The 288,358-nt window shown below is 39.2% G+C and overlaps 1 protein-coding gene across 2 annotated transcripts; it reads right to left on the bottom strand.

The window, feature by feature from the left end:
- Positions 1 to 154,580: 154,580 nt before the first annotated feature.
- Positions 154,581 to 277,844, bottom strand: ATP6V1H (ATPase H+ transporting V1 subunit H; the record flags this gene model as incomplete). 2 transcript variants are annotated; one of them, XM_080693665.1, is made up of 13 exons in its annotated part: positions 154,581 to 154,641; positions 176,377 to 176,490; positions 187,671 to 187,772; positions 197,379 to 197,504; positions 199,079 to 199,257; positions 210,159 to 210,351; positions 218,401 to 218,498; positions 249,695 to 249,748; positions 253,005 to 253,109; positions 257,140 to 257,253; positions 267,116 to 267,205; positions 272,760 to 272,862; positions 277,732 to 277,844. In XM_080693665.1, the coding sequence occupies 13 exons, from the start codon at positions 277,842 to 277,844 to the stop codon at positions 154,581 to 154,583; spliced, it is 1,452 nt and encodes a 483-aa protein (XP_080549791.1). The 2 variants fall into 2 exon arrangements, with proteins under 2 accessions (XP_080549791.1, XP_080549792.1); XM_080693666.1 differs by lacking the exon at positions 249,695 to 249,748.
- Positions 277,845 to 288,358: the final 10,514 nt, after the last annotated feature.

Here is a 288,358-nt window from a genome sequence, read left to right as displayed (position 1 = left end):
GTAATCATAATGTAGTTCACATACATAATGTAGTTCGCATAGATGATGACATACTTCACACAGCACTTGGTGGACTTTCCCACAGTTTTTCCCCCATTCCACCTTCCCCATATATGATGATGAGATTGGAATTTATATTCTCACATATTCACATAATGCCAAGAGAAGTAATTCATTCATGAATTCTTCCTCTTCCCTCCATTTCTCTCCCCTCGACCACCTCCATCACTTCACTGGGGATCCTCCTAAGTTATATAAAGTCCCTCTGGTATCTGGATTACTCCTCAGTTTCTGCAAATGTGACTGGCTAATATCATTTAACATAATGCTGTCCAGGTCCCTCCATTTTCCTGGAAATAACATAATTTTGTTCTTCTTTATTGCTGAGTAGTATGTATATTCTACAATTTTGTAATCCATTTCAGTTGATGAACACTTAGATTGGTTCCATAATTTGGCTATTGTGAATTGTGCTTCTAGAAACAAGAATATGCATGTATTGCTATAATATTCTGATTTCAGTCCATTTGAAAAAATAAACAGGAGTGGCATAGCGAGATCATATGGTGAAAACATTCTCAATTTTCTGAGAAATCTCTACACTGATCTCCATAGTGGCTGTATTAATTTGCAACACCTCCAAAAGTGTAGAAGAGTTTCTTTTTCCCTGCACCCTGGCCAGCATTTATTGTTGTTTGACTTCTTGATGTCTTAATTACCAGATTAAAAAGGAGTGATGATAGTGCTCTCTCTCTCTCTCTCTCTCTCTCTCTCTCTCTCTCTCTCTCTCTCCCTCTCTCTCTCTCTCTCTCTCTCCCTCTCCCTCTCCCTCTCTCTCTCCATATATACTGAAATATCATCGTGCCAGAGGCAAGGAAACTATCAAAGAGTACTGGAGTCATATTAAAAGGAATCAGCTGGGTGTGGTGACACACACTTGTAATCTCAGTATTTGGTAGGCTGAGACAGAAAGATCTAGGTTTGTGGCCAGCCTCAGCTACTTAGTGAGACCTCACATTCCCAAAAGGCAGATTGGTGATTTCATCTTGATCCACAATGGAGTATAGAATTTCAGGTTTCAGACAGGTGTGGTGGTACACACCTGTGATTCCAGTACCTGTGAGGCTGAAACAGGAAGATCTTAGGTTTGAGGCCAGCCTAGTAATTTAGTAAGACCCTCTGCAACTTAAGGAGAACTTGTTTAAAATAACAATAAAGTAAAATAAGGCTTGGGTGTAATTTGGAGGTAGAATGCCCCTGGGCTCAATCCTCAGTACTAAATAATAGAAAGAAAAAAGAAAAGAATTCAGGTTTCATTGAGTCAGTGCTTTTAAATGTAGCCAGCACAAATGCTGCACAGATCTGTGTACCATGAAAGCTGGCGGCCAATAAGACCTCTCAGAGTCTCATTCCCAATGTAAGTCTCATGAAACAATAGCAGTGATCCCCAGGACCACCATGTCCACGTAAGTTAAAATAGCTAGTTAAAGCTGCATGCTTAATTTTGTATCCACTGATATATTCCAGAATTAGGTCATGGCCAGGGTGTTTAGTTAAGCTTCACATTGAACAGAACTAACAGATTTTTCCTAGTCTCATTCAGTATTTCTCAGTCTGACTTACCCTTTATCTCCATCACCATCTGTTTTTCAAAAAAGTTTAAATTACCCCATCTTTGTAAAATTGCCATGGTATTTCCAAAGATGCATCCACTGCCCCTGGAGCTCAAGTTTTCTCTAGACACAGACAAGCTTTCTGCGTGGTACAACAAATTATTTACCTTGGAGCACATCTGAGATTATATTTTGGTAAATTAATATGTTATAAGCATCTTTCTTATGTAGAACACTTCATAATAATAAATTATATCAAATAGTAAAATTTAATTTTATGGTATATGCACACAAAGGAATATCTAATTAGGCACCATTTAATTCTTAAAAATATAAACTGTACATTTGTCATTTCTTCTACCACATGGAAGTCTAACACAGTCATTCGTTTAACGATCACATCAGCAATTGAGCACACACTCTATGCAGCAGAGAAGAGTGATCATAGACCTGCAAAGTCCCTGCTTGTCTACATAATGTCATCAGCCATTAAGAATAGATAATTATTTTGAACTTTATATTAGCTAAATTCAATTTGACAACAAAATGAGTATGAACCATGTTCAAAATCCAAAATACACAAGAAATGCCACGCAAATTTATTTTCTAATGAGTGCACTTAATTCCTATTTTGAGCCCCCATTTCCAACAAACATGCAAAAGAAACTAACCACAGATGTCTTGGGAGTTTCCTCCCTCCCTTCTGCAGGTTCACATCAGTATTCCAAGAAGCAACACTGTGCCAGCCTACTACAATGTACAGGCAACCCCCAGTACCTCCATGTACATAAGTGAGAGCAGGGACACCCATTGTCCTGGTTATATGCCTGCTAAAGTCAACAACGTGTCTGTTGCTACAGTCTTGGGGCACATAATCTGTCAGTCGTCTGTCTGTCTGTGGTTCTGCCTGACTTGCTTCACCTGCAGTTACTCCAAGCAGCTTGTTTGAGCCCTGTGAGTCCAGGACACACTGACCAGTGCCCATAGCTTCTCTTCCCATATCACCCCACCTGAAAAAAATACCTCTAGTCTTAAAAACAAAACCATCATTCTCCTTCATACTTTTATGCAAGCCACTGAATCTATATTATGGAATGCTCTCCAACTTCTACTTACTCTTGAAGCCTTCTACATTTACATCAAGAACTAAAGTTTTGGAAAGTAAAAACCAGAGGGGCTTGCAGGATATTTCAACTCTCCACCATGCCAAGGCACTCCCTTCAGGAATTTTCCCACAAACAGTAAAATGTTAACATTCATCAGCTAAAGACATTGGGCAGTCTCTGTTATTAGAGTTTACATTTTAAAGGAATCATGGGAAAGGAGAATCATTCAAAAACCATTTAGCCCATCAGATGTGTCCAAAGACAAGGTCAGGACATTTTAACTATTCAAGAAACCCTTTAGATATAAAATATTTTAAAATGTAGAAAATAAAAAAGTAAAGAAATGATCAACATTCTGCCCAAATAGGTTGGAACTCTAAAACCACATGTTTGAAAACAAGAAGATACTTTTAAAACCTGTACACTGATAGTAAGAAACTCTCTTAATGAATGAGCTTTTGTTTCTCCAAAAGGCTTTTGGAAGAACATTTATAAAACTATAAGTCCCTATTTCAGAAAAATAAATATCTTGTAACAGCAATAACAAGTGGTCACACAAGTGAAATCTAGTTCAGAGTCTAATAAATAAGAATGTGTTCAAGTACAGTGAGATTGGGCAGTAAATAAATCAAGACACTAGGATCTTATAAATTTTAAGATGTATATTTTGCCTTGTCCCAAAAAGGATTTAAGATAACCTAAAAGAACAAATAAAATGCAAACATAAAATATAAATCAAAACAGGAAACAAAAAGGGAGAGAAAAACAACCTTCCAGCCATAAAATGGGACCAGGATGTCAGCACTTTGTGTCCCCAGAATCATTTGTCATGAGCGGAATGATAACATATGCTCTGGCTTCACACTGGCAACAAATATTGAGCCAGGCTCCATGGTGCACACCTGTAACCCCAGTACACAGGAGGCTCAGAAACTTAGCAAGACCCTGGGTTTTTTTTTTTATAAGTGCACTGTAGTCATACATCTTAATTGGGTACAAGATGGTGGAGGCATACAAGCACACATCAATCAAGTAGCCCTTAATTCCTACCCCATTCCAATCCCTTCCCTCCTTTTTATGTTTGACTAAGTGAAAGATTTTTATATGTTTGTTAATGTACATCATGCACATTGGAGAATTTTCTCTTCCCTCCTCCCTTCTCCTCAGATAGGTCACATTATTTGCTCATCTATAGTATCTCCTACATTGTCTAGAGTTCTTCCTATGAACTATTTTCTTCACAGCTTCCAAAAATTAGAGAGTGCATCCAATTTCTTATTTTTTGTGCCTGACTAATCTCACTTAGCATAATGTTCTCCAGTTACATCTATTTCCCTGAAAATGATGTAACTGTGCTTTTTTAATGGGTGAGTAAAATTCCATTGTGTACATATCCCACAGTTTTGTAATCCATTCATCTGTTGATGGACATCTTGGCTGGTTCCATAGTTTGGCTATGGTGAATTGTGCAGCTATGAACATAGATACAGATGCATTAGTTTGGTAGTTTGGTTTCCTTTCTTTTGGATAGATACCCAGAAGTGGTATTGCTGAATTATATAAGTTTCTTCCCATTCTTCTGAGCATTCTCCATAATGTTATCCAAAGTGGTTGCACAAATTTGCAATCCCACTAACAATGTATTAGAGATTCCACTTCTCCAAATCCTCACCATGAGTTGCTGCTGTTTGTGTTTTAAATGATTGCCATTCTAGTTGGAGTTAGGTAAAATCTCAGGGTACTTTTAATTTGCATCTCTCTGATTGCCAGTGATATTGAGTATTTTTTCATGCATTTATTGCACATTTGAATTTCTTCATTCATGAAGTGTCTATTTAGTTCACTTGCCCATTTTTTATTGGGTTATTTGATTTCTTAGTTCTGAGTTTCTTGCATTCTCTGTATATTCTAGATATTAGTCCTGTATCAGAGGAAAAGTTGGCAAATTTTTTCTTCCATTCTTTTGGCTTTCTATTGAGGATTTTATTTATTTTTATTTTTTGGTAGGTCTGAGGATGGAACCCAAGGGCATTTGACCTCTGAGCTACATCTCCTGCCCTATCATTTATTCTTTATTTTGAAACCAATTCTCACTGAGTTGGGGAGGGCCTCACTAAGTAGCTGAGGCTGTCCGTGAACCACGATCCTCTGGTCTCAGCATCCCAAATGCTGAGATTACAAACATCTGCAACCATGCCCAGATTCTCTGTTGAGGTTTTTGATAGAGTCATTTGCTATACAAAAGCACTTCAGTTTCATGCAATCCAACATAGTGATCCATTTTTAATTTCTTGTGCCTTTGAGGTCTTGTTGAGAAAACCATGCAGGAGGAATCACAATACTTGACTTTACACTATACTACAAAGCCATTTTAATACAAACAGCATGGTACTGACAAAAAAAACAGATACATAGACCAATGGAGCAGAATAGAACACCCAGAAACAAATCCACACATTTTCAGCCAATTGATTTTTGACAAAGGCGACAAAAACATACACTGGAAAAAAGATAGCCTGTTCAACAAATGGTGTTGGCAAAACTGGAAAACCATATGCAGAAAATTGGAAATTAATCCCACTTTCTCACACTGTACAATAGTCAATGCAAGATGGAACGAAGACTTAGAAATCAAACCAGAGACCTTGAAGCTCCTTGAAGAGGGTATATGTCCAACACTGCAACACATAGGCACAGATAAACACTTTCTCAACAAGACCCCAAAGCCATAAAATATTAAAAGGAGAATCAATACCTGGGATTGCATGAAATTGAAGAGCTTCTGTTCAGCAAAGAAAACAGTCAAGAACCTCAATCGAGAGCCAACAGAATGGGAGAAGATTTTTGCCACCTACACCTCTGATAGAGGATTAATATCTAGAATATACAGAAAACTCAAGAAACTAAACACTAAGAAAACAAAGCATCCAATAACAAAATGGGCAAGTGAACTAAATAGACACTTCACTGTAACTGATGTGGTTTTTACATTTAAAAAAATAATCTTAGACTTCCGGGAAGATGGCAATGGAGAGAAGCGGCGCTTATGAGTCCTGCTAACAATCGATCTCTACTACCACAAAATCAGCACCTTTCATAGCTAGAAATCACCATTAGCAGAGAAACAAAAACTGTAAATACAAGGAACAGAGAAAAAGAGGGCTGGAAAAATGAGACACCAGAAAGAAACCAGCCTGCAGTGCTGCAGCCAGAGCCGCAGCACGGAGCCCTGCAGGCATCATCTTCCCTTGCAGCACCAGGCTCCAGAAAGGAGGGGGACTCAGAATGGAGCTCAAAAGCAGAGAGGAGATACTCTGGCCTCACGGCCGAGGATGCAACAGCAGCACCTTATTGCCAGCGGTAGCAGCGAGTTCACCAGACGGCTCCGGACCAATGCACTCAACAACCAACCAGGCCACAGAGAGGAGGGATGGACAACAAGCTGAGCACACCATGCAGGCCCTCAGAGTGGAGCTCAAAACTAGAGAAGAAATATTCCAGCCTCATGGTCGAGGACGCGGCAGCAGTGCCTTACTGCCAGATGCAGCAGCAAATTCAACAGATGGCTACAGACCAGCGCACTCAACAAGCCACCAGGCTCCAAAGACGAGGGGCAGACAGCGGGCCGAGGTGAGCGGCTGCAGAACAGCCGGATGGAATTTGGCAGTTTTTTCAGTGCAGGGAGCATCTAAAGCTCCCAGGAGCCGGTCTCAGCACATCCTGCAGGGACTCAGAGCGGAGCTCAAAACCAGAGAATAAATATGCCAGCTTCACAGCCAAGGTTGTGACAATGAAGCCATATTGCCAGCGGCGGCAGTAGTGAATTGACTGAGTCCACTACAGCTCCATCAGCGCAATCAACAATCATGAGTCAAATTGTAGCTCTTAGAGGAGAAATCCCAGTTCTGCACTCCCAGGGACTTGTGCAGATAGTCTCCCTGGATCAGAGATTTTTGCAGTCAAAACCAGTGGGGGAGTGGCGGTGAAAGAGGTATCACACCATAGTTAAAACTCCCCAAGGGAGAACGTCCAACATGGCAACCCCCAAGGTCTAAAGCAAACTCAATTAACTCCCTGGGTCTGACCTTGCGATACAACCCAGCAAAGGAATAGGGGTGATTCAGATACCAGACTCAAGATCCAGAACACCCTAAGTGAAGTCGTAGTGACCCAGGAAAGAACACAGAGAAGGAACAAACTTCCAAAATCATGGGAAGAGGAATACCAAGGGAGAATTAATGCCCACAACCCCACAACATCAGAACCTGATAACAGAAATTCAGAGATCTCTAGAAGATCAAATCAGGAAAATAACTTTAGAAATAATAGAGGTCTTTAGAAAAGAATTCAGAGAGAGTCAAAAAGAGATAAAGGATGCAATTATTGAAGTAAAGGCCTCATTTCAAAGTATAAACAACTGATTAGACAACAAGGAGAATAGAATCTCACTTCTAGAAGATGATCACTCCAAAAATGAATGCATAGTTTCTAATTTAGAAAAAAATCTGACAGCAGTAATCTGACATTGAAGAAATATGGGCCCATTTTAAGAGAGTTAACCTAAGAATAATAGGAATAGAGGAGGGAAAAGAAGGTGAAACCAAAGGGATCAATAATCTCTTCAAGGAAGTAATAGCAGAAAATTTTTCAAACATAGCACAAGAGGTCAATACACAGGTCCAGGAAACTTATAGAACTCCCTTTAGACAGGATCAGAGAAGAGGATCTCCATGCCGCATAATTGTCAGAATGACTAATGTGGAAACCAGGGAGAGAATCTGAAAGGCAACAAAAACAAAAGTCCAAGTGACATTCAGAGGCAAACCAATTAGGATCACTCCAAACTTCCCAAACCAAGTCATGAAAGCCAGAAGGGCATGGAGTAACATATTTCAAATTCAAAAGAAAACAACTTCCAGCCAAAAATTTCCTAACCAGAAAAACTATCATTCAAATTAGATGGGGAAATAAGAAGCTTCCATGACAAACAGCAACTGAAGGAATTTATGTCTTCAAAACCAGCGCTAGAGAAAATGCTCAAGGAGATTAACTGCAAAGAAGAAATAGGTAATACATGCCAAAACCAAAGAAACAAGATTTCCATCCAGCAGACAACTAAGCAAAGAAGAATAAACAGTTTCTCAAACAGAAATAAAATCTTAACATGTTAGGAATTAAAAATTTCTCTCTATAATCACACTGAATGTAAATAGTCTCAACTCCCCAATAAAAAGACATAAATGACAAAATGGATTAAAAACCAGAGTCCACCATTGCTGCTTATAAGAAACACACCTTACAAGTAAAGATAGAAACAAATTCAAGGTAAAGGGCTGGAGCAAGGTAATCCATTCTAATGGTACTTGAAGACAAGCAGGAGTATCAACTATGATATCAGAAAAGTTAGACTTCAAACCAAAACTTATTAGAAGAGACAAAGAAGGTCATATTTTACTGGTAAAAGGAATAATCCAGCAAGAGGAAATAACAATAATCAACATCTATTCCCCACACATGGGTGCAGCTACTTTCATAAATCAAACTCTTTGTGAAAAGAGGTCACACATAAATCCCAACACAATAATACTGGGAGACTTTAGCGCACCTCTCACAACACTAGACTCATGTTCCAAAGGGTCAGTAAAGATGCCTCAGAACTAAAGAACACCATTAACTAAATGGACCTGTTGGACACATATAGAATATTTCACCCAACTACTGCGGAGTTTACATTTTACTCAGCTGCTCACCGAACCTTCTCCAAAATAGATCATATCCTGGGACACAAATGAGCACTAGAAAATTTTAAAAATGTTACATACTTCCCTCTGTCATTTCAGACCATAATGGAATGAAACTAGAAATCAACTATAAGAAGACCCAGAGAAACAACATGAACATGTGGAGACTGAACACCACACTTCTGAATAAGAATGGATCATAGAAGATTTAAGTGATGGAATCAAGAAAATTCTAGAAACAAATGAAAATAAAGATACAACAAATCAAAACCTCTGGCACACTGTGAAGGCAGTATTAAGAGGAAAATTTATAGCACTGAGTGCTCACATAAGAAAAACAGAAAATCTTCAAATAAATAACCTAACAACACACCTCAAAACCCTTGAAAAGCAGGAATAATTGAACCCCAAAGCCAGGAGAAGACAGGAATTTATTAAAATTAGAGCAGCAAATAACAAAATAGAGAATTAAAAAACAATACAAAAAAATCAACAAAACCAAAAGCTGGTTTCTTGAAATAATCAACAAGATAGATAAATTACTAGCCAACCTAACTAAAAAATAGAGAGAATCAACCCAAATTATGAAGATAAGGGATGAAAAAGGAGAAATTACTACTGACAGTGTAGAAATCCAGAGGATTATCAGAAACCACTTTGAAAAACTATACTCCAACAAAATGGAAAATCTGGGGGAAATCGACAACATCCTAGATAAATACAATCTTCCTAAAGTGAGTCAAGAAGTTATAGAACACTTAAACCAACCAATAACAATCAAAAAGATTGAAACAGCAATAAAGAGCTTACCATCAAACAAAAGCCAAGGACCAGATGGTTTCCCAAGTGAATTCTATAAAACCTTTATAGGAGAGTTAACTCCAATACTACTCAAACTATTTCACGAAATAGAAAAACTGGGATTCTCCCAAATACATTCTATGAAGCCAACATCACACTAATACCCAAACCGAATAAAGACAGTTCAAGGAAGGAAAACTACAGGCCTATATCTCTGATGAACTTAGATGCAAAACTATTAAACAAAATAATAGCAACATGCATTCAAAACCACGTCAAGAAAATCATACACCATGACCAGGTAGGGTTCATTTCAGGGATGCAAGGCTGGTTCAATATACGATAATCAATCCATATATTTCATCATATAAACAGAATCAAAGACAAAAATCACATGATCGTTTCAATAGATGCTGAAAAAACATTTGATAAAATTCAACATCTATTTATGATAAAAAAAAAATTCTGCAGAGAACTGGAATAGAAGAGACATATCTCAACATTATTAAGGCAATCTACAATAAGCCCACTTCCAACATTATATTAAATTGGGAAAAACTTCAAGAATCCCCTCTAAAAACAGGAATGAGACAAGGATGTCCATTAACAACACTTCTCTCCAATATAGTACTAGAGACTCTAGCTGGAGCAATAAGGCAAGAAAAGGAAATCAAAAGAGTACAAATAGGAAAAGAAGAACTCAAACTTTCACTATTTGCAGATAACATGATACTATATTTAGAAAACCCAACAAACTCAAGCAAAGGGCTTATAGAACTGATCAACAAATTCAGCAAAATATATGTATACAAAATCAATCTTAAAAAATCAGAAGCTTTGCCCGGCGTGGTGGGGCACGCTTGTGATCCCAGCGCTTGGGAGGCAGAGACAGGAGGATCGCGTAGGTTCGAAGCCAGCCACACACGCTGGTTTAGGAGACCCTGTTTCCAAAATGAAAATGTAAAAAATAGGTCTGGGAGTGTAGCCCGGAGGTAGAAGGGCTTCCAGGAACCCCAGTACCACCAAAAAAAAAAAAAAAATCAGAAGCTTTCCTGTACACCAACCATAAATCCACTGAAAAAGAAATTCAGAAAACACTTCCACTCAGGATCTCCCACAAAAAAATAAAATACTTAGGAATAAACTTGACCAAGAAGGTAAAAGATCTCTACAAAGAAAATTATAAAACACTAAAAAAAGAAATCGAAGAAGATCTAGAAGATGGAAGGATCTTCCATGTTCATGGACTGGCAGAATAATATCATTAAAATGGCCATCCTCCCAAAAGTGATCTACAGATTTAATGCAATGCCCATTAAACTACCAAGATCATTCCTCACAGACTTAGAAAAAACAGTCCTTAAATTTATCTGGAATAACAAAAATCCCACAATAGCCAAGGTAGTTCTCAGCAACAAAAACCATGCAGGAGGAATCACAATACCTGACTTTAAACTATACTACAAAGCCATTGTATTAAAAACAGCATGATACTGGCAAAAAAACAGATACATAGACCAGTGAAACAGAATAGAAGATCCAGAAACAAGTCCAAACACTTTCAGCCAATTGATTTTTGACAAAGCGAAAAAAACATACACTGGAAAAAGATAGCCTATTCAACAAATGGTGTTGTCAAAACTGGATAACCATATGCATAAAATTAGAAATTAATCCCACTTTCTCACCCTGTACAAAATTCAACTCAAGATCGATCAAAGACTTGGAAATCAAACCAGAGACTTTGAAGCTCCTTGAAGAGGGCATAGGTCCAACACTGCAACATATAGGCACAGATAAATACTTTCTCAACAAGACCCCAAAGGCACAACAAATTAAAATGGAAATCAATATGTGGGATTGCATGAAATTGAAGAGCAAAGGAATCTATCAAGAACCTCAATCGAGAGCCAACACAATGGGAGATTTTTGCCAATTACCTCTGATAGAGGACTTTACCTCTGATAGAGGACTAATATCTAGAATATACAGAGAACTCAAGAAACCCAACACTAAGAAAACAAAGCATCCAATAACAAAATGGGCAAACGAACTAAATAGACCCCTCACAAAAGAAGAAATTCAAATGGCCAAATGAGGAGAAAATGGGGTGGGAATTGGGTAGGGGTTAAATCAGTGATGTGTACATGTTTGTACACACAAGTTTTTTACCACAAAATGATGTATGAATATAATGCACCAATAAAAAAAGAAAGAAGAAAAGAAGAAAAAAAGAAAGCAAAGCATCCAATAACAAAATGAGCAAGTGAACTAAATAGACACTTCACGAAAGAAGAAATTCAAATGCCAATAAATGCATGAAAAAATGCTCAACATCACTGGCAAATCAAAACTACCCTGAGATTTCACCTAACTCCAACTAGAATGGCAATCATTCAAAACACAAACAACAACAGATGCTGGTGAGGATGTGGAGAAGTGGGAACTCTAAAACATTGTTGGTGGGATTGCAAATTAGTGCAACCACTTTGGAAAACAGTATGGAGAATCCTCAGAAGAATGGAAACAAATCTACCATTTGATCCAGCAATACCACTTCTGGGTATTTTCCCAAAAGATAGAAAACCAAACCACCAAACTAATGCATGTGTATCTGTGTTCATAGCTGCACAATTCACCATAGCCAAACTAGGGAACCAGCCAAGATGTCTATCAACAGATGAATGGATTACAAAATTGTGGGATATGTACACAATGGAATTTTACTCAGCCATTTAAAAAACCTCAATTAGTTCTGGGAAGATGGTGATGGAAAAAAGCGGGGCTTACGAGCCCCGCTAACAACCAATCTCTATTACCACAAAATCAGCACCTTTCATAGCCAGAAAACACCATCAGCAGAGAAACAAAAAATGTAATTTCAAGGGACAGAGAAAAAGAGGGCTGGAAAAATGAGACACCAGAAACCAGACTGCAGTGCTGCAGCCAAAACCACGGTGCGAAGCGGCAGGCGCCACTTTCCCTTGCAGCACCAGGCTCCAGAGACGAAGGGAACTCATAACGGAGCTCAGAGCCACAGAGGAGATATGCGGGCCTCATGGCTGAGGACGTGGCAGTAGCGCCTTACTGCCGGCAGCAGCAGCGAGCTCACCAGATGGCACCAGACCAATGCACTCAAAAGCCCACCAGGCTCCAGAGAGGAGCGGCAGACAGCGAGCCAAGGTGAGCCACTGCGGATCAGCAGGGAGGAATTTGGCAGATTTCTCGGTGCAAGAAGCGTCTAAAGCTCCCAGAGGCTGGGCTCAGCACACCCTTCAGGGACTCAGAGCGGAGCTCAAAAACAGAAAAGAAATACGCCAGCCTCATGGCTGAGGGCGTGGCAGTGGTGTCATATTGTTACCTGTGGCAGCAGCAACGAATTCACCAAGTCCATGACAGCTCCATCTGCGCACTCAACAACAGTGAGTCAAATTGTGGCCCCTAGAGGAGAAATCCCAGTACTGTATTCCCAGGGACTTGACCCAGTGGGGGTGGCAGAGATATCATACCATAGGAGAACGCCCAATCTGGCACCCCCCCCCAATGGTCTAAAGCAGCCCCGATTGACTCCCAGGGTCTGACACTCTGTGATACAAACCAATAAAGGGGTACTGGTGACTGAGATACCACAGACTCGAGATCCAGAGCACTTTAAGTGAAGTCGTAGTGACCCAGGGAAGAAACCAGAGAAGGCACAAACTTCCAAAATCATGGGAAAGAGGAATAACAATAAAGCAATGAATGCCCACAATTCCACAACATCAGAACCCAATAAAACAAAAATTCAGAGATTTCTCGAAGAACAAATCAGGAAAATAACTGTAGAAATAATAGAGGTGTTTCAAAAAGAATCCAGAGAGAGCCAAAGAGAGATAAAGGATGCAATTAATGAAGTAAAGGCCTCAATTCAAAGCACAAACAACCGATTAGACCACATGGAGAACAGAATCTCACTCTTAGAAGATGATTATTCCAAAAATGAACGCATAGTTTCTAATCTAGAAAAAAAATCCGACAGCAGGAACTGATATTGAAGAAATATGGGCCCATTTTAAGAGAGCTAACCTAAGAATAATTGGAATAGAGGAGAGAAAAGAAGGTGAAACCAAAGGGATCAACAATCTTTTCAAGGAAGTAATAGCAGAAAATTTTCCAAACATAGAGCAAGAGGCTGATACACAGGTCCAGGAAACTTACAGAACTCCCTTTAGACAGGATCGGAGAAGAGGATCCCCACACCACATAATTTTCAAAATGACCAATGTGGAAGCCAAGCAGAGAATCTTAAAGGCAACAAAAACATAGGGCCAAGTGACATTCAGAGGCAAACCAATTAGAATCACTCCAGACTTCCCAAACCAAGTCATGAGAGCCAGAAGGACTTGGAGTAACATATTCCAAACTCTGAAAGAAAACAACTTCCAGCCAAAAATTTCCTACCCAGCAAAACTTTCTATCAAATTAGATGGAGAAATAAGAAGCTTCCATGACAAACAGAAACTGAAGGAATTTATGTCTTCAAAACCAGCGCTAGAGAAAATACTCAAAGAGATTAACTGCAAAGAAGAAATAGGTAACCAGAACCAGAGAAACAAGATTTTCCATCCAACAGATAACTAAGATTAGTTATCTGTGGAGATTCATTATTTATGTTAGTCTTTTACCTATCTCTAAATGGTATTGTTTGCTTTTATTGTTGTTAATTTTTAGGATTTCTAATTGGAACATTAGTATACCTTCAGATATAGCATTTGGAAATATTTTATCCCATTCTATCAGTAACTTTTAGCATTTGGAAATATTTTATCCCATTCTATCAGTAACTTTTAACTCTGTTTACATTGTCTTTGGATATACAATATTTTTTTATTTTTTAGGGAGTTTATTTACCCTTCTGTTGCCTATGCCATTAAAATCATATCCAAGAAATCACTGCCAATTTCAATGTTGTGAGGTTTAATGACCCAGATTTTCTTCTAAAAGTTTATAGTCTTAAGATTTATATTTAGGTCTTTTATCTCTTTTGAGTTAATATTTGTATATGTATTAGGTAAGGGTCCAATTTTATTCTTTTTCATATGATTATTATTTTTCAACAATATTTTGTTAAAAGATTAGTATTTCCTCCACCAAATGTTAATGGAAACCTTGTCAAAAATAACTAGAAAGAATTTATCTCTAGGCTTTTATTCAACTCAAATGGTTTATATATCTGCCTTTAGAACAGTACTTCACTGTTTCAATTATTGTAGCTTTATATGGTTTGACATCAGAAAACATACATCTAGCTTTGTTCTTCTTCAAGATTGTTTTGGGTATCTAGAGTCCATATTCCATATCAGGATAGATTTTTTTCTGAAAAATAAATAAATAAATGTATGATAGTTTTACCTAAAAAAAGAAAAAATATTCTCTGGTAAGAAAAAAAGCAAAAAGAAATACTGAAATGTTATCTTTAAGTCATCAAAAGCTTGGTATCAGACAATTGAAACTGTTATGTGAGATTATCATCGTTAATATTTGATAAATTGCTATAAAACTAGATGTCAACCACTAAGGCAAGCATAGGAAGGAATGATGGGGAGGGAACGGGGTGGGGATTGGGTAGGGGCTAACTGGACGATGTTTGCATGTATGTCTACAAAAGTATTTTCTTTATACCATTATGATGTATGAATACATTGCACCAATAAAAATAAATTTTAAAATATGGGACTTTTCAAAAGAAAAAATAAAAATAAAAAACCTCAATTACATCATTTTCAGGGAAATGGATGGAACTGGAGGACATTATGCTAAGTGAGATTAGTCAGTCACAAAAAACAAAAATCAGATGCTTTCTCTAGTATGTGAGAGTTACGGAGAAATGAGTCATAGGAGTAACTCTAGATGAAAAAAGAAATCCTATAGAGGAGCAAGCAAGACATCCTAAAGGAGGAAAAAGGAGGGGGGAATAAAATCTCTAAAACACACAAAGTACTTAAACATATTGAATTCAACCACTAAGCCAAGCAAGGGAAGGAGGGATGGGGAGGGAATGAAGTGGGAATTGGGTAGGGGTTAAATCAGTGATATGTACATGTATGTACACACAAGTTCTTTACCCCAATATGATGTATGAATATAATGTACCAATAAAAATATTTAAAATAAAATAAAATAAATAAATTCATTTGGGAAACTACTGCTCTTGGGCTGTTCTTTGATGGTAGGGTCTTTATTGTTGTTTCAATATCTTTGATTGCTATTGGGTGGTTTCAATTTTCTATACTTTCTTGACTCCTTTTAGAAAGGTTGTATTTATCTACAAAGTTGTCAATTTCTTCTAGATTTTCCACTTTGTTCGAGTATAGTTTTTCAACACTACACTGTCAGTGGTAATATCTTCTTTTTCATCTCCTTAATTTTTTTAAGAAACCAGCTTTTGGTTTTGTTGATTTTCTGAATTTTTTTTTTATTCTCCACTTTGTTTATTTCTGCTCTGATTTTTAAAATTTCCTGTCTTCTACTAGCTTTGAGGTTAGATTGTTCCTATTTTTCAAGGGCTTTCAGATATGTCTTTAAGTTATTTATTTGGTGATTTTCTGTTCTTATTTGGGCACTCAGTGCTATAAATTTTCCTTTAATACTGCCTTCAAAGTGCCCCAGAGGTTTTGATATGTTGTATCTCTATTTTTATTTGTTTCTGGAAATTTTTTGATTTCACCTTTTACTTCTTCTATGATCCATTCTTCATTCAGCAGTGTGATGTTCAGTATCCACATTTTATGTGGTTTTTCTGGGTCTTCTTATAATTTATTTCTAGTTTCATTGCATTATGGTCTGAAAAGACACATATAAGTATGTCACATTTTTGGATTTTGCTCATTTTATGGCCTGGAGTGTGATCTAATTTGGGGAGGGTTCCATGAGCAACTGAGAAAAAGGTAAACTCTGCTGTAGTTTGGTGTAATATTCTATAGGTTTCTAATATGTCCATTTGTTTTTTGGTTTTCTTTAGGTTTGAGTCATGGTTACTGACTTTTTGTGTAGAAGATTGGTCTAACAGTGTGAGAGAAGTGTTGAAGTCTCCTAGAATTATTGTATTGGGAATTAGGTGTGACTTAATGTCACAAAGAGTTTGTTTTATGAAGGTGGCTACAGCTATGTTTGGAGCATAAATGTTGACTATTGTTAATTACGCTTGCTGAATTGTTCCTTTTACCAGTTAAAAATGACCCACTTTGTCTCTTCTTATATGCTTGGGCTTGAAATCTAACTTGTCTGATATCATAGTTATTACTCCTGGTTGTCTTCTAGTTCTTTTGGCATGGATTACCTTGCTCCAGCCCTTTACCTTAAGTTTGTTACTAGCTTTACTTGTTTCTTGCAGGCAGCAGATAGGTAGATTCTGGTTTTTAATCCATTTTGCCACTTTATGTCTTTTTATTGGAGAGTTGAGGCCATTTACATTCAGTGCAATTATTGAGAGATAATTTTTAACTCCTAACATATTGAGATTTAACTTCTGTTTGAGGTACTGTGTGTTCTTTGCTTAGTTGTTTTCTGGATGGAAATTCTTGTTTCTTTGGTTCTAGCATGTATTGCTTATTTCTTCTTTGCACTTAATCTCTTTGAGTATTTTCTCTAGTGCTGGTTTGGAAGACATAAATTTCCTTCAGCTTCTATTTGTCATGGAAGATTTTTATTTCCCCACCTAATTTGATAGATAGTTTTGCTGGGTAGGAAATTTTTGGCTGGAAGTTGTTTTCTTTCAGAGTTTGGAATATGTTACTCCATGCCCTTCTGGCTTTCATGACTTGGTTTGGGAAGTCTGGATTGATTCTAATTGATTTGCCTCTAAATGTCACTTAGGGTTTTTTTTTCTTTTTTCTTTTTCTTTTTTGCCTTTAAGATTCTCCTCTTTGCTTCTATGTTAGTCTGTTTTACTATTATGCGGCATGGTGAACCTTTTCTCTGATCTTGTCTAAAGGGGGTTCTATAAGTTTCCTATACCTGTGTATGGACCTCTTGTTCTATGTTTGAAAATTTTTCTATTATTCTTTTTAAAGATTGTTGATCCCTTTGGTTTCACCTTTTATTCCCTCTTCTATGCTTATTATTCTTAAGTTACATCTTTTAAAATAGGCCCATATTTCATCAATGTTCAATTCATGCTGTCAAACTGTTTTTTTCTAAATTATATATTATGTGTTCAGTGTTGGAGTGATCATCTTCTAAGACTGAGATTTTATTCTCCATATGGTCTAATTGATTGTTTATAGCTTTAATTTATGCCTTAACTTTAATGATTGCATCCTTCATTTCTTTCAAATTCTCTCTAAATTCTTTTTAGAAGTCTTGTATTGTTTCTAAAGTTACTTTCCTGGTTTGACCTTCTGGCAATATTTGCAATGCTCTGTTGTCAGATTCTGTTATAGTGGGGTTGTGAGAGCTCATTGCTTCATTGTTATTCCTCCTTCTCATGATTTCAGAAGTTTGTATCTATTGCTTTTGATATATTTCTCTCAGCTTCTAGGTGTCAGCTGGTATTTCTAAGGGCAAGTTGTGTTGTATTCAACAGTGAAGGTCGAGTGAGGAGGAAAATGAAATAATAGGATAAAGTCATAGATAAGATCAAATAGAATGAGAGTATGATTTTGGTGAAGTAGAATATAGTAGAGTTTAGAGATAGTGAATATGTAGTAGTATTCTAGTAACCAATGAGGAGTATTTAATATAGTGATATTAAGTGAATTTAATACAAGACAAAGAAGTGAAAGAGGGAAAACAAAGAAAAGGAATCAAGAGAAGATAGTAGGTATGTACAAGGGAAGAAGCTTAGGAGAGCTGTTGGGAAGAGAACAAACAAACAAGCATACACAAAAATACAAACAAAAACAAAATAATGTAACCCTATAAATATATGAATATTCAGCAGACTGGGTCTCTGCAGTCTCTCTCTGTGCAAACAATGAGTGCCACCACACTTTCCTGCTGAAAGCTTGGTTCTCTGAGTCATTGCAGATGGCTGGTATCAACAGAGATGGATCTAGTGTTAAGCATAGGTCACCTTCCACACTTTCCACACATGTAGAACCTGAGTCTCTCCCTGCATGTGTAGGTGGTGAATGCCTCTGAGTTCAAAGAGTCTCTTATCTGCACAGCTAGGGGTGGGCTGGTCTAACTTTCCCTCATTTACCACAACTGAATGGTCTATGTTGATCCCAGAGAGCCTACTATTTGGATCTAGTGTTAAGCATAGGTCTCCCTCCCTGCTTTCTACTGATGCAGAGCTTAAGTCTGCCTGAGCCTCTTCTGGGTCCAACAGCAGACTCTATCCCTACCTTTGCTGGGTTGAACCACAAAGTCTCAGACCCACGGAGTGTTTTGGCACTGTGCAAGTCCCTGGGGGTGCTCCCCTGGGCATTCTCCCACTGACAGCAGCTCCACTTACATTATTGTTGAGCAGCACTCTGGATCACTGGAAGGTGTGGTGAGCTTGGCCACCACTGCTGCAAGTTGTAGCTGGTATTTTCACAGGAGAAACGTATGGCTTACAGTTCCCATGATCTGCATCCACTTACTTTGTTTCAGGTCCTTAGTTGTTTTCTTGTGTGTCTCTGGAGTCAGGTGCAGTGAGGCAAGATGGCACTGCTGTGGTTCCCAAGGCCACAAGGTGGGTGAGTTTCCTTTGACTGCTCTCTGATTGGTCTTCTAGCTTTTTTGTTTCCATCCCCCCTTTTACCTACTGTGTTCTTTTTAAAGTTATGGTGTTTTTATTGATTTTGTAAGAATGCTGTTTTTAAGGTAATGGAGATCAGGTGTCAGCAGGGCTAGCTGATATATGCTGCTTCCTTCAGTCACCATCTTTCCAGAAGTCAAGACCCTGTATTAAAATAAAAAGAATTAGAGTTATAGCTCATAGGCAGAATGCCCCTGAGTTCAATACCCAGTACCAAACAAACAAAGATGGAAAGGAATTTTAGAAAAAAACCTAGAGATATCTGTTACTAAATTATCATAGAATAGAAGTAGAAACCCAGTGAAAAGTGTAGTTTACCCAAGTGGGTATAAAGTTGATCTATACTTCTAGCCTCCCATTCTCTTTGCTTTGTTGCTTCACTGCCAGACTTCATCTCTTCTTTCCCTTGTGGGTGAATCCCCAAGGGAATAACTTCTCAGTAGTTATCCCTAGTGGATAACTACTGAAAAGGAGCAAGGGAATAGAGACTGAAAAGCAGTATACTGATAGGTCTTGACAGAGTTCATTCATTCATGTTAAATACTGATTTCTTGCCAGTCCCTGTTCTAGTCACCAGTATGATGAGGAAGTAATGCAAAGGAGTATTGTCTTAAGCAAGCTTCCACCATTAACATAGACCAAACATGTTTATGTCTTTCTATAATGTCAGAACTTATTGAATAGCAACAAATATGTAAGCTACATCACTTTTATCAGTTGCAATTCAGTGAGTACTCATAAGCCAAGCAATCAGAATTTATTTTATTTCAAACTTATCAATTTCTATAACAATACTCAAGTCACACACATCAGTTTTTACACACACACACACACACACACACACACACATTCATATATATATATATATATATATATATATATATATATATATATATGATGTTTAAAAAAAGGTAAAAGTGACCATGAGATTTTAGGAGGCCTCAATGCAACACAAAGGCAGGGAGCAGACACAAATGCCAAAGAACCACTGTTGGTGGTCAGAAAAGAGCTGGTCCAGTGCCGAGCTGTCAGAGGGCAGAACATGTTCTAGGCCAGGTTCAGGCAGGCAGTTCCATAGGCCATATCAAATAGAGAGACAGAGCTGAGAAGAAGCCCAGAATCCAAGAATCGAAGGATTTGTGTCCTGTCGACCACATGTCACACTCAACAGAAGGTCTGCTAATGGATGGATGCACCACCACCGCCTGGCTGGGGAAGCTTCTCATTCTTGGAGTTTTCTGAGAGCATTACCCCCTGGTGAGACTGATAAGCTCATGGGCCTGGTTTTTCTGATATGGGTTTGATATTCTCATGCACTATGTGCTTCTGATTTAATTTAATAAATTCACAGCAGGTCATTTTTATTACCATAATTAATTTATTTGTCAGTTTGTGTCTTAACAATTGTAATATGGAAATAATGGTTCTTTTATTTGTACAAACAAGGTGTAGAATTATTCTTCTAGGCACTTGTACTCAAAATGAAGTCGCTCGTGGCAAACTGATGCTTTACAAATGGAGCTGCTCAGAGCAGGGCACAGCCTGAAAACTGCTCTTATATTCATCATGAATTCACTCGGGATGGGGCACAGCACACCGTCCACAAGTAACAACAGGATGAGGATGCAAACCAACCCAACTTCACTTTGGAGCTGATTCCCACCTCGTCAAACAGAAGGATTTCTAGATCTTTCCAGGTTCTGTTGGTGAGATTTAAGTGTGTTAAATTTTTCTTCTATAATCCTACAAAGAATAAAATGCTCACTCTAGCATTAAAACTTGGTGATCTAATTGCTGCCCATATTCTTAGCTATCCAGTAAGACACTTAAGTGGAAAAGGATGGCAGATGTTACCATAATTTAATACTCAGGCCAATCACTTAGCTATATCATGTAGTTGCCATCAGAAGAATAGGCAATAAAAATAAATATTTTTAAGTTGCTTAGGTTTCTCTATGAATGCATATCCCTATAAAAGGTGGGGAAGGAACATCAACCAGCTATGACAAAAAAGCCTCACTGTTGCCATGGTGATCATAAATTGTGTAGCCATTCTACTAGAAATCTCATTCTCTTAAAACTTGAAGTTCCCAAGTGACAAGAAGCTAAGAGCACTGTCATATCAGTGGGAAGAAGAAGTTGCAAAGTGTACAATGCAACAAGGCAGGTAGACAAGGAATTTGTGCCTGGCTCACTTCATCTCAGGTTGCAGGGAGGCAAACACATGCTCAGGAGCCTGGTGCTAGAGATCAGCGAGTCCACTGCTGAAAATTTTATCTACTTTTTTTTAAAGATGTACTTTTAGGAAAGTGATGAAAATGGAAAACATGCTGGCAAGATGCTAGAGTTCATCTTCTACAACACTGGTCTTCATTAAATGGTGTTACCTCAGAAAGCAGAAACAATATATGTAATATACTACCAGGCATGGTAGTGCACATCTGTCATCCAAGTATTTGGGAGGCTGAGACAGTAGGATTGCAGGTTTGAGGCCAGTCTCAATAAGTTAGCAAGATCCTCAGCAACTTAGAGAGACTCTGTTTCAAAAATAAAAAGAAATAGAAAGGGCTGAGAGTGTTGCTTGGAGGTAGAAGGCCCCTGGGTTGAAGCCCCAGGACCAAAACTAATAATAATAACAATAGTTATACTTAATTGTTGTGATTGATTTATAAAAACTTATTTATAAATAAAAAGTTGGCATTACTATTCAAAAGATCACTGAGGACTCTGAATGATGCTCCCCAGAGGTCTCCTCCAAGAAGGGTGGCAGGGTCCCTGCTGCTGATGTTATGTGACTCCTATTTCCTCTATCAGCAATGAGCCGCTGTGACTGGGAATCAAAATGGGAGCTCATCACATGGAGCGGAACAGTAGCATGGAGATGTGAGAAGCTGGTTGCCTCCTCAGCCCACAGATTCAACTGAGGTAGAGCAAAGTTCTCACCACAGAGTGACAATCCTGAAGCAGAAACAGGTAGGAGAAGGAGAGACAACACCACAGTCCCAACATCCTTCTGGCTCCCCTTCTGTCCTTCTGGATGCCCAACAGGACTCCCGTCCTCAGGTCCATGGGCCATTCCCACAGCCATGTCATTACTCTAGCTGACACCTGAGAAAAGCTGAAACAACCATCACTAATCACTATTCACATAAAGAAAGACAAGGACAGCTCTTCAACCTCTGTCAGCTTTGCCTTCGTATGACATCACCATCTCCTCTTCTGCTTCTTACTTGCACTCAAGGGAGAGTCCTCCACACTGTCATTTTCCATTTACTGGTGTCACATCATGATGGTGCCCGCCCTACAGGAGATATGAGGTTTACTATGGTGTAGGACTGCTCATCTGAACAAAGGTTTTGCTTTTTTTGTTTTTGTGGTACTGGGGGTGGAACCCAGGGGCTTTTCTACCTCCGGGCTATACTCCCAGATCTACTTTATACTTTATTTGGAAACAGGGTCTCACTAAGTTGCTGAGAGCCTCACTAAGTAGCTGAGGCTGGCTTTGAACCTGTGCGATTCTCCTGTCTCAGCCTCCCAAGTGCGGTGATTACAAGCATGCGCGACCATGCCCGGCTGAAGATTTTGCTTTTAATTGCTGAAAGCTTATATCAACCCCCTGATATTCCTTAGGAGAAACATAGTAGTTACTTAATACTTTTGAGTTCTTACTGTGTCACACACTGTTTCAATGATTTATAATTATTGGTTTATTTATTCAATTAATTCTTACAATTATCCTATTGGGTAGGTATTATAACATTCCCATTTTACAGCTGGGAAAAATGAGGAATTTAGAAATTTTCCCAACCTCAGATCTCAAGTAATAATGGAACAATTATTTTACTCCAGGTAGCTGGCTCCAGATCCCAAGCCTACAGGGCTGGTCAGCTTCCCCACTTTGGTGGGTGTAGGTCCACGTGTACACTGATAGGACACCAGCAGCATTCCCAAGAGTGCTCTTGGCCTCTCAAACAGACCTACTCTAGGCAAAGCCAATGATTTTTAATTATGTGTACACACATGATGAAAAATATACAAATACACACACACACACACACACACACACACACACACATCCCTAGCCTCATGGCTGATTAGATTCACTGAAAGATCACTTCAGCTTGAGGGAAATGTTCATGTTTTGAGTCTAGGGACAGATACACAATCTAAGATAAAGTATGTCATGGACCTACAGTACAGGGACAAACAAGCTTCCAGCAGGTATTTTATTATCTCCCACCTGTAGGTGAATTACTTTTAACACTTATAAATAGGTTGGACCTTAAAAGATTCCTAGGAATTTGAGGAGTGCTTCTTTGGGTTTTGTCGTTATTGTTCTTAACAGAGAACAACCCTATTCCAATAAACTCTCTTGTTTCCAGATGGGGTTGTTGGGGTGACCAGTATTTTATCTTCATGCCCACAAGAGACAAAGGCAGCCTCCAGTAACTGTTCATGTATGTGTACATGCACATATATGAATTCTCCACAGAAGCAGTACTGGCCTGGGTGATTAACTTGGTGGTAGAGAGCTTACCTACCATGCATAGGCTCTTTGTTCAATATCCAGCATTGCAAATAAAATAAAATTAAATAACAGTGAGTAAAACCATAACTCACAGGTAAGCAGAGGTTTTAAACATATCAAATATATATGAATATATTAATTATTGGCTCATACAGAAAAAGTATGATTTTTAACAGGAGACATAAAATACATAAGAGTGAAGTTGAGATCTTGACAGAAAAGTGAAGCATTTTGTCCTGAGAATTGCTGGCAAAAATAGCTTCCTGTCTAATGTATTCCTCTGTCTAGTATCATAGACATACCTACAATTTCTCCTTTGTTAAGGCAGTTGACATACTTATTTTCATATCCTACACAATCTTCAAAATAAGAACAAAATATTTACCAACCACCAAATTTTCTTATCCCCTTATCCCTGTATACAGAGTTAAAGAAATGAAGTAAACATGGGTTGCTACTTACCCTCAACTCAATTGCTCCTAACTTGTAACTGTTAAGTATTTAAGAAGTAACAAAGCAATAATGTGGGAGTAATATGAACTGAGTTCAAAAATGTGAACTTTGGCATTGAGTCTCACATTGAAAATGCACACAAATTAGAAAGTGATCTCCCCAACCTGGGCTTCAACATTTTATATATAGAATATAAGCACTGGATTTGATCATCTCAGATGCTTCCCAGAACTGCAAATCAGTGGTTCTCTCCCAAGATATTAATGTGAATTTACTTAAGAGACAGAAAAGTGTGCTATAGTTTGAATGTTTCCCCCTAAGAAATGTGTCCGAAGCTTAACCTCAAAGGCAACAGTGCTGGAAGGTGGAGCCTAATAAGAGGTCATCAGGTCATGAGGCTCCACTCTCATAAACGGGATAAGGCTGATTATAAAAGGGCTTGACAACTATGTGTGGTGGTGCATACTTGTAATCTCAGTACTTGAGAGACTGAGACATGAGGATCTCAGGTTTGCAGACAGCCTCAGCAAATTAGCAAGGCCCTCTACAACTTAATGAGACTCTGTTTCAAAATAAAAAATAAAACAAGGCAGTGGGTGTAGTTCAGAGGTAGAATACCTTTGGGTTCAATTGCCAGTACCACAAAAAAGGCAGGGGGGTAACTTAAGTCTGGAAGTTGGACCCCCCCACTCCTATCTCTTCCAGGTAGTGCTGCCAGCCATGTTGTAACACAGCCAGAAGGCCCTCACCAGATACAAGTGCCTTAATCTTGGCTTTCTTAACCTGAAGAACCATGAAGAAATAAATTTCCTTACTTTATAAATTACCCAGCCTCTGGTATTTTGGTCTAGCAGCAATAAACAGACTAACACCCAAGGTTTGGTGTTCCAGACCTAGCTGATAATTCTCACTCTCTTACTTACCAGCCTCATTACCTTGAGATCCTCAACCATAATTTTTTCCTCTACAAATTGAGGACAATGATGGAAACAAAGTACAGATAGCTGTGAAAAGAAGTACAGAGGATACAAGCACCTGTGACAATGCCAGGCAAGTCACACTTGACAGAAAACAATGAGACGAGCAGTGGCTATTTTAAAACAGAGAAGCGGTGGAGGTGGATGAAGGCAAAGAAGGTGGGAAAAGGCAAGGCTGAGGCACCTGGAGGAGAGCTGGCTGCTTGTGTACTTCAGAGTTGTACTAATAGTCCTCCTTGATAGTCTACCTGTGAGCTAGAACTCCAATTATTTTTATTTTTCATTGTCTCAGAAACCTAAGGAGCAGAAAATTTGAACAGTTCACTCAGTATAACCCAAAGGTCTTGTAAAAATGGGTAAACAAGTAAATACTAAAAGAAACATTACTTTAGAAGCCAGCCATGGTGGTGCATGCCTTTAATCTCTGTACTCAAGAGGCTGAGAAAAGAGGATCTCGGGTTTTAAGCCAGCTTCAGCAACTTAACGAGACCCTTGGCAACTTAGCAAGATCCTGTTTCAAAATAAAAAATAAAAAGGGATGGAAATGTAGCTCAGAGGTAGAATGCCTCTGGGTTTGATCCCTAGTTCCCCTCTCTTCTACATACCTCCTCCTCTAGAAAACCTGGAATTCCTAAACCATAGCTATAGCTGAATATCAAGCTATCTGTCACATTGTTCTTTAGAGCCTGGCATTTCTCAGAATGCCTGCTGTGGAATCATCTACAGTGTTTGTTAAAAAAATAATAAAGATTCTGGGCTGGGGGTGTAGCCTGTGTTTCACATGCATAAGGATCTGGGTTCAAGCTCCAGCACAGTAAATGAAGGAGGGAAGAGAAGGAGGGAGGAAGAGAGGGAGAAATCAGAATCCCAGGTCCAACCCAGACCTCCTGAATCAGAATTTCTAGGGTAGGCACGGAGCAGTGCATTTTACATCTATTTCCTGGGTGATCCTGTGCATACTTCACTTTAAGAACCACTATTATTCAGGGTTAATGGAACCCTAAGTGGCCAAGTAAAGATTTACAACAGCTCTATCACCCTGGCCTCTAGCACCTTTGCATGCAGGCACAACAAAGACATCTTCCAGAGTAGCTGCCTTGGTGGTCTTTTTCTGACATACAGTGCCATGAGCACTTTTGTTTCTAGAGTTTCTATCTGTGTTGAAGAGAATTTAAACTATTATCCAGAGTTTGTAAAACTGTCACTCAGTAAAAGAATCAGTAAAGCAGAGTTTGCCTTCTTTTTCCTACATTAACAAAGGCAGGGATTTAAGACTTTAAAAGAGAATAGAAAATCCAAAAATTCTACATCACAGTAGGAACATTTTTTATTAACTCTAAAAACAAAATAATAGAGGTTTATGCAAGGCTGATGCCTTTTTCAGATTGTGAGGGCTTCACAGGTAGCCACATGTGGAATTTTCCTTTGAAACCCAGGGAGATGTTCTTAGGTCATAGCCCACATTCCTGTCTCTGTCATCATGACGAAAGTCATGGCTGCCCAGCAGGCAGCAGGAGGAAGCCCAGAACTTTTTAGAGAATGGTGAGTAATCGCCTGCAAGGAAAGGCTAACTGCTGCTGCTTTAAAGGGCTGATCTAAACTGATGAGCCTGCACTCTTCTCCTGTGGTCTGGAAAGCTGTCTCCAGAAGACATGTGGCCAAAAGATGTAACTGCTGCCCATCCACACAGGTATGAAAAGGTCAAAGTATTTATGGCAGAAAACTAGCTCTTGGGCTGAGGCTCAATTCCAATGACAAGCTGTGCTTTGACACTCTCCCTGGAGCCAGATGAACACTCCTAGGACAGGGGAGAAGGTCTGGCTTTCCCTGACTTCTTTTTCTAAGCCCCAGTTAATATTGTGTCCTTCGGAGGGTTTGGGGAGAGGTATTCAAGTTATTTATCAAGTGATTATCTTGAGATTCATTGGGGAGGTAGTACTGGAAGAACTAAAAAAGGGAGGTTAAAAAATCAAATGTGTATTTAAATACTCTGACCCTGAAAAACAGGCCTGGTAAACAGTTTTCTCCCATCCACAGTAGACAAGCAGCCAGCTAGCCATGATGATGTAAAACCACACATTGTTCTATAACAAATCCACTTAGTCTTCTCGTGAGTAAGAAGGACACGACCTAGTCACCCTCCTGTCCCATCTCATCTGGTGGAAGAATGCTTCCACCAGATTTTAAGATAAACAACCTTTCCAGTTACCAAGTCATTGAAACTTCATAAATCCTGAAACTCAAAGTAGATGCTGCCACACACATGTAAGTCTAGTACTTGGGAGGCTAGAAAGGAGGATCGCAGTTGTAGGTTCACAGCCAGACTCAACAACTTAGTGAGGCACTTTGCAACTTAGCAAGTCCCTGTTTCTAAATAAAAAAATAAAATAGGACTAGGGGTGTAACTCAGAGGTAGAATGCCCTGGGGTTTGACCCCCAGTACCACAATAAATAAATAAATAAATAAATAAATAAATAAATAAATAAATATTTAGGGAATAATGAAACTGATTGATTTTTTTTAACAATTTTTTTTATTGAACATAAATAGTATACATTTACACTATATTTGGTGCCCTCTCCCCCCCGCCCCCGTTTTCTCTCCCCCCCCACCAATGGTTGGCCAGGTTAACCATGTCTCATTCATAATTTTACACATGTTCAGGTGAAGATGCTCCTTAATCAAGATCGGCCTTTCTCCTCTCCTATCTTTCCATTAAAACTTAGCTAGTATTTCCCCTCTAATATCTGGGGTCCTACTGGTATCCTTTGTGTTTTCTAGTTTGGGCATATTAGAGGAAACATGTGTATCTTCTCCTTCTGTGCTTGGCTGATCTCACTTAACATGATGCTTTCCAGGGCTTTCCATCTTCTTGCAAATGATATAATTTTGTTCTTCTTTATGGCTGAATAGAATTCCATTGTGTGTATTTCCCACAGTTTTGCTATCCATTCATCTGTTGATGATGATCTGGGTTGGATCCATATTTTGGCTATTACAAATTGTGCTGCTATGAACATAGGTATGCATATGTTGCTGTATTTCTCTGAATTCAACCCTTTTGGAAAGATACCCAGGAGTGGTATAGCTGGTTCATATGGTGGATCTATTCCCACCTTTCTTAGGAATCTCCACACAGATCTCCATAGTGGCTGAACTAGTTTGCACTCCCACCAACAGTGTAAAAGAGTTCCTCTTTCCCCACATCCTCGCCAGCATTTGTTGTTGTTTGATTTCTTTATGCTTGCTACTCTGACTGGGGTTAGATGGAATCTCAGTGTAGTTTTGATTTGCATCTCCCTGATGGCCAGTGATGAAGAACATCTTTTCATGTATCTATTAGCCCTTTGTATCTCTTCTTTTGTGAAGTGTCTATTTAGTTCATTTGCCCATTTCTTGATTGGGTTGTTTGTTTTGTTGGTGTAGAGCCTTTTGAGCTCTTTGTATACTCTGGATATTAGCCCCCTATCAGAATGGTGGCTGGTAAAGATCCTTTCCCATTCTGTAGGCTTCCTCTTTAGGTTATTGATAGTTTCCTTTGATGAGAAGAAACTTTTTACTTTAATGTTATCCCACTTGTTTATTCTTGCTTTAATTTCCTGAGCTTTGGAGGTTTTGTTGAGAAAGTTACTGCCTGTGCCAATATGTTGTAGTGTTGAACCTATGTTCTCCTCTACTAACTTCACCGTCTCAGGTCTAATTTCTAAGTCTTTGATCCATCTTGAGTTGATTCCTGTGTTAGGTGAGATATAGGGGTTTAGATTCATCTTTTTACAAATGGTTAGCCAGTTCTCCCAGCACCACTTGTTGAAAAGGCTGTCTTTTCTCCAGCGTATGTGTTTGGCCCCTTTGTCAAAGATTAATTGACTAAAGATGTGTGGGTTTGTTTCTGTATCTTCTATTCTAATCCACTGGTCAGTATATCTGTTTTTGTGCCAGTACCATGCTGTTTTTACTACTATTGCTCTATAGTATAGTTTGAAGTCTGGGATTGTAATGCCTCCTGCGTGTTTCTTGTTATTGAGAATTGCTTTGGCTATTCTAGGTCTTTTCTTTCTCCATATGAAGTTCATGATTGATTTTTCTAGGTCTCTGAAGAATGTCACTGGTATTTTAATGGGAATTGCATTGAACCTATAGATCAGTTTTGGCAGAATGGCCATTTTGATGATATTTATTCTGCCTATCCATGAGCACGGGAGATCTTTCCATCTTCCAAGGTCTTCTTCTATTTCTTTCTTTAATGTTTTATAGTTTTTGTTGTAGAGGTCTTTTACATCTTGGGTTAGGTTTATTCCTAGGTATTTTATTGGTTTTGAGGTTATAGTGAATGGAATTGTTGTTTTTGTTTCCTTCATTGTGTATTCGTTGTTGGCATAAAGAAAGGCCACTGATTTCTTTAGGTTGATTTTGTAACCTGCGACTTTGCCGAATTTGTCGATCAGCTCCAGAAGTCTTTTGGTTGAGTTCTTTGGGTCTTCCAGATAAAGGATCATGTCATCTGCGAATAAGGATAATTTCACTTCCTCTCTTCCTATGTGGATTCCTTTGATTTCCTTCTCTTGTCTGATTGCTGCAGCAAGAGTCTCAAGGACTATATTGAAAAGGAGAGGTGAAAGTGGGCATCCTTGTCTTGTTCCTGACTGTAGCGGAAATTCTTGCAGTTTTTCCCCATTCAATATAATGTTGGCTTTGGGTTTGCAGTATATTGCCTTGATGATGTTGAAGTACTGATTGATTTTTTAGGAGAAACATTATTTGGAATTATTGTAATCATTTTAAGCCCACCTTAAAGGTTTAAACATTAATTACACAATGTTATACTTTATCCTAATTTATAAATGGAAAAAAAACTTATTAAAAATTACTTTCAGCCGGGCATGGTGGCTCACGCTTGTAATCCCCGCGCTTGGGAGGCGGAGACAGGAGGATCGCGCAAGTTCAAAGCCAGCCTTGCTGGCTTAAGAAACCCTGTTTCCAAATTTTTAAAAATAGTATAAAATAGGTCTGGGAGCATAGCCCGGAGGTAAGAGGGCTTCCAGGAACCCCAGTACCACCAAATAAATAAATAAATAATAAAAAATGAATTACTTTCAAAAAATTACTTTCAGGTAAACAGAAGTGACTTAAAATCAACTTTTAATGATCCAAGTGATAGGAAAAAGATACCAGCTTGGAAAATCCAAAATAAGTGATAATTTTAAGTTTATTTAACTTTGTATTTAATTAGGATTATTTTAATCCAGGATGTATAAAACATGAATTTATCATAGAACTATTTAAATACATTTTAAGTCCCTTACCAGCTGGTTAGTAAGAGAATGGGAATGTATGGAGAAGGTAAAAGTTTTCTCAAGTTGGGAGGAAATTACACTATAATATTCTTCACTGTATTATCCAAAAACAAATGTGAAGAGCTGACCATTGAAGACTGTGAAAGAAGAGACTACCTTTTAAACAGCATCCAGGAGCTATTAGTGCTAATAGTGCTATATCCTCACACTATTTCCAGAATTTTGGCAAAGACAGATAAAAATTTTAGAAAAACAGATAGATGTATATATAATATATATAAAGTGTGATATATAAACATATATATGAAGAGTTATTCAAATTATTTGAGTATAACATTATATTAGTACTCTCTCTACATATATATATATATATATATATATATATATATATACACACATATATCTCATGATATTATAAAAAAGTAAAAAATATTTGTGATATTTTGTTTGGATAGGATAGGATATAGCACATATGCAACAAACCTGAGCATGGAGCAGAATAAACATTAGCATCTTGAAACACTGAATGGTTGCTGATTGGCCAAGAACACAGAGCTGGAAGAACCCAGGCCAAGCTTCCACACCAATGCACAAGTTCTGATTCTAGTACATTACTGCAGTAAGCCAGGTTTTTTAATTCTCGTTATTACAGGAACAGCTTCATCTGTATCAGTTGGCTTTTCTTTCACAGGTGTTTTACTTGACACAATCAACATAGAAAAGGAAGAGTTTATTTGGCTCATGGTTTCAAAAGTATAGTCCATAGTCAGCGGACTCCAAGGCAGACATCATGGAGGAAAGCTGTGCTCACCTCTGTGGTGGCTGACAGCAGAGAGCACAGGGATGCCCCAGTCCTCGAGGCCACACCCCCAGTGTCTGCCTCCTCCAGCCCACCTCCTGCCTAAGTTATCACCCAATAAATCCATTCTAATTCTTACTCCTTCAGTGGATTTATCCACTGATGAAAATAGAGCCCTAAATAAATTATTTCACCTCTAAACATTTTTGTGTTGTCAATACATGAGCTCTTTCAGGGGACATTCTGTATTCAAACAATAATAATATCTTCAACCAAGACTTTTATCAAAGACTGGAGAAGTTAATTCACTCCAGTATTCACTGTTCCACATCTCTGTCCTCTCTGTGTTTTATTTTTCAAGCTTCATGACTCTGATAATAAAAATAAATCTAGTGGGGAGTTTTCACTGAAACAGCAATGAGCAACAGCATGTCTGCACACCATTAAGCATTGCTTTAAATGTGAGTGTATTTCTTAAGGCTTTCAAAAGGCTGAAGAAAAGATTGCAAAGCTCTTCCTCCAGTTCCTCAAATCAAGACAAGCTGGTAATGCCATTCTCTTCCCTAATAGGTTTTGTGTGTAATCGAATTTATCCTCATGCCCTTTTCATTCTACTGGAACCATCAGTCTCAGAGTTCTTTCAATGTAGTTTCACCCTTGGATGAGGGAAAATGGAATAAAAGACCCATAAAGCAATGGCATAAATTCCCGAGATGGCACAGGAAAGCATTTGGCCACTACTCCCTCTCCTTCCACCCCATCATGGCTGAACTGTGCAATGGCTACTCTCTGTTGGCCTCTTGGTAAAGCTCTGTTCTCTGTCACATTAGCTGACTTTGCACAGACACTAAGGGAACACCAGTATGTCCTACAAGCCAGCAGGTTGGGCAAAAACAACTATTTGCTCACTGATGAACTGCATTCTGAGCAACACTGGTAGAGATTTGCCAGAACCAACTCAGAAAGGAAGATGATAAGATTTTGTGTAGGTTAGCTGGATTCAACTAGATTTTAATTCCCTCTCAAATGCCACTCTCTGATTCCAAACTGAGCACAAATTCCACATGGCACTGCACTGAACTTTATGCTACAGTACAACCATGAGCCAGCAAAATAGGAATGGAGGGAAGGCTGAGAGATGGTTTTATATCTTTGGTGGAAAAATAAGAAGGAGAGAAAACTGACCACTCTCTTCTCCACCAAGGGAGTAGAATCTGTTCTTCCTCTCACTCCAGTTCCACAAGGGCACTAGACAGCATATGTAGCTTGGCATTTTTTAATAGCAGATGAAAGAGCACTCAAAAGCTTGTATTATTGCTGTAAATTCACCTAGTTAATGGCCACAGTCTTTGGCGAGCTATTGTTCCAGAAAAGCCTTTCGCAGCTCTTTTGAGAAAAGAAGTAGTAGCTTCATGCACTGCCTCCCCGTAGCTCTTCATTACCTGTGCTTTGCAGTCCTTGGCCCAGCTTTGGCCTTGGACTTCACTTTTCTATTCATAAGTCAGACTTCAACAGCTAACGCTCTACTTTTTGAAGATTTTGCAGAAAAAATAATCTTCATAGAGCTATTTCATGGGGAAAATGCCAGAAACTAATGATTTAGGGGAAATTTTTAAAGGTTAGAATTAAAAACAGACTTCCTCTCTGAGATGTGAAAGAGAGGAGAATGGGGCTGAAAGAAAAATTTATATGGAAGAATTTTCTTTGTGCAACTCCTCCAAACCCCTTGTGTGTTAAAATGACATCCAACTCAAATTTTCAATTGAACCTGCTAGTTCAACGCCCATGGGTTCCTGAGAGAACCTCACAGCACAGGGTGCTATTGCAGAAAGTACATACATTCATGGGATACAGAGGAAGGAATTCAATTAGCATCCACCCAAACCTTTCATTTTACTTACAGGTACACTGAGGCCCAAAGAAGTAAAAGGACTTTACCAAGGTCACTTGTTATGGTGACACCTCTCTCTCTCTCTCTCTCTCTCTCTCTCTCTCTCTCTCTCTCTCTCTCTCTTCTCTCTCCCTTTTCTCTATCGTCTCTCTCCTTTCCCTTCTCCCTCTCCCCTCTCCTCTCTTCTCTCTCCTCTCTCTCTCCCCTCTTCTCTGTCCCCTTTTCTCTCTTTTTTCTCTCTCCTCTCTCCTCTCCCCTCTTCTCTGTCCCCTCTCTCTCTCTCTCTCTCTCTCTCTCTCTCTCTCTCTCTCTGTCTCTTCTCTCTCTCCCACCCTCTTCTCTCCCCTCTTCTCTCTTCTCTCCTTCTCTCTCTCCTCTCTCCTCTCTCCTCTCCCCTCTTCTCTGTCCCCTCTTCTCCCCCCCTCCCCACCAACTCCAGCTGCCCTAAGCAGCTGTCCTCCACCATGCCCAGCAGCCATGTTTTTTCTGCCTCAGAGCTGGCTGGCTATGGGTTAAACCTCTGAAACTCTGAGCCCTAAAGTATTTTTTTTCTCTAAGTTGTGTTTGTCAGATATTTGGATGACAATGATGGAAAAGCTAACCAAAACAGTAACAGAAGTAATAATAACAGACCATGGACTTGGTTTCCATTTTTACCATAGGATTTGGGAGTTCTGCTCAAGCCCTTTATACCCTGCCAAACTAAGTTTATTTTCCCTCGCTCAGCTCAACTCAGCTCCAGCTCCCAGCAGTGACTTGGCAGCACCTGTGAGAAACAGAGAGTATCTAGCAGATTCCAATCACACACACTCGCCAAGGTCAGCCATCATTTCAGAAAGTCAGATCAGAACAGACTCCTGAAGTCTTCCTCAGACCTCCTCCACTGTTTGGCTTAATATTCTCTCAAAACGTGCCATATCTTATTTTATGCTTGCCCTTTTCATTTCTCAGCAAAGTAGTCAAGCCTGCTCACTGGATCACAGCATCCCTCCTTGACCACTTAGCACACTGTGGAAGTAGGAGGAATAGTGTTTTCACTCTGAGCCACTCTACTGTCCGAGGAGTGCCCTGACTCAGGACATTATGAATGAGTGAGATGGAAAAACTTTGGAAGGTGGCCCCAAAAGGACAAATGTGATTGGGAGGGAAATGGGCCAGCTGTGAACATTCCAATAGGATAGAAGTATTCTGTTCTCTATAAAAATATTGGGACCTAAGGAGACTCCAGTGAACAGCTTCACAATGTTTTATTACGGTAATGAGCAGCTACTCTTCCCTCCATTGAGGGAAAGAGAGGTGAAAAAAAATTGAAACTGAGAGGAGAAGAGAACAGGGAGTGAAGAACCACTTCATTTATTGGAGTGGTTTTAAATTACTATTTGGATTTAAAGTATTGAAGCTTCAACTTGTATAATGATATGTCTCGGGGCTGAAGGAGGCTTGAGCTCTGGCCCACCCAGCCCATAGACCCTGCTCCAGCTCCACAGCCCAGCACTAAAGACTTCTAGAGTCTGGCATGTGAATACTTGAATTAGTGCCCTTGCTCCTCAGTAGTATGAACTTAATTTCTCTCTCTCTCTCTCTCTCTCTCTCTCTCTCTCTCTCTCTCTCTCTCTCCCCACACACACACATACATAGACACACACAGACACATAGACACACACCATTTCTTAGAGGGAAATCTATTGCAAAAGAATAACATAATAAATTATATTTCCTTTAGTTGTAGTTTTAAATGTGCAGGAGGAAAATTATAAGATTTGAGTACTTTTTTAAAAGTAATCTGCCCTAGCACATTATTTATTTATTTTCTATTTTTATATACTATTATTGCTTCATTATATTCTCACATAATAATGTAAACCATAGTGATAGTGACTTACATAGCACTTGGTGAGCTTTCTCCCAGCTCTCTTCCCACTCCCTCCCTCTTCCCCATAAGGATATTGAGATTGACATTGGTGTTCTTATGTATATACACAATGATGATAGAAGTAGTTTCTTCATTGATCCCACTCTTCCCCCTCCCTTTTCCCTAGACCACCTCCCTGCTCCACTCAAGTTTCTCCTCCATTATCTGAAGTCCCTCTGGTATCCTGATTACTCCCTAGCTTCTGTATATGAGAGAAAACATGGCCCTTCACTTTCTGAGTCTGGCTAATCTCACTTAACATATTCCCCAGATCCATCCATTTTCCTACAAATAACATTATTTTGTTCTTTGTTGCTGAGTAGAATTCAATTGTGTGAATATCCCATAATTTTGTAATCCATTCATCTGTTGATAGACACCTAGATTGGTTCCATAATTTGACTATTGTTAATTATGCTATTATAAATATGAATATGCATATAATACTGTAATTTTCTAATTTCAGTCCCTTTGAAAAGATAGATTTGAGCATTTTTATATCCAATAAGGGTTTAGTAAAGAGTCTAAATAAAAATGAAATTATTTTTAAGAAGAAAAAAGATCTGATTCACACATGAATTAGAAGTTAATTGTCAAAGAAAATCCTAATTAGAAAGATACTGCCCCAAAAATGCAGAAACCAAGATAATTAGTGCAGGCAGCTCCACTTTGATGCCATCCATACAACCACGAGAAAGCACATAGAGACTGATGGCCTCAAGTCCGACCACCTAAGCTGGAATATTCTTGAATAAATTTGAAAAGTGGTGAGGAAGAAAGGCAGAAAAATCTGAGAGGTAGAGATGGAGTGGAGAAGCAGGTGGCAATTTCAATTTTTTATGATTAACCTGAGCCAGGTATCATGAGCAGGTGAGACAACAATCTCTATCCTTTTTTTTTTTTTTGCACTTTCAAGATCATAGTTTATCACTACAGATGAAAAGAAATATACATATTAGAGAATCCCTTAAAATTTAATTCTAGAGTTATACACTGACTGTTAACCAAAAAAAAATTCTAAACACCTAAAAACCCCATTATTCACAGAAACTATGTTTATAAAAATTGACATTTAATTTGTTCAATTATACAGTATTTACAACGGTGGTATGAAAAACAGCACATGTGCTACCATGCCCGGCTACTCATATTTTCTTGAGAAGAAAAAAACAAATGTCAGTCCTAACAGATGTTTAATAGTTAAAATTATAACAAGTATAATAATACAATAAATATACATGAAAAGCAAAATCCAAGGAGCATTTTATATTAAGTATATACTTGTTTCAATTTAAAAATAATTTTGCTAAGTATACATCTCAACTGAGCTCTATGTTTAAAATGTCCTAATAGATACAGATATTTACCTTTGGTGAATTGAAGGCCTTGTTGTGACTTCTGTCTTAATTGTAGGCAGAACTGCTAGATGTTCGTGCACACATGGGAAAACTCAAACTGAGGTAATCCAAAGCTGTGCATATGAGGTGACTAGAGGTAGTCTGAGAGTCAAAGTACACCAGAACCCAAAACAGGTACAGTGAAAATGGTAACAGGGAATGGAATGCCAATATGGCAGTAAAATGTGTTAACACAAAGGGGAAGGCCTCTCCTACCAGCAGAGTCATGCATACATACAAAAAAGAAAAAGCCATCCACCATTTCATAAAACAAAAGCCAGGTATGGTGTGGGAAAGGTCAAACTGCAGAAACCAGAAGTCAATAGAAGAACAACTACTGGTTTACTTTAAAGAAAAGGTTTAATTCTGACAGAGTTACTTGGTAAATGCCACCACCGCCGCCCACAGAACCTTGCTGGTGTTGACCTTCAGACAGTCCACTTCTGGGTCCAGGTCAAGAAGCTGCCACATTCTCTTGGTGGCTAAATCATACTACACATCCAGAAGAGGAGCAAAAGTATTCTCCAGAACATCAGAGGCATGGGCTAAGTAGATGAGGTCCAGCAAGCGCATGTCCCAGCCATGTGGGTCATTGATACATTTGTCAAAAATGGCTTCTTCTACCTTCTTCATGAGGCTCTTCTTAATGTTGTGGTGAGAGGATGTGTCATTGTATCAAAAAGTAGGAAGTTTTGTTTCTCTGTTGTTGGTACATCTTTTTCCATCAGGTTTTCAGTTAGTAATTCCTGTACATTTCTTTTGGTTTTATTGTTGTTTTTGTTGTTGTTGATTTGTTTTTGTTTTTGTTTTTTGTGGTAATGAGGATAGAATCCAGGGAATTGTACCTCCAAGCTACACACCCAGCCCTATTTTTTTATTCTTTATTTTGAAACAGGGTCTCACTGAGTTGCAAAGGCCTCACTAAGTAGTGGAGGCTGTCCACGAACCATGATCTTTCTGTCTCAATCTCTCAGATGCTGGGATTACAAGCATGTCACCACACCTGGATTTCCTGCACATTTCTTAACTGATAATGCTTTTTTTTCTTTTTTTCAGTACTGGACATGGAACCCAGGGGCATTCTACATCTAAGCTACACCCCCAGTCCTATTTTTTATTCTTTATTTTAAAACAGGGTCTCACTGAGTTGCAGAGGGCCTCACTAAGTAGCTGAAGCTGGCCACAACAGTGATCCTCCTGTCTCAGCCTCCCAAATGCTGGATTACAAGAGTGCTCCACCACACCCAGCTGATAATGCAATTTTAATGGGCTCCATATCTCACCACTAAGTAATTCAGTCCTGGACCATTTCTGGAGGCTGAGTCTCTTTAACATGCTTTAGAGCTTCATCAAAAGCATCTCCTGTTGGAACAACCGACTTACAGATCATCTTTTTGTTAAAAGGCTTTCATGTCTCATTCCACAAGATCCCAGTCGTAACCTTCCTCTCAATGTTAATTCAATTAACATACATTCACGTAATCCAGATGATACAGTCATTACACCATGATGTGTGACTCTCCTCCATCAGGGTCAGGCACATTCCTTTGGAGTCACCCTTGTCGTCCTCATCCTGCTCTGTGCTTTGTTCTTGCAGACTTGCCACAGGACTGAAGGAGCTAGGACGCCGCAGCCTGTGCAGCGCTGCACCAGGCCCGAGCTGCGCTGGGTCAGTGGGCTCAGGGCTCCGACTGAGGTGCTGCAGGGCTCCCTCTGCCTGGGTCCTCCTCCTCTGCCCCACACCACCGAGCTCCAAGGCAAGCTGGCTGCCAGTCTCTATCCTTAAGTTTATTTTTCTATAATTGTTACATCACAGGTTATCAGAAAGTATTATTCTATTAGTAAGTGTCATTTCAGTGAGCAGGCATATTTGGGGAGTACTAAGGATTGAACCCAGGGCATTCTACATCTAAGCTACAACCTCGGCTTCCCTTTGTTTTTGGAAATCTTGCTAAGCTTCTGAGGCTGGCCTCAAACCTCTGATCATCCTGTCTCAGCCTCCTAAGTACTAGGATTGCAGGTGTATGCTGCCACACCCAGCTGAACGTGTGTAGTTTTTGAAGAAAATAATAGTGACTAGGTCACATGCCAAACCCTAGTTGACTCCCAATGATGCCCTGAGGAGAGAGACCCCTACAGCTGTGGGAAGAGGATGGGGACTCCACCGGGAACCTCAGCGCTCCCACTTGTAGGGAAAGCACACCATTTAGTGCTGCTCTCTGAAACAGTCTCCTTCCTTTTCTCTACTCCGCCAAACTACTCTTTCCAAATTCCAATGAAAGCCCCCTTCCCAGAAGTTTTCACTCCCACACACATTGCACGCTACTTCTGTAATCCCCATGAACACATGATGCTCCAAATGTCCTGGGAACGTTCCAGTGCTAAGTCTCATCTTGCCCTTGAGTTTCTCCTACTGACCTAGCCTGGTGTCAGGCCAGTGAAGCATCAGTAATACTCACCAATTGACAAGGGGGATGGGAAGGCCAAGACAGAAAGCTTGACATCTGAGACAGGATAGGGATAAAGAAGCCACTGCAGCTAGGATGGCACTCAGGGGTGCAGAAAGGAGAGGAAGAGACCAGGAGAGGAGCGGGGAAGTCCTGTGAGAGGAGGCACGTGGCGGCCATGGATGGGCCTTCAGTGTTGTAGCTCATTCAGTCTTCACAGCAACTCTGCAAGGTAAGTGATATCATAACACCCATTTTACAGATGAGCCCCAAGAAAGGTAAATTATCCCACAAGAGACAGAAAAACTAAGGAGAGTGGCAGCCATAATTCAACCCCAAACATTCCAGTTCCCAGCATCGGCTCCTCATTCATAGGAGAGAGCCAGGAGCCAAACTGAGGGGATCCAGTGTTTGTGATAATGTCCAATCATTAATAAAGCACAAAACAGGTTTTAAAATAGTTTCAGATTCAACCAGTGAGATTTGCAAACATTGTCTTCATTTCTTCACAAATAGAGAAGGTTGTAAAGTCATGAACACTCATACTACATCCACACAACACACTACATATACACAACGTGAATACACACCTCAACAAACACCACACATACACACATAACACACACAATATGTGCCACAACATGACACACATACACGTGACAACACAACACACATTCATAGGCAGATCAACAAATTCCTCACACAACGCGCACACAAGATATATACACACAACATATACACTATACTTCATATATACATTACATACAACCCCACATACACACACAGATACACATAGACATCCACCGCACACACACACAACCCACATACACACCACACATGAAGCAATGTAATCCTCCAGAGGCCGTGGGGTTCCCATTTTGCCTTTTCTGCTCATGGGGCAGTGGCCTTATGAACTATGGCTTGAGATAATCAGCTTAAAAAGAAAAAAAAAAGCAGCTAGGCATGGGGATCACACCTGTAATCCCAGTACATGGGAGACTGAGACAGGAGAATTGCAGGTTCAAGGCCAGCCTCAGCAACTTTGGGTTGCTGAGCAACTTAGCAAGACTGTATTTTTAGAGGCTCCAGTCCATGATCAAGAGGCCCCGTTGTGTCTTTGCTTTGGGGCAGCACACTGCGACAGGGAGCCAGTGGTAGAGCAAAGGTATTCACTGATGGCTGGGACATAAAAGGAGAGGAGAGACAGGACCAGGCTCCCATAGACCCTGGCAAGGACACACCCCCAGTGACCTAGAGCCTCTTGCTAGGCTCCATCACCTTCCATCACCTTCTTATTGCATCAACTGGGAATTAAGCTTTTATCACAGGGGCCTTTGGGCAACACTCAGATCTAAACCACAGAAGATATCCTGTGAGTAAAGCTGCCATGGCAGCAGAAAAGTACTAGCAGGTCCAACCTCGTAGCCTCTGCTGCTCCAGCTTATCCAGATTCCAATCTGCCAGCAGAAGGGCCTTTGAGCAGACCTGCCAGAAAGCAGTAATCAACCTGCTACCAGTCTGACTGCACTGTATGCCTTCCACCCATACAATTTGGCTCCAGACATTGATTTTCTCCTAGCACCATTACTTGAAGACTTACACAGTGTCCTTTTGTCAACACTGGTAAGATAATCATCTGGTAAGATGATCCTTTGTCACCTAAGACTAATGGAACGATTTAGCCTAGCATGGTGGCACACATTTGTAATTTCAGTACTTGGGAGACAGACAGGCAGATTTTAGATTTGGGGAGAGACTCAGAAACTTAATAAAAAATAATACAAAGGTGCTGGGGGTGAAGCTTGGAAGTAGAATGCCCATGAGTTCAAACCCAGTACCCAAAAAACGTTACCATGAAAAATGTGTGAAAAAGCTCAAGCTCACCAAGGACACTACTTTCAAGCAAACCAATGGATCCCTCTCCCCACTTCCACTCATCTTCTATAGCACTGCCAGGTTTTTTTCCCTAAACAAAAGCCTTATATTTGCACTTTCCAGGCAAAAGTCAGTGGGGTTTTGATGGCCCTCTGAAGCCTGCAGGATAGAACCCTAGCCCCCTCAGTACATCATGTGAGGCCTTTTATGATCTGGCACTAACTCTTATTTCAGTCACATCTGATGCTCCCTGCCCATTCCCCATAAAACCACACTGAACTAGCCTGTTTCTGAAAGCATGTGCTCTCTCAGGCCACATCATGTTCATAGCTCTTCTAGAATATCTTGTTTTAACTCTCCTACCAAACAGGGAATGGTGTTATACTCCTTTAATCCCAGTATTAGGGAACCTGAGACAGGAAGATCACAGGTTCAAGACCAGCCTCAGCAATTTAATTCTCCTAGTACCCCCCAACTCCTAATCTATGACTGTGAAAGGAGCTACCACCCTTTAGCAGCTTAAAAGAGCACAGGTTTATGGTCCCCACATCTGACTAGATGACATTCTCTGCTTCAAGATCCCTCAGTGGCTGTAACTGCGGTGACCACTGGGGCTGCAGCCTCATCTTAAGGCTCAGCTGGAGAAGATCTGCTTCCAAGGTCACCTGGATGTTGCAGAATTTAACTCTGGCAGGCTGTAGGCCTCATTTTTTTTTTTTTTTTTTTTTTTTTTTTTTTTTTTTTTTTTGCGTGTTGTCAAGTAGCAGCTACCCTTGGCTCCCAGCCTCATTGGCCTCTCCACAGTGTGACTCAGAACAGGGCAGCTTGGTGCATAAAAGCCAGCAAGGGAAGGGTTCTGCTATCAAGAATCAAGCTGCACTCCAGGCAGCACAGTCAGAGGCAAAACCCCGTCTCCTTTGCCACATTCCATTGGTTAGAAGCAAGTCTTAAGTCTGACCCACATTCAAGAGGAGGGCTATTCAGGGGTGTAACACTAGGGTGTGGTGTCTTAGTAGCCCTCTGAGAGCCTTCTGGCCACAAGGCCTGATTTTACCACAACCGAGGTCTCCCTGATCCCTTGGCATGCCATCTGTACCAATATTGGGAATGGCCTAGGAAGATCTGAGAAAGCTCTGATTATTAATATATATATATATATATATATATATATATATATATATATATATTTTTTTTTTTTTTTTTTTTTTTTTTTTTTTTTGGTGGTACTGGGGTTCCTGGAAGCCCTTCTACCTCCAGGCTACACTCCCAGACCTATTTTTACATTTTTTAAATTTGGAAAGAGGGTCTCCTAAGCCAGCATGTGCGGCTGGCTTCAAACCTGCGCGATCCTCCTGTCTCTGCCTCCCAAGCGCAGGGATTACAAGCGTGCGCCACCACACCCGGCTTAATAAATATATTTCAAAAATCATTGTGTTAAAAGGGCAGACCTGGGGAAGGACTTGGTTTCTGCCAAGAAGCAGGCAACTATTCTAATGTAAATTAACCTAGCTAAAGGTAATTACCAAGTCTATAGGAGAGGGGAACTAGGACTTCCTCATTCTAAAGACAGGTTTACATAATTGGATAACCTAGCTAGGATGGGAGGAGGGGGTCGACCTTCCTGAAAGGAGACACCTGGGCGTAAACTAAGAGTTTGGCAGGAAAAGTAAGGGGAGGAACTTTACAGGGTCTTTTACTACGTCAGAATTACATGAAACAAGATGGGGGATGCCATGTGTATAAAAAGTCTGTTCTGTGTTTTGTACTTCAGTTATTTTGTTCAAAGCACCCCCTCATATTACCCCTGGGTAACATAAGACTATAACTATCTTCTTTATTTCTATCTTTTTAAAATAAACTCCTTTAAATCTTCAGCAAGAGTCCGGGTTATTGCATATTTATCCTTAGCTCAGGACAAGAACCCATGGTTTTCTTGAGGGGAATTGTTTCAGGGGGGGGGGGTCTAACAAAGGTCTCTGGGGACTGATCCCCTAATTGGTAACCCTCATCCCCAAACAATAACATTCATCTTTCACCACAACATCTTTTAAACTGTAACACCATCATTGTGTCCATGGGCTCTCCATGTTGCCATCTCTAGGGCCGCCCCAGTGCTCCACACAAAGAAGGGGAACAGAAAGTTAAACCTGATAGCCAGCTAACCCTCTCTCAGCCTTGACCTCACTTCTGGGAGCAGGCAGAAACAGAGAGGTTTGCAAAGGTAGGTTTCTATAAATTTAATCATTTCAGGTTTCTGCTTCTTGTAAAGAAAATGCTTATAGAGTTGACAAGCTGATCAAACAGTTATTCAGGTTTTGTTTGTAGCTAGTGTCAGCCTAAGGTAAGTTACATGCTAAAACAATTCCAGCCATCATTCCCACTGAAATGTTTAGCTGGAAGGAAAAGATATATTGAATTTATGTGCACTTCAAATCCTCATAGACTCCCAGGAGAATAAGCATTATTGCCTCCATTTTGCAAACAAGGAAATGGAGCTTGGTAACTTGCTGTTGATAGAATCTGAGTTCACATTTGGTCTGGACGCATCCATCCTTCAGTCCAACATTCCACAGCCCCTGAGCGGGGAGGCAAGCTCCCAGAAGACTCAGATTTCACATCCAGGCAAACACGCAGCATCCCAGCTCACAGCTCCAGAATCTTCTCCTAGGAGCTCTGGCCACTCCGTCTGGTGGGTGGAGTGACCTCAGCCAAGCAGCACTGGTAGTGAGGGTCCTGAGAGCAGAAGTCAGGGCCACACTTGGGACTGGAAGGGTGCTGCTTAGATTGAGTTTATGAGTTCTTAGGAATACAGTCATCCTCAGTATCCTCAGAGATGGGTTCTAAATCCCATCCCAAGCCAGGTTTGGTGCTGTGCCAAATTCTGTAGTCTCAGTATTTGGGAAGCTGAGGCAGGAGAATCACAAGTTTGCATCCCACCTCAGCAACTTAGCAAGGCCCTCAGCAACTTGGTGAGACCCTGTTTCAAAATTAAAAAAGAAAATAGGGCAGAGAGTATATCTTGGAGGTAGAATACCCCTAGGTTCCATCTTCACTATCAAAAATAAATAAATAAATACCACCTCAATACTCTATACTCCAACCCCTCTAGGAAAACAAAATCCTTTGAAGCTCCAGTCTCTTGTAAAAAAAAATCACAACATTTGCAAATAATCTGTACACATCCTCCCCCTACACTTTAAATTACCTCTAGATTGTTTACATGTCTATCACAATGCCTATGCATTGCTTCATTTGCATAAACTCAGCCTACTCTTCAGCACAAGGCAAGTTTTGCTTTTTAGAACTTTCTGGAACTTTTTTCCAGATGTTTTCCATCTACAATTGGTTGAGTCCATCAATGTGGACTCAACCCTTTATAACCGAAGTTATAAAGGGCTGACTGTACCTGGCAGGTATTTTAATATCCTAGCTACTAAATCCACTTCAAAACTCTCAACTAAAGAAAAATCTTTTGAAGCATGCTTCAGGCAATTTCATTCATCACTCTTACATGGTTTTCCTAGTTTGTCTCAAAGGCAGTATCGTTCCTCAGAAAATCATGATTATGTGCAAAATCCCTGTAACTACTGATTAGTCAGGACCCCAGCATGGGCCACCCCAAATCTAATAGTCAGCTCTAATTCCTCTGAGACTACCAGGAAGACAGCCTGCATGGCCTCCTTCAGGGGGACTTTAGAACTGCACTTGGTGAGGGTCATCTGGGCAGAGTTTTTCTGGGGGACCAAAGAAGGGAAGGAAACCAGCAACCACTGATGTAGCTATCTTCCACCTGTAACTATTACTAGGTAAATCTGGGTGGTTTTCCATTGTCAGAGGACCATCTTATTTAAATGTAAATATTCTTGGGTGCCATGAGTCCAGTTGTTAGCAATTCATTTTCTCCCCAAATATTTACTGCATGCCTGCTTTGCCCCAGAGCTCTCTTCTGATCACAGGCTCCAGTCTTCTTCAGATTCCCTCTCTAATGAAGTGGTAGAATGTACTAGAAAGTATGGTCAATCACTCTTGGAGTCCCTACTAATAAGATCCAAATTGCTTACTTAGTCCCTCCTGGCCTCAATAAAGTGAGAGGACAGAGAGAGAATAGATGATCATGAGGCTTTTTCCAGTCCCTGAGAGGGAGGAATTGAATTATCTGTTTAATCAGTGCCATTTTTAAACATGACTATTACTGACTTACAGAGGATTAAATCCCACCAAGCCAGTGTTTTAAAGACAAAGCACAAGAAATAAGCAAGTTTCCCTTTTTTTTAAGAAATGTCACATCCTGCCGGGCATGGTGGCGCACACTTATAATCCCCACACTTGGGAGGCAGAGACAGGAGGATCGCGCAGGTTTGAAGCCAGCCTTGCTGGCATAAGAGACCCTGTTTCCAAATAAAAATAAAATAAAAATATAAAATAGGTCTGGGAGTGTAGCCCAGAGGTAGAAGGGTTTCCAGGAACCCCGGTACCACCAAAAGAAGAAAAGAAAAAGAAAAAAAAAGAAATGTCACATCCTGGGAAATTATTAAAATTAATTCTTCCCCTTCCCCTTCTCTCCCTGACCCCTCTTTTTTTCTATTTCCCAAGAATTAATAAAAATGGATGTGTAGAAACTCAAAGACAGGTCTGGGTTTGGCAAACTGGACTGAAGCCCTCGCTGGGTGGCCGCACATTCCCATTCAATCCAGGTGAATCATGGTGAGGTGGAGGGGGAGATGCATGGGAGAGCACCCGGCACTGTCTCCAGTGCAGGTTGGGCACAGGAATGTGTTCATTTTTCCCAAGAAACCTTAGCACCAGCAATAGGCATGAACAGGTTGCCATTTTGCTCTACCAAAAAAATTCTAGACCGACAAAAGAGAATCCTGAAAATCAGAAGGAAGATCCAACTTCTACTTTCAAACTCTCGGGGTTGCCACTCTGGAAATGTTCCCATAAAAAAAGAGGAGGCCCAGAGAGCAACTCCTGCAGGTCTGCAGAGCTCAAATGCCCATGGGATGTGGAGCATGTTCAGAAAACAAGAACGAAGTCAGTGGTCAGGGCCATCTCCTACATCAGCTGAAGCATGAAGGAGCTCACAGGCTCAAGACAGATATCCCTGCGTCCACATGACCTGAGCTTCTGATAGAGGAAGGGACAGCCAGTGTCATAGAAAGAAGCTGTGAAGCTGCTTGACTGACCCAGAGAGGGAAATTACCTTGGCCCCAGCTCTGGCTCTGAAGAGAAAGCTTTCTGAGGTTTGTGACTTATTAGCTACAGACATGAAGAAAGTTCCTTAACTTATTTTACATATCTAAAAAATGGGGAAATATGTCTGATCATTTGAAAATTTAAATAATTTAATTTATGTAAAGTGCCTTGGACAGAGGCTAGAACATAGACAGTGGCTAATGCCTATTCAATGGAACTTGTTGGACCCATCCAAGGGTACTCCCAGGAGTATGTCTCAGGGCACCTCTGGGAAGAGGAAGAAGCAGGACATGTCCACTGGATGCTGTAATATTGCCATATTCCATTCCTAGGAAAATGTCCCAAAACCAGGAGAGTTCAATTTGTCATTAATTAATGAGCTATTAATTAATTCTAGAAACAGAACTAACAAACATCCACTCAAGTTCAGGATCAAAATCTAACTCAGATCCCAGAGAATCTGTGATCCAGAGTTCTCTGACCAAGCAAGAGATCAGAGAAGTGCTGAGTCTAGCCCTGGGTATAGATAGCAAGTTTATTTGGTATCTTAGTTTGCTTTCTGCTGCTATAACAAAACACCAAAAACTAGATAACTTATAAAAACAATAGAATTCCACTTGGCTCATGATTTCAGAAGCTGGGAAGCCTCAGAGCATCATGCCAGCGTCCTCCTGCCATCTGATGAGGGCTCACCTGCTACATCATAACAGGGCAGAGAGCATCAGGTGGTGAGATGGAGGGAGCTAGCCCTGGTCTGTTCTCTCTTGGTCTTTTCATAAAGCCACGAATGCCATCATGTGGCTCCAACTCATGATTTCATACAATCCTAACCACCTCCTAAAGCCCCAGCTAAAAAAATACCATCACCATTAAGGAATTTAGGGATTGTGCTTAAAACATGTGAATTTGAAGGGAGGGGAATATTCAAACCCCAGTGCTCAAGTATAGAGACAGTCAACAAATATTTATTAACCACATAAATGAAACTGATGAGTATATTATGTTTTGGATAGGAATTAAAATTTAGAGCACTAGAAATATTTGTAATCTACTTGGAAAATAAAATTAAAATACAATGTACAACCAGAGATGTTATGTAAGACTATACTTGAGATACATGTATATCTCCTCCTCAAATTCATTTTTAAGTTACTATAAAGATACAGCTATGTTCAGAACATCATAATCCCATTTGTCCTCCAGTCTGAGATTGCAAAATAGCAGGGTAGTCACACACAGCAGGTACAGAGAGGAATATCAGGCCACAGAAGCTACAGGTTTGCTAACGCAAGAAGCGGAGTCAGGCAGCGGCAGCCTCATGTTTGATCTCTACAGGGACCAAAAGAGTACCCAGCTCGACAAGAGACCAGAGCCGTCCCCACTCCCAAGAAACCAGGAGCTGAAACAAGAATGGCCTGATGAGAAAGGACACCAAAATATCTGCTATTCAGGACCCTTGCCTGAGTAGAACAGCTCCCTGGGGTGGCAGAGTCAGGTCACCAGAAAATAGACAAAATCCCTTCCAAACGCACGCTCTCCCCATGTCAGCTCACACCAGAGCTGGCTCTATACTAGGCTGCTAGGGATGAGAGGACAGCCACACACAGGGCTTACAGAGAGCACAATAAGAGAACATTTCCCACCCAGGATAAGGCTGCAGAGTAAACCTCCAAAGTAGTGAGAAAATCTTTGATGGGAAAGACAGCCAGCAAACAGAACAATCAAGATAGAAATTCACAGCAGGCAAAAAGGAAGTGGAGCAACCCCATCATGACCTTAACATAAGGATATTTGATCTTCTCAAGTAAACAATATTAGGAACCAGGAGTAAAAAGATAATGAAAACAGTCGGGCATGGTAGCACACACCCATAATTCCAGTATTTAGTAGGCTGAGACAGGAGGATCCCAGGTTGGAGGATAGCCTGAGCAATATAGTGAGATTTTCAGAAACCTGTTTCAAAATAATAAATAAAATAGGACTGCAGGGGTGTGGCTCAGAGGTAGAACACCCTGGACTCAATCTCCAGTACCACAATAAATAAATAAATAAACATATATAATAAAAATAGAGTTCTGATTAAGAACCAATGAGTATAAAAATTTTAAATTAGAAGTTCTGAAAATAACTTGAAATCCTTCAAATAAATAGTTCAACAGACAAGCATATCTAAAATTGATTCAATAAAATAGAAAATTAAAGTTTATATAAAGGCTATATGTCAAATTAATTTAGTTAATGTTAATTTAATCCAGTATTAAATTAAATACAAAGACTGTGAACACCTAGACCAGAGAGATATCACTGTGAATTGTAGTTTCTTCTGAAAGTTTCTGGAAGAATTTATATGTATCACTCCTAGATGCCCCTAACAGAAAGCCATCCAAGAATGAATGAATCACAGTGTATGTTCCAGAATGCTGCCCCCCAATTCATAAATCATTTCGTGAATCCTTTGCAAGAAAGTCCTCTGAGTTCAAAAAGCAATAAAACCCTTTAAATTACAAAAGAAGGGCCGGGTGTGGTGGCACACACTTGTAATCCTCGCGCTTGGGAGGCGGAGACAGGAGGATCGCGCAGGTTAAAAGCCAGCTGCGCTGGCTTAAGAAACCGTTTCCAAATAAAAAATATAGTTAAAAAATAGGTCTGGGAGTGTAGTCCAGAGGTAGAAGGGTTTCCAGGAACCCCAGTACCACCAAAAAAATAAAAAAGGAAAAAAGAAAAAAATTACAAAAGAAAATGCACAGAGGAACAGAGGTTGGAAAGAAATTTTGAGCACTTGTGGGTCTATTGTCGGTGGAAGTACAAAGTGGTGTGGCCGCTGTGAAGGAGTCTGAAGGGTCCTGAAGAGGATTAAACGTGGCATCTTCACATGGCCCAGCATTTCCACTTCTGAGCACGTACCCTGAAGAATTTTCACCAGGGGTTTGACCAGATGTTTGCACATACTTTTTTTTTTTTTTTTCAGTACTGGGGACAGAACCCAGAGGCATTCTACCTGAGGGTTACATGCCCAGCCCTATTTTTTATTCTTTATTTTGAAACAGTCTCACTGAGTTGAAAAAAGCCTCACTAAGTAGCTGAGGCTGTCCACGAACCCCAACTCTCCTGTCTCAGCCTCCCAAATGCTGGGATTACAAGCGTGCCCCACCACGCCTGGCTCTGCACACAAATATTAATGTCAGCTTTATTCACAATAATCAAAAAGCGAAAAGAACATAAATGTCTATGAACAGATGAATAGGTAACACAACGTGATATACATACAAAAGAAGATTCCTTTTTCTGCTTTGAATAGTTCATTGTAATTACACGTCGTAGTGAGGTTCAAAGTGATACAAACTACATGCACACAGTACTTGGTGTGCTTCCCTATGGATCTTACTGTTTCCCTCTAAAATATTCACGCACACACACACGTGTGTGTGTGTGTGTGTGTGTGTGTGTGTGTGTGTGTGTGATACTGGGGATTGAATCCACGGACATTCTACCTCCAAGCAACACTCAGACCTTTTTTCTTTTAATGGGATCTCACTACGTTTCTGAGGCTGACCTCGAACCCACAATCCTCCTATCTCAGCCTCTCCAGCACTGGAGCTACAGGGAAGCACAACTGTGCCCAGATGAAACATTTCTTTTAAAAGAAGAAAATTCTAACACTTGCTACAACATGGATGAACTTTGAAGATGTTATATTAAATGGGGAGGGGCAAAGCCACAGAGGGAAGGATATATATTCCACTTGCAAAAATGTAGGATAGTCATATTTATGGAGACAGAAAGTAGAATGACAGGGATGAAAAGAGGAGCTGGTGTTTTTTTTTTAATTAATTTATTTTTTAAATTGGTGCATTGTAGTCATATATCAATCACATTGGAGTACAAGACTTGAGAGGATATACAAGCACACATCATCCAATTAGCCCTCCTCCAGCCCCCATCCCATTCCCTCCCCCTCCCTCCATCCCACACTTCTTTGGTGATTTACTTTGATACATTTGTTTATGTACCTCCTGCGTTTTAAAGAGGCTCCGTCCTCCAGTATTACATACCCTCTGATTGGTCACATTAGTTGCTTCACTATAGGGCCCTTTCTATAGCTCAACCTCTTCCTGTTGCCCTTTTCCTCCTAGTTATTGCTGATTAAGAGAAGCGTCTGATTTATATTTTCTGCGATATTTCTCTGTGCATGCTGCGTTGCAAGTACCAATCCCACTCTTGATGGTCCCAGTAGTGGCCTGGCTACTCAGTGGACTGATCCAGACCTCGCTGGCTCAAGCAGCGGCCTTGCCTCATGGGAGGACCCAGTTCTGGTCTCGCTGGCCCCTGAACCGGTCAAACCCCTAAGCTGGCTTTGGTCCCGACCTTGGAGGCCACAGGAGTGAACTTGCCTCACGCCAGGCTCCGATGCTGGCCATTGGCCCCTGCACCGGTCTAACCCCTTGGCAGGATTCCAATCCCGGCCTCGGAGGCCCCAACACTGGTAATGCCTCACGGCAGGCTCCGATGCCGGCCTCACTGGCCCCAGCACCGGCCTAACCCCTTGACAGGCTCTTATCCTGGCCTCAGAGGCCCCAGTACCGGCCTTGCCTCAAGGCAGGCTCCGATGCCGGCCTCGCTGGCCCCAGCACCGGCCTAACCCCTCGGCAGGCTCCGATCCCGGCCTCGGAAGCCCCAGCACTGGTCATGCCTCACGGCAGGCTCCGATGCCGGCCTCGCTGTCCTCAGCACCGGCCTAACCCCTCGGCATGCTCTGATCCCGGCCTCGGAGGCCCCAGCACTGGTCATGCCTCACGGCAGGCTCCGCTGCCGGCCTCGTTGGCCCCAGCACCGGCCTAACCCCTCGGCAAGCTCTTATCCTGGCCTTGGAGGCCCCAGTACCGGCCTTGCCTCACGGCAGGCTCCGATGCCGGCCTCACTGGCCCCAGCAGCGGCCTAACCCCTCGGCAGGCTCCGATCCCGGCCTCAGAGGCCCCAGTACCGGCCTTGCCTCAAGGCAGGCTCCGATGCCGGCCTCGCTGGCCCCAGCACCGGCCTAACCCCTCGGCAGGCTCCGATCCCGGCCTCGGAGGCCCCAGCACTGGTCATGCCTCAAGGCAGGCTCCGATGCCGGCCTCGTTGGCCCCAGCACCGGCCTAACCCCTCGGCAAGCTCTTATTCTGGCCTTGGAGGCCACAGTACCGGCCTTGCCTCATGGCAGGCTCCGATGCCGGCCTCGCTGGCCCCAGCACCGGCCTAACCCCTCGGCAGGCTCTTATCCTGGCCTCGAGGCCCCAGTACCGGCCTTGCCTCAAGGCAGGCTCCGATGCCGGCCTCGCTGGCCCCAGCACCGGCTTAACCCCTCGGCAGGCTCTTATCCTGGCCTCAGAGGCCCCAGTACCGGCCTTGCCTCAAGGCAGGCTCCGATGCCGGCCTCGCTGGCCCCAGCACCGGCCTAACCCCTCGGCAGGCTCCGATCCCGGCCTCGGAGGCCCCAGCACCGGTCATGCCTCAAGGCAGGCTCCGATGCCGGCCTTGCTGGCCGCAGCACCGGCCTAACCCCTCGGCAGGCTCTTATCCTGGCCTCGGAGGCCCAAGTACCGGCCTTGCCTCATGGCAGGCTCTGATGCCAGCCTCGTTGGCCCCAGCACCGGCTTAACCCCTCAGCAGGCTCCGGTCCCGTCCTCGGGGGCCCCAACACTGGCCTTGCCTCACGGCAGGTTCCGATGCCGGCCTCACTGACCCCAGCACCGGCCTAACCCCTCAGCAAGTTCCGGACCCGACCTCGGAGGCCCTAGCACAAGCCTTGCATCATGGCAGGCTCCAATGCCGGCCTCACTGGCCCCAGCATCGGTCTAACCCCTCTGCAGGTTCCAATCCCGGCCACAGAGGCCTCAGTAGTGGCCTTGCCTCACAGCAAGCTCCGATGTCGGCCACTGGCCCCGGCGCCCGCCTAACCCCTCAGCAGGTTCCGATCACTGTCTCTGTGGTTATTATTTCAAAGGTTCCAGTTGTAATGTATCAGATCTCTGCCACCCCCGAATATTGGCCACTGGCATTGCCACTGCCTCCACCGTTTCAAATCCTTCCCAGGCTCTTTTTCCACTCTGAATGTTGTCCAGTGTTCCTAAGCATGCGTGATGGTAGCATTCGACATTTGGTGTAATTTCTCCAAAAAAATAAAGTTGGTAAGATCCGGTTTCTGCTTCTCCTGAATACAAGTCTCCACCACCATCGCGAAGAACTCTTTCAACACCGCATTTCTCCTTGGTCTCCGCTAAACTCTCTCCTTATATGTGATGTCTGAGATTCTTAACAATATAGAGAAATAGCAGTCCCCTTTCACGGTGAATTTTTCCATAAGTTCCAGTGCATTTAGATATGTTTTGTCTGCATTCCAGTGTCCTGGCATCCATAACGGCTTTCTTACCACCTCTCCGATATTTTTCTTTATCTTTTTCTGTTCTGGGCCCGGTTTCTCCAGGGGTCTGGCGTGCTACTCGCAGTTCGGCCAGGACCCAGGGTCCCGCGATTCGGGGCCCAGCTGGCGTGCCCTGTGCTCGACCCCCGCCCAGAACCCAGCTTCTTACTGGGCCTGGTTTCTCCAGGGGTCTGGCGTGCTACTCTCAGTTCGGCCTGGGGCCCAGAGTCCCGCGACCCGGGCCCCATCTGGCGTGCCCAGCCCGCGACCCCGCCCAGAACCCAGCGTCTTACTGGGTCTGGTTTCTCCAGGGGTCTGGCGTGCTACGCGCAGTTCGGCCGGGGCCCAGAGTCCCGGAACCCGGGCCCCATCTGGCGTGCCCCGCCCGCGACCCCCGCCCAGAACCCAGCTTCTTACTGGGCCTGGTTTCTCCAGGGGTCTGGTGTGCTCGGAGCTGGTGTTTAACAGGAACAGAGCTTCAGATTGGGAAGATGAGAAGGTTCTGGAAACTAATGCAGAGTGGCTGCACAACAGTGTAAGTGTACTTAGTGCCACCACCCCGTACACTTCAAAATGGCTAAAGGCTAGAACTTATACCATAGTCAGCCACGCCCTGCTTACTCACGTCTGGATTTAATGCATGCTCACTTGGCATCAAAATCACATCAGAACTGGAGGAGCATACTAATAACCTCTAACTCTGGCATAATTACTGCAAGGGCCTCTAACACACACAAACATACATATGTAATGTTTGGTCTTGTTTTAAATGTAGGTTTTATTATTATTCAAGTATAGTAAGTCCAAAAGATCAAGGACCAACACCATGGGTACCACAGAAGAGCAGCAGGATCTGCCAGGTGGTGTGTGGGGGTGGGTGTCCGGACGAGACACTTTATTGTGGTTTCTAGAGAAAGTAATAGGTGAGACAGTGTAAGCAGGTTATGGTTGGCTGGTTTCCATCATTCAGCGGGCTCTGGCACATAGGGGCTGTCCTTGTTGCCTAACCTGGCTGTGGGGTGGTTAGGACAAAGGCATTCCAGAGTGTAGGAACTCAGCAAAGGAAGCACCTGGGCTGGGCTTGCTCATGAAAGGTGAGCTTGCAGGTGAGACCTAGCAGTTGTCTAGCTCAGAGAGGAGCATTCCTCCAAGGTCAGCCACCCACCCGCCACGTCACCACGTACCTGAGATACATAGTTCAGTCAGGCCTATGAGCAATGAAGGGTTTACACAGCAAGCCTAATTGCTGTTCTTTGAAACATCTGCTTATGAGATTGGCTTTCAGCTGGTTTCTGGGAATGGGGACTATGGAAAGGTTCCTAACACCCTAACCTATAAGAGCAATCGCTGTGAAACACTGTACAAACAGTGTAGCTGATTCCAAATACCAGCTTTCCCCTGAGAGCCTGAGGGCTGGGTGTGCCAGGCAGCCTCCGGTGAGAACCCCAGCACTGAGCTGCTAATGAGCTTCTCTGGCAGGTAACACTTTGCATGCGGTTAGTTTGCAACTTGTAGCTGGGAGTTGAGAAGATCCTGTGCTACTCCACTGGAAGAAGATTCCTGAAGCTTTGTGCCTGGCTTTCCCTGAACTTTGCAACGTGTATCTCTGTGATGTACTGGTTTTGCTTTGTGTTCTTTCATCTTAACAATTTACAGTGACCAGTATTATTGTATAATCTGAATCCTCATAGTGAACCATCTATCTTGGAGGTGCTCTTGGAGTCCTTCAATATACCAGATGCTTTCATCCAGAGAATACTAAAGCCAATACATTAATTAGTGTCTTATTTTTTATTTTCTTTTTTATTTTATTGGTGCACTATAGTCTCACATCATGTTGGCAATGGCATATATTCACACAGTACTTGGTGCCCTCCCCCCACTTCCCCTTTTCCCTTCCTCCCAATACTGAGCAACGAGGTTAACAATGTTATGTTCCCATGTATACACATATTCAAATGTAGCTTTTCCATTAATTAACCTCAGCCTTATTTCTCCTTTACCCTTACTTTTTGGCTTTGCTGAGGTTTCCCCTCCATTATCTGGAGTCCCTCTGGTATCCCTTATACTCCCTAGTTTGGGCGTATTAGAGAAAACATATGTCCCTTCTCTTTCTGTGCTTGGCTGATCTCACTTAACATAATGATCTCCGGGTCTTTCCATCTTCTTGAAAATGACATGATTTTGTTCTTCTTTATTGCAAAGTAGAATTCCATTATGTTTATCTCCCATAATTTTGCAATCCATTCATCTGTTGATGGAGACCTAGATTGGTTCCATATTTTGGCTATTGCAAATTATGCTGCTATAAATATGGGTATGCATTTGTAACTATCCAATTTAAACCTCTCTGGAAAGATACCCAGGAGTGGTATAGCTGGATCATATGGTGGATCCATTCCCAGTTTTCTAAGGAATTTCCACACTGATCTCCATAGTGGCTGAACTAGTTTGTACTCCCACTAATAGTGTAAAAGAGTTCCTGTTTTCCCACATCTTTGCAAGCATTTGTTGTTATTTTACTTATTTATGCTTGCCACTCTGATTGGGGTTAGATGGAATCTCAGAGTAGTTTTGATTTGCAACTCCCTGATGGCTAATGATGTTGAACATCTTTTATAGTATCTATTGGCCATTTGTACCTCTTGTGAAGTGTCTGTTCAATCAACTCATTTCTCAATTGGGTTATCTAGTGTAGTCTTTTGAGCTCTTTGTATATTCTGGATATTAGCCCTCTATCAGAGTGGTGGCTGGTAAAGATATTCTCCCATTCTGTAGGCTTTCTCTCTAGGTTCTTGATGGTTTCCTTTGATGAGCAGAAGCTTTTTAGTTTGATGCCATTCTACTTGTTAATTCTTGTTTTAAATTCCTGCTCTATGGAGGTATTATTGAGGAAGTTACTACCTCTGCTTACATGTTGGAGTGTTGAACCAATGCCCCCCTCTAATAGCTTCACAGTCTCTCATCTGATTTCCAGGTCTCTGATCCATCTCGAGTTGATTCCTATGCACAGTGAGAGGTTAGGATTTAGTTCCATCTTTCTACAAATAGATAGCCAGTTCTCCCAGCACAATTTGTTGAAACAGCCATTATTTCTCCAGCATATGAATTTGGCCCCTTTGTCAAAATCAATTGACTGTAAGTGTGTTGGTTTTTTTCTGTATCTCCTTCTTCTCCTCTTCTTCCTCTTCCTCTTCCTCTTCCTCTTCCTCTTCTCCTCCTCCTCCTCCTCCTCCTCCTCCTCCTCCTCCTCCTCCTCCTCCTCCTTCTTCTTCTTCTTTTGCAGTCCTGGGGTTCCTGGAAGCCCTTCTACCTCTGGGCTAACTCTCAGACCTGTGTTTCATGTTTTTTTTTGAAACAGGGTCTTCTAAGCCAGCATGGCTGACTTTGAACCTGCATGATCCTCCTGTCTCCGCCTCCCAAGCATGGGGATTACAAGCATGCACCACCACACCCGGCTTGTTTCTGTATCTTCTATTCTGTTACATTGGTCTGTGTGCCTGTTATTGTGCCAATACCAGGATGTTTTAACTATTATTGCTCTGTAGTATAAATTTGAAGTCAAGAATGTTGGTGCATTGTAGTCATACATCTTAATGGGATACAAGATAGTAAAGGCATAAATGCACATATCACTTATTTAACCCTTCCCAAATTCTCATCCCATTCTCTTCCTCCTTCCTCCTTCTTGTTTGGCTTAGTGATTGACTTTGAAATGCTTGTGAATGTACATCATGTACCTTACGGAATTTCTCTCTTCCCCCTCACACCCCCATCTGTTAGGTTGCCTTATTTATTTTTAATTTTTTTTATTGGTGCATTGTAGTCATCTTAATGGGGTACAAGATGGTAGAGGCATACATGAACAAATCACCCAATTAGCCCTTACCCAATTACTGCCCCATTCCCTCCCTCTCCCTCCTTCTCATGTTTGGTTTAGTGATTGACTTTTATATGTTTGTTAATATAACCAAGTTCCTTAGAGAATTTCGTTCTCCACCCCCATCCCCTCAGTTAGGTCACCTTATTTGCTCATCTATAGTATCTCCTTCTTTGTCTAGAGTTCCTCCTATGATCCTTTTTCTCCCTAGCATCTACATATTAGGGAGAGCATCCAATTATTTTACTTTTTGTGACTGACTAATTTCACTTAGCATAAAATGTTCTCAGGTTCCATCCATTTCCCTGTACTCATCTGTGGTTTCTCTTTCTTCATCTAGAGTTCCTCTTATATCCCATTTTCTCCCTAACTTCTACATATTAGGAAAAGCCTCCATTTATTTTACTTTTTGTGACTAATTTTACTTAGGATAATGTTCTCTAGTTCCACCCATTTCCCTGAAAATGACATAATTTTGTTCTTCTTTATGGCTGACTAAAATTCCATTGTATACATATCCTAAAGTTTTGTAATCAGTTCATCTGTTAATGAGCATCTTGGCTGGTTCCATAATTTGGCAGTTGTGAATTGTGCAGCTATGAACATAGATACACATACATTACTTTGGTAGCTTGCTTCCCATTCTTTTGGATAGATACCCAATGTGGTATTGCTGGATCATATGATAGGTTCATTCTCATTCTTCTGAAGATCTCCATACTGCTTCCCAAAGTGGTTACACTAATTTGCAATCCCACCAAAAATATATTAGACTTCCTACTTCTCCACCTCCTCACCAGCATTTATTGTTGTTTGTGTTTTGAATAATTGCCATTCTAGTTGGAGTTGGGTAAAATCTCAGGGTAGTTTTGATTTGCATCTCTCTGGTTGTTAATGATACTGAGCATTTTTACATGAATTTATTGGCCATTTAAATTTCTTCTTTTGTGAAGTGTCTATTTAATTCACTTGCCCACTTTTTTTTTTTTTTTTTTTTGGTGGTGGTGGTACTGGGGTTCCTGAAAGCCCTTCGACCTCTGGGCTACACTCCCAGACCTATTTTATATTTTTGAAACAGGGTCTCATGCCAGTGCAGCTGGCCTCGAACCTGCGCGATCCTCCTGTCTCCACCTCCCAAGCGCCGAGATTACAAGCGTGCGCCACCACACCCAGCCTACTTGCCCACTTTTTGATTGGGTTACTTGTTTTCTTAGTGTTGAGTTTCTTGAGTTCTCTGTATATTCTAGATATTAGTTCCTTATCAAAGGAAGAGTTGGCAAAATTTTTCTCTCATTCTGTCAGCTCTCTGTTGAGGTTCTTGATAATTTCCTTGGCTGTAGAGAAGCTCTTCAGTTTCATGCAATCCCATGTATTGATTCACCTTTTAATTTCTTGTGCTTTTGGGGTCTTGTTGAGAAAGTTCTTTACCTGTGCCTATGTGTTGCAGTGTTGGACCTATGCCCTCTTAAAGGAGCTGAAAAGTCTCTGGTCTGATTCCCAAGTCTTTGATCCATCTTGAATTGACTCTTGTGCAGGGTGAGAAAGTGGGATTTATTTCCATTTTTCTGCATATGGTTAACCAGTTTTGCCAATACCATTTGTTAAACAGGCTATCTTTTTTCCAGTGTGTGTTTTTGGCCCTTTTGTCAAAAATACATTGGCCATAGTGTTCAGGTTTGATTCTAAATTTTCTATTCTGCTCCATTGCTCTATGTGTCTGTTTTTGTGCCAGTACTATGCTGTTTTTAGTACAATGGCTTTGTAATCTAGCTTGAAGTCAGGTATTGTGATGCCTCCTGCATGACTCTTTTTGCTGAGAAATACTTTGGCTATTCTGGGACTTTTGTTCTTCCAAATGAATTTAAGAACTAATTTTTCTATGTCTGTAGAGAATGACCTTAGTAATTTAATAGGTATTGCATTGAGTCTGTATATCACTTTTGGAAGATTGCCTATCCAAGAACATGGAACACCATCTCCTAAGGTCTTCTTCAATTTCTTTTTCCAGTGTTTTATAATTTTCTTTGTAGAGGTCTTTAACCTTCTTGGTTAGATTTATTCCTAAGTATTTTATTTTTTGTGGGATATCCTGAGTGAAAGTGTTCTCTGGATTTCTTTTCAGTAGATTTATAGTTGTCATACAAAAATCTCCCAATATTTTAAGATAGATTTTGTATCCAGACACTTTGCTGAAATTGTTGATCAGTTCTATAAGCCTTTTGGGTGAGTTTGTTGGGTCTTCTAAGTATAGTATCATGACATCTGCAAATAGGGATAGTTTTTATTCTTCTTGTCCTATTTGTACTCCTTTGATATCCTTCTATTGCTCTGGCTAGAGTCTCAAGTACTATATTGAAAAGAAGTGGTGATAATTAACACCCTTGTCTTATTCCTGTTTTGAGGGGAATTCTTGCAATTTTTTCCCTTTGATATGATGTTGGTTGTGGGCCTATTGTAGATTGCTTTTATGATGTTGAAGTATGTTTCTTCTATTTCAATTCTCTGTAGTGGTTTTAGCATAAATGGGTGTTGGATTTTGTCAAATGCTTTTTTCAGTGTATATTGAAATGATCCTTTGATTTTTGTCTATGGTTAGTTTTATGTGATAAATTACACAAATTGTTTTTTATGTGTTGATCCAGACTGCATGCCTAGAATGAACCCTATTTGATCATAGTGTATGATTTTCTTTTTTTTTTTTTTTATCATGACCTTCTTTATTTTTTTTTTTAAATTTTATTTTATTGGTGCACTGTATTCATACATCATAGTGGGATACAAACTTTTGTAGACATACATGCACACATCGCCCAGTCAGCCCCCACCCGATCCCCACCCCATTCTCTCCCCATCCCTCCTTCCCATGCTTGGCTTAGTGGTTGACATCTAGTATTATAGCAATTTATCCAAAATTAAAAATGATAATCTCACATAACAGTTTCATTTGTCTGATACCAAGCGTTTGATGATTTAAAGATAGCATTTCAATATTTCTTTTTGCTTTCTTTCTTACTAGAGCATATTTTTTTCTGTTTTTTTAGGTGAAACTATCATATATTTATATATTTATTTTTCAGAAAAAAATCTATCCTAATATGGAGTATGAATTCTAGATACCCAAAACGATCTTGAAAAAGAACAAAGCTAGCAGATATATATTTTCTGATTTCAAACCATATAAAGCTACAATAATTGAAACAGTGTAGTACTGTTCTAAAGGCAGATATATAGACCATTGGAGTTAAATAAAAGCCTAGAGCTAAATTCTTCCCTATATTGTCAAGTTATTTTTGACAAGGTTTCCACGAACATTTGGTGGTGGAAATAATAATCTTTTAACTAAATATTGTTGAAAAATAATAATTACATGGAAAAGAATAAAATTGGACCCTTACCTAATCCCACATACAAGTATTAACTCAAACTAGATAAAAGACCTAAATATAAATCTTAAGACTATAAACTTTTAGGAGAAAATCTGGGTCATAAAACCTCACAACATTGAAATTGGCAGTGATTTCTTGGATATGATTTCAATGGCACAGGCAACAGAAGAATATACAAACTCCCTAAAAAATAAAAAAAATATTGTATATCCAAAGACAATGTAAACAGAGTTAAAAGTTACTAATAGAATTGGATAAAATATTTCCAAATGCTATATCTGAAGGTATATTAATATTCCAACTAGAAATCCTAAAAATTAACAACAATAAAGGCAAACAATACAACTTAGAGATAGGTAAAAGACTAACATAAATAATGAATCTCCACAGATAACCAATCTTAGTTGTCTGTTGGATGGAAACTCTTGTTTCTCTGGTTCTGGTGAGTGTTACCTATTTCTTCTTTGTAGTTAATCTCTTTGAGTATTTTCTCTAGCGCTGGTTTTGAAGACATAAATTCCTTCAGTTTCTCTTTGTCATGGAAGCTTCTTATTTCTCCATCTAATTTGATAGAAAGTTTTGCTGGATAGGAAATTTTTGGCTGGAAGTTGTTTTCTTTCAGAGTTTGGAATATGTTACTCCAAGCCCTTCTGGCTCTCATGACTTGGTTTGGGAAGTCTGGAGTGATTCTAATTGGTTTGCCTCTGAATGTCACTTGGCCCTTTGTTTTTGTTGCCTTTAAGATTCTCTGCTTGGCTTCCACATTGGTCATTTTGACAATTATATGGCGTGGGGATCCTCTTCTCGGATCCTGTCTAAAGGGAGTTCTATAAGTTTCCTGGATCTGTGTATCAACCTCTTGCTCTATATTTGGAAAATTTTCTGCTATTACTTCCTTGAAGAGATTGTTGATCCCTTTGGTATCACTTTCTTTTCCCTCCTCTATTCCAATTATTCTTAGGTTAGCTCTCTTAAGATGGGCCCATATTTCTTCAATGTCAGATTCCTGCTGTTGGAAATTTTTTTCTAGATTAGAAACTATGCATTCATTTTTGGATTGCTCATCTTCTAAGAGCGAGATTCTGTTCTCCATGTGGTCTAATCGGTTGTTTGTGCTTTGAATTGAGGCCTTTACTTCATTAATTGCATCCTTTATCTCTTTTTGGCTCTCTCTGAGTTCTTTTCGAAGCACCTCTATTATTTCTACAGTTATTTTCCTGATTTGATCTTCTAGAAATCTCTGATTTTCTGTTTTATCAGGTTCTGATGTTGTGGGGTTGTGCACATTCATTACTCCAGTGTTATTCCTCTTTCCCATGATTTCGGAGGTTTGTGCCTTCTCTGGGTTCTTCCCTTGGGTCACTATGGCTTCACTTAAGGTGCTCTGGATCTCGAGTCTGTATTATCTCAGACCCCACTACTTCTTTACTGTGTTGTATCACAGAGTCTCCGACCCAGGGAGTCGATAGAGGCTGCTTTAAACTATGGGGGGTGCCAGGTTGCACGTTCTCCTATGGTGTGATATCTCTGCCACCACCACTCCCTCACTGAGTCAAGTCCCAGGAGGCCCAATACTGCGATTTCTCCTCTGTGGCCCACAATTTGACTCACTGTTCTTGAGTACGCAGATGTAGCTGTACTGGACTCAGTGAATTCACTGCTGCTGCCGCCGCCGGTGGCAATATGGCGCCTCTGCCACGCCCTCGGCCATGAGGCTGGCGAATTTTTTCTTCTCTGGTTTTGTTTTCCACTCTGAATCCCTGCAGCGTGTGCTGAGCTCAGCCACTGGGAGCTTTAAATCCTCTCTGCGCCGAAAGATCCCGCCTGGCTGTTCCGTAGCGGCTCACCTGGCTTGCTGTAGCCGTCCGTTGAATTCGCCGCTGCCGCCGGCAGTATGGCGCTGCTGCCGCGTCCTCGGGCGCGTGTGTCTCCTCTGTGGCCCTGAGCTCTGTTATCAGTCCGCTTTCTCTCTGGAGCCTGGTGGGTTTTTTTGTTTTTCTGGTGATGGTGTTTTCTGGCTATGAAAGGCGCTCTTTTTGTGGTAATGGAGATTGGTTGTTAGCGGGACTCTTAAGCCCCGCTTTTCTCGGTCGCCATCTTCCCGGAAGTCTCCGTGTATGATTTTCTTGATGTGGTTTTGAATGCATGTTGCTAGTATTGTAGCAGTTTTGCCTCTTAAGTTTATCAACAATATAGGCCTACAGTTTTCTTTTCTTGAGCTGTCTGTATTTGGTTTTAGTATGTATGTGATGTTAGCTTCATATAATGTATTTGGGAGAGTCCTGTTTCTTTCTATTTCACTGAATAGATTGAGGAGTATTGGGATTAGCTATTCTATAAATGTTTTGTGAAATTCATTTGGGAAACCATCTGGTCCTGGGCTTTTGTTTGATGGTATGCCTTTTATTGCTGCTTCAATCTCTTTTATTCCTATTGGTTGATTTAATTTTTTTATATCTTATAGGTTCAATTTAGGAAGGTTGTATGTATCTAGAAAATTGTCAAATTCTTCTAAGTTTTCCAATTTGTTGGAGTATAGTTTTTCAAAGTAGTTTCTGATAATCCTCTGTATTTCTACATTGTTGGTGATAATATATCCTTTTCATCTGGCTAGGTTGGCTAGTGGTTTTTCCATGTTGTATATTTTTTTGAGAAACCAGCTTTTGGTTTTGTTGATTTTCTGTAGTTTTTTTTATTCTCTATTTCATTGATTTGTACGCTCATTTTAATAATTTCCTGTCTTCTACTGGCTGGTAGTTAGACTGTTCCTGGTTTTCTAGGGCTTTGAGGTGTGTCATTAGGTTATTTTGTGATTTTCTGTTCTTCTTATGTGGGCACTCAGTGCTAAAAATTTTCCTCTTAAAACTGCCTTTGCCAGGCATGGTGGCATATGCTTGTAATCCCAACACTTGGGAAGCTGAGACAGGAGAATCACAGGTTCACAGCCAGCCTCAGCTATTTTGCGAAGCCTCTGCAACTTAGTGAGACTCTGTTTCAAAATAAAGAATAAAAACTAAGGCTGGGGGTGTTGCTCAGAGGCTGAATGCCCCTGGGTTCAATCCCCAGTAATGCAAAAAAAAAAAAATTCCTTCAAGGTTTGATATGTTGTGTCTTTATTTTCATTTGTTTCTAGGAATTCTTAATTTCACTCTTACTTATTCTTTTACCCATCCCTTATTCAGCAATATGGTGTTGTATCCTAGTGTTTATGTGGTTATTCTGGATCTTCTTATAGTTAATTTCTATTTTCATTTCATTATGTTCTGAAAAGACATAGAGGAGTATGTCACATTTTTTAAATTTTCTAGTGCTTCCTTTGTGGCCCAGGATGTGGTCTATTTTAGAGAAGGTTTCATGAGCAGCTAAGAAAACTGTGTAATCTACTGTAGTTGGGTAGAATATTCTGTATGCTTCTAATAGATCCATTTGGTTTATGATATTCTTTAGGTCTGAGGCTTCCTTACTAACTTTTTGTCTAGAAGATTGGTCTAGAAGTGTCAGAGGACTGATGAAACATCCTAGTATTATTGTATTGGGATCTATGAGTGGCTTAATGTCACAAAGAGTTTGTTTTATGAAAGTGTCTGCAGCTATGTTGGGGCATAAATGTTTACTATCATTATTCCCTCTTGCTGAATTGTTTGTTTTACTGGTAAAAATGACCTGCTTTGTCTCTTCTGATAAGCTTGATCTTGGAGTCTAATTTGTCTGATATCATAGTTGCTACTCCTGCTTGTCTTCAAGTTCCATTGGCATGGCTTATCTTGCTCCAAACTTTCCCCTTTAGTTTTTCACTATCTTTACTTGTAAGGCGTGTTTCTAGCAGGAAGCATATAGAAGGAATCTGGTTTTTAATCCATTTGCTACCTTATGTCTTTTTGTTGGGGAGTTGAGGCCATTTATGATCAGTATAATTATTGAGAGCTGATTCTTAATTCCTAACATTTTGAGTTTTAACTTGTGTTTGCAGTAGTGTTTGTTTTTCTTTGCTTAGTTGTTTGTTGATGGAAATTAATTTTTCTCTCGTTCTGGTATTTATTAGTTATTTCCTCTTTGCCATTAATCTCTTTGAGTACTTTCTCTAGTGCTGGTTTGGAAGACATAAATTCATTTAGCTTCTGTTTATCCTGGAAGACTTTTATTTCCTATCAAATTTGAGAGACAGCTTTTCTGGGTAGAAAATATTTGGTTGCAAGTTGTTTTCTTGCAGTTTAGAATATGTTACTCAAGTTCCTAGTGTTTTCAATTCTAAAAAATCAGTTCTTTTAAACATTAACTACCATTAAATTATTGATATGTTAAATAAAAAATATACTTCTGATAAGCTACATCACCTGTGACTAAGCTGTTCCCCAACTCTCTGAAGACTTACCTTTGATCATTAATTCATCAATACAAAGGATCCCCACTGTACCCCCCTCACAAACCCCTTGCTCCATCTACTCTTCTCTCACTTCTTTGAAATTTGTGGAATATTACTACTTTTTTTAAGTTTGGGCCTTCATTTTTACTCAGGTAATTATAAATTTACCTGCAGTTATAAGAAATAATAAAAAAGGTTCCTTGTACCTTTTACCCAGCTTCCCCCAATACTAGAATTTTCAATATAATGTCATAGACAATGTCTTGACACTGGTAGAATCAACTGGGTATATTTTCCCAGTTTCATATGTAATCTGTGTATATATTAACTTCCACACAATTGTACTACCAGTGCAGGTGTCTGGATTCACAACCACACACAAGATACCCAACAGTTCCACTCCACAAGGATCCCTTATGTTGTCTATGTAAAACCACATCCAATTCTCCACCCCTGGCAACCACCAATCTGGTCTCCATTTCTAAAATATGACCTAATGGAATAATACCATAAGTAACCTCTTGGAATTGACTTTATTCATGAGCATAATTTACTGGAAAATCACCCAGGTCATTTCAAGTATCCATATGTTAGTACCCCTTACTCATGGTTTCATTTACCTGTGGTCAACCATGGTGTGAAAACATTAATGGAATTTCCAAGCTGGGCCTGGTGGCTCATGTCTATTATTCCAGTCTTGGGAGACTGAGATAGGAGGATCACAGGTATAAAACCAGCCTCAGAAACTTAGTGAAGGCCTATTTCTAAATTTTAAAAAATATGAGATAGGATGAGAGTATAGCTCAGAGGTAGAATGCTGATAGATTCTATCCTTAGCACCACAAAATACAAAAATCCAGGAATAAATCATTCATAATTTTTGTTATGGTCTGGATCTGGAATGTTTCCAAAATCTCATGTGCTAGCAGCATGGTCTCCAATACAGCAGGGGTCAGAGGTCGGGCTTCTAGGCAATGATTGGATCACAAGGGTTCTGACCCCTTTAGTGGATTAGTCCATTTGATGTACTAACGCATGATAGTTGAATGGACTACTGGAAGGTAGCACCTAGTTGGAGAAAGCAGGTCTCTGGGAGCATGTCAGAAAGGACTCATCTTGTTCTCATCTCCTTCCTCTTTTGCTCCCTCCATCTGTTCTTCTACTCCCATGAGCTGAGCAGCTCTTTTCCTCCATACCCTTCTGTTACAATGTTTCTGCCTTGGAACCAGAAAACAATGGGCTGAGTCTCTGAAACAAAAGTCAAATAATGATTTTTTCCTCTAAATGATCTTGTCAGACATTTTGGTTATATCAATGAAAAACTGACTAATACAGTCCTAAATAACTTTTAGTATAGCCTATGGTTCTATTTTTTTTAGCAGTAATTATTTTCATTCTCTTACTGTGCCTAAGTTGTAAATTAAACTTTGCCAGATATGTTTGTAGATGAAAGACCACAACACATCTGGTGCTATCTGAGGTTGCTAGCATTCACTGATGGTTTGGGAGCATAGCCCCCTGGTTAAAGGAGGACTGCTGGGTTGGGTGACTTTTTGTCACAAATAGTATCTCATAGTATGGCTGGACCACAGCTTTTTTCCATTATTTTGCTGAATGACATGTGGTCTGGTTCTATTTGGGCACTTATAAATAAAGCTTCTATGACATTTGTGTACACATGTTTGTATAATTCATTTTCATTTTCTGGACAGATGCTAAGAGTACAACTGCTGGCTCAGACCACAGTGGCCTATGCCATTTTTGTAGAAGCTGCCAAACCATTTTTCTAGCTATCATATATCTCCTGCTATTGGGTTTTCATTAACCCAAATATCTATTTTGGATAACTATGAAGGTAGTTACAAGACACTACAAAACCATATTCTTTCTCTTGAAAATTTGGTTAAGATCTACCTCTAAAGAGCTAAAAGAGATACAGAACATTACATGCCACTGGCCTTCCCAAGCTAGTGAAAACACCACCTTCCTATCTCCTCCCCACCACAAGAAGCTTCCACTATTGCTTCCTAAAGCTATTCGAGACCTCCACAGGACAGGACAGGTGTTTCACCTGTGCATCACCTACACCTTCATCTGTGCCTTATAGCATTGCCATTTCTACTAAAATTCCTAGAGTATTAGTCTTTCTTGCTATAATCCCAATATACTATCCTCAACATCTAACCAACCACATGCACAAAGAAGATGCTCTATTAATTTTATTGTGTGTATGTGGCTGTATAGGAAGCCCTAATCTCAAAAAGCCCTTACCACCCAATTAGAGCTGACAAAAGAGGTGACAGAGGAAAATTAATAGGAAGATAACACTTGCTCTCTGTGGTTAACATAAATTCACGTCCTCTTGGTTTTTCCAAATAATACATGCTAATGAATTAATGAATTTTTCTAGGAGAGTAGTGGGTTTATGTTATTTGCCATGAAAAAATACCCCTTTCTTGTGGTTATAGATACATGTCAACGTGCAGTGCTTAAATCTACATGTATGTTCAAACTAATCATGCGGCATAACTGCTTATTAACAGTCCCTAGACTTAGTAATTTCCAGAACAATTGTTGCCTGTACTTTCAAATCCCATTTTATGCCACTAAGCTTCTTTTAATGCTAGGATATATTCTCATATTTCCAAAGAGAAGAAGAATTCAATATTACCCTAGAAATTATTATTACCCTAGAGATGTATATAATTGAATGCACAAGGTAATTTTTGCTAAAGAGTTTGGACACTCCTAATAAGCCTGCTTGCCTGAATCCCAGACCAGGAATTCATCCAGGCTACTGTTAATTGTTTCCAAAGAGACCCATGTCCTACCATTCAACACCAATTACAGGTCTTAGATCCCTGAGAAACTAGGTCAGATAACAACCACAAAACACAAAAAATTGAAGCATGTGCATTTATCAGGGATCCCCCCAAACACAGAACCAACAGTATGTATATACTGAGAAGGACAGACTTCAAGGAAGTAGCTCATATGCTTGGAGGGGTAACTAATCTGAATTTTCAGGGCAGGCCAGCAGGCTGAAAAGCCAGGGAATAGTTGAAATGGAAGCTCAGGTCTGAAAGTCCTCTTCCTTTGGATTCCTCCATCTTTCGACTGACTGAATGGGGCCTGCCCAAGTGTTGGAAGGCAACCTGCTTTTTAAAAACTCTACTGGCTTTAATATTAATCACAATGAGGAAAAAATACATTTGCAGCATCATCTAAACTGGTGTTTGAGGGACTTCCGGGAAGATGGCGGCCGAGAAAAGCGGGGCTTAAGAGTCCCGCTAACAACCAATCTCCATTACCACAAAAAGAGCGCCTTTCATAGCCAGAAAACACCATCACCAGAAAAACAAAAAAACCACCAGGCTCCAGAGAGAAAGCGGACTGAGAACAGAGCTCAGGGCCACAGAGGAGACACACGCGCCCGAGGACGCGGCAGCAGCGCCATACTGCCGGCGGCAGCGGCGAACTCAGCGGACGGCTACAGCAAGCCGAGGTGAGCCGATGCGGAACAGCCAGGCGGGATCTTTCGGCACAGACAGCATTTAAAGCTCCCAGTGGCTGAGCTCAGCACACGCTGCAGGGATTCAGAGTGGAAATCAAAACCAGAGAAGAAAAAATACGCCAGCCTCATGGCCGAGGGCGTGGCAGAGGCGCCATATTGCCACCGGCGGCGGCAGCAGCAGTGAATTCACCGAGTCCAGTACAGCTACATCTACGTACTCAAGAACAGTAAGTCAAATTGTGGGCCACAGAGGAGAAATCCCAGTATTGTGCCTCGTGGGACTTGACCCAGTGAGGGATTGGTGGTGGCAGAGATATCACACCATAGGAGAGCGTGCAACCTGGCACCCCCCATAGTTTAAAGCAGCCTCTATCGATTCCCTGGGTCGGAGACTCTGTGATACAACCCAGTAAAGGAGTAGTAGGGTCTGAGATAATACAGACTCGAGATCCAGAGCACCTTAAGTGAAGCCATAGTGACCCAAGGGAAGAACCCAGAGAAGGCACAAACCTCCGAAATCATGGGAAAGAGGAATAACACTGAAGTAATGAATGTGCACAACCCCACAACATCAGAACCTGATAAAACAGAAAATCAGAGATTTCTAGAAGATCAAATCAGGAAAATAACTGTAGAAATAATAGAGGTGCTTCGAAAAGAACTCAGAGAGAGCCAAAAAGAGATAAAGGATGCAATTAATGAAGTAAAGGCCTCAATTCAAAGCACAAACAACCGATTAGACCACATGGAGAACAGAATCTCGCTCTTAAAAGATGAGCAATCCAAAAATGAATGCATAGTTTCTAATCTAGAAAAAGATATCCAACAGCAGGAATCTGACATTGAAGAAATATGGGCCCATCTTAAGAGAGCTAACCTAAGAATAATTGGAATAGAGGAGGGAAAAGAAAGTGAAACCAAAGGGATCAACAATCTCTTCAAGGAAGTAATAGCAGAAAATTTTCCAAATATAGAGCAAGAGGTTGATACACAGATCCAGGAAACTTATAGAACTCCCTTTAGACAGGATCCGAGAAGAGGATCCCCACGCCACATAATTGTCAAAATGACCAATGTGGAAGCCAAGCAGAGAATCTTAAAGGCAACAAAAACAAAGGGCCAAGTGACATTCAGAGGCAAATCAATTAGAATCACTCCAGACTTCCCAAACCAAGTCATGAGAGCCAGAAGGGCTTGGAGTAACATATTCCAAACTCTGAAAGAAAACAACTTCCAGCCAAAAATTTCCTATCCAGCAAAACTTTCTATCAAATTAGATGGAGAAATAAGAAGCTTCCATGACAAAGAGAAACTGAAGGAATTTATGTCTTCAAAACCAGCGCTAGAGAAAATACTCAAAGAGATTAACTACAAAGAAGAAATAGGTAACACTCACCAGAACCAGAGAAACAAGAGTTTCCATCCAACAGACAACTAAGATTGGTTATCTGTGGAGATTCATTACTTATGTTAGTCTTTTACCTATCTCTAAATGGTATTGTTTGCCTTTATTGTTGTTAATTTTTAGGATTTCTAGTTGGAATATTAATATACCTTCAGATATAGCATTTGGAAATATTTTATCCAATTCTATTAGTAACTTTTAACTCTGTTTACATTGTCTTTGGATATACAATATTTTCTTTTATTTTTTAGGGAGTTTGTATATTCTTCTGTTGCCTGTGCCATTGAAATCATATCCAAGAAATCACTGCCAATTTCAATGTTGTGAGGTTTTATGACCCAGATTTTCTCCTAAAAGTTTATAGTCTTAAGATTTATATTTAGGTCTTTTATCTAGTTTGAGTTAATACTTGTATGTGGGATTAGGTAAGGGTCCAATTTTATTCTTTTCCATGTAATTATTATTTTTCAACAATATTTAGTTAAAAGATTATTATTTCCACCACCAAATGTTCGTGGAAACCTTGTCAAAAATAACTTGACAATATAGGGAAGAAGTTAGCTCTAGGCTTGTATTTAACTCCAATGGTCTATATATCTGCCTTTAGAACAGTACTACACTGTTTCAATTATTGTAGCTTTATATGGTTTGAAATCAGAAAATATACATCTTCTAGCTTTGTTTTTGCTTCGAGATTGTTTTGGGTATCTAGAGTCCATATTCCATATCAGGATAGATTTTTTTCTGAAAAATAAATATATGATAGTTTCACCTAAAAAAAAGAAAAAAATATTCTCTGGTAAGAAAGAAAGCAAAAAGAAATATTGAAATGTTATCTTTAAGACATCAAAAGCTTGGTATCAGACAAATGAAACTGTTATGTGAGATTATCATTTTTAATTTTGGATAAATTGCTATAATACTAGATGTCAACCACTAAGCCAAGCATGGGAGGGAGGGATGGGGAGAGAATGGGGTGGAGATCGGGTGGGGGCTGACTGGGCGATGTGTGCATGTATGTCTACAAAAGTTTGTATCCCACTATGATGTATGAATACAGTGCACCAATAAAATAAAATTAAAAAATAAAAAAAAATAAAAAAAAAAAATAAACTGGTGTTTGACCAAAAATTGGGTATTATGACCTGATTAAACACAAAATTAGCCATGCTGGCTCTGCATTGTTATGATTCTTACAGAATTCTCTTGGCATAAAGTTTGCCATCCTTCTTACAAACTCTGAACGTTGCTGGAAGTAATGACACACACATACAATTCTAGCTACTCAGGAGGCCAAGGTATAAGTATTGCAAGTTGAAGGCCAAGCTGAATTATTTTGTAAGACCCTGTCTCAAAATTTAAAAAAAAAAAAGAAAAAGAAAAAGAACTGGGAACCTCCATGGTAGAGTGCCTCTGGGTTCAATCCTCAGTTCAAAAAAATAAGTCCTGAATTTGTATTCCTAACTCAATATTCCTCCATCTCTCTATGCAGGATCTTTCCACTAAACTGGTTCATAAGAAAACACCAATTAATCCATTGTCCTTTGTCTCTTTTCCCCTCCTCTTACACTGAAATTCACCGCACCTGAGGTTTATACTTATGCACCCCCAAAAAATCAGGGCAGCATGTCCTCTCTTCTCATTCTTCTCCCATGTATGTTGAGACTTCCTCACCCTCCATGAGAAACCTGTTGCTTTCAGGATCCTGCCATTCATTGCCATCACCTCTTCTTTCCATCCCACATTATAGAAAGGCATCAGGATTCCCCAGTCCCAGGTCACTGCTATTCCTCCTTTATTCCTCCTTTATTACCCTCATGCCCATGAAGACTGAAAACTGTGGCTCCTTAGGAGTAACTTCCTATAAAACCGTAATTTGAAACAAACCTCCAGGACAAGATGGACTCTATCCCAGATGTGATTGCTCTGTTATTTCCACCAGGCTATTTTCTTTATTGCACCATAACTTTAGGTCTCTGGCCACTTTGATTTACTGCAGTCCATGAATTCCTGCCAGTTTCTCCTCCATATGTTTGCTTATAACCTACTTTCACTCCTTCTTCTGTAACTCTGCCCTCCCCCTCCTTTGTGGTCCTTTCCTCACTACCTTTGCTCAGTGAAATCAAGCCTCTGCCTGTAATCCCAGTACTTGGGAGATTGAGACAGGAGAATTGCAGGTTGGAACTCATCTAAAAACTTCCTTGTTGCCAGGCGTGGTGGCGAACGCTTGTAATCCCCACATTTGGGAGGCTGAGACAGGAGGATCACACAGGTTCGAAGCCAGCCTCAGCTACTTAGTGAGGCTTTCAGCAACTTAGTGAGACCCTGTTTCCAAATAAAATATAAAAAAGGTCTGGGAGTATAGCCCAGAGGTAGAAAGCCTCTGGGTTCCACCCCCAGTACCACCAAAAATTAAAATTAAAATTAAAAAAATAAAAACTTCCTTGTTTCAAAATAAAATAGTTCCTGCTTCAAAATAAAATAGGGTTGAGGGTTGTTATGGTTAGATATAGAATGTTCACTAAAGAGCTCACTCACATATTAATATTCAGTTTATAAAATTAAATCATGACAGTTGTAATCTCATCAGTAGATAAATCCACAGTGATGACTTGCAATGGTCTTGGTGGTAACCTAGGCAACTAGGGTGTGGAAGAAGAAGGTAGATTCCTGAGGGTATGGCCTTAGAAATTGGTCTTTCGAATCCCCTCGCAAAAAACTTATTGCCATTTTCCCATGTCCTGAAACTTTGTGTGAGGTCTAATTTAAAGATAATAGAGCTGGGCATGGTGGTGTATGCTTGTAATCCCCGCGCTTGGGAGGTGGAGACAGGAGGATCATGCCGGTTCGAAGCCAGCCGTGCTGGCTTAAGAGACCCTGTTTCCAAATTAAAAAGTATAAAAAATAGGTCTGGGAGTGTATCCTGGAGGTAGAAGGGTACCACCAAAAAAAAAAAAAAAAGATAATAGATAATTTATGTGATGGAGTAAATATCAAAACAGCAAAGTATCCAAACATGGATATTTATGTCTGCGTTCATCAAACTGTAAACCAAATTTTGGGAACAGAAAGCAAAGCAGAGAGACTTTATAGATTTGCAGTTTGGCCAGAAAGATGTGTAAGGCTGGAGCCAAGAGACATGTGCTATGAAAGAAAGGAAGATGGCTGAAAAGAGGTTGAATGCTTTGATCAAAGTTGTGTGGGCAAGTCTTTTTTCTTATAGCAGTGAGCATTTTGATTGAGACAAAGGTGTATCTTGGAGGTAGAATTCCCTGGGCTTAATCTCCAATACCTTCCAACATAAGACAAATCATAATGTCTTGCCTTTTCTCACTTTCTGAGATGGAGTCACCATATGAATGGTCCCTCAGCTCACCCAGACCAGCAAGGCTGCCTGGGAGAACTGTCATGCTTCCCCCTTTTTAATTTAATTTAATTTTTTATTGGTGCATTGTAAGCATACATACTAATGGGGTACAAGATGGTGGAGACATATATGCACATACATTTAGCCCTTCCCCAATTCCCACCTCATTCTTCCCCCCTCCCTCTTTCTCATGTTTGGCTTAATGATTGATTTGTTTGTGAATACACATCATGCACATTAGGGAATTTCCCTCTTCCACTCTCCCATCCTCTTCAGTTAGGTTGTTTTTTTTTTTATTCATCTAAGGTTTCTGTTTCTTTACTAGAGTCCTTCCTAAATTCCATTTTCTTTCTAGCTTCTGCATATTAGGGAGAACATCCAATTTTTTACTTTTAGAAACTGACTGATATCACTTAGCATAATGTTCTCCAGTACTATTCATTTTCCCACAAATGACATAATTTTGTTCTTCTTTATAGCTTGATGAAATTCCATTGTGTACATATCCCATAATTGTGTAATCCATTCATCTGTTGATGAACATCTTAACTGGTTCCATAGTTTGGCAATTGTAAATTGTGCAGCTATAAACATAGATACACATGCATTTGTCTGATAATTTGGTTTCCATTCTATTGGGTAGATACCCAGAAGTAGTATTGCAGAATCATATGGTAGGTTCCTTCCCATCCTTCTGAGGTTCCTCCATACTGTTTTCCAAAGTGGTTGCGCTAATTTGCAATCCCACCAACAGTGTTTGAGAGTTCCCACTTCTCCACATCCTCACTAGAATTTGTTATTGTTTGTATTTTTACTGATTGCCATTCTAATTGGGGTTAGATGAAATCTCAGGGTAGTTTTGATTCCTCTTTCTGACCTAGTTATCCACTGGCAAATATTTTTTGTTGATATACTGTTTTAAAACCCTATTTTTTCATGTTAAAAAGTTTTATTGATCTGCTTATCACTATTTGTTGTTGCTTGAAATTTTGTGTCTAACAAGATAAAATCTTCCTGAGTCTATCAGTTCTATGCAAGAAATGAAGATCATCTGCCAAGTCCAAGGTTGCCCATAACGTGACATTTACTATGACCTGATTATAGGCTTGGATAGCCAGAACTTTCTCCTATTTACTCCACAATGAAAAAATAAAGTTATATACAGAATTTGGAAGGAAGAATAAGTAGAATGTCATACAAGGTTATGAGTAATATAAAGCTGCCAAACCACGAAGAGAAAAGCAGCCACACAGTTACTATGCTGCTCTTGTCTCCTGTGGTCCCCTTGCCAGCATCTGAAAAAATAATTGGCCTGATGATGCTGATAAACTTACGAAAGACGAAAAAGTTTATGGTATGTAGGGATCACACGACTGTGTGGCTAAATAACTATATATAGTTAGCTATATATAGTAGCTATATATACTTAGCCATATATAGGTAGCTATATATATATATATATATATAGCTAACTATATATAGTAGCTAAATAACTATGTATATAACTGTATATACATAACTATACATATGTGTGTGTGTGTGTGTGTGTGTGTGTGTGTGTGTGTGTGTGCAGGGAGAAAGAACTACCTTGTGTTTTTCAGTGACTTTGTAAATCTCCAGCTAAATTATTTGAAGAGTGTTCTCTTTCTCTCTCTCTCTCTCCCTCTCCCTCTCCCTCTCCCTCTCCCTCTCCCTCTCCCTCTCCCTCTCCCTCTCCCTCTCCCTCTCCCTCTCCCTCTCTCTCTCTCTCTCTCTCTCTCTCTCTCTCTCTCTCTCTCTTTCTCTCTCTCATCTCTGGATGATTTTTCATCCAGCAATCACATCTGCTTTGTGCAGGAGCCACTGCTACATGCAGATTGTACATGTTGGAATTATTTTCTTTCCACTTCTGATGAAATGGTTGGGAAATTTGCTCTAGCTGTAGACTGCAGTTTTTCCTGAACAGTAATCCATGCACAGTCCTGTTCATACCAGCACAATTCACAATAGCCAAACTACAGAACCAACTGAAGGGTCCATCAAGACATGGATGGATGGATGGATGGATGGATGGATGGATGGATGGATGGATGCATGGATGGATGGATGGATGGATGATGGATGGATGGATGGAGAAAATGTGGTCCATGGAGCCTGCCAAGCAACGAGGCCAGTGCCGGGGCCTACAAGGCCGTGCTGGGGCCTGATGCACAGCAAAGGGCCAGCAGGTCCCTGAAATTGTGAAGTCAGGAAGCGCTTGAAGCCTCCACTGCCTCACCGCATCTCCCAGCAGATTCCCAGATCCAATTGACCTCTATTTAAAAATTGGATGTGAGTGGATCATCTTGTCAGAGTCACTCACCTTCTTATGGTCAGGATTTCAACAAACTGGAATCAGTGTGGCAAATAAAAGAAGGACTTCCAAGGAAGAGATAAACTGTAATTGATTGGATGTATCTATGTTTATAGCTGCACAATTCGTCATTCCCAAACTATGGAACCAGCCAAGATGTCCATCAACAGATGAGAGGATTACAAAACTATGAGATATGTACACAACGCAATTTTACTCAGCCATAAAGGAGAACAAAATTATGGCATCTGCAGGGAAATGTCACAAAAAAGTAAGAAATCAGATGCTTTCCCTGATATATAAAAATTAGGGAGAAATGGATTATAGGAGGAACTCTAGATAAAGAAGGAACTCTATAGAGGAGCAATTGGGGTGACCTATCTGACAGGATGGGAGGGGGAAAGATGGCAACTCTTTAAAGTACATGTTGTACTTAAACATATCAAAGTCAATCACTAAATCAAGCATGGGAAGGAGGTAGGAGAAGGGAATGGGATGAGGAATGGATAAGGGCTAATTGGGTGATGTGTGCATGTTTATCTCCACAAGTTTTTTATTCCATTAAGATGTATGATGATAATGCACCAATAAAAATATATTTTTAAAAAGTGGCCTTGCCAGGCGTGGTGGCGCACGCTTGTAATCCCCGTGCTTGGGAGGCGGAGACAGGAAGATCCCGCAGGTTCTAAGTCAGCCATGCTGGCTAAGAAACCCTGTTTCCAAAAATTTTAAAAAGTATAAAATAGGTCTGGGAGTGTAGCTTGGAGGTAGAAGGGCTTCCAGGAACCCCAGTACCACAAAAAAAAAAAAAGTGGCCTAGCATTTGGGAGGCTGAGACTGGTGAATTGCAATTCATAGCCTTAGCTACTTAGCGAGGCCCTTTGCAACTCAGTGAGACCCTGTTTCAAAAATAAAAAGGCTAAAAATAGGGCTGGGGTGTAGCTTGGAGGTACAATGTCCCGGGGTTCTTTCACAGTGCCACAAAAAAATAAAAGCATGGTATATAAACACACAATGGAATTTTATTGAACCACAAAGAAGAACAAAATTACATAATTTGCAGAAAAATAGATGAAACTTAAGAACACTGTTAAGCTGGCTCAGCCAGTCTCAGAAAGTCAAAGGTCATATGTTTTCTCTCATATTTGGAAGCTAGAAATATAAAATAGGAAAGAAAAAGGGATTCAGATAAACAAGAAGAGAGAGCAGTAAAATAGCAGAATTAGGGGAGGGGGAAAAGAAAACCTGAGGAAGGAACAGTTTAAATAATGCTATATTCATATATAACTGTATCACTACCAATCTCACTAACATGTAGGGGAGGGGGGAGCAAGGTGGGCTGCAGAGGGAAGTACAATGAGTGATAGGGACACATAAGTGCAACATTTTGAACCTCGATGTATAATTACAAATGTACCAATAAAATGATTTAATTTTAATAAAATAAGAATCCAAGAGAATGTATAGTTCTCACATCAATCAGTAATCAGAGAGCAGACACCTGCCTTCACATTTCAATCATAAACCACTCCCAGTGACCTGCTCTCTGCCTGTGACCTCTTCTGCTGCGGTGTGGCTCACTCCAGCTGTCTCTCCACCAGCACACAATTTTGTCACAGTAGAGGTGCCTTCTTCCTGCACTGCTAGGATGCCTCCTTAAGCCAGTACACCTGATACCCAGAGAGAAAGTTAAATGTCTCAGGAACAATTTCCACACCCACTTCAATGGGACCTCCTGGATCCATTGTAAATGATAGAAATGTACTTTGGCTAATTCAAAAGGAACTTAGTAGAGGATATTAAAATATTTAAAGTATATCTTGAGGCTACTGAAAAACCAGCAGCTGAGATTACATGGCGAAGAAAAATGTCCAAACTTATGCGACGAGCTAGCCACAGGGACACCTCCACATGGCCACTGCCTTCCCAGCTGCCATCCGCAGAACCAGGCTCTGGGACCAATGCTAGACACCACACCTGCCATGCCAGCCTCACTTGGAGTGGGCACTGCCATCCACCCTGCATCTCCAAAGGCTGACAGGTTGTTTCTGGGGGAGGGATCCCCCACTTCAATGTCTAATTGTATGTGTCAATTTATTGGGCTATAGTACCCAGCTGTTTGGTTAAGCACTAGTCTAGAACTTGAGCTGAAGGAATTTTTAGATGGGATTAGTATTTGTTTTAATATACTTTTATTGGAGCTTTGTAATTAATCATCATAATGAGGTTCAGAGTGATAGGAATGTACCTGCACACAGCACTTGGTGTGTTTCCCTCCACATTCCACCCACTCCCTCCCCTCCCCTCCCCTCCCCCTACATATTGATGAGACTTGTAGTGATAACCTCATATATGTACATAGCATTATTTGAACTGTTTACTCCATCAACCCTCTTCTCCCAATCCCCTTCCACTAGTCTACTGGTCTCTCTTCACATGTGTCTGAAGTCCCTTTTGTTTCCTATTTTCTCTCTAGCATCCACAAATGAGAAGAAATAGACACTCTCACTAAGCATAATATTCTCTAGTTCCTGCACATGACATAATTTTGTTATTTTTTACAACTGAGTAAAATTCCATTGTGTTTATACATCATACTTTTGCAACCCATTCATTTATTGACAGACACAATATTTAAGTCAGTGGAGTTTCAGGAAAGTACATTACCCTCTATAATGTTACTGGGCCTCATCCAATCAGTTGAAGAAGAAGACATTGACAACAAAGATGAAGGACTTCTGAGCAAGAAGAAATTATGCCTTCTGACTGCAATACAGAAAATCATCCTGAGTTCCCAGCCTTCAGCCTCAAGACCACAACCTCAGTACTTGCCAGAGTTCTGCATTTCATATTTACACTTACCAGCTCATGTTCCCTCTCTCTCCTTCCCTTCCCACCCTCCTTCCATCCCTCAACACACACACACACACACACACACACACACACACACATGCACACACACACACACACACACACACATACACACACATACCATAATAAGGTATATAACATATACATAAGCTTTTTCCTGAGAGGGACCACTTTCATGATCAGAACAGGAAACAGCTTCTGTTTTCATAAGTGTGTGTGTGTGTGTGTGTGTGTGTGTGTGTGTCGCGGCTCGCTCGGCTAGACCGGGATGGGGCAGTGGCTCAAGATGGCGCCTAGGCATGTTGCCAAGTCACGAGGCTCACGAGGCTGGCGGTGCCCTGAGCCTGCGCAGTGAGCCCTATCAGGCGCCCTATGGATGATCAGTGATGCAGCGCCTCGTACTACCACCAGCCCGCCTATGAGAGGGTTAGAAATGTGCATGCCCTAGCTGTGGGAAGCTTGGGGTTGGTGGAGTGATGAGGGAGGAGTTATGAGACTGATATATATTTGCCTGCTGTGCGAATTGAGGGGGAAGCATTAAAGAGGAAGCATCATCAACAGACTCGGCGTTTGTGTGTTCTTTCCCGGGGCTCTGCAGGATGGAGCCTTGGGACGCGATGTGTGTGTGTGGGGGGGGGAGTATTTGACAGAGAGAGAGAGAGAGAGAGAGAGAGAGAGAGAGAGAGAGAGAGAGAGAGAGAGACTGAGTGATTGAGTGCCCACCTTATCTAAAATGCTTTGGACCAAAACTGGTTTGGATTGCAGATATTTGGATCTGGGAAATTTGCACATTCATAATGAGATACCTGGGAAGTGGCCAAGCCTAAACATGAAATTGAGTTGTGTGTCTTAGTGTGGAACTTTCCACTTGTGATGTCACAACAGTGCTCAGAAAGTTTCTAGTTTTGGAAGGATTTCAGATTTGGGATTTCCAAATTAGGATGTTCACTCTATATATCCTCTGGGTTCTACTTTCTAAAAGCTTTGGGAAATTATACTAGTATTCTCACAAAAATTTTATGAAAAAAACTCAACAATTTTTACTTTTGAAAAGTTTGCAGTGACAACTCTGAACAAAATTTCTGGAGCATCAAAAAAATGAAGAACCCATCATTTTAGTTAAGATATGACTGGATGCATTGATAGGGAGGACTCACTCAGTGGGTGGACAGCCAGGCCCACTGCTCCTATGAATCACAAAGAATCAACCACTCATCCGAAAAGGAACTGGGGCTCTCTATGCAGTGGCCTCCAAAACAAAGTCAACTTTTAGAATGTTCATGAAAAAGATGAGGTTTGGTAGTAATCCAGGAAAAGTAAACCTTTGCAAAACTAATGAAATATACTTTTTTTTTACTGGAGATTGAACCCAAGGGCATTCTACCTTTGAGATAAACCCCCAGTAATATTTTATTTTTTATTTGGAAGCAAAGTCTCACTAAGTTGTAAAGGTCCTCATTGAGTTTCTGAGGCTGGCCACAAACCTGCTACTCTCCTGTATCAGCCTCCCCAGTACTAGGTTTACAAGTGTGCACCACCACGCCTGGTAGAAATAGAATTTTGACATTGACCAAGACTTATATTTCCCCCCGAGACAAAGTCATCAAATATTCCAGAAATACAATAAAATAGAATTCTGAAACTGGCTCAAAAAGTCATTAAGCCAAAGAAAACTATGCTTATCAAATGAAAGATTAAAGGTTCAGTGAAACTTGAAAAGGTCACCAGCTGGTGACATGAGAAAGCACACCTGAAGTATGCCACTGAAAAAAACCAAGGGCCAAGTGCCCTGAGAGGTAACATGTTAGCCAGCCTTGTCATAACGATTATCTGAAATAATCAATTTACAATCAGGAAAGGCCTATTGGGCTCACATTTTTGAAACTATTTCAAAAAGAAAAGGGAGAGGGACTGTAGTTCAGGGGTACAATGCCTCTAAATTCAATCCCCAGGATCTCCACCACATGTTGATCATAGCCATCTTCCTAGATCATTTCTAGTTCTTTTGGTTATTTCTGTCATTAAGTGTAATTGTTTAACCACTACTGAACTAACTTTAATGCCAACTATTTAAGTTTTGACCCCAAGTGACTTGTAGTTTATGCCACACTCCTTGGTATGTGCAAAGAATGCAATTCACAATTATTCATGCATCTTGACATTCTGCAATCAAAGAAGTCTACTAGTAAAAGGATGTCCTTACTGTGTGTGTGTGTGTGTGCACATGCACACACACACACACACACACACACACACACACACACAAAACACAGAAAACACATACCTCTAGCACACACAGAGTTAGGTAAACACCCAATGTGTGGTATTTTCAAAACTCTACACATTTATGCATTCAGACTACAGGATGAATTTATTCCTAGAGTGACTTTATCTTTGTCCTAGAACAGACCACTTTTATGATCAGTTTTGCTAATATGGGTAGAAGCTTATCTTGAATTTTAGTGATGTTATTCAATACAGATATGTCCAACAATATTCTATTATATTATGATTAAATATAGAAAAAGTTCCCTCTGTGGTGGATCAGATGTATTACTACAGGGACAATTATAAGGTAGGGGATTGGAGGCTTTCATAGACTTTAGTCAGTAAATTTTGGGTTCTGATGTTCTGTGGAGAGGAAAGAGAAGTCAGGAGGCACACTGCCCCTCCCTACCCCCAACCTCCCTTCCATCTGAGCCCATAAGATGCAAATGAGCACCACAGCAGGAGACTGGCAAGGGCAGGTGGCAGTGAGGACTCTGCAGGTAAGGGCAACCAAGAACAGATAGGTGCTGTGTCCTGTTCTGAGTTATGATTCTGCTCTGTCTCCTCCAAACATGCACACCAGCTTTGTGTTTCTTTGCCATTTTGTGGCCTAGGGGACAGGGTCATCCGCACATTTGGGGCAAGGATGAAACTGACCAGAGAAATTTCCAGTAACAAGCAGAGACAGTGACACCATGCATGGCCAGAGATGATGACAACACAGCTGGAAACCACCTGAAGTGATGGGACAAATGAGAACTGGGAAACTCAATAGCAAGCCAGCATCACTGGAAAGGGACCAGCTTGCCACTGTAGTCTGAAATAGTGCTCAAAATCACTTTCAAGGCCTGGAGAGTTCAAGAACAGACACCGAGGTGCACATAAAGGACGAGTTTGGGGAGAAAAAGCTAATAATGGTAATAATTAAAAGTTGATAGCCAACTCTTGAGAATAAAAGTGGTAAGTCTAAACATATTTTCAGATATGTGAAAGGGAAATGAGATTTTTAGAACTGAATTTTCTCTAAAGCAATAATACTATGCCAAAATTCACTGCAATAACAAAATTCCCCTAAGTTATTGCTCTATTAAAATATAATGTATATCCCTGAGGAACTCTATAATAGAATTATGGCTAAAAATATCTATTTAGCCCTCGTTTTCATTTAGCATTAATGACTAAAGCTGTGAGATATATGCTCTATAACTGGAAAAGATTGTGTTAGTCATCCTCGATTGTTTTATCTTCAAGACACTAAGCACAAAGAAGAAATGGACTGACTTTCTGTCTTCTCTCAACTCAAACTTCCCAGCCAGGCTTTTGGTTTACAGAGGAGGGTTTAAACATTGGGCAGTTCAATGTCCTTTTAAAATGAAAGGCACAGAGGTTTATACAGCACAGAAGGAAAAGGGTAGAAAAAAAGACATGATTAGGAGAAAAAGTGCATCGTCAGAGGGTAACATGAAGGCTTGGGTAAAGAGACAGACGTCCACCTCATTGCCACTGCAGTCCCTTAGAAGGCTCCATGTGGCTTTTAGAAATGGAATAAATCTTCATTTGAAAAGGTCTATAAAGGTTTTGGAGGAGGAATCATGGCAGATTTCAAATGTTACCAGATGCCACACAGTTTCTCCCATTTGCTGCTGACAGCTTCTTCCTGTTCAGACAGCTTCTTTCTGAGGCTCCTTGTTCCTCAGGTGGGATGCCCACCCTGTTTATGGCAAACATGCTCAGCAGCCCTTTGCCCAAGCCTTGCTGAAAATAGCCCCTCCCCACATTTGACCTCCTCAGATCCCCAAGTCCTCTTCCTCTATGTCAGTATTCCCAAATACCTAGTTCCTCTAGGTGGCAGCCAAGATTGGAGACAGAAGCAATAGGGGACCAGACCATCATGCCTGCGTGTGTCCAAGTGGCTTCCACGAGCCGCCTCCTGATCCACCTTAGGAAATGGGCATTGGTTGTACACAAGCATAGACAAAATTTAAGTTTGGTTCCTATTACTCAGAGCTCTGAGTAGAACTGTCTGAATCAGTTGTGAGCTATCATTGATATTTACTGTAAACATTTTTTGCACTAGAGTTTAACATAATTTTGACATGATTCCTTTAGCTCTTAGATACATACAGCAAAAATCACAGAGCTGGATAGCTCCTATGAGTTCAGGCTTGTGAATGTCTTCAAACCTGATTTCCTTGATAAATATAAGTATTCTATATGTACTTCCTCTTACCTCCCCTACTGTATATTGTAGAAATAACTCAGTCCTGAAAACTGAAAGTCAAACTGCAAGCATTCAACAGTTGGTCTACCATCTCCTACAGCTCCTGCATCCTACCACTCCTGGGAATGCCAGTCCTTATTTTCAAAAAAAAAAAAAAAAAGGTTAGCCTTCTGCAATAGAAGGATTGAAGACAACTGCTTGCATAGTGAGGAAAACGGGCAGAGTGTCACATTTCAAAGGCCCATACCCTCCATATTATTCCTTCCTTATCAAGTTTGGAATAGCCTCATAGATTTAATTGGCAATGCTCCCTGTATCTTCTAAGAGACCAACAAAAGCAGAATCCTAATGCCAAATTATATTGACATAAATCTTAGGACCAGCCTCTTCTATTCTAGGTTATATCGTTCCCAAATTGGCTCATCACTGGGTAGATATTAAATTTTTTTTCTTTTCTTTCTTTCTTTTTTTTTTGGTGGTACTGGGGTTCCTGGAAACCTTTCTACCTCCAGGCTACACTCCCAGACCTATTTTATGTATATTTTTTTGGAAACAGGGTCTCTTAAGCCAGTGAGGCTAGCTTCGAACCTACGTGATCCTCCTGTCTCCACCTCCCAAGCGCAGGGATTACAAGCGTGTACCACCATGCCTGGCGATTTTAATTTCTTTTTTTTTTTTTTTTTTTTGCCCTTCTTAAGATAATGCCTACAATGAAAAAGGCATTCAAGAACAATTGAAAAGAATCATCAGTTAACCTCACTGGATGCCCATTCTAAATGCAGGTAAAGCATAATCAGCCATTTATTTTAGCTAGGATTGAAGCCAGAACTCCTTTTCTTATTTTCTTTGAGAGCATAAAAAAGATAAATCAAGTAGAGGACTGGTGATATAACATATATGTATTACTGAACACTACAAAAGAAGGCACTTAAGTTTTATCTATATGAAGTAAGCCCACATTTTCAAAGCTAGAGAGGGGGCAAAAACAAACAAAAGTGGATTTGAAATAAGTGGGAGTGCAGAGCGTTTAGCAGATAAGGCTCAGGATCTAAAAAAAAAAAAATGTGTACCTGATTTCTAACTCAAGAATGTCCATCTTTAAAGATTTTAACTGTTTCACTAAGCAAAGAAGGGTTGAAAATGCAGGCTAGAAGAATTTTATCCTTTTTAATGGGACTATTTAAACACCTAATAAAAAATTAAATGTACTACTCATAGGTGATCACTTTATAGTAAGAATACAACACAAACAACATATGTAATTTACTTTCCTAACAGCCACATTTTTATTTTTATTTTTTTTTATTTTTTTTTTAATTTTATTTTATTGGTGCACTGTATTCATATATCATAGTGGGATACAAACTTTTGTAGGCATACATGCACACATCGCCCAGTCAGCCCCCACCCGATCCCCACCCCATTCTCTCCCCATCCCTCCTTCCCATGCTTGGCTTAGTGGTTGACATCTAATATTATAGCAATTTATCCAAAATTACAAATGATAATCTCACATAACAGTTTCATTTGTCTGATACCAAGTGTTTGATGATTTAAAGATAGCATTTCAATATTTCTTTTTGCTTTCTTTCTTACTAGAGCATATTTTTTTCTGTTTTTTTAGGTGAAACTATCATATATTTATATATTTATTTTTCAGAAAAAAATCTATCCTAATATGGAATATGAATTCTAGATACCCAAAATGATCTTGAAAAAGAACAAAGCTAGCAGATATATATTTTCTGATTTCAAACCATATAAAGCTACAATAATTGAAACAGTGTAGTACTGTTCTAAAGGCAGATATATAGACCATTGGAGTTAAATAAAAGCCTAGAGCTAAATTCTTCCCTATATTGTCAAGTTATTTTTGACAAGGTTTCCACGAACATTTGGTGGTGGAAATAATAATCTTTTAACTAAATATTGTTGAAAAATAATAATTACATGGAAAAGAATAAAATTGGACCTTTACCTAATCCCATATACAAGTATTAACTCAAAATAGATAAAAGACCTAAATATAAATCTTAAGACTATAAACTTTTAGGAGAAAATCTGGGTCATAAAACCTCACAACATTGAAATTGGCAGTGATTTCTTGGATATGATTTCAATGGCACAGGCAACAGAAGAATATACAAACTCCCTAAAAAATAAAAGAAAATATTGTATATCCAAAGACAATGTAAACAGAGTTAAAAGTTACTAATAGAATTGGATAAAATATTTCCAAATGCTATATCTGAAGGTATATTAATATTCCAACTAGAAATCCTAAAAATTAACAACAATAAAGGTAAACAATACAACTTAGAGATAGGTAAAAGGCTAACATAAATAATGAATCTCCACAGATAACCAATCTTAGTTGTCTGTTGGATGGAAACTCTTGTTTCTCTGGTTCTGGTGAGTGTTACCTATTTCTTCTTTGTAGTTAATCTTTTTGAGTATTTTCTCTAGCGCTGGTTTTGAAGACATAAATTCCTTCAGTTTCTGTTTGTCATGGAAGCTTCTTATTTCTCCATCTAATTTGATAGAAAGTTTTGCTGGATAGGAAATTTTTGGCTGGAAGTTGTTTTCTTTCAGAGTTTGGAATATGTTACTCCAAGCCCTTCTGGCTCTCATGACTTGGTTTGGGAAGTCTGGAGTGATTCTAATTGGTTTGCCTCTGAATGTCAGTTGGCCCTTTGTTTTTGTTGCCTTTAAGATTCTCTGCTTGGCTTCCACATTGGTCATTTTGACAATTATATGGCGTGGGGATCCTCTTCTCCGATCCTGTCTAAAGGGAGTTCTATAAGTTTCCTAGATCTGTGTATCAACCTCTTGCTCTATATTTGGAAAATTTTCTGCTATTACTTCCTTGAAGAGATTGTTGATCCCTTTGGTATCACTTTCTTTTCCCTCCTCTATTCCAATTATTCTTAGATTAGCTCTCTTAAGATGGGCCCATATTTCTTCAATGTCAGATTCCTGCTGTTGGATATTTTTTTCTAGATTAGAAACTATGCATTCATTTTTGGATTGCTCATCTTCTAAGAGCGAGATTCTGTTCTCCATGTGGTCTAATCGGTTGTTTGTGCTTTGAATTGAGGCCTTTACTTCATTAATTGCATCCTTTATCTCTTTTTGGCTCTCTCTGAGTTCTTTTCGAAGCACCTCTATTATTTCTACAGTTATTTTCCTGATTTGATCTTCTAGAAATCTCTGATTTTCTGTTTTATCAGGTTCTGATGTTGTGGGGTTGTGCACATTCATTACTTCAGTGTTATTCCTCTTTCCCATGATTTCCGAGGTTTGTGCCTTCTCTGGGTTCTTCCCTTGGGTCACTATGGCTTCACTTAAGGTGCTCTGGATCTCGAGTCTGTATTATCTCAGACCCCACTACTCCTTTACTGGGTTGTATCACAGAGTCTCCGACCCAGGGAGTCGATAGAGGCTGCTTTAAACTATGGGGGGTGCCAGGTTGCACGTTCTCCTATGGTGTGATATCTCTGCCACCACCACTCCCTCACTGGGTCAAGTCCCAGGAGGCCCAATACTGCGATTTCTCCTCTGTGGCCCGCAATTTGACTCACTGTTCTTGAGTACGCAGATGTAGCTGTACTGGACTCGGTGAATTCACTGCTGCTGCCGCCGCCGGTGGCAATATGGCGCCTCTGCCACGCCCTCGGCCATGAGGCTGGCGTATTTTTTCTTCTCTGGTTTTGATTTCCACTCTGAATCCCTGCAGCGTGTGCTGAGCTCAGCCACTGGGAGCTTTAAATGCTGTCTGCGCCAAAAGATCCCGCCTGGCTGTTCCGCAGCGGCTCACCTGGCTTGCTGTAGCCGTCCATTGAGTTCGCCGCTGCCGCCAGCAGTATGGCGCTGCTGCCGCGTCCTCGGGCTTGTGTGTCTCCTCTGTGGCCCTGAGCTCTGTTCTCAGTCCGCTTTCTCTCTGGAGCCTGGTGGTTTTTTTTTGTTTTTCTGGTGATGGTGTTTTCTGGCTATGAAAGGCGCTCTTTTTGTGGTAATGGAGATTGGTTGTTAGCGGGACTCTTAAGCCCCGCTTTTCTCGGTCGCCCAACAGCCACATTTTTAAAACATGAAAACAAAATTATTTAGGTAACATATTATAGTTCCTATATAATCAAAGCATTATCTCAACATTTAATCAATATACAAATTATTAAGATATTTTGCTTTTTATACTAAATATTTAAAATTGGTTATATATTTTACATTAACAATTTGCACCAGTCATAGTTTCATCATTCAATAGTCACCTGTGTCCAGAGATATCCTATCAGCACAGTTCTAAGTGATTAAAATACTTAGTATAATAATTTTAATTCTGAAAGTGCTCACTTCTTAGTTACAGTTGATAACTACCTTCACTACACAAATAAGTTGTTTTCATTTTTAAAAGACAGAAACAGTAATTCCTGAAAAAATAACATGCATTTTTCATGGAGAATATTCAATTCCAGCAAGATGGCTAGTTGTGGTTTATCAAGCATAGGTAAAATGCTTTACACTTTTTAAATAAATAAGCCAGCAAGCAAAAAGTTTGTCAAACATAAACAGAATTCACAAGATGTATTATGTATATGATAAGTAGTAAGCAAATTGCTCCCTATAAATAGAAGAAAGGCCCTTTGAAATATATCTATATTTATGAGGTGCCTGTTACTAAATATTCATAATATAATACATCAACAAGAGACAGTAGAGATGTACAGGACTTACTAAATATGCATGAGTACTTAATGTTCATGAGGCCTTCATTTGGCTGCCCCTTAGTGACCAATCTGGTCTCAGGGCAGATGAGCACTGAGTCTCCTAAGATTCAGGTATAGTCTCTGATGTGGCTCATCCCACCCTGCTAACATGCCATTCTCTTTCCTCTTGCTTCTCAGTGTAATTTCAATTGATTAAATAAGCCATGTGCAATCATTGTAGTTGTTCCATGGGCCCATCTGTCCTGTGGCCTTTGGGCCTGCCTGCCTCATAATGTACCTGACTGTTCTGCTCAACATTCTCACAGCCATAATCTAAAGACCTGGCCACATAACTGAGAGGAAAGAAGATTTATTTTCTTAAGTTTGGGATTTTAGTCCCAGTGAGGCAGGGATGGCAGACCTTATGGCATGACAACAGGAAGTGGAGAGAGCACATGGGCTGTGCTAACATCATGGAGGCTAAAAGTGAGAGACAGAGCAGGGTGAGAAGAATACAAAAATAATCCCCAAGGCATACCTTCAGGGACACCTCCAGCCACTCTTCCACTGGCAAATCCATTACAATGGATTTATCCACTGCTTGGATGACAACACTCAAGACTCAATAATATCAATTCCAAGCACCAATTTATGAGCTCTTCAAGAGGCCATTCTATATCTAATAACATTGCCTAACTCCCCACAAGCCACAGACATGGCTTACCAGCCAACACAGGAAGGGAGCACACCCCCCCCTCCAATTTCTACTACCAAGACAGTAGAACACTCGCAAGAGCAAATGGAGATTGTGGTATCTCTGTCTCTTAAGGAATAAACCAGTCTTCTAAATGAAATATGGCTGATGAAATACTGTGGACATTAAATCAGGAAGATTTATAACAATTTGGAAGGTCTTATACAAATAAAGCTCAGCCAAGATTCAAGTAGGTGACAGCCTTATATAAAACACAAATTTTGTGTCTTCTAGTCTCTATCTCCTCTTTTTTTAGCCCCCAGCTGTCTGATGTATGTAGCACAGTGTCTGAGTGCATGTGGAGGAGGCATGCAGTGCTGGCTCCCCTCCCGGCACACTGTAGGAGCCTTTTTCAGCCTCCATCCTTAGTTGTGAGATAAGAGCAGAGATACAACCACCTTATAAAATTGTGGAGATTAAATAACAGCCTACATGTGAAACTATGGCACTTAACTTTATTCTGACATGACACAATTGGACACATCATATTATTTCCATTTACTGAATTCATATTTCATGTTTTTTGATACAATTAAAATTTTATCAATAAAAGATAAATGCTGAGAGGGAGGGGAAGATAGCAACCGAATAAAGTAGCTTCTACAAGTACTACTGACAATCAATCTCCATAGCATCAAAAATAATGCTTTACACAGCCAGAAAATACTATCAATAGAGAAATATAAACTATAAATACAAGGGACAGAAAAAAGACTAGAACAAGTAGAGAAGCAGAAAAGAAACTGGCCTGCCATGGTGGCAGCCACTGCACCAACACTATCTTGCCTCACAGAACCAGACTCCAGGGAGGAAAAGCAAAGGAGCTGAAGCGACCAGTTGCAGTTCAGTCAGATGTACTTCAGCAGTTCTTTTAGCACAAAGACGGGCTAAAATTTTCAGTGGCCAAGCCCATCACGTTCTCCAGAGATTCAGAGTGGAGCTCAAAAGCAGAGAGGAGGTACATCAGCCTCACAGCTAAGGGCGTGGCAGTGATGCCACATTGCTAGCAGTGGCAGCAATTCACCACACCCGTGAGAGCTCAATCCCAGTGTGCACTACAATCATAAGTAGTAGTAAATTGCAGCCCCTACAGGAGAAATACCAGCATTGAACCCTCAGAGACTCAACCAGCTTTGATAAATTCCCTGGGTCTGAGATCTAGCAGTTCAACACAGTGCAGGAGTAGGAGTGGCAGAAATTACTACACCCTAGTCACAGTTACCTGAAGGAGAGCCCCAGCCCAACACCCTCAGAGTCTGGTACAGCTGTGACTAACAACCTGGGTCTGATACTTTGCAATACAACTCAGAGAAGAACCAGTGGAGGTGGAGATTACCACACCTCCCAGAGATCCAGAACACAATAAATGAAGTCATGGTAAATTGGAGAAGAACCCAAAGAAGGTGGTAGTGGGATCTGTAGTTGATCATATCAGAAGCTCACACAGACTCAGGCTCAGAGCAGTGAAAAGTGTGGGGGAATCTTATGCTTAACTATAAACCCAATGAGTAGGATCACTGGGAACACCACAGACATCCTGTGGTGAACAGGGAAAAGTCAGACTAGCTCAGCCATAGCTGTAGAGAACTAAGACTCTTACATTGGGTTTGGTCTCAGAGGCATACACTACCAACAGAAACAGGGAGACACCTAGACTCCAAATCTGTGGAAAGAGCGGAGGTTGACCTTCATTCAATATTAAATCCAACCCCATTGATATCGACCATCTGCATAGACTGAGAAGATTCAGAGAACCAGACTCACAGAGGGAAAGATGCAGATAGCACTCATTATCTACACAGAGAGAGACTACTGAATTTATTTGTAGAGTCACATAAATTCAGTGTTGAAATTGTTTGGGTTTTTTCATTCTATTTTTTTTTTTTGTGTGTGTGTGTGTGTGTGTGTGTGTGTGTGTGTGTGTGTGTTTATACCTGATTTTTTTCTTTTTTTGAAGGAAATTTGTGGGGTTTTTTGTTTTGTTTGTTTTTATGATTTTTGTTTTGCTTTGTTTGTTTTGGTTGTTTTTTAACCCTCATACCAAAACCTTTCCGAGGCTTCTTCGCTTGTACAAATCTACTCTCTCCTCTCTATCCCTCTTCTATCTTTTCTATTCTTTTTATTGCTCCATTGTCTTGTATTAAAGCCAATTCATATCACTATTCCAGAAACCATACATTGGTTACTAGAATTCTACTACATTGATACTATCTCTAATCTCTAGTATATACTACCTTAACAAACTCATATACTCATACTATTCAATGCTATCTGAGACCTTACCCTATTCTTCCATTTACTCCTTCAATTCCCTCCTTACAAATTGCCCTTGAATATACCACCTGACATCTAGAGACTGAAAAAAATCTATCAAAAGCAACAGGTACAAACTTCTGAAATCATGGGAAGGAGAAACAACAATGGAGCAATGAGTTCTCATGACCCCACAATAACAGAACCTGATATCTCCAGATGCAGAGATCTTCAGATGATCAAATCAGGAATGTAACTATAGAAATAATTCAGGATTTTAGAAAATAATTTAGAGAGAGTCTGAAAGAAATAAAGGATGCAATTATTAAGGTAAAGGCATCAATTCAAATTATAAACAATTAATTAGACTACATGGAGAACAGAATCTCACTCCTAGAGGATGACCACTCCAAAAATGAACACATAGTTTATAACATAGAAAAACCAATTCATCAACAGGAATTGGACATTAAACAAATATAGAAGCTAACCTAAGAATTATTGGCATAGAGGAGGGAAAAGAAGGTGAACCCAAAGGTATCAACAATTTCTTCAAAGAAGTAATAGCAGAAAATTTTCCAAACATAGAGCAAGAGGCCGATACACAGGTTCAAGAAATGTATAGAACTCCCTTTAGATAAGAACCGAGAAAAGGTTCCCCATGTCACACAATAGTCAAAATGACCAAAGTAGAAGCCAAGGAGAGAATCTTAAAGGCAACAAAAACAAAAGACCAAGTGACATTCAGAGGCAAACCAATTAGAATCACTCCAGACTTCCCAAAACAAGTCATGAAAGCCAGAAGGGCCTGGAGTAACATATTCCAAATTCTGAAAGAAAACAACTTCCAGCCAAAAATTTCCTATACAACAAAACTATCTTTCAAATTAGATGGGGAAATAAGAAGCTTCATGACAAACAGAAGCTGAAGGAATTTATGTCTTCAAAACCAGCACTAGAGAAAATCTCAAAGATATTAACAACTAAGCAAAAAAGAATAAACAGTATTTCAAACTGAAATAAAATCTTAACATATTAGGAATTAAAAATCATCTCTCATTAATCACACTGAATGTAAATGGCCTCAATTCCCCAATTTAAAAAGACATAAATTGGCAAAATGGATTAAAAAACAAAGGCTGGACTTCCAGGAAGATGGCGACTGAGAAAAGCAGTGTTTATGACTCCCGCTAAAAATTGATCTCTATTACCACAAAATCAGCACCTTTCATAGCCAGAAAACACCATCAGCAGAGAAATAAAAACTGTAAATACAAGGGACAGAGAAAAAAAGGGCTGGAAGAACAAGCAGACACCAGAAAAGAAACCAGTCTGCAGTGCCGCAGCCAGAGCCGCAGCGCAGAGCTGCACCACCACCATCTTCCCTCACAGCACCAGGCTCCAGAGAGGAGTGGGACTCAGAATTGAGATCAAAACCAGAAAGGAGATACGCCGGCCTCACAGCTGAGGACACTGTAGCAGCTCCATACTGCCAGCGGAAGCGGCAAGTTCACTGGACGGCTCCAGACCAGCTCACTCAACAAACCACCAGGTTCCAGAGAGGAGGGGTAGACAGAGAGCTGAGGTGAGCAGCTGCAAAACAGCCAGGTGGAATTCAGCTCCCAGAGGCTGGGCTCAGCACACCCTACAGGGACTCAGAGCAGAGCACAAAAACAGAGAAGAAATATGCCAGCCTCAACGCCGAGGGCATGGCAGCGGCGCCATATTGCTAGTGGCAGCAGCAGAGAGTTCACCAAGTCCACTAGAGCTCCATCAGCACACTCAACAACTGTGAGTCAAATTGCAGCCCCTAGAGGAGAAATCCGAGTACTGCACTCCCAGGGACTTGTGCAGATAGTGTCTCTGGGTCAGAGATTTTTGCAGTCCAAACAAGTGGGGGAGTGGCAGCGACAGAGATATCACACCATAGTTGCAGCTCCCCATGGGAGAATGCCCAGCCTGGCACCCACATGGTCTAAAGTGACCTCGATGAACTCCCTGGGTCTGAGACTTTGCGATACAACCCAGTAAAGGAGCAGTGGTAACTGAGAAACCACAGAATCAAGATCCAGAGCACCTTAAGTGAAGTCATAGTGACCCAGGGAAGAACCCAGAGAAGGCACAAACTTCCAAAATCATGGGAAAGAGAAGTAACAATGCAGCAATGAATGCCTATAACCCCACAATATCAGAACCTGATAACACAGAAATTCAGAGATCTCTAGAAGATCAAATCAGAAAAATAACTGTAGAAATAATAGAGAACTTTCAAAAAGAATTCAGAGAGAGTCCAAAAGAGATAAAGGATGCAATCATTGCAGAAAAGGCCTCAATTCAAAGTATAAACAACAGATTAAAACACATGGAGAATACAATCTCACTTCTAGAAGACGATCACTCCAAAAATGAATGCATAGTCTCTAATTTAGAAAAAAAAAAAAAAAGAATCCGGCAGCAGGGATTTGACATTGAAGAAATATGGGCTCATTTTTAGAGAGCTAACCTAACAATAATAGGAATAGAGGAGGGAAGAAAAGGTGAGACCAAAGGGATCAATAATCTCTTCAAGGAAGTGATAGCAGAAAATCTTCCAAACACAGAGCAAGAGGTCGATACACAGGTCCAGGAAACTTATAGAACTCCCTTTAGACAGGATCAGAGAAGAGGATCTCCACACCACATAATTGTCTAAATGACTAATGTGGAAGCCAAGGAGAGAATCGTAAAGGCAACAAAAACAAAAGGGCCAAGTGACATTCAGAGGCAAACCAATCAGAATCAATCCAGACTTCCCAAACCAAGTCATTGAAAGCCAGAAGGGCGAGGAGTGACATATTCAAAATCTGAAAGAAAACAACTTCTAGCCAAAAATTTCCTAACCAGCAAAACTATATATCAAATTATATGGGGAAATAAGAAGCTTCCATGACAAACAGAAACTGAAGGAATTTATGTCTTCAAAACCAGCGCTAGAGAAAATACTCAAGGAGATTAACTGCAAAGAAGAAATAGGTAATACATGCCAGAACCAAACAAACAAGATTTCCCATCCAGCAGACAACTAAGCAAAGAAGAATAAACAGTATCTCAAACAGAAATAAAATCTTAACATGTTAGGAATTAAAAATTATCTCTCTATAATCACACTGAATGTAAACAGCCTCAATTCCACAATAAAAAGATATAAAGTGGAAAAATGGATTAAAAATCAAAATCCATCCATCTGCTGCTTACAAGAAACACACCTTACAAGTAAAGATAGAAACAAACTCAAGGTAAAGGGCTGGAACAAGGTAATCCATGCTAATGGAACTCGAAGACAAGCAGGAATAACAACTATGATATCAGACAAGTTAGACTTCATACCCAAACTTATTAGAAGAGACAAAGAAGGTCATATTTTACTGGTAAAAGGAATAATCCAGCAAGAGGAAAAAACAATAATCAACATCTATGCCCCAAACATAGGTGCAGCTACTTTCATAAATCAAACTCTTTGTGACATGAAGTCACACATAAATCCCAACACAATAATACTGGGAGACTGATGTTCCAGACAAAGGGTCAGTAAAGATGTCTCAGAACTAAAGAACACCATTAACCAAATGGACCTGTTGGACATATATAAAAGATTTCACCCAACTACAGCAGAGTTTACATTTTTCTCAGCTGCTCACAGAACGTTCTCCAAAATAGATCACATCCTGGGACACAAAATGAGCAGTAGCAACTTTAAAAAATGTGACATACTTCCCTGTGTCATTTCAGACCATAATGAAATAAAACTAGAAATCAACTATAAGAAGACCCAGAGAAATAACATAAATACGTGGAGACTGAACACCACACTTCTGAATGAAGAATGGGTCATAGAAGAGGTAAGAGGTGAAATCAAGAAATTTCTAGAAACAAATGAAAATAAAGATACAACATATCAAAACCTCTGGCACACGTTGAAGGCAGTATTAAGAGGAAAATTTATAGCACTGAGTGCTCACATAAGAAAACAGAAAATCTTCAATAAATAACCTAAAGCCCTTGAAAAGCAGGAACAGTTGAACCCCAAAGCCAGTAGAAGACAGGAAATTATTAAAATTAGAGCAGAAATTAATGAAATAGAGAATAAAAAAATACAGAAAATCAACAAAAAAGCTGGTTTCTTGAAAAAATTAACAAGATAGATAAACAACTAGCCAACCTAACTAAAAAAAAAGAGAGAGAGAATGAACCCAAATTATGAAGATAAGGAATGAAAAAGGAGAAATTACTACTGGCAGTGTAGAAATCCAGAGGATTATCAGAAACTACTTTGAATAACTATACTCAAACAAAATGGAGGACTTCCGGGAAGATGGCGACCGAGAAAAGCGGGGCTTAAGAGCACCGCTAACAACCAATCTCCATTACCACAAAATCAGCGCCTTTCATAGCCAGAAAACACCATCACCAGAGAAACAAAAAAATCACCAGGCTCCAGAGAGAAAGTGGACTGAGAACAGAGCTCAGAGCCACAGAGGAGATACACAGGCCTCAAGCCCGAGGACACGGCAGCAGCGCCATACTGCCGGCGGCAGCGGCGAATACACCAGATGGCTACAGCAAGCCGAGGTGAGCTGCTGCGGAACAGCCAGGCGGGATTTCTCGCCGCAAGTAAAATCTAAAGCTCCCAGTGGCTGAGCTCAGCACATGCTGCAGGGATTCAGAGTGGAAATCAAAACCAAGAAGAAATACGCCAGCCTCACGGCCGAGGGTATAGCAGCGGCACCATATTGCCACCTGCAGCAGCAGCAGATAATTCACCGAATCCAGTACAGCTACATCTGCGTACTCAAGAACAGTGAGTCAAATTGCGGGCCACAGAGGAGAAATCCCAGTACTGTACTCCCTGGGACTTGACCCAGTGGGGGAGTGACGGTAGCAGAGATATCACACCATAGGAGAACGTGCAACCTGGCACCCCCCACAGTCTAAAGCAGCCTCTATCGACTCTCTGGGTCGGAGACTCTGTGATACAACCCAGTAAAGGAGTAGTGGGGTCTGAGATACCACTGACTCGAGATCCAGAACACCTTAAGTGAAGTCATAGTGACCCAAGGGAAGAACCCAGAGAAGGCACAAACTTCCGAAATCATGGGAAAGAGGAATAATACTGGAGCAATGAATGCCCACAACCCCACAACATCAGAACCCGATAAAACAGAAAATCAGAGATTTCTAGAAGATCAAATCAGGAAAATAACTGTAGAAATAATAGAGGTGCTTTGAAAAGAACTCAGAGAGAGCCAAAAAGAGATAAAGGATGCAATTAATGAAGTAAAGTCCTCAATTCAAAGCACAAACAACCGATTAGACCACATGGAGAACAGAATCTCGCTCTTAGAAGATGATAATTCCAAAAATGAACGCATAGTTTCTAATCTAGAAAAAAATATCCGACAGCAGGAATCTGACATTGAAGAAATATGGGCCCATTTTAAGAGAGCTAACCTAAGAATAATTGGAATAGAGGAGGGAAAAGAAAGTGAAACCAAAAGGATCAACAATCTCTTCATGAAGTAATAGCAGAAAATTTTCCAGACATCGAGCAAGAGGCCGATACACAGGTCCAGGAAACTTATAGAACTCCCTTTAGACGGGATCAGAGAAGAGGATCCCCACGCCACATAATTGTCAAAATGACCAATGTGGAAGCCAAGCAGAGAATCTTAAAGGCAACAAAAGCAAAGGGCCAAGTGACATTCAGAGGCAAACCAATTAGAATCACTCCAGACTTCCCAAACAAAGTCATGACAACCAGAAGGGCTTGGAGTAACATATTCCAAACTCTGAAAGAAAACAACTTCCAGCCAAAAATTTTCTACCCAGCAAAACTTTCTATCAAATTAGATAGAGAAATAAGAAGCTCCCATGACAAACAGCAACTGAAGGAATTTATGTCTTCAAAACCAGCACTAGAGAAAATACTCAAAGAGATTAACTACAAAGAAGAAATAGGTAACACACACCAGAACCAGAGAAACAAGATTTTCCATCCAACAGACAACTAAGATTGGTTATCTGTGGAGATTCATTACTTATGTTAGTCTTTTACCTATCTCTAAAAATTTTGTATTGTTTGCCTTTATTGTTGTTAATTTTTAGGATGTCTAGTTGGAATATTAATATACCTTCAGATATAGCATTTGGAAATATTTTATCCCATTCTATTAGTAACTGTTAACTCTGTTTACATTGTCTTTGGATATACAATATTTTTTTTTAGGGAGTTTGTATACTCTTCTGTTGCCTGTGCCATTGAAATCATATCCAAGAAATCACTGCCAATTTCAATGTTGTGAGGTTTTATGACCCAGATTTTCTCCTAAAAGTTTATAGTCTTAAGATTTATATTTAGGTCTTTTATCTCTTTTGAGTTAATATTTGTATATGGGATTAGGTAAGGGTCCAACGTTATTCTTTTCCATGTAATTATTATGTTTCAACAATATCTAGTTAAAAGATTATTATTTCCACCACCAAATGTTCGTGGAAACCTTGTCAAAAATAACTTGACAATATAGGGAAGAATTTAGCTTAGGCTTTTATTTAACTCCAGTGGTTTATATATCTGCCTTTAGAATAGTACTACACTGTTTAAATTATTGTAGCTTTATATGGTTTGAAATCAGAAAATATATATCTTCTAGCTTTTTTCTTTTTCAAGATCGTTTTGGATATCTAAAGTCCATATTCCATATTAGGATAGATTTTTTTTTCTGAAAAATAAATACATAAATATATGATAGTTTCACCTAAAATAATAGAAAAAAATATTCTCTGGTAAGAAAGAAAGTAAAAAGAAATATTGAAATGTTATCTTTAAGTCATCAAAAGCTTGGTATCAGACAAATGAAACTGTTATGTGAGATTATCATTTTTAATTTTGGATAAATTGCTATAATACTAGATGTCAACCACTAAGCCAAGCATGGGAGGGAGGGATGGTGAGAGAATGGGGTGGGGATCGGGTGGGGGCTGACTGGGCGATGTGTGCATGTATGTCTACAAAAGTTTGTATCCCACTATGATGTATGAATACAGTGCACCAATAAAAAATTTTTAAAAAATGGTGTTTACTAGATAATTGTTTGTTTGGAGGAGGCGTAGATAGGCAGATGTTTGTTGAAGAATATATATTTACTGTTACATGGTAAGTTATACAAAAATGTGTATTTGTGTTGCACTTAAATTTATTTTTTTGAATTTTCTTTGTATTTGGATTGTCGCACCTATCATTATTTTTGTTCTTGTTGCCCACAAAGATAAACAATTAACTTGGTGTCATTTGTTATTCAGTTGAACCCTTCTCACTGTTCTGCAGAGTCTCTGTGTCCTGTACAATATGTGTGGGCCTACTTCTCAACTCTACATGTATTTTTACTGATTGTTAATATTACCTTGTGCTAATGGTATAGAGGTTTTGATGGGGTGTGTCCATACAGCGCCTAAGGAGATGCAGCCTCCCTCCGCCTGAGTGGCCTACAGCCTAAGGCAAACCTTTAAGTAAAGTGATTCAGCAGAAAAGGGGCAAAGATGGCGCCTGGAGGAAGCTACAAAGGCATGGTTTCCCCATTCATTATGGGTGGGGAGACTGAGCGGTTTTTCCCTTTCTACCTTTAAAGGAGCTTTCTGCACACATGAATGGCTCATGTACTGGTCTGGGATTGGCTGTAAACTATGTGCTAGTGATCTTTATCCCAGATAGGCTAGGCTATTTCTCATGGGAATTCCCCTCGTGGCTTGGTGCTATATATAGGATTGCTTGGAGAGAAATAAATGAGATCTTGCTTGACTTGAAAAAAAAAATGGAAAATCTGGGGGAAATCGACAACATCCTAGATAAATACAATCTTCCTAAAGTGAGTCAAGAAGTTATAGAACACTTAAAACAACCAATAACAATCAAAGAGATTGAAACAGCAATAAAGAGCTTACCATCAAAGAAAATCCCAGGACCAGATGGTTTCCCAAGTGAATTCTAAAAACCTTTATAGAAGAGCTAATCCCAATACTCCTCAAAATATTTCACAAAATATAAAAAACTGGGACTCTCCCAAATACATTCTATGAAGCCAACATCACACTAATACCCAAACCAAATATAGACAGTTCAAGGAAGGAAAACTACAGGCTTATATCTCTGATGAACTTGGATGCAAAAATATATAACAAAATACTAGCAACATGCATTCAAAACCACATCAAGAAAATCATACACCATGACCAGGTAGGGTTCATCCCAGGTATGCAAAGCTGCTTCAACATAGGAAAATCAATCCATGTAATTCATCATATAAACAGAATCAAAGACAAAAATCACATGATCATTTCAATAGACGCTGAAAAAGCATTTGATAAAATTCAACATCCATTTATGATAAAAAAAAACACTGGAGAGAATTGGAATAGAAGGAACATATATCAACATTATTAAGGCAATCTACAATAAGCCCACTGCCAACATCATATTAAATGGGGAAAAACTTCAAGAATTCCCCCTAAAAAACAGAACGAGAAAAGGATGTCCATTATCACCACTTCTCTTCAATATAGTACTAGAGACTCTAGCCAGAGCAATAAGGCAAGAAAAGGAAATCAAAGGAGTACAAATAGGAAAAGAAGAACTTAAGCTTTCACTATTTGCTGATGACATGATACTATATTTAGAAAACCCAACAAACTCAACCAAAAGGCTTATAGAACTGATCAACAAATTCAGCAAAGTATCTGGATACAAAATCAATCTTTAAAAATCAGAAGCTTTCCTGTACACCAACCATAAATCCACTGAACAAGAAATTCAGAAAACACTTCCACTTAGGATGTCCCACAGAAAAATAAAATACTTAGGTATAAACTTGATCAAGGAGGTAAAAGATCTCTACAAAGAAAATTATAAAACACTGAAAAAAGAAATCTTAGAAGATGGAAGGATCTTCCATGTTCATGGATTGGCAGAATAAATATCATTAAAATGGCCATCCTCCCAAAAGTGTTCTGCAGATTTAACACAATGCCCATTAAACTACCAAGATCATTCCTCACAGACATAAAAAAAAAAATCAGTCTTAAATTTATCTGGAATAACAAAAAACCCAGAATAGCCAAGGTAGTTCTCAGCAACAAAAACCATGCAGAAGGAATCACAACTTTAACTGACTTTAAACTATACTATAAACCAATTGTAATAAAAACAGCATGGTACTGGCACAAAAGCAGATACATAGACCAATGGAGCAGAATAGAAGACCCAGAAACAATTACCAAACTAATGCATGTGTATCTATGTTCATATCTGCACAATTCACCATAGCCAAACTATAGAACCAGCCAAGATGTCCATCAACAGATGAATGGATTACAAAACTGTGGGATATGTACACAATGGAATTTTACTCAGCCATTTAAAAAACACATTGCAGCATTTACAGGGTAATGGATGGATCTTGAGGACATTATGCTAAGCGAGATTAGTCAGACACAAAAAGTAAGGAATCGGATGTTTTCCCTAATATGTGAAAGCTAGGGGAAAGGGGTCATATGAAGAACTCCAGATGAAAAAGGAGATCCTATAGAGAAGCAAATAAGACAACATAACTGGGGAATGGAAGAAGGGAGAAGGAAACTCTTAAAGTGCACAATGTACCACTTCATATCTTAGTCAACCACTAAGCCAGGCATGAGAGGGAGGGATGGGAAGGTAGTAGGGTGGGGACTGCGAAGGGGCTGGCTGAGTGATGTGTGCATTTATGTCTACACAAGTTTTTTTACTTCATTATGATGTATAAATAAAATGCACCAATAAAAAATTTTAGAAAAGTAAAAAAACTAAAAAAAAAAAATGCTGACATTTGCCAACTGTGACAATGCACACCTATAATCCAGTATTTGGGAGGGAGAGATAAAAGACTCACAGGTTTGAGGCCAGCCTCAGCAACTTGGCAAGGCCCTCCTCAACTTAGCAAGACCATGTTTCAAAATAAAATAGGGTCAGAGGTGTAGTTCAGAGGAAAAACACTCCTGGCTTCAATCCCCAACACACAAATAAAACTACCTGAATTTAGTCTTCAGTATACTCAGTAAATGGTACAAATTTAAGAGCTATATGATCTATACCAAGTATGGTAATTCATATAGTGCATTTGGCACATATTTTTGAAAAATAACTTGGCACTATTTTTTAAGTTGAAGATAACATACCTTACAACCTAGCTGTTCTGTTTTCATCTTAGAGCAGTGCTTCTCAAAGTATCAGTTTCTGGGCCTGGGGAAGCAGAGGGGCTAGAGAACACTTGCAAAAACACCACACAGACTTCCGGGAAGATGGCGACAGAGAAAAGCAGGGCTTACAAGCCCTGCTAACAACCAATCTCTATTACCACAAAATCAGCACCTTTCATAGCCAGAAAACACCATCAGCAGAGAAACAAAAAGTGTAATTACAAGGGACAGAGAAAAAGAGGGCTGGAAAAACGAGACACCAGAAAGAAACCAGACCGCAGTGCTGCAGCCGAAGCGGTGGGCGCCATTTTCCCTTACAGCACCAGGCCCCAGAGAGGAGGGGAACTCATAATGGAGCTAAGAACCAGAGAGGAGATAAGCCAGCCTCACGCTCGAGGACACAGCAGCAGTGCCTTACTGCCAGCAGCAGCGGCAAGCTCACTGGACAGCTTCAGAAAAATGCATTCAACAGCCCATCAGGCTCCAGAGAGGAGCGACGAACAGCAAGCTGAGGTGAGCCGCTGCGGATCAGCTGGGAGGAATTTGGCAGATTTCTAAGCACAGGGAGCGTCAAAAACTCCCAGGGGCTGGGCTCAGCACACCCTGTAGGGACTCAGAGCAAAGCTCAAAACCAGAGAAGAAATACGCCAGCCTCATGGCCGAGGGCATGGCAGCGGCAACATACTGCCACTGGCGGCGGCAGCAGTGAATTCACCGAGTCCACTACAGCTCCATCGGCGCACTCAACAACAGTGAGTCAAATTGTTGCCCCTAGAGGATAAATCCCAGTACTTTACTCCCAGGGATTTGACCCAGTGGGGGAGGGGCGGTGGCAGAGATATCACACCATAGGAGAACGCCCAACCTGGCACCCCCCATGGTCTAAAGCAGCCTCGATTGACTCCCAGGGTCTGAGACTCTGTGATACAACCTAGTAAAGGAGTAGTGGGGACCGAGATACCACAGATCCAGAGCACCTTAAGTGAAGTCTTAGTGACCCAAGGGAAGAACCCAGAGAAGGCACAAACTTCCGAAATCATGGGAAAGAGGAATAACAATGGAGCAATGAATGCCCACAACCCCACAACATCAGAACCTGATAAAACAGAAATTCAGAGATTTCTAGAAGATCAAATCAGGAAAATAACTGTAGAAATAATAGAGGTGTTTCAAAAAGAATTCAGAGAGAGTCAAAAAGAGATAAAGGATGCAATTAATGAAGTAAAGGCCTCAATTCAAAGCACAAACAACCGATTAGACCACATGGAGAATAGAATCTCGCTCCTAGAAGATGATCATTCCAAAAATGAACGCATAGTTTCTAATTTAGAAAAAAAAAATCCAACAGCAGGAATCTAACATTGAAGAAATATGGGCCCATTTTAAGAGAGCTAACCTAAGAATAATTGGAATAGAGGAGAGAAAAGAAGGTGAAACCAAAGGGATCAACAATCTCTTCAAGGAAGTAATAGCAGAAAATTTTCCAAACATAGAACAAGAGGTCGATACACAGGTCCAGGAAACTTATAGAACTCCCTTTAGACAGGATCGGAGAAGAGGATCCCCACGCCACATAATTGTCAAAATGACCAATCTGGAAGCCAAGCAGAGAATCTTAAAGGCAACAAAAACATAGGGCCAAGTGACATTCAGAGGCAAACCAATTAGAATCACTCCAGACTTCCCAAACCAAGTCATGAGAGCCAGAAGGGCTTGGAGTAACATATTCCAAACTCTGAAAGAAAACAACTTCCAGCCAAAAATTTCCTACCCAGAAAAACTATCTATCAAATTAGATGGGGAAATAAGAAGCTTCCACGACAAACAGAAACTGAAGGAATTTATTTCTTCAAAAGCAGTGCTAGAGAAAATACTCAGAGATTAACTACAAAGAAGAAATAGGTAACACACACCAGAACCAGAGAAACCAGATTTTCCATCCAACAGACAACTAAGATTGGTTATCTGTGGAGATTCATTATTTATGTTAGCCTTTTACCTATCTCTAAATTGTATTGTTTGCTTTTATTGTTGTTAATTTTGGGGATTTCTAGTTGGAACATTAATATACCTTCAGAGATAACATTTAGAAGTATTCTATCCCATTCTAACAGTAACTTTTAACTCTGTTTACATTGTCTTTGGATATACAATATTTTTTAATTTGAGGGGGAGTTTGTTTACCCTTCTGTTGCCTGTGCCATTGAAATCATATCCAAGAAATCACTGCCAATTTCAATGTTGTGAGGTTTAATGACCCAGATTTTCTTCTAAAAGTTTATAGTCTTAAGATTTATATTTAGGTCTTTTATCTCTTTTGAGTTAATATTTGTATATGGGATTAGGTAAGGGTCCAATTTTATTCTTTTTCATGTAATTATTATTTTTCAACAATATTTAGTTAAAAGATTAGTATTTCCTCCATCAAATGTTCGTGGAAACCTTGTCAAAAATAACTTGACAATTTATGGAAGAATTTATCTCTAGGCTTTTATTTAACTCCAATGGTTTATATATCTGCCTTTAGAACAGTACTACACTGTTTCAGTTATTGTAGCTTTATATGGTTTGAAATCAGAAAATATACATCTTTTAGTTTTGTTCTTCTTCGAGATTGTTTTGGGTATCTAGAGTCCATATTCCTTATCAGGATAGATTTTTTCTGAAAAATAAATAAATAAATGTATGATAGTTTCACCTAAAATAATAGAAAAAAATATTCTCTGGTAAGAAAGAAAGCAAAAAGAAATATTGAAATGTTATCTTTAAGTCATCAAAAGCTTGGTATCAGACAATTGAAACTGTTATGTGAGATTATCATTTTTAATTTTGGATAAATTGCTATAAAACTAGACATCAACCACTAAGCCAAGCATGGGAAGGAGGGATGGGGAGGGAACGGGGTGAGGATCAAGTAGGGTCTAACTGGGCGATATGTGCATGTATGTCTACAAAAGTATTTTTTTATAACATTATGATGTATGAATATAGTGTACCAATAAAAAAAATTTTTAAATAAATAAAAAATAAATGTTTAAAAAAACACACAAAATTTATAGAAAAAATAAGTTTATTTGCTTACAAACCTATAGATTTTAAATATACATATTAAAATAATTAATATAGAAATATATATATATATATTTCAACTGACTAAACAAACGTTCAGTTGATCAAATGGGGAAGTTGATATGGGACTCCAGGTGCTTTCTGTTAATAGAAACATTCAAAAGATTTTCTAAATATAGAATAATACCACTCTTCCCAATTTTTTGTTTTATAAAATATATTTTCAGCCAGCCCCTCCAAAAATGTATGTATATATGTATATATCCCATTTCACACCAGTTGTCAAGCAGGAGCCAGGGCTGTTAAGTCCTTAGAGCATAAAAGTTGGGAGCAGAGAAAAAAAAATGTCAGAGAGCAATTCAGAGACAGGGGTTGCATCTGGGCAGGTCTGGGGAGATGCATACACACACACACACACGCACACACACACACACACACTCTCTACGCAGCACTCCCACAGGGATGCCCCTCCAAACATGCAACCTCCAGGACATGGGTTCCATCTCCAGTACCAAACCACACAAAAAAAAGAAAGTTAAGACATCTCGTCCTTTCTCCAATTGCATGAAGCTGGATTTTCCACATGTGCTTCACCTCATCAACCTTCATCTTATCAAATGCAGAAGTTGATATGAGAATCCAGCTGCTCTGCTAAGAAAGACATTCAAAAGATTTTCTAACATGTAGAACAATGTCACTCTTCCCACAAGTATGTGTGTTCAGCCAGGCCCAGTGGCATGTGTGTCACAGGTGTCTATATTTCCAATACTTGACACACACCTGTAATCTCAGTACTTGGGAGGCTGTGATGGGTTTGAACAGCAATTCAGTGAGAAACTCAGCAAGACTTTGTTTCAAAGTGTAAATCATTGTTTAAAAAAGAGCTGATAGCCGGGCGTGTAGGCTCACATTTGTAATCCCAGCATTTAGGAGGCAAAGACCAGAGGATCCGCAGCTCACGGACAGCCTCAGCTATTTAGTGAGGCCCTTTTCAACTCAGTTTTTTGTAGACTCTGTTTCAAAAATAAAAAAGACTAAAAACAATAGGGTTGGGGGTGTAGCTCGGAGGTAAAATGCCCCTGGGTTCTATCCCCAATACTGGGGGAAACAAGAGCTGAGAATATACTTCACCGATGGAATGATCCTGGATTCAATCCCCAGCCCCTTAAAAATGTATTTTCATTAAAATGTTATTTGTATTACCATATCACCAGTGAATTATTGTTATTTTAAAATAAATAAACATGTAAAAGTTAATTTCTGAAATGATATATATCCATAGATGTAACTCACATAAACAAAAGTCCTTTGCCAATAATTTGTAAGAGCATCAAAGGGCCCTGAGACCAAAAAAGAGTGAGAACTGCTGCCCTGGAAAAAGCGCAGCCACCAGCCCAGGCCCCACTGGCTGCACACACCAGTATGCCCATGCACTCCGGTTGTAGGAGCAGGAAACGAAGCCAAGTCCCATAACTGGCAGCAAGAGAACAGAGACATAAATTCTGGGATATTTGTTCCATTGATTAAAGAATTGAGGTTTAAAAACAGGAAGCTCAGCTTTAATCATCCACATGGATACAGTTTTGTAAAACAATGTTGATATTTTGAAAATCAAGTTGCAGAAGAATACTTACAATATGATTCTATTTACATAAAATTTAAAGGCATGCAAGCCAGGTGTGGTGGTGCAGGTACTTGGGAGGCTGAGTCAAAAAGATCACAGGTTCAAGGCCAACCTTAGCAGCTCAGTGAGGGCCCAGTAAAAGCCTGTTTCAAAATAAAAAAATAAAATAAGGCTGGTGGTATAGCTCAAAGGTAGAATGGCCCTGGATTCAATCCCCAGTGCCACAAAAAATTTAAAAAATAAAGGCAAACAAAGTTAAAGAACATATTGATTAGGAATTTACCTGAGGTATAAAGAAAAGCAAGGAATACTAACCAAAGAATGCTTACTGACAAGCTGAGACAGGGGGAGGGGAAACACAGTGGCCAGGAAGCCTCTAATGGCCTGGAAATGGGCATTTCCTCACACAGGCAGGGGCAGGGCAAGTGTTCATTTGATGATGATGATAATGATTACGATATCATTTGTGTCTTCAAAAATGCAGTTGCACTCCTGCATCTGTATCCACAGATTCAATCACACACAGATTGAAAACCATGGTAGAATATACTGTTGCTAACTACCATACAGTTAGACCAACCACTGTTGTGTCCACACTGAACATGCAAAAAATTTTTATTCTTGTCCTTATTCCCTAATCAATACAGTAGAACACCTATTTACACCGCATTTACATTGTACTAGGTATTGTAAGTCATCTGGAGATATTTTACAGTATGTGGAAAGATTTGCTTAGGTTACATGCAAATACTATGCCATTTCAAATACTAGACTTGCACAGCCCTGAAATTTGTATGAAGAATCAGGATTCTTAGAACCAATCCCTACTTCCACTCCCATGAATACCGAGGGATGACTGCATGCAAATATATTTTCATAGGCATGGGACATTTGGTAAACAAAAACACTTAGCAGAGGGTGTATTCATTTCAAGTCACCCCCCATGCCATTTTGGCATGGGGCTGTATTTCTATTTTCTATATTTCTATCTTTCTAATAAACTTCTTTAAATCTTCAAAAAAAAAAAAAAAAACACTTAGCAGAAACACTAGATTCCATGCCGGTAGTGCTTTAGCAATCGGGAAGCAGCTCCAGCTCCTTCTGCCTGCCAGCAGGGTTTCTCACTGTCCTAGACAGTGGACATTCTGGCGGACATTCATATTTTACAGACCAAATGAGACCAGTCAGCTCAGGCTCCATGCATGAGGTTAACTGGAAAAGGATGAGAACCCTTTCCACCAATTGTGAAAAGCATTGGGCACAGGTGCCCTTTGGAGGTTCCCCATGTCAGCCTCCCATGTGCTTTTGAGAAAAAGAACAATCATGAACACTGAACTTCTTTCACTAGAGAAAGGGGGCCAATGGGTGCATTAGAAGGAGGTAACCCCTGCTGACTAGCCCTGTGGTGCCAGGCCCTGGGGTAAACTGAGGCAGCTGGGCCTGGAAATTTGGTCCCCACAGGTATAGAGTTTGTGCAAAACTAGAAACAAAATGATTGCCTGGTATCATTTATTTGAGTTGAGGTCACGACAGATTCTGGACAAAAATCTTTTTCACAAATTTATCAAATGACCTTTTTACCTCACATTCAACCTGGCAAATTCTAGAGACTCCCAGGTCTAGGGCCACAAGTGAGGCTGTCTGTGGTCCCTCCCTCCCGCTCACACCAGGGCAACCAGGTAGGAAAGGAGATGAAATGCAAAGAAACGATGGGGGGAGAGGCTACAACCTCCTCTGTTGCCATGGCAACCCTCAATCTCCTGCAGGAGCTAGCTGAACTACTTCCAGGTCCAATCTAGTCTAGCTCAGCCAGCTGCTACTCAACCCTGGACTGTGGGGATGGGACACTGCACAGTTTTTGGCTGGTTTCTCCTTTTCTTTTGTCGTTTGCCTTTGTTAGCTGCTGCATGTGGTTCAAAGGGACTCCTTCTGAGCTGGATAGAACAAACGAAGAAGAACAAAACACGGGGGAAGAGTTCAGTGTTGCTTAGCAGCACAACCTGAAAACAAGCCAGAGCAATTAGAATAAATTATCATGGGAGGAGACGAATCACTCCCTCCAGATCATCCAGACAAATTACCAATTTCAAATGAGATAGAGGTAGACGGGCTGAAAGCTGGGGGGAAATAAAATGACTGATGGAGATGCAGCCTGGTATTCTGGGGCACCATGTCAAAAGAACATAGCCCCATCACCCCAGTGAACTCTGATTTTGAGCCCTGGACTCTCATTTTCTCCCTGCAGAAATGGGAGCTGTTCTTGATGATGTATGTATGCAGTTATACTTCAAACAATCCCAACACTGACAGGGCCACCAGGCACTGGTGAGTGGTGTTTAATACTTCTGCAGTTGATTAGGAACCAAGCGCTATCCTCACGTCATATAACTGTCATCCTGTGCATTCCTAGTAACAACACAATGAGTTAGGTATCACCGTTTTACAGAAGCCCAAACAGTGGCACGTAGAGGTAAAGTCACTTGCCCAAGGTAACAGAGCCAGCATGTAGGTGGCAGAGCCAGGACTTGTGCCCAGGCAATCTGATCCTATCAGGTCATTTAGACATGAATGGTGGGCCCGGGGGGTGCAGTTCTCAGGCACAACACCAGTGGAGTCAAATGCTGACCACATGCAGGGTGCCTGGGAGATGCCGTTGACCTCAAAGCACGTTTCCAAGTGGCTACAGTGAAGAGACCCTTGCACATAGCAAGTGAACTATGTCCCAAGACACACAGCCCCCGATCCTGAACGTGCAGAAGTTTTTGCCTTGCAGCTGCTGTGACATGAGAAGAACCTAGCCCCATTTGGGTCCTTTGAGCAGCTCCCCCACTCAGCCTTGTCCCTGCTGGAAAACATGGCAACCTCCACAGCCACAGCCAATGCCCCATTCCTTCCTGGGTGTCCTGCCTCTCCTTCCTGGTTCTGAATTTACTAGACATGTTTTCCTTGCCTTTTTTTTTTTGGCAGGAGGGTGTACTTGGGATTGAGCCCAACACATTCTACCTCTGAGCTATGCCCCCAGCCATATACATATACATGTATACATTCAGTTTTAAAGCAGGGTTTCAGTCAGCTGTTAAGAGTCTTGCTAAGTTGCTGAGGTTGGCCTCAAACCTGCATTCCTCCTGCCTCCGTCTCCCAAGTACTGGGATTACAGTCATGCACCTCCAATGCCCAGCCCCTGGCCCTTTAACTTGACAACCATTTACACTCCATTTCCAGGCTTTTGTGACCTCTATTATGGTTCTCTCTTCTACCTTCCCGCCAACATACACCCCAACTTTTATATTCCTTTATTACACAGGGTAGAACTGGATCTGACACACCCTGTTCTCACCTCCAGCCTTCCCCAGCACCAGCCTGGGCTCATCCACACCTACAAAGACAACCGTGACAGTACCAAGATGCTCCACAGCTGCAAGGAGGGGTGCAATGAGCTCCCCTTTATTTCAATGTTAGAAATTTTTTACCAAAAAAAGTGCTTGCACAAAATTTACCTTTAAGGGTTACAATTTACCTTTAGGGGCTATTTGCTTATTTGTGAAGCTGGTCCCCCAGGAGTTATGAGCATGAGCCGAGAATCTCAAGCCACAATGAGTGACTCAACCCACAACCTTGTCACAGGAGAATCTGAAGAGAGCAAGGTCATGACTCATCCAAACCGTGCTCATTCGCCTGTTTGCCCCAGTTTTTTTGCCTGTGCAGCTCACAATTTTTTATTTTTCCTCTACTGGGAATACTGACTTGACAATTCAAATGATGTTTATCTGCAAAGCACCTTCAAAATTGTCGGAAAATACTGCCATTCGCTCAGCTTTCAATTTGCCCAGATGTGCACAAAAAAGCCAGCGAGCAAGAGCACAAGTGTCATCCTCATTGTCTCCTTTGCTGAAAGGAAGAGCAGAGGCTTTACTTGTAGGTCAAGGTTCTAGATAAAAACAGACTTGCTATAGGAAATGACATTTTACGACGTCTACCCACAAATCAGTGACCAAAACAAGGCCATGATATTCAACTCCAGAAACCATTTGCATTAATGGAAAATTTTTAAAGGAATCTGTCTGTATTTTGTTCATCTAAATTAGCATAGCAATGGTAATTGCTGAGTGGCATTTAAAAAGCAGATGTTGGCAGGTAATTAGGAAAACTCACTTGGAAATTTAGGCCATGAAAAAGTATAGCCAAAAAGTGCCTTTGATAATGGCTCCCAAACTTGATTTTAACTTGAATTGGAAGGTATAATTGTGGCATGGAATCCAGTCTTGAGAAGCCCCTTTTTTATAAGGATATGATCCCTCTGAGTTTATTTCTGGCTATTGGAGTAAGTAATTGATATGATGAATCAGGGCCAAAAAAAATAGTGTAAGCACTATTTTGGTATAAAAAAAAATTCTAACATTGAAATAAAATGGACCTATCATCTACTAACATGTTGCATGATAATAAAATATACAATACACAATCTCATTCGGTCTTATAAAAAACTATCAAATATGCATTATTAGCACTATAGATAGGAACGGTGCCTCTAAAAAGTGCCCTGCTCTATGAACCACAGCTACAATGCAAATTACTATTCTTTACTAGGTGTTACAGTTTGAATATAGATACCCTGGAAAAGCTCATGTACTGAAAATGCAAAAATTATGAGAAACAAAATAACTGAAACAGGGCTTAGTTTATCAATAGATAGATCCACCAAAGGATTGATAATTCAAATGGATTTCCTGGGTGGTAACTTAGCCAGGTGGGGCATGGATGAAGGAGATAGGTAACTGAGAGGTGACCTGTCTGTTCCTGATATCGTTATATCTCTTTGCTTCCAACTGCCATTGGACTGAGCTCAGCATTATCTACCATACCATGTCACCATGATGTCTACCTTGGAGTTGGCCAATTATGGACTGTACTTCTGAAACCATGAGCCCAGTAAACCTTTCCTCTGCTACATTCTTCATGTCAGGTATTCTGGTCATAAGAAAAGAAAAGCTGACTAAAACATTAAGAAACATCCCACAAACCAGTCTTAGGGCCTCCTAGGTTCTGCTGCCATGTACACTGTTGAATAAATCTGGCAATTTATTTCTTACCTCTTGACAACTATAAGAGAAGCTGAAGTGCTCTGTATTTTCTGTTGTGTAACCTCCCTCCCATTCCATAGCTAAATGCTGTCCATTGTTCTCAAGAGCTCAAGAGCCTTTGGGATGCAGACATGCTTAGCACTGCCGCCCTCTCTCTTCACATGCTGAAGCGCATACCCTTTCAAGGACTCACCTCCTCCATATTCTGCAAGGAAGTGGGGCCCTAGAATTCCTCCTCTCTCCACTGAAACCTCCAGAGGTACTCATTCCTGAATGGGCTTTTCTTTAAAAAAAAAATAAGCTTTTCTATTATTACAAAATTAAATCATTCTCATTTCAGAAATTGGGTAGTACATAAATGTAGAATGAGGAAACTAAATCATCCTGCTACAACCTATCAGAGTTTGGGTATGATTGTCTATTTCTCATTTGGGTTCATATACTGAATTATTGTGTTCCTTACATAAGTTGCTCACACACACTGAGCTGTTTGAGGGGCTGGGTGTGGGGTGGTGAACCAGACACTACTGTTTCAAGGGTTTAATGCCTTGGCAAGACAACCTGGCAAGTTAAAATCCCCAAATATCATCCTGCATATTATTAATACAGTCCTTAAGGAAAAGCTAAGATTGTTGTGAAGGAGTGTAACGATGGAGTGAACACCAGTCAGCCTGGATTGAGGCAGAGCTCCAAGAGGAAGTAAGGACCCTGAGAAGGCTAATCCTGAGTGCAGGCTAATGAGCAGTGGTCTCCAGGAGGAAGGCAGAGGCAGAGCTGCAGACCCCAGAAGCAAGCTCCAGGATGGCCCAGAAGAAAGCCATGGACCAGCCAGCTGGGTCACCTCCAGGCCTGGCGACTGGTCACTAAATCAAGGGAAGGGCTAAATAAACCCTCAAGCTTCATCCGCTTTGGGTTACTTGGTCACTTTTTTCTTTTTTGTGGTAATAGAGATTGAACCCAGGTGCATTTTGCATCTGAGCTATACCTCCAGCCCTATTTTTTTTTTTGAAACAGGGTCTTACTGAGTTGCTAATGGCCTCACAGAGTTGCTAAGGCTGGTCTTACACCTGTATTCTACAGTCTCAGCTCCCAAGTACTGAGATTACAGGCATGCACCACACCACACCTAGCTAGTTACTTGCTCTTTATTGGACTAAAAACTCGCTTGCTTTGGACATCATGCTGCTGAGCAATACATCATTAGTTTCATGTCTGCTTTGGTGCATGTGTGGGTTATGAGAGCCATTACCTGGGTAACTTACCAGGAACTTGAAGGTCTCTTTTGTCAAAATTATTGAATCTTCACTTGGGCCTGTGCAAGAACCTGTTGGATGACCTTATGACATCAAGAGCTCAACTACCTGTAGTTCATGCTAATGCTTTCATTTGTGAATATGTATCCTATGAAGAGCCAGGAAGTTTGATTACACATGTGTAGACTAATGATTGCTTTAAGTCACCCTGCATCTTTATCTCACAAATATACCTAAACTCTATCCTTGGAAAGGCAAAGTTGAGATTTGGGTCTCCCACCTCTACTCACACTCCTTGTGAATAAACACAAGGAGTGTTTTGCTAAGCTCATGATCTCAGTAATTGGTATATATATATATATATATATATATATATATATATATATATATATATAATCAGTGTGTGTGACATGAGTCAGATGCTCAAACACAGTGTCTCCACCTGCAGCTCACGGAGTGACCCAGGCTCCTCTTCAGACCTCAGTTTATTTATCTTTGAAATTAAGACACCTAGAAATCTTTCCTATTACTTTGTCCTAATACCTATGACTCTAATGTATATTTCAAGGATATTCTATCCTACCAGATCTTTTTTGTTCCTGGAAATTCTAAAAGTATAATTTCTACCTGATGTATTATCAGGACCAGCAGTTAGTTTAACACTAAGGATATGAAATCTTCAGCTTCAAAAAAGAAGTAACACTTAAATCCCCAGAAATAGCATATGAATTCACTAGTGTGTGCATTTTGTTCTGAGAAAGGATCTGTGAAACTTAGTGGTTCTTAAGGGGGTCAGTGATACCACTAAACATTGAGAAGCCCTGATTGAGATTCTGCCAATTGAACCCCGATTGGGATCCTGCCAATTTTCTGTCTTTGCTAAAGGGAACGATTTATCTGAAATGGATGTAACAGATAAGCAACAGATGCTTAGGCATCAGAGATGAAGAGACAGCTCTAATAATAAAGATAACTCAAGTTTGGAAAGAAAATTTCAGAGAGAAAAGGGAGCACTGAGATGCTGTCACAGCCAGAAGGAGTCCCTACCTCACCCCCATCTGGAAAGGGAAGGGCTCCAGGTCCTACACATGAACAACAAAAAGACAAGAGACCCAGAAGGAAGAAGCAGATCCTTCTGCAGGTCTAAGAGTCCTGGAGCAGACAGCACCTTTAGGTGCAGCTGATCTAAGGAGGCAGTGTGGTGACTCTGTTGCTTAGCAACAGCAGTGAAGGGTATACAGGGTCCAGACAGAGCAGCTCAAATGGTGCTACAAGCTCTTCAGAGTCCCAGAGCAGTGGAAGAATACAAAGGCTTCCCACAAGCCCCTCTATGACCCACAAGAAGGAGAGTGTATTTACTCAAATAATTTTGAAGCATATTATGTGCCAAGCAATGAAGAAAAATGGGTGCCAAAAATAGGACTCCTCCAATGGGTGGCAGGCTGAGGTGCCCTTATCATGAGGATGCAGAGTGTCTGTGAGATGCTGGGCAGAGAGGGAGGACTGCAGGCTCACCTTGACAGACACCAACAGAGATCGGATGAGACGACTAAGAGTCGACTCTGGTATCTCAGCAGTGCCCAGGCAGCAGTGACTCCAAGGAGAAAGAGGGAGCCCAGAGCTGACCCAGAAAAGGCTCAAATTAACAGACTTCACCTGAATTCAGTGTTCTGCCATCAAAAGAGAGAGATCTTGAAAGAAAAGTGATTTAAGTTCTCTTAAAAATACAGGCTTTATTGGTACCCTGAGTTTGTGATCTGCAGCTGGCCAGCTTAGAACAGTCCTCCACATCTTATCCCTAAGGATGAACCAGTGGTCCACATCAGAATCACAGATTCTCATTGTACCACAGAAAGAGGAGTGGTAGGAATGTCAAATGGTCTTCCCGTGATATATTTAATGTTAAGGCAAAAACCTTTAATTCCAAAAAGGATTGTCCCCAAGGCAATGTAGGCACTCACTGGGCAGTCTACTCATTTCTCAGTCTTTTGAGGACCCTCTATACTACTCTCCACAGTGGTTGTACTAATTTAAAGTCCCCACTAACACTGTATAAGTGCTCTTTCCCCCCACATCTTAGCCAGAATTTATTATTATTTGCATCCTTGATAATTGCTATTTAACTGAAATGAGATAAAAATCTTAGTATATTTTGCATTTCTCTGCTTGTTAAAAATATTGAATAATTTTTCATATATTTGTTGGCCATTTTTATTTCTTCTTTCAAGAAATGTTTATTTAGATAAATTATTCATTTTTATTGGGTCATGTATAAAAGTCAACATGAAATGAATAGATGTTCTTTAAATTAGAATAGAAACTTTATAATTACTAGAAGAAAACATAGAACCAACTCTCCAACTTATAGGCACAGGCAGCAACTTCCTCAATAAGACTCCCAAAGCTCAGTAAATAAAATCAAGAATTAATAAAAGGAATAGTATCAAATAAAAAGCTTCTGCACAGCAAAGAAAACAATCAACAACATGAAAAAGAGCATATAGAATGGAGAAAAATCTTTGCCACCTACTCTTCTGACCAAGAACTATTATCCAGAATATATAAAGAATTCAAAAATCTCCACACATTAATTTAACTTGATGTCTTAATTTAAGACATTTTTTTCGTGTGTATGTATAGTACTGTGGATTGAACCCAGGGGTGTTCCACCAATGAGCTACTCCCCCAGCCCTATTGTAGTTTTTATTTTTGAAACAAGGTCTCACTAAGTTGCTGAGGGTCTTCCTGAGTTGCTGAGGCTGGCCTTGAACATATTATTCTCCTGTCTCAGGCTCCCAAGTACTAGGATGGATTACAAGTGTGTACCACCACACCCAGATCCCAGACCCTCCCAGACCCCCCTCCTCCTTTTTTTTTTTTTTTTGGTGCATTGTAATCATACATCATGATAAATTTCAGAGTGATAGAAGCATACATGCACATAGCACTCATGAGCCTCCTCCAGTTCTCACCCTATTCCCTCCCCCACCCCTCCTTCTGGTGCTCAGCACAGTGATTAGTTTTGATAAGTTTGTGTATATACATCATGTCCTTGAGGTGTTTCCCTCTTTCCCCCTTCCATCTCCCTCAGTTAGGTCATCATTTTTACTCAACTAAGTTTTGTCCTCTGTTATCTAGAGTCCCTCCTATATACTAATTTCTCTCTAGCTTCCATACATTAGCCAAAAGATAAATAATCCATCAAAAAATGGGCAAGTGAACTAAATAGACACTTCACAAAGGAATAAATACAAATGGCTGATAAATGTATAAAAATTGTTCAGCATCATTATCTGAGAAATGCAAATAAAAACTACTTTGATATTTTACATAACCCCAATTAGAATGGCAATTATTAAAAACATAAACAATAACAAATGCTGGTGAAGATGTGGAGAAGTAGGAACTCTGATACACTGTTAGTGGGGTTGAAAATTAGTGCAACTACTCTGGAAAACAGTGTGGAGGATTCTCAGAGAATGGGAATAAACCTAGCATATGGCCCAGCAATACCACTTTTGGGTATCTACCCAAAAAAATGGAAACCGAACTACCAAACTAATGCATGCTTATCTATGTTAATAGCCACACAATTCACAATTGTCAAACTATAGAGCCAACCAAGATCTCCATCAACAGATGAACAAATTACAAAACTCTGAGATATGTACACAACGGAATTTTACTCAGCCATAAAGAAGAACAAAATTACATCATTTGTGGGGAAATGGATGGAGCTAGAGAACATGCTAAGTGAGATTAGTCAGTCACAAAAAGTGAAAAGCCCCTCCTTAAAACCATGCAAAACTGAGAACGGAGACTAAGTCCAAGAAATGGGCCAATAAGAGCAATCTATTTCTGTCCTAAGGGCAGGAAAATACAAAGGGCTCCCAGGGCAAAAGATGCTCCCTGATGCTTCTTAGCGATTTCTACAATTGTGTTCTAGGGAAACTTCAAAGGTGTGGAGCTCTGTTGTGAGCTTGTATCTAGGATAAATGGCATGCCCTGGTGGCTTTGAGCACTTGCATTGCTACCTCGCAAACTCTGCTCTGGAGACTCTCCCTGTAGGGAATGCCCTGCTTCACCATGGCCAGGATAGAGAGACCAGAGAGCACAGAACAGAAAGGGGTTCCTCACAGTGCCTCTCTCTGTAGTAGATCTGAATCCAGACCAGCCCAATGGTGACACGCATCCATCCCTAACACCTTCTCCACTCACAGCAGAAGCAGGAAGAGGGAATGCCAGGTGGGTTTATGCAGTCTGAATAAAAAGAGCTTTTCCCAGTCCCAAATCTCAGAAAGAACCTTTGTTTTGTAGGGTGGGAGAAATGGCTCATCCTTAAAGGGGGAGGGCATGACTCCGAAGCTGAGCCCACCTGAGGGGCACTGGAGGCCGAGATCTCCTTCTGTTCCTCCTCGCCAGTGGCTCAGGGCACACCTGTCACATACAATGACAAGGATATCGAGGCCACAGGATCTGGGAGCAGATACTAGAGGAGGGCAACAAGGTTGGCAAGGTGAGCTGAGAGGTAGGTGGCACTCAGAAAATGCACCAGCTCCCCAGGTCACTTCCCTGTCCTCCAAACCTAGCCACCCACCACGCCTGCACCCGTGGGAGACGGTGCTGACATTTCTTGGTGCATCATCATATTGAGCCTTCTGCTGAAAGAACAGCTTCTCTTCCAGGTTATGAACTATGAAGAAAGGAGTCAAATGCCTTGTGCACCTTTTATTTACACACTACAAACACCACATGCCGCACTCATAATATACACCATGTATTGTGCACAAAGTACACACCACAGACTCCCCCAACACACTCTATACACATCCTACCACAACATGCCATACACTCATGTACACATACCACACACATACACCACATACTCTACACACATCCTACCACAATACACCATATACACATGTACACACATCACACACTCTCAACACACTATGCATACTGGTAAACACAATACATACATAGGCACACCACACAACACCTTATACACACATACCCACATAAACTCCTCACATGTACATACCACATACAAAACATATACACCACACATGCATAGTACAGACATAGCATAGAACATAAGCTATACAGACACCTCACATACACATACAAACACATACACCCTCATACATTCCTCACATACATACCATATACACAAACACTATACACATGTACACATACTACCTATACACAACAAAGTGCACTTACTGCATACACACACAAACTCTGTACTTAGGCACACAGACAGTAAAACAGCCACACACATGTCCTAGAAATAAGTGTTTACATTCATCCCTGCACATGATAGTCACTTAATGAATGTTCATGTGAATTGCAGTATTCTATGTCAAAAAGCTTAAGAATACTTTTTACATAAATACTTTGCTGAGGGCTATCACATCACACAGTGGTGAAATGACACTGATCTTCACATTTGATGTATTTCCATCTCAGTGCTATGCTTTCCCATCAAAATAAAACTCAATTCGAGTAAATCTGCCCTAAACACTAATTCTGTGTGTGTTAAATCTCTTTTTGAGGCTTGGATACACATGGCCCATCTTTCCAAGCTTGGTTAGCAGATTCAGAATGTCTTCTGAATCCTAACATACTTGCCAAACAGTGGCTCAGTGTATACAGTGAAGATCTGTCACCATGGCTCAGCTTGAAGAGGCACTGGTCAAGGAACATGGCCCTCCTGAGCAGCTCTTCCCCCAGGAACCAGATCCAGGACCTGCTCCCAAGCCTTTCAGTTCCAGAACCATGATTCTGCCTAAACCTTGAATCAGCCTTTTCTTTTGAGGGGGTAACTGAAGATTGAACCCAGATACATTATTTTATTTTGAAACAGGGTCTTTCTATGTTTCTGAGGGTGGCCTGAACCTACAATCCTCCTGTCTCAACTTCCCAAGTACTGGGATTACAGGTGTGTGCCACTGCACCAGGCCCCATCGACCTTTGACATGATCAGTCAAACTCATTTTTTATTATTCTCATCCCATTTTAGGCTAAGACAGAACCCCCTAATTACTATTGATTCAATTTTTAAATTAAAAGACCCTATCTGGTTCCTTCCACAACTTTGAAAATTACACAATGGCATGAAAACTTTGTGAACTGCTTAGCCCTAATCCAGAGACAGTATTTAAAGGAGAAATTAAGGACCCTGCAATGAAGGATATTAAGTCAATTGAAATTTTAAATATGGATAGTAAATCAGATAAAAGTAAATGTACACATCTTTAGTTGATCACTGTTCTGTGGTTATATAAGATAATATCCCTATTTTTAAGAATACATATTACAATACTTAAGCTTAAAGATTCATGATGTTCATAACTCAAAGTTAAAAGACTCAGGAGAAAATGTGTATGCATGAACATGTGTATGTGTGTGTATGTGTGTGGAAAGAGAGCACACATAAATATGTGGTTTTTAAAGCCTGGCTTTATTTTATATTTATTTTTTTGTGTGTGTGTGTGTTACTGGGTTTGGAACCCAGGGGCTTTTCTACCTCCAGGCTATACTAGCAAACCTGTTTTATACTTTATATGAAAACAGGGTCTCACTAAGTTGCTGAGAGCCTCACTAAGTAACTGAGGCTGGCTTCAAACCTGTGTGATTTTCCTGTCTCAGCCTCCCAACAACGGGGATTACAAGCGTGCACCACAACGCCTGGCTTCATAAACATATTTAAATAATGATAAAGCCTAATGAGATAAAATACTTTTTAGAGGGTTGTTTTGCTCTTGCAACTTTCTATCAATTTGAAATGATTGCCCAACTGAAATTTAAAAAAGAAATTTAATTAGGTGTTGATTGCTGATAGCCTTTTGCATCTGTCCAACTCTTCACACTAAGTCAATTCAGAATCCTTGGGAAATTTTCTTCTGTAAAAAAACTGAAACCACCAGTTCCTGTGCAATAGCTTGCATAAATAGAAGCGTGTGAGGTTACCAAGCAACGTAAGGCACCTTTCCCTGACTATTTCAAGACTAAGTCAAGGCTTTCCTCTTTTAAACCTATTTAAATAGAATCCAAATATTTGTGCACTTCAATTCTCTTTTCTTTATTTCAAATCCCCCAAAGTCCTTCAGGAGACTTGGTTTACAGACATGCATTTAATGCAAACCACCAATATTTACAAAGCAACTACTGTATCTAGGAGCTCATGCTAGGTGCTGAAAACAGGAGGCTTATCCACAGTCTGGGCTGTGCATGCAGTAGGAGAGACACTTGAATTGTCTGTGCATCTGACTGCAATAGGCAGACCTGGAGGGGCAGGGATGAGTGTGGATAAGTTAAATGAGTTTATCACCCATGAGTTTGTCACACACACACACACACACACACACACACACACACACACACACACAGTGAGTAACACAGTGAGTAAACTTATGCATGGCCTGGAAAATGAGCACTGTTCTTTCATTTACTAGTGAATTCTGTAAGGACCTTGACACAGCCCATAAAGAAGCCTTGGACCCCTGCAGAAAGTGCCTGGTCTGAAACCAGGGGACTGATGGAAGGGCCAGCACTCACTCTGCATGAGCTAAGTTCTGAGCTAACTCTTCACATCCATTATTCTCACACTCTGTCAAGAGCCTGGGACAAGTGAAGAAACTAAGACCCGGTCAACCTAAATACAATCAGATTCACTATAAAATATTCCACTATAAAACTCTAAAGACCAGCTACATCTTTTTTCTCCTCCCAAGCAAAGTGAGGGACTTAGAACACAAACTCAGGTCATGATTCTCGAAGATCACGTTCAAACAATAATTACTCAGGAACAAGAGTACTGCCATGGGAATGCACACACCATAGTAGTTATGGAAGAGGTACCGTACTCAAGGAGGTTGAGACCAGGGAAATTTTTAGAAGTAAAAAGAGAGAAATTCCTTAAGCTATAACAGAGTTCATTAGTCTTGGGTCAGAGATCTGAGCCGGGAGTTGGCAGCAGTTCCTTGGTAGAGATGCAATTGCTGGATGAGTACTCCCTACAGAATATCTTGTCTGAATCACTGCAAACTTCTAGATTATGAATCATACTATGGAAATCTGTGTACATTTAGGAGACATGCAAATCATGAAGTATCTGTAGAACAAAAAGTTTCTTTGGAGCCCTCAGAAAATTCTTAAGAAAGGTTTTAACTCATACAAGCAGATATAACCCTCTCCCATGACTTTCAAACTCCCAATTTTCCTAGATATTACCAGGACAATTTCATTTAGGCGTCATTGACTTTCACATTCACCAAGCTGATGGATGGTGGGACAGAGATTTCAACTTGTTTCTGTCTCACCCCAATAGTTGTGACTTGGTTTTGTTTGATTATTAAGAGTCACCTACCCTAAATACTCATCATAAATATTCCACTATAAAACTCTAAAGACCAGCTACATCTTTTTTCTCCTCCCAAGCAAAGTGAGGGACTTAGAACACAAACTCAGGTCATGATTCTCAAAGATCACGTTCAATGACTGTCCTATATATCATTCATGTAGCTTGTTCCATCAAGCTCTTTTTCTGAACTATGTTCTGTCTGCTGGTTTATATGTTGATCCTTAGGCCACATTGGCTTTTTATTTATTTATTTATATACTTATTTATTTATTTATTTATTTATTTTGGTGGTGGTACTGGGGTTCCTGGAAGCCCTTCTACCTCTGGATTACACTCTCAGACCTATTTTATACTTTTTAAATTTTGGAAACAGGGTCTCTTAAGCCAGCGCACGTGGCTGGCTTCAAACCTGAGCGATCCTCCTGTCTCTGCCTCCTGTCTCTGCCATGCTTGGGAGATTCTGAATCCCGCCCGGCCACATTGGCTTATTTTAAACCAGGTAATGTATGTCCTCCAACTTAGTTCTCTCATAAGACTGTCTTTTCTCATCTGCCTACTTTGTGTTTTCATGTAAATTTTAAAGTTGGCTTGTCATGTCAATTTCTCAAAAAAAAAAGTCTAGACAGCCTTTTGTTGGGATTGTACTGGATCTATGAATCAACTGAGGAATATGGAGCTTCCAGTCCATGGTCAGAATACAGCTCTTCATTAATTTTGCCTTAAGTTGTCCCAGCAATGTTTTGTAGTTCTTTTTTTTTTAAATTTTTTGATTGGTGCATTATATTCATACAACTCATTGGGGTAAAAAACTTGTGTGTACAAACATGTACTCATCGCTGATTTAACCCCTACCCAAATCCCACCCCAATCCCTCCCCGTCCCTCCCTCCCTTGCTTGGCTTAGTGATTGACTTCGATATGTTTAAGTACATTGTGTGCTTTAGAGATTTTCCTCTTCCCCCCTCCTTTCTCCTTGTTTTATAGTTCTTTTTTTTTTTATTGGTGCACTGTATTCATACATCATAGTGGGATACAAACTTTTGTAGACATACATGCACACATCGCCCAGTCAGCCCCCACCCAATCCCCACCCCATTCTCTCACCATCCCTCCCTCCCATGCTTGGCTTAGTGGTTGACATCTAGTATTATAGCAATTTATCCAAAATTAAAAATGATAATCTCACATAACAGTTTCATTTGTCTGATACCAAGCTTTTGATGACTTAAAGATAACATTTCAATATTTCTTTTTACTTTCTTTCTTACCAGAGAATATTTTTTTCTATTATTTTAGGTGAAACTATCATATATTTATATATTTATTTTTTAGAAAAAAAATCTATCCTAATATGGAAAATGGACTCTAGATACCCAAAACGATCTTGAAAAAGAACAAAGCTAGAAGATATATATTTTCTGATTTCAAACCATATAAAGCTACAATAATTGAAACAGTGTAGTACTATTCTAAAGGCAGATATATAAACCATTGGAGTTAAATAAAAGCCTAGAGCTAAATTCTTCCCTATATTGTCAAGTAATTTTTGACAAGGTTTCCACGAACATTTGGTGGTGGAAATAATAATCTTTTAACTAAATATTGTTGAAACATAATAATTACATGAAAAAGAATAAAGTTGGACCCTTACCTAATCCCATATACAAATATTAACTCAAAATAGATAAAAGACCTAAATATAAATCTTAAGACTATAAACTTTTAGGAGAAAACCTGGGTCATAAAACCTCACAACATTGAAATTGGCAGTGATTTCTTAGATATGATTTTAATGGCACAGGCAACAGAAGAGTATACAAACTCCCTAAAAAATAAAAAAATATTGTACATCCAAAGACAATGTAAACAGAGTTAAAAGTTACTAATAGAATGGGATAAAATATTTCCAAATGCTATCTCTGAAGGTATATTAATATTCCAACTAGAAATCCTAAAAATTAACAACAATAAAGGCAAACAATACAAAATTTTTAGAGATAGGTAAAAGACTAACATAAATAATGAATCTCCACAGATAACCAATCTTAGTTGTCTGTTGGATGGAAAATCTTGTTTCTCTGGTTCTGGTGTGTGTTACCTATTTCTTCTTTGTAGTTAATCGCTTTGAGTATTTTCTCTAGCGCTGGTTTTGAAGACATAAATTCCTTCAGTTTCTGTTTGTCACGGAAGCTTCTTATTTCTCTATCTAATTTGATAGAAAGTTTTGCTGGGTAGGAAATTTTTGGCTGGAAGTTGTTTTCTTTCAGAGTTTGGAATATGTTACTCCAAGCCCTTCTGGCTCTCATGACTTGGTTTGGGAAGTCTGGAGTGATTCTAATTGATTTGCCTCTGAATGTCACTTGGCCCTATGTTTTTGTTGCCTTTAAGATTCTCTGCTTGGCTTCCACATTGGTCATTTTGACAATTATGTGGCATGGGGATCCTCTTCTCCGATCCTGTCTAAAGGGAGTTCTATAAGTTTCCTGGACCTGTGTATCAACCTCTTGCTCTATGTTTGGAAAATTTTCTGCTATTCCTTCCTTGAAGAGATTGTTGATCCCTTTGGTTTCACTTTCTTTTCCCTCCTCTATTCCAATTATTCTTAGGTTAGCTCTCGTAAGATGAGCCCATATTTCTTCAATATCAGATTCCTGCTGTCAGATATTTTTTCCTAGATTAGAAACTATGCGTTCATTTTTGGAATGATCATCTTCTAAGAGCGAGATTCTGTTCTCCATGTGGTCTAATCGGTTGTTTGTGCTTTGAATTGAGGCCTTTACTTCATTAATTGCATCCTTTATCTCTTTTTGGCTCTCTCTGAGTTCTTTTCGAAGCACCTCTATTATTTCTACAGTTATTTTCCTGATTTGATCTTCTAGAAATCTCTGATTTTCTGCTTTATCGGGTTCTGATGTTGTGGGGTTGTGGGCATTCATTGCTCCAGTATTATTCCTCTTTCCCATGATTTCGGAAGATTGTGCCTTCTCTGGGTTCTTCCCTTGGGTCACTATGACTTCACTTAAGGTGTTCTGGATCTCGAGTCAGTAGTATCTCAGACCCCACTACTCCTTTACTGGGTTTTATCACAGAGTCTCCGACCCAGAGAGTTGATAGAGGCTGCTTTAGACTGTGTGGAGTGCCAGGTTGCACGTTCTCCTATGGTGTGATATCTCTGCCACCGCCCCTCCCCCACTGGGTCAAGTCCCAGGGAGTACAGTACTGGGATTTCTCCTCTGTGGCCCGCAATTTGACTCACTGTTCTTGAGTACGCAGATGTAGCTGTACTGGATTCGGTGAATTCTCTGCTTGCTGCCGCCGGTGGCAATATGGCGCCGCTGCTACGCCCTCGGTCGTGGGGCTGGCGTATTTCTTCTTGGTTTTGATTTCCACTCTGAATCCCTGCAGCATGTGCTGAGCTCAGCCACTGGGAGCTTTAGATTTTACCTGCGGCGAGAAATCCCGCCTGGCTGTTCCGCAGCGGCTCACCTCGGCTTGCTGTAGCCGTCCGGTGAAGTCGCCGCCGCCGGCAGTATGGCGCTGCTGCTGTGGCCTCGGGCGTGAGGCCGGTATATCTCCTCTGTGGCTCTGAGCTCTGTTCTCAGTCTGCTTTCTCTCTGGAGCCTGGTGATTTTTTTGTTTCTCTGGTGATGGTGTTTTCTGGCTATGAAAGGCGCTGAATTTGTGGTAATGGAGATTAGTTGTTAGCGGGGCTCCTAAGCCCCGCTTTTCTCGGTCGCCATCTTCCCAGAAGTCCTGTTTTGTAGTTCTTGATGCACAGGTTTTGCAAATATTTTGTTGAATTTTGTAGATAATTCCATACTTTTATGCTGTTTTAAATTTTAATTCATAATTATTAGTTGCTAGCAGAGATAAATATATTTGATTTTATATGTTGACTGTGTATTTCTTTTTTTACTTCTGGGAATGTTCATGTATTATTATTTCAGATTTTCTACATAGAAGATGATGTAATCTGTGAATAAATGAAATTTTACATTTTTATTTTAAATTTACAAGCTTTCTTCTTATTGCTTTTCTATATATATAAGGAGTCACATTCAATTTGACTAGAACAGGCATTGCTGACATTCCTAATTTTAGGGGAAAAGCATTTATTCTTTCACCAATTAGCATGATGTCAATTATAAGATGTTAGTAGGCTCCTTTTATAAAATTGAGGAAAATTCCACTTATCTCTAGTTTTCAGGGAATTTTTACACCCAATCGACATTGCATTTTGTCAAATTCTTTGCATATATTGAAACTATCAAGCTGGGCAAGATGGTGCACACCTGTAATCTCAGGATTTGGGAGAGTGAGACAGGAGGATTGTAGGTTCCAGGCCAGTCTCAGCAACTTAGCAAGACTCTGTTTCAAAACAAAAAATAAAAAGGGCTAAGGTGAGCTGGGAGTGGTGGCGCACGCTTGTAATCCCCGCGCTTGGGAGGCAGAGACAGGAGGATCGCGCAGGTTCAAAGCCAGCCACGCGCACTGGCTTAGGAGACCCTGTTTCCAAATATAAAAAATGTAAAAATAGATCTGGGAGTGTAGCCCGGAGGTAGAAGGGCTTCCAGGAACCCCAGTACCACCAAAAAAAAGGCTAAGGTGGAGCTCAGAGAATACCCCTGAATTCAATCATCAGTACCACATACACACAAAAGAAATTATCATAAGAGTTTTTCCTTTAAAAGTACATATATTTGGTGAGCTACATTGATCATCTTTTAATATTAAGTCTACCTTGAATTCCTACAATAAGCCATACTTGGACAAGATAATTTACCATTTTTATATATTGTTAACTTCAGCTTGCTCAAATTTGATTAAGATTTTTATATCAATGTACATGAAAAAATTTTGGAGAATAGTCTTTTCATAATTATTTTTGATTGTTTGTTTTGAATTGTAGTGTCATAGTAATTTTGTCCTCAGGGGAAAAAGTGGTTCCTGAAGTATGCTCTACTCTTCCATTGCCTAAGGAAATTGGTGTAAAATTGATTATTTTTCCCTTAAATTGTGATGTATTTAATCAGCAAAGCCACTAGAATACAAAGTTTCTTGTTCTCTGAATGCTTTTATGTAAAAAGATAATTTTTACTCTATTTTACCTAAAATTTTGGTTTCTATAGTAGGCTTAGGACTATTGGCCCTTATAGGAAACTGAGGCATAAATTGATTAAGAAAAAAGCTTCTTTGAATTTATTAGAGTTTAAACTTAAGAATCACATTCAAATAGACTTGGATATGTGCTCTGGGGTCTTAAAGATTTCAAACAAGTTTTAAAGGCAAACCACAAGTAGGGATGGGTATTGCTTCAGTTAATTTTAAAGAATTTAGATGATGCATACAAAATCACAAGCTGTCTTATAAGAAGGGAGTTGACTTAAATGAGGTGCAATGGCAAACACCTGTAATACCAGCACTTGAGAAGCTGAGACATGAAGATCAAAGATTCAAGACCAGCCTCAGCAACTTAAAAGAGACCCTCAACAACTTAATGAGATGAGATTCCAAAACAAAAAAGGGCTGGGGTATAGCTTAGAGGTAGAATGTCCTTGAGTTCAGTTGGGAGGAAGGGAAGGAGGTTAATTTAAAGATTGTAAGTAAAATAATTCCTACAAAAGGAGTTGGAAGAATGGATTAAAATAAACAAGAAATTTCTCGGAAAGGAAGGGAGCTAGGGGCAAGATGACCTGATGGCTATGTATAGAATTGGAATGTTCCTCAGTGATGAAAATTTGTAGCACATAAGCTGCAAAATATGCTGAGCTTTAGCCTGGTGGGTTTCAGCTGGGAGAAAGATGTTCTTTCACACAGGTCAAAAGGCCTCAGGTAAATGTGGTGCAGCCTGGTCTCTGTGCCCATCAGCCTAATAATGTCTGGTGCCTCCATCTGCACTGTCCTTTGGCTTTGTTGTTTGTTTATCAATTTGGTAATAAATGCTCATTCCATCGTGTTTTCGAATATCTTAATGTGCTTTCCAAATGATGAGAACTGCATTATTATTGCAGTGTCTATTAAATTGCTAATAATAAAATAATAATAATGTACCTTATGGATATACATACTGACAAACTTTTTGATAAGATTTTCTGTGTCTTCCATGGGACTATGAAGGTTTTCTTTATTATGTTTTTTGTTTGGTTTTGTCTTTTGGTTTTGGGTGAGTTTTTTTTGGGGGGGTGTTTTGTTTTTGTGTGTGTGGTGCTAGGGATTGAACCCAGGTGCATTCTTCCTTCAAGCTGCACCCCCAGCACTCCAGGCCCTTTTGTGTTTTTTTTTTTTTGGGGGGGGGACAGGGTCTCACTAAGTTGCTGAGGATCTTGCTAAATTGCTGAGGCTAGCCACAAACCTGCGATCCTCCTGTCTCAGCCTCCCAAATTCTGGGATTATAAGTGTGCACCGCCACACCTGGCTCTTTATATTTTTTTTCTATATGGGGCTCATTGAGTTTCTTAGATCTATGGTTTTGTGGTTTTCATCAATGAGGAAAAATGTTCACCATTATCTTTTCCTGTTTTTGGTCTTTTCTGTTTCTCCTTTCCTTTACTATGCTTATGAAGAGAACTTGACATCACCCACCTTCACTGAGACTTGATTTTTAATCTGCTTTTTCTCTGGGCCTTATTCTGCAGTTTCTACTGCTGTGTTTTGGGGATTATTCTTCATTTCTTCTGCAGTGCCTAACTTGCTGACATTCTAACCCAGATTGTGTATCAGATATGATACATCTCTTTTGATTTCAGAAGTTTCATGCAAGTCCTTCTGAAGTTCTTCAGTTTCTCTCCCCATTTTATTCAAGTTTTCCTCTTCATTCTTGAACATTTAGAGTATATTCTAATAGAGTTTATAACTTTGTTGGAGCATTATAACTTTGTTGGAGCATATGTGCTTTTCTCTTCCTCTAAACAAAATCACTGGTTTCTGCCCAGAGGTTGTTGTCAGGACCACCTAAGACATCTCCCTTCCTTCCTCCAGTGACTGCGCTCCTGCACTGCCTGGTGACCAGTGCCTCAAAGACATGTCTCATTTCATAGTCTCATTTCATTATTTCTGGGTTTGTTTCTTTTGGATAATTTTTTCTGGTTGTGGGTTTTGCCTCTTTATATGTGTTTCTGGTGGTTGGCTTTGCTTCTCTGTATGCATTCTGACAGTTTTCATTGGCTCCTAGGCACTGTGAATTTTAAATTATGTGCTGGGTTTAACTGTATCCCAGTAATGTGAGTAGATGCAGGTTACTTAGGAACAAGTATCCTTGCAAGGCTTAGCCTGCCAGTTAAGCTCAATAGAGAAGGTCCAAAGAGTCATTATTCTAGGGCTAAATTAGCCCTAAAGCTAAGGCATGCTGCTTCTGAACACTCAGTCAGGTTTTCCATGTATCACAAGGTCTCTCAGGTTAGAACTGGGTTTTTCCCAGCCCTGTGTAAACTCGGTGGGTGGTACTGCTCATCTGCCTTGTGGAGTTCACTCCACACATGAACAAATAATTATTCAAAGATTTGAAGGCAGCCGTCTTTATACCTTCAAAGTCTGCTCTGTGTAGGTCCCCCCCTTTCCAGCATTCTGCCCCACAGATCCTAGCTGCTTTGGTCTCTGAAAATGCTTATGTGCTTTTCTCTTCCTCTAAGAAAAATCGCTGGTTTCTACCCAGAGGTTGTGGCCAGGACCACCTAAGACATCTCCCTTCCTTCCTCCATTGACTGCACTCCTGCACTGCCTGGTGACCAGTGCTTCAAAGACATGTGTTATCTGACATGCTAGTTCTTTATGGTGGGGGACACTACCTTGGACAACATCTTGATTGCAGCGTGTGAAACCATGGAAAGATTAAAACCAAACAGATAAAAGCAGAGTGAGATGGCCGAAAATACCAGGCTGAGAGGACAGGAGACACCAAGCTTCAGCCACATCTACCTCCAGATAACATGTGATCCTCTGTGTGTCTACTAGGGATTGAACGTGGGGATGTTCTACCTCTGCACTACATTCCTGGCCCTTTTTACTTTTTACTTTGAAACAGGCTCTCACTAAATTTCTGAGGCTGGCCTTAAATATTTGATCTTCCTGTCCCAGCCTCCCAAGTACTGGGATTATGGTTGTATACCACTGTGCATGGCTATTAAATAACATTTTTAAGTCTTTAGTCATCAATAGTAGAAGAGTGCAGATCCAGAGGGATATTCTATTATAGCCACGCAGCAAATATTTATCAAGATATACTTTGTACAGGTGTTAACTGAAATTTGAATATATCTGGGTGAATAAAACAGAAATTCTTTCCAATCCGTGATGTTTACAATCTAGTGTGTAGAACATTAGATAGGCAGGTAGGTAGGTAGGTAATAGATAAATGATAGATAGATAGATAGATAGATAGATATAGATTTATAGATAGAATAAGTGTGGGTAAATTGTGCACAGTGGCACATGCCTGTAATCCAAGTACTTTGGGAGGGTGAAACAGGAGGATTCCATATTTGAGGCCAGCCCATGGTAACTTAGTAAGGCTGTGTTTCAGAATAAAAAATAAAAAGGTCTGGGGATGTAACTTCATGTTAGAATGTCCCTGGGTTGGATCCCCAGTACTACACACACACACACACAAAAGTGTGATTGATTCGACCAAGCTTTCCCATTGAAATATATACATGATATTTTTCTAGAAACTATTCCCATGTTAATTTGCTACAGAAAACTCCCCCTTTCTCCCAAGTGACTGTCCTGAAAGGAATCTAATTCTGGTTCTCCACTTTTCAGTCACTTTTAATTATTAAAACAAACTGGTCACCCTGTCAATTTCAAGGCAATTAAATGACTCCCCTTTTGGTACAAGTTTTCATTAGATGGGAGAAATAAGATTTAGTGACCAATTGTACAACACAGTGACCATGGTTAATAATAATGTATTGTCTATTTCAAAATTGCTAAAATAATACATTTTAATGAGGATTAAGACCAGTAGAATAGAGGAAAAGGATCAAGGGAGGAGAAAAAAGAAGGCTTATGAAAGGAAACAGTTTAAATAATGCAACATCCATAGATGAGAGTATCACAATCTCACTCTCATGTATGGAGAGGGAAGAGTAAGGGGTGGGGTGGGACGCAGAGGGAATCACATCGAGGCCTAAGCACATGTATGAATGCGTAACTTTGAGCCTCACTACAATAATCACAATGCACCGATAAAAGTATAAGAAACAATAGGTTTTAAATATTCTCACCAAAAAGTAATAAGATGATGAATATGTTAGTGTGATTTAATCTTTCTATAATATATGCATAAATCAAACAACACACTATCTTGTAGCTATAATTATCATGTGTCAATTAGAAATAATAAATGAATGAATAACAATCTTAAAATTACTTTCTTTTGCTGGACGGAGGACTCCACAGCTAGAGGTTGGAGGTGTAGAGACATTCTGCTTCTTCTCTCACACATATGCCGCCTCTCACGTGCCCATCTTTTTGCTGATGGATAGAGGATGAAAAAGACAAATGACACTTCACTTCATGATTCTGCTCAGGTCAACCCTCCAGTTGGCTACAACTACTAGTCCATCAAAAAGCAGCGTGAGACGGCTGCTGTGCTCTTGTTAATTACAGTTGTCTGAGATTCGTTCATGGTCCCAAACAAGCACACTGACAAATGAATCCCAAGCAGCCCCAGATGTACAAGTGGCACCTGCAAGACTGAATGTGTCTTTCACTTGCTTTTTCCTCCATCCAGGACACCAAGCAAAGCACTCTCAGCAGCGTTCCCCTGCTTTTCCCACCCCAGGGTTCTCCTCTGCTTGCTTGCCTCTGCAGCCTCAAGTCACTCACCCAGAGGGAGAGCTTGTTCTTCCTGCTCGGCCATCTCATGCGCTTTCCCCAGGTCCAGCAGCTAAAGGACAGAGCAGCTAATGCAGCAGTTCTGGGAACATCCAACTAGGCAATGACCCACCAGTATCCCTTCCTGCAGGCATCCACATATTTTAGAGTGGATATTTGCCACATATTTGCCTAATCTGGATTTAGGGAGGAGACCTTCTTGGCTAAAGTTGAGGGACCTTCTCGATCCTGTTATATGAGCCAGACTGTAGTCTTTTAATCAACACTCTTCCTACAGCTAAAAGCTCATCTGCCTCCATATGTCCCCTTTCATTCTCATCTCTCATTTTTTAAGGCCTGGAATATAGTGTCCTCTGTTAACAAGGTCAAGGAAGAGAGGCGTGAGCTTCTCTGCCGTGGGTTTTTCCCAGACCATAAGCAGTGAGCAGCTTTTGTTACTTTTTCTCTTGATGGGGAGGGGCTGGGAGGCGCAGTTTTCATGGTCCCAGAAAAGAAGAGTGGTGTTCACCCTAGAAAAAAGGAAAAGGTGCCCATCTCCATGTTAAAGGTTCCAAATCATTACAATTTAGGTAGGATTTAATGGTGTCCCTCAACTCTATGAACAACAACAACAACAAAAATGGGGTACTAGGGATTGAACCCAGGGGCATTCTACCTCTGAGCTAGACTTCCAGCCCTTTTTATTTTTTGTTTGGAAATAGGGTCTTACTAGATTGGTGAGAGTCTCACTAAGCTAATGAGCCTGGCCTTGAACCTGCAATCCTCTTTTCTCAGCCTCCCAAGTACTGAGATTACAGGCATATGCCAACACACCCAGCTCTAGTAACAGATTTCTGACATTCTGAAATAATATCTAGACTTGCTGGGATTCCGGAGGTTCACACTGTTTCATAGAAATTCTCCTTCTCAGAAAAGTTGCTTATTTTATTTTTTTGCTCTGCCTAGAATTAATGTCCTTCAATGTGAAGGTGTACAATGTCTTAACAAGTAAGTGCCATCCCTCCTCCACTGATGAGAAGACCTAGGTCTCCTCTGGGCCCACTGCCTAGGTGATACTCACCCCAGCGTTGCTTCCAGAAGAGCTTCTGAAGAAGGCAAGATGCTGCTGATGTTATGGTGTTGCCTGATATGGACCCACCACTTAAATTGCAGAATCCCTAAAGGGTCTTCTCCTGCCCTTACATTTTAGTAAAAATGTTGAACTCTATTGCCTGAGAGGTTAGCTGAGGTTTAGAGTTACCAGGACAAAAATAAGAGCTAGAGAGTAGGAGAGGCAATTGGTAGCAAACTGAATTGGATGCTGAGATTTTTCAGCTGATTAGAACATTGATATCCCCTTATTATTAGAAAGAACCTGAAGAGCCGGGATGCTGGCAGAACTTTCCCATCAGCTTCTGAGTCACCCGACTCCCATGTAAGGCAGCCCTACAGCTCTGTGAAATTACAGCACCACAGTCTGAGCGGCAGCCTACTGACAAACCTGAAACATATGTAGGAGCTGTGTTAGTCCATTTTCTCCCACCAAAACAGATACCTGAGGTCATTCAAAAAAGGGAAGATGCATTTCAGCTCATGGATTTGAAGGGTTTGACCCAGGAACATATGATCCCATTATCTTGGGGCATGTGGCAGGGACATGGAGCAAAGCCATTCAACCTCATGGCCAGGACACAAAAGAGAGTGAAAGAGGATGAGATTCAGACCACCCAGTCCCCTTCCAGGGCACATCTCCAAAAACCTAAAACCTCCCACTCGGCTGTGCCTCTTTAAGTTTCCAATAGCTCCACCCCTAACACAGGCTTTGGGGGACCTTCCAGACCCCAGCTAGAGCATCTCACCCCTGTTCCACAACGGTCCATGTTCATTTCATGGTGCAAAATGCATTCAGTCCCCGAGAGTGTCCAAAGTTTTAATTACCCAAGCATCATTCAAAGGTCTGTCTCCAAAGTCTGTTTTGTGATTCAAGAAAAACTTGGCTATGGTTCCCTGTAAAAAAATTTTTTTAGCCGGGCGTGGTGGCGCACGCTTGTAATCCCCGCGCTTGGGAGGCAGAAACAGGAGGATCGCGCAGGTTCGAAGCTAGCCCCGCGCGCTGGCTTAGGAGACCCTGTTTCCAAATAAAAATGCAAAAATAGGTCTGGGAGTGTAGCCCAGAGGTAGAAGGGCTTCCAGGAACCCCAGTACCTCCAAAAAAAATTTTTTTTTTAACAACTTCCAAGATAAAATGGTGGGAAAGGCACACGTCATACATTCTCATTTTGGACCCAGACTCTCTCGGGCAGGTTTTGGCTCTGCCTACAGCTTCCCTCAGCAGGTGTTACACATTCCTGGGGTCGATCGCTATCTTCCTGGAGTTCCCACTGCAGCTTCAAACTCAGTCTCACCGTTGTGCAGCACAGCACCCTTGCAGGGGCTGCTTGAAGGGAATCTGGCCCTGTCACACACTTCCTGGCCTCCCACGACTTCCTTTGAATGCTGGAAGCCTCCATGAACCCAAGACTCTTGTATTCTGCATATCAAGCGAGTGGTGCCAGGGTCTGCTGCCAACTCAAACTGTACTTAGGCACTTGAGCCACAGCTGCAGCCATCTCTGGAAACCTTGCCTGCTTAGACAGTGCAGGGCAAGCAAAGTGTCCTGAGAATCTCTTCTTTAAAAAAAAAATCTTCCTTATAAAGTGTGTGTGTGTGTGTGTGTGTGTGTGTGTGTGTGTGTGTGACTGGGGATTGAATTTCTGAGTTACATCCCCAGTCCTATTTTATTTTTATTTGAAAACAGGGTATCACTAAGATGATAAGAGTCTCTCTACTAGCTGAGGCTGTTCTTGATCCTCCTGTCTCAGCCTTCCAAATACTATAATTACAGGCGTCTATAATTACAGGCGTGTGCCATCATGCCTGACTCCTAAAAAGTATTTGAAACAAATTTGCATTTCTTCTTCTCTAAGCAGGTGATGGCCAGTGTCCTGGTTATTCCTAAGAGGTCCATGAGGTATCTTTCTTGTGTCTATTGCCAGCACTTAGCTTCTTTTTTAATTTAGTTTTCTTCTTCTCCTTCTCTTCCTCCTCCTCTTCCTCCTCCTCTTCTTCCTCCTCCTCCTCCTCTTCCTCCTCCTCCTCCTTCTCCTCCTCCTCCTCTTCTTCCTCCTCCTCCTCCTCCTCCTTCTTCTTTCCCTTCTCTTCCTCCTTCTCTCCCTCCTCCTCCTCTTCCTCTTCCTCCTCTTCCTCCTCCTCCCCCCTCCTCCTCCCCACCACACCAGTTAATTTGGCTTCCTTAATGATGCTAATCTCCTTAACAGCTGTACCTTCCTTTGCAGCATCTTTTTTCCTTTTCTGGCCAAGCTGAAAGTTTTGCAAGTTTTCCAGCTATGCCCTTCTATGTGCCTGAATCTCACTGTAAAATTGCCAGGAACGACCAGTGGTGATAATGAGCTGCCCATCAACCCCATACCTATGTTAGTCACAGGTACTTGGTACAGGGTAGCCCCTATCCTTGCTCCAGGACCCAGGTTTAAGCACCTTCCTGAACTTATTTAAACAAAGTAATTCTGGCAGGAAGCCATATAAATGCTGAGATTCATGAATATCATCTTTTTTCTGGGGGGGGGATACTGAGGATGGAACCAGGGGGGGGGGGTTCTATCTCCAGGTAAACTTCCAGCCCTTTTAAAATTTTATTTTAAAACAGGGTCCCACTTGGGGGTGCTGAGGTTGGCGTCGAACCTGCAATCCTCCCTTTTCAGCCTCCCAAGTTACTGGGATTACAGCTGTGTGCCACTGCACCTTGCTCTGAAGGTCATCTTTTATGGCTCTCTTCCTATATAATATCAGTGGCATGATGAGAAAAATTGGGGGAAAATGCTATGGTATCTGGTATTTTGTGGTGCTAAAGGTCATAATTCCAGTTAGTAGGTATTGGGAAATTCCAGCTTTTGGGTTTGGTTTTTACTGTCCAGGCTGAGCATGGTATTTAGCATGTCATAAATACTCATTCTTTGATAACTGTATTTGGCAGCAAGTTGGTAGGAAAAAATAAGTGTGATGTCTTGCCTAGATGTGGAAAATGGGGAACTTCGTTTCACATATTAAAGTAAGGAAAATGAAATAAGGTAGAGGAAATAAAAGAAATAGAAAGAAAGGAGACAAGCAGGGAAGGAAATGGGACACTGTAGCTTTCAATTTAACAACTTCACAATCACCCTCACCTTCACTTGAAGGCCTGTTTTCCACTAAGTCTGAGTTATTAAAAGGTCTGGTAAAATCTTAGAGTACTAAAAGTCCAGTTCATTGGAGCCTGTTATGTTAGCTTACAGAATTTTTTTTTGGTAGTACTGGGGTTCCTGGAAGCCCTTCTACCTCTGGGCTACACTCCAGACCCATTTTTATACTTTTTTTTTTTTGTGGTACTGGGGTTCCTGGAAGCCCTTCTACCTCTGGGCTACAGTCCCAGACCTATTTTTACATTTTCATTTTGGAAACAGGGTCTCCTAAGCCAGTGCGCGGCTGGCTTCGAACCTGCGCGATCCTCCTGTCTCTGCCTCCCAAGCGCGGGGATTACAAGCGTGCGCCACCACGCCCGGCCCATTTTTATACTTTTTAAAAAATTTGGAAACAGGGTCTCTTAAGCCAGCATGGCTGGCTTCGAACCTGCGCGATCCTCCTGTCTCCGCCTCCCAAGCACGGGGATTACAAGCGTGCGCCACCACGCCCAGCTTACAGAATGTTTTTAGACTGATCAAAAGAAATCTAGTTCTAATCTGTTCAAAGCCCAATGAGGGAGGATAATGAAGACTCTGAGAAGAACCAAACCACCACGGCCTACTCTGAGCTCCAGGACCCAAGGAATCAAGCTCACTGCCTGCTATGTTTTCCTTTTGGCCACCCTATTTACTTACTATTTGCTCCCCATTTACAAATGTTCCTATAAATGAAGAGGTGTCTCTCTGCTGGTCTCTCACTGTGGAGAGGACCTTCATTCTCCCTTGAATGTATACTTGTTGCTTTCCTAACTAAACATACCTGTAGGCCTACTCTTTGTCTTGGAAAGTCTTTTCAAACCCTTGTCTGCACAAGGACAGTGAGCAAAGGTTGGGAAGACTTACTTTTTAACTTTTGAATGTAAACACGCCAGTGAAAACTGCATGGTAACACATAATTTTAACATGTAGAGTCACTCAGACATCTTCCTTTCAGAAAAAAAACATTTGTATCAAAAAGCATTATTAATACCCCCAGTGGGAATTTTCTATGTAAACATGGTGACAGCATTCCTATTCTGAGAGTGTGGTTTACAAGTCTGTGTTTCATTCATATCATCTGATGGGAAAGGCCTCAGCCATTAAAGGAGGGAGACAGAGCCCTCCCCACAGCTCCCATCTACTGCCCCTTCCCTCTCCTGAGCTCACCATGGCTCAAAACCACGTTTCAGAAAAAAATCCAGGAAAGAAAGGAGCAGAGATCATTTCAGAAGAAACCTATCAAATTCACACCCACCAAGTACATTATGTGTCCTTTTTCTCATTGAAAGATGTTAAGAGCACAAGTCTAGTGAAATGTCTTAATGTTTATGAATTATATTCCCCTACTTTGAAATGCACCATCAAGTTGCTTCCCAGAAAGCCAGGAATAGATTCTCCTCAGTAGAAGTGTGCTGTGTAAAAGACTTAAAAGTTCAGACCAGTCTTTACAATGTGGTGCGTCCAGCCTCAGGAGCACTGGGCAGCAGTATTTAAGAAGCACCTGGCCCTGGGGGTTCTGACTGTGCTCATGAGAGAAGTCAGTACTCCAGAGGCCAGCCTTGCAACACTGCGATTGTCTTTCTGAGGAGCTTTCTGACCCTGTTAGGGGCCTTCCCACAGCCCCTCCTTCAAACTCACAACTTCACTTTCCCCTACTAGTTCCCCTGACAAGCCACCTGGATGAACTGAGAGCAGAAACCACCTTACCAAAGCCCCAGCTGGCAGTTTCTATACCCAGACAGACACTCACCAGAAATCCTAGGGAACTGCTTGCCCACAATCAGCACAGCCTTCACTGAATACATGTCAATATAAAATAACAATTATTAGTAGCGCTGTGAAATGAATTTCCTCTACCTAAGACATGGCCTTGTTGGGGAAGGATGGAGACGACATGAGCCTTCCCTGGTAGTGATTGTTCTGGTGGTCTTACACTGCCAGTGGTGTCAACTAAAATCAAGGTCTGTAAACCACTCTGACCATGATCCCACTCCCTCCCAGTCCGTGAGGTCTCTGGGAGGTCACTCTCTTGGACAACCCATAATTGGAAGGTCACTTCAGGTGATTCTGTCATGCACGGTGGTTACTGGCACTTGTGCAACTAACCTGCATGTCCTCATTTCTGCTAATGCGCCCTGGTAGGGTCAGACACCTCCCTTATTTCTCTTCTTCAGGGGGAGATAGAACAATGATAAAGCATCAACATCATTCCATTGAGCCCTGCTGTCCTGCATGGACGGCCCTGTTGTGGGCCAGTGAGAAGTGAGCGACATCTTTGGATATTTCTACACTCAGGAAGAGACATGTGGTCAGAGACTGGGGCAAGTCTGGTGTCCAGCTTGGATCAGTCACCCTGCAGCTAGCAGATGCACCAAGAAACCAAGCTGAGATCCAAGAACAGGAGCCCCAGGTTTCTTATGGGGGACAAGGCTATTGTTTTTAAGCTTTCTACTGCTTGTAGCTAAATGCATTTGAAAGACATCTGTGTGGAAACTGAGACAATTAGACTTCATTGCCAGCACTGAGTATTTTGTAGGCCAAAGTTGTTAAAGCAAACCAAAAATGCTAGTTCTGCTTACTATTGTATTACTGACAACAAAATGTATAATAAGAAGATAATGAATTATGATCTGGGGCTCTCACTGGAATTTCAGGATCTATTTTATCTATTTCTAGGTTCCAAACTTGGTCTTGCTCTGTCTAGGCAACATTTTCAGCAACCACCTGAATGAAGACATAAAAATTATAGTTAGTAACTACGCAGGTGGTCAAGGCTGAGAGGAATTACTAATAAACTAATAACAGATCTTAAAATTGTGAATCAAACTTATCTGTATATTAAAAGAATAATTGGCCATGACCAGATGTGATGTATTCTAGAACTGTAACAATTTCTTACTATTAGAAATATATAGAATAATTTGAGAGTCACCTTGAGATCACATCAGCAGGTCAAATATGAACTTCCACGGGATTATTCCAGTTGATGCCACAAGAGCATTGACAAAATACCTATCACTCACTAACTCGGGAAAAACAGAGTAAACCAGGAGCAGGTGCATCCCTCCTAGACATGATACAGGTCTCAAACAAACAGCTCTGTCTTGTACATAAGTGAAACGTTAGGGACCTCACCTTTAAAATTAAGACCCACAAAGGATACCCTATGAAGTCGCAACATCCTGTGAGTTCAAACCAACATAATAACTAAAAGAGGACATTTCAAATGTTTATTATTCATCTAAAGCAACTTAACATCTTTCTAATTTTAATTATCTTTTACTTTTTATTTTTGGTACTGGAGATTGAACCCAAGGGCATTCTACCTCTAAGCTATACCCCCAGCCCTTTCATTGTTTTTAAGCATAGTCTCACTGAGTTACTGAGGCTGTTCTCAAACCTGTGATCCTCCTGTCTCAGCCTCCCAAGTACTGGGATAAAGGTGTGCGCCACCATGCCTGGCTTATGTACAGCATTTCCTTTAATCTTCACAACTCTATGAAGCAGGTACTATCATTTTTATATTTCACAATTTATGAAACTGAAGTCTAAAGAAATTTGATAATGTCTAATTGATAAAATGAGGCAAAACTTAGATTTGACCTAGACCTCTGTTTACAATATAAAATAGGCATGCCTATTGGAAAGAAGGAAATAAGTTATCATTATTTGCAACATGATTATATTACCAAAAAAAATAAGACTAAAAACTGTTAAAGGTAATGGCAACATGTAAAATAACTCGATATCTGTTAGTTATTTACCCATATCTACAATGTTCCTGTATGCTAGCTGCTAGTAATAGTGACTAGAAAATATAACAAAAGCCAGGACTGGTGGCCCATACCTGTAATCCCAGTACTTGGGAGGCTAGGACAGGAGGATTGCAGGGTCAAGAACAGCCTCAGCAATTTAGCAAAACCCTTAGCAACTTTGCAAAACCCTGTTACAAAATGAAAAGGGTTGGAAGTGTAGCTTGGAAGCAGAAGTTCAATCCCCAGTTCCAAATATAAATAAATAAATAAATGTTAGAGTTAGATATAACATTTTCCCTGAAGAGCTCATTTATTGATCTTCAGTTGATCTAATTGAGTCATGAGGGTTATAATTTCATCAGCAGATAAATCCATTATAATAGGATAATCTGGATGGTAACCTAGGCTAGTGGGGTGTGTCTTGAGAAAGTGGGACCTACAGAGGAGCAAATAAGGCAATCTGACTGAGGGGAGGGAAGGTGGGGAATAAAGCTCTCTGAGGCATATGATGTATTTAGACAAACGTATTGATATCAATCACTAAGCCAAGCATGGGAGGGAGGGTTAGGGAGGGAAGGGGGTGGGGATTGAATGGGGGCTGACTGGGTGATGTGTGCATGTATGTCTACACAAGTCTTTTTTATTATCCTACTATGATGTATGAATATAATGCACCAATAAAAAAAAGGACATTTTAGAAATGGAAAAAAAAAGAGAAAGTGGGTCCCTGGAGCTATAGCCATAGGAACTGGGCTTGTGTCTTTGAGTCCCCTTGCTTGCTTGCTTGCTGGCTGGCTGGCCTCCATTATGTGAGAAGCAGACCCTATGTGCTCTTCCTCTGTTTCCCATCATTATGCCCTGACATCCAGATGCTAGTTTTACATAGACTGAACCCTGAATCTCCAAAAACCTGTGAGCAAATGAATTTTCCTTTTTCTAAGTTGTATGGTCAGTTGCTTTGTATTATATCAGTGAGAATGCTGACCAAGACAATACATTAAAAAACAGAATGAAAGAAAATGTGACAAAAAATCATTTTACCACAACAAAAAGTTAAAAACAGGTAAAAATAACTTCAACAAAAATTTGTAGGATCTATGTGTTGAAACTTCAGTCACTTAAGACATGTTCTCCAAATGAAGAGAGATTCCATGTTTTGAGGATGGGAATATGTAGATCTCTCTTTCTCTCTCTTCTCTCTCTTCTCTCTCCTCTCTCTCCTCTCCTCTCCTCTCCTCTCCTCTCCTCTCCTCTCCTCTCCTCTCCACTTTTCTTCCCTTCCCTTCCCTTCCCTTCTCTTCTCTTCCCTTCTCTTCTCTTCTCTTCTCTTTTCTTTTCTTTTCTTTTCTTTTCTCTCTCTCTCTCTCTCTCTCTCTCTCTCTCTCTCTCTCTCTCCTCTTAGTTCTTCTGTGAACTCTCTGCTTGGATCTAGAAACTCAATACTAAAGCAGATTAACAAAAGTAAAGCATAAAATTTGTATTAATTTACATATACATGTGGATCTTCACAAGAGAATGAAGCCCAATGACCAAAGCAGAATGCTTTTATATTTTTTAGATAAAGAACAATAAATTTGTGGAGGAATTGGAGGACAAATGAGTGTCATCAGAATGAGGGCAGTAAATTCTAGAAATGTCACTAAGAGAGATATGAGAGCTAGTGGAAGATAAGGGTTACTCCAGGTTCACTGCAGCCCTAAGGTTATTTTCCACTTTGGTGTAGGAATAATGTCCCCAACTAAAAGAATATGGCTTCCTACATGTAGGGAAATTCAAGCCAAATGGCCCTTTCTGAAGTTCCAAGTCCTCAAATGAGTTCCACTTGAAATAATCAATATACCAATTTGGCATATTTTGAGATATCATGACTTAAACTCCTTAAACTAATACTATAAGTCTTCCCAAACTTATTTATAGATTAAAATAAAACATGTCAAATATCAGGTGAATCTTTTGAAACCAGAAAAAAACAATTCAAATGTGTGTGTGTGTGTGTGTGTGTGTGTGTGTGTGTGTGTGTGTGTACTAAGGATTGAACCCATGGCTAGGCAAGCACTCTACCACTGAGTCACATCCCCAGCCCCAAGTCTTGTCTAGAAAAACAAACTGTGGTAGCTCATGGCTGTAATCCCAGTATATGGAAGGCCAAGACAGGAGGATCACAGATTTGGGTCCAACTTCAGCAACGTAGCAAGATTTTATCTCAAATTAAAAATAAAACAGGGCTAGGGTTTAACTTGGAGGTATAATGCCCCTGAGTTCAATTTAAAGAAGGAAGGAAGGGAAGAAGGAAGAAAGGAGAGGGAATGAGAAAAGAAAAAGAAATTGGCAAAAAATGTTTAGTGTAAAAAAGTATTCAGAGATGTACCTACCACATATTAAATATATTATAAATATCAATATTCAACCTTGAACCCAAGTAGAGGCATATGAGAGCTCCTTGTACTTTCCTTGCTACTTTTTATATTTGCAAAATTACCTAAAAATAAAGAATGATATTGTATCAGAATAAATATTGCTGTCCATTGCACCTGAGTTTATTACACTACAAAGGCTATTCGATATATCTGAATGGATCCCCATTCCAAGGGCCTAAAAGGATGCCCAATCACAACTCAGTCACCTCTGAGCAGGGAAGCCAGCACTTGGAGGCCAGGGCTACTGTGTTGGGGCAGGGGTGTGGAAAGTTCCTGGAAGTCAATTGCCATAGCAAATTCAATGAGGCAGATGGACTGAAGATTTAACTCAGAAATTCCACTTTCTCATCAACCTAAAAATGGAGGCTAAAAAGTCCGTCTTCACATTCAATGAAATGTCCTCAAAGCACTCAGGTATCAGTAAAAATAAAATAGAAACTTGATGAGACCATCAGATAGAGGGTGGAAGAATGAATAGATACCCAAATAGATATAGACTGAAAGATGGATCAACAAGAAAATAAACCTACCTAGACAGCCCAGAATTGTGAACTCTTTCTACTGTGACCCTGAAAAGTTCCCTCTCCTTCTGTTTCAGTCAGCATTCTCATTAATGTGACCCAAAATACCTGATACCATAACTTACAGGAGATTTATTTTCTCACAGTCCTGGAGGTTTTAGTCCATGTTAGGCTAGGTCACACCTACAGAGATCAAGGCATGGCAGCAGGAAGCACAGAGAGAGCAAGAGGGAACCTGTGGACAGACTCAGAGGGCCAAGGCCACACCCCCAATGACCCATCTCCTCCAACCACACTCTACCTGTCTATACTAATACCCAATAAATCCATTAATCCATCAATCCACTGATGAGGTTAGAACATCATCGTTCAATTATATCACCTCTGAACATCAATGCATGAGCTCTTTCAGGGATATTCTATATCTAAACCATATCATCTTCTAAACCAGCCTGACCTTTTCCTTTTTGATGAGCAGAATCTGTTTTTCCCCAGACAAATTTGTTTCATCTTTTATTATGCAAATTTTACCTTCTTGTCTGGCCAGTGTGGATTAAATCCAGACAAAGGCACTCTGCATATGTCTTTTGATGTGTTTCAGGCTCCTTTCGGGTGGAATGATCAGGTTTACCTGGTCAATGAGGACAGATAAAGAAACCTAAAGAATCCAGGAAGGCAGAAGATGGCCTCACAGAGGCAGGCAGTCCTTAGAAGGTGCAGGACAGAGCTGCAGTCCTCAGGGATGTGCCACAGCATCTGGTGATAATGTCATTCCACTTTCCTGCCTTGCCCACCCAGCCCACCTCACCTTTCCCTCCTCCTGTCTGCCTCATGGATTTTTGCTTATGGTTTTGCTGCCTTTTTCTCCTAGTTCTTCTTCCCTGTGTACCAATCTCCCTGCCTGCTACTTTCATCTAAATTTCCTAATTTCAATATCTCAACAGAGAGGATTGGGGCAGGCTATGGCTCTCCTTGTAGAGCAAGCCACCTGAGACAGTGATCTGATAGCTCCTGTTTGCTGCCTCTGGGTCAGGTTGAGACCCAGATCCAGACAGAGGGTCACAGAGCAACTGGGCAATAACCCTACAAAAGCTCAGTCAAGGCCATGACTAGGCAACGAAGAGTAGGCCCCCAAGATAGCAATTACATTTCCTCCTTCCTACAACTTTTGCACCATTGTTTAAAATGGTTTAATTCTACATAGGTTACAAATATTGTTATGTGGTGCTCGTGTACATTGGTTTCTTCAACCAAGCACTTGATAGCTTATCTCTTCCTTTGAGTAGGAAAAAGGACCAAGACTTCAAGGTAACACTGTGGGGCGGGGAGAATGAGGATTTAACCCATGGGTATTCTACCTCTGAGATACAGCCCCTTCTTTTTTATTCTATTTTGATGCAGGATCTTGCTAAGTTATCATACACTGATCCTCCTGTCTAAGCCTCCCAAGTACTGGAATCACAGGTGTGGGCTCATGCCCCCAGCTTAGGCACAGCATCTTTGAGCACTATTGGTTCAATCACAGAAGTCTTTTTTTCCACCTTTATCCTACTTTAAGAAAAAGTAATCAGCATTCTTTCTTCTTTGAGAACTGAGGAAAAAGATGAGAATTTTGCTTTAGATTTTTATGCAGTGTTGAGGGATTTTAAAATTGCTTCCTCTTTCAGTTGACTTTCTCATTGGAAATTGGTTCAGGAAGTTAAAGGAGTCACATCTCTTACCCAGAACAGAACATTCTGTGCAGCAAAACGAGAGAAATTTCTTCTTGATTTTTTGAAAAAGAGATTTCATCACAATGCTTAGATTTGGAAAGTAACTTTGCCACCTACTTTGAGTGATTTCAAAATTTAGTCTAAAATATTCTCTATTATTAATGGCAAAAAATGAGAACAGAGAACATTTTAAGTAATTTTGAAATAAGTCAAAAGCTGAGCATTGAAGCTCAGCTCTGTGCTTTCTAAGATTTGACAGCTAGAGGTTGCACAAGTATTTAAATTTTAATTACATTAGAAATTAATACCAATTATCATGATGAGGCTAAATAGAAGGAAAGGAGTTTTTTTTTTTTTTTTTTTTTTTTAGACTAGAGATAATCTGTAATGTTCTGTTTGTGACTATAAAGTGTGATACTTGGGAATGAACTTTACCTGCCAAAGGGAAAGTTCACTTGCAAGCATCTTTCAAGACAGTAAGATCAAGGCCCAAAAAAGGAATTTTCTAAGAAAGATATGATTACATCCCCCCTTTTCTGTAAATGAGTGCCTATCAAAATCTTTTTTTTTATTAATTTATTTTTTATTGGTGCAATGTATTCATACATCATAGTGGTATAAAGAAAATACTTTTGTGGACATACATGCACATCTCGCCCAGTTAGCCCCTACCCGATCCCCACCCCATTCCCTCCCCATCCCTCCTTCCCACGCTTGGCTTACTGGTTGACATCTAGTATTATAGCAATTTATACAATATTAACATAGATAATCTCACATAACAGTTTCATTTGTCTGGTACCAAACTTTTGATGACTTAAAGATAACATTTCAATATTTCTTTTTGCTTTCTTTCTTACCAGAGAATATTTTTTCTTTTTTTTTTTTTTAGGTGAAACTATCATACATTTATTTATTTATTTTTCAGAAAAAAATCTATCCTGATATGGAATATGGACTCTAGATACCCAAAACAGTCTCAAAGAAGAACAAAGCTAGAAGATGTATATTTTCTGATTTCAAACCATATAAAGCTACAATAATTGAAACAGTGTAGTACTGTTATAAAGGCAGATATATAAACCATTGGAGCTAATTAAAAGCCTAGAGATAAATTCTTCCATACATTGTCAAGTTATTTTTGACAAGGTTTCCATGAACTTTTGGTGGAGGAAATACTAGTCTTTTAACTAAATATTGTTGAAAAATAATAATAAATGAAAAAGAATAAAATTGGACCCTTACCTAACACATATACAAATATTAACTCAAAATAGATAAAAGACCTAAATATAAATCTTAATACTATAAGCTTTTAGAAGAAAATCTGGGTCATAAAACCTCACAACATTGAAATTGGAAGTGATTTCTTGGATATGATTTCAATGGCACAGGCAACAAAAGAGTAAATAAACTCCCTAAAAAATAAAAAAAAATATTGTATATCCAAAGACAATGTAAACAGAGTTAAAAGTTACTGATCCTCTTCCAAGAGTTCCTCCTATGACCCATTTCTCCCTAACTCTCACATATTAGGGAAAGCATCTGATTTCTTATTTTTTGTGCCTGACTGATCTCACTTAGCATAATGTCCTCCAGTTCCATCCATTTCCCTGAAAATGGTGTAATTGAGTTTTTTTTGATGGCTGAGTAAAATTCCATTGTGTACATATCCCACAGTTTTGTAATCCATTCATCTGTTGATGGACATCTTGGCTGCTTCCATAGTTTGGCTATGGTGAATTGTGCAGCTATGAACATAGATACACATGCATTAGTTTGGTAGTTTGGTTTCTTTTCTTTTGGGTAGATACCCAACAGTGGTATTGCTGGATCAAATGGAAGATTTGTTCCCATTCTTCTGAGGATTCTCCATACTGTTTTCCAAAGTGGTTGCACTAATTTGCAATCCCACCAACAATGTCTTAGAGTTCCCACTTCTCCACATCCTCGCCAGCATCTGTTGTTGTTTGTGTTTTGAATGATGGCCATTCTAGTTGGAGTTAGGTGAAATCTCAGGGTAGTTTTGATTTGCATCTCTCTGATTGCCAGTGATGTTGAGCATTTTTTCATGCATTTATTGGCCATTTGAATTTCTTCTTTTGTGAAGTGTCTATTTAGTTCATTTGCCCATTTTGTTAATGGATGCTTTGTTTTCTTAGTGTTGAGTTTCTTGAGTTCTCTGTATATTCTAGATATTAGTCCTCTATCGGTGGTGTAGGTGGAAAAAATCTTCTCCCATTCTGTTGGCTCTCGATTGAGATTCTTGATAGTTTCCTTTGCTGAACAGAAGCTCTTCAGTTTCATGCAATCCCATGTATTGATTCTCCTTTTAATTTGTTGTGCCTTTGGGGTCTTGTTGAGGAAATGTTTGTCTGTACCTATGTGTTGTAGTGTTGGACCTATGCCCTCTTCAAGGAGCTTCAAGGTCTCTGGTTTAATTTCCAAGTCTTTGATCCATCGTGAGTTGACTTTTGTACAGGGTGAAAAAGTGGGATTAACATCCAATTTTCTGCATATGGTTAACCAATTTTGCCAACACCATTTGTTGAAGAGGCTATCTTTTTTCCAGTGTATGTTTTTGGCCCCTTTGTCAAAAATCAATTGGCTGAAAGTGTGTGGACTTGTTTCTGGGTCTTCTATTCTGCTCCATTGGTCTATATATCTGTTCTTTTGCCAGTACCATGCTGTTTTTATTACAATGGCTTTGTAGTATAGTTTAAAGTCAGGTATTGTGATTCCTCCTGCGTGGTTTTTGTTGCTGAGAACTACCTTGGCTATTCTGGGCTTTTTGTTATTCCAGATAAATTTAAGGACTGATTTTTCTATGTCTGTGAGGAATGATCTTGGTAGTTTAATGGGCATTGCATTAAATCTGTAGATCACTTTTGGGAGGATGGCCATTTTAATGATATTAATTCTGCCAATCCATGAACATGGAAGGTCTTTCCATCTTCTAAGATCTTCTTCGATTTCTTTTTTCAGTGTTTTATAATTTTCTTTGTAGAGATCTTTTACTTCCTTGGTCAAGTTTATTCCTAGGTATTTTATTTTTTTGTGGGAGATCCTGAGTGGAAGTGTTTTCTGAATTTCTTTTTCAGTGGATTTATGTTTGGTGTACAGGAAAGCTTCTGATTTTTTAAGATTGATTTTGTATCCAGATACCTTGCTGAATTTGTTGATCAGTTCTATAAGCCTTTTGGTTGAGTTTGTTGGGTTTTCTAAGTATAGTATCATGTCATCTGCAAATAGTGAAAGCTTAAGTTCTTCTTTTCCTATTTGTACTCCTTTGATTTCCTTTTCTTGCCTTATTGCTCTGGCTAGAGTCTCTAGTACTATATTGAAGAGAAGTGGTGATAGTGGACATCCTTGTCTCGTTCCAGTTTTTAGGGGAAATTCTTGAAGTTTTTCCCCATTTAATATGATGTTGGCAGTGGGCTTATTGTAGATTGCCTTAATAATGTTGAGATATGTTCCTTCTATTCCAATTCTCTGCAGTGTTTTTATCATAAATGGATGTTGAATTTTATCAAATGCTTTTTCAGCATCTATTGAGATGATCATGTGGTTTTTGTCTTTGATTCTGTTTATATGATGAATTACATGGATTGTTTTTCGTATATTGAACCAGCCTTGCATCCCTGGGATGAACCCTACCTGGTCATGGTGAATGATTTTCTTGATGTGGTTTTGAATGCGTGTTGCTAGTATTTTGTTTAATAGTTTTGCATCCAAGTTCATCAGAGATATAGGCCTGTAGTTTTCCTTCCTTGAACTGTCTTTATTCGGTTTGGGTATTAGTGTGATGTTGGCTTCATAGAATGTATTTGGGAGAGTCCCGGTTTTTTCTATTTCCCGAAATAGTTTGAGTAGTATTGGGATTAGTTCTCCTATAAAGGTTTTATAGAATTCACTTGGGAAACCATCTGGTCCTGGGCTTTTCTTTGATGGTAAGCTCTTTATTGCTATTTCAATCTCTTTGATTGTTATTGGTTGGTTTAAGTGTTCTGTATCTTCTTGACTCAGTTTAGGAAGGTTGTATTTATCTAGGAAGTTGTCGATTTCCTCTAGATTTTCCATTTTGTTGGAGTATAGTTTTTCAAAGTAGTTTCTGATAATCCTCTGGATTTCTACGCTGTCAGTAGTAATGTCTCCTTTTTCATCCCTTATCTTCATAATTTGGGTTGATTCTCTCTTTTTTTTAGTTAGGTTGGCTAGTGGTTTATCAATCTTGTTAATTTTTTCAAGAAACCAGCTTTTGGTTTTGTTGATTTTCATTATTGTTTTTTTATTCTCTATTTCGTTAGTTTCTGCTCTAATTTTAATAATTTCCCGTCTTCTGCTGGCTTTGGGGTCCAATTGTTCCTGCTTTTCAAGGGCTTTGAGGTGTGTCATAAGGCTATTTATTTGAAGATTTTCTGTTTTTCTTATGTGAGCACTCAGTGCTATAAATTTTCCTCTTAATACTGCCTTCAAAGTGTCCCAGAGGTTTTGATATGTTGTTTCTTTATTTTCATTTGTTTCTAGAAATTTCTTGATTTCACCTCTTACATCTTCTATGACCCATTCTTCATTCAGAAGTGTGGTGTTCAGTCTCCACATGTTTATGTTGTTTCTCTGGGTCTTCTTATAGTTGATTTCTAGTTTCATTCCATTATGGTCTGAAATGACACAGGGAAGTATGTAACATTTTTTAAATTTGCTAGTGCTCATTTTGTGTCCCAGGATGTGATCTATTTTGGAGAAGGTTCCATGAGCAGCTGAGAAAAATGTAAACTCTGCTGTAGTTGGGTGAAATATTCTATATGTGTCCAAAAGGTCCATTTGGTTAATGGTGTTCTTTAGTTCTGAGACATCTTTACTGACCCTTTGTCTGGAAGATCGGTCTAGTATTGTGAGAGGTATGTTGAAGTCTCCCAGTATTATTGTGTTGGGATTTATGTGTGGCTTCATGTCACAAAGAGTTTGATTTATGAAAGTAGCTGCCCCTACTTTTTTTTGGGGCATAGATGTTGATTATTGTTATTTCCTCTTGCTGGACTATTCCTTTTACCAGTAAAATGTGACCTTCTTTGTCTCTTCTAATAAGTTTGGGTTTGAAGTCTAACTTGTCTGATATCATAGTTGCTACTCCTGCTTGTCTTCGAGTACCATTAGCATGGATTACCTTGCTCCAGCCCTTTACCTTGAGTTTGTTCCTATCTTTACTTGTGAGGTGTGTTTCTTGTAAGCAGCAGATGGATGGATTCTGGCTTTTAATCCATTTTGCCACTTTATGTCTTTTTATTGGGGAGTTGAGGCCGTTTACATTTAGTGTGATTATAGAGAGATAATTTTTAATTCCCAACATGTTAAGATCTTATTTCTGTTTGAGATACTGTTTATTCTTCTTTGCTTAGTTGTCTGCTGGATGGGAATTCTTGTTTCTTTGGTTCTGGCGTGAATTACCCATTTCCTCTTTGCAGTTAATCTCCTTGAGTATTTTCTCTAGCGCTGGTTTTGAAGACATAAATTCCTTCAGTTGCTGTTTGTCATGGAAGCTTCTTATTTCCCCATCTAATTTGATGGAAAGTTTTGCTGGGTAGTAAATTTTTGGCTGGAAGTTGTTTTCTTCCAGAGTTTGGAATATGTTACTCCAAGCCCTTCTGGCTTTCATAACTTGGTTTGGGAAGTCTGGAGTGATTCTAATTGGTTTGCCTCTGTATGTCACATGGCCTTTGTTTTTGTTGCCTTTAAGATTCTCTCCTTGGCTTCCACATTAGTCATTTTGACAATTATGTGGCGTGGGGATCCTCTTCTCTGATCCTGTCTAAAGGGAGTTCTATAAGTTTCCTGGACCTGTGTATCGACCTCTTGCTCTATGTTTGGAAAATTTTCCGCTATTACTTCCTTGAAGAGATTGTTGATCCCTTTGGTTTCACCTTCTTTTCCCTCCTCTATTCCAATTATTCTTAGGTTAGCTCTCTTGAAATGGGCCCATATTTCTTCAATGTCAGATTCCTGCTGTCGGGTTTTTTTTTCTAAATTAGAAACTATGCGTTCATTTTTAGCATGATCATCTTCAAGAAGCGAGATTCTATTCTCCATGTGGTCTAATCTGTTGTTTATACTTGAATTGAGGCCTTTACTTCATTAATTGCATCCTTTATCTCTTTTTGACTCTCTCTAAATTCTTTTCGAAAGTCCTCTATTATTTCTAAAGTTATTTTCCTAATTTGATCTTCGAGAGATCTTTGGGTTTCTGTGTTATCAGATTCTGATGTTGTGGTGTTGTTGGCATTCACTGCTCCATTGTTATTTCTCTTTCCCATGATTTTGGAAGTTTGTGCCTTCTCTGGGTTCTTCGCTGAGTCACTACGAGTTCACTTAAGATGCTCTGGATCTCTAGTCTATGGTATCTCAGTCACCACTACTCCTTTACTGTGTTGTATCACAAAGTCTCAGACCCAGGGAGTCAATCAAGGCTGCTTAGACCGTGGGGGGTGCCAAGTTGGGCGTTCTCCAGTGGGGAGTTGTGACTATGGTATGATATCTCTGCCACTGCCACTCCCCCACTGGGCTGCACTGCTAAAATCTCCGACCCAGGGAGACTATCTGCGCAAGTCCCTGGGAGTGCAGTACTGGGATTTCTCCCCTAGGGGCCGCAATTTGACTCACGGTTGTTGAGTGCGCTGATGGAGCTGTAGTGAACTCGGTGGATTCGCTGCTGCCGCCACTGGCAATATGGCACCACTGCCACGCCTTCGGCCGTGATGCGGCGTATTTCTTCTCTGGTTTTGAACTCTGTTCTGAGTCCTTGCCAGTTGTGCTGCGCCCAGCCCTTGGGAGCTTTAGATGTTCCCTGCACCAACAAAACTGCTGACTGCCGCCCAGCTGTTCAGCACCTGCTCACCTCGGCTCGCTGTCCACCCCTCCTCTCAGGCGCCTGGTGGCTGGTTGAGTGGGTTGGTCTAGGGCCGTCCGGTGAACTCGCCGCTGCCGCCAGCAGTAAGATGCTGCTTCTGCATCCTAGGCCGCGAGGCCAGAGTACCTCCTCTCTGGATTTGAGCTCTGTTTTGAGTCTCCCTCCTCTCTGGAGCCTGGTGTTGCTAGGGGAGATGTAGGCCGCGCCGCTCCGGCCACTCTGCGCCGCGGCTCTGGCTGCTCCGCACCACGGTTCTGGCCGCTCCGGCTGCTCCGGCCGCTCTGCACCGCGGCTCTGGCTGCTCTGCACCGTGGGTCTGGCCACTCCGGCCGCTCCGGCCGTTCCGCGACGTGGCTCTGGCTGCTCCGGCTGTTCTGGCCGCTCCGCTCCGGCTGCTCTGGCCGCTCCGCTCAGCTGTTCTGGCCACTCTCATAGGTTTTGGAGATTCTGGATTCAGTCCACATGAAGCCTGTGTCTGTGCATCTCAGGGCATGGTGGTGAGAAGCAGAGAGGAGAGAGCAAGGCTCTGTTCTAACATCCTTCAATAGCTGGGGCTTGAGGGCCTCACAGCGGCCGGCGCCATCTTGCCTCACCACACCTGAATCCTATCAAAATCTTAAAGTCAGATGTTTTCATTTTGTAAAATAATTTTTTCAGTGCAGGGGATGAAACCCAGGATCTCAAGCACTCTAGTGCTGTACCACTGAGCTATACCTGGTCCCTGAGGAACCTGTATAAACAAGCCAAAGCCATCCACCCCTCTAGGCAACCTCCAGTAACCTTTGCTCATATTATCATCATAATGTTAAATTCTCTACACTGGAGGCCATTCCCATCTGCCACTTTTAAATATGCATTGCACAAAAAAGCATGAGCTAAGCCGGGCGTGGCAGCGCACGCTTGTAATCCCCGCCCTTGGCAGGCAGAGACAGGAGGATCGCGTAGGTTCGAAGCCAGCCGCGTGCGCTGGCTTAGGAGACCCTGTTTCCAAATAAAAAATGTAAAAATAGGTCTGGGAGTGTAGCCCGGAGGTAGAAGGGCTTCCAGGAACCCCAGTACCATCAAAAAAAAAAAAAAAAAAAAAGCATGAGCTAGAATTGTTTATGTGCAGGACTGTGCCCATATCTGCAGACAATGATGAGTCTCTTCAGAATGAAGGTGCTTCAGTCTCCCCAGTACTTCCTACTTGCTGCAAGTAACAAGTCCCTCTTCACTCTTCACCTCCCTGTTGTGCTTCTTGGCTTAGCCCTCACCCAGGGATAAGTGAATTGTGTTAGGTTACATGGATACAGAGGAAATGAAGAAATAATTCAATTCTATAATAGTGATTTTTATTTAAATGTTTATATAAATACAATAAGCAACACATTTTGCAACTATGATGCTCTTTGTTCAGACTACTTATTAAAATGCTTAATAGAATTTGTTCTACTACTAGTATGCCTGATTAGGTTTACAAGCATTTACTAGTTAGCTCTGGTTCAAAGTTATAAGTTTGCTGTTAGGTTTTTGCAATTGAATCAAACATGTAAATAGTATTAACATTTGAGGACTTAATCTCTGAAAATTAATCAAAAACACTAAGCAAAGAAAAAAATGAAAGTGGTGGCCGGGCATGGTGGCACACACTTGTAGTACCAGCATTTGGGAGGCTGAGATAGGAGGATTGCTGTTCGAGGACAGCCTCAACTAGTTAGTGAGCCCCTTTGCAACTCAGTGAGACCCTGTGTCAAAATAAAGAATAAAAAAAGAGGGCTAGGGGTATAGCTCAGAAGTATAATTCCCCTGGGTTCCAACACCAGAACTACAGAAGAAAGAGAGAGAGAGAGAGAGAGAGAGAGAGAGAGAGAGAGAGAGAGAGAGAAAGAAAAAATGAAAGTGTAAAGGTTTAAGAGAGGGCAAAAGAGAGTGCCTAGATATGGTTAATTTTACTATATAAGATCAGAGTGTGTGATAACATGGGTATCACTCCCCACACACAAAAGCACTAACAATTCCCATAAGCATGACTGTCACTGGTTTCCACTGTAGAACAGGGCTGTGCATAATGACCAATAACCTCAAAGAATCAGCATGCTCCTGTACAATTCAGAAGACTGCAGTCTGTGATTATCAGAAGTCCTAACACTGAGGGTGAAAAGCCTAGTAACTTTACAGATAATTAACATAAAGATGGATCTTTTGCTAATGTAGAACCTGTAATTACCATTGTGGAAAGCTTTGTCTAATATTTTTCCATGTTTCTGAGAGAAAAAAAATCTAGATCTAAGCAATTTTTTTCAATCTTAAACTTTTAGTCAACATTATATGTAATATAATATGTATATATATGGGTTTGAACAGACTACTGTTATTCTGGCAAATACAAAGTATAAGAAAAATTACTGAGTCACAAGAACCCACTGACTAACAAAAACATTCATCATTTAAAGTTCAGAAGTTTTCTATGTTGAAAGTAAAACCATCTTTGAATCTTAAAGAGGAGATAAAGCCTACAGGCACCTTTCTACTGGAGAAAAAGTTTATTAGCGTATTTATATACATAAACATATTTAAACATATTTACTCAAGAACTTTAAAATAAATAAAATAAATAAAGAAAGAAAGAAAGAAAGAAAAAGAATAAGACGAGACTCAGAGGGACTAACCAATGTGGTTGGAAATCAAAAAGCTCAGGTTGTCTTTTGTTTTCGTTTCTTTATTGGTGGGGGAAGTGCATGTCATGTATGTACTGCTAAAGGGCTATAGATCCAGAAACAAAGAGAAGGGGGAGAAATAAAATATCTTTAGCCAATATTTTTATACTTTTATTGGTGCATTGTAATCATGCACATAGCACTTGGTGGCCTTTTCCCCACTCCGTCCCCTTTCCCCTCTCCCTTCCCCATACACGATATTGAGATTGGCACTGGTAATCTCAAACATATACGTCAGTAGAAGTTCATCCTTCATGGATTCTCCCGCTCGCCCACTCTTCCCTATATCCCCTCCTTCACTCCACTGCGATCTTTTCTACATTATGTTAAGTCCTTTTGTATTCTGATTATTTCCCTAGCTTCCACATATGAGAGAAAAATGACTCTTCACTTTCTGTGACTGGCTCTCACTTGACATAATGTTCCTCAGGCCCATTCATTTTCCTGCCAGTGACATAATTGTTCTTTTTATTGCTAAGTAAAATTTTATTATGTATATATCCCATAATTTTATAATCCATTCATCTGTGGATGGACACCTACATTGAGTCCATAATGTGGCTATTATGACTTTTCTGATATAAACATGGACATACACTTTTTTTTTTTTTTTTGTCGCAATGGGGATGGAACCAAGGGGCATTCTACCTCTGAGCTACATCCCCAGCTCTATTTTTTATCCTTTATTTGAAACAGGGTCTCACTGAGTTGTAAAAGGCCTAAGTAGTTGAGGGGGCTTTAAACCTGTGCAATCCTCCTGTCTCAGCCTCCCAAATGCTGGGATTACAAGCGTGTGCCACCACACCCAGTTTGTATATACATCTTAGTGTGGTGACACATGCCTGTAATCCCAGTCCCAAATTGGGAGGCTGAGACTGGAGGTTCAAAGACATCCTCACAAATTTAGTGAGACCTTGTTTCAAAATAATTAATAATGTAGGGCTAGCTGGGGGTGTAGCTCAGAGGTAGAATGCTCCTGGATTCAATCCCCAGTACCCCTACCACAAACATAGATATGCAAGTATTACTATAATATTCTAATTTCAATCTCTCTGGAAAGGTGCCCAGGAGTGGTATAGCTGAATCATATGGTGGATACATTCCAAGTTTTCTGGGGAATCTCCACACTGATTTCCATAGCAGCTGGACTAATATGCAATCCCACCATCAGTGTAGAAGAGTTCCTATTTTCCCACATCTTCACCAGCATTTATTGTCATTTGACTTCTTGATGATTGCCATTCTAATTGGGGTTAGATGGAATCTCAGTGTAGTAGCAATCTCCTGACTGGTAATGATGTTGAACATTTTTTTCAGGTATGTATTGGCCATTTGCATTTCTTCTTTTGGTAAAGTGTTGATTTATTTCAATTGCCCATTTCTTGTTTGTATTATTTGTTTTTTTTTTTTTAGTGAGTAGTCTTTTAAGCACTTGCATATGTTAGATATTAGTCCTCTATCAGAGGAATAGCAGGCAAAAATCTCCCATTCTGTAGGCTCTCTTTAGACTCTTGATGGTTTCCTTTGATGAACAAAAACTTTTTAGTTTAATGTCATCCCATTTATTAATTGTTTTAATTTCCTGAACTTTGGAGGTCTTGTTGAAGAAGTTTCTGCCTGTGCCTATATGTTGGAGTGTTAGACTTATGCCCTCCTCTAGTAATTTCAATATCTCTGGTCTAACTTCCAGGTCTTTAATCCATCTTGAGTTGACTGTTGTGCAAGGTGAGAAGCAAGGATTTAATTCCACTTTTCTAACAAACAGATAACCAGTTTTCCCCCATTCCATTTGTTGAAAAGGCTGTCTTTTCTCTATGTACGCATTTGGCACCTTTGTCAAAAATCAATTACCTGTTTCTATATCTTTTCATCTGTTCCATAGGTCTATATGTCTGTTTTTGTGCCAAAAGCATGCTATTTTTATTACTATAGCTCTGTAGTACGACTTGAAGTAAGAAATTGTTATGCTTCCTGCATGGTTGTTATTGCTGAGATTGCTTTGGCTATTTTGGGTCTTTTGTTTTTCTATATGAAATTTAGGATTGATTTTTCTACCTCTATGAAGAATGACATTGGTATTTTGATAGGGATTGCATTGAACCTGTAGATCACTTTTGATAGAATGTCTTTTGCCAAAATTTATACCAAAAAGCATCAATACAAAATAAAGTTGAGGTACTAAAACATAAAAAGTACAGGAAATAAATGAAACAAACTAACTTAATCATAAATTTTTCATTGAGCTCTATAAGCAAATTTTTAAGACTGTAGGATCATGTTAAAAATTAAGATTTTAGGGTTCTCTAAATAAAGTCACTCCCACATAACAATGAACTGCATATACAATGGTGGTCCATAGACTAGGATGGAGCTAACAAGATCCTTATACAAGTGACACTGCAGCCATGGTAATACAGTAGTGTAAAACAGGAAACATACAGTTACGTGAAGTTCATAATTCCTGATAGTTATGATTAATGACTCTGTCCTGCTTTATGTATTCACTATACTATACTTTTTAATCACTAATTTAGAGTCCACTCCTTCTACTTCTTTAAGTTTAATGTAAAGCAGCATGCTAGCCAAGCATGATGGTGCATGCCTGTATCCCAATACTTGGGTGGCTAAAACAGAAGGATAGTAGACCCAAGACTAGCCTCAGCAACTCAGAGAGATCCTATTTCAAAATAAAAAAATAATAGGGGTGGGGTAAATAGCTCACCTGGGTACAATGCTCACGCGCACGCACGCACACACACACACACACACACACACACACACACACACACACACAGCCAAAAGCAACTTCATCTCCTGATTGTATCGAGTGGCCCAATGCACTCCAGAAGGCTTACATAAGGAAAACACCTAAAGACTCATTTCTCAGAACATCGCCCCATCATTAAGTAACACAATGCCATATTGCTCACCCTAAGTAACAGCTGCAGAGAGAGTAGATACTGATAGATGATTTATAGATAGATTATTTCAAACCATGTACTTATTTGCCATTCAATTTTCCCAATTTGATTTGAGAAGGGACAACAGTTGGCTTTTGTTCAAAGCTCAAGTTAGGAACGTATAAAGAGAAATAACATGTTTGGAGTGAGAATCCTTTAATAATTATATTCATTTCCACAGAACAATAAATATAGAAACTGCAAGCAATATATGTAATAGTAATATTTTCCTTAGATATAGAAAACACCTACTTTTATATAACTTAACAAGCATATACCTTTTTCTCGGCAATTAGCACTGGGAAAAGCTACACAACATAAGAAAATTACAGGTGAATCAAAAATTATATTCTTGACCCTAACTACTGAGGTTCCCACTCCAGGTCAGCTCTCGCAGGTGAAGTAGAGGTTGAGATAGCCAGCTCAGCTCCGCGCAGCAGCAGTCTGAGGCTGCTCTGACTGTAGCTGTTTACCAAGATATTCCCTAGAAATGAGAATAAAATAAGAGGGTACATTAGAACTTCAGTATGAAAAAATGCTTTTAAGATATAAAAAATGCTAATCAAACAGCCCTGGAAAACTAAACTTTGCTAAATTTCAGAAGTACCTGTACTGAATTCTACCCTTTGTTCCATACATAAATAAGTTGAGACACATACAAAATACTAACTACACACACATGAGGAATGATAAGCCAATGTAATTGCTTCTCAGGGAAAGTCTTACTTTCCTGTTCAAAAAAAGATTTTATTACTGCTGCCACTTTTCCAGTCTAAGTTCAAACTTCAACTTAATTATGATCCCAAGTGTTCTCATACATGAAAAACAAACTTTCCGATATTAGTGAATACACATTATCCACAGCTGAGATGAACAAGAGAGCACACTGGAACGATCCACTGGCAGCCGTGGAGAATCACATCACTGACAGAGCTGTGCACTGGAGCAGCCCACAGCCCGCACAGAGATGGAGGCACGGAACCCACAGAGGGATCAGCTATGCTTACAGCAGTGGTCTCTTGCTACAGCATCTCATGCAGATCTTGAGAAAGCTCGATCAGGGGATCCGCAACGGCGTAGATCCCCCATGAAGTATGTCTAGCATTCCTTTCTTCAAAAAATTATTTTAGGATTATTTGGATTAATATGCATAACTGGAATTTTATGTATAAGCATTATAACTAAAACTGATGGGCAGCGGCTTGTGAGAGACTCAGGCAGCAAAGATTTTTTCCCAAGGATAAAGTTTGGGCCAAACATTAAGTTCAAACTGACCTTAGTTTGGGCCAATGTATAAGATTGAGTTTGAGTCAGCCTTGTGAAGTGAGACAAAGCATACTATCATTATTTAAATGTCTGGCGCCCTTGCCCTAAACTCTATGAGAAATAAAACTTTTCCTGTCCTTGGAGATCCTGCTTACATGGGTATGCCCTTGCTTTTCTGCCAAGAAGGATAATATAAAAATTATAACAAATCCTGAATAAAATGGAGAAGATTGAATCTGATTTCGTGTGGCAATTCTCTCATCGACCTCGGCTTCCCCTCACCAACACATGAACCTCGACTCTTGCTAGGGCTGGTCCCCGGCAGTCTCTGAACGTTTTAGATCATGCTTTCCTTCAGTAAATATACTGAACATAATTTGTGCAGGTGCACAATGTGTACACTTAGCTCTAAATCACATACAGGGGTCACTGTTAAATCAAAAAAATGATGTTTTCCCTATATTCCTATGAAGGCACTGCCCAAACTTTTGTTTTGAAACCAACTAATATGGATAGAAAAAAAAATTTTAAAGACTATTAAAATGATTCCCTCCTACAATAAAAGAAAAGCATAGAGACCTGGGTTCTCCAGCTCCCTCATTTTGTCATGGTTGGTCACGCTGAGCCCACATGTGGCAGCATTCCTGTGAGGTGCTGTGTGTAAAGGCACATTGACCCAGCGGACAAGTGGGCACTGGGGCACTGCCGTCCCCTCTTCCCATCTTCAACTGGTGGCTCAGCCTCTCCTGTTAAAGCACCACCAGAACACAACCTTTGGTGATACCACTGTCTACCAAAAATACAGTTCTGCTCTCCTCCTTAGAGACACAGAAGAGGGGAGAGAAAAAGCCACCTGCCCTGTTCTATCTGCTGTCATAGCCTGGTTCAGAGTAGCAAAGATGTGAAGCAGGGCTGAGAAAAGAAAGAACTGATGGGGAGTGTCACACAGTGGTGATGGGGAGAAGGGCTCTGTGAGCCGCTGCTATGAGGTAGCAGGGACAGAAAGTGAAGAGTAGCTTCATATACCAAGAGACTGAAATGGCCTCTGACACAGAAGTGGTTTATTACCTCTTCTTATCCTTACAAAAGAGCTCTTACAACTGATTCATTAATTTTGGGTGTTAAAATATATAATTTTCTTCAGTTACGAGGAACTACCTTGACCTAATGTAGACAATATTATTTCCAATAAAGAACAAGTAGTTCTAATTTTAAAAGGCAAAATGGAAGCCATCCTCCCAATTTTATTAGACAGGAAACCACAAACATCTGTGGTTACTACTAATGCCGCTACCCTAGATGGCAGGTACTAGGGAGCAACTGTGACTGGATAGGCTCCTTTTGTTTTTCTACGGTGTTTGTTTGGGGGAAAATATTTATTACAAAATTTCCAGGTACTATATAAATATTTCCCCCAATACAGATGTAAAAACTTAAACTTGAAATTAGATAAGCTTCATTTTAAGGAAGTCTTCAAATATTTCCTTCTGAACATTAGACTGTTTTATATTATTTCTTAGAAAAGAATGTACAGTGTCATGTTTTGATTACAACAGGCCATGGTTCTTTCAGTAAAAGACTCGTGTTAGCTGGGCATACCGGCACGTGCCTGTTATAAACCTCAATACTTGGGAGGTTGAAACAGGTGGATGGCAGGCTTGAAGTCACCCTGGGCAAACTAATGAGATCCTGCCTCAAAATAAAACATAAAAAGGGCTGGAGCCAAGGCGTGGTGACACACACTTGTAATTCCAGCACTGGGGAGCCAGAGACAAGAGGACCAAAGTTTGCAAACAGCCTCAGCTACTTTGCAACTCAGTGAAACTGTTTCACAATAAATAATGAAAATTAGGGCTAGGGAGTATAGCTTGTAGGGTTATGGGGTTAGGATTAAGGTTAGGATTGAATCCTCTGGGTTCCATCTCCAGTACCACAAAAAGGGGGGACTGGGGATATAGCTCAATGATAAGAGTGCCCTTGGGTTCACTCCCCAGTACCCCCACACACAACACACACACAAGAACCCATGTCAAAGGCCATATTCTAAATGTGTGTTTTCAAGACAAAGTACATGAAAAAGCCTTCCAAGAACTCAGGCCATGAAATGGTAGGTGACTACTAGGGGTGGATTTAGTTACTAAATTCTCATGGACTTAGTTACACACAGATGCTCCCAACTGTTCATTCCCTCCAAAGACCTGAAAAGTGGCTCTTTCCACATCAGACTCAGCTAATATGTAGGGAGAACAGGAAATTCAAAGGGGTCAAGACCAATGACTGCTTCACAACAGACTGCCAAAAGGGAGCCATATAGAAGAGTGTTACAACACACCAAAAAAATATTTGTTCTGGCAGAGAATTTAAAGAACTACTTAGCTGTGGCTCCTCGTGCCCCTCATACTCCTGTGAGTCTCAAAGTCACAGGCCACATCTGTTATGGATTAACAGCCTCATCTACATTCTCAGCTTTATATATACACAAATAAACCCAGAGGCATCTACTTCTTCATAACCTGAGAGTCTCAAATGTAGAAAAACCAGTGCCTCGTTTCCTGTCTGCCAACAAGGGTTTATGTAATTTAGAATTTGGAGAAGAACGGGGAAGGAGGGAGGTGGGGAGAATAGATGTTAATGACACAGCTGAGCTCTTGTATTTCCAGGGCCTCAGATGAGTTTGTGAGCCTAACTTGAAGTCCTACAAGTCACCAAATCCCAAAATATCCACAAAGATAAGAACCTACACAGGTCTGTGAAAAGAATGGACACCCTTCATAACACTTCTTTGGAATTGCTGTGATTACTATGAGAGGTGGTTTATGAAAATACCAGATGAAAGCTGGGCATGGTGGCACGCATTTGTAGTCCCAGTATTCAGGAAGCTGAGACAGGAGAATTGCAGTTTGCAGATGGCTTCAGCTACATAGTGAGGCCCTTTGCAACTCAGTGAGACACTGTTTCAAAATAAAGAAGAAAAAATAGGGTTAGAGGTGTACCCTGGAGGTAGAATACCCCTGGGTTGCACCCCCAGTACTACTACTACTACTACTACTACTACTACTACTACTACTATTAATACTAATACTAAATACTAATACTAATACTACTACTAATAATAATACCAGAGGAAGCCAGAATGGCGTCAAAATGAGAAAGACAATTTACTATTGTCTTTGGGACAATAGTAAAGGACCTAACCTACTCCATGCTCTGGGGTAAATCTACCTTTGAACTTGGCTTATAAAACATTATAATCCACTCTCATGACTCAAATGAGAGCAGATAGTCACCTGAAATGTTCCCAAGTTTCCAGACTCAAGCCGGCCTCAGAATCTTCTGTGGTCCCAGGCACAGAGGGACTAACACAAAGTACCTGGGCTGGGAACACAGACTGGCTACTACCATTCCACCCTTTACCACAGGCCATCCGGAAACCTCCCTACAGCTGTGCCCACATGGCATTCTCCTCCAGTTTCAGAGCACCTGTGAGAGGTACTACCTTCTCCATTTTACATGGGAGAGACCAGTGCCTCAGAAAACACCAACAAGAACAAGGTGCAGCAGTGTAGGCTTGTAATCCTAGTACTCAAGTGGCTGAGATAAGATGATTAAAAGTTCAAGGCTAGCCTCAGCAAAATCATGATACTCTCAGCGCTTTAGTGAGATCCTGTTTCAAAAAATAAATACCAGAATAGCCAAAGTAGTTCTCAGCAACAAAAATGATGCAGGAGGAATCACAATACCTGACTTTAAACTATATTACAAAGCCATAGTAATAAAAACAGCATGGTACTGGCACAAAAACAGATACATAGACCAATGGAGCAGAAGAGAAGACTCAGAAACAAGTCCACACACAGCCAAATGATTTTTGACAAAGGGGCCAAAAACATACACTGGGAAGAAGATAACCTCCTCAACAAATGGTGTCAAAACTGGTTAACCATATGCAGAAAGATGGAAATAAATCCCACTTTTTCACACTGCACAAAAGTAAATTCAAAATGGATCAAAGAAATGGAAATTAGACCAGAGACCTTGAAGGTCCTTGAAGAGGGCAATGCTGCAAAACACAAGCACAGATAAAAGCTTTCTCAACAAGACTCCAAAGGCACAAGAAACTAGAAGGCAAATCAATATGTGGGATTGCATTAAACTGTACAGCTTCCGCACAGCAAAGGAAACTATCAAGAACCTCAACCAAGAGCCAACAGAATAGAGGATTTTTGCCAACTACTCCTCTGATAGAGGACTAATATCTAGAATATACAGAACTCAAGAAATGAGCACTAAGAAAACAATCCAATCAAAAAATGGGCAAGTGAGTTAAATAGACACTTCACAAAGGAAGAAACTCAAATGGCCAATAAACACATGAAAAAAATGCTCAACATCATTGGCAATCAGAGAGATGCAAATCAAAACTACCCAGAGATTTCACCTAACTCCAACTAGAATGCCAATCATTCAAAACACAAACAATAACAAATGCTGGTGAGGATGTTGAGAAGTGGGAACTCTAATACATGGTTGGTGAGATTGTAAATTAGTGCAACCACTTTGAAAAACAGCATGGAGAATCCTCAGAAAAATGGGAACAAATTTACCATATAATCCAGCAATACCACTTCTGGGTATTTACCGAAAAGAAAGGAAACCAAACTAAAGAACTAATACATACGTATCTATGTTCATAGCTGCACAATTAACCATTGTCAAACTATGGAACCAGCCAAGATGTCCATAAACAGATGAATGGATTACAAAACTGTGGGATATGTACACAATGGAATTTTACTCAGCCATAAAGAAAAACACAATTACATTTACAAGGAAATGAATGGAATCCATCATGTACATTAGAGAATTCCCCTCTTTCCCCATCCCGTTCCCTCAGTTAGGTCCTCCTTCTTTGTCTAGAGTTCCTCCTATGACTCGTTTTCTCACTAGCTTCTGCATATTAGGGAGAGCATTTGATTTCTTATTTTTTGTGACTGACTAATCTCACTTAGCATAAGGAAGAAATGTTTTAAATGAATTAACCTTTCTCTCTAAGCATGAAGAACAATACAATAAAGTTCAATTTTTAATTCTCTTAAAAGGTTCCCAATTTATACTGGAAATCTATAGGAATTTAATATCAAATCTTTAACTTAAGAAGCAAAATTTGAGAAGTATGATATTTTTCTTTTCTTTGACTTCACCCATAACTGAAATCTCTTGGGATCCCAACATCTCTGAAACTAAAACACAGGTAAGTCTGAAGACCCAGCCTACAGCAAATCCAGCAATACCGCTTCCAAGTACAAAACAGTACAAAGGAAAGCAAGCTCAGTGCATGATCCAGACAGCTCACATCTGACGAGGAAAGCCACCTGTGCTTCCACAAGCCACCTATGACAGCTGAGCTCTGGCAGAGATGGCCTCAGGGTGCAGAGACGCCGAGGTGACTGTCCTATCCAGGCTCTCCTATGTGAGGAAGCAGCACCTTAACCTTTAGGACAACAGAAAGGCCTTCCCTGAATTAATATTAAGTGCCACACCTTCACAGTGTACTATATATTTAAAGAGGTATTTGCAGTCTTTAAAACTGTAGCTGAAAACACTCTGATAATATTTAACATGCTAACTTCACCTATATAATTAATGTACATGATAACTTCAGCTACAGTTTAACTTCGGCTTATAGTTTAACTTCAGCTATAAAATCGATACTAATTTTTCAGCTATGTTATATATAGTTATCATGATAGCTGAAGTTATCATCTACGTGCCAGGAGAAGTGAATTTTCTATTGCCAAGCATGTTAATCTATGACTCTTCTTTTAATCAGACTCTTCTTTTTTGCCTTGTGTCAGTAGAAAACCATTATTTTTGTATTATACAATTGTAAACAATTTTAGTCTTGTTTTCTTTAATGCTAATTCATTACAGCTTAATTATAAATTCAGTGATTCAGCTTTTATGATTTTTAATTTTTAGTTTTTAAAAATTTAATTGGTACATTTTAAAGGTATATGATGGACAGATACATAGTGGTATATTCGTATGTAAACAAATCTGGTCGTTTTCTTCCTTGTGTCTTCTTTTCCCCTCCCCTCCTACCTCCCCTATCCCGCTCCGCTATTCGATGGTCTCCTGGTTTTCATGAGGCCCTTTTCTTTCCTTTTTCCTCTCTAGCATCCACATAATGAGAGAAAACATGTGGTTCTTGATTTTCTGGGTCTGGCTGATATCACATAGCATGATGCTCTCCAATTCCATCTATTTTCCTATAAATTACATAATGTTGTTCTTCTTTATGGCTAAGTAAAACTCCATTGTATGTATATATCACATTTTATTTATCCATTCATCTATTGATGGAAATCTAGGTTGGTGCCCATAATTTGGCTATTTTTAATTGTGCTGCTATTAACATTGGTATGAATGAATCCCAGTAGTATTCTGACTTCAATTCTTTTGGAAATATACTGAGGAATGACAGAGCTGGGTCCTATGGTCTTTTGAGGAACCTCCATAGTGACCTCCACAGTGGTTGTACTAATTTCAATCACAGCAACAAAGTGTAAGCACTTTTCTTTCCCCTCATTCTTGTCAGCATTTACTATTGTTTGTATTTTTGATGACTGTCATTCTAACTGGAGTTAGAATCTCAGTGCAATTTTGATTCATATTTCTTTGATTGATAATGATGTTGAACATTTTATATATATAATGTTGTTAGCCTTGGGCATTTCTTTTTTTGAGAAATGTCTCTTTGGTTCAATTACCCACTTATTAATTGTGTTAATTTGGGGCTTTTTGTTTTGTTTTTGGTGTTATGCTTTTGAAATTCTCCCCCCCCCCTCTTTTTTGTGGTACTGGGGATTGAACTCAGGAGCATTTTATCTACAAGCTACACTCCCAGCCCTTTTTTATTTGTTGTTTTGAAACAGGGTCTTGCTAGGTTGATAAGAGTCTTAAGTCGCTGAGGCTGTCCTCAAAACCTGTAATCATCCTGTTTCAGCCTCCCAAGTACCAGGATTACAACGGGCATATGCCACCAGCCCAACTTTTTGAGTTATTATGTATTCTAGACATTAGTCCTCTGTCAGAGGAAAAGATGGTAAGAATTTTTCTTCCATTCCATGGGCTCTCTCTTCATGCTCTTTTTGTTTGTTTGTTTGTTTGTTTGTTTGTTTGTTTTGGTGGTACTGGGGTTCCTGAAAGCCCTTCTACCTCCGGGCTACACTCCCACCTATTTTTACATTTTTATTTAGAAACAGGGTCTCCTAAGCCAGCGAGCGTGACTGACTTCGAACCTGAGTGATCCTCCTGTCTCTGCCTCCCAAGCACGGGGATTACGTGCGCCACCACACCCGGCCTCTCTTCATGCTCTTGATTGTTTTCTTTGCTATGAAACTTTTAACTCTGCCTGTTCTTTTTTTTTTTTTTTTTTTTTTTTTGGTGGTACTGGGGTTCATGGAAGCCCTTCTACCTCTGGGCTACACTCCCAGAACTATTTTAAACTTTTTTTTAAATTTGGAAACAAGGTCTCTTAAGCCAGCACAGCTGGCTTCGAACCTGCGTTATCCTCCTTTCTCCACCTCCCAAGCGCGGGGATTACAAGCGTGCACCACCATGCCCAGCAGTAAAACTCTGTCTGTCTTTATATGTTATAGGGTTGGTCCTGTGTATTTTCTTGTAGCAGCTGCAAAGTTTCTAGTCTAATTTCTAGGTGTTTGATTGATCTATTTTGACTTGACTTTTGTGCAGGGTGAAAGCCAGGTGTCTAGCTTCATTCTACATATGGACATCCAGTTTTCCCAGCACCATTTGTTGAAAAGGCTGTCTTTTCTCCAATGTATGTTTTTTGGCATCTTTGACAAAGATCATTTGGCTATAACTATGGATTTGTCTCTGTATGTTCTAGTCTATTCCACTAATTTTGAATATTAAACACAAACAAATTTTAATGGGCTAAAATCAAAAATTCATTTTCATCTATGTTACAATGAAACCATAGGAAATACTCTGTCTCATCTGCATCTAATTTACAGAAACATTTAAATTTGAAAAGAAAGTACTATGTAGTCAAAGTGTTTCCGTGATGTTTTAAAAATCTAAGCATAGGAATCACAATACTTGCTATGTTTTAGTGCCTCTATTGACTAAGCACTGGGTTGACTGAATGACACGTTTTCTTACTCTTCACAATAACATCCATAAAAGGTATAGATGAGCCCCACTTTACAGATAAGTAACTAGAGGTTAGCAACAATAAATGGCATGACTATTTAGTGGAAAGAAGTATTATTTACAAGCAAGTCTAATTTTAGAACTCACAGTTTTAATGACTAAAAAGTACTGCCTCATAGCGCATTATTCTATCTCCCAGTAGACAGGCATATTACTGGATAGATATGAGAATAAAGAGTGAAAGTACATCACAGTGTGAATCTTCAATTTATTTTCTCAAATGTATCTTAATAATCACTGCCCTCTTTATTTTCTATCAGTATCTAAATTCAAGGATTAGAAGACTGGCAGAAACCCTAAACAGGGGACCCATGGAATTTTTTTTAAGGTCATGATTCTAAAAGTAGTCTATTTATACTTGTAGTCCTAACATACAAAAATGTATATTTTAAAAGCAACTACATGTATCATTTCAAAACAGCTAGAAGAGAGAATATTTTTTTTACTTTAAGTTTTAAGGTTTATTTCCCCAAGACAGCCTAGCCTGCATTCTACTTAGATAAATTTTACAAGCTAGTTTTCTGCTGCTTCTAGTTTTAAACTTTAACCATGTTTCTGACGACAAGGAATGCTGCAAAAATACTCTAGTTCAACAAAGAGTTATGATCACAAAATAATTTTTACCCATTCCACAGTGTTTCAGAATTACCAGTTGATTTTTAAACACAAAGTAGATATAGATGCTAATGGTGGCTAATCTCGTATGTTTCTTATAGCAAACTGTTGTTCATGCAACACTTGTGTTCAAAGGGGAAGGCACAGGATTTCCTACAATGAGCCACCTCATAAAGAGTTCTGTTTGTACAAATTAATTTATGTCACATTTAATTTAGTGTGCATAACCTCAACACTGAGGTATTATTCCAATTTATAAAAAAAATTGCATAATTTTTATGCAACTTATAAAAATGCAAACTTTTCTCCCTAAAGTGGCTCAAAATAGATTGTTTATGGTTGCCTACATCTTAATAAAAAGATTCTAAAATAATTGATCAGATGAGGCATATTATTAAAGGTGTTCAAACCATTTCTTGATTTGTATATCTACTCAAACCTTAGAAGAGAGAATACTAAATGCCATCACCAAGAAGAAACAATAAATGTTTAAGGTGATTCATATGCTAAACTCTGTATCATTATACAGTTAAACATGAAGTAAAAGATCACACTGTAGCACATAAATGTATGAATTATTACATGTCAATAAAAAATAAAAATAAGTAAAAAGAATGGATAGTAAGTGTAATTTATGTAAAAATTACAGCACAGTTACTCTTCCTATAAGAATTCTAGTATCCAAATCTTTTTAATCTAGCTGTAAAATCTAAACATCTCTAGCCCAGTCCCAGGTTACTTTAGCTGTGTCTCGTGTGCACAAGTCCCTCCTCACCAGGGCAGCAGTGCCTTAAATGCTTCACCATTTTTCTAACATGTAACAACTGCACCCATCGAAGCTTCAGAGTTGGCAGCAGACAACACTTCTTCTTTTAAAGATTCTGGTTCCCAATCAGCAAGGAATTACAACCAAAGACATTCTGCACAATGCCTAATGTGATGACATTACATGCAAGATCACTACGCAATGTGCAGTGTGGGGGAGATGTCTATGCTGCCATAAGGATCTACCAAGAAAGCTTATTTTATATTCATTACAAGGATAGCATGCAAGGAGAGTCCACATTTAAAAATGAGTATAGATTCCCTTTTTAATCACATTTAGAACCGAAGACTAAGAGCACACATGAGTGGAGAGAGTGTCTGGTTTACCTTCTTGTGATACTCAGATCAGTCCCTGGCATAATATAAAAGCTCAATGATGGTGCAGTGGGAAGTATAGAGGGGACCGTGGCTGTATCAAGAGTGGTTCAGAACTTGCTTACCATGCAAGAGGCCCTAAGTTCAATCCTCAGCACAGAAGAAGAAAGAAGGAAGGAAGGAAGGAAGGAAGGAAGGAAGGAAGGAAGGAAGGAAGGAGAAAAAGAAAGAAAGAAAGAAAGAAAAAGCAAACAAGCAAGCAGAAAATCCTGCAATGGAGATAAAACACCAATTATTTAAACCTACCAGCCACTTTGTAATCTAAACCAGTGCATGCATTACAGCAGAATTACTCAACAAAATATGAGATTGCTTTTTTTTTTATTTTGCGGGTCTGGGATTAGAACCCAGGGGCATTCGACCTCTGAGGTATACCCCCTGCCCTATTTTTTATTCTTTATTTTGAAGCATGGTCTCACTAAGTTGCGGAGGGCCTCACTAAGTACCTGAGGCTGTCTGTGAACCGCGATCCTCCAGTCTCAGCCTCCCAAATACTGGGATTACAAGCGTGTACCACCACGCCCAGCTCTGAGATTGCTTTTAATTACTCCGAAAACTCAACTAGACTTATAGTAGGGAATCAATATTTTCAATGGGTAGCTCACTGTTCAAATGCTATGTAATGGGAAGTGAAGTGATCAGTTTTATAATGAAGCCTAAAAGATCTAGCCTACAAAACTATCCTTTCAAGAATAATTTCCCATGAGAGTTACAAAAGCTAAAATAGATCAAAATATGTGGGCCAGCTGTTTCTTCAATATGAATTATAATCAGCTGCAATAGTTTCAGGGCCCGAAATGAAGGGGGGAAAAAAAAGAGAGAGAATGGTGCAACACTGACATATTACATACAAGGCAACAAGAAGGTTTGGGGTTGTCTGATTTTGTTTGGTAATTAAGAATATCAATGATAGACCTGGGGAGTAGCTGGCTTTCGCCCTTGCTCTTATCCCCCCACCCCATCTAACTAGTCTCCAGCTCTTACAGAAGTTATCTCCTCAGGACACAGAAGTCACCTATCCTCTCCAACCCCCACCCCACCTCACTTGATTGATGTGTTCTTGGCCCACAGTGTGGGTGGAACACAGCCTCCAGTGTCACTTCCTGAACCCCACAGACTGCTCTCTCCAAAGTGGTCTCCATAAAATGACACTGGTATCATTTCTACTACCCTTTGGTAGTTTTCCACTACCTTCAGGACTATTACAACAAACATGGTTTGTTTGTTTTGATATGGCACTACACATATTTCCAACTTTACTTTTGGCTTCATAACCAACTTGCAGCCACCCAGAACCACTGGTACCTCCCCAGCTAGGCTGGGCCCTCTCAACTTCAGCATGCCTGCTCTCTCTCCACACCCCCTCTTGCTCACAGCTCAGCCTCTCCTTTACTGGCTCCTCCTAATCTCCTTTACAGCCCCCCCTCTTCCCAGAACATTCCTGGTCCTGGAAGCAGCCCTCTCCACACAGTCATAAAAGCCTTCCCCACATGTTCCTACATGAAGCACATGCTTAAACCCCACCACAGTACGACCAATCTAGCTTCCCTAAAAAGATAACTAGGAAAATTCGATTTGTTCAAACTTTGCAATCAAATATAAGTTAAAAATGTATGTGATTAGTGGACCTACCAGCTACTCTCACCAGTGTTTTCTGTTAAAAAAAAAAACAGCTTTCAAATATTAGCAATGTTTTCAGTTAATAAATCAATAGAAGTGGTACAACTACCTCAAAAGTTCTATCTTCTTAGATATTTCAAACATTAAAACCATAAAAGTCTTGGCAATGACTATGCCAAAAGAATGACCAATCTTAATTTTTAAGGGGTTACCAATGATTCTTCTAAAATTCTCAAAAAAAGAATGAGCTTTGGGTGTCATAAACCCCAACAACTACTGTTTCCTCAGTCATCTAGCTAGTGAAGGCAAGTCCTACAGCCCCCCACAACTTAATACTCCAAATAAAAATAGTCATAGCTTTAACACTGAAGAGTAGTATACAGCAGATTTAAGTTCTGAGAAGGGACTGTCAATTACTCCCTAAAATCCTTTTCTTCTCCTTCCTCATTAACAGAATCCTTGGATTTTCAGAGACATGACCCACCAGAGCAAAGACTTCACTGGCCAGCTCCTTTGCAGCTATGTGCAGCCACATGACTGACCACTGGTCAGTAAGGTTTAAGTAGAAGGGGTGGAAGAAGAGGGATTTCTGAAACCTTCTTGGAATGCCCATCACCACCTACAGCCATAGGGTGAGGGTCACACGCAAGGGATGGCAGCATGCTGAACTGGGAGAACCCCGGACCCCTGAGCACTCCCAGCCCCACACTTTGACATGAGATACAAACAAGCATCTATCTTGTTAAAGCTATGGCTATTTTGGCTTTCTGTTACATCATTACCTGAATATATCCTTCCATTTATTTATTCTCTTGAATAAAGTTACTAGTATCTGCACTAAGTACACACTAGCAGGTGTACTGGTCTAGTGATCACTCAATCTGGGACTTAAAATATATTGAGGTAAGAGCTTATTTACAAGCAAATAAACAGACAAATGGCACCATGACTTAATTTTTTGCAAATACTTACGTTTGAAAACTTTCCTCAGCATCCAGTTTCAATATAGGTGAGTCCCAACACAATTTCCTCCTGACAGCTTGCCTATCATTTGTGGTTCTTTCTTCTAATTCTCACCCACACTGGATGAGCAGAAAGGCCATGTGATACCCACCAGGCGAGAACCAACAATAAGGTGTAACAACAATAATATAGGAAAACCTGAGTACCCCAGAAAATGGCCAGCAAGGGTAAGGTAAATTACAATCCTACAATAATATCAATACGCTAAATGGGAGATGAGCCTAACTTATGCAAAGAGAAAGGAGAGTACGAAAAGAACAAAAGCAACTGAGAAAAATGCCCAAGCTTGATGACTTGCTTTTATGTTACCTTTCAGAAAGTGTTTTAAATTTCAAATCAAATTATGTTTCATGAAATATGAGCAAGTTGCTCTGCAGAACCCTGACTACTGACAAATTATTTAGTGGAGGAAAAACAGGGTGAAACTTTTAATTAGAAATGTTTGATTAATAAAATTTAAATTCTCTTTAGCCATTTTAGCCCATAACATATATTCAAAACTATCCCAAGATCAATAAACTAAAATAATATAGATCACTCTAACAGATAACTATCCTTTAAAAATGTGTTAATTTTCCATTCTATTTGGGGTTAGGTCAAATCTCCATTGTGTTTCCAAATAGCCTCTCACCCAATTATTCTAGCATCCATTGGTGTTTTCTTACTCCATTCAATTATAATTACAAAGATTACAAAATACTTTTTTTCTTACTCAATTATAACTCTAAAGATTATAAAATACTTTTTTCATAAGTATAATGCCTTTGGGTCAGTGATTAGGAAACTGAATCTGAAGCAGCAGTAATGTGACAGTTCAGAAAAGAATCACTTGGCACTCCAGGCCCTACCTCCTGGGGACCTTCCATCTCAGCTTCCCAAATACAGAGATTACAAGTGTGCGCCACCATGGCCAGCACTCAAATCACATTTTTTTAAGATAATTACCTGAAGTGAACAAAAAAGGAACTTTATTTCTATCTCTCCTTTCTGTCCAGTACCTAGTAAATAGTACTTAGGTACTAGAAGGAAGGAGAGATGGAAATAAGACTCAGTGGCCCCCAGAAAACACAAGGATTTACAGACTCAAAGTACTGCCCCACAGATTACTTACTCATTACAAAGAGCAAATAAGTTCATGTTTTACAATGGCAAATCTAAGAGATACCACAGTAACCATGACCAAAATTAACATCACCAGTAATAAGGCAAAGTGACCCAGGAGCTTCATGATGGAAACACTGAGAAGGTACATGCCTCTTCCCCAACCCAAGCACATACTTGAATCTAATCATGAACCCACCGTTAAGGGCAAGCTACAAAGCAACCTTCCTGCAGGCTAGATTGGACAGAAAGTATCTGCTTATAGACAACAGTACAAACATTAGAAATGGGAATTGTAATATAAGCTACATGCTACACTATCATACACAGTATTTGAGTAGAAACATCTTTTTGCTCAGGAAAGCTACACTGAAGTATTCAAAGCTGAAGGGCCATACCATCTGCCACACTTATAGAGCTCAGAGAGCAAAAACAGGAATGGAGCAAAATGGCAACAACTGGTGAATCTAGGTGACAGAAACACCAGACTCCTTAACTGCAATTGTCTTGCAACTTTCCAGCAGTTGTCATGAATTCCAGTTAAGGAAGGAAGGAAGGAAGGAAGGAAGGAAGGAAGGAAGGAAGGAAGGAAGGACGGACAAGGTTTCATAACCTTTTTTTCTTTCCCACTTCTGTTTTCTATTACAACTGGAAAGATGGATGCTCCTGTCTACAGCTGGAAAAGCAGGAAGAAGGATGGCTCCCACTCTTCCATGACCTCAGGGTTTGCCAGTGAGCAAAGTTCATGTCACATGAAAAAGATAAATCCCTTACTCGATACAAAAAGATCCGAAAAGAAATAAAATCAGCATCTGGATCACAGTGATTATGTTAAGTTGTCCTGAAATGCTGCAACGATGCAAAGGACATCAAAAGTAACCTCTGGCATTAGTGCAGCAACTCAACTCCCCGAATTTCCTCTGTGGTGACAGTGCTGGTGCCCTGCCTACAGCAGACTCACTGGGTGCCTCCCCATGGAGATGTAGCATCTGGGTGGCATACACAAAATGAAACTAAAAAAATAAGTCAAAAACCTACGCAAATCTCTTAGCAAATATAAAGTTTACTTAACGTGTATTTAATGAATTTTTCACATGCTTTACTAACTACTTCTATTAGGTCTATTTTATTATTTAAAACACGCGCGCGCGCGCGGACACACACACACACACACACACACACACACGCCCATGAAATGAAATATGGTAAGTGAACAGTAATGTAACTTTTATATGCATAGAAAGAAATGGCAGTTAGAAGCAAAGCAAGTTGAATATTTTCTCTAGTCTTTTTATTAGATGAAATTTTGTTTTTATTTTTGTCTTTGCTGATTTTTCTACAGCCAATCAAAAATCCATTTTACTAAAAGGATGATCCTAATCAAGCAAAACCAAAACATGAATGGGATTCAAATAACCCCATACTCAGTCACAAGAACAAGTGAAATGTGTATTTGATTTTATATTTAATTATAAAATTCATAAATTCCATTATCCTTTAGGGCTTCCTTTTACTATCAAAATGATAACTACTCACCTATTCCAAATGTTTATTCAGGCTGATATTTGCAGTGATTTAAGAGTTATGTTATGCTGACATTTCCAAGTCAATTGTAATTCAGTGGTATACAATATCAAGAAAAATTAAATGTTGGAACAGCCTCAAGAAACATCTCTGCCTAGCAAAGCAGAGACCAACTTGAGATTGGGAAACTGAGCTGCTCAGGTGAGGGTGAGACAAGACTAAGGAAGTAGTCCTGGTTCTTCAATTCTTCCCTCGCCTCGGGAATGCTGGGTAAGCACTCTACCAACGAGTTACACACATCATCCCTGGCAGATGTTTTGTAAATTCAGTTATATTTGTTGCTGTTGTTTTAAATGTATGAAACATGACACTGAAGACACTTTTAAAAATTATTCCACTAAAAATATCACAACAATAAGGTAGAAAATCCCAGGCACCTCAGAAAAGAGCATAATTTTCTAAATTAATTTAAGAAAATTTCACATCTAGAAATGTTGTTTATTAAAAATCATATGGGATCACTAATGCTAAAAGGTTAAGATACATAAATATTTTATCTTTAATTCAGTTAAGCAATACTTTTAACCACTGTACTTATGGCTATATACTTGCAGGATAATTACAATATCCTAAGCTGATATAAACATCTAAGAACAAAGCATTAACCATACCCTTGGTTGGCAAACTTCTATTACATTGATTTTCCTCTATATAAAGGATCTAAAGAGGGTAACACTATTATGACTTATTCTGCTTGGGAAAGAGTTGAAAAGGAATATAAAAACACAAATAGAAAATTCTATGTGAGAACCTCTCAAAATTCAGTGTTTCTTCCCTGAAGTGCTGAGCTGTCCACATGTACATATTGTTGCTTCTGAATTAGAGGCTGATTACACTTAAAATCACTTTGTAGGAAAAAAAGTGATGACATTTTATGATGTTAAATTATAAATATGAACTAGAAGCATATACAAAAGTTCTCTGAAGTAACTGGTGGTCACTTATTTATTTCATCAAATTTACTAATATAAAAATCTAACATTGCTCAAAGAACAAGGGACACACCAGGGAAGCCACAGTGGGGTAGGAAAAATAAAAGAGATCATGCTGTCGTTTAGGAGACCTGAGAGGTGGACTGTCCTGATGGAGGCCTCCTAAGCTGAGGGGTCTCCCAGTATGTGCCAACTGTCCCCTCCTTCCCCCAATCCATGGTGACTCTACTCCTCCGGGGCCCTCCACCCACACTCTGGAATATTTGTAATCCATTATTCCATGTCAGTACAGATGTAAGGGGCAGGGGAGGAACAATGATTATTCTAAGATCTGCAAATCCAAAGAAATAATTTTGAAATCAACCATAAAGTTGTATGAAGGAATTAAATATTTTACATGTCATTCAGTCTATTCTCCGTGTTATATAAACTCAAACCTATCTCTACATTTCCAAGAAACTTAATATTTAACTCCTTAAAACAAGCTGGGAGACTGAGACAGGAGGACTGCACTTGCAGCCAGCCTCAGCTACCTAGTGAGGTCCTTTATGACTCAGTGAGATCCTGTTTTAAAATAAAAAATAAAAAAAGGGCTGGGGGTGCAGCTCAGAGGTAGACTGTCCCTGAGTTGCATCCCCAGGGCGGGGGGTGGGGGTAGCTGGACAGGGTGGAACATGTCGATAATCCCAAAACTTGGGAAGGTGAGACAGGAAGATTGCAGGTTTGAGGCTATTCTGGGCAACTTAGCAAAATCCTGTTCAGGATAAAAAATAAAAAGAGCAGGGGGTGTAATACCCAGAGGTAGGACATCCCTAGTACAATATCCAGTACCCTTCTCAAACAAAACACCAGAATCAAAATCAAGATCCACGGCTAGCCCAGTCCCATGACTTTATAAATATTCAATTACACTTAAAATGTAATTTTGAAACTATGTTAAGGATTTTTAATTCCCTGAAGGAAAAAATAAATGCTGATTTTATTATATCTAAAATTACTAAACTAGTTAAATAGTACACAGAAACTTTAAGTATTAGTGAACAGAAACTTTGATTAGGCATTATTATACCTAATCCAAAACCTAAAAATCATGTAGGGTAAAAAAGGAAAAGCAAGGCAAGGTTGTGCTGGTAATCTGCAAGCACAGTCTTGGGGTGCTCAGACCTCAGAGAGCACAGGGGTTTCAGGAGAGGCTGCTGCCGCCTGGCAGACAGACTTCCAGTTTCAGCCACAATTATACTTTAATTACTTACCAAAAAAACCTCACTATGAAGTACTAAAACATATTTATGAAAATTCATATTAAAGTAAATCAAAACAAAATGCTGAAGGAAGTCAACTGTGTTTTCAAGTTTTCACTTGGTATGAACATATATAATTTCAAGAAAACTTTATAAAATTCAATCAGTAAACATATTTAGAATAGCAGCAGCATAAATTAAAAAAAACAACCTTAGGAAAGGCACCCTTTACTAGTACAGCTTTATAAAAACAACGAGGTTACATAAAGATATGGTCCGAAGCCCCTTTCATATTTGGGAATATGCTTTGCAGAAAATTTATTCTCCAGATGATATTCTATTCAGTCTCATATTAATTTGATATAGAAATGACTTGCTATTAGTTGAGTAATTTTAAATCTCTAGCATATACAGACACACAAATGTTAAGTCACAAATACAAAATACAGAAGTCACATTTGAATTCTAATCTTCCTTCATATAAAAATTTCTTATTAAAGTATAGAAAAATATTAAAACTAAGCTTCTCTGTTAAATTCCAAGAAAACTTTCCATAATTGAAATGTTAAACTATCTTGGCATATTATTAGAGAGGGAAGAAAAAGGATATTCTCTCAATCAGCTAGTCAGTAATAAAGAACAAGGAAACAAGTTTGTCTATAAAGACACATGTAATCATACATTAAAAATATACTACGAGAGCTGGGTGTGGTGGCGCACGCTTATAATCCCCGCGCTCGGGAGGCGGAGACAGGAGGATTGCGCAGGTTCGAAGCCAGCCATGCTGGCTTAAGAGACCCTGTTTCCAAATAAAAAAGTATAAAATAGGTCTGGGAGTGTAGCCAGGAGATAGAAGGGTTTCCAAGAACCCTAGTACCACCAAAAAATAAATAAATAAATAATATATATATTATATATATACATATTTTTTTTTAATTTTAACTCTGGGGGCTGGGGGTACAGCTCAGAGGTAGAATGACATTTGCTTTGTATCCTGGTATGTTAAATTCTGAATGTGTACACACACACACACACACACACACACACACACACACACACACACTATGAGGCTAAGTTCCTAAATTCAAGGAAAAACTTCAAATTTAATTCATCTCAAATGCATGATCATTTGAACAACAAAAATTCCCAATTAAAAAAATTATATTTCAGCATCCTTTCAGCAAAAGGGACAATAAAACTGTGACTTTCATAGAAATATAGAAAAATATCTAGCAAGTATAAAATTATTTGTCACAAAAGCCTCAAAAACTATTAAATGCCAACATTCTTCAAGCTGATTCCATGGAAGAGACAATATACAAGCCATGAGATAGCAAATTACAACGATTCCTTCATGCTGAACAATCTAGCTTGAGGTAAGATACAATAAGAAATCCAGTGGAATAATCTATGTTGTATTAACACTAGAAGTTTTGTTTTTCTGCCATTTAGATAAAAAGCCATTTGTGAATTTTTGAAGTACCCACTAGTTTGATCCCAATCTTCAGGCCAAAGATATAAAAAGAACATTTTCAGGTCATTCAGTGCTGCCAGCACTAGCTCTGGAAGCCACCAAGTCCAGCTACTACTTCTCATCTCAGCTTTTATTGTCTCATCCAAGCCGCCAGCCATCTCCACCCAAGACCACTATGAGAACCAACTAAACAGTCTTCTTACTCTCAGACTTCCCCCTATAAGATCCATTCCCCAGAGTAACCAAGGGGATCTTTTTAAAACACAAGTCAAATCTTATCATTCCCCCATTTACAAACCTTTCTTCTTACAATAAGAGTCAAACAATAGCCTACAAACCTTCTGTGATTTTATCTTTTCCTATGTCACCTCAACAAACCTTCCCATTTAGCCCCCTACTGTCCCTTCAGATCAGTTTCTGAGCCTTGGCACTGGCACACAGGGCAGATCATTCTTCAATGTGGGAGCTATGTGCGCATTACTGGATGTTTGCCAGCATCCTTGCTCTCGACCCATTAAGTGTTAGTAGCTGCATCACCTCCAAGCACCACAACCAATGTGTCTCCATGCATTGCTTTAAATAAGCCGAGCTCACCTCTGCTTGCTGGCCTACTTCACTCTTCCTGAAAAATTAGCCCAAATAACTAAGCTGCATGACTGGTTCCTTTAATATCTCAGCATGATTGTGCTGGCCTTCTCAGAGAGACCTCCAATCATCCTATATAGAGTTGTGCCTACTTCCAGCCTATCATGACTTCAGCATTTAACATACCAGGATACAAAACAAATGCTCAAAAAGCAGCTGTGAGAATAATAAATGTCAGGCTTTACAAGAAAAGTGCTAGAGTGGCAGGATTATACATTACTACATGAAGCCCCAGCAACACTCCTGGTCTTCTGCACTGCATTTGCCTGCTCTAAGGCGCCATGAACTCTTTCCTTTGGAAGTGCTAGTAGCATTATTGTCAGTTACAGAGACTATATATTTGTTCACTGTGCCTTAACAAAAACAGTCCAAAACCAGAGAGTCCATCAGTAGGATGGAGAACAGAGAGACATTAGAACTGTTCAGAACAACACTGAATAACCAACCCACAGCCAATACAGTCATGCCAAACAGATCCTCATATAGTAAGGGCTTTCTATTATGTTCTAGCAGTTGTTCTTTAAGTGGATACAAAAGGTCAGTAATCCTGATTTTCAAAATAAAAATAGACATGAGAAGACATGCTCTGGCTACTTCCAAAGCAAAAGGCTATAATGAGTGAAGTGTCAGTAGAATCTGAGTTAATCAACCAGCTTTTAGAATGTTTTTATGTGAACCGGAACTTCATTTGGGCTAACCATTTGCTAACTAGTCAAACCTTGCAAAACTACAAAGGAATCAATAGTCCAACTATATTCTATTCAACTCCAAAAAAAAATCTATTTATTAATTTTAAAAGTGCCCTTTCAGTTATTCCTGTAATTGTTTTTTATTTATTTATTTTGTTGTACCAGAGATGGAACCCAGAAGCATTCTGCCTCCAAGCTACACCTCCCAGCCCAATGTTTTATTCTTTATTTTGAAACAGGGTCTTGTGAATTGCAAAGGACCTCACTAAGTAGCTGAGGCTGCCCATGAACCACGATCCTCCTGTCTCAGCCTCCCAAATGCAGAGATTATGAGCATGCGCCACCATGCCTGGTTCTGTACTTGTTTTTAATATTAGTAACTTTGACTATTCTTTCTTATGACTATTAGTATAATTCAACTTTTTAAAATTATGTCATTGCTGTAAATTTGTAAAGTATATTTTTAGATTTTTCATCAAAATCATAGATTTTAAAAACAATCATTCATGAAAACATTTACAGAACATTTAGAATTGGCAAATGAGAGCTTGCAGGTCAACACACAAATGTGAGCAGAGAGCCAGGACATACCAGTTGTGTACCATGAGCTTCTGCACAGCCAGCAGAGCATTGTAGCGGACTTGCTGGTCTTCGTGATGCATGTGGTTCATTACCAGCTGCTTCCCACCAAGCTGCTCAATAACCCTGCAGAAGGCAAGAGACCCAGAGAAGATGCTGCTATTATTTTCCAAAGTATGCTGTTCACAAGAAGGAAGTTCAATACCAAAATGCCCAATGATTTCAAAAGTTACAGTGGACAGGAGTAAACCAAGACATGTGTTTTCTTACATCATTCTCTCTGATTCAGGATCTTAACTATTCAAATATGTTCTCTTTTCAATTCCTGTTGATATATCCAACTGTTATATTCATTTGTGAATTGGGTAGTGGGTGGAATCATTTACCTGGAGTCTTCATAGACCACATAGTACTACAGATTATAGTTTTCTGGGTACTTGCTATTAACTTCTTTATAATCAGTATTTCTGGCTTGTTTAAAATTAGTATTGAACAGCATCTATAATTTATAGTAAGATCAATATTAAGTCCAGCAGTTGCAATGCTATGCAAAAAAAATAGAAAGTTAGATGTAGATAATAAGGACAGAGGGTTAAAAAATACCCATGTTAGTTTCCGGGAAAGACCTGACATCAAAATATCTGCCCATTTCTCATAATGATAGGATATGCCACATAACCTCCTAAGCAGTGAAGCAGAACACAAGATGACTGACAACTGACACTGCTTCCTATCACGCATGTCCACACACCTTGAAAATCCACTTCTTACAGACAAAGTAAAATGGCTATTTGCATCATGAATGCAAAGAAACCCTCTGTTCTTTGCATTGGAGTAGTTATAAACAGAACTGTGGAGTCTCTTAACTCCAACACAACAGTGTAGATTTCTCTGTCCTTTCTTCATCAAGTACTGCCTGGAGGCAATACCTTCTATTTGTCAGTGACAAGTCACAACTTAATGCAACAGGGCTTGTAATGGTTTAAGATAACTTCACAGATCAGTAAGGCTTCTCAGACCAGCAAGAAACGGGTAGTTGGAGGTTAGGGTAGAAAGGGGGATTTTATCTGTATAGCTTTTCATATTTTATAAAAACAATTTTAAATGTATTGAAGTGAATATATTATTATGAGAATAATAATCAAACATTGGATAATTACTAAGTATCAGACACTGTGCTTTGAAATGTTATCCAGAAGCTCAGCTACTTATCAGATACACTACGTTATGCAACTCATTTACCTAGTAAATTCCTCCCTGCCACCAGGGAGAATCAGGACATCTTACTGCATGCTGTGAAGAGTCAAGGACCCCCACCCCCACCCCGCATCCCTGCAGTACAGTAAGCCTAGGTCCTGCTAGAGTGATGATGGTGCTGGGCAGAGCAGCTCCCCTTCAACTCTGTCCCCTCACTCCTGTCAAAGTGATCTTTGAAAAACAATGAATAACACTTTCCATGCTTAAAATAATCCACTTACTGTCCTTAACAAAATAATCAAAATTCTAAACTGCTCAACAAGGCCCTTCTCATTCCACTCTAGAACCCTATGCAGCCCAAAGAACAGGGTCACATATTCCAGTTCCCTGGGCTTTCTCTTCACATTGAGCTAAAGGCCAAAGGTACTGTTATTACTGTCTAAAAGAAACTTATCTGACACACACATTTTCCCCAGAGGCACACCACAGCCTCTTAGGCTTAGCAACCTACAAAATATTTCAGGGAGCCATTTTAAATAACAAAATCAACAAAAACTCCCCAAAGACAGAGAAACTCAAACAGCATGGCACTAAGTAGGCCGTATAAAGGACACCTGTTTATAGTGTGAGGGAACACAAGAGGGCAGAACACAGCCTTGTCCAACTCAGTTGAGAATGTGCCCATCCACAACTTAAACTTCCCACCACTCTAAAGACTTGTAACCACAGAAGTGCCACAAGTATTGATATCAGGGTTGTAAATTAACTTTAGTAAAAAGTCAAAGTTGCCAATCTGGAGTCTACCAATAGTGAGGATGAACATACAATCTCAATATGCTTCCATATATTTATAAAATATGATGGATTAAAAAACAGAGATTATACATCTTTTACAATAATAAGCCTGCCTTTACCTGCTGGACACTAAACTGAACACATCATATATTTTACCTCATGTAATCCTCACAATAAATGTATACTACAAAGCAGTGTTTTAATATTTTAAATCCTTGTCCCTTTTACTATCTTCTCATACTAGCACTAACCAAGAAAATTTTTGAAGAGCTTTATTTTTAATGATTAATATTATACTTAAGGGCTGGGGATATAGCTCAGTGATAGACTACTTGCCTAGCATGCAGATGGCCCTGTATTATATACATAGATGTCATATCTAATATCCATATATACATATACACATGTAATATTCATTCATTTTCAATCTACATGTTACTGTTCCCCATCCCAGAGTCCAACAGTTCCCAGAGTGTGGATAATCTCACCTCACTGAAACTCACTGCTATAAAATAAACAAGATGAAAATCTTGTTTAAAAGTACCAATTACTTTCAGATTACACATGTGTCCCATATCAGGGATGCTTGAAAAAGTAATGAGAATAGTGTCTTTGTAGTTGGAAGATTACAATTATATCAATATAACAAAAGGACATTTTGATTATTTAACTTAGAATTCTATTTAAGTACTTATTTTATTAGCTATCATCTAATATGGATAATCTTGCTAACTATGTTAAAACATATAGAATCAGTAGCACATTAAGCTTTAAAGACTTCAAATAATATAATACATGATTAACAAGCTCAACTCTGGTAAAAAAAAAAAAAAAAAAAAAAATTTAAAGAATGTACCAGCTGGTGAAACAGAAAAATGTAATTTTAGAGTAAACTTTAAATATCCTAAAAATCCCTGAACTATTTTTGTTTGTTCTAAAGGTCTTTTTCCCTCTTTATATAGTATGAGTAACTCAGATGATTTTATTTGAAATATTCTGATAAGGGTTCTAATGTTTAGCATTCTATTATGGCTGTGGGAAGCTAATAAAATCATACTATATCATGATTGCACACATATTATTAAAAGTAGTAAGTTTCGGGTATGATTCCATTTACATTAAAGTAGGTGCTGCCATTACTACATAGCAATACACCCTCTGGAATCTATTAATTCAATGGACATAAAAATGATACCTATTTTGTTCCCCCTCGTAATTAGGAAGGTCATTAACATTCTTAAAAATAAGAAGATAATTTAGGAGATTTTAGAAATCTGTTTACCAGATTTCTAAACAAGGAAGCTCTTTCTAAGCATAAAAGTAGTGGAAGAGCCGGGCATGGTGGCACACACTTGTAATCCCAGCGTTCGGGAGGCTGAGACCAGAGGATCCCAGTTTGTACACGGCCTCGGCTACGTAGTAAGGCCCTTCTCAACTCAGTAAAATTCTGTTTCAAAAATAAAAAGGTTGAAAAATAGGGATGGAGTTGTAGTTCGGAGGCACAATGCCCCTGGATTTCATTCTCAGTACCGCAAAAAATAAATTAATTAATTAATTAAGTAGCGGAAAAAAACACAGTTTTCACTGAAAAATAAGCCCCATGAGGCAATACTCAGAATGGTGCCCAGAACACAAACAAAACATCAATTACTTCATGAATGACTTTCTGAAATTTCTGTATGATAGAGAATTATGAATCTGTAGATCACTTTTGGTAGAATGGCCTTTTTTTTTTTTTTTTTTTTTTTTTTTTTGATGGTACTGGAGTTCCTGGAAACCCTTCTACCTCCGGACTACACTCCCAGACCTATTTTATATTTTTATTTGGAAACAGGGTCTCTTAAGTCAGAGCGGCTGGCTTCGAACCTTCGCGATCCTCCTGTCTCCGCTTCCGAAGCAAAGGGATTACAAGCGTGTGCCACCATGCCTGGCGTCAGAATGGCTATTTTGATTATGTTTATTTTGCCTATCCAAGAGCACAGGAGGTCTTTCCATCTTCTAAGATCTTCTTCTGCGATTTCTTTCTTTAGTGATTTTTAATTTTCATTGTAGAGATATTTTACCTCCTTGGTTAAACTTCTTCCAAGTAATTTTTTTGTGAGTGTGTGGTACTAGGAATGGAATCCAGGGGCATTTGACTTCCAAGCTACATACACCCCAGCCCTACTTTTTTAGTCTTTATTTTGAAACAAGGTCTCACAAAGTTGCAGAGAGCCTCACTAAGTAGCTGAGGCTGGCCACAAACCGTGATCCTATGGCGTCAGCCTCCCAAGTATTGGATTACAAGCGTGCACCGCTTTGCCCAGCTCCTAAGTAATTTTTAAAGGCTATTATAAATGGAATTGTTTTCTGGATTTTTCAGTGAATTTGTGACTGATGTGTAAAAATGCTGATGATTTTTCTAAGTTGAGTTTGTATCCAGCTACTCTGCTAAATCTGTTTTATTAGTTCCAGAAGTCTTCTGGTTGAGTTTTTGAGGACCATGTCATCAACAAGCAAAGATAATTTCAATCCTTCTTTCCTTATTTGTATTCATTTAATTCCCTTTTACTGTCTTATTGCAGAGACTAGAGTTTCAAGTACTATGTTGAATAGGAGTGGTGATAATAGGTTCCTTGTCATGTTCCTGGGCATAAGGGAAACTCTTTCAGATTTTCCCCATCCATTATGATGCTAGATTTAGGTATATTATATAGAGACTTTATGATATTGAGGCAAGTTACTTCTATCTCTACTTTCTTCAACATATTTTTGTCATAAAAAGGTGGATTTTGCCCAATGATTCCTCTGCATTTATTGAGATGATCATGTGATTTTTTTTTGCCCTTAGCTCTATTAATGTGGTGGGTTACATTTATTAATTTGCATATGTTGAACCAGCCTTGCAATCAGGGAATGAAGTCAACTTGGTCATGGTGCACTTTTTGTTTTGTTTTGTTTTGTTTTTGGTGGTACTGGGGGTGGAACCCAGAGGCCTTCTACCTCCAGGCTATACTCCCAGACATATTTTATATTTTATTTGGAAACAGGGTCTCACTAAGTTGCTGAGAGCCTTATTAGTAGCTGAGGCTAGCTTTGAACCTGTGCGATCCTCCTGTCTCAGTTCCCAAGTGCGGGGATTACAAGCGTGCGCCACCATGCTACTGTTTTCTTGATGTAGTTTTATTTTATTTTTTTTTATTCTTTTTTTAAATTTTTATTTATTTATTTTTAATTGGTGCACTGTATTCATACATCATAGTGGGATACATACTTTTGTAGACATACATGCACACATTGCCCAGTCAGGCCCCACCCTATCCCCACCCCATTCTCTCCCTATCCCTCCCTCCCATGCTTGGCTTAGTGATTGACATCTAGTATTATAGCAATTTATCAAAAATTAAAAATGATAATCTCACATAACAGATTCATTTGTCTGATACCAAGCTATTGATGACTTAAAGATAACATTTCAATATTTCTTTTTGCTTTCTTTCTTACCAGAGAATCTATTTTTTCTATTTTTTAGGTGAAACTATCATATATTTATATATTTATTTTTCAGAAAAAAAATCTATCCTAATATGGAATATGGACTCTAGGTACCCACAACGATCTTGAAAAAGAAAAAAGCTAGAAGACATATATTTTCTGATTTCAAACCATATAAAGCTACAATAATTGAAACAGTGTAGTACTATTCTAAAGGCAGATATATAAACCATTGGAGTTAAATAAAAGCCTAGAGCTAAATTCTTCCCTATATTGTCAAGTTATTTTTGACAAGGTTTCCACGAACATTTGGTGGTGGGAATAATAATCTTTTAACTAAATATTGTTGAAAAATAATAATTACATGGAAAAGAATAAAATTGGACCCTTACCTAATCCCATATACAAATATTAACTTAAAATAGATAAAAGACCTAAATATAAATCTTAAGACTATAAACTTTTAGGAGAAAATCTGGGTCATAAAACCTCACAACATTGAAATTGGCAGTGATTTTTTGGTTATGATTTCAATGGCACAGGCAACAGAAGAGTATACAAACTCCCTAAAAAATAAAAAACATATTGTATATCCAAAGACAATGTAAACAGAGTTAACAGTTACTAATAGAATGGGATAAAATATTTCCAAATGCTATATCTGAAGGTATATTAATATTCCAACTAGAAATCCTAAAAATTAACAACAATAAAGACAAACAATACCCTTTAGAGATAGGTAAAAGACTAACATAAATAATGAATCTCCACAGATAACCAATCTTAGTTGTCTGTTGGATGGAAACTCTTGTTTCTCTAGTTCTGATGTGTGTTACCTATTTCTTCTTTGTAGTTAATCTCTTTGAGTATTTTCTCTAGTGCTGGTTTTGAAGACATAAATTCCTTCAGTTTCTGTTTATTGTGGAAGCTTCTTATTTCTCCATCTAATTTGATAGAAAGTTTTGCTGGGTAGGAAATTTTTGGCTGGAAGTTGTTTTCTTTCAGAATTGGGAATATGTTACTCCAAGCCCTTCTGGCTCTCATAACTTGGTTTGGGAAGTCTGAAGTGATTCTAATTGGTTTGCCTCTGAATGTCACTTGGCCCTTTGCTTTTGTTGCCTTTAAGATTCTCTGCTTGGCTTCCACATTGGTCATTTTGACAATTATGTGGCGTGGGGATCCTCTTCTCCAATCCTGTCTAAAGGGAGTTCTATACGTTTCCTGGACCTGCATATCGACCTCTTGTTCTATGTCTGGAAAATTTTCTGCTATTACTTCCTTGAAGAGATTGTTGATCCCTTTGGTTTCACCTTCTTTTCCCTCCTCTATTTCAATTATTCTTAGGATAGCTCTCTTAAAATGGGCCCATATTTCTTCAATATCAGATTCCTGCTGTCGGATATTTTTTTCTAGATTAGAAACTATGCGTTCATTTTTGGAATGATCATCTTCTAAGAGCGAGATTCTGTTCTCCATGTGTTCTAATCGGTTGTTTGTGCTTTGAATTGAGGCCTTTACTTCATTAATTGCATCCTTTATCTCTTTTTGGCTCTCTCTGAGTTCTTTTAGAAGCACCTCTATTATTTCTAGTTATTTTCCTGATTTGATCTTCTAGAAATCTCTGATTTTCTGTTTTATCTGGTTCTGATGTTGTGGGGTTGTGAGCATTCATTGCTCCAGTATTATTCCTCTTTCCCATGATTTCGGAAGATTGTGCCTTCTCTGGGTTCTTCCCTTGGGTCACTATGACTTCACTTAAGGTGCTCTGGATCTCGAGTTTGTAGTATCTCAGACCCCACTACTCCTTTACTGGGTTGTATCACAGAGTCTCCGACCTAGAGAGTCAATAGAGGCTGCTTTAGACTGTGGGTGGTGCCAGGTTGTACGTTCTCCTATGGTGTGATATCACTGCCACCGCCCCTCTCCCACTGGGTCAAGTCCCAGTGAGTACAGTACTGGGATTTCTCCGCTGTGGCCCGCAATTTGACTCACTGTTCTTGAGTATGCAGATGTAGCTGTACTGAATTCGGTGAATTCGGTGCTGCTGCCGCCAGTGGCAATATGGCGCCGCTGCTACGCCCTCAGCTGTGGGGCTGGCGTTTTTTTTCTTGGTTTTGATTTCCACTCTGAATCCCTGCAGCGAGTGCTGAGCTCAGCCACTGGGGGCTTTAGATGCCCTCTGCGCCAAGAAATTTCGCCTGGCTGTTCCGCAGCAGCTCCCCTCGGCTTGCTGTGGCCGTTCCGTGAATTCGCCGGTGCCGCCGGCAGTATGGCGCTGCTGCCGCGTCCTCGGGCGTGAAGCCGCGTCCTCGGGCGTGAGGATCTCCTCCTTGGCTCTGTTCTCAGTCCGCTTTCTCTCTGGAGCCTGGTGATTTTTTTTGTTTCTCTGGTGATGTTGTTTTCTGGCTTTGATAGGCGCTGATTTTGTGGTAATGGAGATTTGTTGTTAGCGGGGCTCTTAGGCCCCGCTTTTCTAGGTCACCATCTTCCCGGAAGTGTTGATGTAGTTTTAAATGCAAAGTCCTAGTATTTTTACACCTATGTTCATCAGTGATATTGGTCTATAATTTTCTCTTCTCAAGGTATCTTTATATGGTTTGAGGATTAAGGTGATGTTGGCTTTGTAGAATGAGTGTGGTAGTATTCTATTTTTTTTAACCCAAAGGCATTCTACCTCTGAGCTACACCCTCAACCCTTTATTTCTTTGTTCTTTTTCTTTTTTTCTCTTGAAACTGGCTCTAAGTTCCTGAGGGCCTCACTAATTGCTGAGGCTGGACTTGAACCTGTGATCTTCCTGTTAAAGTCTCCCAAGTACTGGAATTACAAACATGTGTCACTACACTCAGCTATTCCTTCTTTTTCTATTTCATGGAATAATTTGGGAAACATTGGGTTTAATTCTTCTATAAAGATCTTGTAAAATTCATCTGGGAATCCATCTGGACCTGGACTTTTCTTTGATGGTAGATTTTATTATAGTTTCAGTCTCTTTGCTTGCTATTGATCTGTTTAGATTTTAGGTTTGCTATTGGTTCAATTTAGGTAGGCTGGAGGTGTATAGAAATTTGTCCATTTCTTCTAGGTTTTCCACTTTATTGAAGTATAAGTTTTTGAAATAGTCTGAAATAGTTTCTAATAATTTTCTGGATTTATATACCATCTGTGGTATCATCTCCTTTTTCATCTCATATCCTAAAAGTAGCCAAAACATTTCTCAGAAATAAGAACCATGCTGAGCTGGGCGTAGTGGCACATGCCTATAATCCCAGTACTTGAGGCTGAGACAGGAGAATTGCAGGTTCAAGGACAGCTTTAGCAAGTAGTGAGACTCTCATCAAACTAGCAAGACCCTGTTTCAAATACAAATTTAAAAATAGGGCTGGGGGTATAGCTCAGAGGTAGAATGCTCTGGGTTCAATCCTCAGTATCAAAATAAAATAAAATAAAATAATAAAAATTATCTCATTAAATCTATTTTGGGGAACCAGCAAAAATAAATAGAATGCAAATATTTCATTTCATTTTAAAAGTATTGAAAAAATAAAATTTCCAGTAGTAAGAATAAGCTGAAATGCATGTATCTATATGTAGCATTAAACTATGTTTTTAAATGTAGACAGAAAACATTCAGAAAATAACTAAAAGCAAGAGAAAAATATGTGATAACTCATGATCAGTAGTTTCAGAAAAAATACATATGGATAGTGGAAAAATGAAAAATAAATCATGATTTTTATCTCATGGCTTACATGGCTAACAGTATTAGGGAATCTGTTATTCTTTCCTATATTTTTCAAGTTTTCTATAATGAGCACTTGTTAATTTTCTTTTTTTTCTCTTTTTTTTTTTTTTTTTTTTTGGTGGTGATACTGGGGGTGGAACCCTTCTACCTCCGGGCTACACTCCTAGACCTATTTTTTAGGTTTTTGTTTGGAAACAGGATCACTTAAGCCAGCAAGGCTGACTTCAAACCTGCGCGATCCTCCTGTCTCTGCCTCCCAAGCGCAGGGATTACAAGCGTGTGCCACCACGCCCGGCTTTAATTTTCTTGATAACTATAATGTATAAGACAGACATTAATTGTGTTTGGTAGATAAAAAGGTTGTGCCACTATCAAAATAATTTATTTGCATAACTTTTGGGGGTAGACGTACTGAGGATTGAGCCCAAAGACATTCTACCTCTGAGATATACCCCCAATTCTTTTATTTTTGAAACAGAGTCTCAATAAGTTGCTGAGGGTCTCACTAAGTTATTGAGGCTGGCCTCAAACCTGCACCCTCTATCTCCTGTCTCAGCTTCTCAAGTGCTGGGATTACAGGCATGCATCATTGCACGCAGCTACATGCCTTCTAAGGTAGGGTATTCCTCAAATATAGAAAGGTGATTTGTAAGCAGGATTGTGTGTGTGTGTGTGTGTGTGTGTGTGTGTGTGTGTGTGTGTGTGTGTAGAGGATTGACCCCAGGGGCATTCTACCTCTGAGCTACCCCAGTCCTTTCTATTTTATGTTCTGCAAACCTCCTGTCTCCGTTTCCCAAATAATGAAATTACAGGTGTGCAATACCATGTCTGGCTGAATTTCTTCTTAAAAATGTCCAGTCAGTGTTTTAATGTTTAGTCAATGACATGCTATTTTATGATGTTTAAGTATTTACACACAATAAAGACAAAGAAGTTATGAGCCAATTGTGGAATGATAAAGTCTTCAACTGCAACAACCATAGCTCCACCAATTTTTTCCTCTCTAAATCCTGAGTTTATTCATTTCAATACTGTTTCTTAATAAATACTGTTATATATATAGCTTTAATAGATATAAAATATAAACACTAATAATAATAAAAGCAGCTAATAATTATTGTATACTTACTATGCATTGTTCTAAAAACTGTATTTATTTTTTGTGGTGCTAGAGATTTAACCCAGGGGCATTCTACCTCTGAGCTACATCCCCAGCCTGATATTTTATTCTTTATTTTTGAAACAGGGTCTCACTAAGTTGTAGAGGGCCTCACACTAAGTAGCTGAGGCTAGCCACGAACCCGGATCCTTCTGTCTCAGCCTCCCAAGTACTAGGATTACAAGTGTGCGCCACCATACCCAGCTTAAAAAACTGTATTTAGATTAACGTATTTAATCCTTCCACTGACCTCATTAAAAAGGGATATAATCCTAATTTTATAGAATAGAGAAACAATTAGCAAGTAGAAATAGCAACAAAACAAACTACAACATTATGGATTCCTGCTTTTCTAAACAAAACAAAACAAAAATGGCCCTCTTACCCAATTTATTGTTTTCTCCCTTGATATAATATTGGCACGCTAATTTTCTATTTTTCCAAGAACATCTGTTTGTTATTAATGTACACGTAGTTGGGCGACAAGTGTCACCTAAGGCTATGTCTCCTCTCATACTTCGATACTTTAAAATACGTAATTCCATTATTATGCATCTGCTGTAACTTTTCTTTATAGCCTTTGTTTCCTTTTATACTTTGAACCTACTGAGATCAGTGACAATGTCTAGTTTATCTCTGTAAATATATAGAATTCACAAAATGGCTACTGAATTAAATTATACAAACCACAGAAAATCCTTAACATGAAATTTCTGTAACCTCTGTTGGTTACTACACAATAATATCAATGCAGGTGTATTTATTCTTTTATGCTACTCATTTTTAATTTGTTTTACTACAATTCCCACTGTTAAAGTAATCTTGATCCCATTGGTTCCTCTACCAAACTACTCCAGTTTAGATAAGTGTAATATTTAGTATTCTATAGTGAAGATTTCAAGGATTTTCCCCAAGTGAAATTAATGGTTTTCTCTTACCGTTTGCCTCGTGGGTAATGTCGCACATATTCTCCAACATCATGAGCAGCAACAGCTAAGACTTGTGGATCATCTGACACTTCCAGAAGTTTTGTCAAGATTCTGAAATACAGTTAATCCAGAGAGATCAAGTTCTGCTTTTCTTCCCCACAGAGCACAAGAGAACACAGGTACAAATACCAACATCTTCCTCAAAGTAGATGTTTATGATCTTATTTTTCTAAAGATTAACTATTACATTTAAGTTAGCACTTTTCAAACCTTTATACATATATAATAGGTTATTTTCAGATTCACAATGTGTGCCAGGCACAAATATCAGGAACTTGGTTTCCTTCTAAAGAAAGTTGAATGTGAGTAAAAGTTATTTTAATATAAGACTACCAGTGGATCTTTAATAATACTTGTTAAAGCATTTGCAAACCAGACGGTTGTAGTACTGAGGTGGATTCTTTTTTGCATCCAATCAAGGTAATATACCTCCCTTGTCCTGACTCTTAACAAAAGACTGGAATATATTCTTTATGAATATAATTAAATCCATAAAGCAAGTGAATATTTCCTAGGAGGTGGAAAATCCAGTCTAAATTCACCATTCTGTCTCCCCACCCAACATAAAACTTTCCCCACATACAACCACACAGAGTAAAATTTCCATTGGAGCCATATGGGTACTTATGCAAAAAGGAGCTAGGGACCAAATCAGAGAAAGCCCCCTACCTCCTCAAAGACCACCATGGGAAGGGTGCCTCCTCCCAGAGGGTGTGTATGCCCTTGGGAGGGAAGGGGAAGAAAGATAACACAGCTCAGAATCTAAATAGCTGGGAAAAGACTGCCTTCCTGTTCAAAGAACAGATTATTTCTATGCTATTTAGAATGCTTGGAGGGTCCAGAAACAGATGGAAAACTTCTCAACTCATTCTATAAGAAAAGCACAATAAACAATCAGAATGAGTAATTTTTTTTTACAAACATGCCTCAAATACTTTAATAGAATTTAGCTTTTCCTTAACTCCCTATTCATAGCCAAAACAATAGAAAAAACCCAATGTTGTAACTATTTAATAAACTTAGAAACTTGAAAAATTAGATACTTCAGGTAGGCAATAAACTTCATATTATAAAAGCAATATATTCTAAGTTTCAAAGATGTGGCAACTTCTGTAGAATAATCTTTCATCAGCAGATGGAAACTTTCAAAATGCATGATCTTCTACCAAGTAGGACTGGGAATCATTCATTGGTTTGAGGTCGAATCCAATTTAAGGCATGTCTTGGTGGTACAGTAAATGGTGGGATGATAGAATGTACAAATTTTTAAATGGCTGGAAGACTAACATTGAAAAACAACTGCTTTCTAACATGCCAGCAATAGCCACTCAGAAACAGAGATATAAAAACCTTCATGAACTAGCAAACTGGGATTTACTTGTTAAAGAGAGAACTTGTTTTATCTATTACCTAGAACAGTTCAATAGAGGCTCCAACAAACACTTGTTGAAAAAAAGTAATAGATAATTTAGGTGTTAAAATGGTAATGCCAATTTGGAAAAAAATTCTGACAGCTTCTAATGGAATTTAAGGTAAACAGACCATTGGATCCAGTAATTCTATTTCAAAGACTCTTATAGCAGTATTTTCACAGTTCCTCAAAAAGTTGTTTGTATGTGTGTGTATGAGTGTGTGTGTGTGTGTGTGTGTGTGTGTGTGTGTGTGTGTGTGTGCCACCTTCTTTCTTTCTTTTTAATTAGGACATTGTAGTTATACATGGTCGTGAGGTTCAATGTGATATATTCATACATGCACACATTTCCTGGTATGTCTCCCTCCCTCCCTTTGCAAACTAGTGCTTTTAGGTGTGAAAAATTCATTTAAATAAATAACATTATTTGGTCTGTTTCCTTCCTCAAGCCTCCTTTTCCCCTTCCCTCTACCCTTTCCCCAATCTCCTAATTTTATCAAAATGCTTGAGATATTACTATCTCTTTAGAACTACTAGTTATATATAATTAGCAATTTAATAAGTATATAAAATATGTAATAAAATTAAATTAAAACTATCTAGTGGTCCATTTCATACAACCATTCATTTACAAAGTATGTTTTGTTTCTTAGGCTCATTACTAGAAAACAAATCATAACCTATCTTTGTTTATATTACTGGCATTAAAGCAAATACATGAATAATAAAACTCCATCTTTGCTTTGTATGTATGAATCTATGAAATTTGTTTAGTGTCTAGATCACATTTATTTGGCTATGCCTCTTAAGACTGAGGCTTAAGTCTCTGCCTACTTTTTCCTGTCACCAGCTCAACCTGTCAACTAGCAAAAGTCTACTAAAAACAGGAAGCACTGACAAAGAACCTCGATGTCAATCAAGGAATCATCTCATTGTGAAGTAATTACACATCTATTCTCAGGTTAACTGAAAATCTGGATTTCAACTGTAGAGGAAAAAAGACAGCCCACGACTGACTCTACATACATTCTCCACAGGAACCATGACTCATCAAGGAGATAAAGTTAGTAATGTGCCTCAAGACACTACAAACACTGGAACTGGAATCTGTGACTATCTGCTGACTGTCTAGCCATACATGAAGCACAACTGCACCCTGACAGCAATTCCTCTAACTCAAGCATATGAAACTGATAAGATGAAAGAAGAAACACATTTAGTTTTCCATATATTTATATTTTGAACACTTCAAATTATGTGTGTCCTTTCTCCCCCTTCCCTTTGGTACTGGGAATGAAACCCAGGGACTTTCTACCTCCAGGCTATACTCCCTGACCTATTTTATATATACATATATTTTTTTATTTGGAAACAGGGTCTCACTAAGTTGCTGAGAGCCTCACTAAGTAGCTAAGGCTGGCTTTGAACCTGCATGATCCTCCTGTCTCAACCTATCAAGTAGTGGGACTACAAGCGTGTGCCACCATGCCCGGCTATGTGTGTCCTTTCTAAAAAGCAAACTTACAGATAATTCTAAAGTTTAGTTTAATTCAACTGAAACATTTTCAAAAAACTAAATTGACATTATTTTGATATTTTAATATTAAATTGTTTGGGAAAACTATAAGCATGTTATACTATCATAAAATTCCAGTTATCGATCCCCTTTTTATTTTCTGAGCTTTGGGTTCTTATTGAGGAACTCTCTACCAGTGCCTATAAGTTGGGAAAGTTGGTCCCAAGCCCTCTTATAGCAGCTGTAGTCTCTGGTCTAATTTCTAAATCTTTCATCAATTTTGATTTGACTCCTGTGCGGGATAAGACATTCAGGACTCACTGTAATTTCCTAAAAAAAAAAAAAAATAGTCATTTTTCCCAGTATCATTTGTTGAAAAGGCCATCTTTTTTCCAGTATATGTATTTTAGTCCCACTGTCAAAAATCAACTGCCTATAGGTGTGAAGATTTGTTTCTTTGTCTTCTAATCTCTTCCATTGGTCTATGTTACTATCTTTGTGCCAATATTATGCTGGTTTTATTACTGCAGCTTTGTAAAATAAAATCAGGCACTGCTGTTTCCAATGTGGTATTTATTGCTAAGTGTTACTTTGGCTATTCTGGGTTGTTTTTCAATATGAATTTTTACACCACTTTTTCTAGTTTTCTAAAAAATGACATTGGTATTTTAATGGGGATTGTACTGAATCTATATAAGGCTTTTGGTAATAAAGCCATTTAGATATTTGTTCTTCCTATCCAAGAACATAAGAGATCTTTCCATCTTCTAAAGTCTTCCTCGATTTCTTTCTTTAGTGTTCTATAATTTTCATTTTAGAGGACATCTGCAGGTAAATAGAAGGAACTAGAGAACATTATCCTAAGTGAGACTAGCCAGTCTCAGGACGTCAAGGGTAATAAGATGTTTTCTCTCATATGTGGAAGCTGGAAAAAAAAAAACTGGGGAAACAAAAGGGACTTCAAATAATGAGGAGAGATATCAGTGGAATAGTGGAAGGGTCTTGGGGAGGGAGTAGAGTGAGAAGAAAAGAGACTTGATACAATATCATGAATGGGGATGGGAAAGGAGTGGGAGGAAATGCACTGGGTGCATGCATGTGTCTATCACACTAAACCGCAATATGATGCACCAATAAAATCATATTTAAATAAGAGAAAAGTCCTTAAAAGTATTAACATTAATTATTCTAAATACCTCAAATGAGGGAGGTCAGCAGGTTACACAAACCTGGCTGCTATCCATCATTGTAAAGAAAGTTTTACTGAATCACAGCCACGCCTATTAGTTTACTTATGTTCATAGCTGCTTTGCCACTACAGTGGCAGAATTGAGCAGTTGAGATAGGGTTCAGCAAGCATATAATATATACTTTCTAAACATAGACAAAGTGTGTCAATCCCTATACTCAGTGACTTAAATCATTTCTCCACATGGCTCTGAGATCCTGACACCCAAAATATGATGTACAAACCAGCAGCAACCCTATCACCTGGACACACTGGAAAATCTACATTATAGATTCACAAGCCCTACTCTAAACATACTGAGTTAGGATTTGAATTTTAACAAGATTTTACTTTTTTAAATGGGTTTCTAAATTGTTGCTGTAAAAACAACATTGTAAAACGGTATTGTTTGGGGGTTAGCTTGTATGTAGGAACAAGAGACAGATGTGGAAAGTGTATGGGTGTAAAAAATTTTTGGTGAAAAAAGGATAGAGAGGAAGGAAATTTTAAGAAAGTATTTTGTATAAAGTAAGGTTTATCCTAAGATTGTCCCAAATGGGGAAAGAAAAGATGAGGATAAAAATGAAAAGGTTAAGTCAAGTCATAAGCATTTGTGGAATGTGTGTTTGTATATGTGATAAAGATGGTCTTATATAAAACTTAGTTAAAAGACTTTCAGTAAGTTTCTATTAAGCCTGCCTCTTTGAGACCTCTGGAGGCCATTCTATTCATGCTTATATTTGGCCTATGGTTACTAAATTGTGTGGTTAAGTTTGTCTTCAACAGAATTAAAGCCATCAAGCTTCAGATGATGCTCCAGATAATATCCCAGATAAACATCAGCCAGAGCCCCTTGGATAGCCATGGACACCTCAAACATTGGCTGATCTAACCCTTCCAAGTGACTTCCTTGTACCCTCAAAGCCAGGATCCCACTTCAACCCCTCTCATCATGGAAGTAGCTCGATTGACCTTCTTTGTCCCCGTTCTCTTTGGCCTGATGGGTGTCAGGAAATTAAAAGAAAGAGGGGGGATTGGTGGGGAATGTGCTGGTATTGGAAAATTGGTTTGGTATTAATTTCAAAATGTAAAAAGTAGTCAAGGCCTGGGTACTACTCAAGCACTCAAGCAATTACCAATTACACAAAAGAGTTGTAGCCCAGGGCCTTCATATTTTATCTTTTTGGAACCAGGGTTCAAACCCAAAGTGCTGCACCTGAAAAGCAGGCACTTTGCCACTGAGCTACATCCTGGCCCCAGGGCTTTAATATTTTAAAGACAAGTTTACATAATTAGTAACTTTTAGCAGACAGAAATTTTTAAAAAGGCTAAAACTCCCCAAGGATGCAGTAAGATGGTACAGGCCTCCCTCAAAGAGGGCATATACCATGTGACCCCTGACTTTGTTAACCAAGTACCACATCTTGGTCACAACAAAGGCTTGCACCAGAGATAATGGGCAGGCCCACACCTGCAATCTGGTCAGGGACAGACAAAAAGACTTGGTCAAGCAGGATGGGAGATAGTGAATCCTTATAATCAAAACAAAGGCTTGCACAGGAGATAATAAGCAAGCCCATAACTATATCAGGAGCAGATAGAAAGACTATCTATTGGTTAAGCAGGATGGGAGATAGGGAATCCTCATAATCGTATCAAAAGGCTTGCATGGGAGATAACAGGTGGGCTCATACCTGCATCAAGTCTGGCAGATAGAAAGGCTATTGGTTAAGCAGGATGGGAAATAATAAATTCTTATTAAAAAAATGTTCTATGCTCAAAAACTTCAGTGTCTTATTTTCAAGGCACTCTACTGCATCCCTCTGGTGCAGTGCTTTATTATTCTGTCCCTTCTATCTTTGTTATAATAAAATTTGCTTAAGATTGCATAAAAAAAGTCAGGCGTGGTGGTGCATGCTTGTAATCCCCATGCTTGGGAGGCTGAGACAGGAGGATCGCACAGGTTCGAAGCCAGCCTCAGCTACTTAGTGAGGCTCTCAGCAACTTAGTGAGACCCTGTTTCCAAATAAAATATAAAATAGGTCTGGAAGTATAGCTGGAGGTAGAAAGCCTCTAGGTTCTAACTCCAGTACCACCAAAAAAAAAAACAAAAAAAACAAAAAAAAAACAAAGATTGCATAATAGCTACACAGTAAGGTGTACATATAGTAATTATTATATTGTCTTAATAGCCAAATCTGGCAGTAATTCTAATCCCATTAACTAGACACTAAGTTTAGTAACAGTGTTAATAAAGTATAGTCTTATTACATTCATTTTTAAGAAGGAAGAAAAAAAAAGCTAAAGGAAACATTCCATTTCAGAACTTACTGTTAAGCTACAGTAATTGACGCAATGTGGTACTGGTTTCAGCACCAGTACAGAGTCCAGAAATAACACTCTATGTCTACAATTAACTTATTTATTTATTTATATATTTTTTGGTGGTACTGGGGTTCCTGGAAACCCTTCTACCTCCGGGCTACACTCCCAGACCTATTTTATATTTTTTATTTGGAAACAGGGTCTCTTAAACTAGCAAGGCTAGCTTCAAACCAGTGCGATCCTCCTGTCTCTGCCTCCCAAACGAGAGGATTACAAGCGTGTACCACCACGCCCGGAAACAAGCAGCTAATTTTTTACAAGGGTGACATGATGGTTTAAGGAAAAAGAATAGTCTTTTCAATACAATGTATTGGGACAAATGGATAGCCACATGCAAAAGAATTGAATCTTTACCTCACACATTTATAAAAAATAACTCAAAGTGGATCAAAGACCTAAATATAAGAGCTAAAACTACAAAAATATTAAAGAAAGCATAGAAATAAATCTTTGTAACATGAGGCTTGGTAATGAATTCTTTGATATAATACCAAAACCACAAGAAATTAAGAAAAATAAATTGAACTTGATCAAAAAAAATTTTATGGTACTGGGGATAGAACCCAGGGGCATTCTACCTCCGAGCAATACCCTAATCCCTATTTTTATTCTTTTTATTTTTGAAACAGGGTCCCACTGAGTTGCGGAGGGCCTCGCTAAGTAATTGAGGCTGTCTGCGAACCACAATCCTCCAGTCTCTGCTTCCCGAATGCTGGGATTACAAACATGCACCACCATACCCGGCTAAAATTTTAAAACTTTTATGCTTCAAAGAACACTATCAAGGAAATGAGGAGACAACACACAAAATGGGAGAAAATATTTGCAAATCATTTATCTGATTGTGGATTTGTATCACAATTTACAGGCAATCCCCTTACAAGCTTTGAGTTTGTGATGCTGTGAAGCAATACACATTCAATAAAACCCATCCTTTGAGTTTTGAATTGTAACTTTTTTCAAGCAATCAATTTGAAACAGAATACTGCCCAGTTTCTTGTGACAACTGGGCAATGGCAGGGAAACACAACTCCATGTTATCGCAAGGGTAAATAACTGGAATACTACAAAGTACTGTGTTGTTATGTTTGGTAGGTCACATATATCAAACACATCTTCAATTTACAATAGCTTTATCAAGCTGTAACCCCTACATAAGCCAAGGAGCATATATATATAAAGTAGATTTAAAACTAAATAATAAAGAGACAACCTAATAAAATATGAGCCAAAGATCTAAATACTTTTCCAAAGAAGATATACTAATGGACAATAATCATAAGAAAGATATTTGAGATCATTAGAATTTAAAAACAAACAGAAAACCCAATGAAAAAAACTACATCCACTAAAATGACTAAATAGGAAAAATCAGAAAAGAACAAGTCCTACAAGGAGGCAAAAAAATCAAAACCATCATAACACTGCTAAGGAAACATAAGATTGGAGAATGGTCTGACAGTTTCACAAAGGGTAAAATAGAGAGTCACCACATGACTCAACAATTCTACTCCTAGTTAGAATTGTTTCTCAAGCAAGAGAAAAGAAAACATATATTCACATGCCAACTTGTAGAACAAGTATTATTTGTAGCATTATTCACAATTACAAAAGGTAAAAACAATCCAAACATAAATAGACTGATGAGTTAATAAATATTCCATACAGTGAAATATTATTCAACCACAAAAAAATTAAGTACTGAACATGGATGAATCTTGAACAAACACATTATGGTAAGCAAAAGGAGTCAGAAACAAAAAGGACGAATACATGATTCCATTTCTGAGATTTTTATAATAGGCAAATTCATAGACATAAGCAGATTAGTGGTTGTTTTGGGCCTCGTAGATGGGTGGATAGAGAGGTGATAGCTAAAGCATAAAAGGTTTCTTTTTGAAATGCTGGAAATGTTCTAAAATGTGTTGATAACTGTACATATCGGTGAATATACTAAACACCACTGAACTGTGTACTTGGAAAAGGTGAATTTTATGATATGGAGATAACATCTCACTTAAAAAGAAAAATTCTTGCATATACATTGCTACCTTCTCATAACAAAGTCAGCATAAAAACACTGGGGAATGTTATTTTCAATAAAGAGTGCTGGTTCAACTAGACATCCATGCAAGACAAAAATGAACTTTGACTCCTACTTTATACCTTACCCAAAATTCAACTGCAGATGAACTGGAGAACTAAATGCCAGAGATTAAACAGTAAAAGTTCTAAACAATTACCTAGAAAGATATCTTCATGACATGGGGGAGGCAACAACTTCCTAACCAGAACACCAGCACTAACCACACATTAATAAACTGAGCCACATTTAAATTTAGAGCTTCTGTCCATAAGACAACTTTTAAAGAGTAAAATTACATTAAAAAGAGACAAAATAGTTGTGATGAATATAAATGACATATTCCAAATATAGAACTTCCATATCAAGCAAAATAAAATAAAAATAAAGCCAGGCATGGTAGCACATGCTTGTAATTCCAACATTCGGGAGGTGGACACCAGAAGATAGTGGTTCACAAACAGCCTCAGATACTTAGTGAGGCCCTTTGCAACTCACTGAGACCCTATTTCAAAAATAAAAAGATTAAAAATAGGGCTGGGAGTGTAGCTCAGAGATAGAATGTCCCTGGGTTTCACTCCCAGTACTGAAAAAAATAAAAAATAAAAATAAGGACTTGAATGGGCAACTTATCAAAAAAAATAAAAAATAAAAAAAAAAGATGTTCAGCTGGGCATGGTGGCGTATGCCTATAATCCCAGTACTTGGGAGGCTGAGAAAGGAGGATCACAGGTTGCATACAGCCTCAACAACTTAGCAAGGCCTCCAGCAACTTAGTAAGATACTGTCTGAAAATAAAGAGTTAAAAGGGATGTATTTGGAAGTAGAATGCTCCTGGGTTCAATCTACAGTATCACCAAAAAAAAAGTGTCCAAATAGCCAAAAGCACATAAAAATGCATTGAGCCACATTATTCCGCAAAAAAATACAAATTAAAGCCATAGAATAAATAAAATTTAAAGAGTGACAAAAACAAGTGTTGGTGAGTATTTGAATAATAGGTATTAAGAATGTAAAGTAGAATCAACACTTACTTCAAGAGTTCATAATTCTTCTCATTTAACCTCACAGCATTCTCTCTCCAAAATTTCTCAGATTTGTGAACAGGACTCCATTCCAACCTTCCAGATTTAAGTTCTGAACTGTACTCATCAAATGAGCTATAAAAAAATTGTAAAGAATTCTAAATTTATAAAAATAACTTGAAAGTTACTCCAAAATTAATAATAAAATATCTTCATTGATTACTTAATTACAAAGACTGAACAATTTTGTATATTAACTACCATTAAATATATTAAATAATCCTTAATAAATCACATAAATTTTTTTCTTTTATTTATAGTACTAAGGTCCAACATTCCTGTCTAATTTGAGTACTTAACAAGAACTATATTAAACAAAGCTGGGCATATTAGTGCCAACCTGTAATCACAGTACTTGGGAGGCTAAAATAGAAGGATCACAGTTCAAGGACAGCCTCAGCAACTTAGCGAGACCCTGTTTAAAAATATAAAATAAAATAGGGCTGAGGATGTATCTTGAAGGTAGACTGCCCCTAGGTTCCATCTCCAGTTTAAAAAAAAAAAAAATTGGTTCCTATCATGACACTTGAAATACTGTTATGTGCCAGACCACTAAGTATAATAATGTGAACATATGTAAAAATAGGGTACTATGACATAAAATAAAATAGCATAGCAATACTATAAACATAATAAGCTATAGTATTGTATCATAAAAACAAAATTTTAAAAGTTAGTACAATATTTTACAATGTGACTGCCAACAATGAAGAAGCAATTTACTATAAAAATAACGATAAGTTAATTAAAAACAAAATCAATCTACAATGCATTTTCATTCAAAAACCATTTACTATGTATGTATAGTATCTTGGTTATTCAAAGTTTTATAATATAAAAATTTTAATGTGCTTGGCTAGTAGAAAACAATGTCAGGACATAGTTGAATTTTCCTTAAAAGAGCCATTAAATGTTGTCTAGTAATTCAGTATAACCAGAAGGTACTAGGTAAGTTGATCAGGCTGCCCTGTTTGAATAAACTTACTTTAATGTAGGGCCAGTTAGCCTAAGAAGAAAACTAGTATTTGAAACAATCATATTCTATATGTGAGATAAGTTGACTAGACTTACAACATTATTCACTTTTTTTTTTTTTTTTTTTTTTTTTTGGTGGTACTGGAGTTCCTGGAAGACATTCTACCTCCGGGCTACACTCCTAGACCTATTTTATACTTTTTAATTTTTGGAAACAGGATCTCTTAAGCCAGCACATCTGGCTTAGAACCTGCGCGATCCTCCTGTCTCTGCCACCCAAGCATGGGGATTACAAGCATGCGCCACCACAACCGGCCACATTATTCACTTTATATAAATAAAATGATGAAGAGATAACACATAGCTCTAACCAACTATTGCCATATGAAACATGTCTCAACAGAAGACATGGCATATTTTAGGCTTGATTTTCATAGCTGCCAACCAGTTCAGATTTTTTTAAAAGCTATTTAAGTCAGCATGTGCACCTCTAGTGTCAAGTACTCAGAAGGCTGAGGTGGGAAAATCCCTTGAGCCCAGGAGTTCAAGACCAGCCTTGGCAACTAAGCAAAAGCCCTCTTGCCCCATCAAAACAAAACAAAAAAACTATGTAAGTCATTCAAAGCCCAACAGATTCAATACTGAGAATTTTGAAAATAATACCACTAACACACCTAAGGTCCTGGACACTCTCACCAAGCTTTTCCAAAAGGAACTTGATATCTTCACTAATATCTTCATCATCATACTTCTGCTGCTCCAAGTTCTCCAGCTGCTTCAGAACTTTGCACTGAATCATCGCCAGAGCATATTCTTGACGAGTTTCTCTTTCAGTTGATTTTTCTAAAAAGTTCTGGGTTATAGGAACAGATAAAGAGAAACTATGTAATGTGTCATGTGATGTTTCTCAGACTTCTACACTTTGTTTTATACAATCTCTCCTACTCCTATTCTTAGATTTAGCGTTACTTTTAAGTGAATGACTTTATCTTGAAACTTTACTTCTTTCCCGAATGTCTGTCCTTCATCAGTATCCAACTTTTGACTATTTATATACTGCTATAGTTTGGATTTACAGTGTCCCCCCCAAAGGCTCATGTTTTAAAGGCTTGGTTCCCAGCCCAGTTCTGCTATTGGAAGGTTGTGGAACCTTTAAGAGATGAGGCACCCATCATGGAAGAAAGTCAGGTACTGCAGCCTGCTCTTGTAGGGGGTACTGACCCTTCCCCCCCACCTGTCTCTCTCACACACACACACACACACACACACACACACACACACACACACTCCCTCCCTCTCCCTCTCTCCCTCTCTCTCTCTCTCTCTCCCTCCCTCTCTCCCTCTCCCTCTCCCTCTCCCTCTTCCTCTTCCTCTATCTCTACCCCTAAACAAACACTTTGTTTTCTGCCACACCAAGTATATCTTTGAAACACTGAATCAAAATAAACTCTTCTGCCTTAAGAACGGATTATCTGAGGTCTTTTGTCACAGTGATGGAAAGTTCACTGACATACTTACTGCTTACTAAGCATGTTTCATTACGGACACAGACAAGCCTTATAACACTGAGCACGTTTAAAACTAAAGCCATCACAATCCTTTCTTGTGTCCCTGCTCCTCAGCACAGCACAGTGACATAAGTGTCTGACCTGACCCTTAACAATGCTGTACTTTTGATTACTTACACAAGGTTAGATTTTGGATCTGAATTGCTGAGCTGGACCCTAAGCCCCGTACATTTTCTTTAGTGCCTCCCTTAACCTTCAGGTACTTCTATGACTAATTCCACAAACTATTCCCTTCCAGGTCATCTATTATTTCCTTCTACAAGTTCTTTTGAGATCTTGAATTGCGTAAAGTCCTAAATCTGATAACCTTTCCCTTTATGAAATTCTTCCCTTCTTTCCTTCCTTTCGTGAGATTAAATTTTCTATTACTTCTCCCAGTTACTTTTCCTAGTATCTCCTCTTCTTTTCCTTCAACTCTATGAAGTCCATCTATTTTTCCTTTAAAAAAAATCATTTCGTCTTGCCATCTGATAGAATGAAAATAATTAACTATGCAAAATCGGTAAGAAATTAAATTTGCAAGAAAGAACTTAGATAATGCAGTAGCAAAATAGTTTTATAAGACACTAAAATGAAAGTTATCTTCCACACAACAAAAAAAGTAACCATTCTAATATCATTAGGCCTTTAGAAACTTTGTAGTATAGGTGATCCTAACCTCACTAAGAACAAGATGGAATCAACTGACAATTCAGACCTTTCAAAACTGAACTGTTGCCAGGCATGGTGGTGCATGCTTGTAATCCCTGTATTTGGGAAGCTGAAACAGGAGGATCACGGTTCGATCCTGGTATCTAATAAGCAAGACAGAAACTTAATCAGAATGTCTTGGCAGAATTCCTGAAATAGGAAATAGAGGACAGATCAGAGAAGATAAGTTTTGGATGGCAATATAGGCCATAGAAGTGCACATAACAGTCCCATCCACACAAAGTAGAACTAGCTTCTTTGAAAGGGTTACAATCTGAGCTGCTTACAAAGGAGTTGTACATGTACATATATAAGTGATTAATGCATCTAGTAAAAGGAAGAATTCAATTCAGTGGTAATTCTTAAGGCTTTCTGATGACAATCATAGAGTTGTAAAAATATAATTTGCTTTGTTATCTAACATATAATGCAGGTTCCTGACTAAACAGTCAAAAGGGGAAATAAAACTCAAAACAGAAAACTCTAAAAAACAAAGACAATCTCCAATACCTGTCTCAAATCCCCAAAACATTCTAATTTATTTAAAATCTAAAGATTGACAACTTGATTTAGCCAGCAGCAGTAATATTTGCAGAGACCTGGTGCTCAGCACCTGCTCTCAAAAAGCGAGACTGACATTTTCAAACATAAGATTCATCCAGTCAAATGAAAAAATAATAATTAGCAGCCTGCTAGGTTTGTTCAGCTCACAGTGGGTCAACAAGCTTCCTAAAGTCTTCAGCACAAAAGTTTCCTTCTGAGTTTCAGTATGTAGGGGAAAAAAATTACATGATTAGGCCACCATTCTCAAACACACTCATAGGAGAAATCTTTTTTTTTTTTTATTATTGTTTTGCGGGTCTGGGGATGGAACTCAGGGGCATTTGACCTCCGAGCTATACCCCCTGCCCTATTTTTTATTCTTTATTTTGAAACTGGGTCTCACTGAGTTGCAAAGGGCCTCACTAAGTAGCTGAGGCTGTCAGCAAATCGCGATCCTCCAGTCTCAGCCTCCCGAATACCGGGATTACAAGCGTGCGCCACCACGCCCGGCTGAGAAATCATTTTTAAAGGATATACAAACTTAAGAACAATTGTTTTAATAATTTTTCCCACTTACTTGAAGTCTGAATCTAATGACTTTACTACTACTTAGAAATGGCTCAGCCCCCAGCATAGTCACATTAACTCAAATTTAGCACAGGAAAGTCCAAAAAACAAGTATTTCTGTCACTGGACTGGGTCTATTTTATATAATCTCAAATAGAAAATTAAAGACAATGGGAATAAATACAGTTTTAAATAAAGTTTAATTATTTTTATCTTCAAAATATTAATAAAATATCCATGCTGCCTCTTATAAATGGAACAAAACACCCTGGATCTTTGCCTGGGCTCAATATCAATTTAATAAGAATATAATTTATAGCAAAAAAGGAGATTTAAAAAGGCAAACTGCTATTATTTTATGACTATACTAAGAGACAGAGAAAAAGTGTATTGTATATTTACTATTTCCAGGCCTCTTACCTGTTACTGCATTGAATCCTTATCCAAATGTGAAGCGTGTCAGGTGTTACTAACCACCCTTCAGCAGTGAGGAAACCAGCCCCAAGAGTTTTAAGACACCCTCCCAACACTAAACAAATGCTGCGTTCATGTCTAAGTCTATCCATTCCCCCTTTTTGTGGAAAAGTAGAGTACTAGAGATTTAACCCAGGGGTATTCTGTCTCTGAGCTACACCACCAGTCCTTTCTATTTTTTGTTTTGAAACAGGGTCTCGCTAAGTTTCTGAGTGTCTCACTAAATTGATGAGGCTGCCCTTGAACCTGTTATCCTATCTCAGCCTCTCAAGTACTGGGAATACAGTCATGTTCCACTGTGCACTGCTACTTCTCACATTTCATTGCAAAGTAAATAACCGATCCAGAGAGCTCCCAAATCAGGTCAAAAGAAAAGCAAAGAATCTCACGTACACTTCTGACTTTTTAGCTCTGTTTACAAAAGTATAGCAACTTCATGAAGTCAATCCATCAAGAAAAAAATTTAAACAAAATGCAAAGACATTTCAAAGAACTATGAGTAACATAGAGAAAAGGACAGATAGGTACAAACTTAAAAATAATATTATTCATGTCAGAACCTTTTGATCTTTCAATTGCCCAGGAATTAGTCATACAAAAGAAATAATAACAAAAATTCAAGATACCTTTCTAGGATAATCTAACTGTAAAGTCACTAAAGTAAAGGTGACTAGTTTTTCTAATGACTTAGCAATTACAAAATATATATTATTTTCTGAAGAGAATTTAAATACCAAGTTTATTAACAGCTTCCAATTTAGAAAAAAAGTCCAAGCAGTGGCAGAAAACAGGAACTCTCTCCCTCTAGTCTTGCTTTCTGTCGTATATTTTAGATAGATTATTATAATAAACTTATAATAAATTAATAATCTTAAAATAGTTGTAAAAACTAGCTATAGGAAGACTTTCAGATTCCCTGATTCTCAATGGAGCAGTAGCTCCAAGCAATGAGAGTCTACTATAGAATTTTTATTATCATAGTTTTAAATAAATGAGAATAAAGCAAAGCAGCCAAATATTAAAAAGAATTTAAATCAGTCAATAAAATGTCAATAAACTCATTGCCACAATCCTATTCCTATAGAAAGTCTTTCTACTTATTCTTTCAGTGCTTTTGTTCAATCCCTTGTACAACTGAAAATACTTATTGGGGTTCAACTATGTGTCAGATTTTGATTTAGTAAGTGATTATTTTTCAAAGGGCATTACAATATGGGCATCAATAAAGTCCAGTGATAAATTTAAGGGAGTGACATTACTCTCACCAGACATATGAGCAAAGCTGAAGCATGGAGAGGCTAAGTTAGTATCAAAGGCTCAGAGGCCCAAAAGTCTAGAGAACCTGACCCTCGCTGTCCTCAGCACAGGCACCATCACTCCCAATGTGACTGCACAGCCCTTTGTGGTAAGCAACATCAACCAGGATCCGCCCAAACAGACAGCCAAAAATTTGGAGGCTCCCTGTGGCTCTAGAGATTCCTTCAACTTTCCAGTGCCCACTGCAATACATCCAGAGTAGACACCTTGCATAGTAAACAAACAGAAACTATAAATAGCAGGTGTTAAATGTCAACAGGCTTCCCATATCTGGGAGTGAGATTGTGGATAACATACTTTTTTCTTAAATTCATCTATGTGGGGAGGGAAACCAGGAAGAAAGCTCACCAAATGCTATGTTCAGGTATGCCATTATCACTTTAACTACATTATGATGTGAGACTATAATGTACCTATAAAAGTATAAAAAAGAAATACAAATTAATATTTCTCCATATGTTTTAACCATAAAACCATATTACTTTACAAAGAGAAGGAATATCAAACTAGTTGTATATTTTCAAGTGTTAGATGCTTAATTTAGACTGTGAGATTTTAGTAAAATCTTAAAAAAATTTAGTGAAAAATCTCCTATACTATGGCTATGATGATGGCTATGCAGTAAGAGAAAAAGGAAGAGGAAAGGGAGAATGAGGCGCTCCACCACCACCAAGGGTGCAGCAGGTGGTGCTCCCTGGGAAAGGAGACACATTTGGAACCACCAAGAGGCTTTAGTGGTAGTAGAGGGGGTCCTGCACAACAGCAGAGGGGGGACCTTTGGAACCACCAAGAGGCTCTAGGGGTGGTAGAGGAGGTCCTACACAAAAGCAGAGGCCATGGAACTCGGGGAAATCATGGGGATAATGTAGGAGGAAAGAGAAAGGTAGTTGGGTACAACCAGCCTGATCCCAAGTGTTGTCAAACCAACAACTGGGGTTCCCAACTCATCACTCAGCAGCTGCTTCCCCAAAATGGGGACTATTCTAGTAACTATGTTTACAATAATTACAACCAGGAATTTTATCAGGATATTTATGGGCAACAGTGGAAACAAACAAGTGAGGGCTTGAAAATGGTACTGCCAAGATATGACTGGCTCTAGATCTATATTCTTCAAAAACAATTGGCTTACTGGTTTCATCTCTAAGTAGCAGTTTGCTACCATTTGTACTGGGCTGAAGAAATCACTACTATATATTGTCACAGTTTGAAATGGTGAGGTTCTTTTTCTTATTCAACTAAGGTTGGTTGAATAGAAAAATGAACAGGCAGCTCAGTGCAACTTTAACAAATCTTTATTACAAAATTAGTAGGAAATGGATCAGTAGGAAATAGAGAAGAGAAAAAAAGCAGCATGCTGACCTGCATGCTGGGGAGCCCGAAAAGGGAACTCCAGCCCCTTTTGGGGACCTCAACCCTTAAACAGATTTTGTATTGGTATCTTTCTCATCAGCGTTACCAAGGCAATGGGTTAGTTACTTATTCCTTAGCCAGGTGGTGCCTCTTTGTCTCCGGACAGTGCACTTCCTAAGTGCAAGGGTCAAGAATCTACCTGGCCCTCGGGTCTATTGTATTGGGCAGTATTGGTTGCTCATCAACTAGGGTGCTTTGAGCACCACACAAAGTTTACCTTTCTATGCTCAAACCGGATCACAAAGGTGAGGAGGTAAACTCTTGTAATTTTAGGGCTAATGGCTTCAGTTGACCCTAAGGGTTTTACTATAGGTTAATGATTAGAATGAAGGGCAAAGACAGAGAGGAACTCTGCATTGTAATCGCTGCAGCCCCCTCCCTGTCTGAGTGCTTGCACAGTACCTAAGCTCTGACTATATTTTACACTTTGGAAATTATCAAAGCAATTTTCCAATACCAGCACATTAATTCATTTTGATGCCTCTTCTCAATACTGGCACATATATAAACTCAAGTCTTTTTATTTTTCATCTTTTCATAAATGCTCTTGGACATTATTGGACTTGCAGAGTTCCCTTATTCTGGGGATTACAATAATGTTTTTATCATTTCAGTCTTCATTTTAGTTCCAGAACAAGCTGTTAAAAGTCATGATTTTGCAGAATCTTTGGTTCAGGCAGTTCCACTTTTTTAGATTTGGAACACATTACATAGGAGTATGACATATGCTGTAAATAAAAATAAAAGCTAGTGCTTTGTCTTAGTAGTTTTTGTTTTGTTTTGTTTGCGGCACCAGAGGTAGAACCCAGGGGCATTTTCTTGCGAGCTACACCCCCAGTGCTATTGTTTGGTCTTTTTATTTTTTGGAACAGGGTCTCACTGAGTCACAAAGGGCCTCGCTAAGTAGCTGAGGCTGACTGCAAACCACAATCCTCCAGTCTCCACCTCCAGAATGCTAAGATTACAAGCATGTGCCACCATGCCCTGCTGCCTGACTAGTTTTAAGAAACTGAAGCAAACAAATAAGTTTTCTTGTATTGAAAATAACCTATGATTGTATGTTTTGCATTCCTAGAGGTAGATTACTTGTGTTTGTAAATTGTTATAACTTCATATTTTTTTTGAAATCTGCCCTAAAAAATTTGTTTGGCTTAAACATCAAAGCCAAACAAATGACAAATGACAATTTGTTCAGTGATGTGATTCTTTCTCATTCATGTAAGATTTCATTAAAACTCAAAAATCTACCCAAAACAAAAAATCTCCCATAACTTTAGTAAAATAAAAAGAAGAAAAGGTAAAAATCCCAAAACAAAAAGGCATTAGTGTTAGCCTTCAGAAAATATATCAAGTTAAAAAGATGTGATATATGAATAAATTTATTTCAAATGAATACATTCCAATGGGAAATCAGGGTTTTTTTTTTTTTCATTTAGGCAAAGTACACAATAAAGTAGAAAAGTACATCTGACCAAAGAGTCTTATCTGAAGGAAATGGGCTGTAGTGGATAGCTCAAGTGAGAACAAGTGTGGGTGAGTGGATGCCAGGGTGACTAGAATAGAGTGTTGGCCCCATAGTTCAACAGCCAGAATGCTTTACAGAGCAACTCTGTGCTTCAGAAAATTAACAGCTACACATAGCAGGATCGCATCTGCAAGAGCTGGATTTCTGTGCTCCGTTTACTCCCTGAATGCGTGGGGATTGGAGGGTCTTTTAAAAAAACAAATTACTAACAATTCCAGATGGTTCTTTCTTCCCTTGTTAAAATTTACTAACCTCCTCCCTCTTGCAACCAGCCTTCTAAAAAACTAGTAATTCTTCACAAGGTTCTCCGAGCCACTTCCCTTCTGAAGTATTTCCTAAACCCCCCACTCTACCCTCACCTTTGACACTGCATGTACTCTTGTTCATTTCTTATCACTGCACTCCACTGACACTATTTATTTAAAGTCTGTCTTCACTCTATTATATCACCTTCAATGTCAAGCTGTTAAGCTGTATCCTGTCCCTTCATGTTCACTATTTTGAAACAGAATCTTGCTAAGTTACCACATGCGAGCCTCAAAACTATGATTTTCCTGGCTTAGCCTCCCAAGTACTTAAATTATATGTATTTGCCACCACACCCAGTGTTTTTTTTTTTTTTTTCCCCACTTTAATGGCACTCTTGAGGTTCCTGACAAAATGCACCAAAATAAGAAAGAAAAAAAAGGGAAATGGCACAGCGGCTAATAAAATGATTTTTGAGCTGATGGAAAGATATTGAAATTTTAATCTTATGCTACCTCAGGAATTCGCTCTAAAAATCTTGATTTCCACATCTATAATGATAGAACCTGCTGGCTATGGAGACTATATAAAGCAATGCATGAAAATGACTCGATAAAATGTAAAAATTATTATCCTCAGCATTAAGCAGTGGTTAGCAGGGTAAACAGCATGAGTCACACTGAGTTTAGATCCCAGCGCTTTCACATCTTAGCTATTTTGGGTACTTATTTAACCTCTCATGGCCTAATACCCATTGCAGGGAGTTCTTCAGATCATTAAATGCACAATTCATTTTAGGTAATTAGGACAGTACCTGACACAGATAAGCTCTCAATTAACATTAGTTGTTATTATTAACTAGGACTATCCAGCAAAGAATTTCTATACATCAAATTTTAAAATTCAAATGCTATGAATAAGCAACTTCTAGAAAGGAAATAAATAGAAAATAAAATGTTAAAAGATGTTTAGCTTCATTTATTACTAACAGAATTCAAATTTAAAACAACTTCATTTTCACCCAAGATTTTGTAAAAATCCAAGATGATATTAACTGCTAATGAAAATAGAAAAGCATGAACTCCCTACATACAGTTGATGGAATGCAAAGTGGCATGTTTTTGAAATGTATAGCATTATCTACATAAAGTACTAATAAAAATTGTAGATTCCTTTGACTCACAAATCCCATCTCTAGAACTACATCCACAAGAATTATTCATTAAAGTGGGCAAGTATAAGTCAAAAAAAAAAAAACAACTGGAGAGCCGGGCATGGTGGCATGCCCTTGTAATCCCAGCATTCGGGAAGCTGAGATGAGAGGATCACAGTTCGCGGATAGCCTCAGCTACTTAGTGAGGCTGTCCACAACTTTGTGAGACCCTGTTTCAAAATAAAGAATAAAAAATAGGACAGGGGTGTAGCATGGAGGTAGAATGCCCCTGGGTTCCATCCCCAGACCCGCAAAAAATAAATAAATAAATAAAACTAGAAATACCCCACATGTTTATCAACAGGATACTGGTTAACATTTACACCAACACAGTGAAATACAGCCATCAAAAGAAAGGGTTCATAAATAAGTTAACAATTCCACTCTCAATAATATATATGGAGATGAAAAAGTGGGATCCAGAGGGAAACATACAAGTACTGTGTGCATGTATGTTCCTATCACTTTGAACCTCATTATGATGTATAATTAAAATGCAACAAAAAAAACTGTATTTTTTTTTTAAAAAAAAGGAGTTCTGAAAGCCAGGTAGAATGGCACATGTCTGTAATCTCAGTACCTGGGAGGCTGAAATGGGAAGATCACAGGTTCTAGACAGTCTCAGTAACTTAGCAAGACTCTCAGGAACCTAGCGAAACCCTGTTACAAAACCAAAACTAAAAAAAGCTGGGGTATAGTGCAGAGGTAGAATGGCCCTAGATTCAATACCCAGTACCACAAACAAACAAAGGAATACTAATGATGTGTATAAACAGAAAAGGAAAGATATTCATTATATATTGTTAAGAATAAAGCTATTGAGCTGAGCACGGTGACATACACTTGTAATCCCAGTACTTGGAGGCTGTTTCAAATCATACACCTACTTCTATATTTATCACTATATGCTTGGAAAGATATTAAAGATGTTAGTGACTATATTTAACAAATGTTTTATCTCTACTACCTCCTTTTTTTGCAATACATCTGTACTACTTTTTGTTTTTTAGTTGCTTATTTAAAGAAATGAAAAAGCTAAGTAATGGTGAAAAGCACAAATTCTGAAGCAAGCAAGGAACAATGCTATCTCTCTGCGTCAGCATCCCTATCTGCAAAGCAAAGTCCAATCCCAACACCAGGGATGCCCACAGACTAACCATGACTGCCATGTTTCAGTTGCTTATGTAAGCATTCAATGAGTTAACAAGGGGACAGCCCAGGGGACAGTGCATGGTGGAGGCAGCACCACATGAGATATGTCCACTCATACTACTCCTGGATAACATTCTTAAAGAGACATCACATCAACCAAGCCATTTCCCAGAAGCCCACTAGAATCCTAAGACAACAAAATTAGCTATAGACAATTGTTACGGGGGCTCTGAGAACCAAAGTAACAATACTTCTGTGTTACAGCTGCCTGGTAAGCTAGAATTCAGATTCTAGCTCAGCTCTTCTTTGACCTTTTTTAGTACACTTTTATGGTGCACTGTAGTCTTACGTCATCGTGCTATCACAGTGATAGGTACATACATGCACACCACACTTGGTCAGAACCCCCCAACTTAGCTCAGTTCCTCTTTCATCCTCAGCTTCCTCACCTGTTTCGGGAGGAAGTTGACTTAGTACCTGACAAAATCGTAGTATCCTATAAGATAATCTTACTGCTTAAAATAATTATACATCTCTATAGTTGCCTCAGAAATACATTGTCAGTCAGTACATTCAGAATCTGAAATACAATTACATACTAAAATATGGGCCTCATAATAGAGAAATTCCTTCAATATCAGTCTCGGCAAAAACCGCAGAAAAAAGGGACTTCCTCCATCTGAACATAACCAAATTATACTTTCTTACAAGTACTGTATAAGTCACACAATCTGTTCCTTTAGATAGTGACCTCACCCCATCCCACAGCCTCAAATTTGGATGAGGACAAATTTGTAATACTGTATCCAATGTTCATCAAAACTCCATAGTTTAATAACAGTGAATTTTTCCCATCTGCTAAAAGCTCAAATGTACTGCACAGTAGAAAATACCTATCCATCCATCTCTCTCTCTCTCTCTCTCTCTCTCTCTCTCTCTCTCTCTCTCTCTCTCACACACACACACACACACACACACACACACATATACCGCCACCCACCATCACCAACACCACCACAATGAACAACAAACACTTAAGCACTTACACGGAATGCTGCAAGAATGATTCTAGTTACTTTCTCCTTGACAGACTCTTGGAGAATGTCAGACAGGACAGGAATGATATTGTAGCGCCGCAGATGCTCACACATTTGAGGACTGAATGCCAGGAGCCATATTGAAAATATCATTTGATACTGGAGTTGAAAGCCACATTTGTTACTCAAAACTCCCATTATGCTGAAAAGAAACATACATTTAGAGAACATTAATATGATGTCACAACAAAATAATGAGTGATTATTCTCTCTGCATACTAATGTAACAAGTCTCTCTGGGGTTTGTTTTGTTTTTGATTTTGTAGTACTGGGGATTGGACCCAGAGACATTCTGCCTTCAAGCTATGCCCTCAGCCCAATTCTATTTCTTATTTGGAAAGAGGGTTTTGCTAGGTTGCTGAGGGCCTTGCTGAGTTGCTGAGGCTGGCTTCAAACCTGCGATCCTCCTGTCTCAGCCTCCCAACTACTGAGATTAAAGGAGTGCACCGCCAAGCCTGACTTTAACAAGCCTTTCAGAATTACATCCTCAGTTTCTTTTCTACCAGCAACTGCACTCAGCTAGACTGCTCCTCACAGTGAGCCATTTTCAGTACAGCTCCCCTAACCCTCTGAAAGTCACAGGTCCTCAGGAAGCAGGATCACTTGCTGCTGGGAAGCAACAAGAAAGGGACTAACATTAGTGACAAGCAGAGGGACTACTAGTAAGGATGTGATGGGCAACAAAGAGCTACATCCAACAGGAAAAGGTGACAAAACAGGCGCAGCTTCAAGTCAACTGTTATATCAAGATGTAGAGTCTAGACAACCAAGAAAGTAGCCTTAAAATATACAGAAAAATCAGAAAAGGGAGGGGATGACTTTGCAGGAAGCCTGTGATGAGTCTGAACTTGAGATAGCCAATCACAGAATTTAGGGGTGAAAAAAACCTCAAAACTGTCAGGTTTGATTCTCATATTTCATTGGTAAGAAAACTGGAAAAGCACCATGGAAATGAAAAAGATTATCCCCAGAGAGAGAATTTATAATAACAGAAGAAGAGAAGACAGGCATGATGATGAAGGCCTACAATCTGAGTACTTGGGAGGCTGAGACAGGCGAATCATCACAACTTAGTGAGGTCCCTCCGCATCTTAGTGAAGTCCCTCAGCAATGTAGCAAGATCCTGTTTCAAAATAAAAAGGGCTGGGGGTGCAATTTGGAAGCAGAATGCCCCTGAGTTCAATCCCCATTAACACACACACACACGCACGCACACACACACACACACACACACACGCACGCACGCATGCATGCACGAAGGAATAGGAGGAAGAAGGAAGCTCAGGACATTTCCCTGGGAAGTCCTACATTCAAACAAAGAAGGACAGAAATCATCAAATAAGACCATTAAAAATGACCACCAGGGTCAAAACCCATAGAATGCCAAATTCAACTACCCCTAATATAAACTATGGACCTTAGTTAACAAATAAATCACACTAATGCAAAATGTTAATAATGGGAAACTTTGGTAGGGAAGGGAGATGGTCGTATCTGGAAACTCTGGACTTAAAATTTCTCTGTAGTTGGACATGGTTGGCACACGCTTTGTGATCCCAGTATTTGCGAGGCTGAGACAGGAAGGTCGCAGGTTCATAGCCAGCCTCAGCTACTTAGATCCTCTGCAACCCAGCGAGATCCTATTTCAAAATAAAGAATTAAAAATAGGGCTGGGGGTAGAATGCCCCTGGGTTCAATCTCCAATACTGCAAAAAAAATTATCTGTAAACCAAAAACTCCTCTATTAATTAAATATTAAAAGTTTTTAAAATCCAACTTTACAATCTAAACATAGAAGCTCATATTTGTTCCCATTCTCCAATTTATTGAATTGTCCTTAGTTTTCTCATGCATGGTTTCTGCCTTGAGTCTCCTCCAGAATGAGTTATTACATAAAGCTTACTTTTATTTAGTACTGACATGAGTAGCAACTGCTGCAAAATCATGTAGTTCTCCACTATCAACATTCCAGAAGCTGGCTTCCTTTATTCTCTATTCCTGTTACTAAATTAAACCTTCCACACTTGACTTTGTGATACTCTGGCTGATACCTTGGGAGCCATAGACCTATTGTTCCAGCTGGTTCCCCATTAGGCTTGGCCAAGAAGAGGCACTAGAGACAGACTGCAAGGATGAAGGGTTCTCCTGTTGGCTTCCTGTTCCTTGAGAGCATCATCCCAGCTGCAGTTCTTTCCCTTAGCAGCATCTGCATTCAGACTGCAATTTTCCAGCTCAGACACCAGCACCAGCCAGCTGGAACCCCTTTGCAGAGGGCCAGGCCCCAGCATGAGGCTATTCTCCAAAATGCACAGACACCAACATCAAAGGAACATAGCTTCTTCCTGAAAGGTCCAAATTGCCAGCAGGTAAATTTCAGCAACCCTAACCATCCTACCCTCCCCACTACAGGGATGAAAATGGTACTTGCTACGTCCCTGACACGTGAGTCATTGTTTTATTTTGTTTTGTCTTCAGGACAATTTTTTTTAGCAATTGTGCACCTAGCTAATGATACTTCATAACCAGAGAGATTGAGTGGAGCTCAGAGACAGTATGTTATTGCTAAAAACAGAATAGAAAGGTTTCAAAGGAGGGACTTGTCAACACTGATGACCTCTGCAGATAAGTTTAGAGGAGTTTCTATATGATATATCATACTATGCACCCATACGATATCAGCACAATAATCACATATAACATATATGATTATATTAAAAGATAGTCTTCTATATCTGAATATTAGCCACAAGAGATATCCTAATGAAGCAAAATAAAGCTCCTGTTAACCAGAATAAGGAAACAGTTCACTTCAGGACAAGAGCCCTGCATATGGGAGAGCAGCAAGAAGTGCATGCTAAGGGGACACTGAGGATGTAAAAATCCAGGTACACTAAATATACTGACTAAACAAGTATTTGCTGAGCATCTCTGATGAGGCACCATGCAAGGCACCTGGGATATAACAGGAGGCAAAAATGATACTGTCTATGCTCTCCAACAGCTCATAGGCTGGCACAGTTGGAGGGAGAATTCCCCAAGGAAGAGACCTGAACAGACTCTATCACTTAGACCTTTGCTATCTCTCTATCATCAAGGCAAGTTAGATGTGACTGCTCACTAAAAAAAAAAAAAACAAGTCCAAGAATGTCATTAAATGAAGTTGTAAAACCTAACCTTTGTTGAGTTTTAACTCAACAACATGCGGAGAACTCAGCAAGTATAAATAATTGTCAAATCCAAGATTAGAAAAAGGGCTAAGGTCCATTATGCTAAAATCAATATTTAGTATTGTTTTAGCTTTAATTGAGAGTTTTCTAAAAAAAATCAAACCAATGGAGGGAGTAGAGAGATAAAATGTCTGGTTACTAACTAACAACACTTTTAGTGAGTTGCTGCCCTGCAAACCCAGAACATCTCATACTCCATTGTATAATGTCACCCAATGATGTAAAATTTTATCTATTTTTTAAAACCTCATCTTAAAAATGTGCATTCCTTTAGAGCTCAAATGTGGGGATATTAATGTTCATAAGTGATTGTTGAAATATGGGGCCAATTACATTTAGGGAATATCTACTTTTAGCTTTAATATTTAGGAGGTCAATGCTACCTTTAGACTGCCCAATGAAGTCAGCCTGGATATTACTGTATCATTATTCAATAATTACAACTAATACTATTAATAAAGACTAAATTTTTAAAAATGGAGACCTATGGTATGTAATTCTAGAAAGATGATTTAACAGTGAAATAAACCATAACCCCCCACCCTTCTTATTGCATTGTCCAAGTCTTTTTACTTGGGAGGGGTACTAGAATTGAGTATAGGGACATTCTACCTCTGAGCTACAACCCCAGCTCTATTTTCTTAAAAAAAAAAAATAGGATCCACAAAGACTTAGAAATTAGACCTGAGACTGTGAAGTTAGTAGAGGAGAGCATAGGTTCAACACTACAACATATTGGCACAGGCAGTAACTTTCTCAACAAAACCCCCAAAGCTCAGGAAATAAAAGCAAGAATAAACAAGTGGGATAGCACCAAACTAAAAAGTTTCTTCTCATCAAAGGAAACTAAACCTAAAGAGGAAGCCTACAGAATGGGAAAAGATCTTTACCAGCCACCATTCTGATAGGGGGCTAATATCCAGAATATACAAAGAGCTCAAAAGACTCTACACAAGCAAAACAAACAACCCAATCAAGAAATGGGCAAATGAACTAAATAGACACTTCACAAAAGAAGAGATACAAAGGGCCAATAGAAACATGAAAAGATGTTCTACATCACTGGCCATCAGGGAGATGCAAATCAAAACTACACTGAGATTCCATCTAACACCAGTCAGAGTGGCAAGCATAAAGAAATCAAATAACAACAAATGCTGGCGAGGATGTGGAGAAAGAGGAACTCTCTTACACTGTTGGTGGGAATGCAAACTAGTTCAGCCACTATGGAGATCTGTGTGGAGATTCTTAAGAAAGGTGGGAATAGATCCACCATATGATCCAGCTATACCACTCCTGGGTATCTTTCCAAAGGGGTTGAATTCAGAGAAATACAGCAACATATGCATACCTATGTTCATAGCAGCACAATTCATAATAGCCAAAATATAGAACCAACCCAGATCTCCATCAACAGATGAATGGATAGCAAAACTTTGGGAAATACACACAATGGAATTCTATTCAGCCATAAAGAAGAACAAAATTATATCATTTGCAAGAAGATGGAAAGCCCTGGAGAACATTATGTTAAGTGAGATCAGCCAAGCACAGAAGGAGAAGGTTCCCTGTAAATAAAAATATATATTTTGAAATAATAAAAAAAATCTATATAACATTTTTAACATTTTATCATTAAAAAAAAAAAAAACAGGATCTAGCCGGGCGTGGTGGTATACACTTGTAATCCCCGGCTTGGGAGGCGGAGACAGGAGGATAATGCAGGTTCAAAGCCAGCCGTGCTGGCTTAAGAGACCCTGTTTCCAAATAAAAAAGTATAAAATAGGTCTGGGAGTGTAGCCCGGAGGTAGAAGGGTTTCCAGAAACCCCAGTACCACAAAAAAAAAAAAAAAGAACAGGATCTCAGTAGGTTAATGAGAGCTTCATTACCTGCTAAGGCTGTCCTTAGATCTATGATCTTCCTGTCTCATCTTCCCAAGTACTGGGATTACAGGTGTGCAACATCATGGCTGGCTATATCATCTTTTTAAAAGGTAAAAAAAAGCCGGGCGTGGTGGCGCACGCTTGTAATCCCTGCGCTTGGGAGGCAGAGACAGGAGGATCGCGCAGGTTCGAAGACAGCCGCGCGCGCTGGCTTAGGAGACCCTGTTTCCAAATTTAAAAAAAAAAATGTTAAAATAGGTCTGGGAGTGTAGCCCGGAGGTAGAAGGGCTTCCAGGAACCCCAGTACCACCAAAAAAATAAAAAATAAAAAATAAATAAAAATAAATAAATAAATAAATAAATAAATAAATAAAAGGTAAAAAAAGACTTGGAACATAATTTTGTAGCCTACTTTTAGGTTCTTGTACAGGAAAAGAGTTGGAATCTAGTCTTGAGCCTACCCAGTCTTAGTATCTGCTTGCAAGGTTTACCGTCATCTGGCTTCTGGGGATTTGGCTAGTAATCAGTTTCCTATACTAATGCAAAATTTTCCCTAAATCATGAGGGCAGCTTGCTGGACCCACACTGTTTGTACAAGCAATATGGTTTATCCTGAACATCTATTGCTATGCTTTGAATGTCTGCAACACTCCAAAATCCATGATCAAATCCTGCCCCCCTAAGGTGACAGTGTGATGAGGTGAGGCCTTTGGGCACAGCCTAGATCACAGGGGCAGAGCCCTCAGAAACATAATCAGTGTCCTGATAAAAGGGCCTGAGAGATAACCTTTGCTCCTTCTTCTGAGTGAAGTTAAAGTGAAAAAACAATGGGTCCTTAAAGAGGAAGCAAGGGCCCTCATCAGACACCAAATCTGTTAGTACCTTGATCTTGGACTTCCCAGCCTCCAAAATTGTGAGAACCAAATTTCTGTTGCTCATAAGCCACCCAATCTATGGTATTTTTGTTTAGACAACTACTTACCCTTTAGGAATCTGGATTTCGATGAATTATAGGAAGAGGGTGCTAACATCACTAACCTCAAGTAAACTCTTAAAAGGTGAGTCAGTAATTGGGCTTTCTGAACATAAGCCTCATACAAATGTTGCTGCATTTTCACTGCTGGGAGGAGAGCTCAGCAGCTCACTCCTCAGGAGGGGACAGAGCATGAGGAAGCCTGCAGGTGGACTTCTTCAGACTCATCCTGTCTTTGCCCGTCATGGTCCAGCTGCATATCCTGATCACATCTCTATAATAAATCCTCCTGATGAATCTCCCAACAGTGTAAACCAGCTGAGAATTCATGATTATTTTATTAACAGAGGAAGACATTTCACAGTTATTAATCAGAAAATAAAAAGCAAAGAGATAAACAGCCTTCAATTTACTAATAATAACAGTAAAATTACCCAAGTAAGTAAAATCTTAAACTGTTTGGATGACTATATTATAAATGAATTTTCTCAAGTTCAAGAACTGGTGAGTGAGTAATATATTTCTTCTGAGGACAAAAAGGAACTAGAGTCTTCTCACCTAGTGGTATTCACCACAAAATGCTTCAAGATAATATTTTATAAAAGAACCTGAAGCATTTTGCTCACGGACATAAGATGACTTTTTTCATCTTTTATGGTATTTATCATTCAAATTTATTTATTAAAAAGATTGCTATAACAGCTGTTTCACTTTCAGTTCTATTAATTTTTCATAAAAGGACTATATATATATATATTTTTTTAAAGGGTCTACTGGACCAGAGGGCAAATTATAATGGCTACTTTTTTCCTGGTAAAGATTAAATAATAATGAATAGAGTTAAATTTTGCAGGTTAATATAAAATAATTGCTAACTTACTGAATCGATGAAGATTTGGTAGTTTGGGACAACTTAAATCCAATTCATAAGAATAGCTATTTGCATTAATAAAAATAGAAGTAGAGTATCAGTAGAGAAAGTGAACCAGAGAAAGGCAGAATGGGAAGGAGAGGGGAGGTGCTAGGGAATGAAATTGACCACATTATGTTTTGTGCATGTACAAATATGTAAAAATGAATCCCACTATTACTATACTCATAATGCACCAATTTAAAAAAAAAAAAAGAATAGCCTTTTGCAGAAAGCAGAAAGCTACTCTAAGAACCTGCATGCATGTGTGTGCTGAGGAGATCCAGAATGCTCAAGTCCCTTTCACGGGTGTCTCCCCATACTAGAAGTTAAACAGTCTCAAAGAGTCTGATAACATACATATCATTAATTTACATAAGACCTCACTCACTTCCTATACAAATTTTCTAACAGAGATATAATGCCTACACTAACCAAAAACAGTATTTGCTTTAAAAGCAGTTAGTTTTCTCAGTATGAAATAAATTGTCTTTCCAGTAGTAAAACAATTCCCATTGTTTTCTGTGAGGTTTTTTAGACTCTTTATATAAGGTTATTAAAACAAAATATACAGCTCTTAAAAGTTTTGTACTTAATCAGGACCTCACACAAAATGGACTAAATTAAGCCAGGTGTGAGGGCACATGCCTGTAATCCCAGTATCTGGGAGACTGATACATGAAGATCACAGGTTCAAGACCAGCTTCAGCAACTTACTGACATTCTTAGCAACCTAGCAAGACCCTGTTTCACAATAAGAACAACTAGGGGCAGAGCTAAGATATATAGTATCTTGGATTTACACCCCAGTACAACAACAACAATAGAAAGAATGGGCTAAATCACATGGCTTAGAGAGAATAATTTATACTCACTCTTTTCTGAGTAAGACTTTTTTTTTAATTTTTACCTGAATTTACTACAAAAGTTTTATAACTCTTCTGAATTCTGAGTAACTAGAATCTGTTTTGTGCAGCATTAGATTCTTAGGAGACATAAACCTTTGTAAAAGCACAAGCCAAGCGAGGAAATAAAAGGCTGTTTGAAGTTATTGACTTATAAGAAGGTTAGCATTATCCATTGTTAAACAGACATAAGAAAAAATATTTTAGATGATTAAATGTATTAATTTCCTTGAAAATGTCAAGGATTAATACTTTCAAATGTTACTGTATATTAAACATAAAGGGCACTCACCAGTTTACCCCATCTGCTTCCACCCAGGCAAAGCGGTACTCGTTGACCCGAAGCATCAGCTGCAGACACCCGGCAACACACTGTACGTACTGAGAACTCTACATGAAGAGAAATGAACAGTCTTAAAAGTGGGAACAAACCAAGAAATTTTTTTTAATGTAAGACTCTCTGCCAATACTTGATACTCTTTGGAAACTGGAATCAATGGATCATTTAAGTAAAAATGATGAGAACAGCATATAATTTAACACTAATTAGAATATATTTTGGAAATTAAAATAAATAAAACAGGAATGCATTCAATGAGACCAAGTATACACATTTCTACATGAAAGTCTATTCTACTACAATTTATTAGCATCAGAGCATGAAGAATCCCCTAATATCTTTTCAAAATTGATCTTCATGTTTCCTTTACCATTGCTTTTTAGAAATAAAGACGATTCCTCTCTCAGGTTAAATCCATGCAATTCTGGACTACTTAACACACATAACCAGGAAAATCAAGAAACAATATAATTCTATCTTTGATATGGTTTGATAAATTAGCATATTGCCTTGGTACATTTCACATTCCCCCAAATAGAAGAAGAATGGAAGAGGAATACTACTCTAGATAATAACGTAAGTATCAAAGAACAATAATAAAAATGACAGAAAGAACAGTGAGTGCTTTGAGATAGATGCATAATTAAATAACTTCAGCTAAGTTACTGAGCCCTCTTAAGACAGTATTTAGTTTAGTATTTAGCTTCTTTGTCCCTAACAATGACAACACTGTCAAATACCCTGAAGAGATATTGTCAGGTTGGGGAAATAATTCATTTTGCACACAGCTAGATATATTGTAGAAATGCAATAAATGGGAACTTCAAAAGGAATTTGAATGGCATACAGAAAAGTCAAATTAAACACTTGTAAAATACATTCCATGATTTCTAAAATGCCAGTTCAATATCACTATCTGAAACTTGAAATAAATAGAAATAATACTCCTGGAAAGTGCAAGCCGCTCCTCCCCCATTTTACCAAAGGTACTAGAAACACCTGGCCTGGGATCTTCTCTAAATATTTACAGTGAGCCTTATATTTTTAAGAAGTAGAGAGATTAAAGTAAATTGCAGACCCTAGACTTCATAAACAATATTCTATTAAACTTTTAAAAGGAAAGAATTATGGATATTATAAAAATTAAAAACATAATATTCACAATACTATTAAACTCTGTGTTCTCATTTAAACACCATTCATAAAAATTAACCACTTCAAAGAAACTCCAGGTGTTCAAACACAAAACCCAATGGCTTAGGTACATTAGGTAGAAACAGACAAATGTTATCAAGAAAAGATTATCTTTTGCCCCACTTAGAAAGTAGTAAACATTGTTCATATGACATAGCGAAGAAAAATTCAAAAATTAGAAAATATTAATTAAAAAGAAAGTTTTCAACTCTAAACCTTACACAATGGAACAAAAGATGTTTTTGTCCAACTAAGTCAGCAAATAGAAACCCCTAATAGAGAGGAAGAATGCCATCTTTCTTGCTTAGAGAGATCTTGAGCAGCATTTCTAAGCATCAGTGAGTAAGAAAGAAAGAGAGCATCCTCTCCTCATCCTCCTATCATCGCTTTCCTCTGGGCACAAAACCTCTCAGGTCACTGTCAGCCTTTCTGCACCCATTCACCACATCACATGGAAATGCATAACACAGTCCAGGATGAATCTTGCTTGTCGCTACAGCTTTTGTATTCAGATTATGAGCAAGCACATGTAGGTGCTGGTCCTGCAATGACAGTGCCCTCTCCTCCTTCACACTAAGACAGTTCTCATCCCAGGCCAGGACCACTCTCAAAGTATAACCTTCAACTAAAGTAGACCACATCACATCTTTGTATTTCACTTAAATGTCTTACTAAGCCAAGTATAACCCCAGCATTTCGGAGGCTGAGACAGGACAATCACAATTCACAGCCTCACTACTTAGTGAAGCCCTTTGCAACTCAGTGAAACCCTGTTTCAAATTAAAGAATAAAAAATAGGGCTGGGAATATATCCCAGAGATAGAATGCCCCTGGGTTCCATCCCCAGTACCTCAAAAAGGAAAAATGTCTTATTAGTTTCTTGCATAAACTATTCAATAAATATTTTTTAAATCAGGTTTTAATCAATTCAACAAATCACCACCTCTAATCCTATAGCTAGAAAAAATGACACATAGCCACTTGAAGCCACATGCCTTCTGGTCTGCTCTCTCCGCTGCTCCCCAAGGTCACTCTCACACATCTCCCACTCTCCTCCCTCACACCCAGCACCTGAGAGGAAAACAGCCCTCACTCGAGATCCACCTAGCTACCAACATCTCACCCCACACCTATCAATCCATATCACCAGCCATTCATGCCAGCTCTTTGCTAGGAGAAACAGCTGCCCAGGACCACAGCATCACAAAGTCTGTGTGCCCTTCCTCCCACACAGTGCTCTAATCCCTCTCCTGAAGGGTCACCCTTAGCTCCTTACACGTTTTGAGCCTGCTCAAATCTGAACACTTAAACTCACTGTGCACTTTCAAAGGACCCTGTTCTTTTCTCTCAAAGGCAGTGCCACAAGTTTACAGAAACAATTGACTGTGTTTAATCCACTTCTTTCATGTGTCCTCCCCAGACACAATGTATGCTCCATGCACATCCTGTTCTACACTCTCAATACCATGCACTGTACTATGATCCACTCAATAATTATTTCTTGAATAAGCAAACAAAAGAAGTACAATAAATGGGGCATCTTATACTAATTCCAAATGAACAGTATCCTAATTGATGGTCTAAAAGTCTAAAACTATGATCAAAATTTCCATATTGATAATTATCAAAAACATAGAAATAAATACAACATGGCACTATTACCCTATCTCTTTTTGAAATCAAGATTGAATCTGACTGACTGTTAAAAGTATCTCCTAAGCCGGATGTGGTAATGCATGCCTGTAAACCTAGTACTTGGGAGGCTGAGACAGGATAATCACAGGTCCAAGAGCAGCCTCAGCTCATTGCCAAACTCTTAACAACCCAGCATGACCCTTTTTCAAAACAAAAATAAAAAAGACTGGGGTATAGCTCAAAGGTACAATGCCCCTGGGTGCAATCCCCCATACCACCAAACAAAAGACAAATCAAAAAATTCCTAAAGAAATTATGGACCTTGCAAAATTGCCTAATTTATTTTATCATCTCAATTTGAGAGCTAATACAAATTACTAATCAATTCTGAGTTCTCTCTATGTCATCCTGTTTTACTAGGAAATATTTATGATGTTAAGAGCTCATTTAGCTACATGGTTTCCATTAGAAGTTGTCAAAGCAATTCATTTCTCCACTGATAAAGTATTATCTGTATGCAGACTTACTGACCCAAAATACAGTCAGTTTAGATAAACCTAGTATTATACCTTGAATATGGCTCATTATTGTGATACCCATCTCTGCAGACAAGGCTCACAAGGCTTTAAAAGCCAATACAACTTGTTGAAATTATTGAGTTCAGAGAAAAACTGGGAAGCAAAAACCATCCTTGGGATCCAATAATGCAGGTGCTTTAGTGAGCAGCCTTTCTCCTTGCCCTAAATCAGAAAAGCACAAGAACGAAGAAGAAAAAAGAAACACCAAGAAGTGAAGCACCACAGGCTTGGAGGGGAAACTGCAGCACACACTTTAAGACTGTCAAGATTTTCAAGGGCAGCATTGAATACGCTGCATCGGGTTTGTAAAAGACACAATAATGGAATAGTGCCATTTCTACTTTTATTATAAAAGAGATGTTGACAGAAGGAAAAAAATGTTGGGGGAAAGAAGTAGAAGGAGCAAAGATGAACTTTGAGGACCTATCACACAGAAAACTCTTCAAATAAGAAACTACCTACATCTCTTGTTTAAGCTTTCAAAGAACCCTTTTAAGTGGACATTATTCTGCCTGCTTTCTAGTTGAAGAAGCAGAACATCAATGAGATACCTTTTCTAAGTCATTTAACTAAATAATAATGGATAGCTAACCTGAGATGGCCTTATGTCACTTTCCACTATACTGTGTTACCTCTAAAGAGGGAGAAAGCTCATTGCTGAGCAAGTTCCATTTGTAACTTGAATTGTGTGACAGACGTCTCATTTTATTATGATGTCAATGTGGCTTATGACAAAATGTTTCATATTTCCTACATGCAGAAAAAATTATATAGGGAAATTAAAAATATAAAAACAGGAAGGAAGATGGCAACATGGAGGTAAATAGCAGATTTCAAGTACTCTAAAACTCAAAATTCAATCAATCACAGGGAAGACTGCTTCTTGACAAGGAAAGAAAAGCAGCAAAAAATTCAACAAAACAATAGTTAAAACGAGGCATAATCAGAGCCAGAAAAGAGAGCAGAGGACTGTAAAAAACTCCGCATAGCTCATCTGGTGAACACAGAGCAGCGGAAGCAGCACCACTGCCATCTTGGCCTGGCCAGGCCATGCTGGGTCTGGCAGATGCCAGCACCACAGCTCCCAAGACCTCCAGCAAAGAAACTGTGGATTTTTGTGAGACTTTCATCAGAAGCGTTTGGCATATCATTCCATGTGCGACAGGGAACCAGCTGCCTAATCCAGCTGGACCCTGTGGCTATGGCTGAACCCATTTATTTCAGTAGAGATCCAGAGCAATGCTCACCAAGACTATAAACTAATCAGTGGGAGAGCACTCTGTGTAGCAACAGGGATTTGCAAGGCAAAAAAATAGACTCATGGGGGTCTGAGAGTCTGCAAACCACTCCTGCAGAGGTAGGGGTAGGGGCTACTGTTGGGTACAGCAGAAACATGAATTAGCACACAATACCTAGAGACATTCGAGCAGGAGAGATTTTCAGTTTGCAGTTAACTGAGCCCTATTGGGACTCTAAAAAATACCACAGGACATCTACCCACGGAGTCTGGGGGAAAATAACTCAGCCTACCTAACTGCAGTCTCCAAAAGCAAGAAACTGTACAATTTCTCTCTGTCAGACCTTGGGCCTTGGGCGGGAAGCAGTAGCAGCACCACCATCTTGGCCAGGCTGCACCTGGAGGCTGGAAGGCCACACATAGGCTTGGCAGGATTTCACTTGAAAACAGCTATAAGCTGAGAACACAATACTCTCTCCAGCAGCACAGTTTGTGGCTGGCATGCATGCATGCTAGTATCTGACAGTACCTCATGGAACCATAACAAACAAGTCAGGGGCAGTCTCCCAAGGGCCATCAAAGCTCAGAAAGCTGGGCCACACAGAGCAATAGGTGGCTCTGAAGAGCCTAGTCCCACTGGCCATGGTGGCTGGAGGTCAGCATTCTGCAGTATCATGGGCTCACAATCAGCAGAGCAGCAGTGGTATCTGTGGAGCACTAAAATCTCAACCAGCAGGCTGCAGGCTCTGAACAGATCATCACAGGCTCTGGCCCAGAGAAGTTTTGGCATGGAAAGCATGGCAGCCAGAAGCCAATCAGAGGCTCCTGTCTACCTTAACTAAGAACAAGATATAGCTAAAGAGGCTCTAAGGGACAAATTCAAAATATAATTGTATGCATCAGATTGGTAGAGACAAATATATACATCCAGAATAGATCTTATTATAAAGGGATAACATATAGATGACTCACATGCAAGGAGGAAGAAGATGGCAAGACAATAGAAACACAAACCTGAGAATTTTGAAAATAAGAAAATGAGAAACAGCAAAAAAAACTCACACAACTCAACAACAAGGGAGTGTACTGGTACTGACCTACAGAGATTACCAGTACTGACCTGCAAAACATACAAGAAGGAGAATTCCAAATTTTGATCTTCAATATGATTAATGGCCTCAAAGAGACAGGCGTGGTGGCGAACGTTTGTAATTCCAGTACCTGGAAGGCTGAGACAGGAGGATTGTGCAGATTCAAAGCCAGCCTCAGTTACTTAAGTGAGATTCTCAGCAACTTAGTGAGACCCTATTTCCAAATAAAATATAAAATAGGTCTGGGAGTGTAGACAGGAGGTAGAAAGGCCCTGGGTTCCATTCCCAGTACCACCAAAAAAAAAAAAAAAAGCCTCAAAGAAAGTGTACAGTAAATGAATGAAGAAACTAAGGTTCTAAGAAAGTACGAGAAAGAAGCTTTTGAATGAAATGAAGGAGTCAATAAATGAATTAAAGACTATAACAGAAACCAATGCTAGCAAGCTATCAACATGGAAAACAGGTATCACTCTTGGATGACAGTTGATTCAAAACTAAAAACATAGTCAACAATATACAGAAGATTTTACAACAACACAGCCTAAACATCCAAAAAATATAGGACAATATGAAACACATTTACAGATAAAAGGTAATGAAGAAGGGATGGAAGCACAAACCAATGGTACCAGAAACCTCTTCAGAGAAATAATTTCAGAGAATTTTCCAAACACAGAAAAAAACTTGAACATTCACGTACGGGAGAAATACAGAATACCATTAAGACAAGATCAAAGAAGGACCTCTCCACACCATGTAATGATCAAAATGACTAACATAGAAGCAAGGAAAAAATCTTAAAGCAGCAAGAACATAAGTAAGGGTGACATTCAGGGGCAAAACAATAAAAATCACTCTAGACTTCACAAGTCATGAAAATCAGGAACGACTGGTATGAATTACTTCAGACCCTGGAAGAAAACAACTTCTAAGCAATACTGCTATACCCAGCAAAGATATCATTCAAAATTTGATGGGTCCAGCCCATCAGCGGTGGGGCTGAGCAGGAAGGAGAGTGCCGGCGGCCCGAACAGAAGCACACAACGAGCCGGGAGTCAAGTCAAGCAGGATCTAATTTATTTTTCTCAGGCAACCCAATTTAAAGCAAAAAACCGCAAGCAGGATTTCCAACAGGAAACTATTCTAACCTATCAAGCTAAAGGTCACTCTTGCATGTGCAAAGCACATAACTTGCAGCCAATGATTATCCAATGCACGAGGGGTTCATGAGCACGGAAGCATTATTTGAGCCAATAAGGCTCAACATTACCAAATTGGGCTAGCAGGGGCAAGGGGAGTAGTTACGACCTCCATATCCGCTCACTGCTACATGTTGCCAATTCATCTGAAGTTCTGTCAGGCAATTGTGCAGACCCCAACACACTCGGCGCTACATGTAGCTGATTCATTGGAAGTTTCGTGGTTTTGTCAGGCGGTTGTGCAGACCCCAACAAAAATTGATGAAGAAATAAAAACATTCCAGAACAAGCAGAAACTTAAAGAATTCACAACTATCAAGCCAGCACTAGAAAAAAAAATACTTAAAGAAATAAAGCACAAAGAAGAAAAAAGCAAATTCCAGAACCAGAGAAGAGATGAATCTCACCAGATGGACAAGTAAGCAAGGAAGAAATAACAATATATCAAACAGAAAATAGAACTCAAAATGACAGGAAGAAAACCTTATCTCAATAATAACATTGAATGGAGACAAAGCTACTTAGACCTCCAGGAAGATGGTGCTCAAGGGAAGCAGCACACACCAGTCCTGCTGACGCCCAATCTCCATTGCCTCAAAAACAGCACTCTACAAAGTCAGAAAATAATATCAGTAGAGGAATAAAATGATAGGTAAAAGGGACAGGGAAAAAGAGGATTAGAAGACCGATCAGAGAACAGAAAGAAACCCACCCGCCATGCAGCATCAGGTGTGGAGATGGCACCATCTTGCCTCACAGCAACCAACTCCAGAGAGGAACAAGAAAACAACCAAGGACCTGAAGTGAGCAGCTGCAGACCATTAGGGTTGTAAGCCATCAGTTCTACCACCACAAACACTGGCTACAACTTCCAGCAGTGGCAGCCAAACTCACCACACCCTCCAAGGTTCCAGAGCAGAACTCGAAACCAAAAAAGAAACCTGCCAGTCTCGTGGCCCCAGGTACCACAACAGTGCCATCTTGCCTCACTGCATCCAATTCCAGGAAAACATCCAAAGACCTTAAGTAAGGAGCTACAGATCATTGGAACTGTAAGTCATTGATTCTTCCTGCGCAAACATCGGCTACAACTTGCAGCAGCAGCAGTGGCCGAGCTCACCATGTCCTCCAGAGATCCAGACCAGTGTGTAACAAAAATGTAAGTGAAGCCAAAATCCCTGCAGGAGAAGACCCAGTGTGGTGCCCCCAGAGACTCACGCAGCCTCAATAAATGACTGAATCTGAGACTATGCAGTTCAGCCCACAAAGGAAGGAATAGAGTCTACAACTTGCAGCAGTGGTGGCCGAGCTTACCACACCCTTCAAAGATCCATAACAGCGCTCAATAATACCATATGTTAAGCTGCAGTTCCTGCAGAAGGCCCAGCGCAGTGACCCCAGTGACTTGTGCAACCATGATAAACTCCCTGGATCTGATACTATGCGGCTCAACACGAAGAAGTGGGGATGGGGTCTGCTCTTAGACATAGCAGAGGTTCAGAGAGACTCAGGCTGTGGTCAGATAAAAGTGTGGGGGGAGATCTAAGCTTAACACTAGACTTAACGAGATCTCCAGAATCTGCACAGACCACCCAATCATGGTGAACAGGGAGAAGTCAGACTAGCCCAGCCCTAGCTGTGGAGAACAGAGACACTTACATTGAGTTTGGTCTCAGAGGCATACGCCACCTAAAGAGGAAGGGAGATGCCAAGGCTCCAAATCTGTGGAAAGTGTGAAGGGTGACATGCACTTAACACTAGATCCAGCCCCGTTGTTACCAGCCATCAGAATAGAATGAGAAAGACTCAGAGAACCAGGCTTACAACAGGAAAGATTCCAGTGGCACTCGGTATCTGCACAGAGAGAGACTGCAGAGGCCCAGTCTGCTGAATATTCATTTATTCATAAAGTTGCATTAATTTGTTGTTGAGGTTGTTTTGGGGTTTTGTTCATTTTTGTGTGTGTGAGGGTGTATGCCTATAATTTTTACACTCTTCCAAACCCCCTCCCAAGCTTCTTCCCTTGTACATACCTATTGCCTTCTCTCTATCCCTTTTCTTTCTTTTTTTTCTCTCTTCTTCTTTCTTCCTTGTCTTGTATTAAATCTACTTCATATCACTATACGAGAAACTCTACATTGGTTACTAGAATACTGCTACATTTTCATTATCTCTAATCTCTAATATATACTACCTTATCAAACTCATACTCTCATTCTATTCAATCCTATCTGAGGCTTTACCCTATTCTTCCATTTACAACTTCACTTCCCTCCTCATTCAATCTTCACTGTTGAATACAACTTGCCCTTGGATATACCAGCTGACACCTAGAGACTGAGAGCAACTATCAAAAGCAACAGATACAAACTTCTGAAATCATGAGAAGGAGTAACAGAAAGGCAATAAGCTCCCACAACACCACAATAACAGAACCTAACAGCAGAATTGCAGAGATCTCCAGAAGGTCAAATCAGGAATGTACAGTAGAAATAATACAGGACTTCCAGAAAGAATTTAGAAAGACTGAAATAAAGGATGCAATCATTAAAGTGAAGGCATCAATTCAAACTATAAGCAATCTATTAGACCACATGGACAAATAAAATCTCACTCCTAGAAGATGATCACTCCAAAAACTAATGCATAGTATATAACTTGTAAAAAAACAATTGTTCAGCATGAGTTGAACATTAAAGAAATATGGGCCCATTTTAAAACAGCTAAAATAAGAATAATTGGCATAGAGGAGGGAAAAGAAGGTGAAAACAAAGTGATCAACAATCTTTACAAAGAAGTAATAGCAGAAAATTTCCAAAATATAGAGCATGAGGTTGATACAAAGGTACAGAAAACTTATAGACACCTTTTTAGACAAGATCAGAGAAAAGGTTCCCCAAGCCAGGTAATAGTCAAAATGACCAATGTAGAAGCCAACGAGAGAATATTAAAGGCAACAAAAACAGGAGGAAGTGACATTCAGAGGGAAACCAATTAGAATCACTGCAGACTTCCCAAACCAAGTCAAGAAAGCCAGAAGGGCATGGAGTAACATATTCCAAACTCTAAAAGAAAATGACTTGCAGCAAAAATTTCCTACCAAGCAAAACTATCTCTCAAATTAGATGGGGAAGTAAAAATCTTCTACAACAAACAGAATCTGAAGGAATTTATGTCTTCAAAACCAGTGCTGAAGAAAATACTCAAAGAGATTACCTAAAAAGAAGAAATATGTAATACACACCAGGACCAGAGAATCAAGAATTTCCATACAGCAGACAACTAAGCAAAGAACAGTATCTCAAACAGAAGTAAAATCCCAACATGTTAGAAAAAAAATCATCACTCAATAATCACACTAAATGTAAATGGCTTCAACTCCTGAATAAAAATACATAAAGTGGCAAAATGGATTAAAACCTAGAATACATCTATCTGCTGCCTGCAAGAAAGACATCTTACAAGTAAAGATAGTAACAAAATTAAGGTAAAGGACTGGAGCAAGGTAATCCATGCCAAGAGAACTCGAAGACAAGCAGAAGTAGTAACTATGATATTAGGCGAGTTAGACTTCAAGTCCAAGCTTATAAGAGACAAAGAATGTCATTTTTTACTGGTAAAAGGAACAATCCATCAAGAGAAACTAATGATAGTCAACATTATTTATGCTCCAAACATAGGTGCAGTTACTTTCATACAAAAAAAAAAAAAAACTCTTTAAGCTAAGACACATCAGAAGAGACAAAGTGAGTCACTTCTTATTAATATAAGGAACAATCTAACAAGAAGATTTATGATAGTAAAGACTTATGCCCCAAATGTGGGTGCACTCACATTTGTAAAACAATGTCTTCAGGACACCAAGTCTCATATAGACCCAAATAAAATTAAATTGGGAGACTTCAACACACCATTCACACCACTAGATCTATCTTCCAGACAAAGATTAGAGTAAAGACTCTTCAGACCTAAAGAACACAATAAACCACATGGACCTAATAGTCATATACAGAATATTTCAACCAGCAACAAATAAATGCTCATTCTTCTCAGCTGCCATGGAACCTTATCCAAAACAGACCACATCCTGGGCCTCAAAGCAAGAACCAGAGAATTCAAAAAATGTAATAGAATTCCCTGCATCTTCTCAGATCACAATGGAATGAAAGTAGTAATCAACAATACTCAAAGAAATTACATAAATACATCAAGACTGAATGATATACTCTTGAATGAGGACTGGATCAGAAAAGAAATAAGGGGGAAAATTCCTGGAATTAAACAAAAGACAGGACATACCAAAATTTATGGGACACTTTGAAGGCAGTGTTGAGAGGAAAATTTATAGCATTGAGTTCCCACAAAGAAAAACAGCTATCCCTCTGATAGAGAATATATAGAATATACAAAGAACTTAAAAGACTAATTTAAGTGAAATTATTTTTAGTGGAATAAATAAATAAATCAAAATATGGGCAATTGAATTGAATAAATACTTCATAAAAGAAGAAATACAAATTGCCAATAGGTACATGTAAAATGTTCAACATCATTAGCCATCAGGGAGATGCATATCAAAACTACACTGAGATTCCATCTAACTCCAATCAGAACAATAAGCATAAGAACTCAAATAACAATAAATGTTGGCAAGGTTGTGGGGAAAGAGGAACTTTTCTACACTGTTGGTGGGATTCCAAACTAGTTTAGCCACTACAGAGATCAGTGTGGAGATTTCTCAGAAAGTTGGGAATGGACCCACCATATGATACAGCTATACCATGCCTGGGTATCTTTCCAAAAAGGCTAAAATCAGAGAACTACAATGATATATGCATACCCTTGTGCAGAGCAGCACAATTCACAACAGACAAATTATGGAACCAACCTAGATATAACATGAACAGATGAATAGATTACAAAATTATGGGAAATACACACAATGGAATTCTACTCAGCAATAAAGAAGAAAAAATTACATCATTTGCAAGAAGATTGAAGGAACTGAGACCTAATTATGTTAAGTGAGATTAGTCACAGAAAGTGAAGGGTCATATGTTTTATCCAATTTGCAAAAGCTAGGGAGCAACTGAGATACCACAGGGACTCCAGACAATAGAGGAGAAACCTCACTGGAGCCAGAGAGGTGGTCTAAGGGAAGGGGAGGAAAAAGACTGAGGTTCATTAATGGAAATACTACCTTTGACTATGTGTATATATGTTAATATGCAAATGTCAATCGATGTATTCTAGATCAGGAAAGGCGGAAATTGGGAAGTGTAATGGGCCCACCAAGTGCGCTGTGCATGTATATCATTGTCAACATAATTTATATTATGATGTGAGACTATAATATACCAATAAAAGCACATTATAAAAAAATAAAAATATAAGAACATGAAACCCTTTCTTAGTCCCTATGTTTTAAGAGTTAAGATGCCTTTTCCTTTTCATTTTTGAAACACTGGTAAGAAAAAAATTAGCATTGGTATTGTACATATTTATTGTTTTAATGTGAAACTAAGTTAACAATTAAAATATTCATTATTGGGTAGGCCATTCATTTGAACCACCCCCCATGCCATTCTGGCACGGGGCTGTGACTATCTTCTGTATTTCTATCTTTTTAGTAAACTTCTTTAAATCTTCAGCAAGAGTCTGGGCTAATGTATGTTGACCCTTAGCTCAGGACAAGAACACGTGGTTTTTCTGTTTTTTTCTGTTTTTCTGTTTCTTTGGGGAGTTTTCAGGAAATTATTCCCAGGTGTCTAACAAAGATCCCTGGGGACAGTTTCCAAAACCATAACATATTTGGCGCCCAACGTCTTGGGGCAACATAGGGCACATGGCTCTGTAGTTTTCATGGGACTTTTTGGGCAGTGGGTTGGTGGGCAACAGCAGCTTTAGCTCTAGCTGTAGAGCTGTTGAGCTTTAAAACAACTATAGAGCAGCCTTTGCATCACAGCATCTCTGAAAGTGAATTCCAGGGCATCTCACTGGTGGCCCGAAAGCCACTGCATCTTGAAGGTCAGTAACCCTCCCCAAAATGGAACCAGATCCTGGTGGATGACTAGATTGCCAGCGCCAACGGGCTCTCTGGAACTGTGGAGACCCCCCCCCTTCCCCCGCCACAGACTAGCTACGGCAGAATCTCCTCCAGGGGAGGGAAAAATTCCCCATTAAATAGCGTAGGCATGATAGGCCCAATGAGTGCCTGTCCATTCTACCCACATTACAGATGGGACACTTTTTAAAGCCCTATACAAAGCTAAATCTAAAAAGAAATGCCCATGGCCCACCTTCAGAAAGCTCCCCAAAAAGGAGATGCCAGCCAGCACCAAACAGGAGATGCCAGCCAGCACCCATTTCCAAAATGGTAGTAAGTTTTTTATTTTTTTTCCTGTGGTTAGAAACAGGTTCTAGAGCCAGGAGTGGTGGCACAAGCTTGTAATCCCCAGCTTGGGAGGCTGAGACAGGAGGATCACGCAGGTTCGAAGCCAGCCTCAGCTGCCTTAAGAGACCCTGTTTCCAAATAAAATATAAAATAGGTCCAGGAGTGTAACCCAGAGGTAGAAGGCCCCTGGGTTCCATCCCCAGTACCACCAAAAAAAAAAAAAAAAAAAAAAAAAAAAAACAGGTTCTAGGGAGATAAAGCTAGCTTGCTTTGGGCGGCAGCATCTAGGAAGCGTGGCCATTAGCAACTCCGGCCACATGCACCCTGTTGGTCTGTGAACTATGGCAGTTCATAGTCCCTAGCACCTATTGAAAGCCTGAATAGGAAAGCTTCTCCAAGAGCTCAAGAAAAAGCCTGAGTCAAAAGTTTTAGCCAGATAACTGCTAGGCAGGCTTGCTAGGTGATCAGCCCCACCCAGGAGGCATTGTCTGGCATTCAGCAGGCAGTCACAGCTCCATTTGCATATGAAAGCCCTCAGGAGAGGAAGCTCAGAAGGAGGCCATGCCCGACTTCATGGCAGCTCAGGATTCTTAGACACAACAAAAATTACAGACTAATTTCAGGGAAGCAAATTAATAAGGTTACTTTTTTTTTTTAAATGGCAATATTTTCAACTAGAAAACCTCATTGAGAGGAGGGACTGGTAGAAGGGGCAAATCAGAGCAGAATGGAGGGTGGCTAAAGTGCAAGCCTGCATTGCCCTTCTGGTGGACTGCGAGGCCACTCTCAGGGATCCATGCACACAGGCATCCCAGCTGGATGCCCCCAGTTGGGCTACTAGCTTTAGGGAATGCAGGAAACTTCATCTGGACAGAGAAGGGCCATGCAGCTCAATCGGATATGGGAATATGGAGCTAGGGGAAAGGGTGGCAAAGCCCCTTCCCATTTAATACCCTCCCGGTGGGCAGCAAACTGGTAGGAGCTCCTCTGGTAACAAGGAGATATAATGTCAGGAAACCAACTTTGTCTTTTCACTGACATCACTAAAGTTATTGTTCAAAGTTTTAATTTCAACCAGTCTTAGCTAAACTGTAAACTCCTAAAAAGCGGTGCAAGTAGACCTCTGAAATGTGATTAAATACAATATACATTGCTTTTAAAGTTCTTTTTCCTTTGACAAAATTAATGTTTTAGACACTAGTGATGTTTATCTAATGTCCTGGTTTTCTGTGGTAATTTATAATACAGTTTTTAAGGTGTGTGATCAAATATGATATGCATTGTCTTTAATTTTATTCCTTTTGCAAAATTAAGGTTTTAAGGTGCTAGTGATATTTACCTAATGTCTTATAATTAAATTATTAAATTGGGGAAATGCAGAATGCAATGCTTTAAAATGGTCTTAACTTCATAAGGCTTAAAGTACCACTTAAGTCTTTTAAATGGGAAACAAAAACCAGGATAGAAAAATCAGAGGGTTAAGTAAGTTGTAAAACATTGGTGGGATGTTCGTTTGTTTCTAAGTTAAATCCTAAGATTGTCCCAAATGGGAAAGAAAGGACCAGGATAGAAAAATCAAGAGGGTTAAAACAACTTATAAAGCATTTAAAGCAAATTATAAAGTGTTTGTGGTACATTTGTTTGCATATGTGAAGATGGTTTTAAACTTATGTTTCGCCCATAGTTTCCAAATTATATGGTTAAGTTTGTCTTCAATGAAGTTAAAACCATTAAGTTCCAGGATTATACAGGCACTCAAATTTGTGTCTTTTCACTTTTCCTAATTGTACTCATTTTTCTGGATTAATTGAACAATGCGGTAGTTCATTTTTGGTCTTTTTCCAATGTTACATGTTCAATAGCTAAAGGATGCTATCTTACACCCTCTGGCTACAGCAGTGACACAGTGCAATAGAAAATTCCTTAATATTACAGTGCTGGGCAAATCATAGTTCTCCCATAGGACTGGTAATATAGGTAAAAGATACAAAAACAATATTTTCTCATATAGCTCAACAGTCAAGACTTTAAAATTTAACGAATCAGTCAAAGCCTTTTAATACCAATTTTGCTGTTATTCAGCTTCAAGCCACTCTATTAGATACTGGCATATATATTAAAATTTAAAAACAGTACCCTAATGATATAACATATAAGAAATCATCTAAAATCTTTATTCAAATTACCTCAAACCCTATTCCAGGTCTCCACAGTACTAATTTCTGGATTCACGTGGTACAAAATAAACTAAATACATCCCACCTTTGTGTGTTTCAGCTTAATTCAGCAAAACAGGTTTTAATTTCTCATTTAAGTGCTATTTTTTTGGGTTTTCATGGTTAATCTGTATTGTGTTGTCTCATAGGGTTAAGCTATCCGACATCAGATGGTGTTACAGACAGAACCTGACAAAGACATCTATCAAAGCCATGCCAATTACATACACCTATACCCTAAGCCGGGGCCCACTTTCACCCCTGTTCAGCCTTAAGAAGCTCAATGAGAATAGGAAAAGAACTCAAACTTTCACTATTTGCAGATGACATAATACTATATTTAGAAAACCCAACAAACTCAACCAAAAGGCTTATAGAACTGATCAACAAATTCAGTGAAGTATCTGGATACAAAATCAACCTTAAAAAATCAGAAGCTTTCCTGTACACCAACCATAAATCCACTGAAAAAGAAATTCAGAAAACGCTTCCACTCAGGATCTCCCACAAAAAAATAAAATACTTAGGAATAAATTTGACCAAGGAGGTAAAAGATCTCTAGAAAGAAAATTATAAAACACTGAAAAAAGAAATTGAAGAAGATCTTAGAAGATAGAAGGATCTTCCATGTTCATTGATTGGCAGAATAAATATCATTAAAATGGCCATCCTCCCAAAAGTGATCTACAGATTTAACGCAATGCCCATTAAACTACCAAGATCCTTTCTCACAGACATAGAAAAATCAGTTCTTAAATTTATCTGGAATAACAAAAAGCCCAGAATAGCCAAGGTAGTTCTCAGCAACAAAAACCATGCAGGAGGAATCACAATACCTGACTTTAAACTATACTACAAAGCCATTGTAATAAAAACAGCATTGGTACTGGCAAAAAAACTGATACATAGACCAATGGACTAGCTGGCTTTCGGCAGTCAACCACTAAGTCGAGCAAGGGAGGGAGGGAAGGGGAGGGAATGGGATGGGAATTGGGTAGGGGTTAAATCAGTGATGTGTGCATGTCTCTACACACAAGTTTTTTACCCCAATATGATGTATGAATATAATACACCAATAAAATTTTTTTAAAAAAGAAGCTCAATGAGTCATCGCCCTTATTCCTTTGCTATGGGTACATGTATAATAATAATGGGAGAAAAATCTATGGAAATTGAGCTCATGTTAAATGTTTATAAAATTATAAAAATCAAAATGTATTTTCTGTATCTACCTTTGGCCTGACAGGTGTCAGGAAGTTACTAGACAGAGGGGGGAATGTACCAGTATTGGGAATGGCCTAAGAAGATTTGAGAAAGCGATGATTATTAATATATTCCAAAAAATGGGTGAGGGGCAAATCTGTGAAAGGACTTGGTTTCTTTCTGCCTAGAAGCAGGCAATTATTCCAATGTAAATTAACCTAGCTAAAGGTAATTAGCAAGTCTATAGGAGAGGGGAACTAGGACTTCCTCATCCTCATTCTAAAGACAGGTTTATGTAATAATTGGGTAATCTAGCTAGGATGGGAGGAGGGGTCTTCGTGAAAGGAGACATCTTGCCACACCTTGCTGGGGAAGGAACCTTACAGGGACGTTTACTACATCAGAATTATGTAAACAAGATGGAGGTCATGGGTATAAAAAGTCCAGCCCATATGTATCTTTGGTGGTGTATTCATTTGAACCACTTCCCCATGCCATTCTGGCATGGGGCTGTAACTATCTTCCATATTTCTATCTTTTTAATAAACTTCTTTAAATCTTCACTAAAAATAAAATAAAATATTCATTATTCTTGGTTTTAAAAAGAAGCAGCTAGGTGTGGTGACATACTCATAATCGAGTACTTAAGAGGCCAAGATAGGAGGATCACAGGTTTGTATTAAGCCCTGTTTCAAATGAAAAACAAAATATAGACAGGGGTATAGCTCAGAGGTAGAACATCTCTGGGTTCAATCCCCAGTACCAAAAACAACAGCATCAACTACTGTGAGTAAGTGTTGGGCTGACACTTATGTCAACCTCCTTCTTGCCTGAACTAGTGTTCATTCCACTGTGCCACACACCTGCCTGAGAACTTGCCACAACCTGCACTTTACTCAACAAACCTACTCACTGACAGATAAAACACTGTTTGTACTATTGAACACACTGAAGAGAATGTCATTTAGATAAATTTTCTGTTGCTGAAAATGCAAGCTTTTACTCTATCACAGTAATTCTACCACAGTAATTCTAATCACACCATACAAAAACTAGCAACCTACAGAATTCACCTTTCTGGTGAATATGGCCTTAGAGGTCCACAGTCTGCAGAATTACATGGTAATTCAAGACTTGAGAGGTTACAAAGTAAACAGGCAACAGAAGATAAATGTAAACACATCAGTGACTCTACCTATATGAAACTGTTTTAAAATTATCTATAGATAATTTTCAATATTCGCCTCAACAATATTCACCGTACCACCTAAGTGAAAACTAAAGAGTACAATAGTATTCACCTAAATTTTGGAATTGTGAGCTCTGGAGAAAACAAGTCTATTGCAATACAGAGCAGCTTTTCCATAGACAAAGTGGAAATGTTCAGTACATTGTACCAGTGAAAGATGAACTCTGGAAGCACATAATTGACTACAATAAATTGGAGTAACCACTTTTGCATGAGACAGAAGGCTGCTGATTCACAGTTCTGGAAGTATTTAATGTTTTCAGGACTATTAAATGACTCTTATAACTGCGAGCATGTATATAAGTAACATAAGTGTGATTTTTTTTTTTTTTGCTCTTTTTGCTTCTATCAGAGAGACAGATTTTGAAATATTACACAGGACAATATCAGATGTGAGGTGTCATTTCCAGGAAACTGGAACAAATAGAATTTTCATACTTTGTCAAAGGGCAATAAATTGGTATAGAAAACTGACTGGAATATCCACCAAAACGGTTTACATAACCCCATAATCCAGCAATCCCATTCTAGAATTAGGTGCTCAGAATTTAGACATGTAGAGAATAATCACAGCAATATTATTTACAAAATCCAATGGCATTACTAGGAGTCTGTAAAAGAAAAGATGTTCATAAGAGAATAGCTATTATTCATGTAATTACACTATTCATATAAACAGACATTATTTATACAGTATACTATTACACAGCAGTGAAAAAGAATTACTGCTAAACACAACTGAATGTCATAGATACAATGTTAAATAAGTGAATCCAAACACATAAGACTTCATACTCCATTTATATGTAGGTCTCAAGGTTAGACTTCACCAATCTCTAGTAATAAATGATATAGTAACAATAATCTTTTATTTTTGAGGTAAAGGAAAGTCTCAAGTAGCAGGAATTATGATATATGAATCCACTCCACTAGCATCTGTGTATTTCACTTTAAGTAAGTTATGACAGTAAAAGACAAAAATCAGAAGGGCTGGAAATGCAATGAAGTGACAGAGGACTCGTCTAGCATGTATGAGGTCCTAGGTTCAATCCCCAGCACTGCACCTACCAAAAAAAAAAAGAAAAAGAAAAAAGAAAGACAAAAGGAAGGGAGAGGAGGAAGCAGAGGAGGGAGTGAACAACACAAAAGGAATCAGAAACGTTGCCACATTATCTCAGGCAAATAACCTCTTCAAAACTGTTTCATCATCAATAAAAGAAAAGAATAATAGTCCTGCCAAACTTAAAAAAAAACACTGCTATGAAACTGAAATCAGTTTCTATAAAACATCAGATTATTGTAAGGTATACTATTATTATTATCTGATATTCAGGAAGTAAAAGGCAATGTTATATTCTAACTAAAAACTTCCCAGAAACTGGCCTCCAAAAATGATCATTCAGTCAATATTGATAAAATACCTAGATTAAGTTAAAATATAGTCTTGCAAAGAGTAATTTCACTTTTGACTTACAAATTTATAAATCTTCAAGTAGTATTTGAAATGTAATTTGCAAATTACTCATATAATCCAACTGCGGGACTATTAAGACTATTACAAGAAAAAAATATTGCTGATATAATTAAAAAGCATATTTTATTTCTAAATTATTGTCTTAAATATAACTTCCAGGAATACATTTAATATGTAGTGTTAGGGTACCTCATTATTATCAATAGCATGCTTTCAAATAGACATGTAAAGGAAGTCTTGTGCTTAAATACTTCACCACTTAACTTTCTTTTGCATTGCCAGAATATATCTCCAGGCAATTCTTCCAAAAAACAAAGTCTGATCAAAAAACAAAGTCAGCCAGGCATGGTGGCATATGCTTGTAATCTCCACGCTTGGGAGGCTGAGACAGGAGGATTGCGTAGGTTTGAAGACAGCCTCAGCTACTGAGTGAGGCTCTCAGAAACTTAGTGAGACCCTGTTTCCAAATAAAATATTTTAAAAAAATAGGTCTGGGAGTATAGTTCCAAGGGAGAGCCCCTGGGTTCCACACCCAGTACCACCAAAAAAAAAAAAAAAAAAAAAAAAAAAAAGTCATGGGTTATCTTTCTTCCTTTTCCTAATACACATTCTGCATATGTGTCTTAAAGATTCCCAATGTTTACAAGTATCAACTTTGTGATAGAAAACTAAAGGACAATGAAAAACCATCAAATAACTGTTTGGGGGTGAATATCAATCCACACTCTTGAAATCAACAGTGTCAGATTAGCACCAATGTTGTAGTCCATGACCCCCATGGATCCTGAAACTAGAAACTGTGCTGAACACGAGATTTTTTTTTTCTTATACCTATGATAAAGCTTATAAGTTGGAACAGTACAAAAGTAAAAATAATAAGACAATTATAACAGACTACAATAAAAGTTATCTAAAACTTATGAATATTTATTTCTGGAATTCTCAGTACAATATTTCAAAACACAGCTGACGACCAGTAACTGGAAAGCAAAGCCATGGGTGAGGAGTAACTGCCATAACTACTGTGAGCTATGAAGGCCCCAAGACTTCAGAGCACATCGCTAGAGTCAACCACAGTTTAGGAACAGGCCTGCACCACAAGAACTACTGATACAGCCCACTGATGATGGCTTGCTAGGGAGTACTTTTGAGGGGATTCATAACCAAAGTGATAAAGAAGTAAATCAAGGGCATCCTTCACCTCTTCTTGAGGACTAGAAAGAATCATATCACTACAACATTAAATTAAATCAAAGCCAAAGCTATAAAACCAACCTCCACTCACAAGCATATTAGAACTACCACAAAAGACAACTTAAAGGAATGTGGCCAAAAGCCAATGGAACGTACTTCCCCTACCATTCTAAAATGATGCCATTCCATGCTAAAACTTGAAAGAATTTTGAAACATTATGCTAAGTGAAGAAGTGTACAGTTTCCTTCTATGAACTGTTAAAAGAAGCAAACACAGATATATAAAGTAGATTAGTGATCGTCAGGGTTGGAAGAGGAGAGGAGGAATGGGGGAGCCCACTGATGTGCACAGGGTGATTTTTGTTTTCTGAGCTTTAAAAATGTTAAAAAGTAGACTGTGGCAATGGCTGTACTACTGCCCAAGTCTATTCAAAACCACTGAGCTGTAAATGAATGGATTTTACAGAAGGGAACATATTTCAATAAAGCTAATTTTTTTTTGGTGGTACTGGGGTTCCTGGAAACCCTTCTATCTCTGGGCTACACTCCCAGACCGATTTTATATTTTTATTTGGAAACAGGGTCTCTTAAGCCAGCGCGGCTGGCTTCAAACCTGCGTGATCCTCCTGTCTCCGCCTCCCCAGCGCGGAGATTACAAGCATTCACCACCATGCCAGGCAAGCTATTTTTTAAACACTAAATAACACTGGAAATGTACTTTACTCCCACCAGTTACATACCCAAGCGCTCCAGAGCCACAGGCAACTAGAGGCAGCCATGATGGATGGTGCAGATAAAGAACCTTCTCATCACCACAAGAAACTCTATCAGATGAAGCTGCCCTAGGACACTGAGAGGTAAAGTGAACAGGCAAGGAAGAGACCTGGAAATTCATGTCACCCTCTACCAGGAAACAGTGCCCTCTAGAAATAACAGAGGGTAGCCGGGTGTGGTGGTGCACGCTTGTAATCCCCGCGCTTGGGAGGCGGAGACAGGAGGATCGCGCTGGTTCGGAGCCAGCCTTGCTGGCTTAAGAGACCCTATTTCCAAATAAAAATATAAAATAGGTCTGGGAGTATAGCCTGGAGGTAGAAGGGCTTCCACGAACCCCAGTACCACCAAAAAAAAAAAAAGAAAGAAAGAAAGAAAGAAAGAAAGAAAGAAAGAAAGAAAGAAAGAAAGAAATAACAGAGGGTAAACCAAGTCCACAATATATGCAGCCACAAACTAGACACAGTGGAATGCAGACATGAGGGGCATGCCAGTCTCCTACACATAGGTGGAGGAGAAAATGGGCAGGAGAAAAGGAAAACAAGTTGACAAAACTTCCCAGTTTTTCTATTCTTCCAATGTTGGTGACAGATCACAGTGTTCTTTTGTCAGAGCATCAACCTAACAATCCACTTTCAAGGTCATGCAGGTTCCTCAGAAGAGATTATTTATTATTTCACTGAAAAAATCAATTAAAAAAACTAAACAGAAAGGATAAGCAGACAAAATCTGATGTTGTGTATTATTTTCACAACTAAGACAATATAAGAGTTTAAGAAAATTTATTTTATATGATGTTAATTACATTAAACTGCTGGAAATAATCCACTCAATTTATGATGATGCTTCTGTGGATAATTTAAAAGATAAGACAAATCTGTTCTCATTTTGCAGCAGAAAAAAATCTTTATTGTTGTTGCCATATACTGCCACCAAGTGGCAACATTATTTACTGCAATTTCTCATATAGCTTTTCTCAACTTTTGAAAACTCAAGGAATTTTAAAAAATGATATTGAGATATCAAAAGGTCTAAGTAGGTAATGTGGCTTAAAGAAGACCTAATCTAATTCCAGCTCAGCTACTTCCAGAATAATTCTTTTACTAATCACTTTGCTTCATTAGTTTTTGCCTCCTATTAGCTGTATGACCTCAGGCAAGCTGGTTTGTCTTCTCCATAAAAGGTAAATAATATGATAGCCTACACTGAAGAAAGAGTGTGACTATTAAAGTGATGAAAATTTATCCAGGAGTGGTGGCGCATGCTTGTAATCCCTGTGCTTGGGAGACTGAGACAGGAGGACTGCACAGGTTCAAAGCCAGCCTCACCTACATAGTAAGACCCTGTTTCCAAATAAAATATAAAATAGGTTTGGGAGTATAGCCCAGAGGAAGAAATCCCCTGGGTTCCACACCCAGTACCACCAAAAATAAATTAATTAATTAAATTAAGTGATGAAAATTTAAAATGATTAAAACAATACCAGGTATATAGAAAGTACTCACAAATATTAGCACCCAGGTTAAGATTCACCCCTTAAGCTAGGTATAGTAGTACTCGCTTATAATCCCAGTACTTGGGAGACTGAGACAGAAAGATCACAAGTTCCAGGATAGCCTCAGCCAGTAGTGAGACTCTCAGCAACCTAAAAAGACCATGTTTCAAAAACAAAAAGTAGGAACTTCAGGGAAGATGGCGACAGAGAAAAGGGGCATTTACAAGTCCTGCTAACAATCGATCTCTAGTACCACTAAATCAGCGCCTTTCATAGCCAGAAAACACCATCAGTAGATAAATAAAAACTGTAAATACAAGGGACAGGTAAAAAGAAGGCTAGAAGAACAACCAGATACCAGAAAAGAAACTAGCCTTCAGTGCTGTGGCCGGAGCCGCACCAGCGCCATCTTCCCTCGCAGCACCAGGCTCCACAGAGGAGAGGGTCTCAGAACGGAGCTCAAAACCAGAGAGGAGATACGCTGGCCTCACTGTCCAGGATGTGGAAGCAGTGCATACTGCCGGCGGCAGCAGCGAGTTCAGCAAACTCAGCATATCAGAACACTCAACAACCCACCAGGCTGCAGAGAGGAGGGGTGGACAGTGAGCTGAGATGAGCAGCTGCGGAACAGCTGGGTGTAATTCAGCAGTTTTTTCGGTGCAAGGAGCGTCTAAAACTCCCTGGGGCCGGGCTCAGCACACCCTGCAGAGACTCAGAGCAGAGCTCAAAACCAGAGAAGAAATACACCAGCCTCACAGCTGAGGAAGTAGTAGCAATGTCATATTGCCAGCGGCAGCAACAGCGAATTAACCGAGTCCAAAACAACTACAGACCAGCGCACTCAACAAACGTGAGTCAAATTGCAGCTTCTAGAGGAGAAATTCCAGTACTGCACCCCAAGGAACTTGCACAGCTTTGATAGTCTCCCTGAGTCTGAGATTTTTGCAGTCAAACCCAGTGTGGGAGTGGTGGAGGCAGAGATAACACACCACAATCACAGCTCCCCGTGGGGGCACGCCCAGCCTGGCACCCCCATGGTCTCAAGGAGCCTCGATTGACTCCCTGGTTCTGAGACTCTGCGATACAACTCAGTAAAGGAGTAGTGGTGACTGAGATACCACAGACTTGAGATCCAGAGGACCTTAAGTGAAGTCGTAGTGACCCAGGGAAGAATCGAGAGAAGGCATAAACTTCTGAAATCATGAGAAAGAGGAATAACAATGGAGCAATGAATGCCCACAACCCAACAACAGCAGAACCTGATAACACAGAAATTCAGAGATCTCTAGAAGATCAAATCAGGAAAATAACTGTAGAAATAATACAGGACCATCTAAAAGAATTCAGAGAGAGTCTAAAAGAGATAAAGGATGCAATTATTGAAGTAAAGGCATCAATGCAAACTATAAACAATCGATTAGACCACATGAAGAATAGAATCTCACTCCTAGAAGATGATCGCTCCAAAAATGAACGCATAGTTCTAATTTAGAAAAAAAATCCGACAACAGGAATCTGACATTGAAGAAATATGGGCCCATTTTAAGAGAGCTAACCTAAGAATAATCAGAATAGAGGAGGGAAAAGAAGGTGAAACCAAAGGGATCAATAATCTCTTCAAGGAAGGAATAGCAGAAAATTTTCCAAACATAGAGCAAGAGGTTGATACACAGGTCCAGGAAACTTATAGAACTCCCTTTAGACAGGATCAGAGAAGAGGATCCCCACGCCACATAATTGTCAAAATGACTAATGTGGAAGCCAAGGAGAGAATCTTAAAGGCAAGAAAAACAAAAGGCCAAGTGACATTCAGAGGCAAACCAATTAGAATCACTCCAGACTTCCCAAACCAAGTCATGAAAGCCAGAAGGATATTGGAGTAACATTTTTCAAACACTGAAAGAAAACAATTTCCAGCCAAAAATTTCCTACCCAGCAAAACTATCCATCAAATTACATGGGAATGAAGAAATTTATGTCTTCAAAACCAGCGCTAGAGAAAATACTCAAGGAGATTAACTGCAAAGAAGAAATAGGTAATACATGCCAGAACCAAACAAACAAGATTTCCCATCCAGCAGACAACTAAGCAAAGAAGAATAAACAGTATCTCAAACAGAAATAAAATCTTAACATGTAAGGAATTAAAAATTATCTCTCTATAATCACACTGAATGTAAATGGCCTCAACTCTCCAATAAAAAGACATAAAGTAGCAACATGGATTAAAAACCAGAATCCATCCATCTGCTGTTTACAAGAAAAACACCTTACAAGTAAAGACAGGAACAAACTCAAGGTAAAGGGCTGGAGCAAGGTAATCCATGCTAATGGAACTCGAAGACAAGTAGGAGTAGCAACTATGATATCAGACAAGTTAGACTTCAAACCCAAACTTATTAGAAAAGACAAAGAAGGTCATATTTTACTGGTAAAAGGAATAATCCAGCAAGAGGAAAAAACAATAATCAACATCTATGCCCCAAACATAGGGGCAGCTACTTTCATAAATCAAACTCTTTGTGACATGAAGTCACACATAAATCCCAACACAATAATACTGGGAGACTTCAACACACCTCTCACAATACTAGACCGATCTTCCAGACAAAGGGTCAGTAAAGATGCCTCAGAACTAAAGAACACCATTAACCAAATGGACCTGTTGGACACATATAGAATATTTCACCCAACTACAGCAGAGTTTACATTTTTCTCAGCTGCTCACAAAACCTTCTCCAAAAAAATCACATCCTGGGACACAAAATGAGCACTAGCAAATTTTAAAAATGTTACATACTTCCCTGTGTCATTAGAGACCATAATGGAATGAAACTAGAAATCAACTATAAGAAGACCCAGAAAAACAACATAAACATGTGGAGACTGAACACCACACTTCTAAATGAAGAATGGGTCATACAGGATGTAAGAGGTGAAATCAAGAAATTTCTAGAAACAAATGAAAATAAAGATACAACATATCAAAACCTCTGGGACACTTTGAAGGCAGTATTAAGAGGAAAATTTATAGCACTGAGTGCTCACAAAAGAAAAACAGAAAATCTTCAAATAAATAACCTAATGACACACCTCAAAGCCCTTGAAAAGCAGGAACAATTGAACCCCAAAGCCAGCAAAAGACAGGAAATTATTAAAACTAGAGCAGAAATTAACGAAATAGAGAATAAAAAAATACAAAAAAATCAACAAAACCAAATGCTGGTTTCTTGAAAAAATTAACAAGATAGGTAAACCACTAGCCAATAGCAATAAAGAGCTTACCATCAAAGAAAAGCCCAACACTAGATGGTTTCCCAAGTGAATTCTATAAAACCTTTAGAGAAGAGCTAACCCCAATGCTCCTCAATCTATTTCGTGAAATATAAACAACCGGGACACTCCCAAATACATTCTATGAAGCCAACATCACACTAATACCCAAACCGAATAAAGACAGTTCAAGGAAGGAAAACTACGGACCTATATCTCTGAGGAACTTGGATGCAAAACTATCAAACAAAATACTAGCAACAAACATTCAAAACCACATCAAGAAATCATACACCATGACCAGGTAGGGTTCATCCCAGGAATGCAAGGCTGGTTCAACATACGAAAATCAATCCATGTAATTCACCACATAAACAGAACCAAGGACAAAAATCACTTGATCATTTCAATAGATGCTGAAAAAGCATGTGATAAAATTCAACATCCATTTATGATAAAAACACTGCAGAGAATTGGAATAGAAGGAACATTTCTCAACATTATTAAGGCAATCTACAATAAGCCCACCAACAATATCATATTAAGTGGGGAAAAACTTCAAGAATTTCCCCTAAAAACAGGAAGGAGACAAGGATATCCATTATCACCACTTATCTTCAATACAGTACTAGAGACTCTAGTCAGAGCAATAAGGCAAGAAAAGGAAATCAGAGGAGTACAAATAGGAAAAGAAGAACTCAAACTTTCACTATTTGCAGATGACATGATACTCTATTTAGAAAACCCAACAAACTCAACAAAAAGGCTTACAGAACTGATCAACAAATTCAGCAAATTATCTGGATATAAAATCAATCTTTAAAAATCAGAAGCTTTCCTGTACACCAACCATAAATCCACTGGAAAAAAAAATTCAGAAAACACTTCCACTCAGGATCTGCCACAAAAAAATAAAACACTTAGGTATAAACTTGACCAAGGAGGTAAAAGATCTCTACAAAGAAAATTATAAAACACTGAGAAAAGAAATCGAAGATCTTAGAAGATGGAAGGATCTTCCATGTTCATGGATTGGCAGAATAAATATCATTAAAATGGCCATCCTCCCAAAAGTGATCTGCAGATTTAACACAATGCCCATTAAACTACCAAGATCATTCCTCACAGACATAAAAAAATCAGACTTAAATTTATCTGGAATAACAAAAAGCCCAGAATAGACAAGGTAGTTCTCAGCAACAAAAACGATGCAGGAGGAATCTCAATACATGACTTTAAACTATACTACAAACCCATTGTAATAAAAACAGCATAGTACTGGCACAAAAACAGACACATAGACCAATGGAGCAGAATAGAAGACCCAGAAACAAGTCCACACACTTTCAGCCAATTGATTTTTGACAAAGGGGCCAAAAACATACACTGGAAAAAAGATAGTCTCTTCAACAAATGGTGTTGGCAAAACTGGTTAACCATATGCAGAAGATTGGAAATTAATCCCACTTTCTCACCCTGCACAAGAGTCAATTCAAGATGGATCAAAGACTTGGAAATCAAACCAGAGGCCTTGAAGCTCCTTGAAGAGGGCATAGGTCCAACACTGCAACACATAGGCACAGATAAACACTTTCTCAACAAGACCCCAAAGGCACAACAAATTAAAACGCGAATCAATACGTGGGATTGCATGAAACTGAAGAGCTTCTGTTCAGCAAAGGAAACTGTCAAGAACCTCAACCAAGAGCCAACAGAATGGGAGAAGATTTTTTGCCACCTACCCCTCTGATAGAGGACTAATATCTAGAATATACAGAGAACTCAAGAAAATCAACACTAAGAAAACAAAGCATACAATAACAAAACGAGCAAGCAAACTAAATAGACACTTCACAAAAGAAGAAATTCAAATGGCCAATAAATGCATGAAAAAATGCTCAACATCACTGGCAATCAGAGAGATGCAAAGCAAAACTACCCTGAGATTTCACCTAATTCCAACTAGAATGGCAATCATTCAAAACACAAAAAAACAACAGATGCTGGAGAGGATGTGGAGAAGTGGGAACTCTAAACCATTGTTGGTGGGATTGCAAATTAGTGCAACCACTTTGGAAAACAGTATGGAGAATCCTCAGAAGAATGGGAACAAATCTACCATTTGATCCAGCAATACCACTTCTGGGTATCTACCCAAAAGAAAAGAAATCAAACTACCAAACTAATGCATGTGTATCTATGTTCACAGCTGCACAAGTCACCATAGCCAAACTATGGAACCAGCCAAGATGTCCATCAACAGATGAATGGATTACAAAACTGTGGGATATGTACACAATGGAATTTTACTCAGCCGTTAAAAAAAACTCAATTACATCATTTTGAGGGAAATGGATGGAACTGGAGGACATTATGCTAAGTGAGATTAGTCAGTCACAAAAAATAAGAAATCAGATGCTTTCCCTAGTATGTGAGAGCTAGGCAGAAATGGGTCTTAAAAGGAACTCTTGATGAAAAAGGAAATCCTATAGAGGAGCAATCAAGACAACCTAAATAAGGAGAAAGGAGGGGGGAAGAGGAAAATCTCTAAAACACACAATGTACTTAAACATATTGAAGTCAACCACTAAGCCAAACAAGGGAAGGAGGGACGGGGAGGAAATGGGGTGGGAATTGGGTAGGGGTTAAATCAGTGATGTGTACATGTCTCTACACACAAGTTTTTTACCCCAATATAATGTATGAATATAATGCACCAATAAAATGTTTTAATAATTAAAAAAAAAGTAAAAATGGCTAGGGGTGTAGCTCAGAGGTAAAATACCCCTGGGTTCCATCCTTTATACCACCAAAAATAAATAAGATTCACCCACTAAAATTCAAATATCATAAGAAGAGCTGACAGTACGATCAACTTAAGGTCTGCTTTTCAAGTTGATAAATACTGAAAACATAAAAGCCATCAAGAAAAATAAAAGAATAGGCTCAGGTTTGTGGAGCACTAAAGGGAGACCATCTTGTCCTTACAATGACCCCTGAAGCTATTCCATTTGGGATGTTGTACTGTGTATGAATCTTCCATATAAATTTGGTCTAACACACCATCAAATCAATCGGTCTTTTTTCTCCAATACACCGTACAAAAAATAACAACATAGCTATGTCCAGTGTCCTGGCAGGATAACTTTTACCTCCTTATATACATTGTAATAACTTGCAAATGCCTGAACAGCCATCAAGATAGGTTCATAGGTTAAATTACTCTGAACATATCTTTTTTAGAAAATCTACCAGTCTAAGATGTACAAGTTCAACAATTTTCAATATTTAAAACTGGTAGAAATTCAAGTCACATGAAGTAAAGATGACCAATTTAAATATTGGCTTGTGACTGAATAGCTACACCTCTTCTGTTCCATTTCCTCTCCCAACAATGCTCATCTAGGTCTATACCATGTTCTGATTCTACTTCAAATTCCCTTTCCTGGCCTAACACACTGTTAGTCAAATCCTTCAACTCATTCCCCAAGAAAAGCCTGGCTCCTGACTTTGAAAGTGGCTTCTGCTGCCACCTCCAGTCTCAGAACAGGTAACATACACACAGGCATGTTCCATTCAGATTATGAATGCTCCAGGAATCAGAATGGACATCAAGTGGCTTCCAGAGAGCTTAATTTGGGTCTATGTTAGATAAGTTAGACACAAAAATCTCTAAAGATGCTTTCCAGTATCCCAAGAGCATTTCTAACAAATGCTCACCTCTATTTCTGTCTCTTTTTTCCCTCTCTTTCTCTCAACCAGCTCCAGTCTTGCCCATCCCTGTTGTCTAAACTTAATGCTAGTTCCTGAGCTACTCTTACAAGACAGCAAAATTAAACCATGGGGGAAAGTTAAAACAAATAGGAAAAATAACAGTAGTCAAGAAACAAACTTGGGGACCCATGATTAGATCATTAACCTTTTGGCTCTGCAAAAGGTAGGGAGAGATTGGTTGAAAATGGGGGTGACGGAGTTCGAGTCTGACAGCCACACAGTTTACAAAGGCTTGGAGCAATCAGGGCCACAGAACATTTTAGTGCCACCACTGAACTCGGTTCCTTTTAACTAATGCACTGTTCACTTGTTGGTGAGAAAGTTACTAGATAATTTATCAGACAACTGAAATGTGAAGAAAGTGATTTCATGATCATCTGCTCTACTGATGTTCCTGAATTCAGACTCTGGCTTTGATTCTCGGGTCTAAAATAAAGTGGTCTGAAAAAAATGGCAAGGAAGGGAAAGTCTCATGTCTACTACAGAAAAAGTGACCTCCACAGACCATAAATATTTATATAGCTTTCATTATGGTTTGGATCTGAAATGTCCCCCAAATCTTCATGTTTGAAGGGTTGGCCCCCAAAGCAGTAATGTTCAGAAGGGGGTTTTAGGAAACATTTAGATCATGTGGGCTCTGACATATCAGTAGATTAATACATTTGATAATTAATGTATTGGTAATAAATTATAACAATTTAATAAATAAATTTAACAATAAATGTGCTGATGAATCAATCATTTGACTGGACTATTGGGAGGCAGAGGAAACTGTAGGCAGGTGGAGCACAGTTAGAGGAAGTATGTCATTGAGGGCATGGCCTTGGTACTGTATCTTGTCCCAATCTCCCTCTCTGTCCCCATTCCATAGATCCATTCCTTCTTTCTTCCCTCCCTTTCTCTTTCTCCCTCTCCCTCCTTCCCAGCTGTAGGAGCTGAGCAGCTCTCCTCTGCCACGCCTTCCACCATGATGTTTGGCCTCACCCTAAGCCTAGAGCAGAAGAGTCGTCCAACCATGGACTGAAGCAGTAAGTTAGAATGAGTCCTTCCTTCAAATTGCTTATGTCAGGTGTTCTGGTCACCACAAGGAAAAGATGAATAAAATAGCTTTGTAATACAATTAACCTAACTGGAGGTAGGTGAAGCATCAACCTATGGATTTATATTTGGGGAACTAATAAACACCCCTGAAATTTTAAATATCTGTATCTCAAAATAATTTCTTTTTCAGGCATTAAGAGGCCAGTGAATTAGGAGGAATGTACTTACATCACTTGAAGAGACTGTTCCTGTTTCAACAGCAACACCGCTACCACGCAGTTTCTATTATGAAATAAATGACTTATTACTTAGTTTTGTTTGAAATTTATCCTAGTTTATCCTCCTACAAAAGGGAGCTAAGTTATAATTTTCTCTAATCCTACTTTACAAATGAATGAGGATATAAAATAATCTAAATGTCATATTCTCCCAGATAATATCTTAATCAATATATCACTAAAAATGAAACCACAATCTGAATAAGCACCAGCTACATTTCAAAAGTGAAGGTAAGAAACATTTCCATTTCAAAATTTACTCACTGAATTACTTTTCCAGTATGATGACTGCCTTATCCTGAACTATCTGTATTATACTCTGTGGCAAAGCTTTTTGAAATAGGTGCCTGATAAAAGGAAAATACTTCTTGAGACTTAACACTAAGTTATCCATAGCAATACTAACAAGTTACAGTGATAATCAACACTTCAAATGTTATACAGAAATGGCCAAAGAAAAGGTAAGATGGAAAGTCAAAGGCTGAAAGTGCAAAAGAAAAAGTGATAAAGAATTTCTGAAAAGAAATATTTACTCTGTTTTTTTCAATTAATCTTATCTAAGTGTCAGGCACTTAGTAGATAATCTACCAATGTAAATATCTACAAAAAATATCACTGTAAAGCCAAAGAACAAAATATCCAAACTTATAGCCAACTTGGGCTTTTGGATTCCTACTAGAATCATGAAATCATGGTCCTGTTTATAAGGGAGAAAAACACTCATGGTAAAGAAAGACAGGCTTTTTCTAGGTAACATTATTATGACAATGAGCAAGGTAGCAAATAATATCCAAGTAATCGTACATTACTTGTTTAAAGAAGTCTGCCATTTATTCCTAAATGGAAGAAGAATGAAGAATAGCTATGAAAGAAGTTTCTGCCCACATCAAGAGAGAGAGTGCACTCAGAGCCCCACAGACGCAGTAACCAGATGACAAAAAGCAAAGCCAGCCGAGACTGCCCCTGGTGGCCTGCAGAGGCGCCATGAGCAAGAAGATCTTGCATAGCAGAGATGCCAAACCGCAAATGAAAGCCAAAGTTTGAGATAAAGAGTGCACTAGAAAGCATCAGCTAATACCAAGAAACTCAATTCTAATGAAAACTGTTAAAGACATTGAAATATTTCCTTCCACTAGTGATAAGAGAAATATTTCTCCCTCAGTTGTTGGACATGGTTGCAACTACATATCCATTAATTTTGATGATGCTAGTCATCTCAGGAATGGCAAAAATCATCTATGAGGCACAACAGCAGTGGTATTAGCATGAGTGTAAGTCTAACCTGAAGCTGCCCAAAAAGCCAGTGGCACACTTCAGCAATTACTTTCTTCTCTACCAATTTTTGTTTTATGAATTCAGCTACAATAGAGCCTTAAAAGAAGGCTAACACCAGACATGGTGGTGAACACTTATAACCTCAGTACTTGGGAGGCTGAGACTTGGAGGATCACAGGTTTGAGGCCAGCTTCAATAATTTAGCGAGACTTTCAACAACCTAGTGAGACCCTGTTTCAAATTCTTAAAAAGAGGTAGGACTCAGAGGTAGAATGCCAAGTGCAATTTATTAAAAAAAAAAAAAGCCACTAACTTTAAAGTAAATGAGATTGACTTGAAAGATAATTTCAAGATAGAAAAAGGGGGCAATGTTTCCTACTTAAACACTTTGATTCAAAATGATATACTTTTAGAAATTTGAAATCTCATTTTTACCAACCTATTTGTTATGTTTTCACCCACCTATTTGTTACATTTTAAATACTTTGTTTTTGAAATATCTCACAAACTCAGTAAAATCTTCAAGTCAGTGTCTTTTTTTTTTTTTTTTTCTTGGTGGCACTGGGGATTGAACACAGAACCCCTCACACACTTGTTTTTATTCTTTTTATTTTGAAACAGGGTCTCTCTAGGTTACACAGAGTCTGACTATTCCTGAAGCTAGCCTCAAATCTACAATCCACCTGCCTTCACCTCCCAGGTGTGTGTCATAAGGCTCAGCTTTCGTAGCTATTATGAAAGTACTTTACAAAACTAAACCCACAAAAAGGTTAAAATTTATGCAATTGAAATTAGAAAGATTTAGGTTTTTCGAAACATTCTATAATATCCCTAATGAAATATAAAAGGCAATTAGTCCAAAAAAGGCAAGCTATAATAGGACCAAAAGTAAACCTAAGCAAGGTACCATGGTGTCACTTATGCCTCAAATTAAAATCTACTAAAATAATAAAGTCACTGAAGATCTTAATTATAACTTTCTAAAAATTTATTTCAAATGTTTCAGGATGACAACATGAAATTGATAGTCTTCTAGTCTCAGTCTTCCATGTCATATACTTCCACCTAAAATCTCATTTTCTTCTATCTTTTCTCCCCCACCCCTAAAGGGACACTCTGAAGAGCCATCACAAATGTTCCATCTTGCACGCCATTCTGAGGAACCACTTATCCAGATAGAGACAACTTGTCCTTGTTCCAACTGTTACACCAAGTTTTATGTCTCCCTGTGGCCTTACAATTCAATCCTACAATCATACTGTGACGTTGTGATAAGGAGCCCCCATGTGAGGCAGAGCCACAGGCTCACCCATGACATCTGGGAGCCTGGTACAGACTCCTGGACATGCAGGAGGACTAACAATCTACAATGAGCTGTTTGCAATTTGAAATTCCCCTGCAGGCACCCAAGACCAGTTTGTTTAATGGTAGAACCAGTTAGGCGGCCTGGCCTGGTTATGTGACACAAAGGATACAAAAGACCTCACTAGAAAACTGCAGAGAGCTCTCCCCCAAAAGACTTTTTGGACCAATCCTGGTGGCTGGAATCCTGAGGCTGGTGTGAAAGTGGCCTGGAGTTCCTGGGCCCTGGAGTTTGCCCACACCTTCTCTCAGCTGTCCCTTCTCTTTCCTTTATGAGGAGCCTTACATGAGCACACTCTTTGGAGTTGTGCAGGTTCTTTTAGTCCTCCATGTCACGTAATCTTGGCAGCCACCTAGAAGAAAGACACTCCCTAACCACTGAAAAGCAAGAGGGAAAAAACTCAAATGAGAGGAAAAACAGAAAGGTATGAGCTGAAGTCAGTCTAAGAAAGAAAAGGTAAAGCATGTGACCATAGCCCAGAGTAGTTTGGTTACTGTTCACATAAAAATGGCATTATTTTTAATAAAATGTTTCTTATACTTCAACATATTTACTATGAATACCTGAAGAGAACATGGAAGTTACATTCCTTTTAAAGTTTTTTTTTTTTAATTTATGTTACCTGTGAGCTCAGCTGAGTTTTTATCCAGTTGAAATAGTAATTCAAGTCACTGCCTTCCATCAGTTCTTTTCCCCAAGCTGCTAATTTGGCAATAATTCTTGCTGCCTAAAAACAAATTAAAAAATATATTTGAATACCATATTGATTCTAAAATTAAATCATATATCTTAAAAGCCAGAAATTTTAACCACTTTGCTGTACATTTTTCTAGTATTTGATTCCCTCAAAAAAATAGCTTAGAAATAATTTGTAAAATGTATTTTGAGCCGGGCATAGTGGTGCACGCTTGTAATCCCGGCATTTGGGAGGCTGAGACTGGAGGATCGCGGTTCGCAGACAGCCTCAGCTACTTAGTGAGGCCCTCTGCAACTCAGTGAGACCCGGTTTCTAAATAAAGAATAAAAAAATAGGGCAGGGGCTATAGCTCTGAGGTAGAATGCCCCTGGGTTCCATCCCCAGAGCCACACACACACAAAAAAAAAATGTATTTTGAAATACAAACATTCAAAATATATTTCTAAACATTTTCACTAAAGTGAATAAAAATTAAATGTGTTTTAATAATTTCATTCCTAGAAACTTGGGAGGCTGAGGTAGGAAGATCATGAATTTGAGACAAGGCAAGACTGTCTCAAAATAAAATAAAAAGGGTGGGGATATGGCTTAGCATTACAACACCTGCCTTGAGTGGTCAATGCTCTGGGTTCAATCCCTAGTAGTGAAAAAAAAGTAATGACATTCCCTGGGTTATTTTGGATTGCAAAATTAAGTTTGAGATTCACTTTAAGACCATAAAGAAACTTTCACAAAACAGACAACTGACTTAAATGGACTCCTATTGGGAACCAGATTGAAAACATTATGTATGTCACTTTTATCATAACTCTAGGAAAACATTTAAACCAGGCATCTGGACTGTGAAAACAAGTCTCTATAATTTTTAAGAAAAAGAAAATACATATATATGTATATATTTACAAAATATATTTAAGATGCAGTTTATAGCCAGGAATGGTTGTGCACACCTGTAATCCCAGTACTTGGAAGGCTGAGACAGTAGGATTGCACATTCAAGGACAGTCTGAGCAACTTATCAAGACCCTAAGCAAACTAATAAGACCCTGTTTCGTTTTTTAAAAAAAAATTAAAGGCTGGAGATATAGCTTGGAGGTAAAATGCCCCTGGGTTCAATCCTCAGGACCACAAAAGAAGAAAAAAAAAAGAAATGAAGTTTATTTCATGAGTCCTCCTTTTTAATTTCTAATTTTTAAATGTTTTGTAACACATTCAATATATGAATATACTAGTATATAAATAAATATAGACACATGGAGAAAATGTTTTACTGACAGTGTCCCCTGACTTGAAACCTATAAAAATATCTACTTCAGTAATCAGCCTGCAGAGTCCCTGCCCACCCCTGCCCTCAGCCCTCACTGGCACAGAGAAGGCTTGCCCATGCAAAGGCTTATTATCTCAACCTGCCTCTCATCCCTTCTCCATGCTCCACGAAGGATTCTGCAGTATTAAGGCTCCCAAAAACAGCCCTTCAAGCTAAGTTTTGTTTTGTTTTGCGGGTCTTGGGATGGAAACCAGGGGCATTTGACCTCCGAGCTATAGCCCCAGCCCTATTTTTTATTCTTTATTTTGAAACCGGGTCTCATTGATTTGCAGAGGGCCTCACTAAGTAGCTGAGGCTGTCTGCGAACCGCGATCCTCCGGTCTCAGCTTCCTGAATGCTGGAATTACAAGCGTGCACCACCACACCCAGCTTTCAAGTTTTAAACAAGAGTATTTAAGATATTTAAAAGCAATTAGTTAGAAAGGTGTAGTGATGGAGGCTTGTAATCCCCGTACTTGGGAGACTGAGACAGGAAGATCACAGATTCAAGGCCAGCCTCAGCAACTTAGTGAGGCCCTCTTAAACTTAATGAGACCCTGTTTCAAAATATAAGAAAAAAATAAGGCTTCTATTAAAGTATTTTTAAATAAAATTAAATATAGTAGCCACTTCAAAGTAAAATTCAAGTTCTACAAAGAAAATGTGGTAATTCTGCTGCATACAACATGGAGCGATTTGCACATGTGAATTCCTCACCTCAGTGCCAATGAACGCATCATTACCAGCAATCCTCAAAACTTTCACTGCATCAGAGGAACCCTATTCCTTCCAATTTGCCCATGTCCACTATCTACTGAAAGCCATTAAGGAAAAATAATGTCACAACAGATACTCCTTTGGGAACTGACAGGTTACCAAATTATAAAAAGCCTGGGTTGCTTTCTTACCTAAATCAGACTGTGATCACAATTTTCGCTGTCAATTTTTTAAAAAAATAATAAAATAAAAATTTTTAAAAATAAGTAAATTGCCCATTAAACTACCAAGATCATTCCTCACAGACATAGAAAAATCAGTTCTTAAATTTATTTGGAATAACAAAAAGCCCAGAATAGCCAAAGTAGTTCTCAGCAACAAAAACCATGCAGGAGGTATCTCAATACCTGACTTTAAACTACAAAGCCATTGTAATAAAAACAGCATAGTACTGGCACAAAAACAGACACATAGACCAATGGAGCAGAATAGAAGACCCAGAAACAAGTCCACACACTTTCAGCCAATTGATTTTTGACAAAGGGGCCAAAAACATACACTGGAAAAAAGATAGTCTCTTCAACAAATGGTGTTGGCAAAACTGGTTAACCATATGCAGAAGATTGGAAATTAATCCCACTTTCTCACCCTGCACAAGAGTCAATTCAAGATGGATCAAAGACTTGGAAATCAAACCAGAGGCCTTGAAGCTCCTTGAAGAGGGCATAGGTCCAACACTGCAACACATAGGCACAGATAAACACTTTCTCAACAAGACCCCAAAGGCACAACAAATTAAAACGCGAATCAATACGTGGGATTGCATGAAACTGAAGAGCTTCTGTTCAGCAAAGAAAACTGTCAAGAACCTCAACCAAGAGCCAACAGAATGGGAGAAGATTTTTTGCCACCTACCCCTCTGATAGAGGACTAATATCTAGAATATACAGAGAACTCAAGAAAATCAACACTAAGAAAACAAAGCATACAATAACAAAACGAGCAAGCAAACTAAATAGACACTTCACAAAAGAAGAAATTCAAATGGCCAATAAATGCATGAAAAAATGCTCAACATCACTGGCAATCAGAGAGATGCAAAGCAAAACTACCCTGAGATTTCACCTAATTCCAACTAGAATGGCAATCATTCAAAACACAAAAAAACAACAGATGCTGGAGAGGATGTGGAGAAGTGGGAACTCTAAACCATTGTTGGTGGGATTGCAAATTAGTGCAACCACTTTGGAAAACAGTATGGAGAATCCTCAGAAGAATGGGAACAAATCTACCATTTGATCCAGCAATACCACTTCTGGGTATCTACCCAAAAGAAAAGAAATCAAACTACCAAACTAATGCATGTGTATCTATGTTCACAGCTGCACAAGTCACCATAGCCAAACTATGGAACCAGCCAAGATGTCCATCAACAGATGAATGGATTACAAAACTGTGGGATATGTACACAATGGAATTTTACTCAGCCATTAAAAAAACTCAATTACATCATTTTCAGGGAAATGGATGGAACTGGAGGACATTATGCTAAGTGAGATTAGTCAGTCACAAAAAATAAGAAATCAGATGCTTTCCCTAATATGTGAGAGTTAGGGAGAATTGGGTCATAGGAGGAACTCTAAGATGAAAAAGGAAATCCTATAGGGGAGGAAACAAGACAACCTAAATTAGGAGATGGGAGGGAGGAAGAAGGAAATTCTCTAAAACACACAATGTACTTAAACATATCGCAGTCAACCACTAAGCCAAGCAAGGGAAGAAGGGATGGGCAGGGAATGGGGTGGGAACTGGGTAGGGGCTAAATCGGCGATGTGTACATGTATGTACACACAAGTTTTTTACCCCAATATGATGTATAAATATAATGCACCAATTAAAAAATTTAAAAAACTTCTATCACACAAAAAAGTAAGTAAATTTCTTTCTAATAGCATATATATACATATTTAAATTTCTTCCTTATAGCATATATATATACACATATTTAAAAAACCTTTGTAATCACTCATAATTTACCATATGGACAGTAAAGGGGTCCTGGCGATTCAACATTGGCAGAAAGTAGGGCCAAGCCGTGTTCTTGCTACGCTTCGCATAGTCAAAGAAAATGCTGACTCGCTGGTGATGTTCCTAAAACATAAAAGAAGATGTATCACTAATCCAAATGAATTTTACTCCAGAGTGTAGCAACTGTGCACTGCTTCTCAACCTTTCATCTTATGTCCCATTAGTGTGGGTTCTTCTCCTCTCCCATGTACGTACATAATTTTGTCTAACATCATCATCATCATCATCATCATTATTATTATTCCTATTATTATTATTATAAAACAGAGGGTGTGAATGGTGTTTGGAACAGACACTTTACAAACAAAATTACCTTTAATAATTGGGATTACTTTAAATCACAAGGTGTGGGACTATGTTACATTTCTTCTCAACCTGTACCTTTGACCTGCTGCTTCCAACATAGTCCTGACACCTTTACTGACACCAAAGTATCATCCTGGCTGCCAACAAAGGAAAGAGAAATCAGGAGGGAGCAGGACAGCCTTGAAGACCAGCAGGAAGTTCCTCAAACTTTCCACAAAAGGCAATAGAAACAGAACTGAATAAATATTTCCAGCATATCATGACAGAAAACTCAGGACAGATAGAACAAAAGCAGCATATCACACTAGCAGATGGATATTAAATTTACGTTAAGAGTAAACTAGTTCAAATCATGCAAACATCTACTAAATTTTTCTCTGCATATCAAAGGCTGAAATACACCTCCTAGTTCATCGTGCAAATATAGTTGTGACATATTTTGTAAAACAAATAGCAACATAAACAGTAATATCAACAATTATTTTAAATATACTTTTAATACTGATCTATGCTAATGATTACCTCTTGAGGAATAAATTATCATCTCCTTAAGCAATGACTCATTGCAGTTTAAAATAATAGAATAGTTAAAAGTTATGATAATGACTAAAATTCAGGTAAGTCATCATGACTTCACTCTTGAAAGAAATCCAGGTTATAAGCCTTTAAGAGAACAAGAATAAAATCCTTCCCATCAGGCACAGAAAACAAATGAATCCTCAAAATGAATATAAGTTAAATGTGAGAAAAAATAAGCAATTCTATACAAAAGTATTCTATTCAGAAATAATAAAATTGAAATGAGGAATAGAAAAGTAATTCTTAATTATATTTTTAATAATACAAGAAATCAAATGAAAAAATGTGCAGATTTATTAATGTAACTAAAATTTTACAAATGAAACCAATCATTGAAATATATCAAGTGATAAGACTGAATTGTGTCTCAGTGGCAGAAGGCCTGGCTAGCATAGGCAAAAGCAGGGATGATACTCAGCACTACAAAAATATTTTTTTAAACAAAATGTATTGCATGATGGCTGAAGATAATAACAGCTCCCTGGTCCTTCATAAATACAGGACAACAAAAAGAGCAAATAAAACTCATATCCTGCAAAAACAATACACATTTCTGATTGTTTATAAAAAATAAAACCAAATCCCAGCAAAGCTATGTCTCACACCCACTTCAAAATTTTGTGACTGTTAAGGTGTATCTGGAAAATGTGTGTAAAAGGAAAGACACAGGCACAAGAAGAGGTCCTAAAAATTGATCAGAAAATAAAACATACCATAATTCTGAAGCAGATAATAAATGACGCCTGGCAGACCAGAGCCTGACTATAAAAAGCAGGTCATGGTCATAGAAATATCACTTTGGGGAGAGAATAAAATAAAAAGAGAAGCATCTTTAGGAGATTGAATGATAAAAAATAAAAAAAATTAGCGTCCTTCAAGACAAAATGAAATTTAAAAAAATTAATAAGAACAAGAGAAAACCATCCTTGAAAGAAACTGTCTCACTTGACAAAATGAGGTTGCTCACCCAAAATACATGACATAAGCAGATGAAAGTAATCTGAGTATATACAAATCTACCATAAGAAACCAGGAGAGAGCTGGGCATTGTGGCAAATGCCTATAATCCCAGCTTTTTGGGAGGCTAAAGCACAAAGATCTCAAGTTTTAGGACAGCTTGGGTGACTTGTTAATCACGAATTTGTTTGTCATTCTTGCTCAGGGGCCATGTTAATCTTCTCTGTATCATTCCATCTTTAGTGTATGTGCTCCCAAAGAGAACATCAGCCTGGGCAACTTAATGAGGCTTTATCTTAAAACATAAAAAAAAAAAAAAATTTAAAGGGCCGAGCATGTAGCTCAATGGTAAAGTGGTAAAGTATGAGCAAGGCACTGAATTCAAGTCTCAAACCAAGGAAGAAAAAAAAGACAAAGTAGAAACCAGAAGGCACAAAGTATCTCAGGTGATAGAATTCCTCTCCCAGAAAACAAACAAGAAACAAAGAAAAACTGTAACATATCATTCCAAACCAAGCCAAATATCCTCAAGCATTTAGGGAAATGAAAACCAATTTGAATTACAAATGCAAAACCAAAAAAAAAATATGTTTACCCCTAAAATAAGAAAATAAAAAGCAACATTGATTAAATTTAGAATGGAATGAAAAGGACAAAACAGTCTCAAAAATTAAAACTAGAAGCTGATGTGGTGGCACACACTTGTAATCCCAGCACTTGGTAGGGTGAGACAGGAGGATCACACAGGTTCAAAGCTAGCCTAGGCTACTTAGTGAGGCTTTCAGCAACTTAGTGAGACCCTGTTTCCAAGTAAAGTATAAAATAGGTCTGGAAGTGTAGCCCAGAGGTAGAAAAGTCCCTGGGTTCCACCCTCACCACAAAAAAATAATAATAACAATAATTAAAACTAGAGCCAGATCCAGAGGCATATACCTTCTTAATCCCCACAGAAGAATCACTTGAATCTAAGAGTTCAAAGCCAGACTGGGCAACACAGAGACACCAAAAAAAAAAAAAAAAACTAAATCTAAATCACAAGGTGCTTAAGAGAGAACAAACTCAAAAGTCACAGAATTACCAGTTAAGCTGTCCTATATAAAAACTATAGAAAAAAATTTGGATGATAGAGAGAATACTATACCCTCAACACTTTCCTGAGGAATCTATTAGCAGATGAGCTTCATCTAATCAAGCAATCCCATGGAAAACTTGAATAAGAAATTCAATATAAAAAAATAAAAAGGCAGGAATAAGTATATAATAATAATGTATAAATGTTACATGTTCTGACAAAGAAAAAATACAAAAGTGAAAGAAGAAAACAAGAGTAAGGTCACTGATTGTTGCAAATCAAGATGCTATTAAAAATGACAGGACTAGCCGGGCGTGGCGCACGCTTGTAATCCCCGCGCTTGGGAGGCAGAGACAGGAGGATCGCACTGGTTCGAAGCCAGCCGTGCTGGCTTAAGAGACCCTGTTTCCAAATAAAAATATAAAAATAGGTCTGGGAATGTAGCCCAGAGGTAGAAGGGCTTCCAGAAACCCCAGTACCACCAAAAAAAAAAAAAAATGACAGGACTAATCTCACTTAGCATAATGTTCTCCATTTCCCTACAAATGACATAATTTTGTTCTTCTTTATGACTGAATAAAATTCCATTTGTACATATACAAACTTGTCAAAGTCAATCACTGTTCTAAGCACAGAAAGGAGGGGAGAGGGAGGGGAAAGGGTAAGACCTGGGGGAGGGCTCTATTAATGCTGTATGCCTCTATCACCTTGAACTTCATCAAGAGGTATGATTATAATGCACTGATAAAAAAAAATAAAAAACAAAATGACAGGATCTGGGGAGAAAGATCAGTGGCACAGCACATGCTTAGCATGTATGAGGACCTGGATTTAATCCTAAAGCCAAAAAGGAAAGGAAAAAAGATGAAGAACATTATAAATAAAAGAGATTACCATCATTTTTAAAGCATGAGTAAAAAAAAGTAGAAGTTCTCCTAAATGCTAAGTAATAAGTGCTTGTTAAGCTGGACATGTGGTGCATGCCTGTAATCCCATATTTGGAAGCTAAGACAAAAGGATCGCAGGTTCAAGATCAGCCTCAGCAACCTAGTAAGACCCTGTTTCAAAAAAAGAAAAACTAAAATAACGCTGGGGATATAGCTCAGAAGTAGAATGCCCTTGGTTTCAATCCCCAATACCACAAAAATAAGAAGCATAAACAAAATGCCTATCACATAAAGAATAAAACCATAAATTTAACATAATGCACACAGTACTGATAACATAATACAGTACAGATTTGAGAGCGAACTTTTTAGTAATATATTTGAACGTGTAGACCACAAAACTCACCTATCAAAAGAAAAGGGTGTTCAAAGCAAGACCCATGTCTATACTTTACATAAGAAATGCACCTAAAACAAAATATTCACCAAAAGTAGGGAGGAATAGGTGAAGATATACAGGCAAGTAGAATCCATAAGAAACCATGGGGTGCTGATGCATTAAGGCTTACATTCCACTCTTAAGTATAACAAGAAAGATACTATGTAATGCTGAATGCAACAATTCAGTGAAGATGTAACAGTAATGAATAGCAAGCACCAAATAGTACTGCATCCACCTTTATAAGCTAGAACCTACAGAAAATACTAGCAAAAAATAGTCAAAAATTCATTTATAACCCAGGTGTGGTAGCACATGCTTTTAAACCCAGTACTTGGGAGGCTGAGACTGGAGGATCATGGGTTTACAGCTATTTAGTGAGGCTCTCCACAACTTAGTGAGACCCTGTTTCAAAATTAAGAAAGAAAAATAAGGCTCAAAGGTAGAATGCCCCTGAATTAAATCCCCAGTTCCCCCCAAAAAAAAACAAAGATATATTTATAAAATAGATTTTAACATTTCACTCTGAGTACAAGATTAAACAGACAGAAAAAGGACAAACATTAAGAAATAGAAGACTTATGTCCTAATTAATAACATAATCAATAAGGTATATTATATGAATATACTTCAACTTCATACTCCATAAAACATAGACCTTCCCAAGCAGGGTGTGGTGGTGCATGCTTGTAATCCCAGTACTTGGGAGGCTGAGACAGGAGGATCCTGGTTTGCAGCCTGCCTCAGCTACTTAATGAGGCCCTCTGCAACTTAGTGAGACCCTGTTTCAAAATGAAGAATTAAAAAAATGGGGCTGGGGGTGTATCTCAGAGGTAGAATGTCCCTGGATTCAATCCCCAGTGCCGTAAAAAAAAAAAAAAAAGACCTTCTCAAGTACAACCAGTACATTTAAAAATTGATAATGTACTAGTTAATAAAGCATTAGTAAATTTCAGAGAGCAGAAATATTTTTAAAAATAATAAAGTTTTTATCTATATATTTATTTTAGTCCAAGAGGCAAAATCTAAATACAAAGCAACATTAGAAACATTTCTACCAAATAAAGAACAAGATGCCCACTACTTCTATTTAACACCACATTGGAGACATCAGCCAACACAATCAGAAAAGAATGATAAGTTAGACAGATAAGAACTGGAAAATAAGTCGGGCATGGTGGTGCATACTTGTAATCCCAGCATTTAAAAGGCTGAGACAGGAGGATCCAGGTTCACAGACAGCCTCAGCTACATAGTGAAGACCTTTGCAGCTCAGTGAGACCTGTTTCAAAATAAAGAATAAAAAACAGGGCTAGGGGTGTAGCTTGGAGGTAGAATGTCCCTGGGTTCTGGCCCAGTACCACAAAAATTAAAAACTAGAAAATAAGTAACATTATCTCCCTTTGCAGACTGTACCTTTATATATCATAGTTGTTCAAATAAAATAATTCACTAAGGTACAAATTATAAAATAGAGATATATAGGTTTTATATATATAAACAAATCACTTCAGTGACAGAACAAAAGAGATGTTTATGAAAACAGTAAGGAAGATAAACTACTAAGCATAAACTTAATAAAAACTGTGCAAAAACCTTTATGTGAGAAACTTAACACTCCTGAAGACATAAATATATACTAAAACATATGGGCAGACATCCCTTGTTCCTGCATACAAAAATTCAGTATCATAAAGATGTCATTTCTCCTAAAGTTAATTTATAAACTTAAGGCAACTCAGTAAAAATACCAACAGGTGTGTGTGATGGCACACACCTATAATCTCAGTAGGAGGCTGAAAAAGAAGGATTGCAAGTTTCAGACAAGCCTTAGCAACTCAGACAAACTCTCATGAACCTAGTAAGACTCTGTTTCAAAAACAAGTAGCAACAATTTTAAAAAAAAAGGTATGGGGGTATAGCTTGGAAGTAGAATGTCCCTAGGTTCAATCACTAGTACCACAAAAAAATAAAAAAAGCCAGGCATTGCTCATGCTTGTAATCCCCACACTTGAGAGGCAGAGACAGGAGGATTGCGCAGGATCGAAAATAGCCTCGCTGGCTTAAGAGACCCTGCTTCAAAAAAAATATATAAATAATAGGTGTCTGGGAGTGTAGCCCAGAGGTAGAAGGGTTTCCAGGAACCCCAGTACCACACAAAAAAAAAAGCCAACAATCTATTTCATGTATCCAGATAAACTATTGTTCAATTTCATATAACAAAATGGTTGGAAAAATAATGAAAAAAAAAACTACAAAAGGACTAGCCAATAGATCCTCTATAATTAAAACTGGGTGGTATTGGGGCATTAACACACAGGCATTCCACAAGATCAAAACAAATCCAAAAATAAACCTAGGGCCAGGTGTGATGGCACATGCCTTTAATTCCAGTACTTGGGAAGTTGAGACAGGAGGACCACAGGTTCACAGTCTCAGTAATGTATCTAGTCCCCATCCCAGGCCTGGAGATGTAGCTCTGAGGCAGAATGCCAATTCAATCTCCAGTACCAAAATAGATAGACAGATAGAGAGATAGATAGATAGATAGATAGACAGACAGACAGATAGAAAGACCAAGGTTTATTATCTAGTATTTATCTATTATTAAACTTCTTCAGGAGGTTTAATGTCAAAGACAGCATCTCCAACCACTATAGCAAAAAACAGACACTTTAATAACCGGTGACATGATAATTGAATGGTCACTGGAAAACATAAAATTATATACATACAGAAGAACCAGCTCTAAATGAATCAAGTATCTAAGTACAAAAACTGAAACTAAACAAGTATTAAAAAATTTGAATGAATTCCACCAAAATCAGGTGTAAGGAAAAGCTTTCCAACTATGTCTCAAAATCCATATTTTGAAATTTTTGATAAATTGGACTACATAGCAAAATTAATTTTTTTAACCATACAAATATGCCTTAAGCAAAGTTGAAAGTTAAGTGACAAACTAGAGGGAAATATCTGTACTATATACAACAGATATAGCCATTAGGTGTATGAAAAAAATCTTAAAATTGGTGGGTAGAGACCTAAACTCTATCAGAAAAAAATAAAATGAGCAAAGACACAGATAATTGGGAAGGGGGGATAAAAGGTACCTTTAAGAGCAGGGAAAGATGCAACTGGAAAAAATGTAACAAACTGATGATGCCCTTGCTGTCAGGGTTGCAGGGAAGCACACACTACTGGTGGAAATGCAAAGTGCAACCGTGGGCAGTACCTTTACAAAATTACAGAGTTCAGTTTTACCCAGCAATGATATTTATGAAAATTTGTCATGAAGTATGCTCCTGACAGTATGAAATACACTGACACAAGGTCATTTCTGATTACAAAATATTGGAACCAACCTCAATGCCACTACACAGGAGGCTTATTATGTAAACTACAGCCCATCCATTATTAGGGTATAGTGCAACTGAAAAAACAGAATATTGGAGATCTCTAGGAACTTACCATAAGCATTTCTGGCATAGTTTATTAAACAAAATAAGCAAAAACACAAGAGACTACACCCAGTACGTATTTTTATATTAATAAAGAGGAGTAAATAAGAAAATATACATGAATCTATTTTTGCAAAACAAAAAAAAAGATAAACCAGAAAAAATTATATTGGCCACCTACAAGAAACGAGAATGGGGTAGGAGGGATGGAATGAGGTTAATGACACTTCTGAGTACAACTTCCTATACTGTTTTGATGTTCTGGAAGCAAGTCAATGATTTACGTACTATAAAATAATAAAATACACAAAGATTGGGGGGAAAGCTGAAGTAGATCTACAAACAGAAATAAATGAATCTAAGAGTATTTCTAATGTCTCTAAAAAAAATCAATACAATACTCTGACTACATGACTCCAGTTTAAGACAAATACCTGCAAATACTCGACTCTAGGCAAAAAGCGTATGTTTCACAGATGTATGGAGTGGCATCTCTCCAACTACTTTTCATATGTTATGAGTAAATAAATGAGTAAATATACTGAGAAGAGCATACCATATAACTAGCACAAAAGAGTAACAACAGAAAAAAGAACAGAATAAACCCTATGGTGTGAGCTGCAAATGAATCCGTGTGAATTCATTTTTAAACTTATCAATGTGTGTGTAACAAGGAATGATGTGTGTGTTTGTATCAATATCACCCATGGAGATGGAATATAGAAACAATATAAATATAAATCACCACAGGCTACCTGCCCACTCACAGCTCCCTGACTCAAAGTATATCCCATGAAATGACTATGGCAACCAAAACAGACAGAACATTCCTGTTTTTCTTTTTTGCTTGTGGAACTGTGGATTGAACCCAGGAGCATTCTATCTCTGAGATATACACCCAGCCCTATTTTTTATTCTTAATTTTGAAACCAGGTCTCACTAAGTTGAGGAGAGCTTCACTAAGTAGTTGAGGCTGGCCATGAACCTGCAATCCTCCTGTCTAATCCTCCCAAGTACTGGGACTACAAGTGTGTGCCACCATACCTGGCTCTGCTGTTTTCTTAAGTTTTGAAGAGACAGGATCCTATCAGACAGGCCTACATCGACCCAGGACTGAAATTAGTCCTTCTTCACATTTTAAAATCACAACCTTCTTGCAAAGAACACAGTGTCCGCAGAAAGACAGCACCATTTTTCCTAATTTATGTATTCCCAATAATGGCCAGAGTGCAGAATGCATGCCATGAAGTAGGCCATTGATAATTTTTTGTTGTTGTTTTGTTGTTGTTCTTATTGTTGTTTTTCTTGTAAATCTGACAGAACAAAGCTCCCTAATAATCTGACACTTTTAAGTCTCTTGAGACATGCAGACAGGCACTGAACTCAACAGATGAAGAGCCTATTGCATTAGACCTGTTCTGCATACCAACAATGTAAGCCTAGATTATAGTCTGGTAACAAATACAAAATTATGAATAGGCCCTCTGCATTCAGAGGCGACTAAAACAATAAACAGAAGCTTGGTGCAACATTAAAAGTTGCAAATGATTGACAAAACTGTCCTCAAAAGGAACAAAAGTACTGGTCCCCCTACCCCACCCCCAATCACTGTGTCTGACACTGCCCTGAACACAGGAGCAATCAAAATCCTTTGACTGAAAAAGGAGCCATGTCATCTGTTAATACACAGCATCCAGAAAGTCTCATGTGATTCACAGACTTTGTTGGTAGTCAATGGAAACCTCTGAAGTACCTCAACAAAAAATATGTATTATGCCAGGCATGGTGACGCACACTTGTAATCCCAGCATTTGGGAGGCTGAGACTGGAGGATCACAGTTCGCAAACTGCCTCAGCTACTTAGCGAGGCCCTTCGCAACTCAGTGAAACCCTGTTTCAAAAATAAAAAGACTAAAAAAATAGGGCTGGGGGTGTAGCTCAGGGGTACAATGCCCCTAGGTTCCATTCCCAGTACCGCAAAAAAAAAAAAAGTACTGATTACTTGATATTCTGAAAAACAACAAAAATAGCTTGTGTGTGAACATTTCCATCTTTAGCACCATTAGAAAATTATAACTCACAGGATTAAGAAAAATGTATTATTATGCTCTAGAAGAAAATCCATGCTATAAATGAAACTTTATAGAGACACTATCACTGTGAAGTATAAGAGAGAGAAAGAGAGATGAAGTCAGCAAAGATAGGAAGGAAAGAGTATACCAACCTGTAACATGTCATCAACCATCGTTAGTATGTACTGCACTGTCTGTTCTTTGGAGATATGAGTCATCAGATTTATAAATGTTTTGGCACACTAGGAAAAATGAAATTAATGTAAATTATCATTTTCATTTTTAAACATCATTTTAAAGGAACTTCAGTAAAAGATTATTTCTCTTTCAAAAACAGGATTCAAATGCTTTTTGCTAAAAGAAAAATAGAAACATGTATGCCCTTCAATAATACTGTTATGTAAAGTATGGGAGGACTTTGCTATGATTTGCATCATTTTTTTTTTTTTTTCAGTACTGGGGACTGATTCCAGGGCCTTGTTCATGGCAGTCAAGTGCTCTATCACTGAGCTATATCACAGCCTTTTTTATTCTATTTTAAGACAAAATCTCAAAGTTGTCCAAGCTGGACTTGAACTTGTGATCCTCCTGTCTCAGCCTCCTGAGTCACTGGGATTATAGGTGACACCACACCCATTATATTTTTCCCCATCCTACCATATATCAATTATAGGGCAATCTCTCTGAAATTCAATAAAAACTGGAACCAACAACAGGCTACCCACCAATTTTCCCATGACTCTTGTGAGAATCAGAGCAGGTTGTATATGGGCTTTCATCCAACCAGAACCATACATAAGAAAATATAATGAGCAGTGAGATTACATTTTTTTTTTTTTTTTTTTGCAGGTCTGGAGATGGAACACAGGGGCATTTGACCTCCTAGCTACACCCTCTGCCCTATTTTTTTATTCTTTATTTTGAAACCGGATCTCACTAAATTGCGGAGGGCATAAGTAGCTGAGGCTGTCCTCGAACCTCGATCCTCTGGTCTCAGCCTCCCGAATGCTGGGATTACAAATGTGCGCCACCATGCCCAGCTACATATCATTTGGAGGCTAGGTTTTTTTGTTTGGTTTGGTTTGGTTTGGTGGTACTGGGGTTCCTGGAAGCCCTTCTACCTCCGGGCTACATTCTCAGACCTATTTTTTTATATTTTTGAAACAGGGTCTCTTACGCCAGTGCAGCTGGCTTCGAACCTGCGCGATCCTCCTGTCTCTGCCTCCCAAGCGCGGGGATTACAAGCATGCGCCACCATGCCCGGCCTGGAGGCTAGGTTTTAAACTCAACATATAAGCTAAATAAGGCACAATTAAAATTATTTTATAAAATCTTCTATATTACCCAAAAAGTTATGAATTTCTATATGTAACACAATTCAGTAATAAGTTTAGAGTCATACTTTGGAAAATCTTTCTAGTAACATTCATTCAATAAACCATCAATGTAGCAAGCAGCAACAATAAAGGCCGTGCTGTAAAAATGTGTAATTTGTACATATTTTTATATTTAACTCATTATTTTTATATTTGACTAATTATGCATGTGTGTAATTAACATTGAATGAAATGTCCCTTCCAATGCATTATGCACTAGGGGTGAGGGAGCTTTTCAAAGGATGACACCAACAGCACACATCACAAAAGAAAAGAGGAATACGTTTAATTGCATTGAAACCTGAAACAGGCCAAAGGCCTCATAAACCAATTCAATGAACAAGCTGAAAAAATAAGGCATACACAAAGCTGGTACATTTAACACATAAAGGAATCTGAAAAATCAACAAATATAAACATTTCTAAAGAAAAGCATGTAAAAAAATGCAGAGGGAGTCAATATGGAGACACAAGAGGCTAAAAAGCATTTAAAAATGTAGAGCAACATTACATTAGAATACTATTTTTACCTGATAAAGTTACCAAAATATAAATGGTTAGACCAAGAGTGCTGAAGCAGAAATCTGGCATGCTCAGATATTGCTCAGGCAATTACAAACTGGTACAATCTATCAAGAAGGCATCTTTATGATGCATATCAAAACTGTCATAAGCATTAAAATTATTTGATCAGCCATCACATTTCTAGAATTTACTACAAGGCAACAAAAATGTTCACCTCAAGGGCTAGAGTATAGCTCAATGGTAGAGTACTTGCCTAGTGTGTGTGAGACTCCAGGTTCAATTACCAACCACAAAAAAAAAATAAAAAGACCATTCATCTTAAGATCATGTATAACAGAGAAAAAGAAAATACACAAGTAACCAAAATATGTAGAGAACTGGTTTAGAACGTAACAATTTATCCATTAAATGGAAAACTACACAATTATTTTTAAAAGCCACATAGGAACCACTGAAAATATGGGGGGAGCAAATATATTTAGCTAAAAGAAAAAAACAAAAACATGTACTTCTATCATCCCATTTCTGTAAAAACCTTAGATTTGGCTGGGCGTGGTGGCACACACTTGTAAGCCCCATGTTTGGGAGGCAGAGACAGGAGGATCACGCTGGTTTGAAGCCAGCCTCGCTGGCTTAAGAGACCCTGTTTCCAAATAAAATATAAAATAGGTCTGGGAGTGTAGCCCGAGAAGGGTTCCATCTCCAGTACCACAAAAAAAAAAAACCCTTAGATTTGTATTATTAAGTGTATAGGTAATAAGGAAACACTACAGTGTTCACACATGTCCATCTTGAACAGAAGAATATTAGGTAGAGTAACAATACCTATATTCTTCTCTTTGCATAATAGTATTTTATTAGTTTTCTATAAATAACATGTATCACAACAGAAGGTAAAGTTGGGCATAATAGTACACGCCTGTAATACTCAGCTCCTCAAGGGCGTAGGCAGGAGGATCACAAGGTCAAGGCCAGCCTTAGCAATAAGAGTCAGACATGGTTATGCATGCTAGTAAACCCAGTAATTGGGCAGCTGAAACAGGAGGATCACAGGTTCAAGATCAGCCTCAGCAACTTAACAAGGCTCTCAGCAACATACCAAGACCTTGTTTCAAAACAAAACAAAACAAAAATTTCGTAAGGGCTAGGGCACATGTAGTTCAGAGGCAAAATGCTCCTGAATTCAATTCCCAACACCACAAATATATATACTATGTACTATATATATTGTATAAATATACAAATATTTAAATATACATATTATACATATTGTATATTATATATATATATATATATATATATAGAGAGAGAGAGAGAGAGAGAGAGAGAGAGAGAGAGAGAGCGCGCACGTGAGCATTAAAATAACTTTTTTTTTTTTCATTAAAAAGTTGGGGGTGTAGGGATGTAGCTCAGTGGTAGGCCTGCCAACATAGGCTAGGCTCTAGGTTCCAACCCCAGCACCACAAAAAGTGACTGAGATTGAGAGACAGACAGACAGACTTGAACTATAAAAACATTTTAAACTATCACATACAAAAATACCCAAAAAAATTCAAAGAAAATAAATAAGAAAAGCTACATTTGCTACAATTATGGCAAATGTTGATAGGGTTTTTTTCCTTTGTAAAAAGACTATATAAGGAGCCGGGCATGGTGGCACATGCTTGTAATCCCAGCATTCGGGAGGCTGAAACCAGAGGATTACAGTTCATGGACAGCCTCAGCTACTTAGTGAGGCCCTCCACAACTTAGTGAAACCCTGTTTCAAATTAAAGAATAAAAAATAGGGCAGGGAGTGTAGCTTGGAGGTCGAATTCCCCTGGGTTACATCCCCAGACCTAGGAAAAAAAAAAAAAAAAAAGATTATATAAGGGACTGAGAATGTGGGAATGTAGTTTAATGGTACAATGCATGCTTAGCACTGAGCCCTGAGTTCAATCCCCAAGACCACAAAAAGAGGCATAAAGTGAAAAGGTACAGAAATCTTATAGATTAAAAGGACCCCAAAAAAGTTCAACAGAGACACAAAAATGTAATAAATCAATGAGAAATAAAGCCAATTTCATGTATTCAAAATAATGAGATATGCCTTTTAACTTATAAACTCAAATATTTTAATTATACTAGACAATTCAAACATTACTAGTGAGCCAGGTGTGGTGGTGCACATTTATAATCCCAGTTCTTGGGAGGCTAAGACAGGAGGATTGCAGGTTTGTAGCCAGCCTCAGCTACTTAGTGAAGCCCTCTGCAACTTAGTGAGGCCCTCTGCAACTTAGTGAGACCCTGTTTCAAAGTAAAGATTAAAGAAAAATGGGGCTGGGGGTGTAGCTCAGAGGTAGAATGCCCCTGGGTTCCATCCCCAGTACTAAAAAAAGGGGAGGGGGGCTACAAGTGTAGCTCAGAGGTAGAAATGCCCTGAGTTCAATCCCTGGTACCAAATAAATAAATAAATAAATAAATAAATAAATAAATAAATAATCACGTTCTGAGGGTCCAGTAGACATATCTCTTGGAAGAGGTACCATGTGACCCACCGTACCAAGAAAAAGTTCCTGCCCAAAATCAGGTTCTATTCAGATAGACTTTTAGCTAATGTTGAGTATAGATCCCAGAGTTTCTATCTAAATGGCTCCACATGGTGGTTGGTGCATGTAGCAATAGGTAAGATGGTGACAAAGTCCTGCCAAAACACAGGGCAAACTTCAAATCAGAAACACTTTTCTAAAGCCTGGCGTGGTGGCACACACGTGCAATCCCTGTACTTATGAGGCTGAGACAGGAGGAACACAGGTTCAAGGACAGCCTCAGCAAGTAGTGAGACTCTGATCAATCTATTGAGACCCTGTTTCCAAATAAAAATAAAATAAATAGGGCTGGAGGGGTAGCTTAGAGGTAGAATGTTTTTGGCTTTAATCTCTAGAACCACCAAAAATATATAAAAATAAAAAATAAATACAGTGCTTTTCTAGCAGGGCATGGTGGCACATATACCTGCAATCCCAGTACTTGAGAAGCTGAGACAACAGGATCACACATTCATGGTCAGCCTCAGCTACTTACTGAGGCCCTCCCCAACTTAGTGAGACCCTATTTCCAAAAGAAATAAAACTGGGCTGGGAATTTAGCTGAGGTAGAATACCTCTGGGTTCAATCCCCAGTGCCACAAAAAAAAAAAAAAAAGTTAAGCAAGAAGCTGAGCATGGTGGTGTATGCCTATAATCCCAATATATTTAAGAGACTGAGACAGGAGGATCACAGGTTCAAGACTGGCCTCAGCAATTCAGTGAAACTCTTAGCAACCTAGCAAGACCCTGTTTCAAAACAAAACATTAAAAAAAGGCTGGAAGTATAGCTCCAAGGTAGAATGTTCCATTGTTCAACCTCCAGTATCACACAAAAAAAGTTAAGCAAGTTTTAAAATTTCATATACTTTATAATAGTAACTTCCCTTTTAGAAATCTATTCCAAGAAGGTATTCAAATATGCAGAAAAGGGTAGAGATGTAAATATACTTAATATATTCTCTGATATTAACAAGAAAAAGTAGAAATGACTTAAAATGCTTCCCAGTAAAAGAATTTTAATCAAATTACGACGAAAGGCTGGGGTGTGGCTCAGTGGCAGAGCACTTGTCTGGTATGCACAAAGCCCTGGGTTCAATCCCTAGCATTACAAAATAAAAGTAGCTGTAGCTATAGCTATAGATAGATAGTATATACCGCCAATGTAATATCACATACTCATTAAGATATTTTTAGAATTTTCTTTTTTTATTGGAAGTTGAAACAAAGACCTTCAGTACTCTACCACTGAGCTATGCCTCCAGCCTTTTTCTAAAACTTTTAGTGGCATGGAGAAATAAGTGCCCAGAGAAAATGCACAGATGGGTCACCTGGCTGCCCTCGGTTTGAAGCATCTCCTGCTTCTCTTCAGGACTTCTTTTCATTTCAAATCTTTGAATAAATTCGCAATCTTCAGCAGAAATCATCTGCCCCCTAGAAAGTAAGAATAAGTTGTTTTGTTCAGTAAGAGTTGAATAACCACTGTGAATTAGCTAATGACAGAGAAATTCCTAGCCTTTCTCCTCTCCTTGGTACTGTTTAATAAACATTACTAGGAGGCCATTGTTTTGGTCTAGGCTCCTGCTCTGGGTCTCAACAGACTGAGCAGAAATGAAAATAGAGTCACTCATACTAAACATCCACATCACCAAAATCAAAATAACTTGTTATTTAACCTTCAGAAATCAAGAGAGATAACAGCCAAATTTCTCAAGCAGGCCAGTTTTACAGGGCATGATAAGGAAGTTACCTGTTTAATCCTTGCCAGAAAAAGTAACCTGACATTAACAACTCAGTTATTTCTCTAGTGTTCAGGCTTTCTGTTCGTAACTTACAAGGAAAGTGATCTTGAAATGGCCAACCAGATTTTTGTCATTTGTCTCTTCTTTCTTCAGCATTTCTCTAATAAAAACCAACCTCTTTTGCCCAGCACTTCATAATATTTGTTCTATTTTATGGAAGGAAGTACTACCTGATTCTAGAATCACAAGTAAAGCCAATTAAATCTTTCAATTTGTTCCAATTTTGTCTTGACAGTGGTAAAGTACAAGGGCTGACCTGCAGGCCCTCCCATCAGACTCACTTAAGTTCAAAGTTTATCTTCACCATTTAGCAATGGTGCAACATCTGTGGAACCTGAGTTAATTTATCTGCAAGATGGAAACAATAACCACACTGCTATACTATGGAGCTGTACTATGAAATTTGTTCAGAGAAGACAGTTAATACAGCAATCTACCCCCATAGGAAGCACTCAATAAACTGTCACCTCTTAGCATTATCCAAAGTCTTACCCTCATTCCTACTCCTATGCAAACAATTTACTTGGCATTCGAATTCATCACACCCCAAATCACCTTACAATTAACTTCTACAATCATTTCCTCAAGCCCCCCCCACCAACCCAGACTCAGAAAAGGTTCTCTTTCTCCACTCCAAAAAGCAACCTCTCCATTCTGATCCCCTCCTCCCAGCAGTCATCCCTCCGTATCCTGGCTTTTGTCCCCACTGCTGCAAATGTCCCTTCATCACTTCTTCAACATTCTTCACATCATTCTTCAACACTTCTCCCCATGGCTAATCCTAGAAAACTTTTCTTTCCCAAATTCTTTTCTTCATGGAGATTCAAATCAATGAAATCCCATTTTCCATTTCCCTAAGTCATCACCAACTACTTTCTACTTCCACATAGAAACAAATTTTCACAAATTCAACACATCACCACTCAATCTGTCTTCAGTTTCCAACTTGTTGGACCTTCCAACTTCTCCATGCATCAAGGACTCAAATGGGTCAACAGCCAATACCTTCCTCCTCCTAATCTCTAAATACAGACCTGTCTTGGTAAAAGATCATAAGACCTTGGACACTTCAGGACACTGGAGACTGGACAGGAGACAGGACAGGAGACCAGAAGAAGCACAACATTCTTCCTGAACCTCCCACAGGCCCTACAAGTCCTTCCAAGCCTCAGGCCCTGTCCAAAGCTCTCTTCACTGTAGCCCAGCTTCTCTATTTGGACAACTCCTGTGAGTATTTTCATGTGTTCTGTGAAAACTTCTTCAATGCTTCTAGGCCATTATTTGTCCCTTTCTTGTTATATATTTCCTTTTTGTTACACACACATACACATGTGTGTACATATACATTATACATTTCTCCTTTTTAACATTCACGACAATTTCGTATTTGTTTAAAGGTCCATTTCCTCACTAGACTTTAAACTTAAGAGCAAGGGTGGTATGACTCTTGTAGCCTCAAGGTACAGTTTTACTAGATTCCAGTTTGACTAGAACATAGTCACACCCACTCATTTCTGTACTGTCTAGTTAAATAAAAAGTTTAATCAAATATAAATTCATTTTAATGCCGTATGTTCATAACATGCTAATTTGTGAGGAACAAAAGCATACTGGTGAGCCGGGCATGGTGGTGCATGCTTGTAATACCAGCATTTGGGAGACGGAAACTGGAGGATGGCAGTTCACAGACAGCCTCGGCTACTTAGCTAGGCTCTTTGCAACTCAGTAAAACCCTGTTTCAAAAAACAATAAGACTAAAAAATAGGACTGGGGGTGTAGCTCGAAGGTAGAATGCCCCTGGATTCCATCCCTAGTACGCAAAAAAAAAAAAAAAAAAAAAAAAGCATATTGGCCTTTCAACCCTGGAGAACTCTTCCATGGGTTTTTTTGTTTGTTTGTTTGTTTGTTTGTTTTTAAGGTCTGGGATGGAACCCAGGGGCATTCGACCTCCAAGCTATACCCCCTGCCCTATTTTTTATTCTTTATTTTGAACCCGGGCCTCACTGAGGCTGGCTGTGAACGGCGATCCTCCAGTCTCAGCCTCCCAAATGCTGGGATTACAAGCATGAGCCACCACACCCAGCTCAATGGGGTTAATTTTATCAATGTATAATGTGATAAGATTCACTGATTATTCGTGTGACATGGCCAACCCCCAACAATCCGCAAGCTCTTTTTAGGAAAGCACATTTCATACCATTTGTGTTCCTACATTAACAGGCTCAACAGCAGGCACACAATTAACATTTGGTAAACATTTGCACAGAGACATACAGAGCTGATGGGGTTTTATAGAAGAAATTTGTGAAATGGGCATCAGAAGCTGAGCATGGTGATGCACCTTTGTAATCCCAGTACTTGGGAGGCTCACTGCCAGCCTCAGCTACTTAGTGAGGGCCTCCACAACTTAGTGAGAAGCTGTACCAAAATAAGGACTAAAATGGGAGGGGGAGCTGAGAGTATGGCAGCTGGTAACATGCCCCTGGGTTTAAACCCCAGTTCTGCAAAAAAGAAAGAGAAAAAGAAAAAGAAATGGGCAACAGAGTCAAGGACAGAATTGGGGAAAGAGGCAAATACAATGTGGGAAGTACAGAAGACATAGGGCAGAAAAGAAGAGAAAGTAACTGAAAATCTCCGTATCACTAAAGAAAGTTTCAAATACAAACACCAAAGTTCTGCCAGTCCGATAATGCTTTATGATCAACAATATTATTCTATTTAGGTTATAAACATGAAGCTCCCTCTCCCTCAGTCTAAATGCACTCTAGACTAAAGAATTAGGAAACAGCTCAGAATCCTAATTTCACAAGGGATTTACCAATTCCACAAAGACCAGTGAACAACGAAAACATCAGTAAGTCTCTCCTTCTCCTATCCTCAGTCAACAGCCCCACAATAATCCACTTCCTTCAAGTCGGAGTCCAGAGGTCATCCTAGCCCTCTTTCACTCAACACATTAAATCAATCACCAAACTGCTCAAATCTATCCAATTCTGCCATTCTAACAGCCTTACCTACTCCTGTAGCCTCTCCTCATCTTAGCTTATTACCCACAAAGCCACACTTTACACTGCTGGCAGAGCAGTCCAACCAACATGCAAATCTAATCATCTAATTCCCAGCTAGGAACCTCAATAGCTCCAACAATAACTTTAAAACTGGGCTCCTTGGAACCCTAGTGAGGATGGTGGCCAGTCTGAAAAGGGATCTGAGAACTTAATTCCACCTCAACTATTTCCATCTATTTTTACATCTTGAGCTTCCTTATTTGATTTTACAGTCAATCATTGTTTATGGCTTAAGAATCACCTTGAAAAGTCCTGACTTACAAAATCAAGCCCAAACTCCTTCCAAGAGTATCCAAGCACCCAGGACTTTCACAAAAGGACCCCTGGCTGACTCTCAGCCTCAGCCCTTCCCACCACCTGCCCCCAAAACATGCATGACTACCACACAGTGTGCTGTTTTTGTCTTCCTGCCTTTGCTCTTGATGTCTGTTCTACTTGGAAAGTTGCTCGTGTGTGTGTGTGTGTGTGTGTGTGTGTGTGTGTGTGTGTGTCACTGGGCATTGAACCCAGGGGCATTTTGCCTCTGAGAAACACTCACAGCCTTATTTTAAATTTTTAATTTTGAAACAGGGTCTCACTAAGTTGTGGAGGGCCTCGCTAAATTGAATTTATGATCCTCCTACCTCAGCTTCCCAAGTACTGAGATCATATGCCTGCACCACAGCAACCAGCTGGAAAGTTTCTCCTTTTCATTTCATAGCTCAGTATAAGTCAACCTTAAAACTCAGTTCAGAGGTCATTCCCTTTGGGAAAAAAAAATTCCTGAAAGTAGCATTAGCTGTCACCCATCAGACCTTAGGCATCTTTCTATTAACATAGTTAACGCATTGATCTAAAATAATCTGTGTATATAGTATGAGTCTCTTTAGGAATGGTATTCTATATGCTTCTTGTAGCTACAAAACCTAGAAAAATGCCTCAAAATTGGGATGTAGTCAATAAATGTTTGATGAGTGACTAAATTAAAGAAATAAAAGAATCATTTTTATATACTGTATATACCTCCTACAACAAAAAAACTGCTAAATATATGAAGCTATATATTCTTCAATTGTTCTTCAAATGCACATGCAAATATGAAGTGAATTTCCATAATAACTCACTCTTATAGCAAAATAAACAGATATGAAACAAAGTGAATAGGGTCAAGAATAAATGAATGCTTACTTTACAAATAAATACAGACTAATTAAACACTAGGATGATAAATCTTAATACACAAAAGAAGGGGAAGAAATAAAATGTATTGAATATATTCAACATACTGATGCTTGTATTCAACTGTGCTAAGAAGGATCAATCCACATTTCACATTTACTTTCTTGAACCTCAGAGTGTATCTTTCCAGTATTTCTCTCAGAGAAGCATGACCATGAAAAAGACTGATACAAAAGCACATGATTATCCATGATTCACTGAAAATCCATACTTACTGAAGATAGGACTGCCAGTTTACTTTGTTTGCTCGAACTTCTGCGGCCTTGGCTGCAATAATGTTGGTTGGGACAGCAGCATCCACAGCACTTCGAATATCCATTTTGGTCATCTAAATTGTATGATCTTGAATGCTTTTCAACAGACCTTCAACTTAGATGCAAGGTAAAAACATGATACTGGGTTATTTATAACTACTACTATTATTACTATCATACGTATTGTTTTACTTATTGAATATATTCAACATTACTGATACTTGTATTCAACTGTGCTAAGAAGGATTAATCCACATTTCACATTTACTTTCTTGAACCTCAGAGTAATTAAATGATTTGCCTAAAATCACCGTTTGGTGATCTTAGGCAAATCATTTAATCTTCATTTATTCTTCATTTATTCTTCATTTATTCTTACTCTTACTAACAAAATTAATCCCAGGCAGTCATCTCAAAATATTGAATCTGAGAACGTTATATTTAACATCATACTACAATATATTTCAAACATGATATTTCAAATCTTATCTACTACTCCATAAAGGGGTTACCTATTTTCCAAGAATGGTGTCTTAATTTTATCCCGAATATTCTAATGAGATTCTTAAAGTGATCATTTGAGATATTGACACCAAAAATCATGACTAAATAAGCAAACAAATTAGAAAACTTTTTTATATAAACATTGAACCCAGGGCCCTGCACACGCTACAGATACTATTTTAAAAATACACAATTGGGTTCAACCGTCCTCTTTGGACAAAGAAAAATTACAAACCTATATAATATAAAGTACAAATTATTGTACTTTATTAATGTTTACTAAGCATCATTTTGAAGTGACATATACAAATTGTAAGTTCTTTCTAAAATTACTCAAAATATGCAAAGTGGGAACAGAATTTCTCACACAATACTTTTCTTTTTCAACCAAAATCCATACTATTTTCCTTTTTTTATTTTTCGTGATCCTGGGCATTGAACTCAGGGTCGTTCTACCTGTAAGCTACACTCCCGTCCCTGTTTTTTTTTTTTTATTTTGAAAGGTCTCACTAAGTTGCTGAGGGTGGCAAACCTGGGATCCTCCTGAGGTGTGCGCCACCGCGGCCAGCTGGTACTAATTTCCAAGTCGATTTTGGGGAAAACTTTTGAATCAAATACCCATTAATATGTATACACAGCCAACAACGGGAGCCTGGTCTGACGACAAAAACCTACTATACTGAGCTTTTAAGTAATTGCCACGCCTATAATCACAGATAAGAGCCTCCTCTTGATTTTAGCATGATACATATTTAAGTTCCCATTCAAAAAGTCTAAGTTCTTTTGCAGGGCCTAAAGGTGTACCCAAAATCCTACTCCGAGTTCCCAACGACCTTAGTTTTGGCCTGACGTGCAGCGCGGCACGCCGGGCTCGCCCGAGGCCTTCCTGCAGTGGCTCGAGGCGCCCGGACTGCACACCGCGTCCCGATCGCCTCGCCCCCGGCCCGCCAGCGGAGACCCGCCCCAGCCCCGGAGCACTGCCTCGCTCCCCCGCCGGCCGCCCGTCCCCTCCGAGGGCGGCTCCTCGCTTCGCAAACCCGACCGAGGCGGGGGCTGCGAGGGCCGAGCGCAGGGCGCGGAGCCGGGCAGGGCCTCACCTCGCCGGCCGGGGCTGCGGCGTCCACGAAGGCGGAGGGCTGCCAGGCGGGGCGGGGACGCGGGCTCCGGGCTGGGAAGCCGAGGAGACCGGCACCGGGAAGATGTCGCGGGCGACAGTGCGAGGAGGAAGCCCGAGCTGCGGCAGAATGACAGGAGCGCCGTCACGTGGGGGCACGTGACCGCTGCGGGACGGCAGCGCGGAGGGGCCAAAACGCGCGCGGAGGGGCGTGGCGCGCGCCCCGCCCGCGGAGCCGGGGTCCAGGCGCCCGGATTGGCCGCGGAAGGAGCGGGCGAGCCCGGGTCGGGCTCTGAGCACCCCCGACTCGGCCGGCCTGGGGAAACCCACCCGGATCTGCGATAGCTAGCGAGCGACGCCTCTTTTAACCCTCATTCTTTTGAAACGTTTTATTTAATGCCCTCGGTGTGGCGGTCTTTGGGATTTAACAGCTCAGTGAAGCAGGCATTTTTATTTTGATTTTAAATATAAAACTAAGGCTGAGATTTGAGTCATGAGCGTTATCTTGACCAAGGGTTGCAGATCCAGCGAATAACACATCCTCCAAGTAATCATTGCAGTTATTCAAAAAAGTTACTGATCATTTAAAATTCAACTCAGCCAGTCTTTGTTTCAATGTCCAATTATTCCCTGGTAAGTCTTTTATCTACTCTCTTTGTCTTAAGATACAGTAATATGAAAATGCTGCAGCACTCCTGGTCAAGTGTATTTGGTAGCATATATTCGTTAAAAGGCTCCAAAAGTGCCATGCATGATGGTGCAGACCTGTAATTCCATACTTGGGGTGCTGAGACAGGAGGATCATAGGTTTATAACCAATACATTTCTGCAAAAGATGTTGAGGTCAATTTTTTAAACAAAACAAATTTTGTACATTGATTATGAAAATCCATGATAAATTTATGATTGCATTAATCTTCTGTCACTGCAGTAATAAATTACCACAATTTTGATGGCTTATACCAACATAAATTCATTTTCTTACAGTTCAGAGGCGAGTGTCACCAGGCTAACAAGTTTTTGGCCAGCCAAGGTCGTTCTCCAGGCTCTACAGGCAAATCTGTTCCCCCGCCTTCTCCAATGTGCAGAGGCTGCCTACATTCTTTGGTTCTGACCCCTCTTTCCTTCATCTTCAAAATAAATCAGCCACATCACATCTTTCTTGTTAAGGAGTCTACTACCCACTGTTCAATCCTTTTGGGTTTTGCCTTACCCTTACAGAGGCAGGGCTAGAGTAGTGTGTGGTCCAGGTTTAATTTTCTCCAATATTGAGGCAAAACTCTGAGTTCCAAGTACCCTCTGCCTTGTGAAGTTTTCCCCCTGAATTGCAAAATTATTTATAATATTCAAAACAAAAGTTACAGAAGAAACATGCAGCAGACATCAGTTATTATGAATTGAAATATAACAAATTAATCAATGAATTGTGAATCCTCTTTTTTTTTCTGTTTGTGGTACTGGAAATTAAACCCAAGGTCTCCTACCTCTGAGCTATACCCCAGCCCTATTTTTTTTTAATTTTAAAATAGGGTCTCACTAAGTTGTGGAGGGCTTCACTAAGTTGCTGTGACAGGACATGAATATACAATCCTCCTGTCTCAGCCTCCCAAGTACTGGGATTCCAAGCGTACACCACCACACCCAGCTCATGAACCATATTTGTTAATGGTTGGAAATAGTATATTTTCCAAGTGGTGCCTTTGGTGCTAAGCATACTGAGTATAATGCTCATACCAGATTCTTTTTTCTTACACTGTTACTATTGCATTGTAACTATACATCATAGTAAGATGCAAAGTAATATGAGCACACACACACACACACACACGCACACACACATACATACACACACAGCTTGGTATATTTCTTCTGCATCCCTCCTTGCTGCTCCTGATCCCTCCCCATATGTGTTAGGGAAATTGGTAGTGATACCTTCATATATGGACATAACATTATTGTTATGAACATATTGTTTCCTTCTTAAAGCATCATTTTCCTGCCCCACCTTCCTCTCCTAATCCTTTCCCACTATTCTACTGGTCTCTCTCCTCATTGACCTGAAGTCCTTTTTGTTTCCTGTTTCTCTCTAGTTTCCACATATGGGAGAAAACACGGGTCCCTTGGCTTTCTGAGACTGTTCGGTCTCACTGAGCATGATGTTCTCCAGTTCCATCCACTTCTCTGCCTTGTGCATCTGAAGTGTCCATCTCTGGCCCTTGAAAGTGAGCTCTATTCCCAACTCTTCATGAGCTCCAAGGATGGTTTCCTCCACTTGTTTTTCCCCAGGCCTCAGCTTACTTCTGCATCCCAGGGCATTCACTCTCAATGCTCTGCCAAGTCCTCCAAGGAGGCCTCTGAAGCCCTCTGGAATAGCCCTCCGTGCACATTTTCCTCTCTAGGACCCTGCCCTATGGACTCTAGCTTCCTTGGCCTCTCTAGACAACCTGATCCATATACTCCCTCCAGGACACCACTGCCTCTCCCTGGGTTTCCATTCCAGAACCAGAGCCTGGAGACTTTCTCCCTACACAGGAAACGAGAGCCTCTATGGTGGTAATTTCACTTGTTTTCTGTCGTTTAGGGACTGCCCATTATTACTGATGTCCAATGTTTGGGGTACCTTCTTTTTTTTTTTTTTCATTTACTTGGTAAGTGTTTTTAGCTGCTTTCACTAGGAAGGTAAATTATCCGACCATAGTTCTTAATTGAGCAGAAGTGGAGATCCGAGTGTTCTTTTGAAAGCAAAACCAAGGAGAAAACCATATGTACAGGGGAAGCTGATCATGTACTAATAAGCTGACACCAAGGTTATTTTTTTTTAAATCAGCAAAATTTTTTCTGCTTTACTTCCAGCCAAAATAGGCAAATGACAAGTTGGGTTTTCATCAATATGTATTCAGGTTCTTTTTTCTTAAAACAGACTTCCTTTGGTCTTCCTCCAGCAACCTACATTTTCCCATATCATTGTTAAATTTAGCCCATGCTTATATGAAAACTAGTTTCCACTGTATAGATATAAAACATATACTCAGTTCTTCTGATATTAGAAGAAATATTTTCACAGTTCATGTCATTGTGATGCCTTGAAGATGAATAGTTGCAGAATTCTGGAATTCACACAGTGCCATATTATAACTCAAGAGGAGTTGAGAATTTCTGAGAACTTGACCCATTGGTGCATGCCTATTGGTGTAATCCCAGACATGGGGGAGACTGAGACAAGAGGATGGCAAGTTCAGAGCCAACCTTGGCAACTTAATGAGACTCTGTCTCAAAATAAAATAGACTGGGGATGTATCTCAGAGGCAAAGCAACTCTGGTTCAATAGAAGAGGGAGAAGGAAGAAGAGGAGAAGGAAGAGGAGGAGGAGGAGGAGATTGTTGTTATTTCTAGGGAAGAGATAAAGATTTTAACTAAACACCTAAAAATCCAAATATCAACATTCTTCCTTCCTGTCACTCACTTGTTAATCACTTAGTAATAATGGGATGTGGGCTGAAGGTGAATGAAGCTGAAACAGGATGACATTAGAATATATATTGGGCTGTGTCCAGAGGTTCACCAATAATTCCCATGTAAAGTTTCTTTCTGTAAGTCAGTTTTAAAGCAGGACATATCCTATTATGTAAATATCATCCTATATATTACATTATCTCTGTTTTCTAGAGACTTGTCTGGGAGCCCAAATAAAAATGACTTCTTGGTGCCAGTAATATAGACATGCTGATTTTGAGATTCACATGGAACAGCCAGGTGGAGATAGCAAAGATTCATGAAGTAGCATGGGCATGAGGTTAGGAAATAGAATTTGAGTGTCACCAGTGTGAAAAAACAAGTTCAGATCTGGAGAATGGATGCAGTCTAGAAGATCAGGCACTAATGGACACTAAAGCCAGAGTCCTGGAGAAAGGCAGCATTTATGGGTCAGGAAGTGGGGAGAATGAAAAGAGCTTTCCAGATAGGCAGGAAAATATCTACTGGAGACAAACAACATTAAGGAGAGAGTTTCAAAATAGAGGGAATGGTTTGCCATGTCAGATACTATTCCCAGGTCAAGTAAAACAAGAAAAGGGCTGTGGGGAGCCATTAAGTACTTCCCCATTTCTTTGACCATTTTGTGGAACCATTAAGGTCTTCCCCTTATCTTTACTAAAAGAGTACAACTAGGTTTGGGGTCATGGAGGTTTCAAAGTAATTAAAACTCTTTCAGAACTAATGATGCTATTGTTCTGTCTGAGATACGATTAGGTTTTGTTGTTTATGTTGCACAAACCTGCCCGTGATGTATGTACTTTGGACTTGTCTTTCTTGTATTCCAATGTAACCTGAAGCTAGAAACTGTATAAATAACCACAGGAGAATAAACCAGGTCGGCCCAGTAGAGACTGGCAACCCTCCCATGCTTGAAGTCTTTAATCCTCACTCCTATCTTTGGAACCGTACTTTTGCTGGCTGGCTCCAGCAAAGGGCCTGAAATAAGCCGGGCATGGTGGTGGCATAGACCTGTAATTCCAGTATATGAGAGACTGAGACAAGAGGATCCTAGGTTCAAGGACAGCCTCAGAAACTTAGCAAGATTCTGTTTTGAAAAATAAAAGAGACTGGAGGAATGTATCTCAGAGGTAGAATATCCCTGGGTTCATCCCCAGAGCAAAAATATTTTATATATCATAAAAATGTTATGCCATTTAGTAGAGAAGTCTAGTGTTCTTGATAGATCCAGGAATTATTCTAATTGCTGCATATTGTATGTATATATTATTAGCTACAAAAGAGAATAAACTGTGAAAGACAAAAGTACCATGAGTAAATTTCATATTTTAATGAGTTAACCAAAAATTAAACTTGCGTAGCCAGCCGCGCTGGTTTAAGAGACCCTGTTTCAAAGAAATATAAAATAGGTCTGGGAGTGTAGCCCGGAGGTAAAAGGGCTTCCAGGAACCCCAGTACCACCAAAAAAAAAAAAAATTAAACTTGACAAAAATCAAGGAATTCAAGCCAGTCCCAGTGGTATACTCCTGTAATCCCACTTACATGGTAGTCTGAGGCAAGAGTATCATCAGTTCAAGGCTAACCTCAGCAACTTAGCAAGAGCTGTCTCCAAATAAAAATAAGAAGGGCTGAGGGCCAGAGTCCTGGAGAATGTACCATTTATGGTCAGGAAGTGGGGAAAATGAAAAGAGCTTTCCAGAAAATATCTACAGGAGACTAACAACATTAAGGAGAGAGTTTCAAAATAGAGAAAAAGTATCTAGTTTCAGTCCCCCATACCACAAAGTGTGTGTGTGTGTGTGTGTGTGTGTGTGTGTGTGTGTGTGTAAAAATCAAGAAATTCAATTTCAAAAAAACTTTTTTCTGCAGTACTGCAGATGGAACACAGAGGCATTGTACCTCCAAGCTACACCTTCAGCCCTATTTTTTAGTCTTTTTTATTTTTGAAACAGGGTCTCACTGAGTTGTGAAGTGCCTCACTAAGTAGCTGAGGCTGTCTCTAAACCTCAATCCTTAAACTGTAATCCTCTAGTCTCCGCCTCCCAAATGCTGGGATTACAAGCATGCACCACCACGCCCAGCACAAATATTTTGATTACAATAAAATGTCACTGGCTTACCCTTACAAACAAGGGATATAAGCTATCACTTTAAAAAAAAAAAATTGGTACTGAGGATTGGACCAAAGGCATTCTACCTCCAAGCTACACCCCAGCATGATTTTATTTATTTGTAAACAAGGTCTCACTGGGTTTAGAGGTAGGACGTCCCTGGATTCAATACTCAGGACCACAAAAAAAAAAAAAATGCATATATATTCCATATTGGAACAACCTGCCAAGCAGTCACCTACTGACTTTCTGGTGCTCCAGTCCAGCTGTCACCACATGCATCTTTGAGGGGCTTGACAGCAAGTCTTTCCTTCACCTGCCTCTGTCTTCACACCAAGAATGCCCTGAGGGTCTCCCCTACCCATCATACCTCACCCAGCAATCCAAGCCCTGCCCATCACCTACCTGTAGCCCTTATTCTCTGTGCCATTCAGTTGCTACATAATTCAAACCCTAAATACTTCTCCATTTTTATATTATACTGTTACCAAAGCTTATATAAGTAATCACTTATATATTAATCAACACACATTTTGGGAGTTTTCTATGTGTCTGAATATATTAGGTATGGAGATGCTATGTCAGATTAAATATGGTCTCAGCCCACACAGTGTTTTTAGTATTCTTAGAGGCAGCGATAATTTCAACCTTTCATTATTTTATAAACTTTATTAAACATCAACTCTGAGTCCAAAACTGTGCTAAAGAGTGAGAAATGAGAAAGTGCCTCCTGAAAAAGAGACACATAGAGTAGATCCTTCTTTTTTCCTTCTCTTTTCTCTTCTCTTTTATAGTGAATCTTGGTTGTGTTCTCTGCTGCATTATGCTATGCTCTTCATGCATATTATTATCTCAGCAGCACAAGGGAAGGGAAAGAGCTCAAGAAAGGGAGGCTCAGGGCAAGCAGCGCTTGGCCAAACACAGAACTCAACCTAGAACACTCAACAAGGCTAGGAACTGAGCTCAGCAACATCAAGACTGTCTGTGTCCACACTGATAGAGGAAATGACCTTCAGGAACTGCTGCCTTGGTCAGGGTTGCTAGGGGAACCTCACCCTGCAGAGCACAGTGACTATGTTCCCCAGCATATGCAGGAGGCCAAAGTCATCACAGCAGACACCCAGGTCACAGATCAAACTTCTTCAGTCCACCCACAGAGCTCAGTAATCCCAAGGCTTTTCCGTATAATTAACTTACTGCATTTGTTTAAAGTACACAACACCAGCTGGGCATGATGCTGCACGCATATAATCCCAGCATTTGTGAGGCTGAGATAGAAGGACCTCAGATTCAAGGCCAGACTCAGCAATTTAATGAAACCATCAACAAATTAGCAAGACCTCATTTCAAAGCTGGGCGAGGTGGCGCACGCTTGTAATCCCAGCGTTCCAGAGGCTGAGACAGGAGGATCTCGGTTTGCGGACAGCCTCAGCTACTTAGTGAGGCCCTCCGCAACTTAGTGAGACCCTGTTTCAAAATAAAGAATAAAAAAATAGGGCAGGGGATGTAGCTTGGAGGTCAAGTGCCCCTGGGTTTCATCCAAGACCCGCAAAAAAAAAAAAAAAAAAAAAAAGACCTCATTTAAAAATTTAAAAAAAAATAGTAAGAGCTAGGGATGTAGCTCAGAGGTTGAATGAGCTGGGCTCTATCACCAGTTTAAAAAAAAAAAAAAAGCACAAAGCACCAAGATTTTTTTATTACCTATTATTTGTCTATGAAACTGGTATCAGCAAGAACCAGGGTGCTGCCTGTCTCCCTGGTTTGTTAGGAGTTTGTGCACCAGCTAGAGTTGATTCTCAAGAGTTTGTAATGCCGTGTGTTGTCGACCAATTGAGCTTCCCCAGTATTCATGTATTAAAACCCTGTCCCTCAGTGTGATATCATTAGGGCACAAAGCCTTTGGGAGGTAATTAGGGCTGGATGAGGTTGTGAGACTGAGGCCCTTGTAATGGAATTTGTGCCCTTACAAACAATAGGTCTCTCTCCCTCTCTCTCCAGGATGCACCAAGGAAACACCATGAGAAGGCAGAGTGAAACAGCAGCTCAGGTCCAGCCACAAGACAGCCCTCACCAGAGGCTGACAGTGCTGTACCCTGATCAGACCTCCAGCCTCAAAAACTAGGAGAAAATAAATTTCTGTTGCTTAAGCCACCCAGATTATAGTACTTTGCACAGGCATCCTGAGGAGGATAATTATACAATACAAGCAAAAAGTTCATACTCACACTACCATAACACAGTACAAATAAACATAATTTACAACATAGATTAAGCCCTTACAAACAGGAACAACAGTTTAAGTATTCATTTAGCGGGTGAGACCTTATTGAATGTTGTAAATTTTCCAGGCACTCCAATTTCCTTTAGTATTTCTTCAGAGTTGCTTAGAGTCAAGTTGTGGAGCACTGGGGTGGCCAGGTAATTTCGCTAAGTGCAGTACTAACAGAGGTACATCTAAACCTAGTCTGTGAGCCTAGAAGAGGAAGCCAGTGCTTTCTTTGGAGAGGAGTGATGAGGGACTCCTTTTAGGGACCAATACTGGAAATAGTCCTGAACAAGACAGGAGTTGTGGTTTTACTCTGGAATATCCCCCCAAAATCTCATGTGTCAAAGGCAGGGCTTTTAGACAACATATGATCAGGAGGGTTCTGACCTCAGCAGATGGATTAGACCATTGGTGGCTAACCGGACTAGGAGAAGGTAGGACCTTGTTGAAGGAAGTAGATCTCTGGGGTGTTTATCTTCTCCCCAGCCACCGATGCTGCTGCTGCTCCTCCTTTTCCTCTCTCTCTCCCTCATGCCCATCCATTATGATGATGTTCTGCCAAGCTCAGGCTCAGAGCAGTAGAGCCTGTTGACCATGAGCTGCACCTCTAAAACCATGAGTACAGTAAACCTCTCCTTCTCTAAGTTTTTCTTGTCAGGTATTTTGATCACAATACCTGTGACAGAAGCTGATAAACACTATGGGCAAACCAAGGGACAGGTGAGAGATAGTCAAAGCAGAGGAAAGAAGTTCTTTTAGGTACTGCTGAGCCCCCTTCTTTCTACTCTTGAGCTACTTGTAAATGTGGTCAGTTTTCAGATGACATTGTTTATTTTGTGGCAAGTAAAATCCAGGGCCCGTTCTGGTGCAAGGCTGATGTGCACATCATCCTCCCTGTACTGCCTCAGCTACAGATTGGCATGATGTGCAGGCTTTATCAGACTCCATGAAGAGCTCCTCTTTCAGAGAGGCACAAAGCAATGGGGCAAAGTCAGTAGGGAGAAATGCGCACAAGGGACTATGTTGCAGGTCCCTCCGAGGCTGTTCTCAGTATTTATAGATCACTTATTACAACTATTGAAGATTTTCTTAGTCCAATTG

This window comes from Muscardinus avellanarius, assembly GCF_963383645.1.
Source record: "Muscardinus avellanarius genome assembly, chromosome: 4".
Lineage (NCBI taxonomy): Eukaryota > Metazoa > Chordata > Mammalia > Rodentia > Gliridae > Muscardinus > Muscardinus avellanarius.
The sequence above is the reverse complement of the archived record's forward strand: the minus strand, read 5'-3'. Positions and strand labels throughout refer to the sequence as shown.